The 210,484-nt window shown below is 48.8% G+C and overlaps 1 protein-coding gene and 1 non-coding gene across 6 annotated transcripts; both read right to left on the reverse strand.

Moving 5' to 3' along the window:
* Positions 1 to 4,816: 4,816 nt before the first annotated feature.
* On the reverse strand, positions 4,817 to 156,604 carry TOX2 (TOX high mobility group box family member 2). Of its 5 annotated transcripts, none has more exons than XM_066387745.1 (9): positions 156,494 to 156,604; positions 70,343 to 70,408; positions 41,242 to 41,487; positions 10,512 to 10,751; positions 8,813 to 9,040; positions 8,241 to 8,321; positions 7,068 to 7,463; positions 6,322 to 6,449; positions 4,817 to 5,063 (listed from the first exon to the last, which is right to left on the reverse strand). In XM_066387745.1, the coding sequence occupies exons 2-9, from the start codon at positions 70,379 to 70,381 to the stop codon at positions 5,012 to 5,014; spliced, it is 1,410 nt and encodes a 469-aa protein (XP_066243842.1). In that variant the 5' UTR covers positions 70,382 to 70,408; positions 156,494 to 156,604; the 3' UTR covers positions 4,817 to 5,011. The 5 variants fall into 5 exon arrangements, with proteins under 5 accessions (XP_066243842.1, XP_066243839.1, XP_066243840.1 ...); XM_066387742.1 differs by lacking the exon at positions 156,494 to 156,604 and adding an exon at positions 120,231 to 120,367; XM_066387743.1 differs by lacking the exon at positions 156,494 to 156,604 and adding an exon at positions 120,231 to 120,367 and having other exon boundaries at positions 4,817 to 5,124.
* On the reverse strand, positions 91,150 to 91,225 carry TRNAT-GGU (transfer RNA threonine (anticodon GGU)). Its single transcript has one exon. It is a non-coding gene; the product is annotated as a tRNA-Thr (tRNA).
* Positions 156,605 to 210,484: the final 53,880 nt, after the last annotated feature.

Genomic DNA, 210,484 nt, shown 5'->3' on the forward strand with positions numbered 1-210,484 from the left:
GTACAGTTAGTTGACTTTTCCAGCTAAGCACGTGTAGCCCTGAGGTTTTGAAATTGAAGTCAGGGACCTTGGACACAAACATTCTTCCTCCCGTGTAGACGCTAATTGCGGTCATAAAGCGGCATGAAATCACCATGTCGGAGTCCCGCCGGCACGATTTCCCACTGCCGGGCCCTGCTGGGTCCTGCTGCTCCGAGCGCCACGGGGTCCTGCCCCGCTCTCCTCGTCCCTCCGGGGCCCTGGCTCAGCCTGCGGGGACGTTCGTCAGCTCGGGCGCCGAGCAGGTACCACAGACGGGGGCTTTGCCAATGGAGAGTGCCTCACAGTTCTGGAGGCTGTGTGTCCAAGGTGCCACCGGTCTCCGGTGAGAGGTCAGGTTGCAGATGGTAGTCTTCTCCCTCTGTCCTCACATGGCAGACAGACAGACAGACAGACAGACAGACAGACAGACAGGAGCTCTCTGGTATCTCTCATAAGAGCACCGAGGTCATCATGAGGACACACCATCATGGTGTCATCTAAACCCAAACACCGCCCCAAGGCACCATCTCCAAATCCCATCACTTTGGGGAAGGCGACTTCCACACAGGAATTTTGAGGGGACACAACTGTCCACAGCCGAGGGCCACAGCCAGAGCACAGCTGGCCTCCACATCCCTTCTCTCACGCCTGGAACTTCGTCAAGGCGGCTTCGCAGCTGCAGCCTCCTGCCTCGTATCTGCCGGACTCCGTCCCGCCCTGGCAGGCGGTTTGATGCACAGCACCGCGGGGGCGCCCAGCAGCGTGTGGTGGGACCGAGGGAGCCAGAGGGAAACGTTGTGTTAAAGCCACTGAGATGTCAGGGCTCGTCACTGCGGCAGAGCCCGGCACCTTCTGACGGGTATATGAGACAAGAACTTTAAGTCTGTTAACTCATTGTTACAACAACTCCTTGACAAGGTGACTGTCGCTATCCCCAGGTTCCATGTGAGGAGACAGAGAGGTAAGGACCTTGCCCGAGGTCACCCGACGTGTGGGCAGCAGAGGGGGTGTCTCCAGGCAGGCCCTGCCCCCCGCCTCTGTCCTCCCTGCCTCCTCGCCGCCACCCACGCAGCCCCTTCTGAATGAAAGGTTGCCCTCCACCATCTAGTGGGGTTGGGGTTATTAGTTTTGGGCAATTTGGGGAACAGAATAAGTAAAAACTGATGTATTGGGCAATTTAAAAAAATAATTCTGATTCTGTAATAGCATGTCAGATCATTTTTGCATGTGAGTTCTTTCCAAGTTTCTGGTTGAAGGTGGAAATGCCTATGCGAGGGGTGATGGCTGAGTGGTTTTAGGATTCGCCACACCTTCCTCCTGGGGTGAACAGCTCGCCTCCGCGCAGGCTGCGCCTCCAGTGAGGGTGCCAGTGCGCTGTGGCGGGAGCTGCGAGGTGGAGGGATTGAAGCAGGTGCCTTCCAACCAGGAGGGGCTAGTGGTTTTGGTCCCTGGGCCAGCTCCATGGACAGTGGGCGGGCTGCAGGCAGGATCTGAGGGTCCTCACCGCGTCAGGGGCACTGCCTCGGGTCTAGGCAATAACATGTGGCCTTGAGCCTGACCAGGCAGTGGTGCAGTGGATAGAGTGTCGGACTGGATGCAGAAGACCCAGGTTCAAGACCCCGAGGTTGCCAGCTTGAGTGCGGGCTCATCTGGTTTGAGCAAAGCTCACCAGCTTGGACCCAAAGTCGCTGGCTCAAGCAAGGGGTTACTCGGTCTGCTGAAGGCTCGTGGTCAAGGCACATATGAGAAAGCAATCAGTGAACAACTCAGGTGTTGCAACGCGCACGAAAAACAAATGATTGATGCTTCTCATCTCTCCGTTCCTGTGTGTCTGTCCCTGTCTATTCCTCTCTCTGACTCTCTGTCTCTGTAAAATAAATAAATAAATAATAACATGTGGCCTTGAAGCGTGGTGGGCCCAGACCACCGCCTGGACCTGGCGGACCGGGGTGCCATGGCTGCAGGGATGCCCGGTCCTTTACGAGGCAGCAGCTCCGGAAGCTCAGGGGCTGGGCGGGGGCTGGGTGGGGGGCATCTGTGGAGGAGCCTCAGAGCTTTCTCAGGTTTCACAGGGGGTGTGGCACTGGCCCTCGGAGGCTCCTTGGTTGTGGCCATCGCCATTGCAGGGTGGCCTAGAGGAAGGTTGTGGACTGTCCCCAGGGGGAGGACTTCTTTGTGAACCCTTGACCTCCCTTGGGTCAGGTTTGGGGGGGTTTCAGGAGCTGAGAGTCTTGCATTTTCAGGCAGGGCCAGAGCCAGTGAGAGAGAATCAGTAACTGATGCGGTCCCACTGTGCTCAGCTGCTGTCGCACGTTTGTTCCCCTAGGAATAAATAGGCAGGACCCAAGGCGGAGCTTCTGGTTCAGGTGATTTTGGGGGAGGGGTGCATTCAGAGGGGAGGGAGGTAACGGGAGGGGAGGGGGCAGGAGGGGCTGACTGAGGACGGAGACCTGCTGTAGTCTGACCCTGGGGAGCGCGGCAGTGTGGATGGCACCATGGAGTGGGCGGTCCGTTATTTGGTTGCTAGCTGGGGGCAGCTCTGGGGGGATAAGGCATCGCCTGCCAGTCAAGAGCAACAACTGGGACAAAGTGGGCAGCTGTGAAGAGTGAACAGCCAACATTCAGCAGCTGGGGGTTGGCACTGGCCCAGTAAGGGGTGAGGAGCTGACAGCACCCACTCCAGTTGGCGATGTTTACTCCGCGGCTCTGAAATCAGCCCTCTTATACCTCCATAGATCACTTGCTCGGTTCCCACTCTCTGGGGCCGCCATGGGACGCACCCCCTTGGCCATCCCCTGCCATCTGTAGGCGGGGTATTTAGGCTCTGCGTGGCATCTCTGAGCATTGCCCGAGGCTGAGAGGCCGGCCTTGGCACGTGGCATTTCCAGAGGACCTCTGAGCTCCTGGGGCTGCACAGAGGCACAGGCGAGGGTCTCCGCCTCGGCTGCGGGGACCGATGGCCTCGCATCTCGTCACTCTGGGCTGTCTGCCCGGATCCCTGCGATGCTGTTTTCTCTGATGTGGAAGCAGGGGGGGAGTATTTCAGGTGTCACGGTGTTCCTGAGGCGCTCCTCATAGGAAGGAAATTGTAACCCCGTGAAGTATTTACGCTCCACATTGCAATGATGCTACCGACGTGACAGCATATCGACTGTTGGTTTGGTCTTCTTTTTTCTTTTTCCAACGTGGAGGACAAAACGCCCTCCAGTGAGGAAACTAGGTGCAGAGAGATTGTACCCCGTTCCAGGGCTGAGGGGGGACTCCACAGCTGTAGGCTGAGGGGCCTGAGAGCTGCCGGACAGGTGGGGGCCCCCCTCTCTCACTCACCTCAAAATAGCTGTGGCACGGGCCCAACAGCTGCAGCCTCCTAATAGCTCCTCCATCCCAGGAAATTCTTATTTTTTTCCAGGTATGCTTAAGAGTGACAAAATTATTACCTCCCCCCTTATTTAGTGTCACTACCTGTGTAAGCAGTGCCCATGCATAGATTCATTCTTTTCCTTTCTTTTTCCAAGTGAGAGGAGGGGAGATAGACAGACTTCTGCATGCGCCTGGCTGGGATCTACCCGGTAACCCCATCTGGGGCCAATGCTCTGCCCATCTGGGGCCATGCTTGCAACTGAGCTATTCTTAGCACCTGAGGTGGAAGCTCCATGGAGCCATCCTTAGCACCTGGGCCAATGTGCTCAAACCAATCAAGCCATGGCTGCAGGAGGGAAAGAGAGAGAGAGATAGAGAGAGAGAGAAGAGGGGGAAGGGGGAAGAAGCAGATGATCATTTCTCCTGTGTGCCCTGACCGAGAATCAAACCTGGAACATCCACAAGCTGGGTCAATGCTTTACCTCTGAGCGAACCAGCCAGGGCTACCTAGACCCATTTTAACCATCCCAAGAACCTTATGTGTTTACACCCTTATTAGCCCCCTTCATAGATGGAAAAACTGAGGCCAAAAAGGCCCTATCACCCAACAGACCCTTGGGGGAACAGGTACACGGGCAGGTGAGACTTTACCTGAACCTGACTGACATCAAGGTCTCTATCCTGGTAAAGCCACCACCAAACGCCACTTGTTGGGAGGCCTGGCCCTGGGTTACAAAGTACAAAAGGAGACAGATACGTTTTCAACTTTTCAGAAGTTTTTATTATAAAGAAATTTGAGAGAAGCACGGGGCACTGAGCCAGACGTTTGCCAGGCCAGAAAACAGCTGCAAACAACATTAAGAACCCAAACCGAACACCAAACCTCCAAACCACGCACACTGTATGATAAACTGCACTTCTGTTCTCAAGTGTTCCCCATAAATAGACAAAAGTCGTCATTGGCAATTTTAAATAGATGGGCATGTGGTAAAAAAAAAAAAAAAAAAAAAATTAAAAAAAAAAAAGAAAGAAAGAAAGAAAGAAGCCTCCGCGTGTGGCTACAAAGTATCCAGTTCTTCGCTGCACGGGCAATGAAGCGGTTTGGCAGCCGCTCTGCGCACGTCTGTCTCCCTTAAGATAAAACTTAAAAAAATGTGCTAAGGGTCATATAAAATGCTTTTTACCATAAAGGAAACTACTTTGTCCCCACCCCGACAAAATAATCTTACAGATGTCTTCAGCACAGTTCTAAAACACTTACTCAACTACTTACACGGAGCCAACAGTTTATAGGTTTCATAATCTCTTGTTCACACTGTAGAACCGTATTTGCACGTCTGTGGCCACGCTGGCCCTGCCCCCGAGCGTCCGGGGGCGGGTTTCCGTTGGTAAGCGGCTCCTCCGGGGGCCACCCACGCGAGCCTGGGCTGGGCCAGACGTCCAGACAGAGGGTACGGTGTGCAGGATGAGGAGCGGGGTCCACAGTAACCCTGGAGCAAGCAGGTTAGGGGGGCAGAAGGTTCCTGCAGGTTCTTTGGGCTGACGGCGGGCATCGGGCTGCCTCTGCAGAGTCTGGGAAGAGGTCGAGGAAGAGACTCAGCCATGGGGCATCCGCGTGTCATCTCGGTGGTCACCCTGCTTCCTGCCAAGGCCTCTTTTCCGCTGCGGGCCCTTCCAGCAGCCTCAGGGAGGAGAGGGGAGGCGGATTAGGTGAGGTAGAGAGATTTGTCCCTGGGGAGCAGGCTGTGGGAGAGAGGGGGGGGGGCTGTCAGAACCAAACACCCCTCCTGGAATCCCAGCAGAGGTGCCACCTGTCCTCAGTGCCGGGGAAGGTGGCCGCACTGTGTCCGTCCTTCTAATACCACCATCGCTCTCGTGTCTCTTTTTATTTATTTATTTTTTTAATTTTAGAGAGAGAAGAAGGGAGAAACAGAAAAATCGATCTATTCCGGTATGTGCCCTGACCGGGGATTGAACTGGCAACCTGTGCGTACCAGGATGACGCTCCGACAAACTGAGCTATCCAGCCAGGGTTTCAGGTTGCTTTTTAGTCAGTGTTTCTTTTGTAAATTTCAAACAGAATGAAAGGAGGGCAGGTGCTTTTTATGTTTTTAAAATAGGGTACTCGTTTGTGATAACACCGACAACCATGTGAGGCGTTACACTAAGTGAAATAGACCAGCAGGGGAAGACAAGGGTGCCATGATCTCACTTCATGTGGAATCCACCAGTGACAGCCCCGAAACAAAAAGCCCCAGCTCACAGATGCAGAGAACAAGCTGGTGGTTGTTGAGGGGCTGGGTCCGGGACGGGGAGGTGTGGAGGTGGGCAAAATGGTGAAAAGGGGTCAAAAGGTCCAAACTGGTGACTCCAGTTTACAATACAGTATTGCATATTCGGAAGTTGCTAAAGAGAGGAAATCTTAGAGAGTTCTCCCGAAGAAAAAAAAATTTAGAACTACGACTGGTGGCAACGTTAACTGAAGTTATTGTGGTCATTTCACCACGTATGTAAATATCGAATCATTATACCGTGCGCCTGAAACTAACATAATGTTCTATGTCAATAATAGCTCAATAAAAATACATCAGGTAGAGCCTTGCTGTGGTCTGACCTCTCTGTCGGGGGAAGCGCTGACATTCGTGATGGCCCCTTCAAGACTCCCAGCCCCCAGTCCTCTGACTTTAGGGAAGGGCTGTACCTGCTGGGGGTACCCCCTGCTGAGCTGAGCCTCCCCCCCCCCCCCCAGGTCGGCCCTCTCACCAGGCGGCACGTTTACCACTCACTGGTGGGCTTGGCCGGGTGAGGAGCCAGGAGGCCGCCAGCTAGGGCTGGGGCAGCAGAGCTGGCCACGTGTCCCCCACAACCCTCCCCTCTGCTTCCCGTCCCCTGTCCTCCCCGGACTCGGGCAGCACCCACGTGGCAGGAGTGCAGACCGACCTACAAGTGCTGACGCCACACTCCCCGCTGGGGAAACTGCTGTCCCAGTCTCCGCTGTTGGTGGGGTTGGATGGGCCAGGAGAGCGGGATCCGGAGCCGCTGGGGAACTCGGAGATGTGAGGGAAGTCCTGCCGGGGGGAAGGAGGGGGCAGGTGAGCAGAGGAGGAGAAGGGGCGTCTCCTCTCTGGCGGCAGGGCAGACCGGGAGTGTGTGTGCGCGCCGCGTTCACAGAGCGCGCCCTCCGGGCTGGGCCCCGTCTCCACTCTGCCTGGAAAGCTTCTTCCTTTCCCCGGCAGAGCACCTTTCGAAAAATTCAACCCTGTCCCACCTGCATTTAGGGAGTGAAAGATCTTGCTTTCCTTTTCGGGGGGGGGGGGGGGGGGCTCAATCTCCCAGCCTGCCAAGTGGAGTTACTGGGCTGAGTGACCTCAAGCGTGTCTCGGAACAGTGTCTGTGGAACCACTCGTGGGGTCGGGCCGCGAGGGCCTTGGGGAGAGCCGGGGTCGATGGCCTGGAATACGCTGGAATCAGAACAGTCTGGCACCTTGTCGACTCTGCTGCAGCCCGTATATCTCAGAGAAGGTGTAGCAGACACACGTCATTGACGGGGAAACTGAGGCTCAGAGAGCTGAGGTGCCAGGCTGAGGCTACACAGCTGCTGAGCGCTGGGCCAGTATTTAAAACCACGCTGCCTCCCTGCCCACAGGGGGTCTCAGAAGGGCACGTTTCTCCTCAGCCCCATTTACCTGCGGCCCTGGAGCTGAGGGGCTCATAGCCAGCCGCACCTGGAGCGCCATGGGAGTGGGCAGGACAGGAGGCTGGGGGGCTGGGGACATGCTGACAGGGGGGCTGAGGAGGGCACCCTGGGCGTGGGGGGGCAGTGGCAGCTGCTGGTGCAGCGGGGGGCTGAGCGGGAAGGAGGCTGGCGGTGGCGAGGACGCGCTGAGGCCGGGCAGCAGGGACTTGGAGCCCAGCGTCCGGGCGAGGCTGGCGGGGGTGGCCCCGCTGCGGAAGGCCTGCAGGTCCGACGGCGTCAGGAAGGAGGCCAGGCCGGGCATGGTGTACATGGGCTGCTTGGGCGGGAGCATTTTGGCGGGCGGGTTCGCCTGGGTGCTCTTGGTCTCAACCTGGTCCGGGGAGCTCTGGAAGGGACAGACACCCGTCACTCTGGAGAAGACGGAGAAGCCAGAGCTTGGGCTGTGAGACCGGGTGATTCTACAACCCACTGACGTGGCCCCTGGCTGGCTCCCGGGCCCCCTGGGAAAGATCAGCGGACTAACCAGAGAGAATCCAGGGTCGTTCGTGCACTTGGCTCTGACCATCCAACCACCCCCTGCTTTAATCCTCAGGGCCCCCCTGCCTGTGGAGGGACCCGTGCCCCTCAGCCTGGCCAGTGAGACCAGCATCACCCAACGGGCTGTCCTCTGTTTACGCTCCTCCCAGCCTCTGAGCCTTGGCAGGTGCTGTTCCCTCACTTGGAGCACCCTCTTTGCTTGGCCTTTTATGGCCCAAGCCAGATGCCATGGCCTCTGTAACGGCATCCAGACAACACCCCCCCCCCCCCACTGGGGCCACTTGTCCTCCACTCTCCTGAGCCTCCTGCAGTGCTAGTGTTGATGGAGGAGGCAGACGGTGGTCAGAAAGGAAAAGCAAATCTGGAGGTGGCCAGACTGGGTTTGATGCCCACTCCAGCTACTTAACATGCTGGATAATTTCAGGCAAGATGCTTAACCTCTGTGGGTCTTGGTTCTTGTTGGAAGAATTCAATGAAATGAGATCCGTGTAGAGTGGCCAGCATGACCCTGGCACAGAGTAGGTGCCCCAGAGAAGTGACCATCCCTTCCTGTGGGCCTCCCTGCCTGCTCCGCCCCTCAGGGGCCCCACATTGAGCAGGCTGAGCCTCGGATTCCAGGGGTTACCTTGGAGACCAGGCTAGCCCTGTAGGCTGCCAGAGCCTTCAGGTATTCCTTTTTTGCCGCTTCAGTCTTCCTCTTGTAGGCCTGAAAGATGCAAGACGGGGGCAGCATTGGGGAGAGGTTACGTGAGCAGGGCGCGGTCACACCCCCCCACACACCCACACCCCCCCCCCCCGCTGTTAGCTGGTCTTCTGCTATTTCCACTCCTTCTTTCCCCTGGAGGCCCCCCCCCCCCGAGAGAGGGCCACAGGCATGCAGTCAGTGGGACGGGAAAGCTCTGGTCTGGACCCCAGGCTCTGAGAGTTGGAGGACAAGATGGACTGAGATGTTCTTATTTAACAGATGAGAAAGCAGAGGCCCGAACGGTTAAGTTGCCAGTGAACACAGCTGGAACACGAGAGTAGAAGGGACCTAACTTTCCACTTTACAGATGGGCGCACTGAGCCCCGTGGAGACCTCTGCGAGAGCCTCTAGTTCTAGAGGCCAGGCCTGGTTCCAGACTTCCCACGTCCGTCCTCGGCCCCAGGACCGCAGAGCTTCAAGGGAAGGTGGCGCAGGGAGGGGTGGAGACCCACCTGCTTCTGCTCCTCTCCCAGGCTGTCCCACATGGAGGCCACGATTTTGGACACATCCCCGAAGGTGGCGCTGGGGTTCTGTCCCTTGATGGCAGCCTGAGTGTCTCTGAAGAAGAGCGCGTAGGCCGACACCGGCTTCTGGGGCTCGTTGGGGTCCTTCTTCTTCTTCTTCTTTGGGTTCTTGGCCTTTTTTCCTGGCTCAGCAGAGGGTCTCTTCTCTCCTGACATCTGCCGGGTGAGAGGAGTCAGAAGCTGAGCCACCAGGGACGCTGCTGCCAGAGGGGACCCACCCCAGCCTCGGGCAGAGCTGAGCTTCCCTCCGCGAGCCCGGCCCACGCTGGCCAGGCCCTGTTCACGTACGGCCCCAACCACCCCAGGTTCAAACACGGGCAGCTTGGGCCACGCTGCTGGGCTAGACATTCCGTAGGCGGGGGGGGGGGGGGGGGGGGAGTGGGCAGGCAGATAAGACAGAGAGACAGACAGATACACATATATGCGCACACACCCTGGATAAGGGCCCTGGGTTTTTGTTTAACTCATTAATGACGATCAGTATGATGGTACAGTTGATTCAAAGAAATAGATAAAGTGCTGAATGCCCTATAGAGCAATAAAACTATCACTTTCAGTGATTAATTTAATCTTTGCTACTGAACAGAAGTCATTTGCACTAATTTGCCTTGTAATCAGACAAACATCGTTTGCATCTCTATCACCTTTTCCTCCAGATAACCTTTACAGAGTATAGCATCTCCTAACCGGTACTAAAGAATGAGTCAGACTAAAGTCACGTAACGGCTCTGTGCCTCGGTTTCCCCATCTGCCAATGGGAGATAATGGCACCTACCATGGAGAGTTATGATGAGGACTACACGCATGGACACTTCTGTGCTTAGAACACTGGCCCGGGGAAACTGTTTTAGAAGTGTTTTCTAAGTGAAAAGTAAAAAAAATACCCATCTGGCCTGTGGTGGGGACCAAGTTATCATGAGGATGGAGCCGGACTGGGATCTAGAGGCGCCCACCCCAGCCAGGAGGTCAGGGTCTCTGCACCTGCCCGGGCCTCTGTGGGGTCCCACGTGGAAAGGGGGGGAGGCCCTTAAGAAGAGAGGCAGGAGGTGTGGGATCAAGTCTTGATTCTGCCACCAGCTCCTTGGAAGATTCCCATCAAGCATGTCCATCCCTGGCCCTTCTGGGCCTCGTTTGCTGCCCCACTTGAACAAGATGCCCTCCAACAGGAGGGGAGATCTGGTCAGTGTCAGGGGAGGGCCAGAGCCTGGACAGCCGGTGAGCGCTCATCCTGACATGTCTTTGAAAGGGCAGGTCCACCCCTGGCTCCAGGGGTCATGTCCCAATGGAGGAGTCCATTGTAGAGCCCCATCCCAAGGTCAGCGCTGCCCAGAGGCACCACCCTCTGTTGGCCCACATATCTTTGTCAGAATATTTTCTCCTAAAAGGCCATAGTGGTCCTGAGATGTGGCTGTGCGGATGTTGCCCACGCCATCAATGCCACTGAAATGACCCACTGGCCGTTGAGGAATAAGATTCATTTCCCTCCCAGGATTTTCTTCTTCCTTGTTTTCTAGCGAAAGGTACAGTGACTCTCTCCGAGTCTTTTCTGGAGGTAGGTGATGCCGTTTACACGCAGGCCCGTCATCTTGCCAAGGGGAGGGCACCCTCGCGTCTCCACCCTACCTACCTTGAAATGAGCTTCCGACTCCTCCTCCTGAGTTGAGCTGGAGGGAGAGGGGGTCGCTGACTTGCTCCCCGGGGGCGACGGGGAGCTGTGGGCAATGCCGCTCCGGATGCCCATCTGAGAAATGAGCTGGGACTGGCTGAGGGCGCTCATGTGGCTGGCCAGCATCGCCGGGCGGCCCAGCAGGGGCCCCGGCCGGCCCGAGTCGTAGGCAGCGACCTCCGAGTGGACCATCTCCTGGATCTAAGAGAGGAGGACAGGATATTTTGAGTTAGGAAAGACCTGTCCTGCCTCAACATCACGTCTGCATGGCGGGGCCCAGGGAGGGGCGTGTGGATGAGAAGTGGAGTGTGGCGGTCCCGTCCACGCTGGGCTGTGGTTACCCCGTGGACCCCGGAGAGGTGAGTGTCCGTGCTACTCTGAGTCTTGCAGGAGTCGGTGCACCTGTGGGGATCCAGCACCTTGACAGTTTGCCAGTCGGTTGACATCCAACCTGGATGGTCAGCATTTCGGGCTTTGCTGGAAAGCTCAGTCCAGCTGAGAACGGATTACTTTATGGTACTGAGTCTTCCCTCCTGGAACCTGGCATGTCTGTCTTTATTCACTGCGCAGCATGACAGCAAAGAGCACAGACGCTGGGAGCTGTCTGTGCTTTGAGTCTCGGTTCAGCCACTCAAAAGCTGGGTGACTTTGGCCAAGTTACTTAACCTCTCTGTGCCTTGGTGCTTCCTCCATTTGTGGTTTGTGTTCCAGATTATTATTATTATTTTTTCATGAAATAATTTATTTCGATCATCATTTTGACCGTTGCATTTAAGTTTCACACCACAACAACGGCACTTAGGCGTTAACTCTAGGTTTTGCTATTGTCATTGCTCACACCTGGTTGTTTTTTTTAATTTTTTATTTATTTATTCATTTTAGAGAGGAGAGGGAGAGACAGAGAGGAGAGACAGAGAGAGAGAAGGGGGGGATGAGCAGGAAGCATCAACTCCCATATGTGCCTTGACCAGGCAAGCACAGGGTTTCGAACCGGCGACCTCAGCATTTCCAGGTCGACGCTTTATCCACTGCACCACTACAGGTCAGGCCACACCTGGTTTTTATACCGTGTTTCCCATACTTCATCTGTTTTCATTCACTTCTCAATCAAAGGTAACTGCCTCCCTAAGTAACGTTTTAACCCAAAACTTCTTTGAAATAAGGAAAATTTGCATGACGCTATTTTTGCATAGTGGCCGTATTGATTTAATTTTGGCTGATGCTTCGTAAGCTCTTTTGAGTGGAACACTTTCCACTTTCTCCAGACAAGTAATATTTTCTACTGTTATTTTTTAGATGATTGGCTCTTTTCCACTGGCCTTTTCTAAAAGACCTTCCTGTTAAAAAACAGATATTGAGTCACCAGGATCTTTGATCTTGTCAGTCATCATTTTGAGCTCTTTAATATCTTCCTTGGATTTGGGGAGGAAAATCTTATTTGATTATCTGCAGGGGTTTTCACTGTATTTTAAAATCCAATAATCACATAATTTATCTAAAAGCAATCTTCCCAGATTTAAAATTCTTCTCCTCACAGAGATACACTAGATAATTGAAGTTTGTAAATTATGGACAGTTTTCCCCCATTTATTGGAGCGGGAGCTTCGAAATGGACCTCCTTCACAGCTGTGGGTTTTGTCTACATGTCCAGGGATTTTTCTTTACGTTTGTATTTCTACTAACTAGGTCAGCACCTTGCACACAGGCCCTTGTTGGGCCTGTTGAATAAAATTAAAGCTAGACCAGTAGAGCTGGGGGTGACTGGGGAATGATGTCCAATATAGCTCAGTGGTCTCCATGGCCAGTGGTAGGACTCTGGGCCGCTTTGCTCCTGTGGTTATAACTCTATTCTCAAAACACATGTGTCAGACCTTTCCTGAATGTCTGCTCTGTGACAGGCATAAGCGGACAAGAGCGCTCTGGGAAGGGGAGAGACCTCCCCACCCTCCACCACTGCTCTTCGGGGCCCCACAGTGAATTAGGAAGACAGACCCCTACATCAAGGTAAGACACGGCTGGTTATTAATAGATACAATTCAACAAGAGATAGATACAGTCACTAAGCATTCTAGATTTTCTAGGGCATTAAAATTTTTTGTCCTAATATCCCCAAAGTAAAAAGAATATGCCCCCAACATAAGGCCAGCTATTTGAGGATGCCACTGATGTCGGCGCTGGAGGTGCGTTGACCCGGATCCCACTTACCGTCTCCAGCGCTGGGAGTGCCGGCACCTGTCCCCTTCGCCAGAACAGTGTCATTGGCCAAACAAGTGCTGCCTCCCTCCGGAGGCTATGGCACCCCACAAGCCCCGTGCCTCACCCTGCAGAGACCTCAAGCGCTGCCTGACTGATGCGGGGGCACAAAGGCCAGGCCCCTCCCCCTTCCTCTGTGGTGCAGGCGGCCCAGAGCTCCCGCCCTCCAGGGGCCTCCTCCTTGCCCAGTTCCTTCCTCTGTAGACCCCGATTCCCGCAGTCCCTGCTCCCGGGAGCGCTCCCCCAGTAAACAGTGTTCACAGGAATTCCCATCTCAGGCTCTGCCCTGGGGGCCTCACCTAGGTCTCCCTCCACCGGCCGCTGGTTTCCTCCTCCACGGACTGCATCCTATTGGGAGCGAACCATGCTCACCCCTCTTCTGCCTTTAAGTGGAAATCCCCCGACTTCCAGGTCTCCTAAAAGCTTCTGTCCCAGCTTCCTCTCTTCCCCACGCAGCCAAACTTCTTCCAAGAACCCTCTGTCCTCAGGTCACTAGACCTCCCCTCCCATCAGCGACTGGCCTGGCATGTGTCTCATTACTGTCTCTGCCACTATCACCATCTTCATCGTCACCATCCTCATCAGGGGAGGTGGTGAGGACTTAAGCACTCAATATGTGCTTTTATTAAGCACTTAATATGTGCCAGAAACAGGGCATTTAGTCACCACAGATGCCCCAGGAGGTGATATAACTGTCCCCAGCTGAGGAAGCCAAAACTCAAGAGGTTCAGAGAGTAGCTCATGATCACACAGCCACCAAAGGTGAAGGGACTTTCCCAGACCACACACTTTCTCCCTATGCGATGTCATCTGCCCCAAGACACACCTCGGTCCCTGACTCCTGGGCCTACGCCCCCTTCCTTGTCCAGCACTGGCTACCTCTCCGGCCAGTCCTCCTTGGTCTTCCTAACCACTGGCCTTCCTCAGGCTCCCTCCAACCTTCCCTCCTTTCTACACCCCATCCCCCACTCACCGTCACCCCTGAGCCCGTGGCTGGTAGGGGGTGAACCCCTGGGGATGACTCTAAAATCCTATGTCTCACCTATGAAAGTGTTTCATTTAAAGCCAATTTCAGACTTTCAAAGAAAAGCAAGGTGAGCTCACAGAAGGTACACAGAAGTGGGCAGACAACGTCCATCCCTCCACACATTCTAAAACACTCTATGAGCTCATAGGACCCCTTCCCCAATCAGAATCCACCCTGCTCTGCCCAACATGTTTGGCAACCGTTGCCTCTTGTCCTAAGCAGCTATAGCTGACGCTGTGAGGGCCCTGCCCTTTGCCCTTGGATGACCTTGGAGGTCACCCCCCACCCGCAGAGGGTCACTGCACCTGTTGATGGCTTCCTGCGTCTCATTGCCTGGAAGGCTGAACTATTAAGGCCCCAGGAGTGACCCTCAAGCAGTGAGGAACAGGAGTTTGTGGACAGAACCTGCGTTTCCTGTCCCTTCAATGGGACAATTCTGAGTTGCACCCTTATGCCTCTCAGAGGGTCCTCAGAGGGGTTGCATTCCAGCTGCCACCGAAGTCACAACCTGTCAACCCGCCTTCTACTAGTTTTCTCCTTTTCCTGTCTCTCCTCCCTTCTTCCTTCACAGGGCTTCCTGCAGTCACCCCTCAAACAAACTACTTGCACCCAAACCTCTGTGTCAGGCTCAAATTTAGGGGGACTCCCAAGGAGACATCAGCCTTTCTCAGCCTCCAGCAGGGCTTCCTGGAGTCCAGGTGCCATGCTGGCCACCAGAGTGACCCTTCTGGAGCATAAAATATCTCTTCCCTGCTCAGCATCTTTCTGTAGTTCCTGGGGGCCACTAATATTGTCCTAGCCTTGTAAACGTCCACAGAGATCTCTTCCGTCTTGACCTCTCCAGCCCCTCCTGGGAGCTCCCCGGCGACATGCAGCTTCTCTCTAGAATGGAGGTTTTCTCCCCCTGTGACTCACTGGTCCTTCCTTCCGGTCGTCATCTTTTCAGATTTACCTGAAATGTCACCTCCTCGGAGAAGTCTTCCCTGATCGCTTCCTCCTCTGGCCACATCCTCTTCCTGAGCCTTTCCCAGGACTCACCATGGTGGGTACCAAGCATCTGCTTATGTGCAGAGACACATCATGTGCCTCCCCAGACCTGGGCAGGCAGCCTGGCACACAGCTGGCACTTAGGAGGTATCTGGTAACCAACTGACCCTCGCCTCCTGCTTTTCTTGTGAAAGCATATGGACACACCAGGAGGCACACCTGCACCCTCTCCAGGGAGGATGAGACAGAGGAAACGGTAACGAGCTGCTGCTGTGAACATAATTAGCCTCGCCTGGCTTAATAGATTCTCAGGGCTATACAGGAACACAAGGCGTTTTTCACAAATTCCCCATTTGCACGCTCTATGGAGAGCCGCCCGGGAGCTGAGGGTACCCCCACACAGCAGAGAGAAGACATTACACCGTTCTCCTTCCCACCTTCTGCTGATTCACAGACCTCACAGCCCGCCTGCTTCCTCTGAGGCGGGGACGAGGTGTCATTAAACACAGCCTCACACTCCACCTGGGGAACTGGATGTCACTCCTGGAGGCCACACTGCTCTGTTCATCGTGTTCCCTCACTGAAGCCCCTGCCTCCGTTCCAGAAGGTTCAGAAACTTCTTTTTTTTAAAAAATTTTATTTATTCATTTGAGAGAGAGACAGACAGACAGACAGACAGAGACAGAGAGAGAAGGGAGGGAGGAGCAGAAAGCATCAACTCCCATATGTGCCTTGACCAGGGAAGCCCAGGGTTTTGAACCGGCAACCTCAGTGTTCCAGGTCAATGCTTTTACCCACTGCGCCACCGCAGGTCAGGCTCAGAAACTTCTTAATCTCCAAGCACAATCAAGTCCCAAAGGAAAATGATCAAGCCACTGACCAGTATTTCATGATCCCTCCTACAGTCTCAGAGTAGCCCCTTATAATGGGGAATATCCCTGTTTTGTAGGCATGGTCACAATAGTCATGATAATAATATTATTCTATTAAGTGAGGCTTACTGTGCTCCAGGTGCTACATGAACAAATCTCTGACATAACATTACCACCCCCATTTTACAATAAAGATGCTAAAGCTCAGAAAGGTTAAGTGACTTTCTCAAGGTCACACAGCTAGGAAGTGGAAAAATCAGAATCCTGGCTGTTTCCCAAGACAGATCTTTTCACCACACCCGCACAGATCTTAATGTCTTTAAATGGGTGAAAGGTAATGAACCTGCTCTCACAGGACAACTGTGAAGATCCAATGAAAAGATAACTTTGTACGGAGACTGGCACATAGTAGGTGTTCAACACAAGAAGATTTCCTTTCCTTCATTCCCTCATGAACTTGCTGAAGGTATTGAACTTGCTTGAACCAAATCTCAAATGAGTTAAGAAAAGGTCATACACAAGAGAAGATTCTAGAATATGAGAGAAGAGTGAAAACAGGAAGAAAGCTCCAGTGACGATAAAAATTACAGCACAAGGCCTGGCACAGGGGTGCTTCACATTTGTTACATTTATTAGGTTAGTAATCGGCAAACTTCTATAAATGGCCAGATATAAAATATTTTAGGCTTTGAGGGGCAGGTGGCCTCTGTCATAACTACTCAACTCTGCTGTTGTAGCACAAAGTCAGCCCCCTGCAATATGTAAACAAGTGGGTGGGACTGTGTTCCAATAAAACTTTATAAAAACAAGCAGAGGGCCAGATTTGGCCTGTGGCCATTGTAGCATATTAGCACAAAATTCGTGTTTTTATTATCTTACAATCTAGAGGCCAGAAGTCCAAAATCAGTCTCATTGGGCTCTGAGAGAGAATCTGTCTGATTTTTTCCCCCTTGATGGATGCCGTTCTTATGCCTTGTCTCGCGGCTCTGCGTCACATGGCCTTTTCTTCCTTTGCTTCCATCATTACATCGGCTACTCCAGGTGTTGGACTCTCTGCCCCCCCCCTTCTTATAAGGATTTGTAATTATATTACTGAGCCCACCCAAATAATCCAGAATAACCTCCCCATCTCAAAATTTTCAGTTTAGTCTCATCTACAAAATCCCTTTTGCTATGTAAAATAACATACTCCCAGGCTCAGGGGATTAGGACATGGGGGACAATTTGGGGGGATTATTCAATCTACTGCACCCCAGGTCCTCCACCACCACCATGCAAACCTTCCTTTAAGAGGCAACTATTTGAAAATTATTTCCTTTTAGGAAGAAAAATTCCAGCACAAAAGAGGAGAAAAGAAAGCCAATAGGAAGTCTTCTCCAATCCCTGCCCCTCGCCCGGAATCCTTGTCAGCGAGTATTTCTAATAAACTTTCATGCTTGGCGGGAGATTCTTTGCATGCTGACAAATTTCTCCTGAAATTTGAGATGTCTTGTTCAGAGTAATAGCTACAGTGCCCAGGTGCCCAGCTGCTGTTGTAAAATCAGCAAGCATTTAATTGAAACAAACGACTATAATAATAGTACATTATCCCTGCAGGCCGAGCGCCATCGCAGTTTTAATTATTGAGTTAAGAGTCAGACTAATTTATCCTTTAAAGCAACAGCCCCATTCCTGGTTACACCCGCTCATCCCGTTAAGGATATGAAGGCACCAGCAGGGAAGGTTGTAAACGCAAAGCAATCTGTCCCCTTCTGGCTGGTTTTGCGTTTGAAGAGAGAGTTGCAGGCACTGGGCGCAGAGACACTGGGTCTGGGACGGCCTGGCTCTGGAGTGTGAGCTTTCTGCTCAGGCTGGGGTGGGGGCTGCGGTCCGTGTGCTCCCGCCACTGGCTTGCAGGCTCACTCCTCTGCTCCGAGTCTGCGCCAGCTCCCTGCTTTACTCTGAGGAGAAGTCTAGGTCCTTACTAAGCCACAGAACAGGGGTCTCCAAACTTTTTACACAGGGGGCCAGTTCACTGTCCCTCAGACCATTGGAGGGCTGCCAAATACAGTGGTCCTCTCATTGACCACCAATGAAAGAGGTGCCCCTTCCAGAAGTGAAGTGGGGGCTGGATAAATGGCCTCAGGGGGCTGCATTGCGGCCCGCGGGCCGTAGTTTGGGGACGCCTGCAACAACACCCCCCCACCCCCCCACCCCTCACCCCTGCCCCACCCCGCCACCATCAGCTGATACCTCTCTGGCCTTCCTTCCCTCTGCTCCCTCCCCACCCCCTTCACTTCACACCAGCACACTCGCCTCCTTACTGTCCCTTAAACCAAGCATGCTGCCACCGCTACCCACTGAGCAAGCCGGCCAGGGCCAAGACTTTTTTTTTTTTTTTTTAATTGTGCAGGTATATGCCTTAGAATCCTTACGGTTTTCTGTTAGTGCTCTGGTTACAAAGTTGTGTAGACCTTGAGAGTTTGCCCCAGATCCATTTTTCCTGGAAGCTCTGTTATTTTTAGTATTTTGCAGCTTTTTCAGAACTGCGCCTACCCTCATTGTATCTATGAAGTAGCTGCTATGTGCTGGGCACTGGGCTTCACGGTGAGTAACACTGGCGAGGTCCCCGCCCCACGGAGCTGACAGTCTCGGGGTGGGGGAGACAGATATCGATCAGTTCCACACCCAAATCAGTATGTAGTCACAGCGTGATGGGTGCTCGAAGGGAAGCCACAGGCCACTGCGAGGCTGTTAGATTCAGACCGGGGTGCAGAAAGGCCCCAGTCTGGCCGGTGAGAGGGCCGGGGTGAGAGAGGAGAAGGAGGAGTTTAGAGAACCAGGCACAAGCCAGGCTGGATGGGATCTTGAGCGCCAGGTGAGGATACCTGGGCTTGATCCTGAGGGTCACTGGGAACCCAGAAAGGGTTTTGGGCAGAGTGGTGACTTCAGTGTTAGAAAGGCCAGCTCGGCTGCCATGTGGCAGGCGGCAGCTTCCAGGGGAGAAGGGTCGCGGCCATGGGCGGAGATCCGAAGAGATGAAAAGGAAGAGACGGGCATGAGAGATGCAGTGAGAGAGGCTTGGGATTGGGAACTGGTGGTCACGGCAGGTGGGTAAGGATGACACCAGCTTGACCTGTGGTGGCGCAGTGGATAAAGTGTCGACCTGGAATGCTGAGGTCGCTGGTTCGAAACCCTGGGCTTGCCTGGTCAAGGCACATATGATAAGGATGACACCATATTACCAATGATATTCATAGGCTGGTCACAGGGAAGAAGAGACATGTCCAGCCAGGTGGGGAGGAGTGGTCAGCTGTGGACAGGCTGAGCTTCGGCACAGCACCCAAGTGGGGTCTGCAGGTGGGGATGGTCAATCACATGGTCTGGTGCTTACAGGAGGGGACCAGGCAGTGGAAACTGACCTGAGGTCCCCAGAGGTCCTCAGAATCAGGCAGAGAGAGATGCAGGAGGGGCCTGCAAGGAGGCCAGCAAGAGGTGGTCCGAGGAGTAGAAAATACCAGGAGCATTCAAGTCACACAGTGACGTCAAGGGAGCAAAAGAGGGGGAGTTTCAGGAAGAACGGGGTGGCCAAATGTCAAGTATGATAAAGGCAGCACGTGCGCAGTGGATCTGGCAATGAGGAGGCCACCAGGGCCCTGAGTGGAGCAGTTTCATAGTGGGGGGGGGGGGCAGAAGGCAGAGTGAGGGGGAGGGGAGGAAATATAGACAACCAGGGTCAATGGCCTCTCCTGGGAGCTCCCCTGGGACCAGGAGGGGAGAGATGGGACAGTAGGCGGATGTCAAAGGGTAACTCTCTATTCAGATGCTAAGGGGAAAGTGCAATTGTGGAGGGTGGTGTTCCTGTCACAGTAATGCCCTGATGGGGACCTTAGCCCCAGGACGGCTGGGCCACTGCATGGCTATGACACTTGCAGGCCATAGTCTCAGCTTTGGTCTTAGTCAACCTTTCTAACAGTCCTGAAGGTAGATGCTGTTCTTCCCACTTTCCAGATGAGCAGAGGGAGTCTCAGAGAAGTGAAGTCCATTGCTCCCTGTCTGCAGCTCACCTGGAGCAGTGTCAGGATCCAAACCTGGGTCTGCCTGACTCCCGAGTCGAAGCTCTTCACGCCTGAGGGCAGCGGGCATGCATAGGGAGGGCCGGGGTGCGGGGTGGGTGGGCCGTCCCACAAGGACAGAGTGCCCGAAAGGAATGGTTGCTATCACTACTCCGGGAGCCTGCACAGCATATCTGCCTTGTTTTGGCTACTGCTGAACTCGTAGGGAACTGTTTCTCAAAAACAATGACGAACCACCAGGGACCTGCTGTGAGTAAATCGGAAATGCAGACAAGGCGCGGGGTCCTGAGGAGGCATGATGGCAGTTCCCCGTGTCAGGGGCTCCTAGGACTTCAGGGTATATGGGGGCCAAGGCAGGGATGAAGCTGGGGAAGCCCCAAGGGGCAGGGCTGCTCCTGCAGAAACTGGGGAGCCTGGTGGCCGTAAGTGAGGGGTGGCCTAGCAGGTGTCCTGTGCTCAGGGTAAGAGGTCAAGGGGACTTAGGGCAGACATGACAGACCAGGGTGAGCTGAGGAGGTGGAGCGAGCACTCTTGGTCCCCGGAGGCTGGCAATCAAATGATCTGTCTGAGCTGTGACTCCTCCATTTTCCTAACTTGGCCTTCAGTGCCTGTTTTGAAGGGGTCTGATGTCCTCGCCCACAGCACAGAATGAGCCCCATTCTGGAAGCATGCTTTGCCTTTGCTTCTCCACCTGAGTGGCAGAGAGGGTATATTTTACTTCTTTATCTCGTTGTCTGTCTGTCTGTCTACCCCATTGGAACTTAAGCCCCGTGGACCAGGGACTGTTGTCTGCTCAGGGTTTGGGAGAGTGTGTGGTACACAGTTGGGGCCCAATAAAAGTTTACAGAATAAATGGACAAGTCCATGAACGATGCCGATGAAAAGAAGCTGAGAATCTTCATGTCTTGTTTAAGGTCTTGCACCTTTAAGCACCAGAGCCAGGATTGGGGTCCAGAGAAAGGGGGTTACTTCCCTTCCAGCTCCCCACACTCAGGCACCTCTTTCCTATTACCAGCCCACCCACCCCCAGGCCCCTGGCAGGGGCTCTCCCAGACCCCTGTCCTCAGCACCCCTCTCTGCGAATGGGGCAGCTCTGATACTGCTGTTCTAGCTCCCTCCGCCTGGAACCCAGTTCGCCTCCCTAACCCCTACTCACTTTTCAGAACTCAGCTAAAATGTCACCACCTCCAGGAAGCCTTCACTGGCTCTCTAACCTAAACCAGGGTCTCTGGTAATTGCCTCTCATGGCACCCTGTTATTTATTTTTTTAATCTTGTCATGATTGCCGTTATACATTCACCCTCGAGAGTGAGTGATTCCGGTCGTGCGCTCCATCTATGAAGAAGGGGACCTGCTTTGCTCAGGGCCGTTTCTCCAGTGTCCAGTGCTAGGCCTGACACACAGCAGGTGCTCAATAGATGTTAAAGGAATGAGCCAGGTAGGCCTGGGAGCTCTGGGCCCCAGGGGGAAACCTTCCCTAAGCGCCACGCCAGGCCCATGGATTCGAGCCCCTAAGTGGGACCTGTTTCCTCCATCCCCCCTCTAGGCATCTGAAGCATGGCATAGCCGGGTTCCTGCCTCCTTCCAGCCTCTCCTCACCCTGCTCCTCACGGGCAGGCAGTCCACACACTGCACACTCCTGCCTCCTTGCCTTTGCTTATTCTGTTCCTTCTGCCAGGAATGCCTCTCCCATCCGCACACATCTAGAGACGGGTCCAAGTCAGCTGGTCCAGCTGTGCCTCTGGGGACCCGAATGACCTTGACCAGCCACTTCATCTTCTGGGCTTCCTCACTTGAGGAGCTCTATGGGGGGATTGGGGAGGATGTGGAATCAGATTTGCATTTCAGAAAGCAACACTGGTGGCTCCAGTGGGAATGAACTAGCTTATGAATGAACCAGAGCAAAAAGACCCGGACAGAGACTCCGGCACCAGCCCAGGCCGTGACAGGGGATGTCGGAGCTGACGGGGGGCAATGGGCCTGGATGGGGGGGCAGTGGGCCTGGATGGGGGGGCAGTGGGCCTGGATCAGGGGGGGCAGTGGGCCTGGATGGGGGGCAGTGGGCTTGGATCAGGGGGGGCAGTGGGCCTGAATGGGGGGCAGTGGGCCTGGATCAGGGGGGGGCAGTGGGCCTGGATCAGGAGGGGCAGTGGGCCTGGATGGGGGGCAGTGGAGTGGGGAGTTCAGGAGGCAGGCTCAGCACGGCTCAGAGAGTCCTGGCAGGTGTTGGGACCCCATATAAGAGGGAAACACAGGAAAAGGGAAGGGTTAGTCACCTCTTCCCCCTTAACGCTTAGCATTCTCCATTCTGAGTTAGTGCACACGCTAATTAAAACCATCTTTCCAAAGAATTTATTGTAGGATATTCCAAGCTAATTATAAATTCTGTGTAGCTGGTCCCGAGCAGTTGGCTAATGCGGTGTTGAAATCTCTTTGGCCACCCTCGTTTAAATTATTCATCAGACCCTGCAACAGTTGTGAACTGTAATTTAAACAGTCAGCTCATGAATATGCAATTAATACAACAAACACTGGTGTGTTTTACTTCCTTGCCGCTCAATATTTTGTATCCCCACCCGTGTTTACATGATTTTATGAACTCTCGAGAAAAGTGTTGCCTATCGAAGTCCCCAGTTAAGCTGAGATTGAAAACCCAGGAGAAGGGTTGGAGCCTGCAGGCAAATGTCCAATACCCTCTCTCGGAAGAATAACAGGGGGTCAGGCTGGAAGGACCCAGGGAGGGGAGGCCCAGAGAGGGCAAAGACTGGCCTAAGGACACACAGTGGACCCAAGACACATACAAGATTTGGAGTCCTGAGGCGATTCCTGCTGCCTAATCTGCCGCATTACTTGGTGCCGGGAGCTGGGGACATCTGGGTCTGAGACAACGTTAGGAACGTAGAGGAAGCCAGACCGTTTATGCGGTGCAGCCACTTAAGGGCAATGGCCAAACGTTGCAATGGCAGTTCGGGGCAGCAGGCTGTTTTAGAATCCAGGCTGGGTTCACCCTTAAAAATCAGAGTTTTTACTGTGCACGGCCAGGTCAGAGGAATATGTGACCCATCTCCCTGCAGTGAGGTTTAGGACCCCTTGAGCTATCACTAGTTTTGGAGGCTCTACAAAGCGCCCCTCACTGATTCTCACACTCTTCCTATGAGGCAGGGACGATGAAGATTCCCATTTTTACAGAGAAGAAGACAGAGGCCCAGAGAGCCAAGAAGCTTGCCCAGGGGAGCTCTCCTCCCCTCCCTCTCCTGACATCCACACCCTCAAACACTCTCAGCTCTTAGGGAACCCATCCTAAGAGAGTTTTATAACCCAGGAAAGTCAGAAACAGGCTAAATGTCTGTCCATAGAACATTGTTTACATGTACAATGAAATATCCATCGTGACAATGGAATGTTATGCAGACACTAAAATTAATGGCATGACCTATAATTATGGACATGAACACAAAAATACATTACAGAGTTGCAGAAAATTGGCAAGTCTAAAACAGATTAGAAAGCACAGGAAAAGGCACCATGCTATGGTCCCATATATATATAATAAATTATATGTATCTAATGCAGAAAGATACTTAGCGAATTGTTAGGTTAATATTGGTTATTGTGGATGGTGTAGTTTTTTATTTTTCTAGAGATTGAGAAGGCCAGATAGGGACAGACAAGAAGGGAGAGAGATGAGAAGCATCAATTCTTTATTGTGGCACCTTAGTTGTTCATTGATTACTTTCTCATACACGCCTTGACCAGGGGACTCCAGCTGAGACAGTGACCCTTTGCTCAAGCCAGCGATCTTGGGCTTCAAGCCAGTGACCTTTGGGCTCAAGCCTGCGACCCTGCACTTGAGCTGGCGAGCCTGTCCTCAAGTCGGATGAGCCCACACTCAAGCTGGTGACCTCGGAGTTTTGAACCTGGGCCTCTGCATTTTAGGCCGACGTGCTATCCACTGTGCCACTGCCTTGTCAGGCTGGATGGTGCAGTTTTAATCATATTTCATCTCTTCTGTGTATTTCCTTGTGTTTAATTTTTTTTTTACAATGAACATGTGTCATTTTTAGAAAAATCAATAAAGCTATGTTTTTGGAAGAAAGAAATAAAAGATGTAAGAACACTTCATTTCAAAATTTATAGAATATACCCAAAGCCATACTCAGAAAAATGTACAGCCATAAACTTTCTATTATTAAATAATAAACAATAAAAATAAATGAACAAAAGAATCTAACACAAAAACTTTAAACATCTACAGAAAGAAAGAGAAAGCGATTAATGAACACAAAAGGAGAAATGAATGAATTAAGGAGAAAGAAAAGTAAGAGTTGAAACATAGCTCTGATGGCTGGATCCCTGAATAAAATTATTAAAACGAAGGAGCTAAACCAATAACATGGATAAAGCTCTGGTAAAGATAAACATGAAAAAATAAAAAAATTATAATATGCAATTTAGGAATATGAATAGGGAATAAGCCTCTAAAAATTATAAGACAATACTGGTTCTGGCCAATTGGCTCAGCAGTAGAGTGTCAGCCCAGCGTGTAGAAGTCCTGGGTTTGCAGTCAGGGCACACAGGAGAAGCAACCATCTGCTTCTCCACTCCTCCCTATTCTTCCCCTCCCCCTCTTCCTCTCCCATGGATTGAACAAGTTGGCCCCAGGCACTGAGGATGGCTCCATGGCCTGGCATCAGGCGCTGAAATAACTTGGTTGCGAGCATCGAAGCAACAGCCCCAGATGGGCAGAGCATCGCTCTGTAGGGGGCTTGCCGGGTGGGTCCCAGTTTGGGTGCATGCGGGAATCTGTCTCTCTGCCTCCCTACCTTTCACTTAATTAAAAAAAAAGTTATAAGACATTACTAAATACAATTCAACTGTATAGATCTCAGTGTGATAAACTATTCATTTTATGAATATGGTATAACCCAGTGGTCCCCAACCCCCAGGCTGCGGACCGGTACCGGTCCGTGGGCCATTGGTACTGGTTCGCGGAGAAAGAATAAATAACTTACATTATTTCCATTTTATTTATATTTAAGTCTGAACAATGTTTTATTTTTAAAAAATGACCAGATTCCCTCTGTTACATCCGTCTAAGACTCACTCTTGACGCTTGTCTCTGTCACGTGATACATTTATCCGTCCCACCCTAAAGGCCGGTCCGTGAAAATATTTTCTGACATTAAACTGGTCTGAGGCCCAAAAAAGGTTGGGGACCACTGGTATAGCCTATATAACGGTTATATAGATTATAGTATAATCTGTATTTTGATACAGAATTATGAGAAAGCTATCTTATAAAAAGAGAACTACAGACCCATTTCACTATAAAAACAGTAAAGAAAAATATTAAGTCATAGTCCATTACATCAGCCCCGTATTAAAAAGTATATATATGCATGTATGTTTTAATATATGGGTATACATGCATACTATAACCAAGTAGAATATATTAATATTGGGGAGTCTATTAATAAAATTCATCACTTCAATATACTAAGGAAGAAAAACTATATGATCAACTTAATACGTACTTAATAGGCATTTTCTAAAACTTACAAGTAAACTGAAAGGTTAGAATTCTTTTAAAAGTACGATGAAGAGAACTGACTTCATGCCAAGGGTGAGTTTCATTCCCATTCAGTTGGGAGAGAAGCAAAGCTCACTGGACACTGAGCAGCACTCTTTAGCGGAAGTCTGAGCCCACGCAGTGAAACAAAAGGAAGCAAGTCACAACCAGTGGGAAGCGTCTTCCTCAGAGATGTGACGGCATTTTTAGAACCCCCCAAACCTCAAATTCTAAGAAGTCAGAATTTTGAGACAGTCAGATGAAAATAAGTATGAGAAATACACTGATTTCTTATTTATGCACAAAAAAGGAAAAAAAAACATAGTTGAAAAGTTCTAACCATAAAGCAATGCAAAAACAATATAAAATTCTAAGAAATAAGACTTAAAAGAAATACGTGGGACCCATATACCCATAAAGAGAGGCAACATTATTTCAATAAATGGAGATTCACATTATGTTTCTTAATGAGACGACTCAATAGTATAATGATATAAAATCTCCCCATTTTATTTTGAGGGTATAATGAAATTCCAATATAAAAAAGTAATGATTTTGTCAAAGTGACTTTAAAAATGTTCATCTGGAAGAAGAAATGAGTGAGATTTGTCAGAAAATAGTCAAAGAGCAAGAACTTTGGAAAACTGTATCACATTAAAACATACTTTGGAGCCAGAGGGATTCAGGAAGCACAGTAAGGGCATGAGAAAAGACAGATAAAATAATGGAAAAGAAAACCTGTATAGTTTTGAGTATATTTTTGTAGCATGTTTATTTAATAACAAATCAAGTCAGTGGGAGAAAGGATGAATTTTAAATAGATGATACTGATAACCATTTAGGATTGGAAAAATAATACTAGGACTGATGTGATATTTTGTTGAAGAGATTTCTAAGTTTCCCATTGAAGGCAGAAACCATAAAGAAAGAACACAGATTTAGGTACATATAAAATGTGGAAAAGGTTTTAAATAAAAAAAAATTCACTAACTAGATAAGAAGGAAATAAACCAAGAATAAATATTTGCAACATGCATGACAAAAGGAATAATATTCTTAATATATAAAGAGCTATGCTAAAGGAATGAAAATTCACAAATGTCTCAGTGGAAGACTGGACAGTGTGAAAAAAAAAGAGACCAATCATAAGAGAATCAATTAAAATGTCCACAAGCCCTGGCCAGGTAGCTCTGTTGGTTGGAACGCGAAGGTTACGGGTTTGATCTCCAGTCAGGGTACATGGAAGAAACAACCAATGAATGTATAAATAAGTGCAAAAACAAATTGATGTTTTTCTCTCTCTCTCTCTTTCTTTTTCCCTTTCACTCTCTCTAAAAATCAATAATAATTTAAAAAAAGAAAAGAAAAAAGAAAATGCCCAGTCCCTGTTCTAAATGTGATGTCATTGCTACAACTAGCCTTGGGTACACGGCAGACCACTGACCTGGACAATGCATTACAGAGTCTGTGTAGACAAAGGGCACTGGGGAACACAGATCAAATGTCTGTGATGGGCACCCCGAAGACCCCCAAGAAATTGACCCTGTCCACCAATACTCTGGCAGGTGGATTTCTTGGGGAGACTAGAAAGGATACAGGATTTTCCACGAGGGTTGGCAGGGGAGAAAAACAAAGGCGGCTCATGCACGAACTGCTTAGAGACAAATAATAGCATTGCTATGGCTACCATGCTGAGCATTGTATAAGCATTACAGCATTTAATTTTAAAAACAACCCCATAAGGATTATTAACATATCCGTCTTACACATAAGACAACTAAAGTTCAGAGGGGGTGGATAACGTGCTCAACATGGCAAGTGGCTGGAGGAACTCAGATTTAAACTTAGGTCTCTCTAAGCCCAATGCCAGTGCCATTAATTCTGGCAAAGTACTGACCCTTGTCAGCAGGGCAGTGGGCACAGAGATGCGATGTGAAGGTCCACACATACTCACGGTAGCAGTCAAGCCCAAAAAAGTATTGTCTACAGTGTCACTGGCTGGACACTGGTCACTCGTGCTGCGGATATCCGTGCGTGTGATCGCCTTCTGTCGTGTGCTGGGGCACAGTGAACATGTCCCTACTGAGTTTGAGAACCATTTTGCAGGGGTTTGTGGGAAGATATGGTTCCAGTTTAGTGTGATCAAGGTCTCAGTGGTAGACAACAGCAGAAGGGTACGGCCAGTTTGCCGGCTGGAGTTAATCGGCTTCTCCTAGCAAGTACGAACACGTTAAGTCCATAAGGCAGATGAAAGGGAGCAGGGAAGAGGGGTCTCGTGTGCAAGGAAGGCCAAGGGGGCCCAAAGTATGGGTTCCCAAGGGAGAAAAGGAGTCCTGTGGGATGGGGAGTGAGCACTCAGGCTGACTTTGGACCCAGATTCTCGGGTGGGGGCGCGACACTTTGCTGGCACTCAGAGATCCCGGTGGCCTCCCCTGTCCTGGGTTTTCTTTATTTTCTTCTATTGTATTCTATTTCTAATTCTGCATAGGCCCTTGGCGCACAATTACCCATGAAGCTTCACGAGGATGAGACATTCTACAATCTAGGGAGAACTGGCCTGGTGTCCTTCCCATCATGGGCTGGGGACAGTCCTCAGACCAGGCTGCTGTTTCAAAGCGCGAGGGGCCAGGGAGAGTCAGGAAGCACAGGGAGAGGTGTCGACCCTCGGTTTCTCTGCTGGAAAGCTATGCAGCTGTTACAGGTGTGATGAAATCCTCAAGGCAGGAAGAAACACAAGGGGCAGTTCCGTGTGTCCCCAAAATGCTGGAGAATTCGGGACTCAGCTGAGGATGCTGGCCACCCGGTGGGTCTGAGCAGGATCAGAATCCCCAGGAGCCCTGGTTAAACACAGGGTGAGGGTCTAGGGCGGGGCGTAAGCATCTGCATCAGTCACAAGTTCCCAGGTGACTCTGGTCCTGCTGGCCTTCCGACCACATTTCAGATGCAAATTGCCCCCCCCCCCCCCCCGCCCCCGCAGATCACTTCTTGGGAGTGTTTGCTGTCAAAGGCTCACAGCTATCTCTTGGCCAATGGGAGCCGTCTTGCCTAGAAAGTCATGCAGAAGCCGCACTCCCATCCCAGCCTGTCACCCATGATTGACTCAAACTTCACACTGAGGTACAGATGCCAGCAACTCTGTGGTCTAATTCATGCTTGAGAGCTCCCTGTGGGACCAGGCCGACCTCCCTCTCGCCCGGATCTGAATGAATACCATCTGGAATATCTCACTTACTCTTCACAACAGCCCCATGAGGAAACCGTGGCACAGAGAAGTTAAGTGGCTTGGCTGAGGTCACATAGCCGGTTACCCATGCAGCTGTCTCCCTCCCAACCCACTGGGCTCTCCTGACCTGTGGCTCTGATCTCTACCCCAGTGACAACAACCCCCTGCAGCGCCCATCATGAAATGCTTTAGAGACCTCTCTCCCTTGCTCTCCGCAACTCCCATTAGTAATCTGGGCTTTGTCCAAACAACACACGAAAGAGGGGAGGTTGGGAAGAAAGTGACTTGCCCTACGGTTTGTTAGTGATGGCAGAGACAGGACGGGAACCAGCTTTCCTGACTCGTCTCGCCATCAGTTTCTAGGGCGATGGGAAGAACTGGCCATGGCTTATTCGGGACAGACTCCCCGGGCTCCAGCATCCCAGGCCTATAGCTCCATCCAACAGACAGCCCAGTGACAGGTTCTAACTACTCACCCCAGATTCCTCTCTTCCTTCCTTGCTACAGTTTGGAAAAACAGCCAGGGAGGCTGACATTTGTACCCCTCCCGCCTAACTCTGTCGCCGTGAGAGCTCTGACCACCCCACACTGCATGGAGGGACAGGGGTGAGAGTCCTACCTTCCAGTTCAGAGGCCTGAGGCTGGGGGCTGGGGTGAGAGGTGCTTCTGTACCATGGGGGGGGGCATAACATACTAAAGGTCAAGAGAACACGGTCCTGGCCCTGGCCGGTTGGCTCAGCGGTAGAGCGTCGGCCTGGCGTGCAGGAGTCCCAGGTTAGATTCCCGGCCAGGGCACACAGGAGAAGTGCCCATCTGCTTCTCCACCCCTCCCCCTCTCCTTCCTCTCTGTCTCTCTCTTCCCCTCCTGCAGCGAGGCTCCATTGGAGCAAAAGATGGCCCGGGCGCTGGGGATGGCTCTGTGGCCTCTGCCTCAGGCGCTAGAATGGCTCTGGATGCAACAGAGCCACGCCCCAGAGGGGCAGAACATCGCCCCCTGGTGGGCATGCCGGGTGGATCCTGGTCAGGCGCATGCGGGAGTCTGACTGCCTCCCGGTTTCCAGCTTTGGAAAAATGGAAAAAAAAAAAAAAAAAAAAAGAGAACACGGTCCTTGTCTTGCCTCCACAACTTCATGGTTGCGTGTCTCTAGAGAAGCCATTTGCCCTCTGAATCTCAGGTACACGTTTGTAACCGAGGATACCATAATTCCATTTCCTCCAAAGTCAACAGGAAGGTCAGATGAGAGAGGGTAGACAATACTATAAGACAGAACAAGCTACAGGGTCCACTGGCTAACTCGCCAACAATGACATAGCAGCAATCTACAGTTTGTGAAATGTCCACAGGGGCAGCATTTATTTTTTCATTCATCCATTCATTTTCGTTCGTTCAGTCAGTCAACAAACCCTTACCAGGCCCCTGCTATATCCCTTACACAAAGCTAAGCAGTATTTCACTAGCACATTAGCTTCTCACAACCACCCTGTGGGTTAGATAGCATTTTCTTTGAGGCTCAAAGAGGGATAGTAACACCCAGCATCACACATCACGGCAGAATGGAAACCCTAGGACTCCAGGCTCCCTGCTATGTGCTGTGGCTTGGACACCAGGCTGCCACCATCACAGCTGGGGACCATAGCTCAACCCAGCTGATATGCTAAAATCTCCCCCAGGACGGTCCTCTCTTTGACACGCTCCTGGCCCAATGGTGCACTGACACTCTCTTCTGGAGCTTTAACATTTAGATGAGTTTTATTTGTCTTGTTGGCTTTTATGAAGACGCTGAGTTCTAAATGGACGAAGCCGCAATATGAGAAAAAGAGCACCCGAGACTGACTTTTTATTATCCAGCCAGAGCAGGGGGGAAAATGACTCCAATAGATCTCAAGTTTTATGTGCTCCAGACACTCCACGGAGCCAGAGATGGGTTCTCAGCGATGCCGACGGTGCATTAAAAGCTCATTTTGCCCAACATGGTACTGAATATGCAGTCAGAGCAAAGAGCCATTATACCGGGTAATATCGAAGCTGCAGCTGACGGATGTTGCTGTGATTTTTCCTGAATTCTCCCTCATGACTTGGGAGGTCTCAGAGGGAGACGTTCTCTGCCAAGCTTGGTGTCTTGCCCAGAATGGAAGTTAAATGTCTGGCCTTTGCACCCTTCACGGCCAGAGGGTCACGACTCCCATTAGGTGCCTGTCAGGGGGTTGAGAGGATGGGCACCAGAGGGCGCCTAAGCTATCATAAAACATTGCCAACTGCTCTGCGAATTCCAGCAGAAGGGGTGGCAATTGGGTCTGAACAAGAAAGTCCAGGCAGGTGTGAGGTTTTTCTCCTCTCAGGCTTTCTGCTGCTATTCTCTGGATCCTAAGGCCTAGCCTCAAGGCCACCACCTCCAGGAAGCCTCCTCTGCTACCACTCTCCTGTGAGCTCCTCAGTACTCATCTGTTCCTCATTCTAATCTAGCACCTTGGGCTTCACACTATGGTGACTTATGCACTTGAATGGCTTTACTCAGAGTCAGACAGAGAACGTGAGTCTCCCTCCTGACTTGATCACTCCCTTGCTCATTTACGTATCCCTTCATTCATCTGAAGGCTGTACAAGTTAGACATTGAGGACATAGGCTGGGGAGTCAGCCTGCCTGGGTTTGAATTTGGGTGCCGCCATTTAGCCAAGTGGTTGACCTCCCCATGCCTCTGATTTCTTATCTGCCTCCTCAGGGTTGGCATCAAACATAAAGGGCTTACATCACATGCGTTACGATGCCAGGCACGAAATATGTAAGTGCTAAGTACATGTTAGCAGATTACAGGTGCCGCTAATTCATCCATTCATTTAGGAAAAGTTCAAGAGGATGTGGAATCAAACAAGGTGTGGTCCTTGCCCTCCAAAGGTCAAGATCAGGAAACTGCGGCCAGAATGAGCATGCTCCGAGGGGCTGACCTCCCACCAGAATGAGCATGCTCCGAGGGGCTGACCTCCCACCAGAATGAGCATGCTCCGAGGGGCTGACCTCCCACCAGAATGAGCATGCTCCGAGGGGCTGACCTCCCAGTTCTGTCCCTGGTGACTTGCCACTCTTGGAGAAGTTCAGGGAGCTGCTGGTTCTTGCCTGGCATGAGGGGTGTGAGGCTGAAACGAGCCAAGTGGACACCAAGCTAAAGTCACGGCTGCTGCTGCCTGTCCCCCTCTCCCAGGCTGGGAGTGTCCAAGACATCTTTGAATTGTCCAGGGCTTAGGCAGCACTCTGCAGGCAACCTCGATTCACGCGGAACACAGCCTGAGGGAGCTGAGAGTCCTGGGCTTAGTCAGAGGCCCAGTGCAAGTTCCTTTTTCTCACTATGTGACCTTGGACAAGTCACTCTCTCTTCTCCCACGCAGTCAGTCAATAAACAGACGCTGAGGGTTATCTGCTGGCCAGGCCCTCTGCTGGATGCACAGACCCGGCCTTCAGCTGTCCCCGGCTGGTCGCGCAGACAGGAACCTAAATGGACAACCTCCTAATTATCAATTCAGGCTGATCTCACCCCCTATTTAAATCTTTGATTCACTGTTCATCGTGATGATCCTGATTTGTAAAAATAGCATATGAAAATATTATTTATCTTGAAAACTTGAGTTTTTGGGCACTGCCTTCAATTCTGTGATCAAGACCAGTGTCTCACATACCTCACCCTTCTCCCAGCCCAGGGGATCCAGACTGTCTCCGAGAGAAGGTGACTTCTGAACTGGGTTCTGATGCAGGAATAGGAGTTCACCGGGTTGACAATGGGGAAGAGCCTTTCAAGTAGAGGGAGCGGCAGGCAGTGGTTCTCAACCAGGGGTGATTTTGTCCTCCAGGGGACACTGGGCAATGACTAGGGACATTTTAAATTTTGATTTCGACTGGGGGAGTGCTGTTAGAAGCCACAAATAGTGGGTAGAGGCCAGGGATGCTGTTAGACATCCTACAACGCACGGGGCATCTCACAACAGAGAAGTCTCCCACCCAAAATGCCAGTGATGCTTAAGCTGAGAAGCCCTTTGCCAAAACCCAAAGGTATGAAACCTCATGGCATCAGGCTTTCTTGGGATGATTCCTTGGCCTCTCTCAGCCTCAGTTTCCGCATCTGAAAGATGGGGCTAGTAGCGGAGTCCACTCCAGAGGGCGGTGAAAGGAGGCAATGGCACCAAGTCTGCGCAGCAGGCGCCTAATGAAACGTCCGTGCCCTCCCGCCTCCCCTCTGAGCACGCTGCAAACTTTAGAGCAAACAGTTCTCAAAGCAGACAGCATCCCAGAGCTCCAAAGGAAACTGGGACACGGAAATGAACACAGTTTTGTTCTTTTCTGACCTTTCTCTTAGTGAAAACCATGAGTCTTATCTCTCAACAAGCGTCAGCCTGTTCACAGACAGTGACTCTGTGTGCTGGGTTATCACGGGCCGGAGTTTTAACGGAGAGTGAATTTGTATGACTGAGTTCTAAACCTTTGCAAAATCCATTTTTAAACTAAAAAAAAAATGCTGACAGGTTCTTAACTACTATAGCTGCTAAATTAAGCATGAGGGATGGGGGAAGGGAGGGGCGTGTGAAAGAAAACAAAAGTCCCTAAAAGAGTTAGTGGAGGTAAGATAATGTTCATTAAAAATAGAAAAACAAACACACACACGCCGAAAAAAAAACACCCCCTTTTGTGTTCAACCCCACACTCGTACATCATAATGTTCCAGTAAAAGGCCATTTCCCCCTGAGATAATAAAAGAATTGAATTTTTCCTTATCGGTCATCTATTTTTCTAGCTGAAGCTATTACTCCCGCTCTGGGGTTGCTAGGCAACAAGAAATATTAATAGCAGCTTTTATTAGCTTAGCTTTTGCAGCCGAGTACCAGAATGAGAAAATGGGAAACATAAATGTGTTACATAAATCTTTCAACCTTTCAGAGCTGGTGTTAGTCTCTGTTTTCATAATGATTTATTGAAGTGATGGTTCATTTATGAGAAAGAGGAGTGTAGGATAAGAAAACGGAGCAGTCCCCTGAAGGAGTGTTTGAAAATAAATAATTATAGCAGGGGAGCAAAAGCTGTTTAGAGCCATTTTTCTGAGTTTTATAAAATGTAAAAAGACATATTTCTTTCGCTTACTGCCTCTGAGAAATGGGGGGGGAGGGGTTTCATCTGGACTCTGCTGTGTATAAGGAAACTTCTGGGCCTCTGGTTACCCCCACTCAGGACCCTCAGAGGCCCCCAGTCCCATCCCCAGAGGGAAATGAGACAAAAACACGGCCCCCAAGAAAAGCCCGAACTGGAAGAACCGTGTGGACTCTGGCTTTTGCCAAGATGAACCCTGCCCTTTGTTTTTTTTGTTTTTTTGTTTTTGTTTTTTTTTAATTTTTATTTTATTTATTCATTTTAGAGAGGAGAGAGAGAGAGAGGAGAGAGAGGAGAGAGAGAGACAGGGGGGAGAAGCTGGAAGCATCAACTCCCATATGTGCCTTGACCAGGCAAGCCCAGGGTTTCGAACCGGCGACCTCAGCATTTCCAGGTCGACGCTTTATCCACTGCGCCACCACAGGCCAGGCAACCCTGCCCTTTGGTCACATAGCCAAGAAGAGCTGGGTTTGGGACCTTCTCTTCTGCACAAGCAGCGGGGCTGTCACTTACCTGTTGCTCTCAAGCTCCGAGCCCTGACGAGGTCCTGGGGTGATTGATATGCCCTCCGCCCCGCCCCAGGTGGGGCCCTTCCCCCCACGCCCAGCACCTCAGTGTCTCCTCCACCGCTGACACCCACCTCGTGGACCAGCCCTCTTGCCGGCCACCCTGATCACTGCACCAGCAACGCCCATCCCCAGTGGGTCAGGCTGGACAAAGGGAGCCACCCAAACCCTGTCAGTAAAATGAGTAAATTAACAAATAGAGTAGCTTCATTTACTGAGTGCCTACTGTGTGCCAGGCACTATTCCTACATCTGATCTTTGAATCTTCCTACGTCCCTATGAGGCAGTAATATTACCTCCAGTTTACGAATGAAGAAACTGAGGCTCAGGGGGATTAACCCCTTGCTCTGAGCCACAGGGTGAAGGGTAACAAATGGTAGAGGTGGGCTTGAACTTGGCCTAACCCCAGGCCTCAGGTTCTTAACCACTAGGTGACGTCAAGAAAACAAAAACACACAAAAAAGCAAAACTTTATCACAACAGATTACAAAAATGAACACAAATCCCTGCCTTCCCTGCCAATGCCCTTCTGCAATGTGACTCTTCCATTTCTCCCTTCAAGAGGTGGAGTCTCTTTCTCTATCCCTCGAATCTGGGCTCGACCATGTGACTTGGCCAGTGGAAGAGTAGCAAGTAGAGGTTTGAAAAGTATTTGCACATTGGGGTCTTCCCTTTCTTGATGCCCTTGGAAACCCTGTGACCATAGCCATGTGCATAAGCCCAGGCCACGGCGTGATGACAGACCTGTGGCCAAGTCTTCGCCATTGGCCCCAACTGCTGAGATGTGAACAGGGCCATCCCAGGCTATGCAGCCCCAGCCAAGCTGTAAGCTGACTCGGCCAAGCCAGTCCAGTTCAAAAGAACTACCTTGCGGTTGACCCACGGAATCACAACAAATAGTAAAAGTTAACTGTTCGCTTTATGCCACTAAGTGTTGAGGTGGTTTGTTATACAGCAAAAACTAACTGATACAATCATAAAACAAAATGCATTAAGAGCAATAAAATGAACAGGTTGGACTGGAGGATCTCTAGCGCCCCCAAGGGTTGGGGGGTCTTTGGTCCCTTTTCCTTAGACTTGGGAGGGAATCCCCCTGTTTCTCAACTTGTGAGAACCCGAGGTAGACCAAGTCTCTAGGCAGGAAGAGGGATGAGGCAGGGAAGGGAGGAGGAGGAGAGAAGAGATTGGAGGGGAGAAGTTAGGAACAGGAAGAGAAGAGCGTAGGTTTTAGGGTGGATATTAAAGCGCTCCCAGAGTCAATATGCAGGCTGTGTCCCTGAGCTCTGAGCCCTGCCCCCAGGTGCCAAGTCCTGATCTAAGGCTGCAAGCTCTTGTAGGAACCATCTCTAAAGCAAGGGATGAAGTGGCAACTAAGGTACTACCCAGCCCTCTCCCAGGATACCAGCCAGGAGGGACCCGTCACTTGGCATGGGGGTCCCTGGGCCATGGACTCAGAACACAAGGGGTCTAAAACCACCAACCTAGCACTCGGGGCTTTGATCCAAACTAGTAAGATTTGAGCCCCCAGGCCCGTGGCATGTGTGATAATGATAGTGAGGGGGTTGATCTAACCTTAAACCCATACAACTGTCCAATGTGTCATAGCTGACAAAGCCATTATTCCCATTTTCCTACTTGTAAGTTAATCAGAATTGGAATCCCAATCCCCATTCCATAGATGGGAAACTGAGGCCGGGAGAGAAGTGATTTGTCTAAGGTCCCAGGGAAAGTAGACAAGAGTCAAAGCTGGAGGAGGGTGTTTGAATGACAGCTGTGTAGCGCCTCTGTGTTAACTAAGGCCGGACACTGGACCACATAGTTTCAGCGATCCTCAGGGCTCCACCGAAGGAAACCCTTATTTCCCGATGCACGAGAACCCATGGCTGGTATGAGGAGAGCTTTGCCAGAATTCATTTCCCATCAGGCCCCATCTCCACCTGCACAGGGCTCTCCCGGGAGCGCCTATGGTCTCGCCAAAGGTGGGAAGTCTCCCTGGGGAACTGGTCTGGGAGCATCAAGCTTTGTCCCTTTTAAACCAGGACTATCAGCTTGAACATTTCCCAAGGACGACTCCAAAATAAATTATTTCAGACTTACCAGAGGCTGCTTAATAAATTCCACTCTTCTAGTTTCTTTGGGTATTTTAGAAGCTGATTTATACATACAATATCTCTCTCAAAATGAGACAATCAACACAGGATAAAATTATTGAGTTATGAAAATAGGGGTCAGATGGAGGTGCAGCGCTTTAAATTAAACCAGCAAAATATATCTTTCATACCAAATTGACTCTTTTTGTCTTGGAAATGAATGTTTAATCAGTTAAGACACTGAAGTCGAGGGAGAAGCCTTAAGCATATTTAATTTTGTGAAGGGGCCCCACCCCTCCACTGTACAGGATTCCCGCCGGCAGCCGTACCTTTAAAGGGCCGACTGCCATGTGTGCCCGGAAGCCACAAGGGCCAGGGCAGGGGACCAGAAGGAGTCGGTGGCCTTTGGGATCAGAGCCACAGGGGTCTGGCATTAATGAGATTGCTGTCAAACGTCTTGACCTTACCCAAATCTCCAGGGACAATATTCTTAACATATCTCAGTCTGTACCAATAGCATCTGTGGCAGCCTGGCCATCGGGGCACCTCTCTGCCACCCGCGGTCCCTCAAGCACCTGGTAAAACTGACAGGTGCATGGTAGGGGACAGAGCAGAATTTGGATTCTGTTTTTTTGTTTTGTTTTGTTTTGTTTTGTTTTAATTAATAGTTGTGTGGCATTCATGCATTTATTCATAAAGTGCTTCTAGAACCTACTATGCGTCAGGCCACCACTTTTTTTTATTTTTATTTTTTATTTTCTATTTTTCTGAAGCTGGAAACGGGGAGAGACAGTCAGACAGACTCCCGCATGCGCCCGACCGGGATCCACCCGGCTCGCCCACCAGGGGCTACGCTCTGCCCACCAGAGGGCGATGCTCTGCCCCTCCAGGGCGTCGCTCTGCCGCAACCAGAGCCACTCTAGCACCTGGGGCAGAGGCCAAGGAGCCATCCCCAGAGCCCGGGCCATCTTTGCTCCAATGGAGCCTTGGCTGCGGGAGGGGAAGAGAGAGACAGAGAGGAAGGAGGGGGGGGTGGAGAAGCAAATGGGCGCTTCTCCTATGTGCCCTGGCCGGGAATCGAACCCAGGTCCCCTGCACGCCAGGCCGACGCTCTACCGCTGAGCCAACCAGCCAGGGCCCAGGCCACCACTTTTTAAAGGCACCTCTTCTGGGTGCACATACACCATCCACTGATCTTATCAGAGCATTTACTACATTTCCAGAAATGTTGTTTTCACCTGTCTCTCCGCCTGCACGAGGAACTCTCCAAGGGCAGCTCATGGGTCCAGGGCTCAGCCCAGCGCCTGGTCCCTAGTGGGTGCTCGGTAAAGGCTGCTGCTCAGCAGATCCCTGGCAGGCTGAAAAATGGCCCCCTCAGGACAGCAGGTGCTAATCCCCGGAACCTGTAAATGCTACTGTATTTGAAAAGGAAACATAAAAACCAGACTTTGTGGGTGTGATTAAGTTAAAGCTCTTGAGATAAGGAGAACTATTCCTACTGCCATCACAAGCATCCTTATAAGAAAGGCAGAGGAAGATTTCACTGACAGAAGAGGTGACGGTGACGTGAAGACAGAGATTAGAATGATGCGGCCAAGAGCCAAGGACTCTGGCAAGCACTAGAAGCTAGAAGCAGCAAGAGGCAGATCCACCCCAGAGCTTCTGATAGGAGCTCACCCTTCTCGATGCCCTGAACTGGGTCCAGTGATACTGATTTCGACCTCCAGCTCCGGAGCTGTGAGAGAGTCACTTTCTGGTGGTTTTAGGCCATCAGGTTGGTGGCAATTTGCTAGAGCAGCCACAGGACTCTAATATAGCCACCTACCTGCTCTGAGCCTTCACTTCCTCCTTACAGTAGTAATACCTGCTGCACTCAGTTTTGGGGAGCATTACGTGAGAAAACGTTTGCAAAGCCCTCTGCGTGGTGCTTGATTCCGAACAGGGGACGGCACACATGCCAGCAGCCTTACCCGCATAGCAGGCACATCCACACACACCCACACACACACACACACACACACACACACAACTGCATCCCGCAGCTCAGACAAATTTTAAGTATTTGTCTTCCTGGTGCCTTGTCGCTTTTTGCCAGATGGATGGACGTTGCTCTTATCTAGTCTCCTAATTGGTAGCCCTTCCCCGAATAACACAGGTTGGTTTATCTTTCATTACATAACAAGGGAATATAAAACTCAATGGACCCATGAAAATTCTGCCTAATGGAAGAATTAAAGCAATCTGAAATTGCAAAGCGTCTTTAACATGAGCGCGTTTTAAAGAAATCTGGAAGATGACCGGAGAGTGCGTACTTGGACCAAGCCCAACAAAAGCATTTCCTAGGAGGAGCATTGAGGGGTCACCTTTGATAAACAGATAACATCTTTTGTAATTATCAGAGTTATTATAACCAGGTCGCCCCACAAAGGTACCAGAGAGCCTCTGCTGTCCGTTCCTTCAGCTAAATGAGACTGACGGGAAACATGGTCGTTTGGTTACAATGGGAATTCATTTTTATTGCTAATAATCAGAATAGCAAATACTCCCCGCTTGTTTACTCAGCGCCAGACATTTGCTAAGACTTTACATACATTATCTCCGACACACTTCACGGCAATCTGCACGTGGGAACTGTGACGAGTCCAAGACCGCGGAACTGAAGTTTGAGGGCGGAGCCACAGATCTAATGCAGGTCTGAGGGACGGATGCCAGAGCCCACACACTCTCCACTATATCACACGGTCACCAGCAATCACCAGCTCTGAAGGCCTGTGACACCATGGCCCAGAACCACGGCCACACTCACCCCTGAGCTCACAGCCCGGCCCCCCTGCTCGCATTAGCATAAATCCCAAACTGGGACAGTCTGGAGCGCAGAAGCTTTTGTTAGGAAATTGACTCACAAGCGGCTAGGATCTAAGCATTCTGACAAAGTGGAATTAAAACCATACGGTGGTGGTATCTCTAGTTCTCCTAGAGAGAGAAGAGGAAGCCCGAGACCTGCATTATTGATGGGCCCCAAGAAAATTGTTCCTCAAGACACAGAGCATCAATTTACACCGAGCTCTTTTGCCAGACCCTGAACATTACACAGTGTGGGGTCACGAGCTGGCTTCCTCCCTTCCCCTCCTTCCTCTCCTTTTATCTCACCTACATTGAAAAAAACAACAACAATGACAAACATGTGACATAGCTTACAAAATTACATTGAGTAAAACAGTTTCTTCCTTAAGCAAGGAAATTTGGCAAGGATTAGAGTAAACAATAAATAAATCAAATGCAATCAAGATTGTTAGAATACAAACTGTGTGTTTGAAGGTTCCAGGCATCTGCTAGAATTGGGCCACAATTTTGCTGTGGACTCTGAGCAACATCTGCAGAAATAAAGGGGACCCACCTCACTGCTCCCCACCAGAGATGTCAGGGGCGACGGTGGCTGCCCGCAGCCATCTTCCCTGCTGTGTGGACATGGGGAGAGGACAGGGTCCCAATGACACTGCTGGACTTCCTGGATCCAGCCATGCCTGAGACCCTTGGTCCACCCCTGGACATTTCAGTCCTTTTCAGTTTGGTTCTTGTCACTTAGGAATGAACTTAAGAGTTGTGACTAGTATATAATATTAACTATGAAGATAAAAAGCAAAAATAAATCACAGTTATTCAGAAGAAATACTAGAACTCCCTTAAGGAGCTTTTTCTATTACACAAAGAAGGGCTCTGCTGGTTTTCTGTAGGTCTTGATTGTCCACATCAGCCTGTAGGCTAAAAAAGATTTTTTTTTTAAATCACACATCTCTTTAGCATGAGCTTCAGGAACCTTCTGATCTAGGTGCTAGGGACGGTTTCACTTCTTCTCTCCCTCCTTGGCTCGGGGACCTTTCTCTCCAGCCCAATAAAAAAGAATATTGGGCCTGACCTGTGGTGGCGCAGTGGATAAAGCGTCGACCTGGAAATGCTGAGGTCGCCGGTTCAAAACCCTGGGCTTGCCTGGTCAAGGTACATATGGGAGTTGATGCTTCCAGCTCCTCCCCACCTTCTCTCTCTCTGTCTCTCTCTCCTCTCTCTCTCCCTCTCTGTCTCTCTCTCTTCCTTTCTCTCTCGTCTCTAAAATGAATAAATAAAATAAAATAAAATAAAATTTAAAAAAATATGTATTTTAAAAATAAAATAAAATTAAAAATTAAAAAAGAATATTGGGTTCCCACGTGTGACTTGAGCCCTCCTGTTTCCTGCTTTCGTACACGTGGTGGCCCCAGCCCAGAAGGCCCCTTCCTGCCCTTGTCTGACGGCCAGATTTCTACCTGCCCGATAGACTCTAACTCAGTGACCACCCTCTTCCCTGGCGGCTGAAACAAGAGACAAGAGTTTTTATAATAACATGGTTCGATTTATACGAAATGTCCAGAATAGGCAAATAGAGAGATAGAAAGTAGATTAGTGGTCGTCTAGGGCTGGGGGTTGGGAATGATGGCTATTTTAAGGGTCCAGATCTTCTTTTTGGGGGTGACAAAAATGTTCTAAACTGGATTATATTGATGGCCGCACAACTCTGTGAATATATTTTATACTAAAGCTACTGAATTGTATACTTTAAATGGGTGAATTGTAAGGCGTATGAATTAGATCTCAATAAAGCTGTTAAAAGTAAAAATTCAGATGAGATTATATTATTAAAAACAATACTAAAACAAATAATACCAAGATATATTATACACAGAGTTCCAGAAGTAAGCAGTGTGGAGACATACATTTCCTTCCATGCCCACCCCCTATGTTCTGCAGATCCCCATGCAAGCAACCAACAGAGCCCAGACCCTGCCCAAGCAGACGTTCCCCATCGAGGCATTAGCATTCTGCTTCCCTTTCAACCCCCTTCCCTACTGTAACTGCAGGGAAGCACGGCAGGGGACAGAAACTCACCGTGGGCAGCTGGCCTGATAGCAGGTGGCTGTCCTGGGCCAGCATGTTGGACACCATGATGGCCGGGAGGTCCATGGCCTGGTAGGAGTAGGCAGGGAGCAGTCCGTTGGGCGCCAGGCTGTGGCACAGTGAGTGGTAGCTGGCTTCGTGGTCCCCCAGGTGCAGAAGGGATGGTTCCGGGAGGTTGGGAGGTGTTATCGGGGGGATCTCATAGTCTTCGTTGCTCTCACTCTGACTGTTGTAGGTCTGAAACATCAAAAGGGCATGTTGTCAGGGGTCAGCGTCTTACAATTGCAGGACATGCTCGACAGCACCAATAATAGCAACAATAGTGGTAACAAACAGTGGCTGAGAAGAGAAGGGATGGTCCCTCTGCAAGGCCGACAGTCATGATGGCCCCGTGACCCGGTCAGACACCTGCCCCATCCCCACATGGGTGCCTCCTCCTACTAGAGGGCCTCATACAAACACCTGCCCTCCTGGACAGTGGGGCCAGCCCCTGTTCACCTGTTCTCCCACCAGATCTGGCCACCATAGCCCACCATGAACCCACGATCCCACACTCTCCCATCTGTAAGAACTGGGAACAGAGCTAAAGTATCCTGACTCCTTGCCTGGTGGTTTTCCAGGGCAGCTGGACAACTTTCTCTTATGTGTTTGCAACTCCCAGCCCAACCAGGTCCTCTCCTGGTCTTTCTCACCATGGTAAACGGTACAAACATCCTCCCAGGAGCACAGGCTAGCAGCCACACGAGAAACCTTCCTTGCCCGTTCTGATTTGTTCATTCTCCCAACCTTGCTGCTCCAACCAGAATGTGCCAGTTCGATGTTGGCTAGAAATGATGAGCATTCCCTCTGCTGGGACTCTCTGCCCACCACGCTCTCCCTTCATCTGGCTTGCTCCTACCCTTCAGCAACAGGTTTGGCTTAAGTGTCTGATCTGATACTCTCTAGAGTAGGTCAGATGTCATCATATTCTCCCAGGCTGCTCTGCGCTTCTCCTTGGAAGCACCCGTCGACCTTGTAGCCAACTAACTTGTTATATAATTATTTGCTTAATGCTTAATGTGGGTTCTGCCAGGTGTGTCCTGCTTTCTAGAACCTGACACAAAGCAAGAGCTCAGAAATAATTAGTTGAATGGATGAACGAGCCAGGTCCTAGGGCAGATGCCATCAGCACGCATTTTGGCATCTTACTCAACCCTCCTGACAGCCCTGGAGGAGGGCATTAGTGTCCCTGTTGTTCAGGAGGCAGTATGATGCAAGTAGTTAAGAGCCCGAGAGCCTGGGTGTGAATTCTGACTCTTCTGCATACTAGCTGTGTGACTTAGGACACGTCAGTTGATCTCTCTGTGCCTGTTTCTTTGTATGTGAAAAGAAGGTAATAACAGTACATACTATGGAAATGCTAGAAAGAGCAAATGAATCAATAGGTGCAAATTGCTCGGGACACTGGAATGTAGCCAGCCCTCCCAGTGCTGGTTGTTCTCGCTGTCGTTGTCTCTGCCTGGAATTTCAGAGACGTTAAGGGACTTCTCCAAGGACCCAGCGCGAGTAGGCAGCAGCTCATGCACTCAGTATCCTCATTTGTTGTCCCCACTGCGAATGTTCCTAACTCCTCCAACCCAGGTCTGTGCACCACGGTGATGTCTGTCTTCAGCCTGACCACCGAGACGCACTGGGCTGACTGTCTTTAGATGGGACTTGGCCACTGGCATCATATAACTCGGAACGCAGAGTTCCAGGAAGTGTACCCCCTGCCCCCAGCCCATCCTACAAGACTGCCCTCCTCTCATTCTTCCTGCACTGCCCCTTGTATGTGCTTCGTAAAGTATCATTGCCTCCTGAAATTATTTCTGATTCTTTACTTCCCTTCTGCTATGTCCCTTCCCTTCCCCCAGACCCCAGGCTCCATAAGGCACACAGTAGGTGTTCAATTAGAAGGTGCTGAATGAGCACGCAAAATGGGGGAGTGCACCAGGCTTTAGGTTTAGACCTCACCCGGGGTCTCCACATCTATCAATAAGTCCCTAAGTGACCTATTGTTCATGTCTGTCAACCGCCACCTTCCTCTCTGCCCACCAGCACCCAGAAGAGGTGCAGACACATTGCGCATGCCCAGTGAATGCTACATGACTGCACAAGTCCATTCCTTTCACTTAAAAACCAAAACCTCAACACGCTGGAACCAGCCCAACCAACCAGAAGCCTTTTGCAAATATAAGCATATGTTGTATCAAAATATTGGAGTAACACAATTATGACAATTCCTTTAAAGAGGCAATTAGCACACTTAAAAATAACTCAACATGCAAACGCATACATGTGTCCTTTGAGTGCAATCAAATCCTAAATGCATGACACCTCGATTACCAACCTGTCCTGCCACCGACTCATACTGAGCACCTACTGTGTGCCAGGCAACGGAGCCGGTTTTTTCACACTCATTCAATCCGTATGTGTCCTGCAAAGCAGTGACTGTTTTCTCCATTTTGCTGACAAAGATGAAACTAGATAGCGGAAGCATCACATGCTCGTAAGTCTTGTGTGGGATTCAAACCCAGGTCTTGTGACTCTGAATCCAGCATTTCCCCACATTGGGTAAGAGGCCTCATCACACTTCTTGTTTGTCCCTTCTCCTGAGTAAGGGACGGGGCAGTCGGTGGTGCCTAATTCACTCTTTAGCACCAGTGTCCTCGTGAGAATGTAGAATGAGATGCTACACTGTAAGAGTTCTAGAAGCTAAGATTAGTAGCAAACCTTCCAGGGAACCTTCTGGAAAGAGTCGTCTCTTCCTTTGCCCATTCGGTTTTCTCACAAACCTACTCCTATCACATCCCACCACTCACCAAAACTGCTTGGCAAGGTCACCAAGAACCTTGACATGACTAAATCCAACGGTCAGACCTCACGCCTCGCCTCACCACCTTGACTTTCACAGCGGCGCTTGACATAACTGGCCACGCCCCTCCCTTCACTGGCCTCTGGGGCACACAGGGAATCGCAGGCCATTTCCTCTCCACGTTCTTTGGCTGGTTCCCATTCTTTCGCCCAACTGATGAACGACGACGTGTCACAGAGCTCAGCTTCCAAACCTCCCCTCTAAACGCGCTCACTCCCCTGTGATCTCATTCAGATCTGTGGCTTTCAATCCCATCTGGGATGCTGCCGGCTCCCAGCTCTACCTCGAGCTCAAACCTCTCCACTGAACTGCATGCAGACTCCCGTGGCCCACTGTAACTTGACATCTCTGTTTGGATTTTAATAGACGTTGCCAACTTAAAGTGTCCAGAAGAGAACCTGTCCATCCATGGTCTTCACTTCCTCAACCAATGGCACGTTCAGCCTTCCGGCTGCTCAGGCCAAGTGCCTTGGTGCTCTCCTGGACTCCTCTCTTCCTCCACGTCCCACACAAATTCTGTCGAAAGGCCCAACTGGATCCATCGTCAGAATAAATACGAGCTGTGACCACTCTGGTTCAGGCATCCTCCTCCTCACCCTGGATGACTGCAGTAATCTCCTGACTGGTTTCCCTGCCTCACTCTTTCTATGGTCTATTTTCTCTCAGGAGCCAGAATCATCCTGTTAAATGTAAGATTGTGTCGCTCCTCTGCTCACCACCCTCTGGTGGTCCCCTTCTCCTAATCCAGAGTAAAAGCAGGGTTGTTAGAATGGCTCCATGGTCTGGTCCCTCTAGTCGCACCTCCTACTAGTCTCCTTGTTCATGCCACCGGCAAATTAGGCATGCTTCTTTCTGCCTCAGAGCCTTTGCACTGGCTGTTCCCTCTCTCTAGAACACGCCTCTCTCAAATAATTCGTACAGCTCATCCCTTTGCCCCCCGCCCCAGGTCTTAACTCAAATATCTACTTCTCAATGAAGTCTACGCTCGCTGCTCAATTTAAAATCGCAAACCATCAGCCATGCTCTATTGTTTCCTTTTTATCAATTATCATCGTCTAACATCCAATGTATTTTGTCAATTTATTCTTTATTAATTATTACCTGTCTCACCCCACTAGAATGTCAGCTCCCTAAAAGAGAATGTTTTCATCTGGTGTGTTCACTGTTATATCTCCAGTTACTTCAACAGCGCCTGGCATGTAACGAGTGCTCAAAAAGTGTTTTCTGGATGAATAAATAAATGAGTAAATGAAACAATGAATGAATGAACAAATAAGCAAACAAATGAACAATCTACTCACCAAATGCCAGATATAGTGGTTAGAAAATGAATGGATTGGCAGACTATGAATATTCCCCCTCCTAGGAGAAGGCTAACTCTTGACTCCGACCCAAGGGTAAGACACAGATTATCTGATACAGCCCAGCACTCCCCGCTTCATGGAAGTGGTGCAGGAAAAACAGTAACTGACCGTCCTTCATGGGGAGTGAGTTGGAGGGAGGTGACACTGAGGCAAATGGCAGGGCCAGGAAGGCGGGGGAGGGTGGGGGTTACCAACACACAAGGAGGGAGCGCTCCGTCCCAGAAAGACATGGGTTGTGAGGCTGTCCGAGTCCCCTCGTTCCTCAATTCCTCCATCTGTGCTTCTCTTTCCAAATCGACTAAGGAATGGGAGGGAATCTAGAGCAAAGCAACGTGGCTGGGCTAGACAGAGGATGCAGAAGGAGGCTGTCAGTTCTTCCTGCACCAATCCAGGAAGGCAAGAATGTTGGACTGATCCAATGGCCTGTGGCCTTCCCCGTGGGTCAGAGAAGAGTAAGCCTTCTCCTGAAACTCCTAGGAGGAAGGGTCTTAATAAAATATTGAGGGCAACGACTCCTCGAAGCAGCGGGGTAAATGGGCGAAGGGGAGCCCTCCCTCTGCTCCTTAAGGAGGAGGTGGAGAGGAAGGAATCTGAGAACCTCGAATGGATAAGCTTATGTTTATGAAATTATCAGAATAAGTTCGTTCGCCTACCACAATAAAATAAGATGACAATGGAATAAAAAAGTCAACCATAGGCATTAAAAAAGATATAAGAGTTATTTTAAATAATCCTTTCTGCAACAAATACATAAAGCTTGAACCTTAAGGATAAAAAGTAAACCCAAGAAAGAGATTTCTAGGAGTGGTGAGCTGAAAAACCACTATAATTTATATTCATTCACAAGCTGTTCACAAGGTGACTGCAGGATTTAAAGTGACAATTTTATAAGAATTCCTAAAATAGAAGAGGCATAGGATTATAAATTTAATAAGAATCACAAACTAAAAATCTAGAGGATTTCAGCCAGAAGCTGGGTCTTTCATAAAGGAGGAAATTACAGATACCGATCAGTTATTTATGTTGTAAGGAAAATAGAAGTTTAAATATATGTGTTATAATTTCTTAAAATTTATTAAGGTAAAATTTACATAAAATTCAATTTACCATTTTAAAATAAACACTTCAGTGGCACATTTAGTACCTTCCCAGTGTTTTACAATCATTACCTCTAATTCTAAAACAGGGGTCCCCAAACTACGGCCCGCGGGCCGCATGCGGCCCCCTGAGGCCATTTATCCGGCCCCCACCACACTTTCGGAAGGGGCATCTCTTTCATTGGTGGTCAGTGAGAGGAGCACATTGACCATCCCATTAGCCAAAAGCAGGCCCATAGTTCCCATTGAAATACTGGTCAGTTTGTTGATTTAAATTTGCTTGTTCTTTATTTTAAATATTGTATTTGTTCCCATTTTGTTTTTTTACTTTAAAATAAGATATGTGCAGTGTGCATAGGGATTTGTTCATAGTTTTTTTTATAGTCCGGCCCTCCAACGGTCTGAGGGACAGTGAACTGGCCTCCTGTGTAAAAAGTTTGGGGACCCCTGTTCTAAAACATGTTATCATCCCAAAAGGAAACCCCATACCCATTAAGCAATCTCTCCCTATTTCCCTGGCCTCTCCTCCAGCAACTAGTAACCACCAATCTACATTCTGTCTCTGAGAATTCACCTACCCTGGATATAAATTGAACCATACAATATGTGACCTTTTGTGCCTGGCTTCTTCCACTGAGCAAAATGTTTTTAAGGTTCATCTATATTGTAGCATGCCTCAGTATTTCATTCCTTTTCATGGCCAAATAACATTCCATTGTATGTATATACCACAATCTGTTTATCCACTCATCCACTTTTGGACATATGAGCTGTTTCCACCTTTTGGCTATTTTGAATAATGTTGCTTTAAACAAGTATGTACATATATTCGTTGGAGTCCCTGTTTTCAATTCTTTTGGGCATATAACAAGGATTAGAATTGCTGGGTTATATGATAATTGCACGTCTAACTTTTTGAGGAGCCATCAAGCTTTTTACATTCCCATCAGCAATGTGTGAGGGTTCCTATTTATCCCCATCCTCACAGCGAACACTTAGATTCCACTGTTTTCATGATAGCCATCCAAGTGGGTGTGAGGTGGTATCTTATTGTAGCTTTGACTTATGTTTTCCTAATGACTAATGGTTTTGAGCATCTTTTCATGGGTGTCTTGACCATTTGCATACCTTCTCTGGAGAAATGTCTGTTCAAGTCTTTTCATTATTAAATTGGGTTGTTTGTCTTTTTGTTGTTGGATTATAAAAGCTCTTTATATATTGTAGATACTAGACCCATATAAGATACAGAATTTGTAAATATTTCTCTCCTATTCTGTAGGCTGTCTTTTTACTTTCTTTTTTTTATTTTCTCTTTTCTTTTAGTGAGAGGAGGGGAGGCAAAGAGACAGACTCTGGCATGCACCCTGACTGTGATCCACCTGGCAAGCGCACTAGGAGGAGGTGCTCTGCCCCTCTGGGGCCATTGCTCCATTGCAACTGGAGCCATTTTTTAGTGCCTGAGGCAGAGGCCATGGAGCCATCCTCAGTGCCCAAGGGCTTGAGCCAATCAAGCCATGGCTGCAGAGGGAAGGAGAGAGAAAGAGAGAGAAGCAAGGGGTGGAGAAGCAGATGGTCGCTTCTCCTGTGTGCCCTGACCTGGAATTGAACCCAGGACATCCACATGTTGGGCTGATGCTCTACAACTGTGCTAAGGTCTCTTTTCACTTTCTTAATATTGTCCTTTAATGCACAAAAGCTTTTAATTCTAATGAAGTCCAGTCCATCTGTTTTTTATTTCATCATGTATACTTTTGGTGTCATATCTATGATCGACAGCCAAAGCCAAGGTCATGAGGAATTACCCCTATGTTTTCTTCTAAGAATTTTCTGACTTTGGCCCTGAGAGTTAGGCCATGGGCCCATTTTGAATTAACTTTTGTATGTGGCATGGGGTGGAGTTCATCTTCATTATTTTGCATGTGGCTCTCCAGCTGTCCCAGCATGTGCGATGAAGAGACACTTCTTTTCCTATTTGATGGTCTTGGCACCCCAGCTGAAAATCAACTGGCCAAAGATGTAGAGCTTTGTTTCTGGACTATCACCATATTTTCCCGTGTATAAGACACACTTTTCTTCTAAAATTTCGGGGTCTAAAAACTGGGCGCGTCTTATACAGTGGTTGTACATTTTTTTTACTTGCATTTTCCGCTTTTTCGCACCTGTTTTTGCGCTCATTGTTGAAGACAGTGACTCGTCCTCAGACACAGATGAGGACAAGCTAATGGATGGGAGTTTTGACAGAGATGAGGAGTTGTATGAATTTTTTGATGAATAAAACTTGAGTTCAATAACTTTATGTAATACATTTTTTCCCCAAAATTTGGGCCCCAAATTAAAGTGCGTCTTATACATGGGGAAATACGGTCATTCCATTCCATTGCTCTTTATGTCTGTCCTCCGCCAGTAACACACTGTTTGGATTACTACAGCTCTGCAGAAATCCTGAAGTGTGAGCCGTCCAACTTGGCTCTTCCTTTTCAAGACTGTTGTGGCTATTCAGAGCCCCTTACAATTTCATAGGAATCTGAGGATCAGCTATTGCATTTCTGTCCCAAAAGGCTGGTGGAAACTTCATAGACTTACATTGAATTTGTAGGTCACTTGGGTAGTGTTTACCCTCTTACCAATAGGTAACAACCTATTCGATCAACAAACATGGGATGCCTTTCCATTTATTTAGGTCTTTTTTTCATTGATTTCAGCACTGTTTTTGCGGTTTTCAGTGTTCAAGTCTTTTCACCTTGTTGGTCACATTTACCCCCACAGATTTTTTTCTTTTTTTTTTTACAGAGACAGAGAGAGAGTCAGAGAGAGGGATAGACAGGGACAGACAGACAGGAACGGAGAGAGATGAGAAGCATCAATCATTAGTTTTTCATTGTGCGTTGCAACACCTTAGTTGTTCATTGACTGCTTTATCATATGTGCCTTGACTGCGGGCCTTCAGCAGACCGAGTAACCCCTTGCTCGAGCCAGCGACCTTGGGTCCAAGCTGGTGAGCTTTTGCTCAAACCAGTTGAGCCCACGCTCAAGCTGGCAACCTCAGGGTCTCGAACCTGGGTCCTCTGCATCCCAGTCTGATGCTCTATCCACTGCACCACCACCTGGTCAGGCCACAGATTTTATTCTTTTGGAAGCTATAATATATGGAATTGTTTTCTTCATTTCCTTTTGAGCTTATTCATTCCCGGTGCATAGAAACCTGGTTGATTTTTGTGATTGATCATACACCCTGAAACTTTGATGAATTTGTTTATTAGCTATTTATTACAGTTTTAAGGAAAAGCAGAAATTTCACACCATTGGAGGAAAAAAAGAAAAAAAAGGAAAAAAAATAGAACCTAATCAACCTAACAAAAATCTGAAAAAAAAAGGAATGAACTATAAAACATGATCATAAAGAACCTTCATAAAATGATAGTAATAACACTAAATATTAGTAATCACAATGAATTAATTCCCTGAATAAAATGTAAAAGTTAATATTTTGATTAAAATAACTGAATCCAGCCTACAACACTTATAACAGTCATGCCCAAAATAAAATGACACTAAAGGTTAAAAATTAGCAAATATATCAGGCAATTAAAAAGCAAAAGTGGAAAATTTAATAACAAACTAAGTACAATGCAGGGCAAAAAGCATTAAAGAGACCAAGATGAATACTTTAGTTGAAAAATGATATGACCCACTAAGAAGAACTGACAGACACAAACTTTTATGTAGATGGATAACCCACAGCTACGTAAATTGTAAAAAACGGTTAGAAGTACAAAGAGGCTTTAACAAAACCATAAACAAAAGAGACACTTCACACATCTCTGCAGAAATGGGCAAATTAATCAGAGATAAAAATGAGTAAGGAGGCCCTGGCTGCAGAGCTCAGTTAGTTAGAGCACCATCTGGATACACCAAGGTTGCAAGTTCCGCCTGACCTATGGTGGTGCAGTGGATAAAGCGTTGACCTGAAAATGCTGAGGCCGCCGGTTCGAAGCCCTGGGCTTGCCTGGTGGAGGCACATATGGGAGTTGATGCTTCCAGCTCCTCCCCCCTTCTCTCTCTCTGTCTTTCCTCTCTCTCTCCCTCTCCTCTCTAAAATGAATAGATAAAAAAAAAAAAAAAAAAAAGGTTGCAATTTCCATCCCCGGTCAGGGCACATACAAGAATCAAGCAAGGAATGCATAAATAAGTGGAACAATAAATCAGTATTTCTCTCTCTCTCAAATCAATAAATAATTTTTTAAATAAGGATAGAAAAGTTAAATAACAATTTACCCTCTTGATTTGTCCCAATATTTATAGAATACACATTATTTTTAAATGTCCCTGGAACACTTAATACACATGACCGTGTTATGTACTAGATACACACACAGGTCATCTCAAAGTTTTCAAAAGGTTCAAATGATATAGACCACACTCTCAGATCGAAATGTACTAACCTAGTTTTTAACGAAAAACAAAGAAGGGAGAGAACGAAGGAGCAGAAAAAAAAAAGAACTTCTGGGTTAAAGAGGAAATCACCACCGAAATTACAGACAATGGAAACACTGTCTGGCAAAAGCTATGAGAGGTGAACAATGGAAAATTTATAACTTTTACCTAAACGCATTTATTAGAAGACAAGCAATACAAAATAAATGAACTCAGCACTCAACTCAAGAAGCTAGAAATTTAATAACAAACCAAAAGTCAGTAGAAGAAAGAGTAAGAAAACAGAAAACAAATTTTAGATAATACACGAACTGGGTTTTTGAAAAGGCTAACGAAGTAGTAAACCACCAAGAAGAAAGAAAAAGAAAGTAGATACCCTGAATGGAATAAAAGATAAGGTTCCTTTGTAACACAGTACAAAGCTCATTTGCATAAATGTTTATTATTTCCAGCTGAATTCTGTTGTTTAAATCTTCTTCTACTTCTTTTTTTTTTTTTTTAAGTGAGAGGTGGGGAGGTAGAGACAGACTCCTGCACACATCCCGACCGGGATCCACCCAGCAAGTCCCTACCAGGCGATGCCCTGCCTGGCTGGGCCACAGCTCCGTTCTCAGCAACTTTGCTATATTAGCGCCTGAGGCAGAGGTCATGGAGCCATCCTCAGTGCCTGGTGCCAACTTTTGCTTGAACCATTGGAGCCATGGCCGCGGGAGAAGGAGGGGTGGAGAGAAGCAGATGGTCGCTTCTCCTGTGTGCCCTGACTGGGAATCGAACCTGGGACTTCCACACACTGAGCCAACGCTCTACCAGGGCTTAAATCTTCTAAATGACTTAGTTTCTTTTTTCTGCTCAATCCATTGGTTTCTAATATTTAAAATTTCCACCATGACTCTGATTTTATCCATTTCTTCTTGTATTTCTGTCCATTTCTTTGCTTCAGATATTTCAGACCTATATTGTTAAATATTTAAAATTAATGATTGTCATATCTTCTTGGGGAAGTGTGCCTTTCGTTATCTGATGGTTTCCTACTTTACCCCTATGACTGGTTACTGCAAGGTTCTCTGACTGACACTGGGCCTATCCATTCCCAGCCTCCACCCTAACGCTGTGTGAGAGGAAGGTGGGAGAGAGGGGACTTAGGAGGTGATGTGACTTTTCTCCCATCCTGCCCCCCCCCCCGCCAGCACAACTTGTTGGGACTCTGAGTGCAGCATAAAGGGAGAAGTGGCACCCACTCCCTGGCAAAGTCTGGTGAGAAATGGCTCTCAGGAGAAGCCAACTTGTGTCCCCAGAGTGGAGAGGCTCAGGAGGGCATGGTCCCCGGCAGGTTCTGGAAGATGGGACGTTAACTGGAGCTGCCTGGAAGGAAGAGACTACCAGACAGACAGAGCATTCTGCACGTACTGGGCTGCCCAGCAAGGATGTGTGCGTCGCTGGGGGCAAGGGAAAGCCAAGGAAGGCAGCCCGTTAAAGGCATCTAGAGGGTCCCCCCCAAGACAGCAGCCAGGCAGGGCAGGGGGACCTCAACAGCAGGAGGTATGTCGACAGGTGTACTAGCTGCAGAGTGAATCCCCAGTTCAGTGGGCCTCGTGGAGAAGAGCCAGCATGTAAGAGCCCGCAATAACAGCGGGCACTGGTGGCAGGCCATCAACAGTACCCGTCAGCAAACTGTGTGCCCCTACTCCTCCCATCCCACCATGCCCTGTCCTGACCCTAGGGTCTCCTAGCGGCAGCAGCAGAGGCAATGGGAGTGAAGAGAGAGGAAACACCACCCCTGTGCCCACTGCAAGGTGTTCAAGCCGTGAGCCGGGGAGGAAAGAACACGGGGTGGACCTCAGCTTTCTTGTACCCCGTGGAGTCCAGCCCACTGAATAACCTCAAGTGACAGCACCAATTCCTTATGTTGACACAGGACTTTGAAATTCCAAAAGCATTTATGTATTTCAAATTTTTTTTTTTCCTGAAAAGCGTGAAGATTCTTGGAATTCATAGTCAGCGGGCGCTATCTTTTTGATCTGCAGAAAGCGTGTTGGCTGTGGAGGGAGACTGACCTGGGGGAGTGTCAGTCCCGACACTTACTCGCTGAGGGACCTTTGGCAGTTTCTCCCCCCTGCTTACTCCTGACAGCTGAGTGAAGGAGGCAAGGGAACTGATGAGGAAGTACCCGAAGAGAAAGTCACCACGATTCCTTCCCCTCCCCCATCCAGTTAGGGAAAATAAAAAGACCTGAGCGGTGAGCAGAAGTGTTAACTATCTTTTCCATTTTGGAAACCGAGGTTCAAAGAGGCAAAATGACTCCTCCAAAGTCACATGAATGGCATTTATGGGAACAAGGACGAGAAGCCCTGAGTATCTGAAGCCACGGGGACTTCTACCACTATTAACACCCATCAGTCCCCAGAAACCCAGGACAGTCCTGGCTTTGTGCCTCTTGTCCCAGGGTTATTTATTTTTCTAAAGACTTTATTTATTCATTTTAGAGAGGAGAGAGAGAGAGAGAGAGAGAGAGAGAGAGAGAGAGAGAGAGAGAAGGGGAAGGAGCAGTAAGCTTTAACTCCCATACGTGCCTTGACCGGGCAAGCCCAGGGTTTAGAACCAGCGACCTCAGCATTCCAGGTTGAAGCTTTATCCACTGAGCCACCGCAGGGCAGGCCCAGGGTTATTTTTAATAGTGCCCCTTTTCACTCTAAAATCATCCTGGTTTGGACAATAAACAATATGGCTACCCCACCATCCTACCATTTGAATACGTAAAACCCATGCCCTATAAGGACATCTCAGCTAAAGGACTGTCCTTCAAGTCAGCGTTTTCTGGCTGTTTCAAAGCAGTAAGAACAGTTCCTTCTCCGAGCCTGAAACCCCATCCACGGGAGCAGGGCACCCAGCGCTGTAACTTCTTATTATGTGCACAGTGATTTTACGAATTCAGTGGGGAATGAAATGCAATTTTGTCAGGCTTGCCCGTGTCCATAATGACCGAGTCAAATTAATCATCTTGGATAATACCCCTGTGTCACCCATCCCAGAGATGTTTAATAGAATCTTTCTGATTCATGTCTCGCTGTGCCTCAGATCTGGAGTATTGCCGCACTTCTGAAAATCAGGACAATTATGCCTTCTTGTTGGGCTATAATTTTCCTGGACTAAAAAAATGCTTCTTTAAAAAAAATAAAAGTCTATGCCATACATAAATGAAATGGGAGTGAAAAAGCTATACTGTTAAAATTAAATATGGATTCTGGAGGAGGTGGGGGTGGGGAGCATACTACCCTTGTAAGCCTTTTTTTTTTACTAGCAGAACCTCCCAGCCATGGCAGTAGGGGTGGACGAGGGCGCTGAGAGGACCCTGACGTGCTTGGATTACAGCAGACAGAGGCATCATAATGGAACAATGACAGACAGTCACATTAGACATGAGTTTTGTTTACTAAAACTGTATCTGGAACAAACATGATAATCCCCGTGTGTTCTCGCTCAGAAAATAATCTGAGTCACCTTAAGGTCCAGGCAGCTTTCCGGACTGATACACGATGGAGGGGGAGGTCTAGGAAAATGAGAGTGATTGGTGGTGGGTTTCCTTCTTTAGGAGGAAGCAATCCTAGCAGAACAGAGGGCACAAACCTGGGGGTAACTTGGGGCCACAGCATTCAAGTGAGAGGGGGCTGCCTGAGCACCAGGCAGTACCCCCCTTTCAGATAAGGAAGCTCACTTTTCCAACCATCTCTTTGACACTTTCCCTTAGATGTCCTAGAGGCGAGGTCAGCAAACTTTTTCTGCAAAGGTCCAAATAATAAATATTTTTGGCTTTGTGAGTCATACAGTCTCTGTCACAACTATTCAGCTCTGCCTTATAGCATGAAAGTAGCCTGATACAGCATTTAAACTAACAAGTGCTGCTGTGTTCCAATAAAGTTTTATTTATAAACAACAAGTAGAGGGCTAGAATTGGCCTGTGGGCCATAGTTTGTTGGTCCGAATAATAAAACTTTTTGGCTTTGTGAGTTATACAGTCTCTGTCACAACTGTTCGACTCTGCCTTGTAGCATGAAAGTAGTCAGAGACAGCATTTAAACTAACAAGTGTTGCTGTGTTCCAATAAAGTTTTATTTACAAACAACAAGTAGAGGGCCAAAACTGGCCATGAGCCTTAGTTTGCTAATCCTTGTCCTAGGGGTAGATTTTCTGTCCCACAGAATTTTTACCATTTAACATGGAATATACTTTATTTTTAAAATACACTTATTACCTGTTCCCTTCACTCGACTATAAATTTACTGTTTGGTCACTGATTATTCCAAGGGCCAAAGACAGGGCCTTGCACATAATAGGCCCTCAATAAACATTTGCTCTAAGATGTCAGTGAAGATCTGACTTCCCCTCAGAGATGCTGCTCAGTATGAAAATATTCTAACTTGACCCCGAGGGTCTCCCGGTTTCCTGTCCTCCACAGGGAAATCACCTTCCCATGAAGGTCTGAGCCCCAGCTCTGCCCCTGACATGCTGTGTGACCTTGGAAAGTTGCTGCCCCTTTCCAGGCCTCAGTTATACCACCTGTGAAAAGAGAGACTTGGACGAAGGGACCTTTAGTTCATGTATGTGCCACCGGTGTTCAGGTAAGCAGCCAGACATGAGGCAGTGCTGACTTTAAAATGATGAGTAGGCTCTCTGGTTGTTTCCGCGTTAAAATAGCTTCTGGGGAAAAATTATGTCTATTTGCAGCTTTTTTTCTTCTCCATTTTCACCTTTTGAAAACTACAGAAATAGCACTGCCTAAAAATATGCCAAGCCAGCTGCCTGGGGATGAAGAAACCAGCGTCCTCAGGGACTGGCCTACGCGAGAGCACAGGTCCTGTCACCCTGGGCCGAGCAGGGAAGTCCCCTGGTCCCTGGGGCTCCAGGGACCCTGCCCTGCTCAGGCCCTTCCATGGCTTGCTGCCTTCAGAGCAGGGGTCCAGTATCTGTCCTGGACCAGATCCTGCAACATCATCTGACACCAGGCACAGTGAGCCTGCTGCCGCCCCCAGACGCTGCATGCTCTGGTATCACCAGGCCGCTGGGGGTGCTGGACCCTCTGATTGAGCCATTGTTGGCCAAGGTGACACTGCTCATCCACAGGACAGCTACGAAAGCCTTCTGCCTTCCCAGCTGGTAGCACCAAGGACAGGGCCCAAGACTCTAAGCCTGCTCTGAGCAGAATGGACCACACTCCGTCCTCCAGCCTGGACCCCATGATCTACTACTAATGCGCCCCGGAAAGTCCCATCAGGAGACTGCCACCAGAGACCACACACTCCTGAGGGGTTGTGGATCCCCCTCTGGGAGCTAGGCTGGCGCTCTCCACTTCTGCGTCAAGTAACACTAACGTCAGGGTTTATACAGCACTTCCCATGTGCCAGCGACACCCCTGCTTTACGGCCTTTTCAACACGACTTTATTAGTCTTCGCAACGACTCTACGAGGCAGGTGCCATTGTATACCCATCTCATGGAGGAAGAAACGGGGGGGGGGGGCGCTGAAATGTGAAACGTGCTGAAAGTCACACAACTAGCAAGGAGCAGAGCCAGGATTCCACCTCAGGGGATCAGAATCCTGCCACCACCCCCCACCACCACCCCCGTGAGCTTGGAAGCAAACCCCCCTTGAGCCGAGCCTGCAGCTGAGATCGCAAGCCCTGATCAGCACGCCGCCTGCAGCCTCGCAAGAGAGTGGGGCCAGAGGCACCCAGCTAAGCCACGCCGGGATCTCTGACCCCCAGGAACTGCAGGATAATTAATCCATGTTGGTTTTAAATTAAAAAGTCTACTCATGAATTGGCACTCTGAATGACGACGTAATTCTGCCTCTTTATAACCAGGAGGGGCTGCTTCCTGATGTGTGATGCTGATGCTGTCTTCATGGGCAGCTACAGGCCGCCTCCTCTCCTGTTCTCTGGCTGCTCCTCTCCAGGGTCCTCAAGGTGGGCATCTTCCTGTACCCCACCCAGCTCTGGACCACTTGAGCCCGGACCCTAGTTCCTCTTCATGCTAAGGAGAGGCCACACCCCTTAGCCACGCTTCTCAGTCTGCAATGTGCACACAAATCACCCAGGGTCCTTGTTAAAACGCAGGTTCTGATTTAGGAGGTCTCTGTTCTCATTTAGATGCTCTGTTGCCAACAAGCTCCAGGAGGTGCTGCTGGTCCATGGGTCACACAGTGGATGGCACGTCCTCAGGCCCTGAAAGCACAGACCTTGACCCAGACGGACCATGGTTCAGATTCCGGTTCTGTCACGTCCCAGCTAGGAATCGACCTCTAAGGAGGGGTGAAAAGACTTAACTCGAAGTCACATAATAAGTAAAGAGTTACTTGGAGCCACTAACAGAACCCTATGCTCTGACTTCCAGTCCAGAGCCTGGAAACTGCAGCTAAACCAGCCCTCCTGAGTTCTGGGCCTGCACACATCTGTTTGGGTGTCTGTACACGAATATCCCTGCGTGCGTCTATACACGTGAATGGGTGGGTCTGCAGACAGTACAAACGCTTGCAGAAATGTGTACGTGAATGTGCCTACACGTTGACAGCATTCTATCGCATGCACACACACTTTCTTTTTTTTAAGTCTTTATTTTTTATTTATTTATTTATTTATTACAGAGACAGAGAGTGAGTCAGAGCGAGGGATAGACAGGGACAGACAGACAGGAACGGAGAGAGATGAGAAGCATCAATCATTAGTTTTTATTGCGCTTGCAACACCTTAGTTGTTCATTGATTGCTTTCTCATATGTGCCTTGACCGCGGGCCTTCAGCAGACCAAGTAACCCTTTGTTGGACCCAGCGACCTTGGGTTCAAGCTGGTAGACTTTCGCTCAAACCAGATGAGCCCACGCTCAAGCCGGCGACCTCCAGGTCTCGAACCTGGGTCCTCTGCATCCCAGTCCGACGCTCTATCCACTGCTCCACCACCTGGTCAGGCACACTTTCTTTTTTTTAGATGTTCATGTTTTCAAAACTTTCCTGAAACTCTGTCTACAGAGAAATGGGGGTGCAGGTTGGAGCTTGCAGGGCTGAGCAAACCCAGGGAGCCCATGCCATCTGCTTCCCTGGGGCGAGTGAGCCGTGGCCTGAGCAATTGCACAGCTGATCATCCTTTACGAGGCTAGAATAGTTCTTCCCCTCCCAGGAAGTGAGAGATATTGCTCAGGCTGTGAAGCGTTAGGCACCCACGCCCTGGGTGGGGATGCGCTCCCCTTGTAAGCTGAATGACACAAGACACGAGTGACCACGTCCGGCTAGGTTCCCTTTCCCGTCCCGCCACCTCTCTAAAAGCTTGTGCAAGTATTTTGATCACGTTTTTTACTCTTGGATTGATCTTAGAGAGAGAAACATGGATCTGCTCCTGCATGTGCCCTGACCGGGTTCTCACTCTCCACCGAAGCACAGGATGCCACCCAGAAATCCACAAGTCACAGCTCAGTAATGACTCTTCCCCAAGCAAATGCACCCAAATGAAGTGAGAAAACCTTACCAGCATCTCGGAGGCCCCTCAAGACCCTCCACTCCCCATCCCCACCGGGATAACCACAGTTCACATTTCTATCACCAGAGATCGCTTCTGCCCCTTCGTGTGCGTGGTGCAAACAGAACCACACGGAATGCTCTGCGCTGGTGCCTGGCTCCTTGCCTTCAGCCTGGAGTTCATGAGGTTCGTCCACAGGACTGCATGTGGTTGGCACTCGCTCATTCTCTTGGCCGCAGAGTATTCCGCGGTGTTAGGACATTTTGCAATCATTTATTCCTGTCGACTGTTGATGGACACTTGGGTTGTTTTCAGTTTGGCGCTTTTATGAAAAGTGCTGCTATGAGCATTCTTGTACGTGTCTTTTGGTGAACAGATGACTGCATTTCTGTTGGGTGAATTACTGAGGCACAGAGCTTTAGACGCCGTGACCCTGGTTCCCAAAGTGACCACACCAGTTTCCACAGCGATGCAAGAGGGCACCAGTTCTTCCACGTCCTTGACTTGGGTGTTTTCTCTCATTTCCACTTCCTGTGTCATGGGGGGAGTATTTCATAAATCACAATGCCTCCCACTCCCTCTCCTGCTCATCCTCTCCCATCGTTACCTCCGGCCATTGTTGACTGAGGCCAGCAGCAGGAATAAAATCTCAACAGCTGGGTTTGCCAAGCCTCCTTGATTCACACCTCATCACTATTAAAAGGCCTTCATGGGGTCTAGACAGCCGACTTCTTGTCTCTTATAGACTCAAAGCCTGTGGCGCCAAGGGAGAACAAAGGTCTAGGCGTGAGGTGGTTGCCCCTGCCAGACCGGGCATCCTCCATCTTGCCAGCTCCTGTGACACTGTGGAGTGTGAGGGACTCAGGGTGACCTTAAATAAATGATTACCCTCTCTTGATCTCGTGTTCCACCTCTGTAAATGGGGGTGTTACTACCTCCCTTGCTGATGAGTTAGAAAAACCAGAATGGGTGTAATTTAATTAAGTAGTATAGTTTAGTTAGACTAGTTAAGTGGGCATAGGTTAGTTAAAAGGACTAGTTAGTGGGCATAAGGTAACCAGTTCTGCCGGTGCTGTTTATGATCGGAGCTTGATGAAGTTTTCTGTTGTTAGAATCTGCAGCCCAGCCCAGAAGCCCTCAAGTCAGGCCGGCGCTGCGGTCTCTGAGGGCACCTGTTTGCCTGGCAGCAGATGAATGACTCCCCAGGGGCGCCGAGCTGGGTGTCCGGCGCCCAGGAACTGGGGCGCGTGGCATTGAGGGGAAAGTGACAGCTGGGGGGGGGGGGTTGGGAGCAGAACCATGGCAATGGCTGTTGGCTCTGGAGGAGACGGGGACGGAGGGCCTTGTGGAAGTCTGGCCAGTTACCGGGAGTTGGGCGCATCTTAATCAAAGCCCCTCAAGAAAACCTTCAATAAAGTTCTCTGTAATAGCTCCGGGCCTTCGGAGTGCACCTGCACTACATCTGGCTGTTGCTGAGCTGGCACGGTCCTCGAGGGTGGGCGGGTGGTGGCTGGAGGGTACATCTGTGTGATGGGTAAACACGGAGCACCTTTTACTAATTCTGTTACTTGGAGGGGGAGGGCGTATTTCTCGGCACATTTTAAAAGCAAGACAGTTCCAACATCATCTGTTCCAGTTCAGCCCTTAACATAATTTGATTTCCCTGAGATAAAAGAGGCAAGTGGCCTTTCCTTTGCTGATGTTTCTGATGCTGCACTTGACTCCTGTGCCACGTCCTGTGCCCACGTCCTGAATGGGTGATCCCGGCCAGCTGTCTGACCGTCCTGAGAATCCGTTTTATCATCCGTGAAACGAACACTTCAATAGCACCTCCTGCTCACTAGCACTCGCCACGTACCAAGCACTGTAACAACCTCGGGTATAAACGCATCTGCCTTCTCCCCACATCACTTTGAGGAGCTTCTAAAGACAAAACTGAGACTTAGAAAAGTTGGTCCAAGGTCACCCAACCACAAAATGTCAAGATGAGAACTGGAGCCCAGGTCTGTCTCCTGTGTCATTACCCTTAAAACCCCTCCAGCCAACAGCGCCTCTTTTAAACTTCGCTCAGAGCCTCGGAGGCCCCCGCAGCAGTGGGGCGGCTCACCCAGGTGGGCGAGATCAGTCTCTGGTCCACTGGACGGACTAATGTCCCTCCTAGGGACTCAGGTGGGTGGAGGAAGCCAATCCCTGGGCCACAAGACATAATCTCGAAGGTCCTGCAGAGACACCCACTCAGCCCCCATTCACAGATGCAAGAAACCAGGGCTCCGAGAGGGCAAATGACCTGTCCAAGGGCACGCACACAGTGAGACGCTGCAGAGGGCCAGGCGCAGGTCCCCAGCTCTCCAGAAACTAAGGACCCACTCAGGAAAGGTCCGCATCTGGCCTCATTTCTACTCCTGGATCACGCATGCTAGTGACAAATACACGTGTCACACCAGACACTCTCCCACCAAAGACCCTACGGAAAATGTGAAGTTCAAGGGGGCTGGGAGCAGAGGAAGGGTGCGGTTTTAAAGAAAAGCCTTGCAATCCCATGTCCACCCACTGCTGTTCCCTCCCCCAGCGCATAAACTTCCTGCACCATCTTCATTGTTTCCATCCCATGGAGAGAGAGTGAATGTTTCCAGGGATTCAATTTCTCTCATAATAGTTGGAAGGAAATAAAACTATATGCTGTAAACACTCATTGCATTGTCTGAACAATATCTTTATTATGTGTGTGTGGGGGGGGAGGAGGTGCAATAAATGCAGACAAAGGTCCCCCTCCCCCAAACCTGTTCCCTAAATGCCTCCAATGCCTGTGCCCTCCAAGATTTAAACACCTCACAGCCGGGGAGTCTAGAGCTTTAAAATAGAGTAAATATAATTTTAGCCATTGGAATGCAAAAGGAAGATTGGTGAGGTGTAGAGACCAACTTCTCCTCAGCAGTTTCTCTCAATGAAGACCAGAGAGGCCAGTCCATTTTTCTGAGCACGTGTGTGAGGACTGATGCGGGAAGCTCATTAGTTCAGTCTGACATAAACTCGATTCTTTCCATATACGGAGGCCGGCCCACCACCCCCTCCCCCTTTGCATTTTGTCCTCCAGTTGTGCAACGCTATTATTACATTTCATCAGATTTGAACAAAATCTATGGTCTTGAAACCGTTTCCTTTAAGGCCCCCTCATATTTATTCAGAATTCATGAATCATGTTCCCATAACACAACCGTAATTATTTTTAAAGTGTGATGTTTGTGGCTTTAATAGGAAATGCTTGCAAAGGGCCTTTTCTCTTTGATTGTTTGTAATCTTAGCAGTAATCGCTGCTGTTCCCTTCTCGGCAACCGGCACCGCAGCAGGAGAAACACAATTTCATTTTAATATGAATCGCGAGCTCTTCACCCAGGTTTTAATTAAAGCAATAAAAGCCATGTCGTCTTTGCCCTTTTATGAGGTACACAGACTCCGAGGCCAAAGTTACTAAGCCTGGTAATCCTAGATTTCAACAATGGCAGGAGAGCCTCCTGCCTCCCGGTGCGTTTTAATGGGAAGCATTTTTGTTTGTTTCCATAAAAGACTCAATCATCGATCTGTCCTTGTGTGTTGCAGTTTCCTCATCTGTAAAATGGGAGCGCGACGGTCTCGACCCGAGAGAGTTCACACAGGGATGAAATGAGACCAGCTATGGAAAACATTCTGCCTTGGCGCCTGAGCCCAATGAATTGTACAGTAGCTATCGTTACCATCAGCATCATCACAATTTAGGGCTGGAAAAAGACAGCAGGCCACCTACCTTCATTATTCACATGAGGAAACTGAGGCTCAGAGAGATGCCAACACAGGGGAAAGTAAAGAGCAGAGCTGGACCTGGAACTCAGCATTCCTGGCTCTTCTCCCCATTCCGGGCATCCTACACTGCCCCCTGCTGGAAGCAGGCTGCACCTTCAAGGCCCTAAGGACAGTGCTGAAGGACTGACTGCATGTCTGACTCTGACTGGCTCCTGGTCTTCTGACCTCCTGATTATACCATTGACCTCCTCTAAGTTCATGTTTGATCCAAGGGGTAAAAACAACAGACCAGGCATCCCTAGGAATTGATGAAGGAAGGTTGACACACAAACACAGTGGTGTTTGGAACCAAGAGCAAGAGACTCTGTTTAACTCAAAATCCGTGCGGGCCAGCTGTGGGGTGAGATGCTGGGAAGCTCACTTTGTACTGGGAGCACCTTGGCCTTTTATGATGATAACTCCTCTCCAGCACCCGCTCCGCTGGTACCTCTAGGAAGAGCTCACACTGGGTGCTGCTCACACCTGGCAGTGCTCACACCTGGCTGTGCTCAGAGTGGTGGTATTCACAGCTCCCGAGGCCCCAGGGTTCCCTGAGGAGCCCTTCAGGTGTAAGCCCCCTGAAACTTCACGCCCCACAGTGCAGGACCGCTCCCCTAGCACCGCCACTGGGTCCTTGCTAACAACGTTACAAGTTACCAGATGCCCTTCCAGAGTTGCTTCGATCAAATATGAGCACACAAAACACACATTCTTACTGCCTTCTTTGCACAAATGGTAACACACTGTACTCACTGTGCTCCACCTGGCTTTTTTTTTTCCAGTAAATGACGTGTCTAAGAACTTCTATATCACTTCAGTTTCCTCTTCTTTCTCACAGTCACACAGTATCCCGCTTGATAGACATACATAACTTCTTTCATTAGTCCCATATTAGTGCACTTGGGTTGTTTCCAATCTTTTACTATAATTAACAATACCAAAATGAATAATCTTGACTATGTCATTTCTCATGTGTGCAGATATATCTGTAGGATATATTTCCAAGAAGGGAATTGCTGGGTTAAAGATTAATGCATTTGCAATTTTGATAGACGTTGCCAACTGGCCTTTCATGGGGGTCACTTTCCCTTTTTTGGTGATGTACCAAGTGCCTGTTTCCCCGCAGGGGCTCCAATACAGGGAGTCTGTTATCCAACCTTAGGGTTTTCGTCAATCTAACAGGTAAAAATTGGCATTTTAATTTGTTTCTCTCATGAACTATTTTTAAGCATCTTTTCATACATTTAAGATCCATTTGTATTTCTTTTTCTGTAAACTCTTGGTTCATATCTCCTATCTATTTCTTTTTTTAACTGGATTTTTGGATTGATTTCTAGGGACTCTTTATATATTAAGGAAATTAGGCCTTGGACTATATTGTGAGTTGAAAATATTCTTGCCTGGTTTTTCATTTGTCTTTTTTTACTTTACCTGCGCTGTTTTGGCTATGTGACAGTTTTTTTTATTATTTTAATTTATGTACTCACTGTGCTCCACCTTGCTTTTTTTTTCCAGTAAATGATGTGTCTAAGACACAGTGTGTCAAATTTTTAAGTCTCTTCTTCTAAGACTTTGAGGCATAAAATGTCTTTCCCACTCCAAAGCTTAAATAAAGGCTTTTTTTCCTGGTGTCTTTATGGTTTCCTTGAGTACATATAAATCTTTTAATTATTTACAGCTTATTCTTTAATAGAAAAGGAGCTGTGGCTCCAATATAATTTCTCCCCAGACCCCCTCCCTCCTTCTTGGAACACTCTGCCCATGGCTTCTAGGATTGCACATTCTACGTTGCCTCTGGCCACTGCTTCTGGACCTATTTCACGGTCTTCTCTTCCTCCTCTACTTTGTTTTTATTTGTTTTTTATTTATTCATTTTTTTTTAGAGAGAGGAGAGAGAGAGAAAGAGAGAGAGGGAGAGAAGAGGGGAGGAGCAGGAAACATCAACTCCCATATGTGCCTTGATCAGGCAAGCCACGGTCTTGAACTGGCAACCTCAGCAGTCCAGGTCGACGCTTTATCCACTGCGCCACCACAGGTCAGGCTGTTTTTTTTTGTTTTTTTTTAATTTTTATTTATTTATTTATTTTTTACAGAGACAGAGAGTGAGTCAGAGAGAGGGATAGACAGGGACAGACAGACAGGAACAGAAAGAGATGAGAAGCATCAATCATTAGTTTTTCATTGCGCGTTGCAACACCTTAGTTGCTCATTGATTGCTATCTCATATGTGCCTTGACTGCAGGCCTTCAGCAGGCCGAGTAACTCCTTACTCGAGCCAGCGACCTTGGGTCCAAACTGGTGAGCTTTTTGCTCAAACCAGATGAGCCCGTGCTCAAGCTGGCGACCTCGGGGTCTCGAACCTGGGTCCTCAGCATCCCAGTCCAATGCTCTATCCACTGAGCTACCACAGACCAGGCTGTTTTTAAATGTTAGAGATCAAAATTTAAGAGTCATTGGTCTTTGCCTCTTCTCACTCTTCTTTCTCTTTGCAAATTTCATCCTCTCAAGGTTTTAATACGAGGGGCTGAGAATGTCCAAGTTCACTTCCCGCAGGAGCTCCAGGCTCTGACAACTACCTACTTACTTGGACAAGCATCTCAAATAGAACACGTCCCAGTCTGACCTCCTCAAACCTGTACCTCCTCAGCTTGTCCCCAGTGCAGAAAATGGTGCCACCATGCTGGAAAATGGGCTAGTGCTTGAAGCTTGGGAGCCACCCTTTCCTTCTCTGTTTCTCTGTCCCGTCCATCGTCCTAAAGACCGACCAACTTGGTTTTCAAAACATCTCTCAGATCCATCCGTGTTAGTCCATCTCCTCTACCACAATCTAGGACACACCAGACTTCCTCTTGGCCTAATCCACACCCTCCTGTGTGGTCTCCCTGTCTTCACCCTTGCCATGGAGAGCTTTCAAAACTGCAAATTGATTGTGTCATTTGATATAAATCTCTCTCTTTTTTCTTTCTCACTAACAATGCCCAGTGACTTGCTTTGACTGATTGAATGTGCTAGACATAGTCATGTTCCAATTCTTAGTTCTCTCCCTCCCTTTCTCTCTTTCTCTCCCCCCTCCCTCCCTCCTTCCTTCTCTCCCTCTCCCCCCACCCCACACATAAACACACAGAGTTCTTTCAGTAACTTTTATGACAAAGTCAGAACCCCCCAGCAGAAGTAGTATTCAGAGCCATCAGAGTGGAAAACTTTACCCAGAGCCAGGAAGGCTGTACTGAGGAGGTGACATTTGCAGTGTCCCTGAAAGAACAAATAGGCATGTGTTGGGTGACAATGACGAGGGGATTCCTATCAGAGGAAAGAGCGCACACAAAGGCACAGAGTCGTAAGTGAGCACAAGAGGGAAACAGAGTTTTGTCTTGTGCAACCAAAGCGTTATTTATGGTAATAAAAACAATAGAAATAACAAACTGTAGCATAGAAAATACAGTCAATAAAACTGTGATAACTATGTACCCACAGGGCCAGGTGGGTGCTGGAAATATCAGGGGAACACGCTGTAAAGAATCTGATTGTCTAACCGCTGTCCTGTATACCTGAAACTGATACAAAATCATATTCGACATAAACTCTCATTGAAAAACTTTAAAATTTTCTTAATAAAATCACTTTCTCAAATAATAAAAAAAAATATTGGTAGCAAATCAAGTTACAAATAAAAATAAACAACAGAAATAAGTCATAGCTAGTTTGATGGAACACAGGCACATTACACATTATCTTAGGTTAGATTTCCTTGAAGTAGAGCCTGGGGTGGGAACTGCTATGACAGTGACCTCCTGAGAAGTGACTCGGGAGACAGGAGGGGAGGGAAGCAGCCCAGGACAGGGGACGGAGCTGAGCGAGGATGTGGTCTCAGCCGGAGTAGGCAGGAGTTCTAGGAGTTAGAGTTGGTCTGCCCTGGAGTCAAGGGGCCTGGCTGTTTAGACCGTCCCCACCACACGCTCCCCTGGTTCACAGTTCCTATTGGGCGGAGGCCACTTCTCCAGAGGAGGGACCGCAGTGAAGAGCTGCCCTGGCCCGGTGCAGGGGTTCGGGGGAGGCACCAACAGAATGCACAGCACACACCTATTGCAGCTCTCAGACACCCTCAGGGGCAGGCACTCCTCTTCCCATTGGTCAGGAAGCTGGCGGAACTTACATAAGGGCCCCAGGCTGGGATGGGGAAGAGCTGGGATTTGAAGCCAGCCCAGTTCCCTTCCTCTTGACCCTCATCCCAGGAAGAGGGGGACTCGACCCAGGTCACATAACCAGGAAATATTAACCCCTGTACCTCCTGTCTGCTCCGATCTCTACCAGGCCCTCCGCCCTCAGAAGGTGATGATGGGCGAGAAGCCATGCTTGAGAACTGCGTCCAGCCTGAGACCACCCAGGGGAGTCCCGTGCAAAAGAAATGCAAGGTCCAAGGAGGGGAAAAAGGGATCAGGTGTGAAAGCACGGGCAGCTGTGCAGGAATTGTGTGGAAATGTGCAAAAACCAAACAACGGAGGATGCATTTGCAAAAGAAACATTCAAGCCCAAAAGAGCTGGTGTGAAAGTTTTTAAAAGGGGACACGGTTGGCCGATAGACATCCTGTAGGAACCTCTGTCTCAGCTGCAGTTTCAGGAAGAGCAGGTTTTCAATATGATGAAAATGGATGTTATGGAAGCAAACATCTCCCAGAAATGGCTTCCGGCTTACGTCCAGAGCTTTGCACATAATAGGTGCCCGATAAACATTTGCTGAATGGCTAAACCTTGTACTCAATGGTATTTATAAACTGCATTTTATGCCATTCAGAGTGTTTATCCTTTGAATCCTCTATTGGCTAAGAGACCTTCATTTTGCCTTCATGTTTATGTCAATCCTCCAGTAATTGGGACAATACATTTCCTACAGTTGATAAGGCACCAAACATAAGGTGTTTGTGTGCAAATGTGTGGGTCTGAGTTCAAGCAAGCACTCCAGGGAAAAGACTGGAAGGAAACATATAGAATTTTTGCCATTAAGAGCTGGAGGCCAGTGGAGCCCAACCAAACCACTGGGATCTGTAAGTCCCAGAAGAGTCTGCTATTCTTCAGCAAAATCAGCGTGAACAACAGGCCATGTTTCCCAGACGTGCTAGTCCATTCGAGGACCACAATACTGTGCGGCTCCTTCCATTACCAGGTGGAGTCTATTTCCCCGTCCCTCAAATCTAGATGGGTCCTATGACTTGGTCTGGCCAATAGGATGTACTGAAAGTAGTCATATGCCTGGTCTACGCCTAGACCTCAAGAGATCTTGCAGCTTCTGCGCTTGCTGCTCTGGGAACCCTTCCCCTACTACGTGAACAACCTCCGGCTAGCCTGCGGGAGGACAAGAGACCATGTGGAGAGGAAGTGAGTCCCCCATACTAATCAGCTTACAGGTGACCCGGCAGCTTCCTACTGTCACTAAAATGACCCTAGCCACAACCAGAAGAGCCATCTGGCTGCACCCAACCAAACTGCCAACCCAAGGAATTATGAAGTAGGTAAGTATTTATTCTTTTAAGAAACTAAGTTCTGGGGTACTTGTTATGCAGCAAAAGCTAACTGATACACTATAAGAAGTCTAGACTGTAGTCACTACATCTGTTCACATCAAGGTTGGCACATGCCACTGGGTGGACTTAGTCAACCTCAGGGAATCCTGGTTTCTTGTTCATAGAGTTCTAAGTTAGGAAGAGTCTCTGAGCAATGGCACCAGAGGCTTGCAAAGACTCTCGTTAGTCCAACCACCTCATTCCACTGTTGGGAAAACCGAAATCAGAGAAGAGGAGGAGCCACATTCACTCATTACACAGATTTCTTGAGTGCCTCCTATATGCCAGGCTTTGTGATGTAATGGAGGACACAACAGTGAAAAAGACAGACAAGATCCTGCCTTCACAGAGGTCACAATCTGGAGTGACAATCAGATGTTAACCAAGTCATTACACAAGTAAGCAGACAACCATAAACAGTGATAAATGTCATGAATTAAAAGGACATGAAACCATGAGAGAAAATCATGGGAAGGGGATCTAATCTGGATTCTAGGGTCACCAAGAGCTCTCCGAGGAATGACACATAAGCTGAAACAAGTTGATGGCAGCCGTGAGGAGGGGATGGAGCTCTCCACATACACAGCAGGTTCAAAACCCAGCGGTTCCGTCTCCTGGGTGAGCCAATCAACGTCCTCGAGCCTCAGTTGCCTCATCAATAAAATGGGTTAACAATAATATCTACTACTCCTCAAGACTTGTAAACATCAGCTGAAATAACCACTGAGGAAAGGCCTTTGGAAACTGTGACATGTCGGGTGGACAGTTGAGGCCGTTGCTGTTAACAGTCTGGGGGAACTTTTCCTTGGCCTGCACCTCCTCTCCCAAGGAGGGGGCTCCCCTCTGCCCAAGCCTAGAGCAGACACAGAGCCCCACTGAGTCCCACTTCCCTGGTGGGTGGTGCTGGGAGCCACAGCTCAGTGTGTGAACGCAATGCAATTGAAACACGATGGAAGAGCTCCACTGAGATGTTCAGGGGTCAGCTCTGGTCTTTACCCCTGAACCACATTTCCAGGCTGGTTATGGACCATCAAATAATTGCAGTGGTCTCGTCCAACATGAGCATTTCCAGGATCTGGAGTCTTGCCCACCAGTGGCCTATAGGTTGGCACAAGGCAGTGAAATATAAAGACAGCTTTGCAGTAGCACCATGGTGCTGACACGGTCACAGGGCAGGGAAGGGGCGTGCATGGTGGGCCCCGCACGAGCACCTGCCGGGGTGGGCTGGGGGCATGGCATGCCCTGCCTGTCGCTTCCACGCCACACTGGGACCGCAGTACCCTCCCTCACTGGCAGTGCTCCCAAAGGGCCACAGGCCCACGTCCTGCTCACCTACGTCCCCCACGAGACCTGCCACATGGTAGGATACATAAATGTTTGTGAGCTAATAGGCTTCTGGTTTCCCAGCTGGAAAATATGACCCACCCAACGTGGAATGACCACCATGACTGCACAGACAGAGGGTGGGGGTCAGTGCAGGGCCAGGCTTGACCTCCAGCTCCCCAAGGTGCTCAGTGGTAAGGAAGTCCTCGGCTTTCCACCCAGCACCCTGAGACGCTGCCACCCTGCAGGCAGGCTCCACTGCCTTAGGGAACTACCCTCCAGGACGCCAGGCTGCAGTGAGGGCCAGCTGGGGACCCCAGTCTGCAGAGAGGACCCCCTCTGCTGCTCCAGCCTGTGCTCAGGACCCTCCCCAGCGTCCCGGCCTGTGGTGAGGTCCCTCCCCCCGGTCCCAGCCTGCAGTGAGGACCCTGTCTGTTGTCCTAGTTTGCGGTGAGGACCTTTTCTGGTATCAGAATGTATGAGGAGGATGCTCCCGGCTAAAAGAAACCTTAATTTTCAGAGACCAGGCTCTTGGTGGAAAACCAGATTCTAGCTGACCTCTGGGACTCCCAGAGGGCTGGGGCTGGAGATGGGGCAGCCTTGCCCAGGGACGATCCGCCCCCTTCACCACGGGGAGCACTGCCACGCCCGTGGCCCGCCCAGTGGTATTAAACGACTACAGATTGCCGGGAGAACCCTGCACGCCTTTGCATGGGCACGTGTACCTCCACCGCAGTGTATGTCCCCATGGGTGCCATGTGGTGGCAAGAGGCCAGCAGCACCAGGGAGCATGTGACATCTCTGTTCACTGTGGCTGAAACTTTCCCCTCTGTGCACGGAAAATGTAGACAACACATTCTGAGTTTTGTCAAGTTTTTAATGATGCCCCCTTAAGCCAGGTAGGTGATTTACAGAAAACACCGTATCCTAGTGTGACAGTCCCTTTTAAAGGGATTCAACGGATATTCTTCATCATTCTGAGAGAAGATAGTGGTGGGCTGTGCCCCCACTCTGCACCCCTCCTGCCCCCATGCCAGAAGCAGCTGGGCTCCAGCCAGCTCAAGGCTAGAGCCCCCCACCCCACCCAGAAAGGATGAGGCACCCACCTGGCTGGTTGATAGGAGCTCTGGGTTTCCGTCACTCATCCCCACGTAGGCACTGTCACCATCAAACTGGAACACAGAAAGAGAGAGGAGTGGCTCTGAATAAAGTGTTCTCAAGAAGGCCCCAGGAGATAGAGCCAGAGGAGGTCAGGGGGCTGAGCGCCCTGAGGGGAAAGGGGAAGCATAGACAGAGCCAGGAACATCCCGTGCCCATTTCCGTGAGCCCCCCACCCAGGTGTGGGAGCAGCCCTGGGTTTCTGAGGGGCAGCGCCATCCATCACACTTAGGGTGAGGGGAGGAAAACCTTTCTGCCTTTCATACCTTATCCACAGATATGACCTTATCAGGTACTGAGCTCCCCGTCCCTGGAAGTGTGCAAATATCTCTCTTGGCCAAAATGACGTCAAGCTAACAGCTAGATTTGGAATCCCATGTGGTGGAGATCTCCAGAGCTTTGGGGTCACGACAGCCTGCCAGACATATGCCCTTCATGTTTTAACCATCCTAAGTGGCTTTGCCCCCTCACATTTGCCCCTGAGGACAATGTCACAGGCAGTAAAATTCTGGTAGAAATGATGTCCAGGAACTGCAGTTCTGTGCTCTGAGGAGCAGCCAAGTCTGGATTCAGGAAGACTTCTGTGCAAGGGGAAGCAGGTGACGTGGGAGAAGTGTGGGCGCCGGGGCCACTGGCTGCCCTGGTCCCTAAAGTATGGCCCCGAGCTGGTGAAGCAACTTCTGAGATCCCTCATCTGTCAGATGGGGATAATGACAGAGGATGTTGCTTTGGCCCAAGTAGAGCAATTCCAGGATGCTCCCTTCCCTAGAATCCAAATGCATGTGTTTTCTGAGAAGCGCTCGTTAGGAATAACCTTACAGGGAAGGGGGGGGTGCGGGACAGGGCAGTGAGGGGGCTAAGCACGGATGTGGTCTCCGCTGGAGACTGGTTGCAGCCTAACCCCACGGGGAGCTCTGGGCGAGAACTGCAGCACAGAATCAGTCCCGCGTGAAGCAAGGGGCCGGCCTTTCGTAGCCCCACCGGCTGTGGGCTGCCCTGAGGAGACAGGCGGAGGCATAACCTTCTGAGCAGAGCGGCTCCCACTTGACCAAGGACAGCTCCCCAGAGAACTGAGCCAGCTGGGAGCCACCTGCAGCCAGCGCTCACAGCAGATGGGACATGGCTGTGTTAGCAGGTAAAGCGATCCGGGTGGGGCGCCAATGGCAGCTGGCCGTTTGAATTGAAAATTTTATTTTTTTTACTGGATTATACGCACCTGCTTCAAAATTCCCACAGTACAAAAAGCAACAGAGTGAAAATCTCTCCCCACCTCACCCTCCCTTCCAGCCACCCACTGCCTCTCTCCAGGGGCAACCACCACGTCTACGAGCTTCCTTTCCACCCTTTCCAGAATGGTCTGCATATATACACCTTATAGACACTTCTTTCCCATAAATGACAGCATTTTACCCTGTTTTGAACTTGATTTTTTTTTCCTAGCAACACATCTGGGGGAGGCTTTCATATATCAGGACATAATGCTGTCTTCCGGATCCTAGTATTCCACAGGACGGACGTAACACATCTGTGGGACTAGTTGAGCACACGGGCAGTTGAGCTGTTTGTAGTCTTTTGCGATCCCAGCCCTGCTCCCGTGAGTAGTTCTGCGCATCCATCGTCTCGCAGGGGTGTGAGTTTGCTGAGGGATTAGTCTGTCTAATCGCTGGGCCCGGCTCAGTGTGCGTGTGTGACTCTGACAGGCCTCGCCCAGCAGCTCTCGTGGAGGCTGTAAAAATCCACACGCCCGCAACCAGGCACAGGAAGTCAGTTCCTCCAGCCCCGCCTCTCTCAGAGAGGCCTTCCTCAACTCCGGCTGAGATGCCAGCCCCCCCCCGTTTCTGTGCACTCTGAGAGCCCCCCACTGCCACCCCCTGTCCCAGGTCCCCCTGCCACCCTGCTCTTCCTCGTGCTTGCTGCTCCAATAGCCCCTTTTACCTCCTAGCATCTGTATAATTTATTGAGTTCAGTGCTTATAAAATAGTGCTTGACACAGACTAGGTATTCCATAAATGCTTGTGGGTAGATGGGTAGATAGATGGATGGGTGGATGGGGGGATGGAGGGATGGGTGGATGGATAAAACCACCACTAAACCATTCACACTGTCTTTACCAGGGCAGTCTTCCCATCGAAGGCAGTGGAATGGGTGGTTACACCCAAATGCCTTCCCAGCACAGGACAGACAAAATCCTTCATGGACTGCTGAATTAGCGAAAGAAAGGCAATGTCACGGCCCTGGCCAGAGCGCAGTGTTTAGAGCCTTGTTTCAACACTCCGAGATTGTGGGTTCGATCCCCAGTCAGGGCACATACAAGAGTCAACCAATGACGACACGAATAAGTGGAACAACGGATTAATGTATTGATATTTCTCTTTCTCTCTCTGTCTTCCTCTTTCTCTAAAAATCAATTTCAAAATAATAAAAAAGACTGACCCCAAATGCAGGGCTCCACCAACCAAACTACACGCAGGGCTCCAACCACGCTGCACTCAGGGCTCATGCATTAAGGCTTGGCTCCAAAATCACCTTCTCCAGGAGGCCTGCCAGGCTATCACCTCCTCTGGCTCACAACATACACTGTCTGGACATCTGCCTTGTTCCCCTGTGTGGGAACAACATAGAGGTGGGAACAGTGTCCTGGTCATTTCCAAATCCCCCAATGCCTAACGCAGGCTGGCATCAGGCATGGGACTATGGGGCAGGCAGGGTGGGGAGCCTTCAACACAAGCTCCTGGGCACTATTTGATGTGTCACCATGGCCACATATTACTTTGATAAAAGTAAAACTTTTTAAAAAAATAAAAGCACACAATTAAAAGAAAGAATGACCGGAGATAGAAGGGGAAGAAGTTTAACTAGGTATTTGAAACATGTGATAAAGCAGTTGTAACCAAATGGAATGGTATGGGTTTTAAAAATATGGGAGTATGTGTCAGAGGAGGAAAGGAAAAGATGTCCCCAAAAGGCCTGTGTCACAGCCCATTTATTTTTTTATTTTATTTTTTTTCCTTTTTGTATTTTTCCGAAGCTGGAACCTGGGAGACAGACAGACTCCCGCATGCACCCGACCGGGATCCACCCGGTCCGCCCACCAGGGGGCGATGCTCTGCCCATCGGGGCATCACTCTGTTGCGACCAGAGCCACTCTAGCGCCTGGGGCAGAGGCCAAGGAGCCATCCCCAGCGCCCGGGCCATCTTTTGCTCTAATGGAGCCTTGGCTGTGGGAGGGGAAGAGAGAGACAGCCCATTTATAAATGGCTAGAACAGGCCACCGTGAGAGGAGGGGCCCCACGTGCCTTCTTCCTTGATGCACACAGCAGGCACTCAACAAACACCTGATAAATGAGTGAGTACACCCGGCACTGGAAATACCTTTCAGAAAAGATCCCATTTAAACCTCACAACAACCTAACGAGATAGCTATTTTCCCCCCTGTTTAAAACCAAGGACACTAGTTGCGAGGATGAGCAGTTGCCCAGGATGGCACATTTAGGGACGGGCTGGGCTTCCGAGTAGTCTGTGAGCCTCTTCAGCTTGGTCTCCTGGTGGTTCCGGGAGGGAAGACAGATTCATCCGCGGCGATCAGAGAGGATGAAGGGCTCTGGGGATGTGAGAGCCACCGTGAGCCGAGGGGCCCGTGTGCTTTCTCCCCTGAAGTAAACAGTGGACCCCGGATTTTGACATGTGTGCTTGGGATAAGAAGGGGTTCGGGCAGTGGGTCCCCGATGTCCCCAGAGCCTGCTTCTAGTGGGCTTATTCATTCACTCATCTACTCAACGGAGAAGGAGCTACCGCGCGCGGGTGTAAATCTGGCTTCCTGCTTTCAAGTAGTAGGACCTGAGCTGCTGGTGGCCGTTCGGGCAGGGCCTGGGCCAGCCTCCATTCGGTGGCCCCTGGGTGGCTGGCACGGGCCCCGGGAGCACACTGGGCTCGGGACCTGGCGGCTGAGCACCGTGCACAGTGCACCTGAGGTCTTAGGGGTGTCTGTGCTCTGTCCGCCTCCGTCTAGGGTTCCACCGCATCAGAGCCCTGGGAGGGGAAAAAAGGGAGCGGGGACCCTGTGGACGCCAGGCCTCCCCTGGCTCAGCCTCCCTCGGAGGGGCCCTTTCTGGAGGAAAGAACTTACAAACCAAGGGGAGATGCCACTAAGCCAGCCTCTGTGCTCAAGCAGAGCAGGGCCGCCTCCTGCTCCGTGCACACAGACAAGATCGAAACACCCACATGTGCACCCGCCGCACGCTGAACGCCGAGTGTGTATGCGACCACAGAGGTTCGGGACAGGTGCAATGTGCCAAGCATGGTGACCACATATGCACCACAAACCAGCGGGAGCCCACGTTACACACCACACAGCGTTCAAGACAGCACTTACTCACACGTGTGCCACATCCCTGGGTTACAAAAACCAACACAAACAAGCGTGTCCACAGCATAAGCATGAGTGTGCACATATCACAGACCCATGACGGGCCTGGGTACACAATACCCACAGCATGCACACATGGGAAAGAGAGAAGGCCCCAGGAGTGCACAAACACACCATCTGCAATTGTGTACACAGAACTCACGTCCATGCCCACACAAACACATGTGCCGTGGGCACACAGAGACATCCAAAGCAAAGATCCCCAGGAACTTAAATTTTCTGCATAGCTCACAACTTATCAGTCCCTCAGTCAAAAATTCCTTTTCGCACACCACACAACCTTCCGTATACTTTAAAATGGGAAAAAGAAAAATGTCGGCCGGGGGGGGGGGGGGGGGGAACAACGGCCTAAGAATTTCCATGAAACGCTAGAACATCCTCTTACCACGGACTGGAATAGATTAATTTTCCCCATTTCATATTCTAATTATAATTCCTTTTCCCATCGCCATCTTCAGTCCTCATTACAGCTGGAAGATTGTTCTGCAAAAGCCAGGCCTTCATCTTCTCTTCCCAAGAGTTTTGTCATGGAAATGAGTTTTGGAATCTGAAAGAACTCACATTTTTGCAAATATTGAATGTGCGGGATAACCCTTTCATGACGGCCACCGGGGACTCAGATCACAGAGGCTTCTCAAGGGGCTGTCTGTCCCCACGCTGTGTGGTCCCCTCAGCCAGAGGGGCTCCTGGGTCCCTATACCAACAGATACTCCCCCACCACCGCAAACCTAGATCCTTTTTTGATCTGTAAGGAAACTCAGCGAACAGGCAGCCAAGGTAAAAGGTGAGAAGCCCTGATCCTAGTCAAACGATGCTGGCTCTGTCTGCGCCACCTTGCCAAGCCCCTGCACTGCTCAGAGGCTCAGTTTCCTCCTTCTTATGACCTGCGGAGCCACTTATTCCTAATAGGTAGAAATGAACTATCTGTGGGATGGACACGTATGATGAATAGATGAAAGGAAGGGAGGATGGATGGATGGATAGATAGATAGATGGATGGATGGATGATGGACGGTAAAAATCAGCACTATAAATAGAAATATAATGCAAGCCACAGAGGTAATTTAAAATTTTCGAGTAGCCACAGTTTAAAAGGTCAATACAAACAGGTGTGATTAATTTTTAATGTCAGGTTTTATTTAACCCAATAGAATCACAATTTTACGATTTCAACATGTAATCAACAGAAAAATTATGAGTTGAGATGCTTTCATTTTTTTTTTTTTTTGATACTGTCTTAGGAAATCTTCATCTTTAAGGAACTTAGCAAATAAGCAGCCCGGTGTATTTTATCTTATTTCACATCTCAATGTAGACTAGCCACATTTCAAGTGCTCAAAAGTCACATATGGGCCCTGGCCAGTTGGCTCAGCGGTAGAGCGTCGGCCTGGCGTGCGGGGGACCCAGGTTCGATTCCCGGCCAGGACACATAGGAGAAGCGCCCATTTGCTTCTCCACCCCCCCCCCTCCTTCCTCTCTGTCTCTCTCTTCCCCTCCCGCAGCCAAGGCTCCATTGGAGCAAAGATGGCCCGGGCGCTGGGGATGGCTCCTTGGCCGCTGCCCCAGGCGCTAGAGTGGCTCTGGTTGCGGCAGAGCGACGCCCCTGAGGGGCAGAGCATCGCCCCTGGTGGGCATGCCGGGCGGATCCCGGTCGGGCGCATGCGGGAGTCTGTCTGACTGTCTCTCCCCGTTTCCAGCTTCATATAAAAAAAAAAAAAAAAAAAAAAAAAAAAAAAGTCACATATGGCCAATGGTTACCACAGCCGGGGATAGTAGGAATGGATGAAATAAGTGAATGGATGGTGGGTAGGTATATGGGTGGAAGGGAGGGAGGGAGGGAGGGAGGGATAGATGGGTGGGAGAAGAAGATGAGTAGTTTGGGGAATGAATGGGCCAGATGGGCCAGTAGGTAGATAAACAGATGATGCCACGGCTGGACAGATGAAATCAGAAGGTGAGATGAGTAGGTAGAAAGAATGGATGGATGGGGAGATGGGTGGTTAGGATGTGTGGACAAGATGATTGGGATGAGAGGAATCAATGGATGGATGGAGGAGATGGGATGGCTGGGTGAGTGTGGGTGAGATAGGATAGCTGGACGGGAAGATGATTGAGATGGTAGGTGAGACAAATAGATGGTTGGGATGTGTGTGTGGGTTGCCTGGATAGACTCCTGGATAGGTGGGATGCCTGGGTGAATTAAATGGGTTGAATGGTGGGTGGATAAGCAGGTCTGATACTTCCTCCTCACTCTATCCATGCTCTCCCTGAACAATGTCTTGGTTTCTCAGGGTTATAACATGTCACTGGCTCTCAAATATTCATCTTCAGCCAAGTTACCTCCAGATTCCAATATACAGTTTCTCCCTGGACATCTCCATTTGGTCCCTGGGCACCCTAAATTCAACACACCCAGCACTGAACTCATGACACACCTACAGACCTGCTCATTCTGCAGTGCTCTGCCATCGTAAGAGAAGGCGTCACCTTCTACACGGTGCCACAGTCAGTACCCCAGGCGTGACTCTTGACCTCTTCCCTCTACACCCTCCTGATCCAATCAGCTGCGGGAGATTTCTGCTCAGCTCCACCCCCCCCCCCAGCCCACTCCGCCTCCCACCCTGGCTCTCGCTAGTGATTTGTCAGCAATCACCCCACTGCTCGGATCAAAACCCCGCAGCAGCTCCACATCAAGAAGCCTGGCATCCAGGATGCTCCCTGGCCTCTGGCCCTGAGTCTCAGCTCCTGAAGCAGCCCGATGTCGCAGGAACCGCCAGCCTTGGGGCACATGGTCCCACCATCAGCCTGGAGTATTTCTTCCTCCCTTCCCTAGGCCCACTGAAATCCAGCTCTTCCTAGGTCTTTTCTTAGCAATGCGCTTGTTCCTATAAATCCATATTCTTCGGCCCAACCAGAAAGCCTCCCTCCCAAATCAGCTTTGGACTTAATTCAACTTCCATATGTCGTGTGATGTACTGGGCAGCCCCGTTTACACCTGGAACTGAGTACTGGTCCCACTACCTACTGGCTGTGTGTGACCTGCCATTTAACCTCGCTTTGCTTTCGTTTCCTCACCGGTAAAATGGTACTGATGGCAGTTATGAATTCCTGCCTCATATATCTGTTACCAGATATTAGCTATGAGTTAATAGCTGTAACATCACGCTTAATAACGGTAGTGATTTCTGACAGATGCTTAATTAACGTTATCTATTATTGTTATGATATGCTAAACTCTTACCCCTCACCAGCTGCACTCCCCCACAGTCTAGCAGAGGATCATGTCTCCTTTGTCACCTTGTCACCAAGCCCCTCCAATACCCCCCCCACCCGCCCAACTCTCTGCTCTTCCCCACGCCACGTCACACCCACCCTGACCTCTCCTCCTTTAGTCTGGAAAGGTAAAGCATCTCTCTCCCGTTCAAGGTCAGCTCTTTCACCTTGATGCTATCCCCCCCCTGGTCTCCCCTCACTCATTCCCACTCCCAGCCCTGGGTCTGAGACCTGAAGCAACGTGAAATCAGTTGGTGCCCTTGTTGTATCAGGGACGAAATATTTATACTTACAAAGCACTGAGTACCATGCTCCCGACCTTTGGGGGTTTTTAATAAGGAAAGCTTGTCACAAGGCACTGAAATGTGGTAGAAGCAAAGGGAATGTGAGGTCAGAGGGGACGACAGTCATCGCTCACTGGCTGCATCTAGTGAGTGCTCGCTGTGCGCCAACACTGTACTGACACCAGGCGCGCCGTGATGGTTATGACACAGCCCCTGACCTCGGGAAGCCTCCAGCCCTTTGGAGAAGCCCGGGAGAATAAAACGTTCCTATTCTCCAAGTGTGAGAAAGGAAGACAGGCCATTCTTCGCCCATCGTCACAGAATAGAAACAAGTAACCACAAAATTTGAGTGAAGCCCATCCTAATTGGTCAGTGACAGCTTTGCATTAGATCAGCCTCTGAGAGTCAAGTAAGTGATCAGTAAGAGTCTAACTCCAATGCCTACAGGTCCACAGCCAGGAGGTCAGCCAGTCTCAGAACCTCCTGCTTCTGAAAGTCCTCTGGTCCCAGGATTCTATGCTACCCCGAACCCTACAAAGGTCAGCTCTTGCTCGACTGGGACAGACTAGCTTTGCAAAGTCCAGCAATGAATTCAGCACCTTGTTTCAGATATCGAGCGATGGGTTCTTCTTTGACAAATGTGACCATGGTGGGATAAGGTTATCACAGGGGAGTGGAAGCGGGGGGAAGGATCTTTCAGGAGAGGCACCCGATAAAGGGGGCTTGGAAGCTCCACGATGGAGCTTGGAGGGTGCCCCGGAGCTGGCCGGGTTCAAGGGCAGGGAATACGACCCCCCAGGCTGCCGGGAGCACAGGCCAGCGAGCACCTACTCTATTCCAGCCCTCATCCCAGAGCCGTGACGGGCTGCCTCACCGGAACCCTCCCAGAAATCCCACTGGGATCGCATGACCAGCCCATTGCAGAGATGAGCAAGGCGAGGCTCGGGGTGGTGGGAGAACTTGCCCAGAGTCACCTAGTCTGTTATGAACCTGACCTTGATCCCATGTAGGAAAGCAACAGTTGTTCTGTAGAAGTTGCTGCCCCTCCCCCTCTGCACAGAGACAGAGATCAAAGGCCAAGGATGCAGAGCCCTCAGCCCAGCCAGTCAGGCACCCAGAGATGAGACTCATGAAGATCTAAAGGGGAAACAATCAAAGCTGCATACACGGCTCCCTCCAGCCCCCACCTCGGGCTGTGAGAACACTCGTTCTGCACAGATAAAACATGGTTCAAAAGATAGAGGCGGCGAACGTAACAGCTGCTGCACGCTGGGCCCCACCGAGAGTGCGGTTTAGGTGGAAGCCTCCCAGAGAGATACCCATCAGGACCAGGCGGTGTTGGGGGAGGGGGACAGAGAGGCGCTGCACAGATGGAACGGGATGGGGATACAGCCCCAGGCTCAAACTCTGACCGGGGTCCTGTATGTTTAACTCCAGGATGACAGCACGGTGGTTACACACATGGGCTCGGATGCCAGGCTGCCCGGGTTCCGATCTCTGGCTTGCTTTCCAAGCTGTGAGACTTTTTAGCTAAACTACTGTGTCTCAGTTTCTGCATCTGAAAAATGGGTATGATTATCATTTTGGATTAAATAAGTTAATACACAGAAAGTGCTTGGAATATTGCCTGGGACTTAATAATTATTCGCTATTACTTACATTATTATTTAATCCTCACCACAATCCCATGAGGGTGCTGCAAGTGGGGCTTCAAGCAGACCTTTAAAGTCCTAAGCATGGGGGAGACACCCGATACCTCTAGCCACCATATATAATTTGAAATATAATTCATAAATTAAAAGCTTCATAAGAGAGTCCATCTGAGGGCTTATTTTTTTCCATGAGGATGACTTTTACACTTTCTTCGTGAAATATCAAATATCAATTTCTCTCCCCACAAAAGGTTTTCTCTTTTTTTGGCATCCTGTTTTGCCAGAACAAGATGCATTCTCATTCTGCCTACTGAGAAAAACACAACCCGGGGTGACGACTGAAGCCCAGAGAGGCCGAGGGACCTGCCCAAAGTCACACAGCTTGTGCGTGCCCGAGCTGAGTCTGCAGTCCAGGCTGCTGGCCCCTCAACAAGCCCACACGGGCTCCTCACGCCCACCGTTTGCAAGCTGGTGACCTCACAACTCTGGGTCTGGGGACTTGTCTACCAGTGAGGGGGACAACGCCGTGGGCACAGCCTGCCAGAGGGGCTGGGAGCATGCCTCAGGAGCAGCCCAGTGCCGTGGCCACCGCAGGGCCCTCTTCCCCACTGCTGAGAAGGGCTGGCTTGAATGGTGTTGCTTGTTTTAGTCAATAAAAAGTATTGAGAGGTAGTGTACAAGCCAGTGACCACTACAGCTTTGGTGACGGAGTGACTTCCCCGGGACATGGGAATCGCTGCCCCCAGATTACGGGGGGAAGCAGAGCCCCCCCCCCCACACCTGCCTCCGACCACAGTCCTTCTAGACCTGCACAGTCCAGGCCGCCAGACACCTGTGGCTACTCAGCACTTAGAATGCAGCTAGTCCAAACTGAGATGTGTTTAAGAGCAAAATATACATCAGTCTCAAAGACTTATTGCAACAACCACAAAAAAAATTCTTTACAAATTTAAAATGCCTCATCAATATATCTCTATTGATTATATGCTGAAATGATAAGATTTTTGGCTATATGGGGTTAACTAAAATAGATTATTAAAACGAATTTCACCTGTTTCTTTTTAAAATGTGGCTACTAGAGAATTGAAAGTTACATGTGTAATTTGCATTGTATTTCTACTAGACTGTGCTCACGAGATGCTGCTCCACACCCAGAACCCTGGAGATAGAAGGGTCCACAGCAGCAATAGCTCAATCCAATTCACCTGACTGATAAGGGGAAACTGAGGCCCACGGAGGGAGAGAGTCTGGTCCAGAGGCATTCAATCATTCGCCAGATGCTCACTGAGCCCCAGGCGCTGGGAAACAGCCGAGAACAAAACAGAGCGCCACGACCCAGCCCGGGGGGCCGTGGTGGTGGTACAGGCTTCCTGGCCTGCCCACGTCGCCCCTGGGGACCAGAGCAGCCAGACTCAGCACCACCCCCTCAGCTCCCCACAGTCAGCCCCAATTCCAGGGCCACTGCAGACAGGAGCTCCAGCCCCGACCCAGAGCAGATATCCCTCAAAGACCGCTGGTGAGTCCCACCACCGGGCATTATCCAGCTGCAGCTGCCAAGAGGCTCTGCTGGGCAGAATGGCCCCGTGGGCACAGCACGGCCGCCTGGCATGCCTGTGTTTCTACCACTGGTGGGGGCTTACACACTGTCCGCGTTACCGCAGATTTATGGCAAAAATTATCCTCTCTCTCAGTTCCATTTAAAGCCATTTGGAGCTCACTCCCATCCCCAATTATAAATCTAATTGCACATTCCAAACAGACAAGCGCTCATTAAGCTTTAATTATGCACATGTTGTTTTCAACAAACATTTTCATTTGGCCGCTCTGAGGGGGAATGGTTCCAAGGGGGCTGTAGACACTGCAGCGGCTGCGGCTGCAGGGACCTGGGACCTGGGAAGTGGGGCAGGGCGTGGCCAGAGGAGGCCACCCAAGGTCAGGGCCAGGACCCCACCCCATGTAGCTCATGACTTCAATGGCCTTCCACCACCTGGCTTCTGCTGCAGGAGATGCCAGTGTCTGTGTTCTCAGCTCGTGCCACCTGCACCCCCAGTGGGCCCAGAGGCTCACCTACGCTGGTGAGAGGTCCCATGGGCCTCTCTGGGCTGGGGAGAGAGGATAGAGACCCACACTTCCGGCTCTGAGTGATAAACCCACTCCCACTGGGAGCTGGCTTCTTCAAAGCCTGAGGGCTTTTCCCTGTTCCCCACCACCCCCACTGCAGCTGAAGCCATCTTTCTCCAGAACAATCTTCCGTTGCCTCACTCATTCATTTCTTTATTCCACTATTTACTGAATATAGACTTGATCAGGCAGCAAGGGGCCAGTGGGGATCATGACGGAGTAGGTCCCTGTCTGGTTCTGCCCAGGTCCAGAGGCAAGCAAGCGAGAGGAACGTGTGTTTTTAAGTGGATATCAAGACCCATTCAGCATCTGATGGTCACCTGTGGTTTTAGGGCACAGGACAAGTCGAGGGAGGGAGGCAGTTTTCTCTGGGGAGCCCCATGGGACAGTGAGGAAGCAGGACTGGGCACAGGGACAAGTCGAACTGGGATCAGGTCACAGCAGAAGCCTCAGCCTGTCCTGAGTCTGGAGCTGGGATGGCTCTGCAGAGATGTCCTAAACTGCATTCCCAAGTGGGCAGCCATTGGACCCAGGCGGCCCCGGGGGAGGTGACAGGTAATCTCGGGTAAGATCCCCTCCTCCCACCAAAGGCAATACTCAGAGCGAGACTCAGCTGTGAGCCGGCCGCAGCCAACATCCTCAACAGCTGGCAAAATCAGTGTCTCAATCAGGAAGAGTTCTGGGTGACTTGTGACAGCATCCCCTACAGCTATGATCATTTATTCTAATTTGGACAACATTTACATAGTGCTTACCATAAGCCAGGCACTCTTTTGATTGATATACCAAGTTTAACTCCTGTAATCCTCACAACAACCCTAGGAGGTAAGTTACACTCCTAAGGCTTCCATTTTACAGATGGGGAAACTGAGGCTAAACGAGGTCAAGGGGCTTGCCCAAGGTGACACAGCTAATAATAAATGATGGAGTCAGGATTCAAACCCAGGAACTCGACCTCCAGAGCCCAGGCTCTAACGATGAGGCTCCGCCACTCCTGTGGTCTTGCCCTGCTGCCACACAAAGACATAGAGCTGTCCACTCCCAGAGGTTGAGCTGTGGTCAGCGGTCAGCGGTCGAGAGCCTCAGGTCGCCTGGCGATGCCCATATTTGTGCCTGACAATTATCTATCATCAAGCAGTTGGGAACAAGTCCCCAAACAGATCCTTGCCAAAGATAATTAACTAACAGCCACACGAGCGTACGCCGGGCAGCACTGTGGCACAGGGCGGTGGGGGCTGGGCTGAGTGTGGTTGGGACAATGAGCGGCAGATGATCTGGAAGATATTTTCTCCCCAGTGCTACAAAACAAGCCTCAATCATGCTGCAAAGGGCTTGTATTGTTGGAAGGGAAATATGTCAACGACAGTGTTCAGTCGTGGGGCGGTTAAAAAAAGAAGAAAAGGGAAAGAGAGAGAGAAAAAAAACCCAAACCTTTTGAAAGTGTAATTTGACCTAGAAAGGTTTTCTAGGTCATCTGAACTTGGCATTTTGCATCTAACCCCAAAACCTAACACAGACAAGCACCACGTTCACTTCCTCCTGTCAGTACCAGATAACACAGGAAATGCTCTTTGTAAACACTGCGGCTATGTTTTCAAGGCAGCCTTGGACTTGGGAGCCCAGAGGACACTGGGACAGCGCAGTTCCGGGAGCCCACAGACCTGGGTTCCCGCTGCCCGGGCTCCGCACTTCCAGCTGCTGAGTGGCTGCGGCAAGGGCCCCGCCTCCCTGGTGCTCAGACTCCTCTCCTGTAAGAGGGGAATGGAGCTGGTGGGGATGCGCGTGCAGCCTGGCAGTGTGCGGGCACACCAAGGTGCCCTGGAAAGGCTGGGCACCCCTTCCACTCCAGCCGCCCTCTGTTCTTGAGGGTCGAGCCTCTGCCCCAGGTCTGGGCTCTCCCTGGGGATCCTGAAGTACGGGAGCCTGGAGGGCAGTAGGGGTGGAGTGGGGGGCTCTATTCTAACAGACTTTCCTTCCCCAGAAAACAGACAGCAAACCTTGCTCCTAGGCACAGCAGATGCCAATGAGTTCTTCTAATTCATCTTTACTACCAAACCACTGAGTGTAAATTAAATCACAGGGACTTGAGCTGGTAGGGCTTCAGAGACCTTCTCCTGATCCCACTGGGGAAACTAGGCCAGGGCTGCTAGATGGCCCACAGTTACTGACAATAGCATGCCAAGGGTTACAACCACCAGGTTACCTGATCCCCTGAGCCTGTGTCTCCAGAAGACAGATTTAGCCCCAGGATGTGGGGAGCATCCCTGCCTTCCCACTAAGTCCTGACCTGACCACCCACAATGTACTCAGCCACTTGCCAGTCTCCGAAGGGACCGGGGACACCGAAAAGATAGATCCCCAGTGAAGCTGGGGGTCCACAGGGAGGATAGGCATCAACGCTGATGACCCCGGGGGTGACGAGGCACTAGGTGGAGATAGGCCAGGTGAGAGCAGTTGATGCCCATCTGCCAGGTAGACAGATCTGGGAGGGTGAGAAAACTGGGAGGGGGGTGTTGCTGGGGGGTTGTTGTCTACAAATCATTGAAATGAAATGGAGCTATAGTGCAGCGTGGACGAGGTGGGCGGAGTCAACAGTCACTGAAAAAACAAACGTGCGAGTTTGAAGCACTGTGTCTAAAAGAAGAGCCACGGTGGAGTGCCTCATTCGGTCAGAGAGGGAAACATCTGTGAAGCAACAACTAAATAATTAAAGACGGGTGGTAGTGACACCGAGGGAGACCTTTAAATCAATGGGACAGCAGAGCGAGTGCGGAACCGGACCCCACTATGGGTGGGAACATACCACCGTTAAGGAGGGCGGTACACGTGACGGGCTTTACACCTTGTATTTCACTCAATCTTTGCGACAAGCCTGTGAGGAAGATCCTAGGATCCCGTTTAATAGAGAAGAAAAGCTCACTGCAAGCAACGTGCTCAAGGATCACCCAGCTGGAAAGTGGCAAAGCCACCATCGTAACTGTGCAAGCTCACGGTCACACAACTACTCTATGTGGTCTCTCCTTTCGGAAACAAAGAGACAAAGACCAATTATTTCCTAAACAGGACGGAGATAACAAGGTTAGCCTGTTCCTGCCTAGAAACGCTGAACTATATAGTAGATACCCCCTGCAAGCCCCCCACCCAAATGTACTCGAAACAGATTGAAGAGTTAAGTATAAACAGCCGTGTTTTAAGGAAATATCAGAAAACAGAACCCAGTGTTTATCAGATGTGCGGCGGCGGGATAACTTCCTCAGCCCTTGCAGCAATCTCGGAGGAAGAGAGATTGACAGGTTCAAATATATACGCATTAATATCTTCGGTAGAAGAAAGCATAATAAAACCAAAGTGAAAAGGACATCAGACTAAGAAAATAGCACCAACTATGAGACAGTTAATATATTCGATGTAGAAATGGCTCAGTCAAATTAAAGAGACAGCAAGAGACCAAAAGATTAAAAAAAATAAAAATAAAAGACACGGCACACAAGCAAGAAAGTCGCCCAGGAGGCAATCTACCAAGAAACAAATTCATAGGAAAAAAAAAAAAACGCACTCGATTCGATGACAAAGGGAGAAATGTACATAAAACACGCCTGTTATAATGAAACTGAGACATTTCCCACTGCCGCTGTCAGTGAAAACAGTTTCTAGTCTACTGGAAAGCAATGTGATGACCGCCCCCACCCCCCGTAGCCCCCACTCCAAGTGGAGAGCCAGCACGAAGCAGGTAGGTGAGGCTCAAAGACTCCTGCTTCCTGCCCCTTGTCACACTGCCCATTAAGCAAGACTCTCCACTCAGTCTTGCTTAAAACAGCTGTCTTTCCTGAGCCCTGGGGAAGGAACCAGTGACGGAAAGGACACAGTCTTTGTCCTGTCTGGTGTAGTGAGGGGAACAGGATTGAAACATGGGTGATAAGTATACTGGGAGTCAGAATACATGGGAGCCTACAGGCTGCTCAGAGGAGGTGGGTGGCTTCCAAGCAGATCTACCTGCTGGCTGAACAGCATTAGCCAGGGGAGGGGAGAAGGCAGCGGATGGAGGGGAGAAGGCAGAGAATGGCAGGGAGAGGGCAGCGGGCACAGCATTTGCCGAGGCCAAGAGCTGGAGAGGGGGGCGCCTGTAGCGGACCGGAAGGCAGCAAGAGCTGGCGTGCGACGGCCAGCAGCCCCCTGTCCAGATACGATACACGCGGCTCAGGGCTACGCTGGGGAGCTGAGACGGAAGCCCGGAATGTGAGCCGCGTCTCAGGAGCTGGCCTCTGGCTCCGGGAGGGAGAATGGGTGGGTGGGGGTAAGACTGGAGCCTGTCCGGGAAGCCAGGCAGAAGCTGCTCTGGTGATCTGGGCTGGAACCAGGAAGCGGGACTCCGAGAAGAGCCCAGGCAGGGAAGAACCATTCGATAGAGTCATAAGCATTCAAACAGTGTGGCAGCGATTCATGGAGAGAAATCTATATTGATGGTAGGAAGGGAAGCGGGGTGGGAGCCAGAATAAAACCACGACAGCCCCCAGTGTGTTTTCCAAAATGCAGAACTGAGCCTCAGAGATGAATGAAAACTGCCAAGAGCGAGGGATCCCCCAGGAGTCAGAAAAGGGGTGACTCACACAGCTCACAAACCCTAATTTCCTCTCCTTGGTCACACACTTCCTTCTGATTTCTTTTTCTGATGATTCATAAGAAAAAACTTTGCCTTTTAAATCAAACCAGAAATGCCTGTGCACCTGTGCTTATTCTGCCCAAGCTTTAACCTCTGCCCCTGCGCCAACAAAACCCCACTTCACCCCAGGTGACTAAGAAGACGCGGGCTGCCGAGAAACTGAGAGGAAACGAGGTTTCTGGCTCTGCTCCCGTGCCCCACAAGGGTCTGCAGCAGCAGCGCACACACAGGTCCACAGCCCACTGGCCAGAACCCGTGGGGTTTCAGAACTCAGGCTTTGGTTGGATTCCAGATCAGGATGTTTAGAGCTGAATCAAGCACTGGGCACACATGGGTTAGGGCCTCGGTGGGAGACCATCCTTCTATACAGAGAGAAAACTGAGGCTAAGAAAGGTAAAGGGAACTGCCCAAGGTCTCACAGCTATTAGGTGGCTGAGCTGGGACTCAAACCCAGATCTGACGTTTTCCCATTAGCACAGGTGGATCCTCCAGGCTGCTGAAACGCCGGGCACAGCACTTCACGTTACGGGGAATGTGGTCCGCACTGGGACTGGACCAAGACCAGGGGTAACAGGAATTGGGCTGCTCCTCCTCAGGTGCTCATCTCCTCAGGCAGGTCCAGGAGCATCTGGCCATCCTCATAGGCCCAAAGCTCCCTGCATCCTCCACAGACACGGTCCAGCCCCCACAGGCCTCCAAGTCCACTGGGGGAGGCAGGTGACAAACAAGCAAGCATGCGAAAGTGGCTACAATTCTGATCAATGCCACGAAGCAAAGCGAGAGAGTGCAGAGAGAGAAAGAAGATGAAGAGAAAAATGCTTTACAAGGTCTGGCTCTAGGGGTGACAGTTAAACTGGGGGAGCCTGGAAGGATGAGAAGGAACCTGCCACAAGCAAAATAGGGGCTGGAACATTGTAGGCAGAGGGATCAGCAAGTGCAAAGTCCCTGGGGTCAGTGAGCAAGAAGCTCTCATCTGGGAATCACGTGGCTGGAGCACAGGAAGCAGAGGGGCAGGACAAGGAGATCAGTGTGGTAGCAGGAGCCAAAGCATGTGCAGTCCTACAGCCATGGTAGGAACTTGGATTTTATCCCAAACAGGAAGCCCTTAGAGAGTTTTTGAAGAGGAGCAACAGGCTCCGATTTATCTATTGAAAGATGACTCAGGCTGCCATATGAAGGATGGATTCTGGGAGACTCCGTGCTGTCAGTCTCTGTTTTCCCATCTACGTAATGGATTCATAAGAAACCTTGTATAAAGCACGGTCATGGAGTTCCTGGTATAGAACTGACTCTTAGAAGGTGGAAGAACACAGACTGGGTTTTTGCACCTAATCACAAACCAGGAGAAGCCTGCCCTAAATTGTCTGTAAGTCCCTTCCCTACTCGAAACCCTTCAAAGGTCCTGCTGTCCTCGGGATGAAGGCTCCCACTTCCCCCTAGGTCCTCAGGCGCTGCTGATGTCTGCGGCCCCATCCCTCCCCACCCCCCATCGGACCACTACTCTCCTGCCTGCTGAACCACTCCTGGACGTGCTAAGGCCCTCGGCTTGGAGCACAGGTACCCTGTACATGGGCACTGCTATCAGTCCCCCCTTCCTTCCTACAAACACCGAATGACCAACAGCCCCAGGCCAGCCCTGTCTAAAACACCCAGAGGCTCAAAAAGTGGCTGAGGGCACGTGTGTATGTGTGTGTTCATGTGTGTACACACACATGAAACAAGAATCCAAACAAACCCAGCTGACCCTCTCCACATCAGTGTCCTAAAGGAAGATTGATGGAGCACCTGCTTGGTGCCGGGCGCTGTTCCAGGACCCCGGGATACAGCAGTGATCAGGGATCCCTGGAGCATCCCTCTTGCACTGGAGACAGAAAACAAACACGTGTGGAGAATAAGCCCCCTTACATAGTGTGGTAGAAGGTCCTAAGAACTACAGAAACAGTTGAGATGAACCGGAGTGCCAGGATGGAGGGTATGCAAGTTAAACAGTTGGTCAAGGCAGGCCTCGTTAAGAAAGTGACAGTTGAGCACAGACTAGGAGGCAAGGGAGTGGGGCCCAGCAGGGATGTGGGGGAGAAACCGCTGGTGCAAAGGCCCTCGGGTGGGGGTGTGCCGGTGGAGGTCAGTAGGGTGGGCAGAACACACAAGGGGTGATGCGGGGAGAAGCCAGAGAGGCAACAGGGGATGGAGTGTACCCCAGAGATGGCACTGAGATTACACCTCCCCAGAGAGAGGAAGCCAGCACTTTTTCCGAGGCCTTATCTGATGCTGTGGTCAGGCGACCAGCGAGGGCAGGGGTGAGGGCTGCGCAGCTCAGCACATCGCAGGAACCTCAGGGGGCCTCCGCGCAGCTGACATCCGCTTGGCCTGCGGCTTCTTCCTGTGGCTTCTGCGTCTCCGGTTGCCCCAAGGCTGCTATTTTCACTCCTGTGTAGGGTTCTATGCAGCACTGTGCTGTTGGACAGTACTGGGGGCCAACGGGCATAGTCCCTCTTTGGGTTTGCTCTGCTCTGGGCAAAGGGGAGGGACCGTTTAAATGTCTCAAGGGTCTTTGGGGACACTTACTGTCCAGCAAGTGGGAAAGAAGAGGGCATTGACCATAGGTGTCAACTTGTCACCCCTCGTGGCCCTCCAAGCTCAGAGAGGTTAAGTGGCTTGTCCAAGATCACACCGCCAACTCAAACCACAGGCTGAGGATTCCTGACCCAGGCTGTCTAGGTCTGAAGGCACTTAATTTGCAAGGATCTTTGCACTTACTGCCTAAATGAACATTTCCCAAACAAATGTTCCATGCTAACCAGCCCTCCAGAAGGCGGGAGGCTAAAGATGCTTCATGCAAGTGTCCAGTTCATGGGCATCACAGTACTGATGGGAGGACTTGATGGGGTGGGCACAGGAAAGGGTCCCCAGCCCCGACTGTTGGAGGTGGGACCCGGGGACCATCAGAGAGGCTTCTGGAAAGCAGTGATGGCACACTCTGTCTACAATAATGAGCAGGCACATGAGGGATAGTGGAAACTCCTGCTTCTAGGCAAAAGGGGCTGTATAGACAAAACCCGGGGCCTGACAGCTTGATCAGGGGAAGGGGCTTTCAGAGGCAGCAGGGCAGTGATTCGCCTGGGAGGGAGGAAGCAGGTGCTAGCCTGCTGGTGGCAGAAACTGAAGTCAGACATGCCTCAGCCCCCCAGGCAGGCCTATTGAGGGTATCCAAGCATATCCATCAGGCTACATGGAACATCCAATAAAAGGCTTTAAAAGGGCCCTGGCCGGTTGGCTCAGTGGTAGAGCGTCGGCCTGGCGTGCAGAAGTCCCGGGTTCGATTCCCAGCCAGGGCACACAGGAGAAGCGCCCATCTGCTTCTCCACCCCTCCCCCTCTCCTTCCTCCCTGGCTCTCTCTTCCCCTCCGGCAGCCGAGGCTCCATTGGAGCAAAAGATGGCCCGGGCGCTGGGGATGGCTCCTTGGCCTCTGCCCCAGGCGCTAGAGTGACTCTGGTTGCAGCAGAGCGACGCCCTGGAGGGGCAGAGCATCGCCCCCTGGTGGGCAGAGCGTCGCCCCCTGGTGGGCGTGCCGGGTGGATCCCGGTCGGGCGCATGCGGGGAGTCTGTCTGACTGTCTCTCCCCGTTTCTAGCTTCAGAAAAATACAAAAAAAAAAAAAAAAAAGGCTTTAAAAGCAGGGGCGTGGTTCACAAAGATCCCACTGGCTGCAGATTCTAAGGAGGAAGGTGGAGTCAGAGAGCCTAGGCGAGGCTCCCAGAGCCACCCAGGTGAAGTAGGGAGATCGTGGCTGTGCACTGAAGGTGGACCAGCAGGGGGCGAGGCTGGCAGGGGAGTCAAGGATGACTTCAGCCAAGAAGTGGACAGTCAGGGTGTTAACCAAGATGGGCATGATGGTGGAAGGCATGTCTGGGGCAGGAGGCGCGAATGAAGACAAGAACCGTTTAAAGCCACTGTCTCCTTCAGATGAACTCCTCTGGGGTGAGGATGTGCAAGTCAAAGCTGCCTTTCTATACGACTCCCTCATTCTTTTTTTTTTTTTTTCTGAAGCTGGAAACGGGGAGAGACAGTCAGACAGACTCCCGCATGCGCCCGACCGGGATCCACCCGGCACGCCCACCAGGGGGCAATGCTCTGCCCACCAGGGGGCGATGCTCTGCCCCTCTGGGGCGTTGCTCTGTTGCGACCAGAGCCACTCTAGCGCCTGGGGCAGAGGCCAAGGAACCATCCCCAGCGCCGGGCCATCTTTGCTCCAATGGAGCCTCGCTGCGGGAGGGGAAGAGAGAGACAGAGAGGAAGGAGAGGGGGAGAGGTGGAGAAGCAGATGGGCACTTCTCCTGTGTGCCCTGGCCGGGAATCGAACCCGGGACTTCCGCACACCAGGCCGATGCTCTACCACTGAGCCAACCGGCCAGGGCCTGACTCCCCCATTCTTAAGGGGCGCTGCTCACCCTGGCTTCACTGTTCTACACAGCTAGTGAGACCCAGAGAAGGTGAGTGCATGGCCTAGAGCAGGGGTCCCCAAACTTTTTACACAGGGGGCCAGTTCACTGTCCCTCAGACCATTGGAGGGCCAGGCTATAAAAAAAACTATGAACAAATCCCTATGCACACTGCACAGATCTTATTTTAAAGTAAAAAAAACAAAACGGGAACAAATACAATATTTAAAATAAAGAACAAGTAAATTTAAATCAACCAACTGACCAGTATTTCAATGGGAACTATGCTCCTCTCACTGACCACCAATGAAAGAGGTGCCCCTTCCGGAAGTGCAGCGGGGGCCGGCTAAATGGCCTCAGGGGGCCGCATGTGGCCCACGGGCCGTAGTTTGGGGACCCCTGGCCTAGAGTCTCAACTCCAGAACCAAGAAAGTGAAGCCTGCCAATCCAGGCCCACCTGATTTCTATCCCAGGGCCCATCTCAACACACACACCAGCAGGAGACGCCCTGCCTTCCCTGGGAAAAGGCCTTCAGGGTCTGGGAGAGGCGGGAATCCACTCCTCATCTATGATATGCCAGGGCTTCGTCTGCAGTTGTCCACACATGGGAACAGTTGCCAGCCTGACTCCTGGGCAGCCCTTGGGTCCTTCTGAGGCCAGGGAGCTACTTCCTCAGGGAGCCCCTCCTCCCTGCCTCTGCTCCCAATTTCATTAATTACTGGTCTGTGAAGGCTCCAGGCAGCAGGGAGAAGAGAGCCAACGCTGATGCCACTAACCACGGGGAGGAAATTAATTTCAAAGACGACGCTCACTGTCCTCGGGAAGCGCTACCCACAGTCCTGATTTCCAACGTGGAGTAGAGTGGTTGGGGTCGGTGGAAACATCCTGAATTACTTTTCTGAGAGAATCAGAGACCAAAGGAAGGCAAAGAACTTGCCCCAGATCACAAAGTACATAGTAGGACATACACTAATAACCCCGGCTTCCCACCCCCTGGGCACCTGCGTTCCTTCCATAAATATTCAGTGGGCGCCTGCTGGGTGCCAGACCCTGAGTACCCACAGACAGCTGGAAAGTGCCTCAGGGTCCCCTCCTGAGGAGAAGACAGCATCTTTATTTACTCAGCACCAAGAACCTGTTTCCATATCCTGTTCCCTTTAATCCGCCTAATAATCCGCCATTTTGTAGGCAAGGAAACTCTGGCTCAGAGAGGTAAGGTGAGCTGCCAAGGTCACACAGCAAGCAAGGAACAGAGCCAGGGCTCAAAGCCAAGCCTTAAAGCTGGGTCTGGCTTCCGCTCACTGTGCTCAGAGGGGTCCATGGGGATGATGATACCCGGGCTACACCCTCCCTTCCAAGACCACATCCCTTGCAAGGCCTTCCTCCGGGGCCAGCCCAGGGCTCTCGGCGCACACGGGTTTAATGGCTGGCTGTTCTCCCAAGACCCCATCAACACAACGCTGGTGACTAGTGTTCAGTAAGCTATTCAGAAAGTGTGAAAATTAAGAGAGTTCTGTTTCAAGACAGCCAGTAAGTCCCTGTTAAATCCCTCTCCTGGTCAAGAGCCCATGAAAGTGACCAGGGAACGTCCTGTCAGCCAGTGTCAGGAAGCACACCAGGGCTCACAGCCAAGCTCCCTAAGAAGAGAACCCCAAACACAGGGTATCTGCTACAAGCACAAGAGGAAGGCTCCCCGGGACACACACACACACACACACACACACACACACACACACACACACACACACACGGTGAGCCATGAAACCCTCCTCCCGAGCAGACCTGCGTGTTCTGGGTCATTGGGCCATTCATTCATTCATTCACTCAGCCTGTATGCAGGTCCTACCACTTACCAGGCAAAGCGTGTTAGGTGCACATACACACACACACAATCGTCGTAACAGAGGGAAGTAGTTATTCGTGTCCCCGTTTTATGGATGAGAGTGAGACTTGCAAGGCTCAAGGAGCTTGCCCTATGTCACTAATAGTACGTGTGCACAGGTGAGATGTGACAACTACCTCAGACCCTGGTACACAGGGGGCACTGAGTCCCAGCTCCTGGTCCCACACCTCTGACCCGCTTGAGAGTCTGCAGGGCATGTCCCCAGCCCCCGCCTGGGGACCGTCACTGGCAACTTAAGGAGATGGAGGAGCGGGTGCTCGGTTCCCGAAGCACAGAAAGGCACTGCAGGGCAGCCCGCGGAGCGCCGGGTCACAAGGAAGGAGGCGGTGGCTTCCCCAGGACAGGACCATTGGCTCATCCCAAGCCCGTGGCCCAACAGATGAGGTGACAGACCACGGCACGTCCACATCCACGTGGGCATCAACAGCACGGGCTCCGTGGCGGAAGCGAGGTGGAGGAGGCCCCCGAACGCGTGAGCCCGAGCTCCCCTGCCGCTCGCTCCAGACGCCAGAAGCAACTGGCCCTCCAGGAGCCCGCAGGCATGGACGAGACAGACCCGGCCGGAGCTTCCGGAGCCAGCGTGCCCCACCCTTCCAGAACCTTCCGTCTCAAAAAGGACAGCACCCGCAGCCTGGAAATGACACCCGTGGTCACCGCACGAGGGAGCTGGTCCCGTGTCGCCCTCTGTCCCGGGGCCTCCGACATGGCGGGCGCGGACATGGCGGGCGCGGGCGGCGGCGGCGCGGCACGGCACTCCAGCACAGCGCAGCAGCTCCTTCCACAATGGCTGGCTGGCTCCAAAGCCTTCCCCAGCAGGACCTGGGGACCTGCGGCCTCCGCTCTCAGCCCCGGCGTGGAGAGAGTGCAGGCCACACAGGGGGCACAGAAGCTCCCGTTTCTTGGTCTCTCTCGGTCCACCTGGCCTGGCCTGGCATATTCCAAGTGAGGAAGAGGGTCTGAGCGGGTGGTTTCCATTTCTGGGACACAAGTGCACGAAGCCACGCTTCACAGGAGGACCATGCTAACTCAGGGCCCCAGAAGAGGGTAGGCCTCCTGCAGGGCTGGGCGCAGCCTCCTGGGGGCGACGCGCCCCACTCCCAACTCAGACAACTCCGGTCACAGAGACACTTTCTAGCTGGGGACAGCTGGAAAGTGCCATTACCATTAGGTTCCTGCCTTCAAAGTCTGTCATCTACTATGCGTGGATGTGTTTGTCTTCAAATCTGTGACGTCCTTCCTCATTCTTTGTTGTCCTTTCTTCCACAAAAATGGTGACTGGTGATCCCAGTGGGTTATTTTTCAACATCCTCAGCAGACAGAAGAAAAAGGTGGTACTCACCAAATTTTAGGAGGAAGTTTTACTCATTCCACAAACTCCGAAGTCCAATGGAAGAGGCAGTTGGACTTTGTTCCTGGTGACGTCCCCAGCTACTCCTTTCCCATCCTTCTTTGAAGGGCTCTTCCACTGCTCACTCCAGGTATTGTCTCTGCTCCTACCATGTCATGGGCTATCCCCACCATTGCTTCTGAGTGGACCGGACTCCCTACCCACACTTGGCTAAGCCCACTGCAGGATATGCTGGATGGCTGGCTGGCTGGATGGATGGATGAATGAATGAATGATTGAATAATCAAATGGTTCCTGAGCACCCTGGGTACCTATGATATTCTGGACACCAAAACCCTGCTGTCCCGGGGCAACTGAAGGGCCCCTGGACCTTCAAGAAGGAGCCGCCAAGTGCAGGCCTCCTAGACCTTCCAAAGCATCTTCCTTCTACAATATGACAGGCACCAGTCCAGGCCCCTGCCTGTCCCCACCCAGGCATGGTCTATCTCCACCCCACAGCGACGGCCTGACCACCTCCGCCCCAGGAGGTGGCAGGCACCCCGGATTACCTTCTGCTGAAGCACACCTGCGATGCACCAGCGTCTTGCAAGTAGAAGGAGCCCAAGTCTCATTTCCCAGGTGCCCAGGCAGCGAGAGAACGCGCCTACGACAGTCTCTGTGCGATTCTGCTGCATAATCAGCATAGAAAGAGGGGGAAATGCCAGAAATAGCAAGCTTTCTAAGCCTCCTGACAACTCTTGGTCCTCTATTGGCTGAAGGCCCAGCACCCCCATCCCTATCCCATTCCTGTAAAGTGAAATGGAAAAACCTGTTATTTAACCTCTCGTCAAAATCCATCTTCTATCCCAATTTGGGCCCGTGTGTTCAGAGCTCCTGGCAGCGGTCTACATGCCGGGTCTGGGGAGCGGAAGAGAAGGCAGCCCATATATACAGCCCAGCTCGGCTGCCCTGGTCATTAGGAGGCTTCCCCACTCACCCACTGCTTGGGAGTGGGTGTTGAACTAGAAAGACTTCCAGAAGGCAATTTGGCAGCACCTGTCAATGTGTGAGAAACTCATGTGCCTTTTCATTCGGCAATGAGACGTCTGAGCATCCTTCCTGCAGAAATACCAGTACTTGTGTGCACGGTGCCTACCCACAGACGTTTTTGTTTTGTTTTGTTTTGTTTTGTTTTCAGAGAATTAGATGCAAGCGAAACGTCTAACACCGGGTTGGGTGGAATGGATTGAAATACATCCACTCTACAGAACATGTTGGAATGAGGTAGCTGCTGACTTGGAACCAGTTGGGAGAAAGTCAAGGGCATGATCTCGTTTGCATAAAAACAGTACCTATGTGTGTGTGTGGCTAAGCGCTGTAAACGATCCCAAAGTGTTAACAGCGGTTCCCCTGGGGAATAGGAGGAGGTATTTTCAGTGGCATTTTTTTTTCTTTCTTGTTTCATTTTTTAAATTCCTCCCACAAGCATATATTACATTTGTAATTTAAAATGAAAACATAAGAGCCTCCCCTGGTTCCTTCCCAGTCCTCTGAAGTCAGTCGGCCAAGGGCCAAGGTCACCTACCACAAGGCTAGGTCGGGCTTGGGACAGGGCTGGCACTACGGGTCCCCCGGCAGGGTCCCGAGCTTTCACACGAGTGTGGTTAAACTAGGCTTCAGGAAGAAGGCAGATTTCGGAATAAGACGGTACCAGATTTCATCCCGGCTCTGCCTGCTGGGCCGATTAACGTCCCCGGCCTCAGTTTCTTCACCTGTAAAATGTGCGTGATAGTACCTATGAAGTGTCATATACTGCGCTGGGCACTTCTGAACTGATGTTAATTTTTTGCATATTTCAGGAACACCAGAGGCTGCTGAGAGAGCATCGCAGATCTGAGAGCATCCAGGGCCAAGTGAGAAGAGTTCTGGGGAGTCATCTCATTACTGAAGCACTTGTAACAGTAATAAATGAAGTGACAGAGAGAAGGGCCTGGGAAACAGCAAGTGATAAAAGGCTGACACCCAGCATGTCTGTGTGAGGGGGGTGGGGGGGGGGGGATTAGGAAAGGCACCAGAAGGGAAGAAGTCTTGCTTCCGTGCCTCTGCACTTTTCTCATGCTGTTCCCGCTGCCTGGAATGCGCTTGCTCAGACCATCACATGACTGACTCTTCCCATCCTTGCTTCCTGCTCAAGGATCCCCTTCCTCCCCGGACAGGGTTCCTGTGATTTCATCCGCACCTGAGTTACTGTCCTCATAGCACACTCTTCCGGCTGATGGTTTCTAGTTGGTTGTTTGGATGGTTTTTATTTCTCTGTCTACTGTTCCTCTTCCTCTGTGATAGCCAGGTGACCTGTCTTGTTCATCTTCAGGTCCCAGGACCTATCACAGAGCCTAACCCACAGTAGATGCTCAACAAATACGAGGCACACATGATCTGTAAATCCAAGGCCAAGCCTGAGCACATGGAGCTTGTCAGAAGGAAAGGGAGACGTGGATTCTGCACTGTGATAAAGATGGATGAACATGGCGGACATACTGACGATCTGGAAACACACACACAAATCCGGAAGAAACCCTCTAGGAACCTATGTAACCTTAAGATGGGAAGAGACATTCTAGGCAAAAATTTGGACAAAGACATTTATTCCTTCATTGCAACATGATTTATAAGAAAATGGAAATAAAACCCACTGATGGGAATTGGTTAAATAAATCACAGCTCTCTGCAGAATGGAAGGCTATGCAGCCATGAAAAACGATCAGCATTTACTGATAGAGAAAGAAGCCCATATTGCTTGTTTTGGTTTTTTGTTTTGTTTTGTGTGTATTTTTCTGAAGTTGGAAACGGGAGGCAGTCAGACAGACTCCCGCATGCGCCCGACCAGGATCCACCCAGCATGCCCACCAGGGGGCGATGCTCTGCCCATCTGGGGCGTCGCTCTGTTGCAACCAGAGCCATTCTAGCACCTGAGGCAGAGGCCACAGAGCCATCCTCAGTGCCCCTGCGGGAGGGGAAGAGAGAGACAGAGAGGAAGGAGAGGGGGAAGGGTGGAGAAGCAGGTGGGTGCTTCTCCTGTGTGCCCTGGCCGGGAATCGAACCTGGGACTCCTGCATGCCAGGCCAACGCTCTACCACTGAGCCAACCAGCCAGGGCCCCATATTGCTTGTTGAATGCTAAACTTGCTCACTGGAAACCAGAAACTCTGATAAATAAAAGCTATATCGGTAACTGATAGCCATAGAGAAAGTGTGGTGGTAAAATTCCTTCAATTATCATTTATTCGTTCACTCCACAAGCATTTTCTGTTCCTTCTGCCTACTCCCTACTCCACACAGGGCACGGTTCCAGACGTCAGGGCAGCATGTGTCCAGTCCTTGCCTTTAAAGACATCCCCGTTAATGTACATAGGTAAGAAATTATAATGCCAGGGAGACAGCGCTCACAGCTACGGGCCCCGGGGCCATCGGCTGAGTGAGGGCTTCACGAAAACAGGTGTCACTGAAGCCGGGATTCCACGGAGGGACAGAGCTGGAGGATCTAGAGCAGGCAGGAAGCAAGTTGAGAAGCAGAGGTGGGACAATAAGGGACCAGCACAGGAAGTCCCTACATTCTCCATCACTTACTAAATGCTGCCATGTGCAGGAAAGGGAGTCCGTGGGAGCGGAGCCTGGTGACAGGAGATTCTGGACATGATTCTGGTACATGTGCTGGAATCATTTGGGGGTTGTGAGAGACAGGAACATCGGTCGGTTCCTGTACGTACCCTGACCGGGGATCGAACAGGCAACCTCTGTGCTCCAGGACGATGCTCTTCTAAACACTTGGGGGTTGAGATGATGCTGTCACAGATGGGCCGTGACGAGCAGCACCCCGACCAGGAGCCGCTCACCCTGAGCGTGCCAGCCGCATGGGGCAGGCGGGGCCGGGGCAGGTGCCCCCACCCAGCCGGCTGGGTCACTGAGGCCGCGGGGCAAACCCCAGGGTGGGGTTTCTCCGTTTTGCACTCTCTGGGCCAAGGTGCCCAATGCTGAACAGAGGGGGTCCCAGCGCCACAGACCCGCCCTGTACGCAGCTCCTTCTGGGGAGAGCCAGGGAGGGGCCGCTGCACCTTGACACAACTCAGCATTTTTTAGTTTTATTTTTATTTTTCGGATTTTGAGGCAGCTCGATGGTTATGGTTCAAAACAAAGAGAGATGACTCAGCTTCCTGTGGAGGAGCCGCAGCCTTTTGGAAAAGATATTTCTGTTTTAATGCCTCTCTCTTCTCGGCCATGGAGGCCGCTCATCCAACTGCTGCCGGAGGGAGGCAGGGCCAGCAGCTGGGCTCGGTGCTGGAGTCCTGGCCCCAGCGCTTGCTCGTTGAGAGGACCTGGACAAACTTATACCCTCTCTGAGCCTGCGCTGACTTATCTTAAGACTTCCTTGCGGGGTCTCTGTGTGAAGCAGCCAGCGCCTTCACAAAGGGTCTGGTCGGCGCTGGCACGAAGTAGGTAAACAGTAAATATTGCTTTTAATAACAACACCCAGTTGTGCTAAGGTTCTACTGTGCCTAGATGATCTCATTTGATCCTCACTCTGCCCAGCACCAGTTCCAGTAGGGAGAGCACCAGAGAGACGGACCCTGGGCCGGCTGTGGGGCCTCGGCTGCCACAGTTACAGTTAAGGAAACTGAGGCACGAAGCAATGAGTGGACTTGAGTTTCTACCTTCCATTCACAAGAGTCCATGCACAGACCCCAGGCCAATTTAGAACTGAATCTGCGAGAGCCTTTCCTCCCTCCCTTCCTTCCTTCCTTCCTTCCCTCCTTCCTCCCTCCCTCCCTCCCTCCCTCCCTCCCTCCCTCCCTCTCTCCCTCCCTCCCTCCCTCCCTCCCTCCCTCTCTCCCTTCCCATTCCTCCCTCCTACCTTCTTTCCTTCCTTCCTCCCTTCTTCCCTCTCTCCCTCTCACCCTCCCTTCCTTCCTTTCTTTTTAATGTTTATTTTATTGATTCTAGAGAGAGGAAGGGAGACAGCGAGAGAGAGACAGGAACATCTATCTGTTCCTGTATGTGCCCTGAGCCCGGATCAAACCAGCAACCCCTGTGCTTCAGGACGATGCTCTAACCAACGGAGCTATCCAGTCAGGACAAGCTTTTCCTCTCTGTCCGATGCTCTCTGCACTAGCAGCCAAGTGCACACCAGCCTTTCACTGTCTTTATCTGCAAAATGGGGACAAATTCTAAGGCTGTTGAAACATTCTCGTCAAGGCCTGATGAGAATCATTTCACAAATGGCTCAGAAACCTTCAGTAATATCACATCATGCCCTCCTCTGGGACAAGGAGTCAACCAAAAGCTGTTCTTCACGAGCAACATCCTAGGGGTGGGGGCATGAAGCTGTTTGGAAAACCCCTCACAAGTCTGGAGAAGGAGAAAACCGTAAAGCTGAGGCAGAGGTGTGAGCTCACACACATCAAAGGAAAGGACTTTAAAACGAGCCATCATTCAAATGGCCACCCCACACCATGACGCTCACACGGGTCTCTCCAACCTTTGTCCAGCAACTAATGTAAATTTTCCTTTAAAAGCTGGTTGCAGGTGAGCACGAGGGAACCCAAGACAGTCAGAACCCAAGTTGCCCTCCCCCTGCCCTGCACACACTGAAGAATATGCTGGCAGAGCGACCTTAATCGTAACTGACTAATTTTAAACCCAGTGATTACCAGGGTTGATTTCCATGGAACCTTCCTTCCACAGCACCGAGAACCGCTCCCGGGCGGTAATTGCCAAGTTCAATTTTAGCTCTGTCATACCCAACCCTCGGCGCTAACTCAGGTGGCTGCTTCCTTGCCAAGTAAGCTGGTAATGAAGTCGGCTTTGCTGCTTAATTTCACAATATTGTGATGCCCCCATCAGCAGCTGTAAGTGCTGGGAAGCTACAAGCTTCTATTAAACAAATCTCACCCAAGGGAAGTGCACGAAGCCGCTGTGCGCCTCTGAGCTGCCCTGCCGGGACCCTCATGCCCTCTGGGACACCGTGGTGGCTTAATCCCATCGCCTCCCCACTGAGCACGCTGAGAGCCACGGGCCACGCTGCACACCTGAGCACGCCCGGTGGCTGCCTCCCTTTGTCCTCCGTGATCGCCCCTCCACCCTCACAGCCCTCCCAGAATTTTTAAAATCACATCTGACTGCATAAGCTGTCTCACCAAAGGGGCCCTCACTCCTCCTCCACCCCACGGCTCTGCGGGGCTCATGCACAATGCCACGTGCCAGCTTCATTTTGTAGAAGTGCCCCATTGGCCTTGGCCTCTGTCCTATTATTAAGCAGCTCCCACCCCCACCCCCGACCCTCACAGATCCCCCACCCCCACCCCCCCACCCCCCGACCCTCACAGATTCCCCACCCCCACCCCCCACCCCCGACCCTCACAGATTCCCCCACCCCACCCCCCACCCCCGACCCTCAGAGATTCCCCACCCCCACCCCCCACACCCCCGCTTGGGTTCTGACAGCAGAACTAGACTCTGGGCAAGGCCGGGTATGTTTGGGCTGACTTTGTGCTGACTTCAGCTTTTACCCAGAAACGGACCGGCGCTAGCTACGGAGGAGCAGAGGGGTGAGAACCACGCCCTCCAGCACCCACCACGCAGCAGGGGTACACCAGGTACTTTAGACCCACAGAATGCCCGGGATCAGCCCAAGAGACAAGGGACCAGGGTCTCACCCCCGTGTTTTACATCAGGAGATCTGAGGTATGAGAACTCTCATGAGGCTGGTGAGACAAATTTCTTCTGCTCCAAATACCACTGAAGGCTGCGTTCCCTGTGAGGAAGTGCCAAGCCTCTTCTCCCGAACGAAGACATCACTGAGTAAATCTATTTCCCTTTTCACTTGTCTGCAGGAAGCCAGAGCCAGACCTTGCAGGCCACTTCCAACAACTGTAGAGCCCGGGGCCAACAGATCTGCTTTCATTTCTCACCTAGAATTCGTTCGATGTTGTGTTTTTCTTGGGCCCCCATTTTGTAATGTATTATATATAGTTTTAAATTGTCGTATATGTTCTGGTGAATGAGTGAGCAAAGATAAACAAGCCACTCCCAAAAGCAAGACTCGGAGAGCGCAGGTGGGGTCCCGAGGCCCCACAGCGGCCCAGGGTCCGTCTCTCTGGTGCTCCCCCTGCTGACTCCCTTTCGGTCCCCCGCTCCTCAACCAAACACGCACTCTTCGCTGCCACGGTGCTGTTGAGCCCCCAGTTCAGCCAAAGGCGGGGTGGGAATGAGCTCTGAAGCAGGAAGGCCTGGGTTCGAATCCCAGGTCAGCACTGACTGTTACCCTTGGGTAAGGACAAGTGTCTCTGTCAAGTGGGGTATTAATGCCACCACCTCTCTGCATGTCTGTGGGGACTGCCGAGCCCACTGGCCTTGTGCCTGCCCCCCCTCATTCCCAGATTTCCCGCCGTTTCACTGCCCCCCTCCAGCAGTGTCCTGGCAGCTCCTTCTGGGGTGTCAATCAGGCCATGACTGACGAATAAGAAGGACTCTGACTGAGCTCATTCAAGACAGGCTTTCTGGGACGGGACTGAAAAGTAAAATTTGAGGTTGAATAAAAACTCAAAAGTCAGGATTCGTTTTTCTAGAACTTCTCAGGCAGGTGGGAGGGCTAAGGGGTCCCCGTGGGTGGTCCCACCGCTGGAAGCATCTGTAACAGGCCCTTCTCCTGGCCAGAGAAAGGGGCTGCCAGCCTGCATGATACTTCCAGTTGCCATGGTTTCTGTTTATTCTGGGAAAAACCACTTCCTGGACATCCAGGGCCTGGTAGAGAGGCGTGTTTGCAGTCACTGAGGTCCCCACACTGTCCTCAACTGCACACAGGCAGGACACAGAGGCCTTGGTTCTGAAATCGTGCTCCGCTGACCAGCAGCCCGGCATCATCTGGGCCTTGTTAGAAATGCAGAATCTCTGGCCCCACCCCAGACCTGCTGAATCAGAGCCCACATTTTAACAAGACCTCCTGTGAGTCACAGGCACGTGAGTTTGAGAAGCCCTGGCTTAAGGTAGGGCGTTACCAGCCCACTGTGGAGGTCATCTAACGAGTATGGCATAAACCTGTCTATCATAGAGCCAACGTGGATGCCACCCAATGCCAACCATCGACTGTGGAGTTGAGCCAGCCGGTATGGACATAAGTCCCTCGGCCACCAGGGGCACGATCTCCGTGGTCCGGCTCTGGGGGAGTGTGAGTTCCCACATTACTGAGGTGGAAGCTCTGTGTCCTTATGGGGTTTTTTTAATTGAATTTATTGGGGTGACACTGATTAATAAAATCATACAGGCTTGCCCTGGCTGGTTTGCTCAGTGGTAGAGCGTCGGCCTGGCATGCAGGAGTCCAGGGTTCGATTCCCGGCCAGGGCACACAGGAGAAGCGCCCATCTGCTTCTCTACCCCTCCCCCTCTCCTTCCTCTCTGTCTCTCTCTTCCCCTCCCGCAGCCAAGGCTCCATTGGAGCAAAGTTTGCCTGGGCACTGGGGATGGCTCCGTGGCCTCTGCCTCAGGCGCTAGAGTGGCTCTGGTTGCAGCAGAGCGACGCCCCAGATGGGCAGAGCATTGCCCCCTGGTGGGCGTGCCAGGTGGATCCCGACCTGCGCGCATGCGGGAGTCTGTCTGACTGCCTCCCCGTTTCCAACTTCAGAAAAATACAAAAAAATAATTATACAGGCTTCAGGCGTACAACTCTATAATACATCATCTGTACATTGCATTGTGTGTTCACCACGCAAGTCAAGTCTCCCTCCATCACCATCGGTGCCCCTCTGCCCTGCTCCACCTTCCCCGCTCCCCTGTCCCTCCTGCAATGCCCAGTGTGTCCTTGTTGCAGCTCCAACCCCACGTACCCTACTCAGTCCACAGAATTCTGTTTCATGCCGCAGAAATGAGTCCCAGTGTTTGCATTAGCCAGTTAAATAAAGCCTTTGCCTCTACCTCCTTCTTAAAGACCCCAGCGCCAGCACCAAATAGCCGGGAAAGGTTCCCCAAGGGCATCACTGGGGAAGACGCTGGAAAGAGGGGCAGACGGGATTCTCCAGGGCCCCAGAGGATGTCGGGAGGGGGAGCAAGGCCACGGCTGTCTCTAACCTGGAAGAAGAAATCCCTGGCCTGCCCTGCGTCAGAAAACCCTCTTCAAGAGGCCCTGCTCCAACTCACCCCAGAGTGTGAGCCCCTCAGAGCCCCCTCCAAGGGGGTGTTCATGACCTTTGCGAAACTAAATGCAATAACAAAGTCCTATGTGCTGAGCAGACCCCTGGGCCAGCCTCAGAGTCTGTGATAATCCAGACATGTGTTTGGACAAGAGGCACCCTGCAAAGCTCGGTCAACTCTGCCTGTCGCCTGAAGAGGGAAGCGGCTCACCTTTTGCTAATCGCCCTAATTCACTTTTTATTATGAACTTTCCTGTTTTCTATTTGCCATCTGATGGAAGATATTACCAAAGGCATTTAAATAGCATCAGACTGTACCACAATGGCAAACATAACTCTTTTTATTGAAATCTGCATTAATATACATATAATTCCCTGATCACAAAGACCTCATGATCCACAGGTTAGACCCCAAGTGAAGGCAGATTTGGCAAGGGGTATACACACAAATGAAGGTTTTTCAAAAGGATAATAAGCCATGCCAGGAGGGTGCAATAAATTGGGTGTTTTCTCGTGCTATTTTTGAACATGCATGACCCTTTAGGAAAAATGACATGATGACCTTTATAAGAGCCATAAAAATGCTCTCTCCTTTGACACAAGAGTTCTACTTTGGCCCATAGCTAATAGCCTGGGTCTTGCCCTCGACATCCCCTCTCTATAACACCCACACCCAGCCCATCTCCAAATCTCATGCATTCTGCTTCCTAACATCTCCCAAGCACCACTACACTCTGAGCTGAAATGGGCCAACAGAGCTTTCTGCAATGAGGGGAAAGTTCTGCATCTCCACTGCCCATAACGGTACCCTGGAGCACAGGAAATATGGCTAGTGTGACAGAGGGATGAAATTTGATTTGATTTGATTTTAAATTTAAATCACCACATGTGGCTACTGGCTGCCATATTGGATAGGGAAATCCCAAGCCATCATCAGCCCACTCCTAATCCATAGTAACCCGCACCCAAGTCTTCTCACATCCACTCTTGCCCCGTCCAATGTTTTCCCCATAAGATCAGCCACAAGGATTCTTCTGAAATGCAACATACCTCAACTCCCACCACCCTTGAGAGGTGGTATGTGAGGGCCTGTCTCGGAGGGACAGAGAGCACCCAGCTCTCGGGGAGCCTATGGTGCTCCAGGTGCTGGCGCGGGGGCAGGGACAGTGGCATGGGGGAGAGGAGTGAAGGCCTCCGGAAGGAAGTGGCTTTTGAGCAGAAATATAAAAGACCCCGTATGTAGAAGTTTTCCAGTAGGTGAGAAATGCCGAAACCAGAGGCACGGCCGATAGAGTTGCTCCGATAGGCGTGTCCATGAGCAAACAAAAGAGCCCCGCCCTCGTGAAGCTGATGTTGGAGGGGGGAGCTGGGGGCTGGGACATAAACACTAAATGAAATGCACAGTTAAGTTATACTTGCTAGAAGGGAAAAGAGAAAGAAGGATAAGAGGATTCTGGGGCACCAGGCTGGGGTGGAGCAGTTTGCAGCATTAAATATTAAGAAAGGAAAGCACTAGCCCTGGCTGGGTCACTCAGTAGCATAGAGCAGCGTCCTGATATGCTAAGGTTGTGGGTTCAATTCCTGGTCAGGGCACATACAAGAATCAAGCATGAATGCATAAGTAAGTGGAACAACACATCGATGTTTCTCTATTTCTCTAAAAGCAATCAATACATTTAAAATAAAAAGAATAAGAAGAAAAAGGAAGAAAGTGCCCAAGTAAACACTATTCTTTTTTTTTTTTTTATGTATTTTTCTGCAGTTGGAAACAGGGAGGCAGTCAGACAGACTCCTGTATGCGCCCGACCGGGATCCACCCAGCACGCCCACCAGGGGGCGATGCTCTGCCCATCTGGGGTATCACTCTGTTGCAACCAGAGCCATTTTAGCGCCTGAGGCAGAGGCCACAGAGCCATCCTCAGCGCCTGGGCCAACTTTACTCCAATGGAGCCTTGGCTGTGGGAGGGGAAGAGAGAGACAGAGAGGAAGAAGAGGGGGAGGGGTGGGGAAACAGATGGGTGCTTCTCCTATGTGCCCTGGCCGGGAATCGAACCCTGGACTCCTGCACGCCAGGCCGACGTTCTACCACTGAGCCAACCAGCCAGGGCCATAAACACTATTCTTGAGTCTGCATGGGGGATAATAGTGGGTGATTTCTCCCACTTCCTAAACTTTTGAGCAAATCACAGTCTTCATACTGTACAGTGTAATAAAAAGGAAGGGCTGATAACTTCAGGAGAGAAACCACCAAGAAGTCCTGCTTGCTCAACAGAAACATTCTCACAGACTAGAGAAAGATTTGTTATCTCTGAAGGCCACTCTGGCTGTGCCCCAGATATAACCAACCCAAGCCACTGGGAGTGACGCCCTCCTCCTGCAAACGGCAAGGTCACCCCCCGCAGGGAGACAGGAAGTGGACAAAACTGGGCAGCCGCACTGAGATCCGCCAGCCCTCGCCCTCAAGCACTGATTGAGAACCATGATGCTGGTGCCAAACATTGACCCTCTCGACTCCCATTTTCACTTTCTTCCTTGGGCTGGGCTGGTAGTCAGGGTGACGTGTTATTCCAGTGGGAACTCACGTGTAATGGCACTGGCCGCCCCAGGTGCTGTCTCTCTCACATAGGTGTGGCTAAGCCTCCTGGCAACCATGTCCAGATAAGCGAGGCCCAGAGAGGGCGAGTGAATTATTCCTGGAGACACAGCCTGGGAAATGTGATCATGGCCTTGTCTGGAAGATATATCCACCACATTGATTCATTCATTCTCTTAATAACTTTTCACTGAGCATCCACGACTCAGCGGACACCATGCTAAGGAGCTGGGACTCGGGGGTGAAGAAAGCAAACATGACCCCACTGGGTTGAAGGCTTACTGTCTTCGGGTGGAACAGATAGATACTCAAGTCATCTCACAGATATATCATGCAATGGGGAAAAACTACATTAGAGGCCATAATAGAGAATCATAGGGTAATTGCACGGATTAGGGGGTCAGTGTCATTGAGAAAGTGAGGATACCGTTGAGAACTGAAGGATGAACTGGAGCCAGCCACGTGAAGAATGAAGGCAAGAATATTCCAGGCAAAGGGAAGGGCATGTGCAAAACTCTCAGGAAAAAAGAGCAGGAGTGAGAGGTGGGGGGGGGGGGGGGAGGGGCATATCTGGGAAATGACAATGTCCTGGGGGAGCTAGACTGGAACAGCAAGGGGCAGGCTGGCTCTGAATTAGCACCCTCTCCCCAGCATAGAGCCCGGTGCCTCAGACAGGCTGGAACAGCAGGCAGGGGCAAGGTCACACAAGAACCCGGAGGCCAAACAGAGCGTCCGATGTTCTCCACACTAGGGGAAGCCACTGGAAGGGTTTAAGCAGAGGTCTGATAGGTCGGTAGGAGTTCACCAAGCTGCAAAGGAGAGCCACTGAGCAGTCCCGCCCAGACAAAGGACAGGACCCAATTTACACATCAGAAGGATCTCAATCATGGCTGGGATGGCTCCTCAGCTCATCCTGAGGTGTGACTGTGGTCACTGGATAGTAAGTGTCCCCAAAAGCTAAGCATTCTCTGCTGGTTATGTGGGAGGTGAACACCTTTGAGAAAAAGCAAGACAAAGCAGCAAACGACAGGATGACAGGACGTGTTGACAGGGCATCGGACAGATGCGCGCCTGTCGGCAGATGAAAAATTGTCCCGGAGAACGCCTCGCTAGGGTCATGGCTTGTTGCTAATGTCAAGCCAATAGGAAAACACAATTATGTGCTTCACTGATACTATATAAGACATAACCAAGATAGTGCGTAAACACTACGCGCTCCATCCCAGAGAGGTGAGGCAGCTCACCGCGGAGCCGAGGGAGGAAATGCCTGCCCTGCACAGGTGGTGGCCACGCCCCTCAGTGCCTTTTTGTTTTTTGTCTCATTGAAAATCAAGCCAGGCTCTTAGGCATCCACAGACAGATTTTGCAAGGAAATTTTAAAATGAACTACCCCAGGTGTTTGAACATGCATTATTTTAATCCCATAAACAGGTAAGCACTGCTGGTCCCATTTTGTCGATGAGAAAATTGAGGTCCAGAGATATGAAGCGACTTCCCACATGCCCGTGCTCCCCTCTGCATCCTCAGCACCTGACACTGTCACCTCTTCCGATGCCTTTGCACAGGCTGTTCCTTCTACCCAGAATGCTTTTCTCTACCTTCTTCATGCGGCAAATTCACCTTCAAGCATAGGCCAGACGCCTCCTTGTCTGAGAAGTCTCCCCTGACTACCCCCAGCCTGTCCTGGTGGTCCCACCCCACCCCCATGCGGAAGTGTTCATTTTTGCCTGTCTCTCTATTAAGACAATGGCTCCTCAAGGACAAGAAGCAGGCCTTACTCACCTGATCACACTTGGCGTCTACTGCAAAACCCAGAAGACGGCAGGCAGCGAATGTGCTTTGGATGGCTGAACAGATGAATGAAGAAATGAAGTAACTCTTAATATGAGTTGAGAAGCCAGGATTGGGTCCCAGGTCAATAGAATTCCAAAGCATATCTCTTGGCCAGTGTGTGTGTGTGTGTGTGTGTGTTATATGAATCAGTCAGAAAATGTGTGTGTGTGTGCGCGCACGCGTGTGTTATATGAATCAGTCAGAAAATGTCCAGAGACGTGGACTAGATTACAAAACCCAGTGAGGGATTCATTCATTCCTCCAAAAGGGACGCGGGAAAGCAGCGCCACTCAGGGAAATAGAACGTGAAGATGGGTAACAAGTTAACCAAACCCTTTTCCCTTTTGCACCAGAATTTCACCCTTGCCAGTTGTCTAGAATCATTCCCCTGGAAACCTGGTGAAGTTAGGATGTTAACTATGTTACTAGGCAACTCTACTTATAGTAAAAAATAAAAAAAAAATGACCCCTGATTGGTAAGTTGCACCTTGACTGGAAGAAACTATAAATAACTTCTAACTATCTGATAGAGAAGCCATGCTTTAGGTTTTCCTGAGCACATGCCCCTTGCAGGGACCCTGGAGAGTGTGGAACTGTGACACGCGATCTGAGCCCTTTGGGGAGTAAGGTTTCTAAGCCAGGGTGGCTTCCAAGCTCACCCTCTGTGGGTCTCATTCCCTTGCACCTGAGCTAAAACCCGGGCTGGGGCAGCGCTGGCAAAGAGCAGCGCCCTGGCCACCTCCGCGGGCGGCTGCAGAGACCGAGGAACTGGCCGTGTGCTCTGCGGGGAGGTGGTGATTCCTGTCTCGACTTCTTCAAGGAGGCAGGTACCAAGTGTCACCTGTGTGAGGCTTGTGAGTCTGCGTATTTAACATTTTTTTTGTTTTTTTTTTTCTTTTATTTATTCATTTTAGAGAGGAGAGAGAGAGAAAGAGAGAGAGGGAGGGAGAGAGAGAGAGAGAGATAGAGAGGGAGAGGGAAAGGGGCAAGGAACAGGAAGCATCAACTCTCATATGTGCCTTGACCAGACAAGTACAGGGTTTTGAACCGGTGACCTCAGTGTTCCAGGTCAACACTTTATCCACTGCACCACCACAGGTCAGGCATATTTAAAGGAACCTTAAAGAGTCCCTGTGGGAGCTGCAGTGACAGCAAAAGGAATGGATACAAGAGAGAGAAGAGACCTTCCCATCCAGAACCGCTACCCCCATTCTGAACTGGAAAGCTCCTTAGGCTCTACTGTTTATAAGAAACTGGGATGGGGCCTATACTCACTGTCCTATGAGGGACCACGGTGACCTGAGTGGCACCTGGCAGCAGCAATGAGAAAGGGGATGACTTAATCTCCCAGAGGCCTCGCCACAACCTAAGATGCCAGTGTAGGTCACGTGAGAAAACAGGTTCAGTGAGGTCACATGATAGGTCCAAAGCCACACAGCTTGTAAGTGCCAGGATAGGAACCCAGACACTCCCACTGAACTCCAAAGTGGCATCTGAAGCCACTATCTGGTTTTGCATAAAAATCAACTTACAGGCCCTGGGGGGTTGGCTCAGTGGTAGAGCGTCGGCCTGGCATGCAGGAGTCCCGGGTTCGATTCCCGGCCAGGGCACACAGGAGAAGCGCCCATCTGCCTCTTCACCCCTCCCCTTCTCCTTCCTCTCTCTCTCTCTCTTCCCCTCCTGCAGCCAAGGCTCCATTGGAGCAAAAGTTGGCCCGGGCGCTGAGGATGGCTCCATGGCCTCTGCCTCAGGCGCTAGAATGGCTCTGGTTGCAACAGAGTGATGCCCCAGATGGGCAGAGCATCGCCCCCTGGTGGGCGTGCCGGGTGGATCCCGGTCGGGCGCATGCGGGTGTCTGTCTGACTGCCTCCCTGTTTCCAACTTCAGAAAAATACAAAAAAAAAAAAAAAATCAACTTACAGCTCAGGTGGACTTACAGAACAAGAAAGCATGGAGGCGGGTGGAGGAGCCTTTTTAAAGAAGGGAGGTGGCGTCCAATAGGCACTCAATAAATATTTGCAGAACAAATAAGCTAGAATAAATTTTTTTAAATCCCAGGTCATCAAGTTCAGTTCAAGTCAAAACACAGCACAATGGAACAACAGGATTTATGGATCTGAGCTTGATCCTGGGTGATGCTACGAGTTAGATTCGTTTCCAACAAGTTTCTAAATCATTCCGGCAAATTAGGCCCTACTCTGAGATAAGCACGCATTAATTAGCTATAATGTGAAGGCATTCTGTTCACAAATGATGTCTGAAGTAGAAAACCAAGACAGGAGGCCCAGCTGGGAGCTCCCCGGCCCCCAGAAGAACCGATGCACCAACAGTGAGAACCAGGCCAGGCGGGCCCACTGCTCCGCCCCTGCGGAGGGCGGGGCATGCAGAGGGCGGGGCACCTGGCCCGGCAGGTGGGCCTTGCGGGACAGAGGCACGGAGGGAGCACAGTGCAAGCCCAGCGCTTGCTGACCAGCTCCTCTGCCGCCCTCTGTAACCTGACCTGTTTGGATCTGACTCGCAAAACGGGGACACGTGTGCCTAGCATAGTTCTCACGAAGACTTATTAATGAGATGATATGAGCGAAGGCAGCGGAGATGCGGGGAGGGCTCAGAGAATAACGTGGGCTTACTTCTACCCCACTTCTCTCCATAAAATAGCACACATTTTAAAAATAAAAATCCATTAGAGGGGAGATTTGGTTTAAAATGGCGGATAGAGCACACACTTTATACCTGTCCTCCCTCCCAGTCCCCCACGCTTTTCCTTTACCGTCTAATATATTCCCGTGTATCGCACAGACAATGAAAACAGCGTTCAAAATAAAGAATGGGGGTACTCAAGATAAAGGGGGGGGGAAGGGGTAAAATGAAACCGGGGTTGAGCTAATGAGCGACAGACGTGCCATGATGACCGATGTTATGCCTGCAAGTGACCCGCTCGTTTGCCTCTGAGTCTCCTGGTTGAAGGTGAAGAGATGGTGGAAGGCAAAGCCTTAGGCACTGACCTGCACTGAGGTGGGGGCAGAGCAAGGAGCCACCTGAGGAACGTGACAGGGCTCCAGCCCCAGAGGGGACTCCCCGGGGCGTGTCCCAGAGGCTCCAGCGGAAGTCAGTCTGGAGTTCTCCCCACCACACAGGACAATGTGTGACATCACAGCCCGAGAACTCTAGAGCCTGCTGTGGAATATGCAGGAGAACTCCTTCGGCCCCAGGAAATTCCACGCGTTATGACTCTTCCCCACTCCGCTAGGAGCTAGGAGGTAAAGAAGCAGTTATCCCGCAGCCCTCACTCGCATTGTGAGATAAAGAACCTTCCGCCAGTGACTCCGAGTCGCTAAAAATCATGCTGACCCTGGTCTGGGGAACAAGAGGAAGGTGAGTTTCCTCCTCAAGATGCATCTCCCTGAAATGGACACGGGGGTGCTCCCCTTTAAAATATATATATTTTAATATTTTAATGGTTTTAGAGAAAAAGAAAGAGAGAGAGAAACATCCATTTGTCGTTCCACTTATTTATGCATTTACTGATTGCTTCTTGTGATCTGACCGGGGATCAAACATGCAACCTTGGTGTATCGGGACGATGCTCTAACCTACTGAGCTACCCAGCCAGGGCAGATGATGCTCCCTTTTCTATGCATTCACCCCCCCAACAGCGGGGACTGCTGGTTGCTGGGCTCACAGCTACCGCCTCTACTGGGAACTGCTGCCTGACACAGGGAACTACCGCAGCCAATGACGATGAGTGGTGCAAGAATCAAAGGCCTGGGCAGCCCCTGGCCTGGACTCCATTTGGGACAACTGAAGGGCCAGCCCGCTCCAGAGCTCCCTGTGAGATGCTTTCATCAGTAACCACATTCCGGGCCGGCATCTCCCTCTGCCCAGCTACGCTTCCTCTATCCCTTAGAGGTGGACCTCCTGAGAACGTTCCCCCAAAGAGATCTTCCACAGGCAACTCTCCAACTGAGTCTGTGTCCAGGGAACGCACTGTAAGATTCTCTCCAAGCGGAAAGAGACTCCCGCACGACCTACAGGGGGCCTTAGGAATGAAGAAGGCAGGAGCCCCTAGGACACCTGACCCTGTCCCAGCCAGAGCGACATGCCCCAAGCCAGCAGTACATCCTGATCATCTCACACCAAGGAGGCAAAGCCCTCCCGTAATCTAGTCTAGAGCTGTGTTTTCTAGACCAGCAGCATTGGTATCATCGACCAGCTAGCAGAGCGCATTTTCAGCCCCTCCCCAGACCTACCGAGAACTCTGAGAGAGGCACCCAGCAATCTGTGCTTTAACTGTCCTCCGGGCTATTCTGTTGCACTCAAGTTTGAGAAGCAGAGAGTTCCCAGGAAAAATCAGTCATTAAATGTTCCCGTCAGCAGAAGACCAACATGCAGTTGCTGACAATGGTCTGAATCCAGCAACAGGGAACATTCCATACTTTCCACCACACTTGGGGCTCCAAGGTCCTCCGCTACCTAAAACCCAACAGGCTGGCCTGCAACACTTCTTTACGATGACCTCTGCTGGTGTCCCAGCTCCCTTGCAGGCAGGCCTCCTCACCCTGGGCAGACAGTCGCCCCAAACCATCCTCCAAACCATATTGGAATGGCTGCGCCCTCTACCTAGAATGCCCTCCCCACCATTCTACACGGTCCCCATGTCCCGCCTGGCATTTCCTAGAAGGCTCTGCCATGTGAAGTCTTCCCACACCCCTGGCCCTGGCACTTCCCCAGACAATTATATATTTAATTATGAATTACATTTTCAGTCAACATGTTTCAGATCCACACAGCCTCTCCTCCAGCAAAGACGAGTTTCCCACTGAGTCACTGAGCCTTCTTCAGGACAGGACTGAAACCCCTAGCACACAGTAGGCACTCAATAGAGACCTGTTGAACATCCACCAACCAGCGGGGAAACAGGTAATTACATCTTGAAAAAGCTGCAACTTTGTTGCTCACTCCAGCAGGCACAAGAAATCACAAGTGTACCACAGCAAGTTTAAGCTTCAGGATAATTGATCAGAATTTATTATCCTGCCGTTATACAACATGTTTTCACTAAGATATAAAATTACAATTTACCACGACTCATTAAGTTAATAATTACTTACCGTATGTTTTTACTGCAGCTTCCAAATCATGTTGAAAAGCCACTGTGTAGGTTTCTGGTCCGTGTAAATAGGATGACTGTGGACCACGTGGACAGAGGATTTACTGACCGGGAGACACGGAACGCAGACACTGGACAGGAAGCATGAATCCCAAAGCTCTACCACACTCACCACCATCACTGTTCAGTTTACCTGAACCACACTTTCTAGGTCCGTGGTTCTCCAATAGGGGCAACTTTTATCCCCCAGGGGATACTTGGCCAAGTCTGGAGACATTTTTGGTTATTATGCCGAGAGAGAGACTGCCACTGGCATCTAGTTGGTAGAGACCAGGGAGGCTAAAAAACATACTATAATGCATGGGACAACCGCCACCACACGGAATTATCAGGTCTAAAATGTCAATGTGCTAAGGCTGGGAAACACTGTTCTAAATGAAAGGGAACTTCCATGTCTGTTACTTCAATCTGAGCTTCCTGGTAATAATCTGAAAAGGGCATTAGGTCCGCTTGTACGGGTGAGGAAACTGAGACCTGGAGTGGTTTAAATGATGTGCACAAGGTCACCAGCCCACGCCAGTGAACGGTGCAGCCGCGGGTTGAACCAGTCTTCTCTGCCTCCCACTCACATTCGAGAACGAAACAGAAAGATGCAGAGGAAATGAGCAGCTCCCTGTCGATTCATAATCCTGAACAGCCTAACAAGAGAGCTGCTCAGATTGGAGGCTCGGGAAAATCCGATCCAGAGGTACAGGGACGAGCAGCCAGGTATCAGGAAGGCCCCCTGCATGGCAGGGAGGGCCCGTTCTCCAGCAGCCCCCATTGAAACAGGTTCCCCTCACATTTTAACTTGCAATCGCGCTGCTCTTTGTGAATAGAAATGAACGCAGTGCCTGCTGGGGCTGAGCGATGTATATGCCTGATTTCCAGCCCTGCTGGCAGGCAACCTCACAGAGGGGGGCGGGAAGAGGAGTAGCCGATGTGCCCATTCTGCAGAAGAGGAGCCTGAAGCACAGGGAAGTTATTAACGAGCCTGTGCAGCTGATGGTAAGGCAGCATTCAAACCCCCGTCTGCTGCGCTCCAGAATCTATGCTGAGAGCAGTTCCAGTGAAATCAGAGAAGCAAAGCAGATGGCCCTATGGAATCACACAGAGCTGACAGTCACTCTGTAGGGGAGTCCCTGGCACAAGGATGTAGCCTGGGGCCTTGTCCTGCGCACACAGACTCAAATCTTCTCCCAACTTACTGGCTGCTTCCTGCGTGCGCCGGGCTCTGTCCCCTGGGCCTTTCTCTGTCAAGGATGACCCTCTAGGAATGGCAGGTCAGCCAAAAGACACCTGGCCCCTGCCCTGCCGTGGAATCGATGCACTCACCAAAGTCTTCAGACTGTAAGAGCTAAACAGATGCTAAGCTCCTCAAGCCATAGAGTGCAACAGACTTCCCTGAATCCATTCATTCATTCATTCATTCAGTGAATACAGGGTGGGGCAAAAGTAGGTTTACAGTTGTGAATACACAAAACAGTTTATTCTTGTATTATTATTTATTAATTACTGTATTATTTTTCATTTAACCAATTGTAAACCTACTTTTGCCCCACTCTGTATTTATTGAGCATCTATAGGCCAGTCCAGCACTGGGAATACAAAAGTAAAGATAGAGACGGTTAACTGCCCTGGAAGGCCCATCTCCTCAAAACACATCTTCCTTGCTGGGTGCACCACACTCTACAGTTATATAGGACATACCCAGCCTTCACTTCCTTATATTTCCACAGCACAGCTCCCCATCTCACTAGGCTCATGGTCACTGATTGGTTCAAAGAAGGCCACTGCCATGCTCAAGGTCACCCAGTGGACTGGGGCAGCGGTGCCAGGCCTGCTTCTCCTGAGCCTGATGAGGTATAGAAGTGTGGTCCTAGAGGACTGCTCAAGACAGGTCAGGGGGAGGGACGTAGGGAACACATTTAGATGGAAAGTGAAAAAGAGCCCCTAACAGAAATACCGGCATCCTTCCAGAGTCCCTGGGGCAGGCGTGTCAGCTCAGAGCTCACCTGGCCCAGGGCTCTTTCCACAGGACCCGCCCACCGCCACCTGTGTCCCTGCACAAAGAAGCTGTGGGGACCTCGCCCAGCAGGGACGCTGAGCAGGCCTCACATATCTCAGCTCCAGATGAGGCAGGACTGGCAATTCCCACGTGAGGGATTTCCAGCCCACGGAGACTGCAGTCATTCATAACCAAGCTCGTCTCGATCCCATCCAGGTACGAGAGGCTGTGTTCAGAGCTGTGTGGGTGGGTGGAGAGTTGAATCATTCACCCACCAGCACATACTTCCTGAGTAATTATGGGTCAGGCACTGTGCCAGGTGCTGGGCACAGTTCCTGCCCGCTGGGAGCCCACAAAACCGGTATACAAACAACCAAACCTGCTTCGCACGGCGTGGCTGCTGGACCAGCAGCAGCAGCATCTGGGAGCTCATTAAACATGCAAGTTCTCAGGGCCCCAGCCAAGACCGACCGAACCGAGTCTCTGGGGGAGGAGCCCAGGAGTTTGTTTTTTAAATCTTGCCAGATGATTCTTAATGTGCACAGAAATTTGAGAACTGCTCGTCTAGACCACAAGGCCTTCCCCCAACCTTCCTCTTCAAAATTGCAAACAGCACCTGGCCTTGGCACCCCTAACCCTCTTCCTGGCTTTATTTTTCTCCATAGTTGTATTGCCATCGGCTCCCATACCACAAATTTCACCCACATACTTGGGACTTCCACACTAATATATAAGCCACAGAGGGCAGCAATCTGAGTTACTTTTGTTTACTGCTATAGCATCGGTTGCCTAGCACAAAGCGATGCTCAATAACTGTTGATTGATTGGCGGATGGCAGACCATGCCGAATCTTGTGCAGTACCAGTTGGGGGCTAGCCTATAGCCTGGAGGAAGAAAGAAGGTGGTTGGTCATGGAGAACTGAATGTCTTGAGAAAGTGTTGGCCTTGAAGGATGTTTGGACCAGTGATCAAGGATGCTTGAAACACAGAGATGCTAAGCCTCTTCCCAGGATATGTTCCAGGTGGTTGATACCATCCTTATATAATTCATAGCTGGTACATGCCAAGAACTGTCCTAGCCTACATGAGTGTTGCCTTCAAGAAGACACTGAGGCTCAGAGATATTAAATTATTTGTCCCACCCACAAAAAGACTTGTATAAGAATGTTCACTGAAGTTTTATTTATAATAGCTCCAGTCTGGAAACAAATCCAGTGTCTATCAGCAGATGACTAGATAAACCAACTGTGTTATATCATACAATGTAATATAACTTAGCAATAAAATGCAACAAACTACCGGTATACACAACATGATAAATCTTAGTCACTGTGTTGAGCAAAAAGAAGCCAGATGAAAAATATGTATGTTGCATATGAAGTTCTACAACTTAAATATACTTAGCACACTTAAACTGGACTTCAACAAAGCTTGATAATAGAAATCAGAGAAGCAGTTTACCCTAGAAGAGGGGAAAGGGTGTTAATTAAAAAGGTGTATGAGGGAAATTTCTGGGGTTATGGAAAAGTTTCTAGATCTGGAATGAGATGGTGGTTGCTATAAAAACCACTGTACACTTAAAATTTGCATTTTATTGTATGTAAATCATATCACAATAAAAAAAATGAGCTAAGAAATCACAAAGACACAAATGGAGATTTGAACCCAGGTTTGCCCAAACCAATGGCTAATTTACATGAGTCTGCCATAGAAGAGCGGGGAGCCCCGGGCAGTGCCCCAGTGTGGTAAAGTGCCCTGCCACAATCTCAATAAAGGGTATTCACAGTTACCCTAGGAAGATGTCACAGCCCCCAAACCCTAAAACGCACCAGAGGCTTGTGGGGAGGCCAAATCAGTGTCAAGCTGAGAGTCAAGAAACTTGGGTTCAGGCCTCAGCTCTGTTCTTTACTTGCTATGTAACCTCTAAGTCTACTAATCCGTGGCTCAGTTTCCCCTTCTGTGAAGCAAGGAAAAAAAAATGGTTCCCAGTATGGTGCCACAGATCCTAGGGGCCTCAGGACCACAAGCACCTATGCTCACCAAGCACTGTTATTACTTGAAAAAGGAACATGCCTGCCTCATATATGGTAAGCTATTTTTCAAATGCATGCTCATATTATTGTGATTAATAAAATACACATTCATTTCAAAGCAAAAACGACACCATGCCGCTTTTTGCCATTGTGTATTTTCTCAAACAAAAGATACCAAACGAACAGCCACTGCTCATGACTTTGGTTTAAAGAGGCTGGAATCTCCATGTAGAGGATCGCTAAGGGGACAGTCACCAAGGGAACGGTCGCCAAGGGCCCTTCCAGGTCAACTGCGCAGTGGCTGTCCGGCATCATTTGGGCAAATGCTTGCCCTTGGTGTTTCTCAGGCCTGGGTCCCTGTAGGGACAAGCCTGCTGCCAGGACTTTAAGGACCCAGTTCCCAATGTGCGGGCTATGTCCTGGTTCTGCAGCCCAGTGTGTCAGCCCTAAGTGTGGTGTCGCTGCTGCCCCTTCATTTCCTCTCCAATTCTCATAGTGACCAGCTGAAGGATGGAGCCTTGGCGTTTCCCTCCCCAATCTCTCACCATCAGCTTCTGGTCATAATGTGCCCCATCCCCCAGTCACCACTACTGAAGGCCACTGTCCACTTAAGATCTGCTACTGACAGGCCTCTGACCCACCCCTAGCTAAGCCAAGTGACTTTCCCTTCCTCCCCACGCCAGAGCCTGAAAGATTGAGAAGCTTGTCTGATATCCAAGTGCAAGGTCAGAGCTTTCTGTCACCCATCCTACTGGCTCAGTTGGCCACACTCCTCCACCTGGACACACCCTCAGCTCTGGGCCGGGCAGTGGTCCTAGATCACAAACAGAAGCCAGAATCACTGCTTTCTCATTCCCAGTGCCTTCCCCTGCTGGCCCGGGGTTCACATTGGTTCTTGGTGCTGAGTCAGAGCTTTGCAGAGCATCAGAATGAGCAGGGCCCTCCGCTGAGCGTTAGCTCCCAGAGGCCCCTATATAGGACTGCCCGCTGTAGAGAGGTTCACAGAAACACCACTCCCAAAAGGAACACTCCCTGGCCTAGAGGCACCCATTCACCCTGACTTTGAGGCACAAATTCCCAATCCCCAGGCATGTCCCCAAACCAGAGGCTGGAGGCCTGCCAACTTCATATTTTAAAAAATAACAAACCCAAGGGCAGAAGAGAGGCCAGCCGCCCCCATACCTAACTGTCCTCTCCTCCCTGAAGACTCCGCTTGCTACTTTTAATCAATTTTCCCTCTATCAGACTGGAAGCAGGCTGAGATCCAGCCTCCTCTGGAGGACACAGGCCATCTACCTCTTTGGCTTCTAACTTTGCGGGCCGCCGGACAAATGATAACCACCTCCATCCTCTGAGAGACCTCCGTCGCCACCCACCCCCACCGCCACCCAACGCGGCGCCCCACCCAGGCTCTGTGGCCCCGAACCCCATGCCCAGCCACCGGCAAACGGCAGAGGGTCTTTGCCGGGGCTACTCCGGAAGCCCCTCCCCGGGGCCTGAGGACTCACTCAGAGGCCCAGCCCAGGCCCTGCGTTCTGCATAAGGACGCCCCTTTCGGCAGCGCCCCCACAGCAAGGGGCACGATGAAAAAGCCAGTGAAGTAGGATGGGGCTGAGACCCTGCGAGGGCCGCGGATCCAACCACCGACGCGCACTCACCATCCAGCGCCACCGAAACCCCGCGTCTGAGCCAGGGCCACGGGGAAACCCACGCGCACGGTTCAATCCGGGCTCCGAGTGACGAAAAGCCGCGCTGGGCTCCAGCCGCCCGGGACGGACGCACCGACCCGTGGATGCACGGACAGTCTCGCCCCTAACTAAGTTTGAAAGTTCCCTCCCGGGCTAAGGAAGCGAGAGGCAGACGGCGCAGGTGCACCTAACGGTCCCGGGCTGGGATCGGTGTGGGGAGCGGGAGTAGGACGCCTGCTGTCCCGGTTTCAGACACGCGAGCTTCCGCCGCGCTCGGCGCGGCGCAGCGCAGCGGGAATCTGGCTGGGGGTTGGGACGGCGATCTGGGAAAGGGAGGGCGGTGTCCCTCACTGCAGCCCCAGTCTGCAAGGACGCCGGTTCCCGGGAGGGGATCGGTCTGGATTGGCCATTGCAAACTCGGAATCCGAGGCCCCGCCAGGCAGTGACCGCCAATTAGTAAATGGCCCAATTAGTGCGTGGCGATGCCTGAGAAGTTAAACCCCGACGCGCAAGTGTGGCTCACCCAGGTGGGGGAGGGGCGGTGCGGGGGCTGTGACTGCCCCCGGGTGACCGCGTGTGACTGTGTGGCCGTCAGGGTGATTAGTGTGTCTTAAGTTCACCGTCCATGGGTGGTTGTGTGTGGCAGTGTGCGCCTGTGTGAGTCATTTTGAGTGCAAGCGTGTGACTGTCGGAGGGACTTCTTTGTGTGACTGCCTCCAGTTGTGACTAGGTGTGACAGTGGATGGGGCATGTAACAGGGTGTATGGCATAGTAGTGTGTGAATGGGTGACTTGTATGCAGCGGTGTGACAGTGGACGTGGGCGAATGACTGCCTGTCATTGTATATAAATGACTGTCAGGGTGACTTGTGTGGGACGGTAAGACAGTGTAAGTAGGAGCGTGATCATCTGTGTGTGACAGTGGGTCAGCTTGTGAATGAATGTGAGACAGTCAAGGGGACGTGGGTGAGTGTGTCACTGTGTCATCGTTTGAGTGACTTCTACCTGTGATAAGAACAACTCAGGGCGTGAGCGTACCCGCAAGGGTATGTGTGTGAGTGGCATGTGTCCGTCGGCGGGGCTGAGGTGTGCGTGTCCCCGCGCGTGGGCACCGCCGGCATCTCCCCGCGTGTATCCCGAGAGTGCCGGCGTCCTGCGCCACCAGGTGACTCCTGCCAGTGCTCCAGCCCGGGACGCTCTGGCCTTGGCGCGGGATCCGAAGGCGCGGGCCGGCCCCCCCGCCCAGCCCCCCACCCCGGCCCCCGCCTACCTTGCCGCAGTGGTAATAGTCCAGGTGAGCCAGGCCGGCCGGCTCGGCCCCGGGCCGCGCGCCCACCGCGGGCGCCGAGGGGTACAGGCGGACGTCCATGGCGGGCGCGGCGGCGGCGGCGGCTCCCGCGGGCAGTGCCTGGGCGGGCGGCGGGTGGGAGTCAGTGTGAGAGCGGGTGTGCGAGCGCAGGGGGCGGGCCGGGGGCGGTGCCCGGCGGAGCGCCCCGCCCCTGCCCAGCCCGCGCGCGCTATTGTTCCGGCCTCAGGCGCCGCCGAGGGCCCGGGGCCCGGGACCCGGGAGGGGGGTCCTTCCTTCAGGCCTTGCCGCCACTGGGTCCCCGGCCTGGCCGCCCGCCCCTGGGGGTCCGGGAGGATTGTGCGCCTGTCCTGGAGACCCTTTCCTGTCCCGCCTTTCGCCGCCGAGGCTGAGAAGAGGGAGAATCCCGTACAACACCCCTCCCCAGAAGTGGAACACTCCTCACCCTAAATATTTAGGGCCACAATAAGCCCCACGTGGCGTGGGGGAGAGAGGGAGGAAGGTGGTGACAGGAACACTTTCGGAGAGTGCTGTCCGTGGGTTGGGGGGCCACCCTACTTGTCACACTGATCTGAGCCCGTGCGAGAAGGGCCCCGGGAGCTTGCTTACACTTAGCCTCTCACTTAAGGTAAGAGGAAACGGAGGCAAGGACTTGTGTCGTCAGTTATGGGGGTCCAGAGGAGCGGGTTCCGCTGCCTCCGGAGTTTCCAAGACTGAAACCATTGGGAGAAGGCAAAAGGAGTGACCCCTTTAACGACAGGGAGAGAGAGGGCCATAGGAATGACCTAGAAACTGAAGTTCTGAGCAGGGGTCCGGAATCTGCCCCACCTCATGGTATCCTGGAAAGAAAGGGGACGGTCCCCGTGGTAGGGCAGAGAGGTGACTGAAACAGGCTCCCTTTCCCACATAACACTCAAAAAGCCCCCTCACTCCTCACATCACCAGGGCGGAACCGACCTGTGGCTCCTCCCCTTTCCCCCCAAGAACGGTCTACACTAGCAGACTCGACTCCCTCACCTCCTATTGACTGCTTCACCACCGTGCTCTGGCTGGGGCTCTCCCACACCCAGGATGCCTGGCTGGGAAGGGCCAACAAGCCAGGAGGCAGAAGTGGATCCGAATGGCACATGGAATTCTATTCGAAAAGAAGGGAGTGAGCCTTCTGCTCACTCAGGAACTAGCTTGGAACTCGGCTCCCAGCTGCTACTTGGGCTGAGCCGGTCCTGGGCCAAGGACCACCATTTGTGATGTGAACATAAAGGGGGCTGCACAGCAGACCTGACAGGCTTGGGTGGCTACGTGGCAAGCCTGACAGACTCGAGTGACTGAAAGAAACCACACGGGATGGTGGATCATAAATTCCTAACTGATCAGATTATGGTGGGTAGTCACATTTCAGGCCCATAGGTTCCTTGGCAAGGCCAGTCTTTACCTTAAACAAACCCTGTCCATTGTTACACATCTAGGATAACATACCTTTGAAATGTCAGGGTAATTTTCTTTTCTCGATCCCTCAGAGGCACCACCACCAGCCCCAGAGCACAAAACCATGTGAGACTTCACTTTCTCTTGTTGCCCACACACCACCTCTATTTACTGTAATAGTTGAATGGAAGCTGTCCTGTACCCAGCAATGTGCAAAAAGTAGGTATCTCTCCCGTTGTACTTTTAATCCAATCCTAGAGATCTCCCACTTTGCTTTCTTCCACTTCCTTAAGCTACTACCAATGGGCTTTTCTTACATTCTCTCCTTTGACTCTAAATGCGCAAAAAAAGAACTTTTAAAACTGTAATTCTCCAAAGCATTGTCTTAATACATTGAGATTTTTTTGCTTCTGGGTCAGGTCTCAGATTTGGTTCAAATAAAATTTTATGAATTTTTTTTGTAGGTTTGGACTTTATTTTGTCAACAGTGACCATAAGGCTCTATTCATACATGATGTGTGAGAAATGCTTTCACTAAGGATTTGGAAACAACAGAGGGAAATTACAGCTCAGAAAGGAAAGAACTTCTAAATAAATTTCAGCAGCCATTGTTTCTAGAAACACATTGCCATATCTCATCAGAAGGAATTTCCCACTGGCCCCTTTCCTTTTTTTTTTCTTTTCCATCTGGACATTTAACTGACCCAGCACTATTTGTTGAAAAGATCACTCACCCCGCCCCTTCTCTGCAGGGTTAGGGTTGTCATAAATTCAGTAGTCCATATGTGCATGGGGCTGTTTCTAAATGCTCTAGTCTGTTCCATTAGACTGTGTTTCAGACTGTCTGGATTGCTATAGCTTTTCAATGTTTCAATGTCCTATAGAAAAGTCTACCTACTTTTCTTCTTCAAGACTGCCTTGGATATTCTCGACCTTCGTGCAGCACTTCCATAGAAGTTTTCACATCAGCTTCTCTCCTTGCTTATACACACACACACACACACACACACACACACACACACACACAAAATCCTGCCGGAAACCTGATTGCTATCACATTGGATTTTTATATCAATTTGGGTAAAATTGACATTTTCAATATTGTCTTTCTATCCATAAACATAGTATGCCTTTTCATTTGTTTAAGGTTTTTGTCTTTTTTTTAAAGTTCTCTCAGGAATGTTTTGTAGTTTTCTATGTAGAGACCTTGTGCATATTTTATTAGATTTAGTCCTGGGTGTTTTATGTTTTTGGTACTATTATAAATGGTTGCTTTATGTGGTGTTTTGTTTGTTGCCAGGACTGTGTGATGGCTTTAAAGCAATTCACAAATTCTTTGACACCCCCCAAGGGTTGGAGTCTAACAGCCTTCCCCTTTAAAAATGTTGATCTTGTCCCACCTGTGGTGGTATTGTGGGTAAAGCATCAACCTGGAATGCTGAGGTCGCTTGTTCGAAACCCTGGGCTTGCCTGGTCAAGGCACATATGGGAGTTGATGCTTCCTGCTCCTCCCCTCTTCTATCTCTGTCTCCTCTAAGAATGAATAAATAAAATCTAAAAAAAAAAAAAAAAAAAAAGTTGGTCTTAATGAAGTGAAGCCACATAGCTTCTGACTCAACATCAAGAAATTTGATACACCTGCTGCCTAACTCTCTCTCGGGGACACTTGCCTTTGAACCCTAAGCTGCTCTGCAGAGACACTGAAACAAAACAAAGCGGGAAATGACTAGCCAGTCCCCAGTTGGGCCAGCCCTTTGCTGTTCCAGCTGCATCCACTGTCTGAATGCAACCACAGGAAAAACCTAAAACATCCAGCTGAGCCTTTCCTGAATCCAAAATGCACAGAAACCAAGAGAGATAATAATGATTACTGTTGTTTTAATCTATGAAGTTTTGAGCTGATTTGTTACTCAGCAATGTGGGTCTGGAACATACACAGAAGTGGATTTTTTTGTATACTACCCATGTATCTATCAACATTGCCAAACTCGGTTTTTCTAACAAACCTATAGATTCTCTGGCTTTTAAAAAATATACACCATATTTTATCTCATCTGTAAAAATAAGAGCTTTAATTTTCCTTCTTCAGTACTTACACACTTGACTTCTTTTTCTTGGCTCATTGCACTGGCTAGTATCGCCAGGACAATTTTGGACAATCCTTGTCTCATTCCTGATCTCCGAAAAAAGGTTATCAATATTTCACCATAAGTACAGTGCTTAATGTAACATTTTGAGGGGTCTTTTTGTGTATGTGTTTTTCTTTTTCATTTCATTTTATATTATTGTGAGTTAGGGAGGTCAATCTTCACAGCAATCTTCTGGGTTGGGAAACAGGACTGCTGTGGCCACTTTACAGATGTGGAGCATGAGGCCCAGGGAGGCATGCTCGACATCACAGTGTGAATAGCAGTACTAACTAGCAGTTCCTAGGCTTGAAGATCCCACCTGGAGCACAGCACCACGAAGGTCTCTGGAAGGTCTGGCAGCGAAGCCCATAAGGGAAGCCATGCAGACCCCGAATCTTGGGCTTGCTCTCTTACAATGGCAGTTGATGAGATAAGAAGTTGATGACTCAATTCTCCCAAAGAAACACCCAGCCTTGTTTATTGTCCTCAGGATGGAGACAGTGCTTGAGCCCCTCTCTCTTCCTCTTGACCCCATGTGGAATCTGTGAGAAGGGAGTCTCAGTTCTCAGCCAGTGACTAGCTGGATCAGGACAGCTTGGTCAGGTCCTGCCTGCAGCAAGGAGTTTATTGGAGAGTGATTCCCAAGACCCACAGGTAGGGGAGTGGGAAAGTGAGACAAAGAAAGGAAGACAGTCAACAAAAGACAAACCACCCCCGCGGACAATCAGAGCTTAACTCCACCAGGGAATTCTGTTAAACGATGTGAAACTGTGCCTCGAGTTATCCTACTGAGGGGCAAGGAGTTGGGGGTCATTATCTACCAACTCCTAAAAGTCTTGGGTAGAAGTCTGCTCCCAGAGGGCTGTAATTCCCAGACAATTCAGCTGCTTCAGCGGGTCAGGACTCTGGCAACCAGCGCAAGACATTGATTAGACAAAGAACTGCGGTAACAACAGTCAGAGTTGGGGTTTTGTGAGCTGAAATAGTGAGGTGTAAATGTGAGTGGAGCATCTGTATTGTCTGCAACAGGGCTCAGACCCATTAATAGAGCAGAACTCTGCTTTCCTTAGTTCATCTCGCTCTGGGGATACGTGTGTGCATGCTTCCGCCCAGGAACTTGGTTGAGAGGGTGGCTGCTGTCTGGGGCAGCAGCTGGGCACTGGTGGGGCCTGTCCATTGTACCCACCACCAGCAGCACTCCAACCTGTCCCAAGGGCAGGGCCAAGAGACACAGCTCCTTCAGGTGCCTAACTCCTACTCATCCTGCAGCGACAGGCTCGACATCACCTCCTTCAGAAGCTCTCCTCTGTGCCCCATTGCACTCTGTACTCACCTCTACTGTGTTTATCCCCCTGTATTTAGCTGATTATTTGTCTGCCTGTCTCCCCAATTCAGCTGTGAGCTTCTTGAGAGCACAAACTATGTCTTGATTATAGTTGAATCTCTCATCTCTGATATGTGCTCAAAAATATTTTTATGTATTTCTTGAACCAACATTTTCCAAAAACTTCTAAGTGCCAGGTACTTTATTTACCTTATCTTTGTTTCATTTTTTAATGTTAATTTTTTTAGCCATTTACTGTAGAAAATTTGGAAAACCAAGGAAAATATAGAATATAGAAAAATATAGTCTGATGAAATAGACAAAATGAGTATGATTAATGAAGAAGAGAAAAGGCTTAGGTCATAGATACAGGAGAGTTTTAAAACCGTAAGATAATAATAAAAACATCTTTACATCAGTATATTTGAAAAGCTAGAGAAAATGAGCAGATTTCTAGAAGAGTATAATTTACCGAAATTATTCTGAAGGAAAACATAAGACACAATTTAAAAAGATCAGTTATCAAAAATTTTCTTCCCCAACTCAGGCAAAATCAGTATAACCTTTACACACAAAACTTGGCAATAGTAGCACAGAAAAATCAAGACTGATTTCAATTATTAACATAAATGCAAAATATTCTTAATGAAATTATCACAAATGGAATTTGTAGCATATTAAAAAATAAATTATGACCTGTTAGAAGTTCTAACAGTTATCTCAGGAATTCAAGGATGGTTCAACATGAATAATATCTATTAACATAACACATAATATCAACAGGTTAGAAGATAAAATCCAGATTATTGCAATGGATGCTAAGAAAGCACTTTAAACTATAATTAATTCATGCCAGAAAACAATCTCTTAGTAGACTAGGAATAAAAATAAACTTTATTAATTGATAAAGAGTATTACCAAAAATTTACAATAAGTATCCTACTTACTGGCTTAACGTTGAAATGTAAGCAGTGTATTTATTGAAGTAAACAAAGAAAAAGATAAAAATGGCTGATTTTAATACTTCTATTTCACATTGATTCCAGAGGTGCTGGACATTTCAATAAGAAAAGACAAAGAAAGAAATAGTAAGATGATTGGAAAGGAAGAGCAGAATCAATCTCTCTCTCTTCCTCTCTCTCTCTCCCTCTCTCTCTGCAGATAACATGATCATCTATGCAGAAAATCCAAAAGGACCTCCAGAAAAAATGAGGTTAGTAAATTCCCTGGATACAAGATAAACGTTCAAAACTGTATCTGTATTCCTACACATTGAGAAATATATATACAGCATATGTTATATAGTCACATAATGTATAAATATTAATATACTCAAAAATGTATATACTCTCAATGGATGTGTGTGTATGTGTGTGTGTATGTGTGTGTGAGCTTGTGTGTGTCAGGGACTAACTGGGAAGGAAGATGAAGGAACTTTCTGGAATGAGCCTAATGTTCTGTATGTTGATACAGTTTCAGGTTACACAGGCAGATGGAGGTGTCAAAACTTAGCAAATGTACATTTAAGATCTGTATATTTGGCCCTGGCCGGTTGGCTCAGCGGTAGAGCGTCGGCCTGGCATGCGGGGGACCCGGGTTCGATTCCCGGCCAGGGCACATAGGAGAAGCGCCCATTTGCTTCTCCACACCCCCACCGGTCGGACGCATGCGGGAGTCTGTCTGACTGTCTCTCCCCGTTTCCAGCTTCAGAAAAAAAAAAAAAAGATCTGTATATTTCATTGCATATAAATTTCAAATCAAAAGAAAAAATGTAAACAAATATTGAACTCTACTGATATGTGGGCTGATATATTTTAGGGGGAGTTAAAAGATGTCTGCGTTTGAAATTTATTTTAAAAAGAGAGAGAGAGAGAGATGAATTGATGGATGGGTAGAGATACAGCTAACTGGATAATTATGTGTTAAAGCCCGGAGAGTAAAATGTTAATGGCCGAACCCAGGTGGTGGGTATGCAGGTGCTCACTGGAATATTCTGTCAACCTCGTTTATTCAACTGTCCTAATAGATACTGAAGGAAGGGGTCTTGCATGTTGTGGTAGCAACTGTGTACAAACATTTGTACTGACACTTCTGCCTATATCCTGCTATTTACGATGCTTTCCCCTTAAAAAAAATCCTTCCTTCCTTCTTTGCCTTTTTCCTTCATTTCATCTAGCAAATAGCAACAAATTGCCAACACTGGGTTGGCAGCAAGTTCCTTCTACGGTTCCCAGACCCCTCCCCCACACCAAGCCCTCCCCCACACCAAGCCCACTGTAGGATCAGTTACTCCTTCCCGTGGACAACTAACTGCCCAGACCTCAACCAAGAGCGGCACCGAGTTGTATGGCGATCACCGCACACAGGAGCCTCACTGTACCATGAACCTTGGAGAGCAAGAACTGGATTTATCTTTGCAGCTCCCTCCACCCCCTGCCACTGCCTGAGCTCCTGGCCTGGTGCACAGTGGATCTTCTGGAAGTGTTTAGAAACAACACAGACATAAAGGGAAAATGTCCTGTGTCCAGCCGGTGGAATTTCAGATTTCTTCCCAAACTTTCCTTAATGGTGTCTGATTGCCTTTTGGGAAAGAAGAACCCACAGCTCACCCAGGGGCCTCCGCAGTGGCCTTGACAAGGCTCTCCGCCAGTTTTTCATCAAGGGAGGGGGGACCCGCATGCTGACTTGCAACGATGTTTGTTTGCTTAGCTATGTGTTTATTGTTGGCTTGCTTATTTTATTCTTTTGTCCGCTGTTCGGTCTCCTTTAAGATATCCAGAGAAGGAAACCATTATACATAAAGAAATTTGAATTTTTGAATGCCCGCTTCTCATCTGAAATGTCACTTGCACGTTAAGTCTGTGTCCCTGAGTTGCTGTGGCAACCTCTGCAGCACTCTTTGCTGGGGTGACAAAGGGGCCCTTTGTTAGCCGGGAGGCCAGGTCTGGGTGCAGGGACATCCTATTCAGCCCACTGCAACAAAGGAGCACACGTCCCACTCTCTGAGCGGGGCAGCCGCCCGCCCGATTATGCCTGCACTGTTGACAACCTTCCATGGGGAAACGGAAAAGAAGTCCCCTATTATTGGCATCTTTGAACCAAAGTTGTTTTTTTCTTTTCCCCTTTCTGTGCTGCTTGCTGTACAAAAACCCCTGTAAAGGGCCCCACTCCTGCTCCTCCTGCAAAGAAAAACACCGATTGTGAGGCCTCCCTGGAAGAGGGATGAGGCTCCCAATCTTAATTGAATCTCCTAAACTTGGTTATTAAAATGGCAACTCTAGCAGCAGTGGGTGAGCAGATGGGCTGTACAAATTTTAGCAAGTAGGCTGGCCCCGGGCCTGAAAGCAGTCCCGTGGCCCGCTGGCTCCGGAGTCAGCTCTCGACCCAAGAGCGAGGGGCTTGCACTAAGGGCAGGCCCCCATGTCCTGGGATGAGACCTGGAGCTCAAGTCTCATTCAGCCTTAGACTGTCCTTCCCCTGCCAAGTGAAGCCCAGGGAGCACTGCCTTCCACAAGCTGGCTGAGCTGGTCGTGGGAGAGCAAGGCAGGGACCCAACATGCAGACTGTGGGCTGAGGTCTTTCAAGGCCGCTGGCTAGTGGAGAGCAGCCCCAGGCCCAGGCTGCAGCCCCCTGCCTCCTTCCGCTCCCAGCGCCATGGGGTTCCACGCCCCCCCACTACAGGTTAAGCCCATTTGAGGCTCTTAGAACCCTTCTTTCTCTCCTCTATCACTGCTCCCACCACAACTGTGTTTCACATTTCTCTCTCTGATCCAGTGTTGTGTGTAGATGTCAAGGCTGGAAGTTCTGACACAGCCAGGAACAAGTTCTGTCTCATTTATTGTGCATCAGGGGCCAGGACAGTGCCTGGCACACAGTATGTACTTGGGAAGGATTTGTTGAACCAATGAATCATGAATGAATGAAGCTATCAACATGGACTTATTTTATTCTATCAACTTTTCCTTGAGGTTGAAGCCATTTTCCTCATTGAATTCTATTTCCTGCTATCCTCTATTGCGGAGTCAAGAGCTAGGACAGGCTACCAAGATGACAGATGAGGTCCCCGCTGAGAGGGGCTGCACTCAGACAGATGTGTGGGCAGTGGAGGGCAGGGAGTACCCAATGGGGGTGTCCCAGAAGCTGCAGGAGCTGGAGGGGGCGGCTGCAGGAGGCAAGAACGAAGGATGCTAGGAGTTCCAGGATGAGGACACTCCCAAACCAAAGGGAGGACCAGGAGCCGCCTGAGCAAAGAAGAACACTTCAGTCAGAAGAAACGCCAGAGCAGAGACAGGTGTGAAGTAGCCTGTGTACACAGCCTTCCCCCCTCCCGTGAGGCTGGTTAGTGGTAGAGAACACGGGCATGCAGGGAGGGCCTGGATTTGGCTGGAGAGGCAAAGCCAGAGGGAGGAGCCTGTGAGCCAGGCTTAGGAGTTCGAAGCCAAGGGGACCGTGCACAGTACGGTTGTGTACTGTGTAAAGGGGGTGAGTGAAGTCCACTCGCTAAGCCCTGTGGCCATAGCTGAATCCTCCACTTAGAGAGGCAGAAGGGTCAGCTTGCAAAGGCATCAGCAACTCAGGTGTCTGTTCCCAGGGGCGGGCGACAGTGTCCTCAGCTCAAACTCCAGACAGAGGGTACTGGGGGGAGGGGGTACTAAACCCAAAAGAAGGCTAGGCAAGAATCAGGATACATGAGCAATACCTGGAGAATCATTAGCGGCTAGCTGGGCTGCCAGTGATGTCTGAACACGCACCACCACCCTGCCCACCCACCCCCAGATTCTCAAGCCATGAGCACCAGTGGGTGAAGGCATTTGCTAGGGAGCAGTGGGAACTGTCGGCCTTCAAATCAATTCTAGATTAAGAGAAGGCAAGGCAGGACGGAGCAGATTCTGGGAAAGGGAGGCAGTTCTGGTTTTCGATGTCTCCATGGGATGAGGCTAGAGGGATAGTGAGAAGGCTGAGGATGGTACAAAGAGGCCCACAAGTTGGAAGTATGAATTTAAGATGGGCGAGCGGCAGTACTAAGGGGGAAACCACTTCTAGGCAGTGAGGATTGGGATGGTCTTTGGAGAAAGCGAAGCCCAGAAGCCCAGGGTGGGAGAAGAAGGCCTCAGGCCAGCAGCTGGACCTGGGGGTGGCAGAGCAGCCAGGCCATGATCTCCTCAAAGAAGGATAGGGATGCAACCTGCATCAAGTCCCAGGTCCACAGCCCTCCTCCTCACACAGGCTAGATGAGCTATAAATATTTGTTGGATCAATGACTAGATTGATAACATTAGTGATCAAGATATCCTGAACGTTATCTAGGAATGTCTGAGAGGTTTGGAAGGGAAGGGAGCAGGGAAAGGTATGACACGGAAGGAATCTATTTGGAGAATATGCATCTTTTAGGGTAATATTAGATGTCGTAACAAATATCCCCCAAATTTCAAAGGTTCAACCTCACTGGAGAGTCCAATCTAGTTGTTCCTTCTTGCCTGACAGCTTTCCTCCACCTGGTGATGCAGGGATCAGGCTTCCTCCATCTTGGGCACCACTGTCCCCTAGGGCCTTGCAGTCCTTTGCCTCAAGCTGGCAGATAAAAGCAGGGATAGTGAGAAGCCCCAGCTGCTTCTAACTAGGAAGTGAGACGTTACTTCTGCTCACCTTCCCTTGATGAGAACTAGTCCATGGCTAATCCTAGGTGCAAGGCAGGCTGGGAAATGTAGTCCCAGAATGGAAAGATGGCTCCTCAAAACAATGACCATGGACAGGGCAACTCTTGACCTTGCTTGAGATTCTATCTGGAACTTGGAGATCAGTGGCATGTGTGTGTGTGTGTGTGTGGGGGGGGGGGGGGGGGATATGACTGTGTCACTGAAGGTTGTATTTGATCCTCACTTAACTTGGGAAATTGGAGCTCATCTGCTCACTATTCCTTTTTTAATGTTATTATTAAATTTTGGGGGATAATATTGGTTAATAATATATAATTTTCAGTTGTACAAAATTATAATTGACATCCATGTATTCCTTCAATAACCACATATTTATCCCTCATACTTTACAGACGAAACAGGTCCAGGGCGAGCGCAGTAAGCACAGTCAACCAGGGTGAAGCAGAACTGGAACCCAGGGCATCTGCTAGCTCCCCTCATCCACGGCATCTAAATTATTCTGCGGAATATAGCCTGTCACAACAGAACACTCCCGCCGCCCCCCCCCCGCCTCCCCCCCCCCCCCCCCCGCCTCCCCCCCCCCCCCCCGCCTCCCCCCCCCCCCCCCCCCCGCAAGGAGGGGGAGCAGCCTGTTGCCATCAGGACCGGGCATTTTCTTTCATTGACAGTGGGGAGGAGGAGCCTTTATTCCCCAGCCCTGTGGGCGGAGCTTGGCCTGGCTCACCCTGCTGTGTCAGGAATTCTTCCTCTATTGTTCAGCGACTCCCTTACAAAGGAAAGGTCTTTGGACATGTTTTTAAACACTATCAACTCTGCCCTGTGTTCATTACATTTCCCTTTGTCCTGAAGGTGGACCCAGACAACTTTTCCATAAAAAAATTCAATGGGACCTTTACAAAGTCACAGTGGATTAAATAGCAGCATTTGTGATAAGTTAGATTTTCCCCCACACCCCCTTCTTTTTTTCCCCCCTTTTTTTGGCCTAGCACCAAAAAACAAGGGCTAAAAAGGCAACCAATCTCAGCTGCTTTGAAATATAGCTCTGTCTGGACACTGCGTGATCCTGTGTTTGGGCCTCGTACTAAATTAATATACACATGAGGATCATAGTGCTGCAATTCCAGTGCAATTTGAGGGGGTGCTTTCATTGGGATGACACTGATTTAAAGACTAATCTAAGAAGAATGGACGTTCTTACTTCACTAAGTCTCCCTGCCCAGGACAGGAAGTCCTATTATTTATTTGATATTATAGTTACTGAAGTTCTATAAGACCACTTCCTGACCTGGCTCCCAGGAGTCCTCCTGGGTGCCCTTTTCCGCGTGGCTTTCAGGATACCATGTGTCCCTGTTGTCCTCCTACCTCCCAGGTCACTTCTTCTTGGTATCTTCTGCTGGTCCCGTCTCTTCTCCAAACCTCTACCTTGGGCCCTGGATCTCGGGCTTACCATTCTCAAGGATTCTACTGCATACATAACTCAATGGGAAACGTCTTCATGCACATGGGTCTTCCCTCAGTCTGAGTATTGGTTTTCTCATGCTCCCTCACCAGTGGGAACATTGGGCAAAAAAGCCGTGGAGGGTTCAATTCCTTACCATGTCAGTACTGATGACAGTTGCCAGGGTCCCTACAGGGGTAGCTTGGCCCAGCAAAGAGAGCTTTGGGGACTGGGGTGAGAAAGCCTCCTTGCATTAAAGTTAAGCTCCCGTGTTGATCTATGAGAATAGCAATCTCAATCTGAAATGCAAATGCAGACGCTACACTTAGAAGACAATTGTGATAGATGCAAACATGGCCTCTCCTCCACATGTAGAAAAATCATCTCTGCAACAGTCGGTCCTGGGTTTAAATCTCAGCCCTTCCCGCCACTCCCTGGGCAGTCTTGGGGAAGACAGGTAACATCTTCTGAATCTCCCTTTCGTGCTCAGTAAAGTGAAGATAATAATACCTAGATGCTTTGGGAATTCATTCATTCATTCAACACGTATAGATTGAGTGCCGGTCATACACTTCGCCCTGTTTTAAACACTGGGGACCCAGCATTGAGGAAACAGACAAAAATCCATGGCTTCATGGAACTCACATGCTAGGAGAGGGCAGACAATAACAAAATAAGACTTTAAGAGCTAAGAGAACTAAAAAAGAAACAATAAGGGACTTACCTCTGAAGTGGAATATTCAGGGATGGGCTCTTGTTAAGGTGACCTCTGACTGGGGAAGGTCAAGGGTAAAAATAGGGAGATTGTTTTATGTTATAGCAATTATTCAAGAAAGGTGATGGTGGCTTAGGATAGACAGAGTAGTAGCCATGAGTATAATAAGGTTTTCTTTAAAAATTATGAGAATTGAGTGGCAACTGAATTGGCACTGAGATTGAGGGTGGAGAAGGTTAGGGGGGTCGGCAGGAATTAACTGGAACCAAGTCCACTGGAGATATCTACCTGTTCCAAGTGGAGAGGGCAGGCAAATAGCTGGACATGTGGGTGTGGAGGTCAGGGGAGGGGCTCAGACCAGCAACACACAATTAGGATTAGAGAAGAGACTCAAACGAAGTGTTCAGGCCACCGTGAATCATAAAAAAGAGACAGACAGGTCTGTGCTGGGCATTGTCGAGGCTCACTGCCTGCCAGCTTGCTGCAGCATTTCAGGGTGCAGTTCCAGTTGATGTCTCACATATATTTTACAGGCTAGGTCCTCCCAGGCCTCTCAGAGTTGGGCTGGAACAAACCGTGTCTACCAGGGGCCTGCAGAACTTTCTCCAAATACCCACTCCTGAGTCAGATTTGCCCTCGTAGATTCCCGCTCAATGGATCTAGGTCTTTATGTTGTAAAAGCTCCCCAGATGGTTTAGATGGATACCCAGGTCTCATCCATTGGTCAGAATCCTGAAAGCCAAACTCATCATGTCAAGAGTATTGTCAAAGAGGAACAAAAGTGGAAACAGGGTATCCAAATGATAGAGGTGGGTGTTCTTGTCCTCATTATACAGATGAAGGGTCTGCAGCTAAGAGATTAAATGACATTCCCGATGTCACACAGATGGTGACTGGCAGCCAGGATGTGACCCATGTTCTAGGGTCAAATGGGTGTTCCTGCCACCAGACCACCATGCTGCTGCTCCGTCACTCGAGGAGGGGGAAGTTACTCTGATGGTCTGAGTGACAGATACATGCCAGGAGTAAGTCCCTCTGCACTCTTAGCCAACTTTTCAGCCTGAAAGAAGTAAAGATGTAGTCAGGGCCTCTCTGACCCTGGTACCATCAGAAGCTCTGGACGACGCCTGGGTCCCCATGGGTGTGCGGTATTAGGTCTGAGGGAGAAGCGCGGCCTTAGAGGCAAAGTGCTAGCTGCCCCCAATACTGCCATTCCACAGAATCCGTCCCCCACTCCCCTGGGTGCCCGGCCCCAGACCATGACCTTCCCACCTCAGCGCTGGTCCCTGGGGTCCTGGCAGGAGAGGGTTAAAGTCCTGAGAACTCGGGGGCTCTTCTCTCATGAGAATGGAATGTGGAGGGAGTGATGGAGGCTGCCCAGTGCTGAGCACAGCCATTGTTACAGAACAATGGACCCCCAGGAACAGGACAGCAGACGCTAATTATGGGACACTTATGAGGCCTCTGTGACTACCAGCATAAGAAACTAAGTTCACTGGCTTGCTTTAGTCATAACTATTCCCAAACTACTCTGCCCAGGAGTGGGAAGAAGAAAACTGTTAACTTGGGGCATCATAAAAGACAGCCCAGGGGTTCTCTACTTTGGGGCATGTTAATATCACCCAGTCGCTTAACTAACGCACGGACTCTCAGGCCCCACTTCCAGAAATGAGGTGGGTTTGAGTGGAAATGAAGGTAGTCCATGGAGATTTACAGAAGTCCAAATTCAGCCCTCCTTAGGAGCTGGCGGAAGTCCTGGCCACCTTATTGGAGCTTTCTAAGGACCCTTGCTCCCTTAGCAAGGACTTCGGTGCCCTGCTGATGTTGCCTGAGCCTTGTGAGCTAATAAATGTATCCTCAAATACTGCCTGAACGCCAAGCCAGCTCACCAGGAAGACCAAGTCAGATGACCCTCTCTGCTCACACAGAGCCTCGGATCTGGTGGGAAGATAATCCCAGTGAGGACCATACAAACCTGGAGTGATGAGGGCTCTGAGGATGGAATGGAGGCAGAAAAAGACTTCATCTGAGGGAGCCCCAATCCCCGACCCCTGAATTAGTCAGGTGACTTCATGCAAGAATCAGACACGTTCGATTCCCGGCCAGGGCACACAGGAGAAGCGCCCATTTGCTTCTCCACCCCTCCGCCGCGCCTTCCTCTCTGTCTCTCTCTTCCCCTCCCGCAGCCAAGGCTCCATTGGAGCAAAGATGGCCCGGGCGCTGGGGATGGCTCTGTGGCCTCTGCCTCAGGCGCTAGAGTGGCTCTGGTCGCAACATGGCGACGCCCAGGATGGGCAGAGCATCGCCCCCTGGTGGGCAGAGCGTCGCCCCATGGTGGGCATGCCGGGTGGATCCTGGTCGGGCGCATGCGGGAGTCTGTCTGACTGTCTCTCCCTGTTTCCAGCTTCAGAAAAATGCAAAAAAAAAAAAAAAAGGAATCAGACACGTATGGTAATCCACCTTGGGCCTAAAGGATAATTGACGGGCAAGTTTGCTTAACGTGGAAAGAGCTGCACCTGACCTCAGAAATAACTGGAACCCAAAGTTAAATGACTCCAGATTTTCCCCTGACTTCGTTCTTACATACTGGCTTTCTGGGCCACCTGGACGCCACCAACTCCCTGCCTCACATCTTCCAACCTATCCCATCAGAAAGATGCTAAGCTTCTTCCTTTAACTCCAATTTGAAAATTCCCGGGAAGGCTTCCGACCGCCCCAAAAGGATCTCTGTTTCCAGCTGTGGTCCAGGGAAGTAAGCCGCATTGATTGACAGTCGGCAGAGCCAAAGGGAGGAAGTAGGATGGGAAGCCACTCCCCACAACGAGCGGAATGTGGGACTAGGCAAAATTTGTTCCCTACAGCTCTTCACGTACCCTTCTCCATTTAAACCTCACAACCCCCAAGTATGATAGGTAGGCTTATTCTCCGTTTTGACAGATAAAAATACTAAGACTCAGAAAGTTGAAGAGACTTTCTCAAGGTCACACAGCTAGCCAGTGGCAGAGATGGACTTCCTGACTAGGTCTTCCTGTATCCCGAGTTCATGCTCTCTACTGTATTGGGTTAGATGCACGAGGGAGACGTCCAGTTCACTGTCAGGTGTACCAAAGAAAGATGGGCAATACTGGGGAGAAGGGGCAACTGCACAGGAGAATGGACAGGTAAGCTGGGATCACATTCTAGAGAGATGTGAATGTTAGACTAAAACTTCATCTCTTATTTAGAAGCCAATGGGGAGCCAATGGCGGTTTTGAACAAGAGTGTACTATTGGATTTGGGGTGCTAACCGCGATCTCTAAGAGCTGGGAATATGCTAGTCAGTGCAGAGAGAGGTTAGGTTCTCAGGGACCACACACTGTTCACACGATCGTAGACTCTCAGCTCCTCCGTCTCACTGGACATCCTCGGTCCCCGGGCTGGCCAGATGCTGGACTCGATACCTGTGAGTCCCTCTTTAAGCTCACGACAAGGAAGAAATGGGTGTGACGGTCCTTGTCATGGGATCCTGGCTTACTAGGGAATTTACTAGGGAATTACTGGGGATGTAGGGAGCAGAGCTCCCAAAGGAGGCAGAAGAAGGCAGGGGAGACTCTGAGTTCGGAGGAGCACACGCTCTCAATTTCTTTATTTTGAACAAAATCCTGTTTGAGGATGACCTGAAATGACCTCAATCAATGCTGGTTTGGGATGATTAGAGATGGCACCTGACAGAATCAGTAAATAAGGCAGGCAAAGAAATTTGACAGAGATTTAGTAATTATTGCTGGAGGTATCACCTCAGAATTGCAAGTGTCAGATGTCTCTGTAAACAAGCCTTTTAAAGCTCACTTTAAAATCAATACGGGAAATGGTTGTCTGTGGAAATCAGGCACACACGCCACCAGGACAAATTAAACAACCCCAAACCTGTCCTGACATAATGGATTATTGTGGCTTGGGACAGAAATTTCTGTGATAGCAAACATTAATGTATCTTGAATGCCTTAAATGGATACGAAGACCATGTGCTGTTTTGGGTGATTCCCCAAATGGCTCTGTTGATGAAAACGATGCCCATGCCCAAGATACTGGGGAAGGGTTTGAATAACATCAAGTAGAAATAAAAACAAAACAGTATGTTAAATTATTTTTAAAATCTATAAGTTAAAATGTGTATCTGTGATTAAATAATGCCGATAAAATTTATAAATATCAATTTCAATCATGGCTTAATGGTTTTTGATATTTAAGTTGGACAAAATTTTGGAGGCTACTGTAAATTGGAAAATGAATGGAGGTGCTTTATATTCTTGGTTGCCCTGTATTTAAATATATATGGTATTGGGTATTTCTATGGCTAGGCACTTCCCCGGCTCCATGTTGCCCAGAGGGTTCAACAAGTATAGAAAAATATACCAACTTTCACTTAAAGATGGTGAACTGAACCCAAGCTTTGAGGTCCACTCCCTTTAGAAATTCCATTAAAGCAACATTCAAGGATCTAGCAACAACAAACAAACCAAAAGGAGAAAAGGTAACGGCAATATTTTGGAAGCTGGAAAGCAGTCAATGAGTGAAACTTATTTAGCCCAGAACTAAGAAAACTGAATTCTAAGACAGCAGGAAGTAAACTCAAGAACAAACTGAATTTACACTCAAAATGCCCTCCCCCAAATATCGGCCTTTGTTATTAGGTATCTCTGGAAGCAGAGATGAGGATTCAGCTACAGCTGAAGGATCAGGTGAAAGTCTGGGGGAAAGACAGTGGACGCCCCCACCCCATTCCTCTCCTGCCTCTTTACACTAGGCGGATGACGGAGCCAGGCGATGACTGAGTGTCTAGTCTCTGCAGAAGGGACACCAGAGTGGAAGGAAACAAACCAAGTAAACATACACATCCTGGAGCTTGAAATCCCCAAACCTCTCCCCTCACTCAGTGTGCAGCAAGCACTCTGGCCCAATCCTTCCTCCTCCAGGCAGGAGACTGTTAAAATCTTCTCTTCTCTGAGCAGTCTGACCAGCACAGCAGGAAAGACGCCATGATCCTGAGATTGGGACTGCTGGAGGAAATGGCCCCTCAAACCACCCAAAGAGAAACTCACAGCCAGCAAGTTCCACTCGTGTTTTCAGAGCTTCTAATAAATTTCTTAGTTCCCTATTATTAAATACTCTATGTTCAGGTACCTAAGTGACTACAAGACATCTGAGGAAAACCAAAACCAAAAAGGGGAGAGGGATGGCAGGCAAGACAATGCTGCCCTGCCCCCAGCCATATATGCCCTGAACCTGGGACTATGTCATGTCACATGGCACATTTGCAGCTTAAAGTTTGCCAGTGCAATGAAGGTTGTTGATCAGCTGATTTTGAGATGAGGAGATTAGCATAGATTATCCAAATGAGCCCGATCTAATCGCACGCACCCTTAAAAGCCGAGAACATTTCTTGGCCATGGTCAGAGGGAGATGTGATGTTACTGGCTTTGAAGATGAGGAAGGGGGCGATGAGACAAGGAATGTGGGTGGCTTCTAAAAGCTGGAAAAGGCAAGAAAACAGATTCTGCCTTAGTGCCTTAGAAAGAAACACAGTCCTGCAGACGCCGGGGTTTAACCCAGTGAAATCTACATGGAACATCTATCCTGCAGAAGAAGGAGATAATCAATGTGTGCTGTGTTCATTTGTCGCAGCAGCAAGTAAAACCAATACGGGGGGATTTAAAGACGGAGATAGCATTCAGGAAGAAGAAAATCTCTTTTTAAAAAAGTATTAAAGGAATGAAGTATTGCAAGCATGAAATGGGCACGGGATTCTGTTTTTCAAAAAGCAACACTCTGAGAGCAATAAAGTGCTATTGAGGTTAAAAGTATGATAGGAGAAAAAAAATTCTTTTTAAGTCAACGGCAGGGTTGGAAGATATAGATGAGGAAGGTTCCCAGAAAATAGATAAAAAAGACAAAGATGGAGAAAATAGGCAAGAAAAGATACCATCAGAAGATGTCGCCTGACCTGGGGTGGCGCAGTGGATAAAGCGCCGATCTGGAACGCTGAGGCCACCGGTTCGAAACCCTGTACTTGTCTGGTCAAGGCACATATGGGAGTTGATGCTTCCTGCTCCTCCCCCCTTCTCTCTTTCTCTCTCTCTGTCTCTCTCTATCTCCTCTCTAAAATAAATAAATTAAAAAAAAAAAAAAAGATGTCACCTGCAAATAAGAGAAACGTAGGGGAGTGTCACCAATAAAACAATAACTAAACTTGTCCCAAAAAGAAACACGTGATTCCCAGATTGAAAAGGGCCACGATCACCCAGCGAGACAGACAAAAAAAGGCTCATGCTAATGCGCATCATCAGGAAATTTCAAACCACTGGGAGCAAAGAAAGAATTTTTAAAATATTTCTGATTATTTTTAGACTACCTAATCTGTCCATTCCTGAGAGGAATATGTTACCATGCGCAACAACAAATAATGATCAACATCTCCTTGAGGTTCTATCAATGAGAACCTCAAGATGCTTCATCTATCTTTAGTGTATACTTTTTATTTTTCACTCTCAGTTTACATGCAGTATTATTCTGTGTTAGTTTCAGGTATACAGCATAGTGGTTACAGTCATATACTTTACAAAGTGGTCCCCCGGATACTTCAAGTAGCCGCCTGGCATCATACATAATTATTACGATATTACTGACTATATGCTCTATGCTGTACTTTACATCCTGGGACTATTGTGTGACTACCAATTTGTATTTAATCTCTTCTTCTTTCTCACCCAGCTCTCCAACCCCCTGACCCTCTGGCAAAGTACATATATTTTTCTGTTGGTTATATATTTTTTATTATATTGTTCCTTTTACTAGTATATAACCTCTTGCTTTGTTCCCTATAAAATTTTTATATTCAGTGTTATTTTGACACATATCAAAATTGCTACCCTATGTGTCTTTTGATATTGACCTGGAATCCAATCTTTGTCTAACTTTCTTTGCCTTTTTGTATTAATTGTATCTCTTATTTTGGAAAAAACAAAAACAAAACAAGAACATAACTTTGACTCTTTTTAAAGAATCTAATCTTAAGTGTCTGTCTTGTAATTAGTGAGTTTATTTCATTTTCATTTATTGCAATTATTGTTACATTAGAACATATTTTACAATTTACACTTACAACAGTTCATTTTTCTTTCTTGCTTTCCGCTGGATAAAGAGAATTTGCTTCTGCTGGTTCAAAGATGCATATTTGGTCTTGTAGTGGTTGTCCTTGGTTTAAGTCCCATACTCAAATTTGTTTTCCCTCGTTCGTTTATTTATTGAACCTGACAATATTTATATCTACCCCTGATTTTCCACATTACTTCTAGTTTTTTTTTTTAATGTCAATCTGATTCTTGTTTGCGGGAAATGTGCTTCATCTCCAAAAACACTTGGGCTTTTTCTCTGCGGTTCTGACGTGTCGTTCAGATGCAGGTGCAGGTTTGCTCCTCTGCCTTCGGTTCGGTGTTCTGCAAGCCTTTTCAAGCCAGAGCCTCTCATCTCTAATTTTAGAAAGTTGAATCATCACTGTTTATTCAAATATTTCATCTTGTCCATTTTTCTCCTCTCCTAGAGTTCTATATTCTGAATATTAGCAATTCTACTTCTATTCTCCGTATTTCAAAGCACTTTTTTTTACCCTCCTTGATCATTTCCTGCTGCCTCTCGGAGAGCCCCCCAGCCTTACCGTCCATTTCATTACGTTTCTTCTTCAGCTGTCTCCATCCTGCGACCCATCCTGTTTCTTATAGTCTTTACTTCCACTATTATTTTTCATGCTTATTTTTTCACTTGGGTTTTTTAAAACACAGTTCCTTACTTTTTCTACATATTCTTAATATCTTCTCTTATTTCCTTAATTCTTTTCATACTGTTTCTTTTAAATCCTGGATCCATCTGTCTCAATAATTCTGCTTCAGAGCAATGCATTCCGTTTATCTTCCTTTCCTAAGAGACGTACTTCTCAGGTGTCTGTTATTGTGACCGGAGAGGTCATGGTTCTGTGACAGCCAGTGGAGCCCTCAGCTGTCTTGTGTTGGCTGCACTGACCTGACACCAAGGGTCTAGGCTGCTGCTCCTAACGTCTCAGGTGAAGCAGATGTCAAAGACTCTAACAGGGCATTTCAGGGGTGGCAGGAGCAGCACTTTTATTTATTTATTTATTTTACAGAGACAGAGAGAGAGTCAGAGAGAGGGATAGATAGGGACAGACAGACAGGAACAGAGAGAGATGAGAAGCATCAATCATCAGTTTTTCGTTGCAACACCTTAGTTGTTCATTGATTGCTTTCTCATATGTGCCTTGACCGTGGGGCTACAGCAGACTGAGTAACCCCTTGCTCGAGCCAGCAACCTTGGGTCCAAGCTGGTGAGCTTTGCCCAAACCAGATGAGCCCGCACTCAAGCTGGCGACCTGGGGTCTCAAACCTGGGTCCTACGCATCCCAGTCCAATGCTCTATCCACTGCGCCACCGCCTGGTCAGGCGAGGAGCAGCACTTTAAAACCCAATGGGAGGGTGAGGGAGGTGGAGCAGGACATGGGGGGGGGGGATAAATGGTGAGGGAGGGAGACTTGACTCAGGGTGGTGAGCACACGATACAGTGTGCAGATGATGTGTTGTGGAATCGTGCACCTGAAATGCGTCATTTTGTTAGCCAGAGCCATCTCAATAAACTCAATAGGAAAGAAAAAAATACCCAATGGGTTTTAATACCGGTTTTTGCATTAAAATCATGTGGGGATTTTTTAAATGCCACCCCAGCATAGACTAATAAAATCAGAATAATTGGGATGAGACCTGGAGGTGAGTCTAAATTTTCTCAACACTGTATTTTGGGGGCGGGGGAAATTCAAATCTACAAAACAGTTGAAAAACATAGTAGCATGAGTGCCTGTATGGTCTTCAGCTGGATTCACCAAATGTCCTTTTTCTCTTTCTCTCTCTCCTTCTCTCTCTCTCTCTCTCTCTCTGTCTCGCTACCACACTCACTTTCTCGGTGTAGTGTTTTGTTTGCCTGACTCTTTTGAAAAGGAGCTGTAGACATCAACTTTTCGTCCCTAACACTTCAACATAAATCTCCTCAGAACAAGGACATGCTCCTACCTCTCACTGTTAGCTAGAGTGTGTGAATATGTTTAAAAGCTCTCTCGGGTGATATTTAACGTGCAGTCAGGACTGAATCCTGCTCTAACCTGTCCTCCCACCATTGCCTCTTCCCACCTTCTCCTGCACCCTCAACATTCACGAGTGCACACACATCACACACACACACAACACAACACAGGCACGCACACACTCCAGCTACCTTCAGACGCCCCAGGCGTCTGTTTTTTGATCCCACAAATCCATGTTTTCTCTCATTTCCAAGTTCCTCCAGGGTCAAGTGGGAGGGCAAGAGCTAGCAACCTGGGCTACAAGGTCACCTTGACAGGAACTTGAGGCCCTCGGGCTCTGCGTTTATCTATCTTACAATGTCGATGTGTTCGGTCAAGTCTGCCTCTTGATAAAGCAGTGGACAAGTTGGCATCTGAGATGAAACCCAACAGTCCAGAAGAACTGAAGGCAACCCTAATGCAAAATAAAGTCTGATCTTGAATTTGTCCAAGGTGTTCTTTAAAGTATATAAAATATTTCTTTAGTGAAAATAAAATAGACAGAGACTAACTTAACCCGCTCTGTCCCCAGCCCCCTCTCAATCTTAAATTGCCTGAAAGAGTATGTTAAGTTACACAATGCAGTCTTCAAGTTTCCTTAAACATTTTTTGAAATGGTGCATCCTACCCACATCTTCGCCATATTAGATGTCATAAAATTTTAATGGTTTTTTTCAATCTGATATGCCAGAGATGATGTTTCACTGTCCTTTTCATTTGCATTTCATTGGATATCAGTAAGGTCAAGCATCCTTTTACATGGTAATTAGCCACTTAAAATTTTATCTGATATTCATAATGTTCACTTGTTTGTTAAAAAGAGGTTTTTAAAGAAAAGGTTAATAGTCTCTCTCTTTCCTTCCAATTCTAACTTGAAGTAACCAGTATTTTCTGTTGGCTGTGTATCCTTCTAAATCTTTCTTTAAATGCATCCAAATATATAAATACTTATGGGGTTCTCGTAAGATAATACAAAGCTACTCTGATACACAGGCGTGGAGTGTAAGATGTGGGGAATCATCAGAGCAAATCCATCTATGCTAGTCTGAGGCAAATTAAAATCCTAAATAGAAGCCTAGTCAAAGATGAAAACAGGAGATAAAAGCCCAAACTTTGCAACAAAAGAATGAAATAAACTCAGCAGCACAGGAATATGAAGAGGATGTTTCTGAAAATTGAACCAATAAAACAGACGTAAATTTGGGGCAGGTCTACTTTCCCTCTCGCTAGAATGGGAAATGAGGTCAAAGACCCCAAAGAAAAAAGGATGAAAAAAATAAGATCCTATAAAAACAGATCAGGATAACAGAAGAATGAGCAATTCTAAGGAAAAAAAATTAAGGAAAGAAACCGTGCTAAAATAACATTTTAAAAAATGGTGTAAGAAGCAATGATAAACAGACTCTCATTGAAGAAACCCAAATCAGTAAAGTTGAGGGTAGACATGAGAAAAATAATGCAGAATATAAAGACAAGTGACCAAAAAATAAGAAAACCCACAGAGGAAAGACAGCAGAGAGTCAACATGAGATAACTGACGTTCCTAAGGAAGAGACCAGGACAAACTAGACAGAAACACTGTTGGAACATAAGAGACGCAGAGATCCTTCCTGACATGAAACAGGACCTCATACTGAAGCTCCGAGCAGCCCGTCAAGAAGAGGGTAAGATAAAAGACAATACCAAGTCCAATTCTGACAAAAATTATTTTATTTTAGGTATACATGAAAACTTATGTAAATAGCCATGCAGAAGAAGCAAGACTCTGACTTTCCTGTCACATAATTTGCTGCCAGAATACAAAACAAGGTTTGAAAGAAAAAAAAAAAACCATGATCCCAGAATTCTGCACCCAGCTAGGTGCCAGCCACCAGTTAGAGAGACAGACAAGAAGCTGTTAGACACTGAAGAATGTGAGGGACAGCACCTGGATGCTCTTTCTCAAGAACTAGTCAGATGAATGAATATTTCTGAACATGAAAGTTATGGTATGAAAGGACTGGAGTGAGAGCTAAACCCATCCAAATGCTAAACAAGGAAACAAGACTCCTTAATGGTGAGAAACACAGCTATAAAATAAACTGAAAGCCTGACCAGGCAGTGGTGCAGTGGATAGAGCATCAGCCTGGGATGCTGAGGACCCAAGTTTGAAACCCCAAGGTCACCGGCTTGAGTGCGGGCTCACCAACTTGAGTACAGGGTCACTGGCTTGAGTGTGGGATCATAGACATGACCTCATGGTTGCTGGCTGAAGCCCAAAGGTCTCTGGCTTAAAGCCTAAGATTGCTGTCTTGAGTAAGGACACTTACTCACTCACTCTACTGGAATTCCCTGGTCAAGGCACATATGAGAAAGCGATCAATGAACAACTAAGGTGCCGCAATGAAGATTTGATGCTTCTCATCTCTCTCCTTCCTGTCTGTCTATCCCTGTCTGTCCCTCCCCACCCTTGCTAAAAATAAAATAAAATAAAAATGAAATGAAAACACTAAATTCCTTGACAGAGATAGGAACATAATACAAATATTAATAATGATTTTATTATAATGCACTGGGACAAGAATTCAGGGTACACAAATCTGGTGGAACAGCTTTGGAGTTAAGTTTGACAGAGGAGAGAATAAAAGGAAGTACTGTAAAATATGTTTTTCTTCTCTTTCAGAGAGAGAGACAAAAAACAAGGTCTTGCTTCCAAAATGGATGAATTAGCAAATCTAGGAATAACCGTTATTCAATTATTAAGAGATCTAAAAAACAGAATCTATATAGTCACTAAATTACTTTAAAAATGATAAACAACACAACAAAAGATACAACAAGGCTATCGTACCACAATGAATCACAACAAAAAAAATAAAATAACCTAATAACATCTTTAAACAACAGAAAGTATTATGACAATAAGTGAAAATGGAATAAACACACATTTTAAAAAAACAAGCTTAATCAAAACACAAAATACAGCTCCAGAAGGCCACCAAAACACTAAGTAAAACAAAATGATTCCAGAAAGATTACGAGTCCGAGGAAAAACAAAAATGTTCTGGGGAATGCAAACAAAAAAGCAAAGCCACAATGTTAACATCACACAAAGTAGAATTCTCTCCAACACTCAATATCGCAGAGGTGCCATTTAAACAGTTCCAATGCGCAATGAAAGAAAATTTTCAATTACTTTTCCAAATTATGCTGGGCTCAATATAAAAAAGTAGAGCAGGGAATGGAACACTGCAGACTCCATTATGAACACACTGGCAAAATACTAAGTAAAATATTACCAAATACATTAAATACATAGTATGTTAAAAAAAAAAAAAGAAAGAAATGTGAGCCCGACCAGGCGGTGGCGCAGTGGATAGAGCATCGGACTGGGATGCTGAGGACCCAGGTTCGAGACCCCAAGGTCGCCAGCTTGAGCACGGGCTCATCTGGTTTGAGCAAAAGCTCACCAGCTTGGACCCAAGGTCACTGGCTCGAGCGAGGGGTTACTCGATCTGCTGAAGGTCCGTGGTCAGGGCGCATATGAGAAAGCAGTCAATGAACAACTAAGGTGTCGCAAAGCGCAACAGAAAACTAATGATTGATGCTTCTCATCTCTCCGTCCCTGTCTATCCCTCTCTCTGACTCTCTCTGTCTCTGTAAAAAAAAAAAAAAAAAGAAAAAGAAATGTGAGATTAAGTGATGATTGTTCAAAATCTGACAAACTGTTAATGTAAGAGGAAAAAGAACAATCTCGATAAATGCTTAAAGAAAACAATTTTTAAAAAATAACACATCTGGCCCTGGCCAATTGGCTCAGCGGTAGAGCGTCGGCCTGGCATGCGGGGGACCCGGGTTCGATTCCCGGCCAGGGAACATAGGAGAAGCGCCCATTTGCTTCTCCACCCCCTCTCCTTCCTCTCTGTCTCTCTCTTCCCTTCCCGCAGCCAAGGCTCCATCAGAGCAAAGATGGCCCGGGCGCTGGGGATGGCTCCTTGGCCTCTGCCCCAGGTGCTAGAGTGGCTCTGGTCGCGGCAGAGCAACGCCCCGAAGGGGCAGAGCATCGCCCCCTGGTGGGCAGAGCGTAGCCCCTGGTGGGCGTGCCGGGTGGATCCCTGTTGGGCGCATGTGGGAGTCTGTCTGACTGTCTCTCCCTGTTTCCAGCTTCAGAAAAATACAAACAAACAAACAAACAAACAAAAAACATCTTTGATTGCAATGTTTCATAAAATTAGTAGAGAATGATATTTCGTAGCATGAAAAAAAAATTACTCATGCCCATCAAATGACTGTTGGCGTGGTGGTCAATAGGAAGACAACATGAGCATTTCCCTGTAACCATGAGAAAAGACAGAGGATACTACTATTTAACATCATTTTGCAGTGCTACCACCAAAGTCGCCAGGCAAGACAACAAAATAAGAGCTATAGATATTAGGAGAAAAGGCAAAACAATCAATATTCGCACATCATATAATTTTCTACCTAGAAAAAAAACTCAAGAAAATCAATTAAAAACCTGTTAGAAATAATAATAGTTTCAGCAAGACAAAAAAAGAAAACTCAATGGTTCTCTTAGATTTCTAGCAATAATCAATTAGAAAACACAGCAAATTTTTTAAATTGACTCATGCCAGCAATAAAAAGCAAAAAATACCTAAAAATAGGCTTTTTTAAAATGTACGTGGTTGGCCCTGACTGATTGGCTCAGCGGTAGAGTGTCAGCCTGGCGTGTGGAAGTCCCGGGTTCGACTCCTGGCCAGGGCACACAGGAGAAGCGCCCATCTGCTTCTCCACCCTTCCCCCTCTCCTTTCTCTCTCTCTCTCTCTCTCTCTCTCTTTCTCTCTCTTTTCTCCTCCCCTCCTGCAGCCATGGCTTGATTAGAGTGAGTTGGCCATGGGCTCTGAGGATAGCTCCATGGCATTCTCCTCAGATGCTAAAAATGGCTTTGGTTGCAACAGAGCAACGCCCCAGATGGGCAGAACATCACAGCTTAGTGGGCATGCCGGGTGGATCCCAGTTGGGGCACATACAGGAGTCTATTTCTGCCTCCACTCCTCTCACTAAATAAAAAATTTAAAAAAAAAATTTTTTTTAATGTACATGGTCTATATAAAAAAAGGAAAAACTATTTAATTCTACCTAAGTATATAATAGTAAAAAAGAAGGAGGGGAGGAGGGGAGGAGGGGATGAAGGGAGGAAGGGAGGAGGGAAGGGGATGGGGGAGGCAGAGGGGAAGAGAGAGAGAGAGAGAGAGAAATAGCATGTTTTTGGATAAGAACGTTCGTTCTATTAGGGTAAATACTTTGGGAACACAATTTGACACTGTTTATCAAAACGGTAAATGAGCATACCCTTTTATTCAGCAAACCCATGTCCAGGGTTCCTATGGAAATCCTACACAAATACACAAAGTACACAGAATGACTCAAGAATTTAGGTCTGAGTAACTGGTAAGTAGTCACAGTTGCCAAAGTTAACAGTTTATCAAATTGGCAACCTGTAGTAACAGCCTACAAAAGTACTTATTCTTTGAGCTGGCAATTCCATTCTTAGGAATTTATTCTTAGGAAATAATAATGGTCAGGCTCAGAGTCAGTTTCTGGGATGTCTACTGCAGTGGCACCCATTAATCAACAACAAAACCTACCAACAATTTATTCCTTTAACAATGGAATATTGTAGAGCATGTAGCATTTATGTAGAAGAACATTCAATGATATAGAAAGACATACATGATACACTGTGACAAAAAAATATCATGCAGGACAGTATGTTTTGCATATATCATGGGATTGAAATTCTGACAGGGGAGGGGGCTATGGATCCAGTACAAATATGCTTAGAGAACGGACTAGAAAGATACAAACTAGCTGTTGACCATAGTTGTCTCTAGGTTTACAGGTATGATTTTTACTTTTCTACCTGTCTAGATTTTCTCAATAATTGTGGTTGACTTTTATAAAATAAAAACCATGTTAAAATTGTGGGGTTTTCCCCCTTCTGTGTAAGGCCTCAGAGGAACTCAACCCACCATCTCTGTGCTAAGAGTGCTTTGCGATTTGGGGAAATTTCTTTTTCCTCTGGGGCCTTATGTTCCTCATTTGCAAGCCAGAGGGTTGGTGATGGCTAAGGTCCTGTCATGCGCTCTGAGCACTTGTCAAGCACTCTGGCTTCCTTAAACGATCACCACTAGGGCCCCTTTATGGCACTGCTTAGCAAGCCTGCTACCTGTAACTGGCTGATTCACTCTCCCACCAAAGATGCTGGCAGAGTCCCACCCATGATCCCTGAGTCCCCACCCTTTCAGCGCTGAGCCAACTTCTAATTGCCATCATCTGTGTGTCTTTGCCTAAAGGTTTTCTCTGGCAGCCAGAGGTCTCTTCCCACCCCCTGCAGCTCACCTAAGTGCTGGGAGCCCAAGGAATATCCAACCAGGAGCAACCTTCAAGCAAAAATCACCTGAGTTGGTGTATAGTTACCCCAGCTCCCTGCCCCCATGGGTGGCTCCCAGAGTTCCCCAGTGGGACTGACCCTTATTGCCTGTACCCCTTACTGGCTTCCTTTCCTTCCCTGTCTCACTTCCCCTTCCCCACCCATCTGTCCTGGGATCACCTTCCAAACAAACCGCATGCTCTGACACCCTTGTCTCAGGGTCTGCTTTTGAAGAAGCCAAAGTAAGATAAACCACACTCCCATCTTCCCTCCCCTCAAATCTCCAACCTCCACCACCTTCCACTCTCAGCTGTTGGCCTTGCTTTTTATTTTGCAGAAGTAGAAGCAAACAGAAGACCAAAATTATCAATAGCCATTCACAGAAGAAACTTTAAAGGTCCATAAATATGTGAAAATACGCTCAGCTTCACTGGCAATGAGGGAAATGTAAATGAAAACAATATCATGTCATAAATATCAGATGGGGGGCAGGGGCCTAACAATACCAAATGTTACACAGGAGGTGACAAAAACAAGGACTCAGTATATTCTGGGTGAGGTGCTGGTATTCTCACGTTGGAGGGCCATCTGGCAATATCTACATAGTAAAGGTGGAGATGTGCACATCCTCTGACCCAGCAACTCCATTCGCAGGAAAATAACTCTTACATATGGTCTCAAAGACAGTCACCGGGGCATTAATATTATTGGCAAGAAGAGAGGAAATAACTGCCTATCAAATGGGGGCTAGATAAGGAAACTCTAAAACATTCTTTTTTTTTTTTTTTAATTAGTCTGAACTCTTGGTTTTTTTTGCATTTTTCTGAAGTTGGAAACGGGGAGGCAGTCAGACAGACTTCCTCATTTGCCCAACCGGGATCCACCCAGCACGCCCACCAGTGGGCGATGCTCTGCCCCTCTGGGGCGTCGCTCTGCTAGCGCCTGAGGCAGAGGCCACAGAGCCATCCTCAGTGCCCAGGCCAACTTTGCTCCAATGGAGCCTTGGCTGCGGGAGGGGAAGAGAGAGAGAGAGAGAGGAAGGAGAGGGGGAGGGGTGGAGAAGCAGATGGGCGCTTCTCCTGTGTGCCCTGGCCAGGAATCGAACCCAGGACTCCTGCACGCCAGGCCGACGCTCTACCACTGAGCCAACCAGCCAGGGTAAAACATTCTTACACTTCGACACTATACTAGGGCCAATGAACAGTATCTACTTGTATAAAGGTAAATAGATCTGAAAAGCACATGTTGAGTAAAAAGTTGCAAAAGGACACAGACACTGTGGCACTGTCTTATGTAAATATCCAAAGCCTCTCCAACAGTACTGTATACTGTTTGTGATCATCCACAATACAATAAGAGTTTTAAAATGGGTAGACTATGTTACCTTTAAAACATGGGTAGTAACAGTGGTTATCTTTGGCGATTGGAATGAGGAAGGGTCCAAGTCTGTATATCTATATATAATGTTTCATTTCTTGAAAAGAATTTTATTCCATTTTTAAATTTTATTTTATTGATTTTTTAAAGAGAGAAGAAAGGAGAGAGACAGACAGACAGACAGACAGACAGGAACATCGATCTGTTCCTGTATGTGCCCTGACCAGGAATTGAACCAGCAACCTCTGTGCTTCAGGACAATGCTCTAACCAACCAAGCTATCTGGCCAGAGATATTCCATTTTTTTTTTAAAAGAAAGAGAGAGAAGTGAGGCATGAAAACAGATTAAAGCAAATATGGCAAAACAGTAACATTTGCAAACCTTGGTGGCATGTTTGTAAGTCTTATTTTGTAATATTAATATTTGTTCCTTTCTGGATGCTTGTAATATTTCTGAAATTAAAAGAAAATTGCTGGGGTGATGGAAATGCTCTATGTCTTGATTGCAGGAGTAGTTACATGAACATGACTCTGTCAAGGCTCCTTGAACTGGACACGACACCTAGAATGGGTGCACTTTCTCACATATAAATTATACTCCCAAAAGAGCTGATTTTTCAAAGAGAGGAACAATTAAATGAAATGTTGACTGGCAGGTGCTCAGCTTCTTGTCTGGGACCTGGTTCCACATGGAAGTGGAAGGAGGGGAGAGATGCCGCCGACTCAAGGTCAGCCTGGAGGGTCTGTCCCCCAAAATTCGGGACCTCAGGGCAAACAGGACACCCCCTTTGCTTTGGGGCAAGCGTGGCCTGGGCCCTCCTCACAGGGTTTGCTGTCTAATTTTAGAACTTTGGGGGGCTGGGTAGAGCTGACTCTGCTTCTACGATGAGTTCATCATGTTTCTTGGCATCTCGATGTTCTCTCCATTTAATTTTGCAGAAGCACCAACCAATCAGAAACAAAGTATGCCCTGAAACTGCTACTTGGATGAATGTGACATTTGTAAGCCAGTGATGGAAACTGGAGGAGCTGATGTGTCTGCAGCTCACAGCCTCGTCTCACGGTCCACACCCCCAGGTGCACGCTTGCAGGGGGAGAGCATTTGCCTGGATGGAAAAACACAGCTCGCTAGACAGGTTCTCCACGAGGCAAGGCAGGAAAGAGAAAGGGAGGACAGGCAGGCTGGCTAAAGAACAGCCAACGCTCACTCCGTGCCGGGTCCGCTGTCTCACTTCATCCTCAGAACAAAGATCATCACCCACATTTAAAGATGAGGAAAGAGCTCAGAGAGGGGATGGTAGTTTACTAACAACACAGAACTAAGAAGCAGCAAAACCAGATCTGACCCAATCTCTTTGATGTCCAATTCCTTATGGCTACAGCTATGGCAAAACAAAGGAGTTCAATAACTGTTTCCTTCCTTTTATTTTCTCTTTCCTCCTTTTTCTTCCTTCACAAGTAAACTGAGGTCAAGAGAGATTGGGGGTTGCGCAAAAAATTACTGAGCTGTCTTAGAGGCAGAGCCTAGACGGGTTCACTAATTGGATGGTGAGGCTGAGGATGATGGGAGAATCCAGGATGAGTTGCAAGTCAAAGAGTCTGGAACAATTAGAGAAGATCATTGTTATGGGTGACTGACAATGGCAGTAAAACAGACAGAGGACTAGCCTTAACGAAACAACAGAACAAACACATCATAAAACTCATTCATCACATAATAAAGGGAAAAACTGAATGTGAAGATTGAAAGAGTTTAGGGCATTGTAAAAAACATCAGAGGAAGATGATAAGCTAGACATAATCTGATCAAGATGCTCAACATAAAGGATTTAAGAAGGAATTGAATAAGCATCCAGCCAGGAATACAAGTGACCAGCAAGAGGAAGAATATAGAAATCCCCTCAATTTCTCCGTATTAACATTTGATGTCAGAATACCAAACCAACACCTACAAAGTTTTGAGGGAACAAAAACATGACTTAAGAATTTTAGTCCTGCCCTGGCCAGTGGTGCAGTGGATAGAGCATCATCCTGGAATGCCTGGGCCACCAACTCAATCCGGGGGTCACTGGCTTAATCCTGAGGGCACCAGCTTGACCCTAAGGTTGCTGGTTTGAGCCCAAGTCAGGGCCGGTATGAGAAGCAATCAATGGGTGTACAGCTAAGTGAGACGAGTTAATGCTTCTCTCTCTTTCCCTTCCTTTCTCCTCTCCTTTCCTTTCTCTCAAAAAACAAAACAAAAAGAAAGAAAAGACAATGGAAAAAAAAAGAATTATATACCCAAGAAATGTTTAATTTATATTATTGATATTTGGAGACCATTAGATCTACCAACATTTCTTTTAAAAAATGTTTTGATAATAAAATCCAGACAACCAAAAGGTAATTTGAAATAAGTCAGGAATAGGGAAGCTATAAAAAGAAATGGCAAGAACTGAGTCTTGCATTATTTTAAATATAAAACTAAGGCTCCATACCTGTGAAAATTAAATTTAAGTCAAAAGGAAAATGATGTAATTCCTTTAAAAATCTATATTATGTGGCCGGACCTGTGGTGGCGCAGTGGATAAAGCGTCCACCTGGACTGCTAAGGTTGCCAGTTCGAAACCCTGGGCTTGCCTGGTCAAGGCACATATGGGAGTTGATGCTTCCTGCTCCTCCCCCCTCCTCTCTCTTAAAATGAATAAATAAAATTAAATAAATAAATAAATATCTGTATTATGTAAAAACAAATAGTAAAAATAGACCATCATGGACTGTGATAAAAATCTCAGATCATAACACAATTGGGATGGGAGGAAGTATGGGTCCTTAGATTTGTGACCTTTCTTAGTAAAGAGCTGACTGATGTTATTATACACCGTTTTGTTTCTTGATAAATCAAAGTAAAGAGGTTTGAGTGTGTTATTTTTTTAAAAGTAAAGACATATGATAAACTGCACCAGTAACGGGTGAGTTGAGTTGAGAGGAGAGAAATAGGAAGCGAGGACAAGGGCTGGACAGGAGCTGAAATTAAATGATCTTCCAGGATGTGCCAGGCACATACAAGCCAAATGAAACCAGGATCCACTGTACGAATATTGGAAAAGGATAACTTGAAACCAAAAACTACTCAATGAGGAAAAGCACCACCCATAATCACATAAAAGAAGCCATAAAACGCAATGAGAGCCCTGGCTGGTTGGCTCAGTGGTAGAACGTCGGCCTGGTATCTGGATGTCCTGGGTTCGATTCCTCGTCACAGCACACAGGAGAAGCGACCATCTGTTTCTCTACCCCTCTTCTTCCCCTTCTGTCTATCTCTCTCTTCTCCTCTCCCTCCTGCAGCCATGGCTCAATTGGAATGAGTTGACCCTGGGTGCTGAGAATGGCTCCATGGCTTCCACCTCAGGTGCTAAAAAAAATGGCTCCTGTTGCAGCGGAGCAACGCCGCAGACGGGCAGAGCATCGCCCCCTAGTGGGCTTGCTGGGTGGATCCTGGTAGGCCCATGTGGGAGTCTGTCTCTGCCTCCCCTCCTCTTACTAAATTTTTTTTAAAAAAATGCAATGAGATAAGTGTCAGGACACTTTATGTTCCAGATAATATAGCATCACAACATGTGAAACAAACTATTGACAAATACAATTGAAACCAACAGATATACAAAAGTAGAAAATTTGAACTCCTCTCTCGGTTCTTGACAGTTAAGTCTAACCATTATGCTGTACACCTGAAATTCATACAAAATAATATTGAACATAAACTGAAATTGAAAAATAAAATTTAAAAAATAATATAAAAAATACAAAGCAGTTAAAAAAAAGTCATAATTAAGGATATAAATAATATATCCCACATAGGTGGGATATAAAACTGAGACTCATGGACATAGACAAAAGTGAAATAGCTACCCAGGGGAGGGGGTGGGGAGGAGGGGAGTAAAGAGGACAAATATACGGTGATGGGAAATGATCCGGGTTTGGGTGATGGGCACACCATGCAATCAACAGTTCAAACGCTATAGAGATGTTCACCTGAAACCTGGTGCTCTTATTGACCAATGCCACCCCACTAGATTTAATTTCAAAATAAAGAATAAAAATAAAAAAGGATATAAATAATCCAAATGATGTAATAGTCAAATTAATCAAATATGAGTGTATATGATATATTAAACTCTGTACACAGGTAGGTAGGTAGATACTTAGATCTGCAGATTGACGGACAGACACATAGATACGGACATCGATAGAAACCCGATGTCCGTACCTGACATCTCAGAGGCACACGCATACTGAGTGCCCATATCTTGGTTTTAAAAATCATCCTCCACTGAAATGAGCCAGCACTCATCAAAGAAGTGACTGATTCCAAGGCTGAGGCAGGGAACATGCAAGGTGAGCAGCTGAACCTAGAATATCTCACTGTGCCAGAATGTAAGGAGATCATTCATGAGTGGTGGACACGTGTGTGTCAAAAGGACACGGGGCTCCCTACTGGCAAAATCTGGGACAATTTGACATCAAAATAAATAATGATAGAAACAGATTATAAAATAAGAATCCATGTGCTTCTGCTGATACAAATAAATGTGACAGAAAGGCTTTTCCTTACAATAGAAAGCCAGCTAATAAGAGCAGAAAGAATAACAGGAATAGAAAGTCCCCATTTAGCAACTGTCATAGGGGTAGTTGATCCAGCAGGGGTCATCCATTGAGGAGGCTTGACAAGGAACAGAACATTGATATAAACTCGGAAAGACTCCTCACAATGTACTGATCAAGTACTAAACAGCAGTGGTGAGCCTAAGGTAGAGAAATGAGAGAGGCACCAACGTGACCAGGGGACCGAGGTTAACCTCCTGACGCAGGGCCCCGAGGGAGCACGGCACACAACATTGCACCTGTATACCTGTGGGCCTCCCGCCCAGAGAGCAGGACTGAGCCTGGGATACAGAGGACGCATCAGGCGGGTCGGGGTTGAGGATCACTGTAGACATTATGAAGCCCGTACCTTTCACACTGTTGAAGACTGAAAGGACAGGGGAAAGGGAGGAACAGTGCCAGGTGGGAAGAAACTGAAGACACATTTGAACTAAATGCAATCCATATTCTCGGAGAAGATCCTGGACCGGAGGGAAAAGACGCAGGGCTGGGACAGTTGAATTGAGTGGGGTCTCTGGATTGGATGGGGGTGTTGGTAGCAAAGTTGGTTCCTTGGAGGGAGGCAGGAAGCGGGTGTAGCAGAATGAACGTGGTTTGGGAAACACACCCTGCAATGTTTAAAGATGACAGGATATTATATCTGCAGCTTGCCTCCAAAGACTCAGAGAGAGAATTATGGAGAGAGAGAAAGAGAGAACACGTGCACACAGACTGATAAAATGTTAACGATTTGGGAATCTGGGTGAGGAGTATATTAAGAGTTCTTTGTATTGTTCTAGCGACTTTTTCATAAGCGTGAAATTTCAAAGTATATTATTTTTTTTAACAGTCAATGTTAGTGAGAGAACAGAAAAGCAGATTCTGAGTGACAGGTAATTTGGTACAACCCACAGAAAGGACAATTTGGCAATATCTATCAAAATAAGCCTTTCTCTGAGTCTGGAAATGCATAAAGAGGTATGCAAAGATACAGGAGATTCAATGCACAGCAGATATAAGCTTGAGAAATTGAAAATAACCTAAGTTCAAGTACTTATTTGTGGTTATTTTAAAAAGCTAATTACAGCCTGACCAGTGGTGGCTCAGTAGATAAGAGTATTGACCTGGGATGTTGAGGTCCCAAGTTTGAAACCCAAGGTCGCCTGCTTGAACACAGGTTCACCAGCTTGAGCATGGGATCACCGACTTGATCCCATGGTCACGGGCTTGAAGCCCAAGGTTGCTGGCTTGAGCAAGGGGTCACTGGCTCAGCTGGAGCCCCCCAGCCAAGGCATATATGAGAAAACAATCAATGCACTAAAGTGTTGCAACTACGAGTTGATGTTTCTCATCTCTCTCCCTTTATCTCTCCCTCTCCCCCCTCCTTGCTAATAAAATAAAATAATTACACCCACACAACTTAATTCTCAGCTACTCTGAAACAATGAAATATTGTTCAAATAACAAACACAGACAGGTATTTTTGCTATCATTCTGAAAACAAACCTTTTCATTAATTTGGTTATGAGTTCAGCAAATACTTATTGAATCCTACTCTGCACAAAATTATTGGGCAAGGTATTTGACTTATAAAGATTTAAAAATTATAGTGTTTCCCCTTTCAAACCTCAAATTTTAGTTGAGGAGACAGACATAGAGACAAATAATTAGAACACACATTGTTAGAACTGTGTCCATAGAATGCTATTTGGGAAAAAAAGAATTATATGAGTGGTAATGTGCATAAGTACATGCAGGATGGCGAAAAGCATGTGTGATTTAGTCCACTCTGTTATCACTGCTTCTCTCTGGGGAATGAGTTAAAATGGGGGGAATTTCCCTTTCTGTCGTGTTTGGAAGTTTGGAAGTTTGGACAATGAGCATGCATTGCTTGCGTAATCAGGGAAGGGAGGGAGGGCGCACAACAAAAATATCTGAGAAGAAACGGACACCATGCTGGTACCTGAGCACAAGAAGAAGGGTCTTTGTCTCTGCCACGGAGAAGCAGCTTCTCCCAGGAGAGACTGGCCTCGATTGCTGTTCATTGCCGTTGTAGGCCTGAGCCTTTGCCATGTCTGCACTTTTAGAAAGTAAACAAACATCTTGTTCTCAAGATAATCCTCACTGTTTATATTTGGTCTTCCTGAGAAAGGACGTTTGGTGACTCACCAGGGCAGAGGGGAGGAGGAAGGGGCAGGCGCTGCAGAGCTCGGTCTGCTGCCTGCTGAGGCCTGTCCTCTGCTGTCCCCGTTCCATTCAGAGAGGGTGCACCCCTCGGGAGCCCTCCCTGCTCTGAAAAGTCCGGGGACCCACGCTCATCCCCACTCCTAACTACATCTTAGCAGAGGGGGTTGGTACGTTCAGATGAAAGAAAAAAAAACACCAGAAAAATTACATCTTTCTTTTCACTCACTTCTAAGTAAAATTTAGCATTTCCTTCCCTTTTGAAGGCCAACAGAAAAAAAAAACCCACCAGTATTTGCAGTGCCCGTGACTTTGTCACCAAGAGAAATCGCAGATATTTCTATGTCACATTACTGTCACTGAAGCTATTTCGAAAGATCATTTACATTCCGCATTGCTTCAGAATTATGATACTAATTAGACCTGCCCCTCGCTCCTGTTATTTAGCGTGTTAATAAAGATGCATATTTATTACTACATTAAAGATGTTTTTTAATATTTTGATAACTGCATTTCAATATATTCAGAACCCTTCATAATTGAGTGCATTATATTACACGCATTTGAAAGCTTTGCTTGGAGAAGAGGTCCATGGCTCAGGAAGGTGAAGAGGTTTTGACTGGAGGACTGGAAGGGGTTGAAGGTCCCAGGAGACCATATGATCACCAACCCCAAACCAGCTCTCTGGGCAGAGATATAAGGAAACAAGCCAGGTGGGTATTCTGTGTGGGGAAGAGTTCCAGGCAGAGGGAATAGCAAGTGCAAAGGCTCAGAAGCACGAGAACACATAGCAGTTGACAACGACACAGAGGCTGGAGCTGGGACAAAAGTGGAGGGGGCCAATGGTGAGACATGAGCATAGACAGGAGTTCAGGGCGACTTCCAGGAGTCTGATTCCAGGCTCTGAGACCCCTCCATCTGTCCCAAGAAAGGGGACAGAGCAGGGGCAGGTCAAGGGGTCCAGGTTTCGGTGTATTGTGTTTGAGGTACCCCAGGACACACAGGGCAGACTTCCTGGGGCAGTTGGGACAGTTGGCTCTCTGGAACAAGAGCTTGGCGAAAGATTGGGCTGAACACAGGTGCCTGGGCTGTGTGACAAACTAAGCCACTCGGCTCCAGGGTCAGACACATATCTCAGCGCCTCCCGGTCTCGACTGTGAGGCTTTGGGCAGCTTCTCTCATCTTGCTGAGCCTAAGTTTTCTCATCTATAAATGAGGATGCTCACTGTACAGCCTCCCCATGGGATCACTGACAGGATTAAATAAGATAGTACTCAGAACTTGAGGGTGTGGCAGATGCCAGGTGGCAGGGCTGGCAGCTGGCCCCCCGGAAGCCACCCCAGGAGTCTGGTTCACCTCCAAGTCCTGCACCCCTCAGGGCCTGCACGATATAACCTCCCCGACCCTCCAGCTGTGCTGCCCGGAGCCCGTGTGAGAGTTAAAGCAGACACTGGTGGCCGAGGCTCAGCAGCACTGAGCCCGAGATAATGGGCCTCTGACCCACTTTCCTAGCAGGCTCATTACCTCTTAGTTAGCCCTGAAGACGGCGGCTGGTGGGCAGAGACGCCTCTACAGAGGGGCAGGGCTGGGATCTGGGTCAGCCGCCCACGGTCAGTGAACTCTGGCCTTAGCAGCTAATGGCAGAACCTGGAACAGGCAGAATGAACAGACTGACCCCAGGACTGGGTCCACCAGGGAGACAGTCTCCACGTTCATGCTGCAAAGAAGTAGGTCTCAAGTGATAGGTCTGGAGGAAGTAGACATATTTTGGGAGCTGAGTGCTCTTTTAAGTGTTTATGTAATAATCCTCACAATAGGCTGCAGGGTGCAAATGAGGAAACTGAGGCTCAGAGAGGTGAAGTCATCTCATCTCCACCACCAACATTCTCAAACATCATCGTCCACCCAATGGCTACACTAACTAAAGGGGGGAGGGTTGTCCTGACCTCTGTCCCCTCCCTCACCCTTCACAGCTACCCTGCTCTCATCACCAGCTCCTATGGGGCCCACCTGTTAGATTCTTCTCTGCTGTCGTCTCTCCATCCCTACCAATCTCACCCCACCAAAGCCCTCTTCTGCTCTTCCCATTGATTCTTCCCAAAGCCACTAGATGGAGCTTTTCAAATCACAAAAATCAGTTTTGGACCTTCCCCTGCTTAAACCCCTTGTTATTACTGCTCTCAGGGTAAAAGATCAAAAGTCCTAACAAAGGTCCACACGCCGCTCTACCTACTCTGGTCCCAGCTGAGCTCACCGGTCTCATCTCCCACCACGTTCCCCTTGACCACTCTGCTCGTGCCCCACTAGCTTTACTCAGCTCCCCCACGCACCACCATCCTATCCGCCGTAGGGCATTTGAACATGCCGTTCCTTCAGCTTAGGATGCTTGTCCCTGCAATTGTTGCCTTGCTACCAGTGACTCATTTTCCATAGCTCAGCTCAAAGTCATTTCCTCTGGAAAGCCTTGTTTGTCTAATATAACATGATGATGATGATGATGATAATGATGATGATGATGATTTTTAAAAAGTAACATTTTGAGCTCATACCATATGGTTAGAACATCCTTAACACTTTGTATGTATTGATCCATTTAAACCAGGCGTCCCCAAACTACGGCCCGCGGGCTGCATGCAGCCCCCTGGGGCCATTTATCCGGCCCCCCACCGCACTTCAGGAAGGGCCACCTCTTCCATTGGTGGTCAGTGAGAGGAGCACTGTATGTGGCGGCCCTCCAGTGGTCTGAGGGACAGTGAACTGGCCCTCTGTGTAAAAAGTTTGGGGACCCCTGATTTAAACCTCATAACAAAACTATGAAGCAGGCACCTGAATCGACTCCGTGTTTCATATGAAGAAACTGAAGCACAGAAAGGCTCATCACGGTCACACAGAAGTTTAGCCCCAGAGCCCTCACTCTCCAGACCAGACCCCGCGTTACAGACACTCAGCACCACGCTCCTTCACTCCGCAGCATCCATCAACACCGTCACCGCGGCTAACCTTTATTGGGCACTCAGTATATTTCAGGCACTGCTGTAAGCATCTTAGGAGCATTAGCACCGCTGTAATTTTACATCCGTCTGCAGGATTTGGGCTGTATGACAGTTCGAGTTGTTCACGTTCTTACTCATACTCTGTTTTGTGTATATCCACAACAGAATATTGGTTAAAGACAGGAAGCCTGAGAACGGTGAATCTGAAATACAAGTTAATGAGCACCGCTGAAATGATGCTAATTCACTAGACGTGCCTCATGGTAACACTCACTGGTGTCATCTTATCTTAGTCCTTCCAAAGCACGCCCATGTGCTTCCAGCGCCTCAAAAACCAACTATGAGGAGAGGAAATTCAAGGATGAATATTACCAATTTAACTTTTCTCTCACTGGGGTGGAGGGAGGGAACCCACAGTGTGTTCCTTGACTGGGTCTTACCAACAGCAGCCTGAAGCCCTTCCTCCTATTCAGTCATTTTGAAACAAAACCTCAAAATTAACTAATAAGCCAATGGCTTTTATTTCAGCTACAAAATGCAAAATTCCTTAACATCAGGTCATAAAAGCAGTTTTTCTCTTTTTCGATGATGAACACCCGATTAAATGTCGATCTACAACTTCATATACATCTGTTCCCCAAATCCAACATGACACATCATCTAAAGATGTATTTGTTAGAAAACTGTGCACTTTGTTACACAATTAATTCAAAATAAATGAATTGTGTGGATCTCTTTTTAAAGGAGCAAGATAAAATTTTCATCTATATAACAACTGTATTAAACATAAAATACAATCTTTAATAGCGTGCTGATCTAAATAATTAACTACTTTTGAACATATTCCATAGAAAAGAAATGAAATAGATTACAAATCTTCTCAAAGGATGGGAGAAATTCTTTCCGCCATGAATGTGGAATGGGGATGGGCACGCCCTCGGGGGTCAGAGAGGGAGGGACTTGACAGCGGGGATGTGACTGGCTGCATCCTGCAGCTGGTCACTCAGGGCAGAACTGCGGCCACAGACACGCCAGGCCTCCTGCCTCTCAGCCTAGACGGGGTTCAATCCTCAGTCTTAAAACATCCTCTCCTCAACCTCGCAACCGGAGGGTCTCTCCAACCTACTACCCACCACCAGCCACCACCCTCTACTGTCGCTGGCACCTCACACACCCCTGCGGGCTACATGGATCCTTCGGTCCCCTCACCTCCTCTGGGAGGGCCCCCTGCTGCTCACCACCAGCACCTGTCCAGGCCTCAGCACCTGCAGAGCTCAGTTATTTAACCGTGTCATGACTGGACCTCCCATCTCCCTCCCACACTGGACCTCACGCCTCTCTGAGCCCCCTTGTCCAGCCCAGAAGGGCGTGCTCTAAACACGCTGTGTCAGCCCTCCGCTCCTGCCGGACTGGGATTTCTCCTAAACCGGATTCACTCACTCCCTGAGGGACAAGGCCAGAGGCAGGTTAAGGTCGGTGAGGCCCCAGGCACAGAAGAAAATATTGTGCCCCTTCAAAAAAAGAGAGAGACAGGAAAAATAAAAATACATGTTAACCATATTTTTAAATAAATAAAAAATATTATGTACTATTAATGTTAAAATTGTACACATGAAACCAAACTTGGTGTCATTAGAAAAAAGTATAAAGTACTGACCAGGCATTGGCGCTGTGGATAGAGTGTCAGACTGGGACGTGGAGGACCCAGGTTTGAGACCCCGAGGTCGCCAGCTTGAGTGCGGGCTAATCTGGTTTAAGCAAAGCTCACCAGCTTGAGCCCAAGGTCGCTGGCTCGAGCAAGGGGTCACTCAGTCTGCTGTAGCCTCCAGGTCAAGGCACATATGAGAAATCAATCAAAGAAAAAAGTGTCAAGTTGAGTTTTGCAGGGCCCTTCAGAAGTCGGGGCCCAGGGTGTGAGCCCCCTGCTCCCGCTGTTAAATCCGCCTCTGTCACAGGGCCCTGGGTTCAGCCAGGCCACAGGGAGGACAGAGGTCTTATTAACAGCAATACATGCTGGAGAGAACTTGAGCGAATCACTTCACCCTCGGGGACCTGTGTTCTCACCTATCAAAAGGGAGAAAAGTCCCCTCCCTGGCCCCGCGGGGTCTCCAAATCCCCAGAGTCAGCCCTGATGGTGTCCTGCCCTCCACCAAGTATATCTGGGTCCGACCTTGGCCCCTGCCTCCGCCTCTCCATCCCCAGACCTAGCCGCCAGCACCTCTCACCTTCAGTCTACTCTGGAGCCAGAGGGACCTTGGACAGCGTGAGTTCCTGTCCCTCCTGCTCTGACCCGGATCAGATCGCCCCGCCCTCCGCCCGCCCCCACCCTCCTACCACACCTGGCAGGAATGAGGGTCTCTGAAAGGAGCCTTTTCTCCCCTCCTGTGCCTGGAGCACTCTTCCTCACCAGCTCCGCTGGCTCCTCCCGTCCTCCCCCATTTCTCTGCCCGGTCCCCGAGTCCTTAGCTCTCAGCCTAAAATCTCCATCCTTCAGAGAGGCCCTGACCACTGGCCTGCCCTACCAGGGGCAGCCTGACTCCTCAATGCCCTGAACCTTCACTGTGCCAGCCACAACGGTCATTAACGAACACGCTTGCTGATTCACTGCCCACAAGACCTGTCCCACACGCTGCTGTTTCCCCAGTGTCTGCAACGACACCTGGCCACGCTCAGCCAATAGTGGTGGAATGACTAAGCAAACAGACAGCGGGGCTGACTGTGCGTGGTCACCCAGAAAGGCCTCCGCAAATGCGAGGGGAGGTTATCTGAAGATGAACAACAGAAGAGCCTTAACAAATGCATCTTCTCCTCGAGGAGGTTCTCTGCAGCGTGGCCTCTGTCCCAGCCCAGACCCCCACTCTGCAGCCCCTTCCTCGTCTCTCCCATGCTTCACCCCGGGATCAACACGCTCCAGTCCCCTCAGCCAAGCTGGTCAAGGACCAGTCAAACCACAAGCCGAGAGTGTTTTAAAAACAGTGTGGGGTCACTAACTCACCGCCCTGACCTCAACTGGTGGGCACGTGATTCTGTGACACAGATTCACCGCCCCCTCGAAGGTCACTGTGCTGGAGAGATGGCCGTGCGGTCTGAGCCTCCGTGGCCTCAATTTGTAAAATAGAGAGAATGACCCCCCCATTGCTCGGCTGTGAGGCCAAGATACCGGAATACATGGGAAGAACCACAAACGTTGCCCCGGTGCGTGGCCCCCCTGGACAGCCATACCCATTCTCTCCAATCCCACCCCCTCCTCCTTCCTCCAGCGGGCCTCAAATCGGGAAAATTCTGGAATACAGACCGTGTCTCTCAGTATTCAGGACCAATTACCAACTTTCTGTGGGTGTCTGCCTACCTCTCGGGGCCATCAAGCTTCTTAATTAATTATGATCTGAGAGGGTTTGATGTTCCAAGAATAAAAAGGCATGAGGGAGCCCAAGCTATTTTAAGGAACATTAATTATTTAATGGACATTATTCGCAGAAAATTGGGACTAACTGTTAAATATAAATTTAAAGTTGAGAGCATTATGGTTATTTTAACCCTAACTCCCATTATGTCTTGCCCATTATCAAGAAGAGGCTGCAAGTCCAGCAGAAGAAAGGGAAAGTTCTAGTCTGAGCTCTGTCATGAATTTGCTGTGTGACCTCCAATAGGTCACTGCCCTCTCTGGGCCTCAGTTTCATTCCCTGTTAGGGCCTGGACTAGATGGTTTCCCAGTGCCCAAGCTCTGATGCCCTCTGGAATCAGAGATGATACCACTGGAGCCAGGACCATCTCAATTCAGAAATTCCCAGCCCTGGCCAGTTGGCTCAGTGGTAGAGTGTCGACCTGGCATGTGGATGTCACTGGGTTTGATTCCCAGTCAGGGCATACAGGAGAAACACCCTTCTGCTTCTCCACCCTCCTCCTCTCACTTCTCTTTCTCTCTCTCTCTCTCTCTCTCTCTCTTCCCCTCCTGCAGCCATGGCTCAATTGGAGTGAGTTGGCCTGGGGGTGCTAAGGATAGCTCCATGGCCTCTACCTCAGGCACTAAGATGAGCTCAGTTGCTGAGCAATAGAGCAATGCCCCAGATGGGTAGAGCACTGCCCGGTAAGGGCACATGCAGGAGTCTGACTCTCTGCCTCCTTCCTCTCACTGAATTAAAAAAAAGAAAAGAAATTCCCCATCCTGAGTCCCATCTTTAAGGTTCTTATTTGGTGGGTCTGGGTGGGTCCCAGAATCTACATTTGAACAAAGCTCAGAGTGAACCCATCTCCAAAGGTCTTCGGGCCACACTTCAAAGAGAGCTGGCAGTGACTCTGTGACATCCAGGACGACCCTTTAGAAGAGACTGGAACATGAAAGATATTCGTGTTCATTAGTTGTCTGCGTGCCGAAAGGGCAGGTTAAATGATAGCAAATGAGTTCTTCCAGTCCTTGATGCTTCTCTACATCAAAGTTCATGTGGTTAATTCTGGGGTCAAAAACATAAAAACTTCCTCTTGTAATTAGCTCCTAATCAGTTCACTAGAGTGAATTCCCCCAAGTACAAATCATAATTCTTGTCCACGAGAACTGAAAAGGAAACACAAACACACAGCTCAGCCCTCTGCAGAGAATGTATTGATACATACCTGGATGTCCCGGCCACACAGAGGAGACACTAGAATCTAAAACGTTGGGAAGTAATCCATCCATTCACCCTCCATCCACCCATCTGTTCGTCTATCCATCCATTCATACATACATGCATATATACATACAAGAAATGTTTATTGAGGACCTACTATGTGCCATCTCCTGGGAATACACATGGTAAACAAGACAACTTGGTCTCTACCTGGGATACAGACATTAAACAAGTGAGCAAACTAAATAATTACAAATTATGGAAATGCTACAAAGGAATCAAACGGATCTCAGAAACAGAGAATGGCAGGATGAGAGAGAAAGAAACCTACCATGAGTGAGGAATCAAAGAAGACTTCCCTGAGGAGGTGACGTTAAAGCCGAGACCTGAAGGATGAGAAGACATGCGAAAACTGTGGACACAAACTGCTTAGGAGCCTGAAACGCTCCTTAGTCCCTCTCCCCTTTCCAGTGGTCAAATGGTCCTCTAGCTTTTACTCACACAGGGTAAGTGACAGAGAAGTCACTGCCCCAAAGAACGGAGGATGGTGACAGGTCAAAGTTCTTTCTCATATGAACCCTGAAATGTTCACTAACTGGGTCCAGACATCTCCACAAGACAGCTTCCAACTGAAAACAACGATACCTCAGGCCAGTCCTCTCTGTGCCTGGTGCACCACCCTAGCCCCTTCAGTCACACACCCCTTCGGCCATCCTGGCTATTTTCCCTGATATCTGCTCGAATGAGCTGTGTTCAACTTATCTCACAAACAAAGAATTGATGAGGTCTGATCAGCATTGCAGCAAGTGGGACTCTCACCTCCCTCATTCTGGGTGTTAGATCTCTATAAATAAAGCCCAGGGCATCCCAACCTTCTCTTCTGCCTTCACGCTGATAAAGCAGTGATCATTATCCAGAAGGATATCTGGCTCTTGTTTCTTTATAACCCTTCAAGCTCGTCACCACTGTCCACCCACAGCTCAGCTGACCCTGTGATCAGTGTTTGGCCAGAAATGTTTAGGCCTGACTCCTCCCGCACCCCCAAGGAAGCATGCTCTTGTAAAATCCCAGGGGCGGCAGAGTCATGTCTATGTTTCTCTTCCCTGACACCTGGACAGTACCTGGAATCTAGCAGGTTCTCAGTAAGTACCAGGTGAGTGGCTGGCAGAGGAGTGAATGAGCACCAGCCGACCTGGGCCCTGGTGCTGACCACTCTTACTGGCAAGGGATAGTTTCTGGGCTCCTTGGGGCCTCAGTTTCTCCACCTACAAATGGGTCTCCTAGTTCTATTCATAAACAGCAGTGTGGTGGACAGAACTGGTCACAAAGCTGCCACACAGGGGTGCTGGAGAGAGGCTCTCATGGAGTCTGAGCCTGTCCCTGGCCCCCTGTGGGTCACTCATAGCCAGACATTAAGGTACCTTGTTGGTGCTGAGCAGGGCCTCTGGATCCTGGGGCCCAGCGGGTTTGGTGTCAGGAGAACATTAGCTAACATTTACTGAGTATGACCATGTGTCAAATACATGGATTTACATCACAAGAGCCAATGAGATGAGCACAGCTTGTATCCCCTTTTTACAGATGATGAAACTGAGGCACAAAGGCAGTAAGATCTGCAACAGTAATCACTTATAGCTTTAAGTTCCAAGTGCTGTTCAAACTCTTGATTACCATGCGTTGGGGCCTGATGGTGGGTCTTCCTCTCCAAGAGCTAAGGCAGCAGGTACTAAAGGCACCCGGACTGCAGGGCTTGCTGGAGGTGACTGTGCCACCATCCCCACCAGGCTTGGGCACAGATGGGACAAAAACGGCCCTGTAGTGGGGCTGAAAAAGGCGCTCTTCATGACCTGATGGTACCTTGTGTCTTGAATATCTTTGTGCAATGAGATGCATCCTGTAGATGACACAGGTATTTATCTCACCTGTCCTCATAGCAGGCATATGAGGGAAGCATCTCTGCCCCCGTTTACAGGTGAAAAACTGAGGCTCCAAGAGCCCGAGCCCCCCAGAGGTTCCCGTGCTCGCTGCATCTTTCTATCCCTGCACCCAGAACACGCAGCCTTGGTTTGGCGCAGGGCACCTTTCCCAGCCCTGTCGGGAGGCCTGGCGGGAAGGGTTTGCGGGCAGGAGGGGGAGGGGATGGGACGAAGGTCAGATCACGTGGGGAAGAGGAGTATGGGCCGGCAGGTCTGGCGTCGGACTCCCCCCTCAGCCATGGGAGACCCCAGGCAGGCGAGCTAGCCTTCCTGGGTCTCAAGGGCTTCGTGTGCAAAGTGCAGAAACACTAACTCCTCATTATCAGACAGACTATGTGAGGAAACGTGGCAGAGTCCCAGGGCGGTAACAGGAACGCAGTGATTTTAGGGAGGAATGGGAGGTGAAGAACAGGTACTGGGTGGGGTAAGGGACACACTGAGAATACTTGGGAGGCACCTGCCATTGCAGAAGTGACGCCAGGAGTGGAGGGGAACTGGGCCTGCTCTGTACATGTTCCTCGGGGCACCTCCCGTACAGCTGACTCCCCACTTCTGCCTCCCGCATCTCGACGACACCTCATCCGTGCCGCACGGTTAGAGATTTCCAGGTCACGCCAGCTGTGCTGGGATTCTCATCACTACGGCAGTAGCCCCAAGGCTAGGACCACTCCTGGGCTGGCAACCTCCCCTGGACTGAGCGCCCCTCTTTCAGGATCGTTCCCCTAGCCCAGGTGCTCAATGAAGGAACTGAAAAGTGTAACGCAGCCTCAAAAAATGAAACACAAAATTACCCTCTGTCCCAGAAGTTCCAATACTAGGTATAGAACCAAAAGATCTGAAAACAGGCTCTCCAAGACATTTGTACACCCATGTTTGTAGCAGCTTCATTCACAATGGCCAAGAGCAACCCAGTGCCCATCAAATGGTGAGTGGATAACTAAGATACAGTCTATACATACAGGAGAGCATTATTCAGCCTTAAAAAAGGCAGGGAGTTCTCACATGTGATACAATACGGATGAACCTAAGTGAAATAAGCCGGACAGACACAGAAGACAAATACTGTATGCTTTCGCTTACACGAGGTACCTAGAGTCGTCCAAGTCATGGAGACAGGAGGGAGAAGGCTGGACGCCAGGAGCCGGGTGCAGAGGGAAAGTTGTTGTCTTCTAGGTATAGAGTTTGGTTTTGCAAGATGAAAAGAGATCTAGAGACTGGTCACACAACAGTGGCAATATAATTAGCACGATTAAGCTGCACGTGGTACGTTTTACGCTGTGTGTGTATTTTATCACAATTTCTATTTCTTTTCCAAGTGAGAAGAGGAAAGATAGACTCCCGCATGCTCCCCGACCGGGATCCACCCAGCAACCCCCAGGTGGGGCAATGCTCTGCCCACCTGGGGCCATGCTCCCAATCGAGCTACTTTTAGCACCTGAGGCAGAAGCTCCACAGAGCCATCCTTAGAGCCCGGGGCCGATGCACTCGAGCCAATCGAACCATGGCTGTGGGGAGGAGAGAAGAGAGAAAGGGGAGGGGAGAGGGGTGAAGAAGCGGATGGTGGTTGCTTCTCCTGTGTGCCCTGACCAGGAACTGAACCTGGGACATTCACATACTGGGCCAATGCTTTATCACTGAGCCAACCAGCCAAGACTTGATCATAATTTTTTAAAAACTGAAGCATGACTCTACCTAGAGAACTATTTGACTTAGGCTTCCCACAATCATCTGAAAATACAATAACCCACAGTTCTACAGCCAGATGTGCCTTTGTATCATAATCAGAATGAGAGGAGGGTTCATTAGATAGCTAATGATTGATTTTAAAATTCTTATTGAAAAACTTGATATGTATATTCAGAACCACCTTGCCCTGAAATTAACTAAAAACCACTTGTGACAGGAATTCATATATAATTGCTATCAGTGGAATCAACTTGTAAGAATATTCCAAGCATTTAATTGACTTTTAAAAGAATAGCTACAGCAAGCTAATTAAATATCAAGTTAGGGAATGTGTTAATTGATATTTAATAAGGATGTCAATTGATGTCTAACTAGCCCATATGTCTTTTAAACTATGTCAATTAGATGCCTAAAGATCCTTTTCAAGGGGATTAAGAATTGAACACATTGAGAATGTAATTGTTGATTTTTTTTAAATTACATAATACAGCCCTTCCTGCTGGCTTTGCCTGGATTATAGAGCCATTTATGAGCTGCTCTGCCTGGTCTCCAGGCTGTCTCCATCTGCAGATCCACCAAGCTGGAGCAGCCTTTGTTGAGCTTGTATCCAACATCTGTAAAACTAGGGCCCAGGGAGGGTGAATGAACCCCGTCCAAATTCTCCATCAAGTCAGAAATGGGCTTTGCCTCCACTCGGCATGGCGGATTTTAGACGGTCAGGTACCGAGGCCCATGTACAGAGCCTTTGCAGGGAGTGTGTTCACTGCCCTGCCCAGTCCTGAAACTCTTCTTCTTCCTGCTGAAACCCACACAGCCCAGGACCTTTCTTTCCTGTCATCTCCCTGGTCACAGTAAGAAGGTTAATCAGGACAGCCCATGTAATTTTGAACCAAGAGAAGCTCTCCTGCCTCCGAAATATGTGGTCTTCCATGAGAAAGGCAGGTCTAGAGCACAGAAAAGAGGCGTGAGCCGGAGAGAGGTGGGACTCGGAGTCATGGGCATGGTGAACGGTGTCACCTAGGACCAAGCCTTGAACCACTCCAACATGTAGAGGTCAAGTAGAGCAGGAAGAGCAAAGGGAAACATGAAGGAACAGCCAGAGACACAGGAGGGAAACTAGGGAAAGGTGTGGCCACAGAAGCCAAGGGCCTGGGAATTTTCAAGATGGAAGGAGCGGTCAATTCCATCAGTGGCCACCGAGAGATCTAGAAGAGCGAGGGTTCTTCCTGAGAAGAGGTACAGAATTTGCTGGCTTGACAATGGGATCAGAGACATGATCCCAAGATTGCTGGCTTAAAGCCCAAGGTCGCTGGCTTGAGCTCAAGGTCACTGGCCACTGACTTGAGCAAGCAGTCACTCACTCTGCTGTAGCCGCCCAGTCAAGGCACATATGAGAAAGCAATCAATGAACAACTAAGGTGCCACAATGAAGAATTGATGCTTCTCATCTCTCTCTCTTCCTGTCTATCTGTCTCTCTCTCTCTGTCTGTCTGTCTCTCTCTCTCTCTCTCTCTCTCTCTCACACACACACACACACACTAAAACGTAGTGCAGTGCCCAAAGGACACCCATAAGAGTGGTCTGGACTTCACTCCCGAGGCAGGTCTACCCCACTGCACGCCCACCAGGATGCAGAGCGAGAGTGACGGGGAGAGCAGGCAGTTTGAGACAATGGTCTGGATGAGCAAGTCCCTTCACCTTGCTGATCTGCCTCCCTAATAATTCCAGGGCTACAGCATCTTGAGGTTCTCTTGACCCCATTACAAGGACAATCAAGTGACAGAGTTTCTAGAAGAGAACTCATGGTGGCTCGTGAATCACCGTGAGATGCTACCTGTCCTCACAAATAATTAGACAGACTGATGGTGTCACAAGGAAAGGCTGAAAGGTTTCCATACGCTCTCAGAGGAAATGGACAAAACCAGACAGGTCAGGTGTCAAGTTCTGGATCTTGCTAGCTGGGTGCCCCTGGATGGATTTCTCAGCCTCTCAGAAGGAAGCTGGGAAGTACACGGTAAGTCAGCTTGTCCCACCCCTAATGCCACAGAGGTTAGAGGGGAACTAGAAGGGTGGCTTCAGCTTGCCGGTATCAATTAAAGGTCCAGAAACGAGGGCCAAGAGCCCAGCACTGAGGATCATTCAGCAAAGAGCCTGGCTCCTCTCACTTTCAACTAGAAGGAGAAACCAACAGCTCCAGTGGCTGTTTTCTGAGATGCTTATTCAGTAACCAATAACAACAGTTGCCATGGAGACGGGCAGTCCAGCCTGCCAGCCTGGAATGACTCTCAGGCCAGGGCTGGATTAGCCACATTCACAAACTGAAGAGACAGCCTGGGCCCAGCTCTCCCCTGACTGGCTCATTTGGTAGCTCTTTCTACTTTATTTTTCTTCTCCTTCCTGTCATAAGGTCCCACTAGCTGGAAATCAACTGGATATATGGCAAAGGCATGGAGAGTCTCCTGGATTGGACAGTTACCAAGTCTGTCAGTCAGGACAGTTTAGGTTGGTGTGGTTGGGGACAGTGTGTCACAGAAAGTAAATAAAACCAACTCTGAGTGTTCGGAGCTGCAGCAGGATCTGGAGAACCCAGGACTGCTCTCAAGTCAGTGGGGTTCTCTAACAATGACAGTGCCGTCCATGGATTGGATACCTCCTGAGGTAGGTAGTGAGTTCCCTGTCATTGGAGGTGTACAAGCAGAGGTCAGGCAGCCTCTGGGTAAGGTATTTCATAGATGGTTTCTTCCTTGGGAGGTGGTTAGGACTATATCACCTGAGAGCTCCGTCTTCTCTGGACTCCAGGATTCCGTAGTGAGTGGAGGTGTCCCCAAGTCAAACTAGAGCAGAACACGCCAACCCCTGCCCCCCAGCCTGGCTCCTTCGGACGCTTTTTCTCCCCAGTGAGGGCTGCACTTTGAGATGGGGAGTGCACATGCTTTCTCAGCTCGTGCACAACGAGAGGATCCTAGAGCTGCTTCTCACAGCGGCATCCACTCAGCTCTCTGTCCCACAGCCAGGCTGAGGGCTGGGCCGGGGCTGCTGGAGGTCCAGTGAGGGAGCATCCACACGTGGGAGACAGAGGCAGCAAGTAAAACTAGTGCTTCCCCCAAACTGCCAACGGGAAAAGATACAGGCAGGTGGCGGTCCCAACAGCTCTCACGGTCTGAAGCCAAATTTAGAAGACTGTGTAACAAAGATCTGACCTGGGCACCATCTGGGTGACATTGGTTTCCAGAGGTAGGAACTTGGGAAAATTTCCCTGAGACGACCAAATACTCACACATGCTAATAAAGCAGATTTGTCCTGAGGAACAGGCTGGTCTCACACCAACGTGTGGCAGATAAAGATCGAGAGGGATATCTCAGCTGTAGAGGCCCCCCTTAGCAGTGACGGCCCCCAGCCCAGGGTTCCCATGCCAGGAGGAGAAGCTCCCATAACTCCTGGCTGTAAAAGCCAGCGGGGGCCCTGGCCGGTTGGCTCAGTGGTAGAGCGTAGGCCTGGTGTGCAGAAGTCCCGGGTTCGATTCCCGGCCAGGGCACACAGGAAAAACGCCCATCTGCTTCTCCACCCCTCCCCCTCTCCTTCCTCTCTGTCTCTCTCTTCCCCTCCCACAGCGAGGCTCCATTGGAGCAAAGATGGCCCTGGCGCTGGGGATGGCTCCTTGGCCCCTGTCCCAGGCGCTAGAGTAGCTCTGGTCACAACAGAGCGACGCCCCGGAGGGGCAGAGCATCGCCCCCTGGTGGGCGTGCCGGGTGGATCCCCGTCGGGCGCATGCGGGAGTTAGTCTGACTGTCTCTCCTCGTTTCCAGCTTCAGAAAAATACCAAAAAAAAAACCCCAAAAACAGCGGGGATTGAGGCTGAGGAAGACGCAGCTGCTGGAGCGCCGGCAGCTCCTCTGAAAGGCCCGTGCCTGGACTGACTCACTCCCCCTCTGAGCTCCGCACGGGGCAATAGCTTGAAAGGACCCAGGGACATACGGGAAGGAACTGAATTGTCCAGCATCATTGCGAGAGCTGGGGCAAGGGTTGGGGGCAGCTTTCTCCCAAACAGAAGGTGCTGGCAGAGGCCGTTTTTCCTTTGATGAGCCTACCCCCACGGAGCCAGCAGCGGGGCGCCATATCCGAGACTCCACCCACCGGGTTCACACTGTCTGCCCCACCCTGCTGACTCCCTGATGCCCTACCCACCCAACTTTCAGGCTCACCCAAGCTGTTTCCAGTGGCCTTTCCACAGGAATGGCCTCTCTTGGCTCATGCTTCATATTTTCCTAAAATCTCTCAAACAAGCAGCCTTTGGCCTCAGTGAGCCCCATGCCTCTAAATGTTAACACTAGCAGCAGCCGACCTTGGTTCACAGCTTGGCCTCGCTAGGGCACCACGAAGCCCAGCAGAAAGTAGGAGCCATTTGCAGATCACTTTGTAGCTCATGCCAAGTGGCCCCGGGCAGAACACAGGCAGTGGCTGGCCTTGGCCCGCACCTTCTGGGAGGCCCCAGAGCCAGCACACCCAATGGACAGGTTCGGACCATGTTGAAGCGCCACCAACACCCAACCACCTCCACAAGTGACATACACAAGGGGTGGACTGAGCAGGAAACAGAGCCCTGCTGAAGTAAGTAAGTTCTGCTCCATGGGGAGGGCTGATCCTCCTCGGCCCCAGGTCAGTGGTCATTGGATGCAGCCTGTCCTTACAGCTGATTGGCCTGGGGGCAAATCCCTCCCATTGATGTGCCAATAGTAATCAAGGCTCAACTACAAGAGGAGGGTGTGCACAGCCTACATGGGGGCACGCACTGAGTACCCAGCATAGATAATCAGGGAGGTTGTGCCACTGACCCTACAGGACACCTACAACATTAGGCCACTCTACTGAGCCTAAGAGACATAACAGCTCTTTTTAATACGTAGAAACAAACATATGGAGGCTGCCAAAATGGGGAGACAAAGAAACATGTCCCAAATGAAAGAACAGAACTCCAGAAAAAAAAAAAAAAAACTAAACAAAATGGAGACAAGCAATCTACCAGATGCAGAGTTTAAAACACCAATTATACGGATCCTCAATGAACTTAATGAGAACCTCAACAGCATAAAAAAGGACCAGGCAAATGAAGGATACACTAACTGAAATGAAGAATAATTTGCAGGGAATCAACAGTAGAGTAGATGAAGATGAGAATCAAATCAGCGATTTGGAATATAAGGAAGAAAAAACACCCAATCAGAACAACAAAAAGAAAAAAGAACCCCCCCAAAAAACCCCAGGATAGTGTAAGGAGCATCTGGGACAACGTTAAGCATACCAACATTCACATCAGGGAGTGCTGGACAGAGAAGAGAGAGCAAGAAACCGAAAACCTATTTGAAAAATAATGACAGAAAACTTCCCTAACTTGGTGAAGGAAATAGACAAGTCCAGGAAGTGCAGAGTCCCTAACAAGATGAACCCGAAGAGGCCCACACCAAGACACATCACGATTAAAATGCCAAACGTTAAAGACAAAGAGAGAATCCTGAAAGCAGCAAGAGAAAAGCAGTTAGTTACCTACAAGGGAGCTCCCATAAGACTGTCAGCTGATTTCTAACAGAAGCTTTGCAGACCAGAAGGGAGTGGCAAGGAATATTCAAAGTGATGAAAAGCCAGGATGTACAACCAAGATTACTCTAACCAGCAAAGCTGTCATTCAGAATCAAAGGACAAATAAAGAGCTTCCCAGACAAGAAAAAGCTAAAGCAGTTCATCACCACCAAACCAGTATTACATGAAATTTTAAAGGGTCTTCTTTAAGAAGGAAAAGAAAAAAAAAAAAAGAGCAATAAAATGGCAATAAATACATATTTATCAATAATTGAATCTAAAAAAAAAAAAACTAAATGAACAAACAGAACAAAAACAGACTCACAGATACAGAGAATATTTTGACCGTTGCCAGACGGGAGAGGGGCTGAGGGATGGGTGGAAAACGTGAAGGGGTGAAGAAGTGCAAACTGGTAGTTACAGAACAGTCCTGGGGAGGCCAAGTACAGCACAGGGATATTCTAACAACTCTGTACGCTGTCAGATGGGCGTGAGATCTATTCAGATGATCACTTGGTAAGTTATGCAATGTCTAATCCCTGGGGTGTGCACCTGAAACTAATATAACAATGTATGTCGATTGTAATTGAAAATAAAAACTGATTTTAAAAAATAATAAAATAAGGGTAAAAAATTCCTGAGACTAAAAATTTTGAGATAAGCTACAGGATGTTATTCTCTCTCCCTTGCAAATGTTTTACACTTTCCCATATTAAAAAATTTTATTTAAAAAATAACAATAACTGACAATTGTCTTTTCTTCTTTGCTTAACCCTGACAGGCCTCAGTATCCTCATCTCTCAAAGGACTACATAATCCCAAAGCATGATTCCGCGAATCAAATCTGACCCCACACAGACACAGGGTGCTAACCCCGCTATAAGCTTCCGCAGAGATCTGAGCCTCGCTGGCTTGAGGAAGAGGGAGTATACTCCTGTTAATCAGATGCCATTAATTTTTCAAAGTAGACAACAGCCCACTTACTCATCTCCCATAGAGCTTCATCCATAATTGATCCCGGGCTGCACTTATCCAAATAGACAGAGGAGATGCCCGGGGCACGTGGGGCTCTGGGAGGGTTTTCTGCTGATGAGCCGAGCCTCCGAATTAATGGCTGTCGTAAGGAGGCACTCTCAGCCATGACATGTTCTAACTACAGGGGCTGGCATCTCTCCTTCCGTCAAGAATAACAAGGAGGAGGGAAAGAAACAACTCCCTAAATGTGCGGAAGGGTTGTTCTGAGCTTTTTTGTCCATGTACTAACCAGCCGGAGGGCACTGGTCTCAGCTCGACCCGTGGACAGCTCAGGTCCGCGCAGACCTCGGTGAGTTTGAACCTCCAGCCCCTCTAGTCACTTCTACCCTTGTGGCCTCTACTTGAGGGTGGACACCTCGGGCCCTGTCCCCTACTCCAAAATAAATGCCAGCTGCGTTGAGAATTTAATTTTTTATTTTTTTTAAAGAATGAGTGAGAAGCATTAAAGACAACACGAAAGGCACATTTGTCAGATGAGCGCGTTAGTTTGCTGGGGATGCTGTCACCAAGCCCCGTAAACTGAGTGCACTCCAGCGCAGCTGCCGCCTCCCAGGTCTGGGGCATGAGATCAGCTGTCTGCAGGGCCGAGGGAAGATCTGGTCCAGGCTCCTCTTCTAGTCTCTGCTAGTTCCCCGGTTTGTGTCCGCGTACGTCCAGTCTTCACACAGCGTCCTCCATGTCTGTGCATCTCTGTATTCAAATGTCCCCTTTTTATGAGGACATCAGTCACATTGGATTAGGGGCCCACTCTATTCATCTCATCTTAACTAGTTACATCTGCAATTATACCATTTCCAAATGAGGTCATATTCTGGGTACTGGGGTTAGGACTCCCACATATGGACTTGGGGAAGGGGGAACACAGCTCAACCCATAGTCCATCAATTGAAGCAAACTAAAGACATTGTTCAAACCACAAAATTGACCAAACATTTGTTTCCTAGGGCTGTTGTAACAAATTATGACAAGTTAGGTGGCTTAAAATAACAAAACTTTATTTTCTTACAGTCTGGTAGCCAGAAGTCTAGAATCTGTCTCACTGGGCCGAAATCAAGGTGTGGGCGGTGCAGCGCTCCCTCCAGAGGCTCTAGGAAAGAGTCTGTTCCTTGCCTGTTCTGGCTCTTGGTGGCTGTTGGCATTCTTTGGCTTATGGGCACATCACCCCAATCTTCAATGCTAGCACCTTCAACTCTCCTTAACAAACCTGGCATTGTGGAAAGATATATATATATATGGTCTACCGGAAAGTTCTGTCCGTGTCTATCACAACGTTTCGACACGTAAGCACGTTGATTTGGCGCATGTGTGCCTCTCTATTTTTATCACTTAATGTATACATACTGACATAGCAAATTAACTAAAACAAAGTTGATTCACGTTAGTCTTATGTGTGAAGCAACAGTGTACCCATGGCTACTGATAAAGTTCATTTACGCCACTGTAATTTTTACGAATTTCAACAAGGAAGAAATGCTACAGAAGCATGTCTGTCGCATCCACCATATTCCCCGGACTTAGCACCCTCCAACTATCACTTGTTTTTGTCCTTACAAAATTTTTTGAAGGGCAAAAAATTCAAAAATGAAGAAGATATCAAACAAGCACTGGTTCAATTTTTTGCATCAAAAGATAAAACATTTTTCAAAAATGGGATATACAAATTGCCCTCACGCTGGCAAGAAATCATTAATAATAATGGCAATTATATTATTTAATAAAATTTATTGATGGTAAGAAAAATTTGTATTTTGTTTTATTCCAAAAACGGACAGAACTTTCTGGTAGACCATATATATATATATATATAGATAGATAGATAGATAGATAGATAGATAGATAGATATAGATATAGACATATATATAGATATAGATATATATATCTTTCCACATATATATGAGTGACTCTTTTCAGGAATGCTCCCTTGCTTATGACCATATCACACAGAAGAAAATGACTAAGTTTATGAAGTAGGGACATCATCAAAAAACGGCATTGTGAGAATCTCCAAACACTCTTTACTCCATAAAATGAATGAGAACACTGTCAGAATCATCTACTTCAGAACACTAAATTAATCGAATATTTGCAGCAATTGGGGGGGGCTTTCTTTTTTTAAGATTCTATTTATTGATTTTATAGAGAGAGGAGAGAGGGGAGTCAAGGGGGCAAGAAGACTCCATTAATAGCTGCTTCGCTTTAGTTGTTCATTGAGTGCTTGTTGCATGTGCCCTGACCGGGCAAGCCCAGAGCTTTGAACTGGCAACCTCAGCGTTCCAGGTTGATGCTCTCTCCATTGTGCCACTACAGGCCAGGAGAGGGGCAGTACATTTTTTAAAGAAAAATAATAAATGATAAGAACAGTGAGCTCCGTGGCATTCTAAGTTGCCCCGTTCTCATCTCCCTGCTCTCCAGCCCACAATAGCATTGACAACTCACAGCTCATAATCATAGGGGAAAACCAGCAGCCCAGCAGCCACTAGAGGAGTCAGATAAAGGCTGGAGCTTTTCTTTTCTTTTTTGTTCAGTGAGAGGAGGGGAGGCAAAGATAGACTCCCATAGGCACCCCAACTGGGATTCATTAGGGGGAGATGCTCTGCCCATCTGGAACGTTGCTCTGTTGCTCAGCAACAGAGCTCTTCTTAGTGCCTGAGGTTGAGGCCATGGAGCCATCCTCAGTGCCTGGGGCCAACTAGCTCCAATCGAGCCATGGCGCTGGAGGGGAAGGGAGAGAGAGAGAAGTGAGAGGGGGAAGGGTGAAGAAGCAGATGGGTGCTTCTCCTGTGTGCCCCGACTAGGAATCAAACCCGAGACAACCACATGCCAGGCCAATGCTCTACCACTGAGCCAACTGGCCAGGGCCGGTTGGAGCTTTTCAAATCTCCATTCTTTGATCTGTCTCCATTATTGATCTATCTGGCAGTCCCCTGGAACACCCCACTCATAATTGACTTTATTTGATCTGGCTCAGAGCTGGCCCAATGTGAACAGCTCTACCCCCCACCAGAAGGCTTTTGCCAAAACCAATAAGGAACAATTATTTAACACTGTGGCTGCCTGAAGGCGAGAACAATTTAGGTAAACAAAAAGTTAACAAAAAATTTAAAAGGAAAAGCTAGAGAATAAAATTTCATAGAGGGTTTTGAAGGCCACAGTCATGCATAGAGATGCGCCAGTGCCCAGGGCTGTGTGCATGATCAGGACAGACACGAGAAGGCCCTCAGCTGTCACCTCTGGCTATCCTTGACTCCTTGCAAGCAGGAAGGCTAAACCAGCCTTGAAGACTGCTAGATTGAGTATGAAGCATGCCCAACATTCACACACAACCCCTTTGCAAAGACTGGGAGATGTACTCGTTCCAGGAAATCTCTGTCCAATTAATAGCTGACCATGATGCTAAGAAGGGATTTCAGTGGCCACAGCAACAAAAAATACAGACTTTACAGAACCAGTCCAGGAAAGTCACTAAACAACTAAATACATTAGTAACAGCAGCAAAAACAACAAACTGTCCGATAAAGGGAGAGTCTGACTGGCAGAGCTGTCATAGTATGTTTTTTAGAATGCCCAACTTCCAGCAGAAATGTTATATGATATGCAAAGAAAGAAGAAAGTATGGCCCATAGATTGTCGGGGGGGTCGTCAATAAACCTGTCCCTGAGGAAGCACAGATAGTAGACAAAGCTTTCAAATCAGCTCTCCTTAATATGTTAAAAGAACCAAGGGAAACCACGTCTAAAGAATTAAAGGAGAAGCCCGAGGAGATGTCAGCAAGAAACCTTATCTCATACACACATGAAAATCAACTCAAAGTGGATTAAAGACTTAAACGTAAGATCTAAAATTGTACAACTCCGAGAATAAAACATAAGGGAAAAGATCCTCGACATTGTTTTTTTGATATGACACCAAAGCTACAAGCAACAAAAGCAAAAATAAACAAGTGGGACTACATCAAACTAGAACATTCCTGCACAGCAAAAGAAACCATCAACTGTGTGAGAATGCAAGCTACAGAATGGGAGAAAATAATTGCGTATTATATAGCTGATAAGGGCCTAGTATTCAGAGTATCTGAAATACTCTGACAATTCCACAAGAAAAATAACCCAGTTTTAAAATGGGCAAAGGATTTGAATTGTCGTTTCTCCAAAGATATACAAATGACCAAGAAGCACCTGAAAAGATGCTCAACATCATTAGTTATTAGGAAAATGTGAACTAAAGTCCCAATGAGAAACCACTCTACACCCTCAAATGGCTATAGCAATTACACGTGTTGCCTGACCAGGCAGTGGTGCAGTGAATAGAGCGTTAGACTGGGATGCAGTGGACCCAGGTTCAAAACCCCGAGGTCACTGACTTGAGCGTGGGCTCATCCAGCTTGAGTGTGGGGTCCCTGGCTTGAGTGCAGGATTATAGACATGACCCCATGGTCACTGGCCTGAGCCCAAAGGTCGCTGGCTTGAAGTCCACAGGCACTAGCTTAAGCCCAAGGTTGCTGGCTTGAGCAAGGGGTCACTCACTTTGCTGTAGCCTCCAGGTTAGAGACATATGAGAAAGCAATCAACGAACATCTCAGATGCCACAATGAAGAATTGATGCTTCCCATCTCTCTCCCTTCCTGTCCCTATCTGTCCCTCTCTCTGTCTCTCTCTCTGTCACAAAACAAACATACAAACAAAAAACAATAACAAGTGTTGGCAAGGAAGTGGAGATACTGACCAGGCGGTGGCGCAGTGGATAGAGCGTTGGACGGGGACGCCAAGGACCCAGGTTCGAGACCTCGAGGTCGCCAGCTTGAGTGTGGGCTCATCTGGTTGAGCAAAAGCTCACCAGCTTGGGCCCAAGGTCGCTGGCTCAAGCAAGGGGTTACTCGGTCTGCTGAAGGCCCACGGTCAAGGCACATATGAGAAAGCAATCAATGAACAACTAAGGTGTGGCAATGTGTAACGAAAAACTAATGATTGATGCTTCTCAACTCTCCGTTCCTGTCTGTCTGTCCCTGTCTATCCCTCTCTCTCTCTCTGTCTCTGTAAAAAAAAAAAAAAAAAAAAAAAAAGGAAGTGGAAAAATGAGAAACTTCATACATTGCTGATGGGAACATGAAATTGTGCCACTGCTTGGGAAAGTATTTGGCAGTTTTTCAAAAAGTTAAACACAGAATTACTATCTGACCAAGCAACTGTACTCCTGCATATACAGCTAAGAGGATGAAAACATATGTTAAAACAAAAACATGTACACAATATTCAGAGTAACACACTCATAGAAGTCCAAAGGAAGTAGAAACCACCTAAATGGCCATCAATTGATGAATGGATAAAGTATAGTATACCCATATAATAGAGTATTATTTGGTCATAAAAATGAATTAAGTACTGACTTTTGCTACCATAGATGCACCTCGAAAAAGTTATGGTTAAGTGAAAGAAGCCAGACACAAAAGCTACATGTTGTGTGATTCCCTTACATGAAATGTCCAGAATAGGCACATCTGTAGAGACAGGAGGAGGATTACTGGGGAGGTGGAAGGGGCTGCTGTTTCAGACCAGGCAGTCAGGGAAGACTTCCCTATAGAGGTGGCACTGGAACAGAGTCCTGGCTGAAGGGACCGAATGCGCCATGCATTCTTCCTCGGGCAGTGCATTCCAGGCAGAGGGAACAGCCAGTGCAAAGACTGAGCTGGGGAGAGCTTGTTGGGGAGGGAGAGGAGGCAGGTCAGGAGGGCATAGCTCCATGTTAGAGTCTAAAATGCAGGAGAAAGAGTTTGAAGTGTCTCCTAAAACAAAGGGAAGCTTCTGGGGGCATTAATGGTGGGAGGAGGGTTGGGGCCTAATTGGTGTTTTGAAAAGACCACTCTGGTGCTGTGTGAAGAACAGACTGGGGGCTGGGGACACAGAATCGAGGAGACCAGGTCAGGGAGGAGGGAAGAGATGGAGGCGGCTTTGTCCCTGGCGGGAGCTAGCAAGACAGTGAAGTAGACACATTTAAGAAATGTTTCGGTCTCCGGCCATACCACCCTGAACGCGCCCGATCTCGTCTGATCTCAGAAGAGAAGTTTTGGAGCCAGAGCAGATGCGATTTGCTAACGCAAAGAATGTTCCTCTCCTAGCCAGAGCTTTTCTCTCCGACCCTTTCAGAAGCTTTTATTCTTCCCCTGTCCATCCGTAGAGAGAACAAATGAAGGTATTTTTAGAAAGTTTTCAGGAGTAAAAGCTGAACACATGAGGTTCAAGTCCTCTGGACTCTCAAAATTGAAGCATAACATGTTCACAGAAAGAACCTCATGGAAATGTTCATCGTCCTTTATCCATAATATCCCCAAATGGAAACCACCAAACTGTCCATCGGTAGTGGAGCAGACAGAGTGTGTGGCATACTAAACAACAATGAAAAAGCAATCTGTTGCTACCGGCACCCAGTTGGATGCATCTCAAAACCATGACGTGTGTAAAAATAAAAGGCAGACAAAATAAGAGAACGAAGTGATGGCTCTCTAATACGCAGTTCAAGCACAGGCATGGTTAATTCCCTTTATAGCGACAGAAATCTCAGTGATGGCTGCCTTGGAGTGGGAGGCAGAAACCGGCTGGAAAGGGGCACGAGGGGACTTTCTGGGAAGTGGAAACGTTCTCTACACTTCGATCTGGGTATACGCACACGTAAAGATGTCATCAATCACCAGCAGTTAAGTGACATGTGGAGACCGTGAAGTGGTAGGAGGGCACTTCCCCCAAATCTGCGGCTCCAGTCCAATCATGAGCAGAACCTCAGAGGGACCCCAACTGAGGAACCGTCTCCAAAAGGCCTCCTCAACACTGCCGAGGTCGCGAAAAACAAGGGAACTGTCACAGGCCAGAGAAGGCTGAAGAGACATGGCAGCGAAGTGCCAGGCAGAACCCTGCAGGGGACCCTGGAACAGAAAGAGGACATCCATGAAAACGCTGGTGAAATCCGCCGTCTGGAGTCTGGTGAACAGTAATGCCCCGAGGCCGGTTTCTCGGTTTTGACGAAGGTACTATGGTAACAGTAATATTTTTGTAAATATGAAATTATTCCAAAATAAAAAGTGTGTTTTAGAAAAAAACCATCAAGCTGAATATTTAGATTTGTCACTGTAGTACATGTGAATTAGTTCTCAATCAAATATTGCTCCCCTACCCGGTCAGTGATCAGCCCAGCTGCGGCTTTCGGTAACCCCGACAGCAACAGCGGAGATGCAGAACCATGGTGGGCTATGGTGGGGTAGCCTTTCCCACCACAGGCAGCACCAGTGAGCGATGCAACAGCCCCAGCAAGCCACCTATTATTCTCTCCAAGGGATGTGAACTCACCTTTCACAAATCCTTTTACCCTCCTGAACCGTCACTGTTGAAAATCCAAACCTCCAGGGTATGACACAGACATCAGCAGTCAGTGAGAGGGCTGGCCCTGAAGCCCCAGCCTCCAGTCATCCCCAGGAGCCTGCAGGAGCCAGGCACAGAGCTGCTTAAAGGAGATGAAGGAGTGACCCTGGCTGGTTGGCTCAGTGGTAGAGCGTCGGCCTGGCGTGCAGGAGTCCTGGGTTCGATTCCCGGCCAGGGAATCGCCCATCACACAGGAGAAGCGCCCATCTGCTTCTCCACCCCTCCCCCTCTCCTTCCTCTCTGTCTCTCTCTTCCCCTCCCGCAGCCAAGGCTCCATTGGAGCAAAGATGGCCCGGGCGCTGAGGATGGCTCTGTGGCCTCTGCCTCAGGTGTTAGAATGGCTCTGATTGTGGCAGAGCGACGCCCCAAGATGGGCAGAGCATTGCCCCCTGGTGGGCGTGCCGGGTGGATCCCGGTCGGGCACATGTGGTAGTCTGTCTGACTGCCTCCCCCGTTTCCAACTTCAGTGAAATACAAAAAAAAAAAAAAAAAAAGGAGGTGAAGGAGGACTCACCAGCTCTGGTGAGACAGCAGGTCAGGCCACAGCTGTGTGATACAATGATTAAAGTGTGGATACAAGTTCAAATCCTTGCTCTACCACTTGCCAACTGAGTGACCATGGGCATATTCATTAGCTATTCAGGGCCTCCAATTCTGCATCTGAGATGGGAGTAATAACTCCTGCTTCACAGAAGGCCCTACATTTTTTACATATACTATGTCTTTAAAGTGTAAGGCCCCACCTTGTCAACTCCCCAACTCTTTATTGCTGGAACTATATCTTGTCTTTCCTCTGACAGTGGTTTTCCACCCTGGCATTTTTCTTTTTTCTTTTTTTGTATTTTCTGAAGTGAGAAACAGGGAGTCAGAGAGACAGACTCCCGCATGCACCCGACCAGGATCCACCCAGCATGCCCACTACGGGACGATGCTCTGCCCATCTGGGGCGTTGATCTGTTGCAACCAGAGCCATTCTAGCACCTGAGGCGGAGGCCATGGAGCCATCTTCAGCGCCCAGGTCAACTTTGCTCCAATGAAACCTTGGCTGTGGGAGGCGAAGAGAGAGAGAGAAAGAAAGGAGAGGGGGAGGGGTTAAGAAGCAAATGGTTGCTTCTCCTGTGTGCCCTGACCAGGAGTCAAACCTGGGACTTCCATACACCAGGCCAACGCTCTACCGCTGAGCCAACCGACCAGGGCCTCAACCCCAGTATTTTTCACCTCCCCACCATCACCCTCTAAACTGGGAGTCCTGACCCTTGAGGATAAGCCCTTTTATGTCACCAACAAACACCTACTGAGCTACTGAGCTTTCTTCCACTGGGGAGACATACCACCACCCACTGCTGGCAAACTGGATGGAATCTGGCCTCTGTTTATGTCTTAGATCTCCCACTCTCTCTATACCAAAGGCCTTGCCCTTCTCCCCACCCTCACGCCTTCTTGTGCCTAACTCCTACACACCTTTCAGATCACCCTGAATTGTCACTTCCTCCAGGAAGTCTACTCTGACTCCCCTTGCCCTGCCCTCCACACTCCACCCCCCCAAATTCCCACCCCCACCTTCCCCACAGGCCAGGAACTCTTTGCATCTGTTTTATTCACTGCTAAGTCATCTACAGATCCCAACTCAAACCTGGTACCCGAAAACTCTCAATAAATATGAAGGAGTGAATGACCTGGGGGTTTCAGGGAAGGCTTCACAGAGGAGATGTCATTTGCTTGCATCTTAAAGGATGAGTGGAAGTTAACCAGGGGAAGAGTCGGGGAGGGTGTTGCACTATTGAGAGAATGTGTAGGGATGTGGCCCAGCCTGACATTTTCTGGAGCCCAAGGGGGAAGAGTGATAGAGACTAATATATCAGGCTAGAATTTTAGGGGTTGATCCTATTAGCCAGGGTGTGCCAACCCAACAGAGCATCTGAATTGTCTGGGCCCCAACTATATATGGACTGTGGTCCAGGTAGCCTGGGTCCCTCAGATTCTAATGATAGCCAAGGCTGGGGAACCCTCTGGGTCATCAAGAAGAAAACTGGAGAGATTTTCAAGCAGAAGAGGGACCTGATCCCATCTTCATATCTAACGCTGTGCGGGGAATGTGGCCAGACAGACAGCAAAGACTGATCAGAATGACAGAAAGAGGAAAAGTCAAGTGAGGTTCCAGAGCCCATTGAACGTGGGACAGGAGGGCATCCACGCTGGGGCTCAGTGGTGAAGAAGGTAAGTTGTGGTCACACTACTTGGAAGCAGGCAGAAATCAAAGAGAAACAGGTATATGTGATCAGTGTATACTCGCCACACAACTCACCCCTCCCAACACACAGGCACAAATGCGCCCAGGCACACGCTCAGCCTCCTCCCTGAAGCCAGCTGTCCATCACAGTGGACTGCATACCCCCACCCATACGCCAGGTCTGGCTAAGAGCTCTCCAACCTTATAAGAATTTGCCTGCACACATTGCAAGGTGAGGCCTGGCACAAAGCCAATTTCCACTGTATCAGTTTCCACGGAACAAGACAAGCAGTGGCTTCTAGAAGGAGCTTCAGGCTCCGACAGTTTTGCCTTTTCTGAGAAGCAAATGCTACTTTCATAAACAGCCAGTGGGGGCAGGGGGAGACAGCACAGACAGACAGTGGCTAAGCTATTGCTCATTATAGGCAAGTCCTGATACAGACAGGAGAGAAAAATCTAGCGTGTACTATCTTCAAATATCACAGTATTGTGACTTATAACAGCATCTCCTGTATCTTGTTTCATTAAACTGCCAAAAGGAAAAAAAAAAAAAATTGAATTACCATGCTAATGTCTTCTCTCTGGCTGAAATCTGTGGTTCAGGTAGGCCGATCTAAAACACATCATTAGTTGCTTTTAAGCTTGTCTTTAATGATGAAAAGACATCGTGGGGCACAGGGGAGAGACATAACAAAACTCGGTCAGCTGGCAGCACGGGAAGCCTCTTGTAAACCGTAATGTGACAGTGCAGGTTCTTTTTCCCTCTGAAATGACAGTTAATTCCAGACCAGGAAGGCTGTCAAAAATGCTTAGTTCTGCTCCACTTGAGTTAATTACCGGCCCTAGGGCGGGCTGCCCTCCACTCCTCTGCTAATGGGGCTGGGCTCCAGGTAAAAAATCCATTTGCAAGAATGTTTTCCTTGCTCCAGATCTAATTTATTGAATATCAAATATTTATGCCAATGCAATTAAACTGACAACACTGCTCTTCCTTCTCCCCGGCCCCTGGTCCGAGGCGGGCCCAGGCTTGCTGACAGAAGGCTTTATCTCACCACCACGGGGTAAAAGTTGTGCTTGTGCGTCTAACAGGAGAGCTCTGAAACCTCTTCAACTCAACCCACCAAGTCGCCTGCGATTCTCTTTCTGCTTCTCCCTGTGCCGGCAGCCCTGTGAGGTTGGGGAACAAGGGCGGAGAGGCAGGGGCGGGAGGCGAAGAGAAAGAGGCTTTGGTATCAGTTCCAACATGCGCTCTGGCCCTCTCTGTGCCAGGGACCAGAATAGGAAATATGGCGACAGGGATGGACAGACGTGGCCCGTAGCCCAACAGTTTCCCAGCCTGAGGGGGACAATCGGCGTGTGGAGAAGAGGTTCCAGAGACAGGTCATTATAGATCTCAGCGTTAGGATCTCCAAGGCTTGAATGCTGCCTGGGCCCCTCCCATCCAACCAAAACTAAACTGCAGAAAGTTTCAGATCTAGCCAAGCATCTTCCATCTTTCCCAAAATCTGAGTCACCCAGCAAAGGAGCCTCAGACTGTCCAGATGCGGGAGCCTTGGAGCATTCCCCACTGGGGCATCAGCACCCCCATCATCACCCCATGAGTCTCTGGCACTACAAGACACATGATTTGACATCTGCCCCAACAGAGGGGTGGCTGGTAAGGATGGGCCAGTAAACAATCTAACGTGTACCCTACCGCAAATATGCCCAAAAAAGTGAACAGGAAATAACGTGTCGGTGGCATGTTGGAGGTGGTGCTGTGCCCTCTGGTGGGATGCTGCAGAAACCTAGCGTCTACGCTCACCTCTCCCTTCCTGCAATGGAACAAAGGTCTTTCCTTGGGCCTGAACTGGGCTGTGAAGGAGAAATAGGCATGCACAGTGCTTAGTAGAGGGAACACAGGAGATTGTGTTCGAAGAGCTGGAAGTAGATTGATTTTTATTGGAGCCTGAATTGCAAGGGAGGGAGCCCTGGGAATATAAGCCTCAAATGAGGTAATCTAAGCATGTTAGAAAATGTCAAGTCCTGGATATATGTGAATTACTCCCCACATCACAGAGGTATTGGAGAACCAAATGATATGTTATATGCATTACATAAATTGCATTACATAAATTGTCGTCGTTATAAGATATTTTGGAAGATGGATTGAGCTTCCACCGTGGAGATGGATCAGAAAAAATGTATGTTTTCATTTCTTTTGATCCTACCTTTTTAAAAGTGTTATAAACTGAGCTATTTTGATAAATTTCCTTTCTGTTCTGTTATTCAGATGAACATACTACACCCAACTTTAACATTTACCATTTAGATATTCTTGGTTTCCTGTCTTTAGATCTGAAGTTTTAGATTTGAAGTTTTGTGATCTTCTTTATGGCCAGACAATTCTTTGTCTGTGAGGGTGGAGGAAGAAGGTTGGTATTTGCACATCTTCAGTTATCACCTATTCAAAGACATTATCACACCACACCTTATCTACTGCCATGATTTCTTAGCTGTCTACCCTGCCCCTAGTTTCCTCTGTCTCAAAACCATCTTCCTCTGGGCTGCTCAAATATCAATATAATTTGTACCATTAAAAGTAACTATAAGAGAACCTCTACTATAGCCACTGTGATAGGACAAGAAAAATAAAAGAGGTAAACCTGCTGAGAAGGAAGGAAATAAATTTATCATTATTTACAGACAATGTAATTACATATCAGAAAACGAAACCAAACAAAAACACAGAAAAGCTATATTCAAACTAATGAGGTCAATAAAATGACCTCATACACAATATCTTATATACTAACAATAGCCAATTAGAAATATAATTTAAAAATATATATTGTTCATGATATGTATCAGGCTATCTTGATGACATCTCCATGAGAATGTGTCACAGAAACCTCAGTGCCAAAGTGAGTTTTGGGTTTTCAGCTCAGACCCGCTCCTCCTGCAGGGCCTGCAGCGCAGTAGGGGCCTCTCCTATCCACCTACCTGCACAGTCAGAAGCTTGGATTCATCCTTGCCTCGTCCCCCTCTCATACACGTAACTCTGTCATCAAACCCTGACATTACCTTTGACGTCCACCTGCTTCTCTCTCCAGCTGCCTCCATCATCTCTCGCCTGGACCAGTGCAGCAACTCCCCACTGTTCTCCTGCTCTGGGTTGCTTGTTCTCTCCAAACCGTCCCCACAAAGCAGTCGTAAGGATCTTTTGAGATTTTAAGCTAAGCCACACCACTCCTCCACCAATAGCCCTTCTCTGGCTTATAAACCCCATATCCTCACCGCGGCCTACATTGCCTGGCTTCCCGTGATCCTTCCTGACCCTCTGGCTTCGGCTCACACCCCTCACCTCCTCACTGTGCTCCAGCCCCCACAGCCTCCTCTTTGTTTTCTTAAATGCCCCCAATCTCTTTCCCGCCTCACTCGCTGAATTCCATGCCGGAAGTAAGGATCACTGACCTTCCCTCTAGAAGACTGAGCAGAGCCAAGGGACTTTAATACTTGTCAGAGATCTCCCTGACTCCCTGAGCCTCAGTTTCTCCCATTTACAACTTGAGTTGGTTGAACTAGAGGTTCTCTCTGGCATCTATGAGCTAAAATTTCAGTAAGAGGTGACAGCAGCTGAATTGGTACAGAAGGAGAATGGGAAGTGAGGCGAGGGGACAAAGGGAAGAGGTCTTGGGGGAGAGAGCACAGAAAGAAAAATCTAGAAAACTATGGGCAACCACTCTCAGGGTATGTAAAACACCAAATGCTACCCGTATTTTTATTGGCAGCCAACTCAGATGAAATCTGAACAGGATTTAGGACCATCGTAATAAAAAAGTCAGCCAACTTGTGGTATTTAAATATTAAATGCATGTACTATATTGAAGACTTGATTCCATTCTATGAAAACAGTTCACAACATCCAAAGACAAGAAGGAGAAGGAATAAAAAGACCTCGTTCATCCATGCGAACAGTTTATAGAGCCAATGGACGGGATGTGTGGTGGCTCCTGCTCCTGGCTTCCACAGACTCTTGGTTGCCTACTCAAATCTCCTCTCTTATTAGCAGAACTTTGGTTTCATCAGAGGAGCAATATACCCAATTAAAAGGCTACATTCTCCAGCTTCCTTTGCCAAGAGGGGTGTCCACATAGCATTGTCTGGCAAATGACTTGTAAGCAGAAACTGCTGGAGGGATTTCAGAGGGATGGTGTTAAAGGCAGGGCACATGGCCTTTTTTGTCCTTTACTTTTTAGCCTTTCCTCTTCTCCCTTCTTAAATCATCTCAAGACCCTCACCTATCTTGTGACCTTGAGGTGACCATAAGGGACAGGCCAAGAGAACCAGAGACTTCTATTTAGATCCCAGCTCTACCACCTGCAAATTTTATGATCAGAAACAGTTCATAACCTCTCTGGGCCTCATTCTTATCTACCAAGTTGGAGTCACAATGCCTCACTTGCGATCCTGTCAGGATTAGTGGAAATATTTTATCACACAGAGGTGACAGTGCTTTGTAAATCCTATAACTCTAAAAACAAAGCTAGGTTTTTTGGTTTTGGTTTGTTTTGGGTTTTTTTGGCCTCCTCCCCTTGTTTTGTAAGTGACAGTTTTCTTCCCTATCTTAACCTAGAATACTTTACAAGTAAGACTGTTATATTTCTACACAACATTCTTTCATAATAGGAATATCTAGTTCCTTGACAATACCAATTAATTATGTTTCAGGTGCAGTCAGGGGTTCTTCTGTATATAGTCTGGCCACAGGAAAATCACAAGTTAATTTGTAGGCTCCAACTGCAGCATCAATTATATTCTAAAGTCAACCAGAAATTTCAGATACACCATCCTTAAAAATATATATATTATCTTTTTAAAGGTGTGGTTCTATTATATTGAACATTCAAGAGGCCCTATCAATCTACAATTCCACATACTTCCATTATAGCAATTTTTCTTGAATTATTTCTTTGAATATGTCTTCCCTTTCCTTATCTCTGTTTTCTCATTCTGGAACTCCTATTATATGGACATTGGACCTGTTAGTCTGTTTCTCCAATTCTCTTAACATTTTGATAAGATATCTTTCTTATCTGTGTATCAGGTAAAGGACCATAAAAGGACAGGAACTATCTTCCTAGAAGGCAGTAGGAGATAAGAAATAATAAATACTGCTTCCCACAACCAAAAAAATCAAGCACTTAGATTATTTTAAGTGCTCACCTGGATAACATTTGGGCTAAAGAGAAACAATCAAAACTGAAAGCAGGCTCTTTAAATACAATGAAAAAAAGTCATATAGGAAATCTTATGGAATGAGCCAAAGCTGATTCATAGGCAAACTCATAATCTTAAATGCCTTCATAGCTAATCAAACAAGAATGAAAATAGGCAAAATAAATATTCATTTAAATAATTTGGTTTTTATAAAAGATCAAAGTCACTTTGATCTTTGAAAAGAAATCTGGAAAATATACTTAAAGCAAGCCTTACCGATTAACAATCAGCCAAAAAAATAGAATTAATAAATTTTATAGTTGCTTCATAAAATAGCCTTGTTTCCATCATTAGAGGAAGCACAAATAAATGTTGTAAATGCAAAAAGGGAAACTATGGCTTTTAAAACTGTAAGAGTACTCTATGCATAATTATAAGATAATGTTTTCAAAACTTCAGTGAAAACTGATTATTTTCTGACAAAATGTAACATGCCAGAATTGCTTCAAGAAAAATTAGACCAATAATAAAGAAAAAATTGAAAGAAGTTGTCAAAGTATTGCCTCCTACAATGGCTTCCAGCCTCAGATGATTTCATGAATACACTACTTCAACCTTTCACAGAACAAATAATTTTCATGTAACACAAACCCTGTCAGGGCATGAAGAAAGATGTAAATCTTATCAGTTCATTTCACAAGGCTAGCAAAGCTACTGATATTATGTTTTGGATACATCTTCAAAACATCATGTTGAATGAAAAAAGCCAGACACAGGGGAGTATAAACTATATGATCCTATTTATATGAAGTCCAAGGAGAGACAAATCTGGCGTCTGGTGATAAAAATTAGCAAACGTGGTTGCCGAGGGTGGGCATGGAGCACTGCTTGGAAGGAGTCAAGGGAACTTTCTGGGGCCATGAGGATGTTCCATATCTTAAGCTGGGGAAAGGGTACTAGGGTAGGTATATTTGTTAAAAGTCATCAAGCTGTACACTTAAGATTTGTGCATTTTATTGTGTATAAATTATACCTCGGTAATATACTATTAGGAAAGAGAAAACCTTGTAATCATAACTTAAAAGATAACCAAGAAAAACAGCAGGTTAATCACACTTAATATGTTGTATATGCAAAAATATGAAACAAAATATTACCAAGGTAATTTTGCAAAAGATTAGCATAATATATCAACAACAGCAATGTTGTTTTGGTATTAGAAGTCTATTACTGTAATAATTCAAATTTTAAAAGCATATTATAAAAATATTGCAATGTTTGTAAAATTCATTTATTCATGACTTTAATTCCTAATAAACTCAGATACAAAAAAATAATACTTTAACATGGTAAGTAATATTTATCTCCAACCAAAAGCCCAAATCATCCTTAACAGCAAAACTCAAGAGACCACCTCAGTAATGTCAAGTACAAAATGAGGATGGCCTTCACTCCCACTGCTATTCACTATTGTTCTAAAATGTCTAAGCAATGTAAAAGGGCCAGAAATAGATATGAATCATAACCATAGGAGAGAAGGAGACAAAAGTATTATTTTTAGTCCATGATATTATTGTCTTTCTACAGAACTCAAGAGGGCCAACTGAAAAACAATGTTTTTCCCGGTTACAAAATAAATGCAGGCACAAGTAGCACTGTGAAGCATTGTCAGTGAAGCACTGTCACAGAGAACAATGGGAAACCACCTAGGTGTCCAATAATAGGAGACTGGATGAACAGAAGTGTACACACACAATAGAATACTACATGGCAGTCAAAATGAATTTAGTAGATTCAAAAATATTAAGTGAGAAAGAAAAGGAAGAATGTTATATATACAGTGTGGTGCTTTCAGATGCAATGTTTAAAAATGTACTAAACCTACACTGTTCGGAAATTTTAGGGATAAAATTATGGTTGTAAAAGATACCAATTTCAGGACATTGGCCGACTCCGGGGAGAGAGGAAGGGAAATAAGATTGGGGAGGGATACCAAGCGTCTTTAGCTTGTTTAAGGAATAAAAAGTCCTAGAGAAAACACTCTCCATCTTACAAACAGACCCAGCATGCCAGAAATAGTCCCCAGAAAGCTCCCTTGAGGCTCTAGACAAGTCGATGCCACCCGCCCCCTGTAACCACTCCTCTGGTTTATAAGTCACCCCAGATGAGTTTTGCCAATTCTTGAAACTTATTCAAATAGAATCTAGGGTCTCCTTTCAGGCCTTCCTTGGTCTCCCTCCTGAAGACTGGCCTCCTTTTTTTTAAGACACCAAGTCTCAACAGATATGCGACAGGCCAAGCCTCAGCTGAGGACTGAACACTTCAGTGCTCTAGGCCGCCATGCAAGTCAGGGGTATAGAAAGTAAAATATTGAAAAACCATCTTTCACCTATTAAATTGGCATATATTTCTTTAAAGTTAATACCCAGCATTTAGGAATTTCCATATCCTGTAGAGTGAGCATTAATTTATGAATCTTTCTGTAAAACCATTTGACCATTATTTTCAATAGCCTTATAAAGGTTTATACACATAAAACACGTAGACAGAGATAACAGTATGGAGACAGCTAGAGGGAAAGAGGGGTGGGGGTTCCGCGGAGGTGGGAAAGGGTAGAAACAGGATGAGAGAGACTTTGCCTGGGGTGATGGGCACACAGTGCAGTGTGCAGATGATGTTTTATTGAGTGTCACACCTGAAACTTTATCCCAATAAATTCAATTAAAAAATAAACTTAAAAAATAAAGGAAAGTATACTATGCTTTAATCTCAAAAATAGAGGGGGGAGAAACAAGTTTACAAAGGGAATTTCCAGAGATGTGCAGTCAAGAACATAGCTCTCGGGGGTGGGGGAGGGGCACAAAGAAAACTAGATAGAAGATGACGGAGGGCAATCTGACTTTGGGTGATGGGTATGCAACAGAACTGAATGACAAGATAACCTGGACATGTTTTCTTTGAATATATGTACTCTGATTTATTGATGTCACCCCATTGAAATAAAAATTTATTAAAAAATTTTAAAATTAAAATTAAAAAAAAAAGAACATAGCTCTCTCAGGATGTCCCCTTGATACAGCCCTTCCTGCATCCCATTTAGCTCTTAGAGTCTTAGTGACCCAGTATAAGAGGTTATCTCTTTTACTGACAGTTGCTACACTAGTCAATCAGAACATGTATTTAGAATAAATGATCAGAATAAATTCTAATTGCCTGGACAACAGAAATTCTTCACTTTGTCATATAAATGGATAACATTATAGGGCCATTTCTGCTGAGGTCTATAGTTTATCGGGGCCAAGGATCACTCATCACACTAAAATTAATCATTAGAATATGAAAACGCTATGACAGATGGAATAACTGGTCTCCCCAGGGGCTCTTGTGCTCCCGCATGGAGTCTATACATGTCTCTTTTGCACTTCTTACTTCCACCCAGCAGTCTGTTTATCAGCATTCATTTCTTCACTAATTCGTGAATGTGGTTCACACTATGAGCACCTGCTCCGAGAGCTGGGCTTTGTGCTGGGCACTAGCAACGCTGAGATTAGAAGCCCCCGAGCACCACACGGAGCAGGAAAATAAGCCAGAAGGGAGGTGGGGGGAGGGCTGGGCAGGAGAACACTATCCACTCTAGCAAATGATACAGGAGCCAAGAGTTGGTTTCACTGACCTCGGAACAGATGTGGAAACCGGGGGACAGAAGGATTGAGAGACTCCCTGAGGTCACCTGGTGAGTAGGTGCAGAGCACAACCAAAGCCCAGGATGCCAATGCTCAACCCAGAACCCACCCCCCAGAGTTCCTCACCTCCCACCCTTAGAGCTCTCGTGCCTCCTAAAATCCAAGTCAGGACTGAATGTCAGGCCTCACCCCTCCGTAATGCACCTCTATTGACTTTTTTACCCACCCACCCCCACTCCCGCCATTCAAACCTATCTCCAGTTTAAGAGAAATCCCCTGTGTATGACCACCCACCCTGCTCCGTGTGTCTGTCCCCAACCCCCCAGTGGCCAGTCTGCTCTCCGTTTTATCCAAAATTCTGTCACACCACACCACCTGGATCTCAGTCGGTTCACCTGCAAGGTGTGTGAGAAGGTCCTCCAGAGCGACGCGGGGCCATGTGGGTGCCTGGGGGCCTCTCTCAGAGCTCGGGTACAAGTCCCCACATGCTGCAGAGGCTGCTATTACAAAACCAGCAGCAGGAGTCCGCAAAGAGGTGCCTTAATGACAGGCCTTGGAAGCAAGTCTTTTTTTTAACTCCACTCTTCCCTCCCCACGGCCCTAAGTGAAGAGGAAATCGGACGGGAGCTTCTGGCCAGAGCAAAGGAGAAAGCTCAGACTTCCAGGGCTTCCCCCTGGGCCCAAGTACGTGTTTCCACAGGTGGCGGACGTGGCCTCTCTGGCACCCATCATGCTCCCAATTTCCTGGACCGTGAAGAAAAGCAGCACCGCCCTTGGGCGCGGCTCTGGGCCAATCACACAGAGGCTCCAAGCCACGTGGTGACAAGCGGCCGCTTTCCCTGGAGTCTCTCCACCTGTCCCTGCTCCTACCTCCATGTTCCAGCACAAGGTGCGTTTCGGGCAGGGTGCCGCGAGGAAGGGCCACCTGGAGAAGCCACCAGGCACAATCATTTGAAGTCAGGAGTGTGGGCTCTGAAAAGCGAGCCCCACCTCCCCTTAGCTTGGTGACCAGGGATGATTAAAGCAGGAGCCACGGGTGAAGCACTGAACGCCTGGAGGAAACTGGGGCTCGCGAGATTGAGCAGTTCTCGCGCTTGACAACGCGACGCACACGTGTGCAGAGAGTGCCGCCATTTTGAAAGCCCTTCTATGGACATGTTATGTCACTCCAGGCCAAGGCCCCCTGCAGAGAGGGCACCACGAAGACCTGTGAGAGGCCAGAGTATTTCTGGCATCCCCTCAGAGCTGGCTTAATCGCTGGAGCAGGATGCCAGATGTATACATATATTGTGGCTGTCTATACCAAGAGAAGGCAAACAATGTCTAAAGGTCCAGTTTGAGGGGAGTAGAGAGAAAAAACAATCCCTCACCATCTGGCTCTGCCCCCACCTCCACCCCAGAGAGAATGTGCCAGAGAGAAGAGAGGGGAGAACAAAGTTGGCATTTTCCAACCCAGCACCAGCATCTTCTCTTGGATGTAGCAAGGTCGAGCCTTTACCTTTCTGTTTGTTTTCTCGATAAGAGGCTTTCTTGCCTGCAGTGATTACTAACCACAACGAGATTGTCATTAACAGAGAGCATGGATATTTCCAGCAGTTAGAAAACTGTTTTCTAATGAGTAAAAATATAATTAATATTTCCCAGCTCTCTCCTCAGTGGAGATTTTTGACTCTCACTCTCTAGGAGTTCAGGAGGAAAAAGAAAAAAAAGATCAGGAATATAATGTGGTTGAATTGTGTCCCTCCAAAATGATACATCAAAGTCCTAACCCCAGTAAGTGAGAATGTGACCTTATTTGGAAATAGGGTCATTGCAAATACAATTAGTTATGATGAGGGCAGACTGGAATCGGGTGGGTGGTTCTTAATCCAATGTGACAGTGTCCTTAAGAGAAGAGACACACCCAAGAGGAGAAGGCCATCGTGATGACAGTGGCAGAGACAGGAGCGATCCAGTTGCAAGACAAAGAATGCCCAAGATTGCCTGCGAACACCAAAAGCTAGGAAGAGGCAAGGCAGAGTGCTGCCCAGAATTTCAGAGGCGCAAAGCTCTGCCGACACCGATTTCAGCCTTCCAGCCTCAGAACTTAGTGAATAAATGTCTGTTGTGTTAAGCCACTCAGTTCCGGGCACTTTGTTACAGCAGCCCCAGCAAAGAATACGGAACAGAATCACCCAATGCCTTACCTTGCAAGTGAAGTGCCTGAGGCTGTGGAAGGTGCATGCACTTACCAAAGGTCTCAAGCAAGTGAGAAGCAGAGAGACTTGAATCAAGGCCCCACTGACTTGGAGACCAGTGTTCATTTCACAATAGGATTCGCTCTCCATGTGCAGAGGGCCGCTTTAACCATTGTAATCATGTCTGGACATCAAATGCTTTGGGCTCAGCACCTGGGCAACAGGTGCAAGCAGACCTGTAGTGTAGTCTGAGTGCAGAATGCTTCAGAAATGGGGGAAGAAAATGCATGTGATGAGTTAGGAAGGGGAGAGAGACAGAGAAAAGTGATTAATATTAATTGAGCTGAATGCCAGGGGACTTAATACACATTATCTCATTTACATCCCACAACAACCCTTTGGTGTAGATATATCATAATTATCCTCATTTTTTTTTTCAGATCAGAGACTGAGCCTCAGAGAAGCTAAATAACTCTCCCCAAACCGAGCTGGCATATGATGGAGATTTGACCCCAAGCCTACGTGACTTCCATCTCTTCCCGCGGTTTTAACTGCCACCGATATGCTAGTGGCTCCCAAATGTTATGTTTATCCTCAGCCCCCACATCTCGTCTCTCTGGTCCGTATCTCCATTTTAATGTCTGGCAAGCATCTCAGATTCAACATGTCCAAAATTTAACTCCTCAACTTCTACTGAAAACCTGGCGCTCCCATCCCCTGAGATGACTGAACCAGAAACCTAACAGTCATCTTTGACTCCTCTTCTCCCTCCCTCCCAACCCAGCATCCACAAGTCACCAGGTTTTATTTATTCACCCTCTTTCTAGCTCCACCGCTCTTACCCTGGTCTGGACCACCATCGTGTCACTCCTGGGTCGCCATAATCTTCTAACGGAGCTCTGAGCTCTCTGCGTTCACACCTCCCCTTCCAGTCTCATTTCCCTTCGTGCAGTAGCAAGAGTGACTTTTTGAAGCACAAATCTTATCACATTACTCTCCTGATTAAAACCCTTCCACAGTAATTGAAAATTCTTATGTGCTATTCACTGGCATAATCCCTTTACATATACCAGCTCATTTAATCCTAAAATCCACCCTACGATATGACATAGGTACTCTCTTGTTCTCCTTCTGCAAGTGAGAAAATTGGGGTGCTGGAAAGTTAAGTAACTTGCCTAAGGTCTCACAGCTAATCAGTGGCTGAGCCAGGATTTAAACTCAGGCCATGTGGCTCCTGAGATCACGCTCTTACCAGTGGCACTGAACATCCCTTCCAAGGATGCCTTTGTGCTCTAGAATAAAGTCCAAAACCCTTCTCCTGGCCTATAAGGGCCTGCAGGGTCTCCCCTCTGCCTCCACCTCTCCATCCCACCCTACTCTCTCTCTTACACTTCTCAAGGGGTTTTCTTTGGGGTGGGGGGGATTGTTTTTTTAATTCTTAAAGATCTCCATGGTTCTTCCTGCCTCAGGGCCTTTGCATGTGCTATTTCTTCTGCCTGGAATACTGCTGTCCCCCATTCTTTACCTGTCTGACTTCTCTTCCTCCTTCAAGTCTCACTTTAAATGTTGCTTCCTCAGGGGGAGCTTTCTTTGAACCCCTAGAGCAAGTCAGTTTCCCTGTTTTATACTTTTGTTGTCACCTGTACTTTTTCTTTGAAGCACTCCTCATAATTGTCATTATTTGTACAATTTTATGTGTAATGTCTGAGCTCACCCCCAACAGACAGCAAGCTCTGTGAGGGCAGGGGCTGGATTGGACAAGCTTCTCCAGGACATCGCCTGGGAAACAGATGTTCAGTAAATAGTGACGGATTGCAAGAGCAGATGAAATAGAAGGATAAGTGAGTGAGTGTGTGCTGCTCTTCAGCTGTCTGTCCGGCCACAGGGTGCGTGTCATGATGTAACACCTTTCTCCAAAGAGAGCTTTCACACTTGTGCACACGCATCACGGGGGCCCTGTTTGAAATGCAGGTTCTGACTCAGGAGGCCTGGCTGGGGCCCTGTTTGAAATGCAGGCTCTGATTCAGGAGGCCGGGCTGGGGCCCTGTTTGAAATGCAGGTTCTGATTCAGGAGGCCTGGCCGGGGCCCTGTTTGAAATGCAGGTTCTGATTCAGGAGGCCTGGCTGGGGCCCTGTTTGAAATGCAGGTTCTGACTCAGGAGGCCTGGCTGGGGCCCTGTTTGAAATGCAGGTTCTGATTCAGGAGGCCTGGCCGGGGCCCTGTTTGAAATGCAGGTTCTGACTCAGGAGGCCTGGCTGGGGCCCTGTTTTAAATGCAGGTTCTGATTCAGGAGGCCTGGGCTGGGGCCCTGTTTGAAATGCAGGTTCTGACTCAGGAGGCCTGGCTGGGGCCCTGTTTTAAATGCAGGTTCTGACTCAGGAGGCCTGGCTGGGGCCCTGTTTTAAATGCAGGCTCTGATTCAGGAGGCCTGGCTGGGGTCCTGTTTTAAATGCAGGCTCTGATTCAGGAGGCCTGGCTGGGGCCTGAGTGTCTGCATTTGTGACAAGTTCCAGGTGATGCTGATGCTGCTGGACCAGCTTGGAGCAGCAAACAGTTCTTTTTTCTTTTCTTCAATTGAATGTATTGGAGTAACATTAGCCAGTAAAATTATATGGGTGTCAGCCTGACCTGTGGTGGCCAGTGGGTAAAGCATTCTACCTGGAATGCTAAGGTTGCCGGTTCAAAACCCCGGGCTTGCTTGGTCAAGGCATAGATGGGAAGCCACTACGATGGAGTTGATGCTTCCCACTCCTCCCCACCCCCTTTCTCTCTCTCTCTCTCTCTCTCTCTCTCTCTCTAAAAATCAACAAATAAAATCTTTTTTAAAAATTACATGGATTTCAGGGGCACAATTCTATAATAGACCACCTCTGTATTGTATTGTGTGTCTGCTGGAGATGCCTGCTCAGCTGCGGTAGTCAGGGCGACACCAGCAGCTGTAGCAAACCCTCCCCACTGCTCACATCACTGTCCCACGAGGCGGTTTCTAGTCTCTGGGCAGCTTCCCTCCATATGATGACTCCAGGACCCAGGCTCCCCCCACAGAGTTGTCTTCTAGCCGCTGGAAGACTAGAGAGTGAGAAAATCTACCATTTCTTGAAAGTTACCATCCAGAATTGACACACAGCATTCTCATGCACATTCCACTGGTAAGGACCTGTCACAGGGCCTGAACCTAGACATTTGTTAGCATTTACGAACTCTGTGATCTGTTCTCCATCAGACATCAGGGCCGGTGTCTTCTCTGAATCTCAACCGCCCCACACCTCACCTCTTGCTAATACTGTGGCTTTTCCGTATCCCCCCCCCAACCTTTGCCGCAGGATGCCGACTGCTCACCACAGCTGCCCTGGTGACGGGCTCTTGGTTGAACCCACATGGCTGGAGCCTCCGTCTGCCTGCCTTCATCACTCTTCAGGGGTCTACTACACAGCTATCTTCTCCTGGGCTCCCAAACAGGAACCAGGCCGAGGCCTCCTGAGGAAGGCTCACTGCCTCGCCAACCTGTGTCCAGGTCAAGGACAGCAGCAGGTCTGGACACCTCCGTCCATGGTGCCTCTCCTCCCTGGGTTCCCGTGCCCCTCACACCGTCCACCAGGACAGTAAGAACAGTCCCTCCCTTCCTTGTCCTAGCTTGTCAGGGCTCTCCGGGCAGTAGACGCCATTGGGTCCCAAACTGTATCTCCTTTGCCTCGCCAGTGCCCCAGCCGCCGGATCATGAAGTGTTGCTTCTCAAGGTATCACCCGACCTCTTCTTTCTCTGGAGCCGAACGGCAGGCAGGACAGAAGAAAAGAGAAATCAGCTTACAGATAACAGAACATGCCTCGGGAATTTAAATATCCCACAAAGGAAACTCTAGGGTCTTGAGCACCATGCTGTCCATCAAAACTCTCGCCCGCACCCCTAGCATGGCCTGCAGTTCTGTCTTTTAGAGGAAAGTCACCCAGCAAACCAAGGAGGACGTGTGGCATAGACTCCATGAACACTGCGCACTGAGCTGAACAGCAGGTCCTTGATCCTGAGCCCCACCTGGCCTCACCTTGGCCTTCCCGAGGCAAAGCCCCCTTCTTGTTGCTACATTAGCCATGCAAGGGATAGAAAGGCAAAGGGAACAGATAAGAATCCAGAGAGAAACAGAGAGCATCATCTTCCAAAAGGTCCAAGCACCTCCTTCTTGGCCCATCAGGAACCCACACCCTCTCCCCCTGGCGTATTAGCTGGCCGCATCCTGGGATGTGTGAACCGCACAAGAGATGCCTTCAGTGCTTGGTGCCATGGAGACAGGTAGCTGACAGTAGCGAGGGGTGAATGGAAATGCCCACAGGCCCATGGGCGATGGCGGGAAGGGGTGAGGACGGGAAAGGAGAGGGTTAAGAAGCTGGCAGTCCACACAAACACCTTCCACGCCGCACTCCTTTCAATTTCTTTTCCGTGAATTTAAATGCATTCTGTCACAGTGAGTTATGTCACCCGGAGGAAATGCCCAACTCGGGGACGTTTTTAAAGATTATTTTTTAGATCACCTATCACTATCCATTTGAGGAACGATTGTTCAATCTGAAAAAATAAATTCAAAACTGTCCCCATCTAAGCAAGATGGAAAAATAACTTTTTCTATTCTTTCCTTTTTTTATTTTATTTATTTTTTTAAAGAAGGCTTATTTCTGAAGGACAGGTTTGAAAATCTGTTTTCACCTTATCAGGCTGGATTTGAGCACCTTGGTAAGCCGAATATCATGCCTTGTCATAAGAGCAAACAAATGAATGTACAGCCAGCTGTGTGACCTCAGGTAATTCACTTAACCTCTCTGAGCCATAATCTCCTCAATTGTTACATTGAGATAACAATACTGGCCGTGATCATCACATGAGATGACGCCCAGGACAATCGTTGAATTAGAGACGGATGTAAGGTGTCTGTTCCACTAAACTGTCACTTCCTCAAGGGCAGGGGGCAGGCTGTGGCCAATTCTGCCCTCCCAGTGGATTCTGTACAGGGCCTGGCCAACAAAAAGTGTTTTATAAATGTTGGATGGACAGCTGGCTCGATGGGTGATGGTTTGGTGGATGGATGTCCGGAGATACAAAGAGATGGATGAATGGAAAGGGGACGGCTGGATGCAATGATGTTCTGGAAAATAGCTATCCAAGAAACAAACAAACAAAAAAGGCTTTTCCTTGCAATGGTTTCTAGTTTCCAGAGTGTACAGACTGCCACCGATGCTGACTGATTTCAAGCCACCAATGTGACATCAGTGAATGCAGAGCTGGAAAGAGACATGCAAAATCGGCATTTACGAGTCTACTTGGATGCCAGCTCCTCCTGTACCCAAAGGGAAGGGAGGGAGGGAAAGATAGAAATAAAGGAGAGAGGAAGAGGCGGGAAGGAGAACCATGAATCAGTGTTTACCATAGAGAAGAAGATGAAAACACCCAGGTACCAGGGAGTGTCAGAAAGAGCAAAGGAGGCAGGCAGGAGACCTGGGCGTGCTGGCGTTCCTCACGGGCTAGGATCAAGTCCGCCCGTTTTCTGGAGTATGGTATTCTTCTAAAGCAGTGGTAGTCAACCTGGTCCCTACCGCCCACTAGTGAGCGTTCCACTTTCATGGTGGGTGGTAGCGGAGCAACCAAAGTATAAATAAAAAGATAGATTTAACTATAGTAAGTTGTTTTATAAAGATTTATTCTGCCAAACTTAGCGAAAATCCAACATAAAGTCCTTGGTAAGTAATTATTATTATATGCTTTAACTTGTTATAACTCTGCTTTATAAATTTTATAAAGTAAAGTTACTTCCCTACTTTATAAATCACCATTACTGTGGAACCGGTGGGCGGTTAGAAAATTTTACTATCTCCTCTCTCTCTCTCTCTCTCTCTCTGTCTCTCCCTCTCCTCTCTAAAATGAATAAATAAAATAAAGTAGGCCCTGGCCGGTTGGCTCAGCGGTGGAGCGTCGGCCTGGCGTGCGGGGGACCCGGGTTCGATTCCCGGCCAGGGCACATAGGAGAAGCGCCCATTTGCTTCTCCACCCCCTCCTCCTTCCTCTCTGTCTCTCTCTTCCCCTCCCGCAGCCGAGGCTCCATTGGAGCAAAGATGGCCTGGGCGCTGGGGATGGCTCCTTGGCCTCTGCCCCAGGCGCTAGAGTGGCTCTGGTCACTGCAGAGCGACCCCCGGAGGGGCAGAGCATCGCCCCCTGGTGGGCAGAGCGTCGCCCCTGGTGGGCGTGCCGGGTGGATCCCGGTCGGGCGCATGCGGGAGTCTGTCTCACTGTCTCTCCCCGTTTCCAGCTTCAGAAAAATACAAAAAAAAAAAAAAAAAAAAAAAAGGAAAATAAAATAAAATAAAAGGAGGGAAGTTTACAAAAAAAAAAAAAAAAAATGCCTGACCTGTGGTGGATACAGCAGTGGATAAAGCATCGACCTGGAAATGCTGAGGTCACCGGTTCGAAACCCTGGGCTTGCCTGGTCAAGGCACATATGGGAGTTGATGCTTCCAGCTCCTCCCCTCCTTCTCTTTCTCTGTCTCTCCTCTCTCTCTCTCTCTCTCTCTCTCTCTCCTCTCTAAAATAAATAAGATAAAATAAAAGGAGGGAAGTTTACAAAAAAAAAAAAAAAAGAAAGAAAATTTTTCTACGAACAGATACAAAAGTGGGCCGTAGGCATAAAAAGGTGGACTACCCCTGGTCTAAAGGCTGAAGGGTGGGGTGGGGAGTTTACACAGGGCAGAACAATGGTCCTCAAATCATTTTTCATAATTAGAAGTCTTCCTTTTTTTTTTTTTTTTTGTATTTTTCTGAAGCTGGAAACGGGGAGAGACAGCCAGACAGCCAGACAGACTCCCGCATGCGCCCGACTGGGATCCACCTGGCACGCTCACCAGGGGCGACGCTCTGCCCACCAGGGGGCGATGCTCTGCCCCTCCGGGGCGTCGGTCTGCCGCGACCAGAGCCACTCCAGCGCCTGGGGCAGAGGCCAAGGAGCCATCCCCAGTGCCCGGGCCATCTTTGCTCCAATGGAGCCTTGGCTGAGGGAGGGGAAGAGAGAGACAGAGAGGAAGGAGGGGGGGTGGAGAAGCAAATGGGCGCCTCTCCTATGTGCCCTGGCCGGGAATCAAACCCGGGTCCCCCGCATGCCAGGCCAATGCTCTACCGCTGAGCCAACCAGCCAGGGCCAGAAGTCTCCCTTTTTTCAAATGAAATCTTACTTGGCAGGCACAGTGGTAACTACAGCTGATATTTATTAAGCATTTACTATGTACCAGGTGTAGTCCAGGTACACGGCGTGGGCTACCCCGTGGAATCTTCCCAACAGGCCAGTGAGACAGATAATCCTCTTACCCCGGTTTACCCATGGGTTGAGGCACTTGTCCAAGGTCACATAACCAGCAATAAATCCAGGATTTAAACACAGGTGGTGATGGCAGTCCTAACTTGTCCTAATAGACCAAAAGAAGAAAAAGGGATCAAATATAATGTTATATGTCAATTATACTTCAACTTAAAATATTTTTTAAAATTTAAAGGAATAATAAAGTAAAAAGAAAAGAAAAAGCGTTGCCAGTGAACTCCCCCTGCAGGCCCTCGGCCCAGCAACCCCAGAGAGCCCACACAGAGCCAGACTCTTGGAAAAGAGGCAGGAGGAACAGGTGCTTGTCCTGGTTCTGGGCTTGACTGGCTGTGTGTCCTTGGGAAAAAACCTCACCCTCTCTGGGCCTCGGTTTTCTCATTTATAAAACAAGGTGATCAGCCCTTACTACAACTGTTATAGATTATACGTTGGGCAATTCTCATAAGGATCAGGCAGCCTTTTAGGATAAGGCTAAAATAGCTTGAATAAGTCACATTATGTATGACTGACTTATTTACGTCTAGGACACCAAGATCTATTTGATTTAGAATGCATCTGTTTTTGAGCTTACGTGACATTCTTGAGAAAACAACTGATAGTAATCACTTCTCTAATGAAATTAACTCTTGTAGGGATTAAGGTCACTTTTGTAAATGCAGAGTAATATTTAGTGGCTAGCACTGCCTTCATATTCAATTTCACAGGTGCACATGAAATTAAATCTATTTTTATAGGGGAAACAACAACAAACAACAAATGGTGATCGCCCTGGTCGGGTGGTTCAACTGATTGGAGCACTGACCCGATACACAGGTTGCGAGTTCTACCCCCACTCACGGCACATACAAGAATCAACCAATGAATCCATAAATAAGTAGAACAACAAATTGATGTTTCTCTCTTTCTCGCTCTCTCTTAAATCAATAAATAAAAAAATTTTTTTTACAGAACAAAAGGTGGTCAGTCTATTAAATGTTACCTTCTGGGGACTCATATCCCTTTGGAAGTTTAAAGAGAAATATGGACAGTCTCTAGAGAAATGCAGAGACTTGCTAAACTTTAGATATAACTTTGGGACAGGAAGGATGAAAGGACTTTCAGCCCCAGGATAACAGAGGATCTTAGTAGAAACAAGAATGTCTCTAAGGAAAGAAAAACAAGAAGAAGACTGTTTCTAAGGTCCCCGGTAATTCTCCAGATCCACACGTCGGCATCCTCAGTCAATGCAGAAAAACAGCCAGAAGCCACTCAGACACTGCCTGAGATTTTAAAATGAAGAATTCTCTTGATAAATAAATCTCTTAATGAAATACAAACAATTAAGCTAAAAGTCCTATCAAATGCAGTCTGTCACTCAGCAGCCTGACACTTAATTGAATTTCTTTTTCCATCCCCTGGCTCCCTTTCCCTGATAAACAAATTCATTCACCACAGATCAAGTTTCCCTAACCCAGAAACCAATGATAGTCAATCAACTAATTGACACAACAAAGACTTCTATTTAAAAAAAAAAAAAAAAGTTCCCCTAATTAAAGTAGGAATGAAATGTTATAATACTCTGGTGGCTGATATTAATTACTCTGTGGTTAACCCTCTCTCTCCTCCTGGGGGACTTGGCAGAGTGAATTGGAGGGATAAGGGAGCCCCAGATTCAGAGTCAAGTCCACGTTCTTTCAGCTCTCTCCTGAATTTGCTGTGTGACCTTGGGTGGTGGCTTCCCCTCTCTGTTTCTGTCAGCTATAACATCAGAGCTAGAATAAGGGGACTTCCAAGGTGGCTTCTGGCTCTAACTCTTACATTTTATGATCCAGAGGACAGACTGATGGTGGAGTGTTCACTCTGCAATGGCAGGTTGGCCCGTGTAGCCACCAGCAGCTCTCGCGCAGCCTCGGATTGAAAAGACAGCCCATCCCCAGCAGGCTCCCTCCATCTGCACCTGGGATATGCAGCAGTCCCTGAATGCACTCACCTGCCCCCCCACGCATCCACCCCCACACTCCCGGGCACACACCTTACTTATGCGTTTATACAACCTGTCCTTGCAGAACATTCCCTCTCGGCTCATATCAGACACACACACACAGAAACACACACCTCTTCCTCCTGAAACATACACGCACTTGTTTAGATACAAGCCCCTCTAGAAGGCACAGCCTCTCGGGCCCAGGAGCACACCCATCTCCCTCACCCCGGACACACAAGCACACCTGTGTGCAGCCCAGACTCCCCCCTGGAGCGAACCCCTCCACTGAGAACATGTGCTCACGCGCCAGGCACACAGTCACTGTCCCACGTGAGCTTGGGCTGCGTGGGAGCAGGTTGCCCAGCTGCAAGGAGGCTTTGGCTGGGGCAGCCCAGAGGACCTCAGAAACCTAGTGACTGACCCAACAGAACGGTCTTGATTCTAAAGTCTCATGCCTTCAACCAGAGATGACTGCGTGCCTTCCCTTGCCACACATAGGAAGGAGGGTGGTGAATGAGGCCCTGTCCCCCAGAAGGAGCCCTGTTCCTGGTGGCCCCAGCCCAGACTCACCTACAGGTAGTAGGGGTCCCATCCTTAGGCCCTGATACATTCAGGGGTCTAGTTTAGAAGTGGCTTTTTCATGGGGTATCATGGTCAAAGTGGCCTTGGAGCCAGGCCTTGCAGGACACTGAAGAGGGTGTCCCAGGCAGCACCACTTAGAGGTTTGAACTGCCCGGCCCCACTGCCCACTGTCTTACAGGCTCGGGCAAGCCAACTACCTCTCAGCCTCAACCTCCTCATCTGCAGAATAGGGACAATGGCAGTAGCACCAGACAAGGACCATCCATTCACTCAGCAGAGAGAGATTGAGCAGTCTCTCTGTGCCGGGCACTGTTCTAGGCACTTTGAGTTGTCATGAAGATTAGAGGATGTGATGAATGCCAGCTCTTGGTGCATTGTCTACAGACATTGGGCACCAGCTTGGCAGGACCCTCAGGCATGGGCATGTGAGGGAGCTGATGGGAAGGGCAGAGGATTAGGCTGGGAGGCCAACCTGGAGGAGGGGGCCCTGGAAAAGATCTGGTGATAGAACCCCCAGGCTCAAGTGGCCTCGCCAGTGAGAGACAGGGTCCCGACGACCTCTTCTGAGCCCCCCCCCCCCCATTCCTCACAGGAAGCCCTCCAGAGCAGGGCCTGGCTTTCCCTGCAGGTCTGCAAAGCCAGGCGGGGTGGGGGCAGGGGCGTGTTCCCTCCCCCTCGGACACAAAGCGGACGCTCTCTCCGCATCTGATGCCTTCTGTTGAGCTCATCTCCCTGTCTCTGTTTTCATGTTTTCCTCCCTCACGCTGGCTGTGAAAATACTTGCTTTTGAAAGTTGTTGCCATAACAACCACTTCATTACACGCCAGGCCCAGTATCTCAGAAATGCAGAATCTTTCCTTAAAAGCGTGCGCACTGCACATCAAAGGGGAATAGGAGCTCATTATTTTTACATTATTTTGCAGGCAAATAGATATTTTCCAATACACATTTCTTTTCTAAGTTGATTTTCTTGTTCAGTGGCAATGCACATTTCTTCCTTAACGCTTTCGTGCCTGCAGGGTTCGGGCCCCAGAAACCTAAGTTCCTCAAAGCAGGAGGGAGAACGCATTTCTTCGCCGAAACATCCATCCCTTGGCAGCTCATGAAGGATGGTTGCTCTCGTTCACAATTTAACTGCACCCAGAAATTCTAGACAAGGCAGAAATTCTCAGTGCGCTATACATATGCCTTCACTGGTCTGACTTTGTTCCAACCAAGATGTCATAACAAGTAAAGCTAATTAGTTAAGGAGCCAAATTAAAATCAAACCAACCAAACAAAAAATCTTAACTATCTGGGATGGAGATGTGACCCAGGATTTTGTTTCCTAAGCCGGAGGGCGCTCTCAGAATTTCAGGGGTCCCTTTAAGTGAACGCCTAGCCTGTCTGTCTCCCCCTCACCAGCACGTAAGGCCCATGATTTTTGTCTGTCTGACTCCCTGCTTTCTCACCAGCACCCGGAACAGTGCCCAGGCCTGTAGGTGCTCAATAAAGATTTGCTGAAGGGACCAGTGAATGACTGTGCTGTGCAAACCGTATCTTATAATAATTCTGCAAAGAAAGGGACCATCTGCCCCATTATACAAGCAAAGAGTTCAAGGCCTGAAGACAATACAATAGTAACGTTAATAATGTCAATAATAATAATAGCTGCCACCTGCAAGTTTTCATTGCAACTTAATGTGCATTTAGAAAGGTGCACCTGTCCTGGCTGGGTAGCTCAGTTGGTTAGAGCGTTGTCCCGATACATCAAAGTTGCAGGTTCAATCCCCAGTCAGGGCACATGCAAGAATCAACCAATGAATACATACATAAGTGGAACAACAAATCGATGTTTCTTTTCCTCACTCTCTCCCTCCCTTCTCTCTCTCTAAAAAAATGAGTTAATTTAAAAACAAAGAAAGAAAGAACAGTACACTATTGTAAGTGCACAGCTCCCTGGCTTTTTCCAGGCAACCAAGACCCAGATCCAGAAACACAACACTTGGAGGGAAGAGACTGATAGGACAGCTTCTCGGGCAGTTTACAACCATCCCCTAAGCTGCTACACGTTTGTTTTAAGCGGATTTCTGTATCTGTCATACTTGACAACAGAAAGGGCAAGTCCCCCTGGAGTCAGTAACTCCCATAGCCACTACCCTGACCTCTAATGTCATAGATTATTTTTGCCTTTCGAAATTTGTGATGTCTGAAAACATCACAAAGATGTTGCCTGACTTCTTATTCTCATTAATTTACGTTTTTTCAGATTCGTCCATGCAAGCGACCATCATTCCCCTCTCTTCTAACAGCAGCTCATTTTTTTAAAGATTTTTCTATTTACTCATTTTTTAATTATTTTTATTTATTTATTCATTTTAGAGGAGAGAGAGAGAGAAGGGGGGAGGAGCAGGAAGCATCAACCCCCATATATGCCTTGACCAGGCAAGCCCAGGGTTTTGAACCGGCGACCTCAGCGTTCCAGGTCGACGCTTTATCCACTGCGCCATCACAGGTCAACAGCAGCTCATTTTTAATGAGTATTTGCTATGCACCTGTAAGTTCATTTAATCCTCCCAGTTCTCCAAGATGAAGGCATCACTGTAAGTGATTCGCCTGGAGCCCCACGATGGTGGAGACTTGAATCCAGCACGTTTCAGCCCCCAAACTCCTGCTGTTGTCAAGAAGCTGTGTCCTGGATGACTCAAGGCTATTGCTAAATACGATCAGTTGGTGGATTAGGCCCGGGGTGAGTGGAACGCTTTTTGCTCCGACATTAAACGACCCCAGCACGCTCTGTCTCAGTATCTTGTAGCTGCTTGTATGTTTATTGGACTCCTCACGTCACGGTCAGGCTCTCAGCGGCTCCCTCCTGTGGGTGTCTCGTGCCTGCCAACAGCCACACCAACAGCCCCGCCTGCACTTCTAATCCACTAGGCCCAGGAAGCCGACACTGGGGTTATTAGAATTGTGTGCCAAACAAGAGAAAGCGGCTATGAACAAGCGGCTTGCCAACTCAGGGGTGATAGACAATGATATCTGGGTGAGCAGCATTTCTGTTTGTTACCTGGGTCCAGATGGGTGACGTCTCTAGATAAGCCAAGTGCCACTCATAAAATCCCCGCCTCTTGGACTGCTCAACACAAAGTTTTGTGCTTTGGGGTCTGAAGATTTCATTCCCGTTGGATTTCTATAGCATGTGCCAATGGTCAGCACCTGACAAGCTAGCTTGTACGTCCTGAAACCTTCAGACAAAAGAGCCAGGGGAGGCCTGACCTGTGGTGTCGCAGTGGATAAAGCCTCGACCTGGAAATGCTGAGGTCGCCGGTTCAAAACCCTGGGCCTGTCTGGTCAAGGCACATATGGGAGTTGAAGCTTCCTGCTCCTCCCCCTTCTCTCTCTCTCTCTCTCTCTCTCTCTCTCTCTCTCTCTCTCCTCTAAAATAAATAAATAAAAATAATTAAAAAAAAAAAGAGCCAGGGGACTCAACGGCCCTTGGTGGCTGTCAGTTTGGAGGCAAGGACAGCTCTGCAGTGTTACCTGGGAGGGACCGGTTTCTGGCCCCGTGGCAGAGCTGGTGTCCTGTGAGCCTGGGCTTTAGCTGGTCTGCCCCAACTCCAATCATGGGAGGTCCCCGCCATTCCTTCAGGCCCCGAGGTTGGAGTTCATTTCCCTTATTCTGGGCTTGCCCTGGGAGTTGCGGACACTAACACAAGCAGACAGGAGCCCACCACCTGCTCCTCTCTGTATAGCATCCCCCCCCCCCCCAGACAGCCCTGGCTGAGGTGACGTGGGCTCAGGCTTAGTCCCCCATCTCAGCCTGTCTCTCCCATCCCACGACCTCCCTTGGAAGAAGCCGGTTTTATATCTGTTCACCAACTCATTTCCGCCTGCCTGATTTCCTAGTCTGTTCTCTTGATTCTCTTCTGAGCCACTTTTTAACACTTTCCTGGGTCCTTCATTAACTAATGGGTTAAAAAGAAAAATCTTTAACACAGCTTCCAAAAAAAAAATAATAATAATAATAAAATAAAGTCATCTGTCCCTTCGGGCTGCCACCACGAGTGTGGGCGCCCCGTTTCTCTGAGTCCCACACTCCCCTGGATCCAGGGCCTGACACCAGAGGGTCCCTGCTCAGACAGGGATGGCCATCTGCTTGTTCCCTGACACTTTTTGCCAAAGCCCCGATGGCTGCAGTTTCAAAAGCCACTCCACCCTGGACCCACCACTCACATTTGGCAACTGTGTCCCTTTAATGGATGCACACGTGTCTATCGAGAGTACAAACATAATGGTTTCCATGGAGACATGGTCACAATGACTAATTAGACAAAAGAGAGTGTTTTTCAAAGCCCTGAAAGACATCATGAATGTAATAAACGAACACCATCTCATTCAATTGATGTATTCCTTCTCATTTCTCCCTAGAAACATCAATAAATGGTCCCTCCTGGTGACTCAACCTTTTTATGGAGTTGGACTCTCTAACCACCTGGTCAGGGCCTTCCAGATTCTCACCCACAGGATTCTGAGCATGGAAAACATTCCTAAAGCAGCCTTGGGGTCACTTGTCCACTGCCAGCGTCTCCAGACTGAGCCGTCTCGTGCCAGTGCCACACCTGCTCACTCTCCAGAGGGGCCACTAAGGAGACCAGGGATGCCCCCGGCTTTGGGAACTTCCTCCTACCCCCTTCCGCACACCAGCCTGACTCGGCCATCAGCTGGCCACAGGCTCACCCTACCACCTTCATGTGTGTGTCTCGGAATGTTGAGTGTGGCTATTCCCGGTACCCTCCTCCCCCAACCAAGCTGCGGACTATGGGGATTAAGCAGCCCACATTCTAAAGAAAAGGTATCCTTCTCCCCAAGGGGGTGTGACCCTCACATGATGTATCGGCAACATCTCAGAAGAGAGAGAGAGAATGGCCCCAGGTATTTCTTCCAAAAGCTGTACACTGATCTGGCTGAGTGTTTTTCACCCTCTCCTCATCCCACCAGGATCCCAGGTGAAAGGAAAAATGGTCAGAACACAAAACACCCTCAAACTATGGCGTGGCAAGGAAAACAACTGAGAAGTGGGTCCAAAAGCCACACTACAAACAACAAAAAGAGGACCTGGATAGAAGTGCCCGGATACAGGAAACAAACGCCAACTATGCAAATGTACTCCAACCAACACCCCGAGAAAAAAAAATCCCCCAAAGGCAAAGAATCCAGTCTGGAAGAAAACATAACCCAAAAATCAGAAGAAAAATTTACTGGTTGTTTTTTTTTCCTGTTATAAAACTACATAATAAGACTGTAAATATTTTAAAGGCATCAACTATG

The sequence above is a fragment of the Saccopteryx leptura genome, chromosome 5, assembly GCF_036850995.1.
Source record: "Saccopteryx leptura isolate mSacLep1 chromosome 5, mSacLep1_pri_phased_curated, whole genome shotgun sequence".
In the NCBI taxonomy this organism is placed as follows: Eukaryota; Metazoa; Chordata; class Mammalia; order Chiroptera; family Emballonuridae; genus Saccopteryx; species Saccopteryx leptura.

Bases quoted from the DNA above. Each gene is read 5' to 3' on its own strand.
- TOX2 (XM_066387741.1), bottom strand. From the start codon at position 95,174: ATGCAGCAGAATCGCACAGAGACTGTCGTAGGCGCGTTCTCTCGCTGC. The intron at 8,322-8,812 runs GTGGGTCTCCAC...TGCATCTTTCAG, and splicing joins TGGGAGAGGAGCAGAAGCAG to GCCTACAAGAGGAAGACTGA. The intron at 6,450-7,067 runs GTAAATGGGGCT...TCCCCCCGGCAG, and splicing joins CCTCAGCTCCAGGGCCGCAG to GACTTCCCTCACATCTCCGA.